Source organism: Chanos chanos, chromosome 14 (assembly GCF_902362185.1).
Source record: "Chanos chanos chromosome 14, fChaCha1.1, whole genome shotgun sequence".
NCBI classification, from domain to species: Eukaryota; Metazoa; Chordata; class Actinopteri; order Gonorynchiformes; family Chanidae; genus Chanos; species Chanos chanos.
In genome coordinates, this window is record NC_044508.1 from 10,009,509 (window position 1) to 10,289,577 (window position 280,069).

General features: G+C 39.4%; 13 protein-coding genes across 19 annotated transcripts; 6 read left to right on the top strand and 7 right to left on the bottom strand.

Moving 5' to 3' along the window:
• The first annotated feature begins 9,638 nt into the window (after positions 1-9,638).
• Positions 9,639-62,562, top strand: kcnt1b (potassium sodium-activated channel subfamily T member 1b). Of its 5 annotated transcripts, XM_030791300.1 has the most exons (33): positions 9,663-9,757; positions 16,478-16,480; positions 32,945-32,983; positions 38,460-38,539; positions 39,259-39,364; positions 39,717-39,752; positions 41,250-41,273; positions 41,601-41,649; positions 41,759-41,818; positions 42,267-42,341; positions 42,724-42,807; positions 43,416-43,510; positions 44,239-44,419; positions 44,572-44,736; positions 45,196-45,332; positions 46,604-46,667; positions 47,152-47,260; positions 47,618-47,726; positions 48,473-48,622; positions 49,135-49,370; positions 53,075-53,288; positions 54,146-54,251; positions 54,817-54,989; positions 55,894-55,965; positions 56,119-56,253; positions 56,561-56,672; positions 56,957-57,058; positions 57,473-57,556; positions 57,681-57,809; positions 58,524-58,821; positions 59,498-59,560; positions 61,781-61,865; positions 62,445-62,562. In XM_030791300.1, exons 1-33 carry the CDS (start codon positions 9,663-9,665, stop codon positions 62,560-62,562), a joined length of 3,588 nt encoding a protein of 1,195 aa, XP_030647160.1. The 5 variants fall into 5 exon arrangements, with proteins under 5 accessions (XP_030647164.1, XP_030647160.1, XP_030647161.1 ...); XM_030791304.1 differs by lacking the exons at positions 16,478-16,480; positions 32,945-32,983; positions 59,498-59,560 and having other exon boundaries at positions 9,639-9,757; XM_030791301.1 differs by lacking the exons at positions 16,478-16,480; positions 32,945-32,983; positions 39,717-39,752; positions 41,250-41,273; positions 59,498-59,560 and having other exon boundaries at positions 39,259-39,357; positions 41,600-41,649.
• A 9,830-nt stretch (positions 62,563-72,392) lies between these two features.
• camsap1b (calmodulin regulated spectrin-associated protein 1b) lies at positions 72,393-94,449 on the bottom strand. Its single transcript, XM_030791223.1, has 19 exons — positions 94,422-94,449; positions 93,544-93,712; positions 88,799-89,061; positions 84,888-85,049; positions 83,873-83,953; positions 83,442-83,474; positions 80,651-80,792; positions 80,151-80,290; positions 79,920-80,016; positions 79,528-79,663; positions 77,276-77,367; positions 76,962-77,043; positions 74,524-76,801; positions 74,280-74,416; positions 73,879-74,099; positions 73,598-73,700; positions 73,350-73,471; positions 73,004-73,122; positions 72,393-72,711 (listed from the first exon to the last, which is right to left on the bottom strand). The coding sequence occupies exons 2-19, from the start codon at positions 93,698-93,700 to the stop codon at positions 72,415-72,417; spliced, it is 4,662 nt and encodes a 1,553-aa protein (XP_030647083.1). The 5' UTR covers positions 93,701-93,712; positions 94,422-94,449; the 3' UTR covers positions 72,393-72,414.
• Positions 94,450-98,844: 4,395 nt separating this feature from the next.
• ubac1 (UBA domain containing 1) lies at positions 98,845-103,574 on the bottom strand. The gene is made up of 10 exons (XM_030791943.1): positions 103,336-103,574; positions 102,372-102,492; positions 102,138-102,211; positions 101,887-101,994; positions 101,534-101,636; positions 101,232-101,340; positions 100,661-100,907; positions 100,066-100,152; positions 99,636-99,774; positions 98,845-99,028 (listed from the first exon to the last, which is right to left on the bottom strand). The coding sequence occupies exons 1-10, from the start codon at positions 103,471-103,473 to the stop codon at positions 98,913-98,915; spliced, it is 1,242 nt and encodes a 413-aa protein (XP_030647803.1). The 5' UTR covers positions 103,474-103,574; the 3' UTR covers positions 98,845-98,912.
• A 2,257-nt stretch (positions 103,575-105,831) lies between these two features.
• Positions 105,832-141,132, bottom strand: notch1b (notch receptor 1b). Of its 3 annotated transcripts, none has more exons than XM_030791156.1 (35): positions 141,003-141,132; positions 139,896-139,968; positions 131,129-131,391; positions 130,525-130,863; positions 129,064-129,186; positions 128,581-128,814; positions 128,142-128,297; positions 127,828-128,013; positions 127,438-127,551; positions 125,475-125,588; positions 124,696-124,929; positions 124,263-124,373; positions 122,037-122,229; positions 121,475-121,620; positions 121,256-121,369; positions 120,208-120,327; positions 119,668-119,820; positions 119,295-119,523; positions 118,769-118,970; positions 117,956-118,109; positions 117,645-117,829; positions 117,045-117,177; positions 116,281-116,538; positions 115,924-116,036; positions 114,916-115,487; positions 114,136-114,567; positions 113,647-113,792; positions 112,326-112,539; positions 111,920-112,010; positions 111,325-111,487; positions 109,348-109,646; positions 108,957-109,104; positions 108,682-108,779; positions 107,551-108,432; positions 105,832-107,502 (listed from the first exon to the last, which is right to left on the bottom strand). In XM_030791156.1, exons 1-35 carry the CDS (start codon positions 141,058-141,060, stop codon positions 107,092-107,094), a joined length of 7,461 nt encoding a protein of 2,486 aa, XP_030647016.1. In that variant the 5' UTR covers positions 141,061-141,132; the 3' UTR covers positions 105,832-107,091. The 3 variants fall into 3 exon arrangements, with proteins under 3 accessions (XP_030647016.1, XP_030647015.1, XP_030647014.1); XM_030791155.1 differs by having other exon boundaries at positions 105,832-107,508; XM_030791154.1 differs by having other exon boundaries at positions 105,832-108,432.
• Positions 141,133-168,931: 27,799 nt separating this feature from the next.
• Positions 168,932-170,553, bottom strand: LOC115827961 (natterin-3-like). The gene is made up of 2 exons (XM_030791855.1): positions 170,439-170,553; positions 168,932-170,034 (listed from the first exon to the last, which is right to left on the bottom strand). The coding sequence occupies exons 1-2, from the start codon at positions 170,551-170,553 to the stop codon at positions 168,932-168,934; spliced, it is 1,218 nt and encodes a 405-aa protein (XP_030647715.1).
• Positions 170,554-175,203: 4,650 nt separating this feature from the next.
• LOC115827962 (natterin-3-like) lies at positions 175,204-177,778 on the bottom strand. The gene is made up of 3 exons (XM_030791856.1): positions 177,764-177,778; positions 176,634-176,757; positions 175,204-176,291 (listed from the first exon to the last, which is right to left on the bottom strand). Exons 1-3 carry the CDS (start codon positions 177,776-177,778, stop codon positions 175,204-175,206), a joined length of 1,227 nt encoding a protein of 408 aa, XP_030647716.1.
• An 8,889-nt stretch (positions 177,779-186,667) lies between these two features.
• fam163b (family with sequence similarity 163 member B) lies at positions 186,668-187,404 on the top strand. Its single transcript, XM_030792019.1, has 2 exons — positions 186,668-186,760; positions 186,994-187,404. The coding sequence occupies exons 1-2, from the start codon at positions 186,668-186,670 to the stop codon at positions 187,402-187,404; spliced, it is 504 nt and encodes a 167-aa protein (XP_030647879.1).
• A 3,090-nt stretch (positions 187,405-190,494) lies between these two features.
• On the bottom strand, positions 190,495-204,605 carry ttc16 (tetratricopeptide repeat domain 16). The gene is made up of 19 exons (XM_030791857.1): positions 204,442-204,605; positions 201,983-202,079; positions 201,626-201,768; positions 201,165-201,240; positions 200,742-200,844; positions 200,512-200,657; positions 199,767-199,890; positions 198,658-198,738; positions 198,267-198,442; positions 197,590-197,905; positions 196,273-196,636; positions 193,719-193,822; positions 193,474-193,600; positions 192,550-192,763; positions 192,091-192,246; positions 191,615-191,785; positions 191,165-191,341; positions 190,877-191,021; positions 190,495-190,616 (listed from the first exon to the last, which is right to left on the bottom strand). Exons 1-19 carry the CDS (start codon positions 204,603-204,605, stop codon positions 190,495-190,497), a joined length of 3,006 nt encoding a protein of 1,001 aa, XP_030647717.1.
• A 4,849-nt stretch (positions 204,606-209,454) lies between these two features.
• On the top strand, positions 209,455-211,872 carry mymk (myomaker, myoblast fusion factor). The gene is made up of 5 exons (XM_030792032.1): positions 209,455-209,589; positions 210,129-210,243; positions 210,807-210,955; positions 211,395-211,511; positions 211,726-211,872. The coding sequence occupies exons 1-5, from the start codon at positions 209,455-209,457 to the stop codon at positions 211,870-211,872; spliced, it is 663 nt and encodes a 220-aa protein (XP_030647892.1).
• Positions 211,873-224,117: 12,245 nt separating this feature from the next.
• On the top strand, positions 224,118-232,038 carry slc2a8 (solute carrier family 2 member 8). Its single transcript, XM_030791659.1, has 10 exons — positions 224,118-224,252; positions 224,595-224,757; positions 226,809-227,015; positions 227,115-227,214; positions 228,325-228,521; positions 228,970-229,119; positions 230,013-230,121; positions 230,443-230,619; positions 230,809-230,954; positions 231,624-232,038. The coding sequence occupies exons 1-10, from the start codon at positions 224,161-224,163 to the stop codon at positions 231,768-231,770; spliced, it is 1,488 nt and encodes a 495-aa protein (XP_030647519.1). The 5' UTR covers positions 224,118-224,160; the 3' UTR covers positions 231,771-232,038.
• A 3,117-nt stretch (positions 232,039-235,155) lies between these two features.
• lcn15 (lipocalin 15) lies at positions 235,156-239,357 on the top strand. Its single transcript, XM_030791053.1, has 7 exons — positions 235,156-235,352; positions 235,920-236,059; positions 236,148-236,224; positions 237,962-238,072; positions 238,177-238,278; positions 238,681-238,705; positions 238,862-239,357. Exons 1-7 carry the CDS (start codon positions 235,248-235,250, stop codon positions 238,941-238,943), a joined length of 642 nt encoding a protein of 213 aa, XP_030646913.1. The 5' UTR covers positions 235,156-235,247; the 3' UTR covers positions 238,944-239,357.
• An 8,885-nt stretch (positions 239,358-248,242) lies between these two features.
• nrarpb (NOTCH regulated ankyrin repeat protein b) lies at positions 248,243-248,578 on the bottom strand. The gene has a single exon (XM_030791054.1). It carries the CDS (start codon positions 248,576-248,578, stop codon positions 248,243-248,245), a length of 336 nt encoding a protein of 111 aa, XP_030646914.1.
• A 7,360-nt stretch (positions 248,579-255,938) lies between these two features.
• jak2b (Janus kinase 2b) lies at positions 255,939-278,938 on the top strand. Its single transcript, XM_030791428.1, has 24 exons — positions 255,939-256,317; positions 261,122-261,368; positions 262,688-262,811; positions 263,041-263,158; positions 265,833-265,978; positions 266,334-266,619; positions 267,817-267,936; positions 268,154-268,311; positions 268,428-268,539; positions 268,915-269,101; positions 269,289-269,413; positions 269,686-269,820; positions 271,991-272,078; positions 272,315-272,442; positions 273,434-273,572; positions 273,976-274,127; positions 274,335-274,485; positions 274,865-275,001; positions 275,252-275,441; positions 275,786-275,910; positions 276,265-276,437; positions 277,557-277,674; positions 278,015-278,128; positions 278,508-278,938. Exons 2-24 carry the CDS (start codon positions 261,170-261,172, stop codon positions 278,640-278,642), a joined length of 3,360 nt encoding a protein of 1,119 aa, XP_030647288.1. The 5' UTR covers positions 255,939-256,317; positions 261,122-261,169; the 3' UTR covers positions 278,643-278,938.
• Positions 278,939-280,069: the final 1,131 nt, after the last annotated feature.

The following is a 280,069-nucleotide window of genomic DNA, read 5'->3' on the forward strand; positions in this document are numbered from 1 at the left end:
TTGTATGCAAGACTTCTTTTAAACAGGTTAAGACTCCTTAAAATGTGTTATCATTAACTCATGATGTACCTTACATCATTATTAGCGACAGAGTCAGTTGGCATTTAGGTACACATAATGATGCAGTATATACACTGTTGATCAATATTACGTATGAAAGAGTTATAAAGACATCATAATAATGTGTTTTAAGCAACATGGATCAGTTTTCAGTTTGCTGTCTTTGTTTCTTGATAGTCGGTGGTTGGACCCATAAAGATCCAGTGGGTTCCGTTGAGCAGTTTTGTCCTCTGACCAATGAATGGAGAACAGCGACATCTATGATGCACAGCCGTGGTGAGGTGGCAGTCTGCTCACTAGATGGGATGATTTACGCCGTTGGTGGACGTGATTATGAGAGCTGCGTCAGTAACGTCGAGAGGTGAGGACTTAGTAAGGTTCCTAAAGAGGCATGATGGGGAGTCTCGTTTCCAGAAAGCTGTCGTGTTGACAGATTCCTTTTTGAAAAACCCTTGAGGCAGCTGCCAATCGAATCTTTGAAAACCAGTGGGGAAATATCAATGAAGCACTGAAGGGCACTCTTAAAGTCAGCGTCAGATTGAATGTTCAGTGTAATATGCTCATGACAAGTAAAGAGGACACAGAAAATATGAAAGTGATCCTCAGGATTGTGAATATTTTTAAGGAACACAGCATGGCGTGCATAGATAATACTGCACATATTACATTACTGAGGATGACACACGTGGTAGACCAAAGGCCATTTTAAGTACTGCACCAATGCAAGTGAGAAGTGTTTACACCATGATATTTTTGACTTTACCATTTTAGGCTTAGTTTATACTTAGTCTATTTCTTTTATGTTCGAGGGAATTCATTACAGTAGTGTCATTTGGGACGAACTGAAATGGACACAAATGAACAACTCAGGCACACTTCATTTTCAGATTAATTCACAATTAATCACTTCTTCTGTATTTGTTAAAATCAAAGAAACAAATAACAAACAAGCAAAAAAACCCCTACACGACCATTTTATTTGTTAGAGACACTTAGTTTTATAGTTTTTATTTGAATATTTGATTGAATTTCTATAAACTGTGCCAACAGTGTTTGATTCACCAGGTTGTCTGATAAGATTTATTTGTATACTGCTTGAGTTTTACATTCTGGCTGTGGATCGTTTAATGTGTTTAGACTTACACACACACACACACACACACACACACACACAAACGCTCAACTAATGAATATTAGCATAGACTCTAATTAAAATATCCATCCCAGTATCATCTTTGATACATTTTTGCATGTTATAATGAGTATTCCATCAGCCAACAGCTGCGTAGTGAATAAATGACCATAGGGTTTCTAATGCTGTGCGTCATTCATTATCATCATCTGCTGCTGCAAGAAAGAAAGGAAGATCCAGAGGGGAGTGACTGATTGATTAGGACTTATTAGGCATGATGGGTATGTGTGTTGCAGTGCATGGCATGTTGGTGGAGGAGGCGAGTCAGTGAGCCGAATGATTGACATGTTGTCATGATCAGGACAGGAGAGCAGAGTGATGGGATGGAGCTGTGTCCTGACGTGTGGATACAGACTGTTTATTAGCAACCTGAAGCCCAGAGATGACTGCAGCTTCTGCAGCCCAACAGTTGACAGCCATGTCACATAACACACACACACACACACACACACACACACACCAAACACAAACACATGGACACACTCACATGGAAGCACACACAGAAACCCATTTGTGCACACTCACATAAAGGCATTCACATACAAACACACATGCATGTCTGTGTGCCCACATACACACACACACACACACACACACACACACACCACAGATTTTACATTCTAAACCTCCGTTTGCCTGATAGAATTACTTCTCTTCCTGGCATGCATAAACTGATGAGAGGTAATGAAATCATCTGCTAATGACATCCTGTTTCAGCCCTGCGTGAAAAAATGCTTTTTTGTTTTGTTTTGTTTTTTCTCAGGCGCATTCGAACTGAGATGAATATTTTTCTATCAGCATTTTGATTTTGGTAGCTGTCAGTTTCACATTCCCCTTCATTTTGGAATTATCACCACAGTAAAAGCATTTCATAAATCTTGCTTTACAAGAAGTGATATTTTGACATATTCAGATAAAATATAATGAATTGCAACGAGCACTGAAAATGGTTTTCTGTCACTTTAATAACGCATTTACCTGCTAAGCAAAAGTGCATTGGCGTCAATACTATGATCCATTTTACTGAAACAAAGTCCAGCTTTTCTGTCATCCCTAGTGGCTGCTTCTTGGAGAATCTTAAAAACATCATTTGTTATTGTGCTTTCCAGGTATGACCCAAACACAAACTTGTGGAGCAATGACGTGGCTTCCCTAAGCAGCCCCCGCTCTGCTGTGACTCTGGTAGAGTTGGACGGATATATGTATGCCTTGGGGGGCCATGACGGCATCTCCTGTACCAACACTGTGGAGAGGTAAGTGGAAAGCATCTCTCACTGGGTGGCTGCAGGCTCTTGCCATGTTGTTTCAGCATATGATACGCCCACCTTTGGCAGTTGGAAAGCAGTTAAAGTACATGCATTTTGTACTCAGTTAAAAGATAATAAAACTGTAAAATATATATGTAGATATATGATTTAAGTGCTTTTACTACTTTTTAAACCTCTATTTTCTGGTTATATCAAGTGAAGGGTGAGTATCTGCAACTTGAAAAAATTGAATGCAATTTCTTATTCCCACATAGAGAAATAATTTAATGCAGCACTTGAAAAAAAAGTATTGCAGTAAGGTTAGCACTGACGTATAGTTTATAGTTGTGAAAAACTGAACCTGAAAACTCAATTAAGTTTCCACAACACCACAGAAAGTGCAATGAGATAAAGCTTTAAAAAACAAAAATGGTTCTTGATGTATTTCATATGATCCAGATAATGGGAAGCTAGCTTGTGCCAAATATTTTACAAATTGAAACAATTTGGAAATAACTGCGCACAATAATCTATATCTATATCTATATCTATATCTATATCTATATCTATATCTATATCTATATCTATATCTAATAAAACAGTGTGCAGTGCTGGCAGTGTTTCCAAACCTAATTAGTCACAGGAGAAGAAACTGTACAACTTTCCCTCAGATTGTGGACGACTGTTTTCCTGTTGTAGATATGATCCAATATTTGACACATGGACTAAAATGACACCCATGAGACAGCACCGGTGTGGAGCTGCTGCAGTTGTACTAGATGGTCTTCTATATGTCATAGGAGGCACAGATGGAGAAACTCCTCTGGATTCAGGTACACATAGAGAACTGACACCCCCCCCCCCCCCCAACATATTTATCTGTCTGTTTGTTTGTCTGTTTGTTTGTCTGTCTGTCTGTGTGTCTGTCTGTGTGTCTGTGTGTTTGTTTGTTTGTTGAGGTCCTGGGTTTTTACATATTTGAATGATAGAATCAGACATCTCTTTCTCTTAAACTATCACTCTGGGTCTTGAGTCTATTAGTTTCTTGCAATACTCTGTAATCTTTTTTTTTTTTGTAGTGATAATGTCTACTGTCCAGGTCACAGATAAACAGTCCATTTACATTCGCAATAAAACATAATAAAAATGCTGATGTTAAACTGCCTATGAGTGGACTGCTGAGAAAAAAAAGTGCTATTAAGTTATGGTATGTGAGCGCATAGTTCTGTCCATGAGAAACCACAGTCAGGGCCATTCCCAGAGCCCCTCCCGGGTCCTGGCAGAACTTGTCTGACACCAAGATACAGTTCTTAAAATCCTTGTCTCTTCAAGAAAGTGTTTTAACTGATAAAGGGTATAACTGAGCAATATGAAATCCATCAAAATGAAATACGCTTTTATTTTATGTATAAAAGTAATAGCATAGTACAGCACATGTGTAAGTAAAGAAAGTAGGAGCTTATATGTGAGTTATGTAGTATTTTATTACCAAAACAAACATATGTATAAAATCAAATTGTTTGGATCTAAGTAAATTTAGTTAAAATTCCTAACCAATATCGCAGAATTTGAATCAAATCCTTTTATGCTTTGTATCTTTTTCAATGTAAACATTTAACATCAAAATCATAGTTACATCCATCTTTGTTCTGTTTTGTTTGTTTATTTGTTTTTTGTTTTGTTTTTTTGCTGGAAGTGGAGCGTTTTGACCCACTAGATGGCACATGGCAGGCTTGTCCTCCTCTGCTTTGTCCCAGAGAGAGCCCAGGCTGCACTGCGTACATGGGACGGATTTATGTCGCCGGAGGCAGGGACGAGTTACTGCTAGAGCTCAGCACAGTGGAAAAGTTTGATCCCGAAGCCCTCAGCTGGACCCCAGTCAAACGCATGAAAAACAAAAGATACCAAGTCAGTGGCTGAGACATGGCCAAGCTGTTTTCTTTTTCTTTTTTTTAAATACGAGTCAGACTGTTTTTGTCGGGTTCTAAGAATATATCGAATCAAAATAAATCAAAGCCAAGTTATTGTTCAAGAGCTTTTTTTTTTCTTTTTTTTAAACTAGGCCTCTCTTTAAAAATATTAATTATTAAATGTTTTCTATATGAAATGCATTTTATGTCATATCAAATGTCAGTATCAAATGGTAAAGACTAAGTCTTTTTATTCAGTGGTAAAGACTAAAGCTCGTAAAATGGTAAAATCTACTGCTTTTTTTGTCAACTGGTAAACACCAAGTCTTTTTTTAATCAAATGGTAAAGACTAAGGCTTTTGCACAATCAGTGCTTTCTGTGGTTGATCTGTTTTTGTTTGTTTGTTTGTTTGTTTGTTTTGTTTTGTTTTTGAAGACATCTCTCCTGGTTTTTAATGAGATGCTGCTAGCTGTAGGTGGATCAGATGGAATAACACATCTCAGAACTATTGAGGCGTACAGTGCCAGCACAAACAACTGGAGGTAAGACAGAAGTCAGGGCTACTTATTCATTCAATCACTCCAATTTCTTCACTATCCATCCATCCATCCATCCATCCATCCATCCATCCATCCATCCATCCGTCCAGTCATCCTTTTGTGCATTAATCCATCTGTTTTATCTGTAGATATGCGAGTACTCATATTCATAAGTATATTTTCACCTGTACGTCAGGCGGCACATACACTAGTATTTGTGTTTTACAGGCATTTTGGATGTATGAAGTCCAGTCACCCAGGAGGCCAAGTTGCCATGTTGAAAACATACCAGAGAAACTTCCTTTAAACTTTTTCACTTGTGTAATATGGCACTTTTTACTTTATGATGATAGCAAACATCTGTTATGATTGTAAACTCCAATTAATTTAGCCTTATTGGAAATGGATAAGCTTGTATATGAAATGTTCTAAGAGGGATTCTTGAAGTGCTGTTTAAAGGTATAACATTGCTGTATTGCTATTTGGATCACTATGGAAATGATGGTGTTTTGAACACTTTAGTTATACAGATAAAGGGGCCTTTGGATGCTTTGCTGCACTTGTTTGAACAAGAAAGTGTACCTTACAAGTACTCCCAGTATATCCTTTAGGAAAAATGGGTGTTTTGTAATCATAAAATGAATCTGTGTTCATAATATATTGTAAATACACTAATAATTAACTCTAAATTGGTATTGACACAGTTCAAACATATGTTTAAAACACAAAGCCTTACACTAGCAATCATAGTACAGTATATGTATTTTCAGACAGATGTGTAAATGTAATGTAGTAGATGTAATAGACTCAAAATTCAGTATAATTACAGTCAATTACAACTACACTCAACTACTGGCTCTGTGTGTGTTTGAGTGTGTGTGTGTTGCACATATTCTGAAGGACAATTAAAATGACATGTCAAAATGTCAAACACGCCACCACTCAAGTGAATAACACAAGGAAATAAGATAAACAACAATCAGATCCAACTTATCTATGGATAAACATCACAAATGATCATTAAATCTTGTGGGAAAACATTAATTTCCTCTCTAAATTTACTGCCGTGGGAAAAATGCACAGAGCTTTTCCATTCTCGACTCCTCAAGGTCATATAAGACTCGTATCTCTGAAGGACAAGCCACATTTCAGACTCAATCTCTTGGCTGGTAAGAGTGTTTAGTGCCTCAATGAAGCTCCATCACAGCAAACTCTACAGCGACAGACCAAGAACAGTGGGTACTGTTCACAAATATGAATACGTTCTTCAAACAGTGGAGAATATGAACACAGCTTTCAGCTGACAACACAAAAAAAAAAGGTATGTAGCAACGACGGCTGAATCCGTCCCCCTAATTGACCCCTACCTTTTTGTGGTTGAGGATACTGAAATTAGCCATTCAAGTTATTTTTCTGCTTGATCTGAAGTGGAACATTTGATTTTAGATGTAGGATTAGTGTCTGTGAAAAAAAAAAAACTAAAAATCACTAAATATTGCTGTGTTTATTTATTGTGTTGTTTATTCACAAGAATAGCTATTCACTTTGTCAGAATGTGATGAATGTAACACCCTAGGTGTATATACACTTAGAGATGGCACTTAAATGTGTCGAAGTGTTGTATATCCACGCCCTGTCGCTGGGATTTATGACTGAATCTAAACCAGTGACCTGAGGCTGATTAGGAAATTACATAGTAGTTATCGATTTGTCTCTGAACTCACCTTATACGTGAAGGTTATATGTAGGCTAAGGGAGGATGGACACACATTGCATGCAGGATAAGAGTTTAAAATATTAAAATATTAGCATTCTATTTAATAGAAAAATAGAAACAAAGGTTTGAAATAAAATTTCTCACGATTCCTCAGAACTCTCACCCAAATGGAGGTCCACAAAGGAGTTACCCACCAGCTGCCAGGTTATCATAGTTTTACCAGGTTTGAAGCCCTGGAGCCCAGCTGTGTGGGGACTTGAGAGACACTGAGCAAAACTGAAAGAAGTATTTTGCCAAGCTTTACTTAATTTTATATTTTATGTGCTTTTAATTTAACGGCGTTTTAATTGTTGTTTTGTACTGTGTGTGTGTGTGTGTGTCTATGTGTGTGTGTGTCCTTCCTCCACATTTGACTGAACGGTTTTCTCGGGTTACCTTTGTACTAGCAGGATTTCCAGAGTATTCCAGGAGATGGCGCCACATGCTTTGAGGTAGTGACAGACTCTTGTAGATACAGAGGTGACGGCGTCCCTAATCACTTACGCAAAGAGAAGCTGTGATCTAGTGTCATTGGCGTGCGGTCATTCTGGTTTCGTTAAGACATATATGCGCTTCCGATCAAGACATGACTGATTTGTGTTAAGATGCAACATACAGCATGGAATAGTATATTTACTTTGAATTCCACTTCCAGCAGATATCCTGGGAGAATTTTTTAAAATCAAATTTACTGTATCATTCAGTTGTCCTGTGGATGTATCGTTTAATTACGCTACTAATAAAACGCCACAGAGGATGCTTGGTGTAATTGGCTCGAGGGTGGGCACTTACTCTGCCTTCCCTGCAAGGGGCTTCAGTCAGGGTCGTTACCCACCCCTTTAATGCAATTATCTGAGGAGGATGAGGCTTACGAGAGGACATTACATGGAATTGTCCTCGCGGACACTTGGCTGTGGCTTATATCAAAAATGAGCGGTGAATGGTACGCAAGCAAACCGTTTATTTACAATGATGGGACCGCGCACACAGTCGCAGGCAGGTAAGGACGATCTGGTCCGTTGTCATGTTTTTTGTGTGTGTGGCTGACATGATTATTTGGTGTCTATGAATATTTTAACATAAAACTTATGCGATTCTTGACATTTCGTTTTGACACGGCTGCTGACAGGTAACTTGTACAACGTAGATTTCTGTAGTTTCTGTGGTCAGAGCAAAATGTTGTAGTTATTAGTTCAGTGGAACAGTTGATGTTAGAGAACATTAACGACACCTAGTCTTTTGAGATGTGTTTGTGCTTTCAGCTCAAACTCTGTAGTTAAATACTGACAGTCTGGATTTGTAGAGGTGAATCAAGTTTTCGTCTTTCGACTACTTAGGTTTATTGCTGTCACTCAAGGAAATCAGATAAAACAGAGAGATGCCTTAAAAATGTCCAGTTTTGAGTAAACTCCTCATAAATATCATATACAGATTGCTATGGGATTCATGATTCCCGAGAAAAGGATTTGAAGTCAAAATTTAATTGTACATGAATGTGACTCTGAGATAAGCAGTTATCTCTGAGGAGTATACTATTACATTTTAGTCACAATTACATGACCCCCCTCTCTATCACCACTTCCAAAAAAAAAAAAAAAAAACATCAGCAAAAAAACAACATCAGCAACAAAAACCCAAGTAGTACCAAGTACAGACTCTGATATTTTATTTAAACATTTATTTATTTATTTGGGTCTGATTTGTGTAACATGTTAATCTGATGTCTTCTATAGCACTTACACAGAGGGTCACATTTAGCCTACAGCAGTTGTTTATTTTTGACATAAATGCTTGAATGAAACCAATTAACTGTACTGTCTTGACTTCAGATATTTACTCTGAGAACAAAAGGTTCTCACACAGCTTAGCCGTACTGACATTTCTTTTAGCCAATACCTACGTGCTGAGTTCTTCACTAAATCACACTTCACCAATTTACATGGTTTACATGCGCTGTTTTCACATATTCGTGTACATCTAGGGACCTGGGAAGAGAATATTCTAGATGGTTGTTACACTGCTTATCAAGGCCTTTACTAAGTTCATTATATTTGTGTTTATGTATCAATACTGAGCATCTTGGTGCTGTTATAATGTTTTAAACAAAATGTGATACAAGAATGAAAATGAATAGAAATGAATTTTTTAAAACTGTCAAATAAAATCAGTACAAAATGACAGTAACTAAACTTGAATGTTTCTATGTTAAAAAAACACCATCACAAAGACGTATTATAGAAACATGCTGTCAGCTTTGGTGGTTTTAACTATTTGATGTGATTAGTAGCCTCTAATCAGATTGTAATCAGATTCATGCTGGGGTTTTTTTCAGCATTAGACCAATTATTTATAATAGTGTAATGAAGGAGAATGGGTATCATTATTTTACCTCACCAGTACATAACTGGGAATCATGTAATGTTCTTTTTCTCCCATAATTCTTTCAGAAGCAACCATGGCCCTACCTCGCCGTTCCTCAAACTCTGGTGAAAGGTAAAAAGAAGAAAAAAAACCCCAAAAGCATCAACGATAAACCTTTTCATATGTTTGACAGTAGTCAGAATTGCATGTGTGTTTGTTCACATCTAAGTGTAGTCCCATCTATGTTTTAGGAGTGAAAATTAAGATTAAGAACTTAAGAATGTTTGTGCCCTGTCCCTTGTAGGGAAGTCATACAAGACACCACACTTTTTGCCATAACTTTAGGATTGTCTAACTGATTAAGACTATGTGTGTATCCATCACATATGGAATATGCTTATTTTAGTACTTCTACATGTCTGCAAGTCGTCAACCAAAGCGCGTTTCTTCATAGTATGTTCATAGGTAGTTCTTATGGGTTTCCTATTATGTATGTCTACTGTACTCAGATGTATCTTTGTTTCTGCAGGTCATCCTCTGAGAGTGCCCAGAAGAATAACAGTAGTGGGGTTATTCTGGACATTTCTGCACTTAAGATGGCAGAGATAGATTCAGTTGTGCCCCCTCTTCCGCCACGGTATCGCTTCAGGGATCTGCTGCTGGGAGACCAGTACTTTCAAAATGATGACAGGTACTGTCATTAATGCTCTACTGCTCATCTTTAGCAGAATGGATTGTGCAACTGTCTCAAGCATCCATGAGGGACTGATAAAGCATTCATGAAATTTACATAAACGGTGCTTGGAACACATAAAAAATGGGGTACATATGTAATGTTTTCATGAATTTAAGTGGATCAGCTCTCTGAGACGTTTAAATGAAATCATTAATCAACGTGGAGTAAGGCTAGTAATTCAGACGCTCGTACAAGATATCTTCAAGGAATTATTATCACAAAATAAATACCAGAGACCTCACAAAACACTACTGTCTATGAGTTGGTTTGCATAGCCTGTTTTGCTGATATTTGTTTTTTTGACTTCTCATGCTGTTGCAGTCTATCATTTATTAATGCACTGTATGTGCTTTTGTGTTTGCGTAATAACTGTGCATTTATAGCAGAGTTTGACCCTGTCACTGGATATGCATGATTGCACAGACTGGCGGATTTCTTCACCACCCAAGGTGCTAAAATGTTGTATTTTCAAGAGGGAAAAAAAGGCAAAAAGTAATGCTGTACTTCTTATTAATGTTGAATCATTTTATTGCAACTCTTCCAAGGCCATGGTATCTTATTGAATCTCCTATTATAACCAGTTAAGAAAAAGACTTCTATGATACTCAGAGAGAAATAAAAGAGAGGATTGTGACTTAAGTGAATGTAGGGTTTTTTTTTCAAACTTGTTAAGTTTTGAACTTTATGTACTGTTCTAACCTTGAATTTGGAATTATGAATAATTGGCAGGGGATTTTTTTAAATTTGGTTTTGTTTTCTGTGATGTAAACAAAGGAGAGGAGGCTCCACTGTTTCAGGCTATTCATCATTACTGGTCCACCAGATTACAATATGTTTCATTTCCATTTGACTTTACCTTAGAGATTTAAACCACATGGCTTATATGCCATATGTCTAAATGATAAAGATACTTAGTCAGGTATGAATACCTTCTCCACTGTTTAGGATCATGTTTACAATTGGTTAAAAGGGACAGACCCTGGGTCTGCCTCCAGATCTAGTCAGCGACCCAATTAAGCATCTCAGGGCATATTTCATTTTAAATGTCAAGTGTAGACTATTGGCATTTGGACATTAAAGATGATTGTTCTTTGTATTTCTGAATTTGACAACTTCAACTGTTGGGATTCTCAAAATAAGCCACATGGCCTTCCGTAGTGTCTGTTTGGTATCTGTCTTGGAATGTGACCTTGGACACACACACACATACACGCGCACGCATGCACGCACACACGCGTACACACGCACACACACACGCATACACACACACACACGCATACACACACACACACTAGTTATTGCCGGCAGCATGCGTTACATCAAAGCCCTGAAGTCAGCTTTTCATTCCTGTTATGGTTAAATATGTATAAATAATGTTTGTTATATTTAGCTGGTCAAAGAGACCTAAAAAGGTATTGGGAGTGAAGTAGAAAAGAATGTTGGTGAAGATTTATTCTTTTCAACATCCTTAGACACAGTATCCATGTTGCCATGGTCAAATCCAGGACAGGAATGGATATGTTACATTTCCATTCAAACTTGGATAATGACTCAAAGGCCTAATAGACTTGGAGGGGCGTATATATGAAGGTGTGGGGTGAGGGCTAATCAGAGGCACATTGTCTGTAATAATTACAGATAGCTTTAGAGGTGTCTTGCCAGAGCACTTAATGACTTTGAGGAGACGGGCTTTTTGATGAATCTTACTGACTGAAGGGGCGTGATTATGGTGCTTGAAAATGATTTCAGTTCTCTCTCAGGTTTCTGACATAGGTGACACAAGGATGATTTTTCTGTGTTTTGATATTGATTATTTTATGATTGATGGATCCATTGTGCTAAGACCATGTCACATCAAATATTCAATATACACATGTCTGGAAGAGTATGATGAATTCAGCTTTGACAGATATTGGCATGTGTGCGTGTGCGTGTGTGCATTTATGCATGTATGTATGTATGCGTGTGCGTGTGCGTGTGCGTGTGTGTGTGTGTGTGTGTGTGTGTGTGTGTGTGTGTGTGAGCGCACACCTGATTTGTGAGTCTCGTCTGTATAATGCCCTTGATAAAAGTGTGGGTGTTTAGAGAGGGAACCTCCACACTCTTCTGTCATTATCTCCAAGGGAATGTGTGTGTGTGTGTGTGTGTGTGTGTGTGTGTGTGTGTGTGTGTGTGTGTGTGTGTTTGAGAGAGGGCAGAGTGGCATTCAGTGTGTGGGAGTAGGAGAGGTCCATAACTGTCTGGCAAAGACACTCATATCTAAATAACTGTGTGCTTTTTTACATCTGCAGTCATTTGTAGCCTGTAGACGTGACTCCAGGATTTCGTTTTTATTCACTATATGCTAGTGAATAATATCACCATTCTTGTACAGTCCTTCCACGAACCATGCACACCAGATATACTGTTCATACAGTACAATTTTCTGTACGACAAATGTCTAACAGATTAACAGTAACATCAAAAATTGATGATAAATTTGTCCTGATAGGTTTATGGATATAAATCTGTAATTTTTTCAAAGATATTTTGTTATTAAACCATCATGTTTCTGTTCATGCATATGTCTTCATTTTTTCACTGTCAGTGTACTTTAGGCTTACTGTGTTTAGTTTGTCTTGTCTTTGTTAGCATATGTCTTTAAGTGTTTGTCCAGTGTGTGGTTATTACTTTGTTAGACTATGCAAAAAGTGTTTGGTCTCCCTCTGTGTTGCATTCCAGAGGTGTTGGTACTTGGTGTGAACATAAATGCATTGGCTATTACTGTATATCTGTAGGTATGGTTGTCTCATGTGGGCATGACGTTTGATAAGCTGGAGGGATGGCTGGATGTTGTCGCTGTCACATGTCCTTACTTTAGTGGGCATCTCCTCTAGTCTAGACTAAGGGCAAGGATTAGTCACAGCCATGCAGTGAGTGGGTGAGCATCAGATACCTTCAAAAGCACACAACAAATCAGCCCTGTTACTGTGTATTGACAATAAAATGAGCTGGCACTGTTCAGGCCTTGGCTCATCGGCACAAAATGAGCAGCATTAATGAAGGGTAAAACTGCTCGTCAAAAGAAATGGACATGCTTTTCTATACATACATTACATACATCTATACATCTATACATTTATAGAGTGAGAGAGAGAAAGGGGGGGGGAGGGGAGAGAGAGAGAGAGAGAGAGAGAGAGAGAGAGAGAGAGAGAGAGAGAGTCATTCTCATGAATTCTTAATTCTTAAATAAAACAGAAATCCCCCAAAATAATATTTCAGTTCAGAAAAATCCCCAGAAGGATTCAGCGGGTTTAATACAAAGCCTCAGATATTTGGTTCATACCTTGTTTACCTCTCAAACACCCTTCAAATACATCACATCCAAAATATGGATGAAAATACACAGCACTGATGTTTGGAAGACTAAAGAGGATTTGGGGTGTGGGTAGAGGGGGTGGGGGTGCTATTTTAAATATTTCACAGTGATTGCTAAGTGATTCCAACCAAACTAATTGCATGTGAAATAATGAATCCAGTTCATGCTCTGCTTAATGTGTTTATTCTATTTCTGATGTTGTGGTTCTCATTTTGCAATATCAGTGAAAGCCTTGATTGCAGTGGGCCTTGAGTGAAGAGGATTGCCTTGATCCAGTGCTTCTGCTGCTAGTAGCTGCACCTACAGTAGCCACGATTCTTCAGAGCATGTCAGGACATACATAAAAACAATAACAGCAACCTTCAAAGTTTATTAGTTATGCATTTTACGTTATATTGATCATAAAGATTTCTGCATTTCCGCTCATGTTTTGTTTACTGATTGGTGTCACAAATCTAGTTATCCATTAAAAAAAACAACAACACACAAACAAATATTGATTATGATGTTGATATTGATGACACATCAATATTGATACATCTAACTCTGACCCAGCTGTGTACCCATTTTCACTTTCCAATTTACAGATCACCGCCACATTACATAGAAAGGACCTAGGGCAAGATATGTCAAGTTTATGTTCTTGTTTATTTATGTCCACATTGATTGTCTATGTTAAGGTATCGATGTTACATTAAAAATGTTCTCAAGGCACCTGTTGTCATTCTGAGGTTAGCTTGACTTAAATCTCACATCAAAGCCTTACAGGAAGATCATAACTTGAGGGAATTCCAAGGACTTTTTTTTCGCTGTAGGATCAATTTGTCATGGCAAGGATTATGTTTGTTCAAAAAAAATTCATTTTGGATGTTGACTGAAGCTTGAAGGGTCAAATATGAAAAGGAGCTCTTTTTTTTTTTTTTATTTGGTGTCCATTCTTGTTTGTTATAATGCAGATACACAAATGTGTACTGGCTTATAGCCCTTTGGCACAATTTGTCGTTGTCCACTTATCATTATTATGCTCTCTCTGATGCTCCCAGTGCTTTACAGTTTGTTAATACACAACTCTCTGAAGGTCACTCTTGCATTTTATTATTTACCTTTAAGCAAAGTATTCCAAATATGGTATGCTATTATACACTAGTCAGCTAAGCACAGGGGTGTTATACAACTCACCTTGCTAACCTTATCAAAAACAACATTGTCATCGATTTACAATTAAACATTTGTCATTGTCTGTGTGGGCAGGATGCCTTTGCTTAGTTCATTCCAAAAGGGAGGAATGATATTGTTCAGTTATTAGTGCTGTGCTCCTTAGTGGGGAGTCATTCTGCTTTGCTGGAGCTTTTGCTTGTGGCCCTAACCGACTCCCTCGCCATTGTGAAACTACTGCTGCTGATTCAGACAGCTGCCCTGGAGGCCAGGGGGTCCCTGTGGATAGCTCTGCTTTAATGTGTTGTGACAGAGTTACATTATTGAGGCTCACGACTTCCATCTGCCGTCCTGAACAGATAAGTCAGGCATGACCAGCAACTGTCTGGCAGTTCTCTCTCCAGGCGCGGGTGTCCAGCCGCGCTATCTGTGTGTGAGCAACTACAGCGGATTTGTGCTTTTGTCTAAACATGGTTCTGGTTTACACAGTCTCTTACAATGGGAGCGCCAGAAGGTTCCGGCCAGTCCGTGGATGTTTGCTCAGTGTCTGCAAGTGGTGCTGTGTGGTCTTTCATTTACTGTCAGAGAATATGTTTGAAAAGAGAGCAGTACAGATTTAATTTAATACTTAGGATTTCACGTTTAATATAAACAACGATATAAAAAATGAAGAGAAATGATTTTATGAAATGTTGTAGTTCTTATAATTACCACCAGGTATCACTGTTTAATCTCTGTATTGGCGATAGAACGCCTGCACTATTCACTGGAGTGTGTTATGTAACAGAGGACTGTAGCTAAGTAGACTGAAGGATATCAGAGACATGCCATGCTCATTATATCCACCTAAGAGCCCTTTTTCAGCCCTCTGATAATTATCTCATTAGAGATGATTTCATTCTGCAGCTTTCCGTTGTACGACGCGCAGATGACTTTCTTTGAAAAAAAAAAAAAGTGTTGAAAATTATGAACACCAAATTATGAAAATTTGGCCTCTTAAGCCTCATCAGCGCATGTGTATGAAAACACAACCTGAATGCAGTCATTTTAATTTTGTGCTAGTAAATTTGTAATGAATTATTTGTTAATAATTTACGTATGTGATCCTTTGGGCACTGCATGTTATTCGTCTTGAGATACTGTAGGTGAAAAAAAAAAATGAATCATATGAGGGACATGTGAAAGAATCAGTTGATCTTTTTGTCTAAAATAATGAGTAGCGTAAAATTCCAGTTAATTGCAGAATGTCAGATTATGTTTTAGTGTTAAACTAATAGGTCATACACCTTCAACAAAGAATTAAATTGTGTCAATGATATTAGGCACATCAAGGTGACGTCTCTGTTACTTCCCCCGTTTATACAGCCCTGTCACACTTGAATTCACACTTTGATTAATCCATCCAGCGAACTAGTTGGCAAAACGTAGAGTAAATCAAATGCACTTCTCAAGAACAAATTTTGACAGTTATACATTCCAGTACTTATTAATTGCAAACATTTATATTACAGCACTTAAATGTGTATTTGAATATTTCTATATCACTGATTTGTTATTGCTCTTGACTGACTGAATCTGATATTGTCGATGTCATGAACGTGTCAGGAATTTGTATGCACACGCACGCAGAGTATTATAATAATAAACAGGAACGGACCTGTGAGGCATAAAAGAACTAAACAAGACCATGATATAAACAGGGGCAAGGATATCAATACCTCCTAACAGGAAAGCATATATATATATACACAGATATATACATACACACATATACATATACACTACCGGTCAAAAGTTTTAGAACACCTCCATATTTCCAGTTTTTATTGAAATTTACGCAGTTTAATGTCTCAGTGTACTCTGAAATTAAAGCGTAGAACAAAAATAAACAGTTGGAGTTAAAAAAAGAAGTCATAGAATTTTTTTCCGTTTAACACAATTAGTCTAAATTTTTGACTCATCAAAGTAGCCACCTTTTGCAGATATAACAGCTGAACACACTTGTGGCATTCTTTCGACAATGGAACTCAAATATTGTTCTGAAAGTTCTTTCCAACAATGTCGCAGACATTCCCACAAATGTGTTGCATTTGTTGGTCGCTTTGCCTTCACCCTTCTGTCCACTTCATCCCAAACAAGCTCGATGGGGTTTAAGTCTGGAGACTGTGCTGGCCATTCCATGATTTGAAGCCTACCGTCTTGTTCTTTTCTTCTAAGGTAGTTCTGACATAGGGTGGAGGTAAACATAGGGTGTTTCGGGTCATTATCTTGTTGTAGGGTGAACCCCTGACCAACTAGGCGTAGACCAGAGGGTATTGCATGGCGCTGCAAAATGCTGTGGTAGCCCTTTTGGTTCAGGGTGCTAGTCACTCGGTGCAAGTCACTAACCCTGGATCCAGCAAAAGAGCCCCAAACCATCACACTTCCTCCTCCATGTTTGACAGTCGGTGTCACACACTGAGGAACCATCCTTTCACCTACTCGGTGGCATACAAAAACGCTGTGTGATGAACCGAAAATTTCAAATTTTTATTCATTGGTCCATAAGACCTTCTTCCAGTCTTCAACAGTCCAGTGCTGGTGTTTCAGGGCCCAGGCAAGCCTCTTCCTCTTATTTTGCCACTTTAGCAATGGCTTTCTTACTGCCACACAACCTCTCAAACCTGCAGCTCGAAGTCTTCTCTTAACAGTTGAAACTGATATTTGCTTACTTCGACCACTGTTAAGTTGTGGTTGAAGCTGTTGTCCTGTGAGACGTCTGTCACACAAGCTGCTGACTCTCAGAAACTTTTCTTCTGCTTCTGTTGTGGCTTTGGGTCTGCTAGACCTCTTCCTGTCAGAGTTTCCTCCAGTTTTCAAATGCCTTTTGATGGTGTGGGAAACTGTACTCACTGACACTTTGGCTCTCTTTGCAATCTGTCTAAAGGAAAGACCTACACTCCTTAAGGTTATAATGGTTTGTCTGACTTCCTTTGTTAATTGCCTTTTTCTTGCCATTATGATAGCAATATGCTACTTCCTGCAGTGCAATATTATCCAAATAATGCTTCAGAGGGGGCTAGTAACATAGTCTGTTCTAACACTGCTTTTATACAGACAGACAGTTTCTAAGTAATCAACAAAAGTTAGAACACCTGTAGGAATTGTTTGCATCAACTTTAAAGATTTAATTTACTTCCACTGCTGCAGAAAAGCTGTAAACTGTAAGCCCATTACCTGTTCCCTGAAAAGGCCTTTTTTATAACTCTGAAATGTACGTTATTTTTCAGTTTTTGGTAACCTAAACTTTTTTTTTCCTGAACGTCTGGGAGCTTACCGCCTACCTTTTTTCCTTTTCAAGTCATTCACTGGACGTGAGCTGCTTAAATTCCAATAAAACCGAAAAAAATGGGGGTGTTCTAACTTTTGACCGGTAGTGTATGTATATACTGCATCAGTTAAAAGACTATGCAACTATGATGCGTTTGGTCCAGGTGCATAGGGCAAAGCATAAACAATATGATATGAGGATAACACTTGGTCTTACCTTACGCAATGGTGAAGTAAACCTACGGTATTTTAACATTATTGTTACCAACATTCTACAGTAGGCCAAGATAGAAAGCTCAGTCAACAAAGCGTGTTGTGCACACTGTAGTGGGTTTCAACCCAGGTAACCTTGAAAATGCAGAATTATTTTTCCGTTAAATGTTTTAATTGTGTTTAGATGTAGCGGCTGTTTTTGGCCTGGTGATCATTAGTAAGCCTAACCAACTTAAAAATTAAATTAGTCATATTTACTTGCATCTATCTTTTAACAACATTAATTTGTTTAGCCGCGTTAGTAGCTTTCCTATTATATGACAGACTCGATAGAGCCATCCTTGAGAAATCCGTCCACAACTCACAAATGCTGCACGTTTATTTCATCACAAGACAGTAGGCAAAGAAAATTTACACAATGAAATACAACAATTAAGCAAACAAACAATCAATTCACCCTTTTATGCTGTCGCCCTCATTCCTCTTGTTTACTAAGGGTTCTAACTGGAGACTGAGTGTGCATCACGCATCACGCGATTAGCGGGTACTCAACGATAATGTACAAAATCGAGAATTGATGTAACTGCTCGAGTACTCGAATGCTCGAGTACTCTGTGCAACCCCTCATATATATATATATATATATACACACACACACAGAGATGTTCACAATACACCGTTAATAAGTAAGGAGGTAATAAACAGAAAACAAGTATATATATACCGTTAATAAGTGAAGAGGTAATAAACAGAAAACAAGTGAAAGCAACGATTGAATAATTGACTGAATTAAGCCTGAGAAACTACACTGACCAATGGAGGGAGTAAGAGGTGTGACAGTTGACTTGCCTGCAACCTTTGTACTATGCCTAGTTTTCTTACTCTTCCCTCAGATAACCAGGGAGGATTCTGAGCACCACTCTGAGCACCATTCTGTGTACTATAAATAATGCAAGCAACGTGTGTTGTATTAAGAGCCCCTCAGCAGTTCATTCGGTCGAATGGCTTAACAAAAATGGCTTCCTACAGTGAACGTGCCCAGCATGCTTTGCAATATTATGTAGCCTCTTGTTTTGTAACTTCCATATAACCATGAAATCACCAAGAGAGCAATCTATAAGTGTAAATGTTCATCTTTGAGAACTGAAGCTGTATAAGAACTGTTCAGTAAAGTTGTTAAATGTAATGCAATAAGGTAACTCTATCAAATCTGATCATTGTTCAAGTTTCATTGTTATCTTCGATTTTCATTGCTTAGTTTGCAGACCTTTGGTGTGACACGCAGCCTATACATAGTATGTGCCAGTCAGGAGAGTTTAAGGGTTATGGCTTGTCAAAAATAAAAACTCAGGGCCATGGCTGGGTTGTGCATTAGTTACAGTCTATTTTGTTGCTAAACAAGAGCAAGTTCATTCATTTGTCCTTCGCCCATATCCTTTAGTCTGTTCTCAGACTGTGTTTAAGGATTGTCTTGATTCAAGGATTTAAGTCTGGTGACTGCAAAGGTCGTAGCAATATGCTGATTTTGTGGTCTGTTAACTATTCCTTTGTGTTCTGCAGTGTGCTTGAGGTCATTGCGTTAGTTGAGCATACGCTAATAGCCAAGTGTCAACATTGTTTGGAAAATGTGCAGGTTCTTTGTCACATTCATGCCACTGTACCCTCGAGGAACCTTGTGACCAGTGGAAACGAAACAGCTGCATACATTAAAGATCCATCATCATCATTTGCAGTGGGTATCGGGTTGTTTTCTGCATCTTTAGGTGAAATACGCCACTGATGTGTTTTGCCAAAGAGCTAAATTTTTACCTCATCCAATTCCAATAAATTTTCAGAAAACCTCAGTCACTTCAATTGCTTTCACTAAAAAGTGCAAGTGCATGTATTGCTATGGCCCTTGAGGTTATTCTCCACCTCCTGAATTATGGTAACCATATTTCATTCTTTTAATAATTAGTGTGTAATGACTTGGTGGCATGACTCATCTTTTTTAATGATACTTGGAGTTTTGCATTTGAAAAAATATAGTTTTCCAACATTTTGAAGCATCATGTGTAGTTCATTATATCTTCATATCTTCATCAAAGTTGCCAGTAGTTTTTGTAGTGACTTCTCATTAGATGGAGATGTGCTCATTCACACTGAGAATTACATTAACTACTACATGTGCACAGTGTAACACAACCTTCTAACACAACCTTCGGTGAAAATATACTGTACATTTATTTAATCTAAGTTTTCTTTCTATGTTTTGCCTGAGGAGTATTCAGAAACAGCCACAGCTTGATGTATCCAATGTTAATTCTTACAATGGGCCATGATATTGCTATAATGGATTACATAATGCTGCCATTTATTGTTAATGCCATTTAGCCATAAACTCATTTGGATAGAGACAAATATAAAATATAAAAACATCAAGAGAATATAAAATCATCCCTCATGAGTGGCCTAACTACAGATACAGTCATGTTATGCAAACATTCGCATCAGTAGTGCAAGAGTCAATGTAGATTCTCTTTATGCTATAAAGCTCTTTGGTTTACAAAGCAATCTCAGACCACGTCTTTAATATAACCTCTTTATTCTAACATCAACACAAGTATTCTAACATCAACACAAGTCTAACATCAACACAAGTGCTTGTGATTGTGGCTTATTCATTATTTAGTTTTGTGTGGAGATATGCTTGTTCATCTCAGCATATTTGCTTGGCTCTATATTGACAGTAACGCATGGCTCAGTTTAATGTAATTCCACTTTCTCTGTTTATGACAATCATTTAAGTCACAGAAGATAATGTGTGTGTCACAGTTTATTTCATACTCTCTTCACAGATTGGAAATTTTTAACACCAGACCATTACTCAAAACTTGCTGCATCATGTTGGTTGGTTGGTAACCAGCTCAACATTCATCTGTAGATAGTGAGCATATTATCAGTATTATTTCTGTAAAGTGAGACAGACTCTCTGTAGTTTTCACATTGATAGATCAGTCTTTCAGCAGACTCTCAATAAAAGCTTCACATCATTCTTGGCCCCTCTGAAAAGTTGTCCCCTTGTTTTTATACAAATATATGGATGTTCAGTTAACTATCAGTGGTTAACTATCAACTGCTAGTTTGAGGAGAGTCACTAAGGCCTGTACCAACTCTCTGGTAACGACCTGTATGTTTGAATTTGCACCATCCAAATAAAGTGAAACATTATTTCATTAAGTATACAATGTACAACTTGCTTATTTCAGCTTCAATGTTCAGTGGCTTTTTGGGAGTATTTCAACAGCATGTCTGATAATGACCATTTTCTCATAATACTGTCACTTCAAAATATCCTGACTTACAGAATCAGCACAAAAAGGTGTTTGGGAAACAATTTAAGGAAGTTAAAAAGCCCAGGCCATGATTGTTTCACTTCCAGATGTTTAGTAAACCTAAAATTATTATTATGTTGCATTTTGATGGGAAGAACAAACCAAAATACACAATACTATGTGTCAATACTGTCATACTCAACACAGCCACCCAGTCAATGCAGTGCCGGGGAATCAATCAAATCAAAAGTCATCATTTTTCCACTTAAACTGTTTAACGAACATAAGATAAAAACAAAAGAAACCATGGTGTCTTTTGTGCAATGTCCAGTGTGTTTAAGCCAGTCAGTGTCCAGTTTCTGTCTACTGAAACATTCTGATGTCATTTATAAGTCTCCCAAGTACTCCCTGTTTGTGTCTCCTCCCCAGTCAGTATATCCACTCAATGAACACAAGCTGGTCTCTGAGTGCCATCTCAGACCGACTGGCACACAAGCGCCACACCTCTTTTTTGAAGGTTGGCCAGGCCCTTTCAATGTTTTGTGTGCATGCTCCTGTGGTTAGACTTACACAATTCACACTGTGACTGACTGTGTGTTATGTACATCCTCTGCGAGAAAGTTCAGAATATGCATGCCACTCATCACTAACAATAACGCTGCGTCTCCTAACATGCTTCTGTAGGAGGGACGGATCTGCAACTTCCTAAACACCCATGATTTCCTCCCCCATGTGCCTCTAAAGCGGCCTTTTGCATGTTAGAAATATTATAAAAGCATGATTAATGATCATTAAATTCTTGTGGGTCCCATTCTTTAATACAGCCATAGAAATATGGGTGGAATACTATTTTTGCTGTAGGTAGGAAAACTTTGCTGTCTCTGTTTCACACATCCGAACATGCACAGAATAGAGCAAGGTTGGTAAAATTCCTGCTGAAATGCAGATGGGATTAAACATAGTGCAGAGTAAATATACATGGGTATATGTATTTTTTATAGGCCTATATCCAGAGAAGTGGCAGCATGTAAGCCAAATCTAACATCACCTGACCCCACCATATGGGGGTGCTAAGCATTGTCAGTGGTATAATAGGCTTTGGGAAGCTGAGCAAACTCAAAAAATTTCCTGCACTGTATATTGCGCACCAACTGAGCCAGTCACTCTGTTTGTAAAAACACATTTAAACAGTGAATTAAATATGTTTGTGAACTTAATGGATGGTTTGTGGGCAAAAATTGTCTTAGACCAACTTTTAATTGTACCTGTTCTATGCAATAGTGTGGTCTCAGCTCTACAGCATCTAGAATTCTGGAAATTATGTTTCATCCTCGCTTCACTGTCCAATGATTGCATACAGCCCACGTTTTGAAATCAACTCACTGCTGTGAAGGAATGCTGGAGCCTTTACTGCGTCATGCAGAAATTCAGATGTACACTATTGTTTACCAGTTGTAGTCATTTGTCTGTTTCTGGTACTTTTGCAAAGAACGCGTTGCGAACATCAGTATACGTGGGAAATTAAAACAATCAGAAAAGCACTAACTGTAGTCACCACCTCCAATAGGCAGGTATGGCAGCCAGTAAATGTTGGGATAATATCAGAGAATGTATGAGATGCCTAACACACAAAAGGGAGAGGGACTTACACTTTTCTACTACGTATTTAATACCTATGGGTTATTCAATAAACAACCAAAATATTTCAAAAAGTGATAAAAAAATTATATATATATGTATATATATATATATATATATATATATATATATATATATATATGTATATACACACATACATGCACACACATGTAAATTCATCTGTAGAAAAATGATGACTTTTGATTTGATTGATTCCCAGGCACTGCGTGGACTGGGTGACTGTGTTGAGCATTGACAGTATTGATACATAGTATTGTGTCTTTTGGTTTGTTCTTCCTGTAAGAACTCAACATAATAATAATTTCATGTTGATTAAACATCTGAAAGTAAAAGAATGATGGCCTGTACTTTTTAAACTTCCTTAAATTGTTTCCCAAACACCTCTCATTATTTCATTAAGTATACAATGTACAACTTGCTTATTTCAGGTTCAATGTTCGGTGGATTTTTGGGAGTATTTCAGCAGCGTCTGATAATGACCATTTACCAATAATACAACATTGAAGCTGAAATAAGCAAGTTGTACATTGTATACTTAATGAAATAATGTTTCACTTTATTTGGATGGTGCAAATTCAAACATACAGGTCGTTACCAGAGAGTTGGTACAGGCCTTAGTGACTCTCCTCAAACTAGCAGTTGATAGTTAACCACTGATAGTTAACTGAACACCCATATATTTGTATAAAAACAAGGGGACAACTTTTCAGAGGAGCCAAGAATGATGTGAAGCTTTTATTGAGAGTCTGCTGAAAGACTGATCTATCAATGTGAAAACTATAGAGAGTCTGTCACAATTTACAGAAATAATACTGATAATATGCTCACTATCTACAGATGAATGTTGAGCTGGTTACCACATGTACCTGATTATCTGTTCATATTGTATTTATAGTCACTTGATCATCTACAAGTATCTCCCTGTTTGTTTACCTGATCATCTGTAGATATTGTTTTCATAGTCAGTTGATCATCTACAAATATCTCCCTGTTAATTTACCTGATCATCAGTGTATAACTTATTGAAAGTCACTTGAGCATTTACTAGCATCTCCCTGTAGATCATAATCAGAAATATTAAGGTCATGTCTAATATAGTTAGTTGATAGTATGTAGGTATATATATCTTAATGATATTTGAACTGTCTACAGATGATCCTTTGTTGATAGTCAACAGATATGTTGTTGACATGCCTCTTTTAGTCTGCTGAGTATCTACAGGGGGACCATCAAAGTAAAGTGTTGGGTGCAGATTTAATGGGGTGTGTGTGTGTGTGTGTGTGTGTGTGTGTGTAACATGTTTTTGATGTTATGTGGAAGAAATGATGTATATAAACATCTGACAAGTGATGGTTTTATGGGCACATTTGCTGATCCCCCGAACTGTAATGTCTTTTTCTACAAGATATTGTTGTCACTGGTAAAATAATAAGTGTCAAAATATATGATTAAGATTAGGGTAAGGGGTAGAATTGGGGTTAGGTTATTATTCTTTAGGTACAGTAAGCTGTGTGTGTGTGTGTTTGTGTGTGTGTGTGTGTGTGTTTACGGGGATTTCAGGATTGATCGCTGGAGGATTTGCCCTTATTTTGTGGAACAAGGAACCCTGTGAAAATGCGCAATGACTGGAACCTTTACCTTGAACTTTAAAAACCGCAACCTTCTTACTCTTCAATAATTTTATGCAATACGACTGATACATCGGTTGAAACTCGGAACTCAAACACTTCCTTATAATCATTGTTAGAAAATGATGAATTGACATACAGGTAATGTGACTCTTTATAAGAACCCCGTTAGCAGGTCTTGCGCAGTGAAGATGTAGAATTTCGCAAATGGTGCGCTAACCCAATAAAGGCGCGTCAATCCAGGCAGTGTTCCATTCACGCTCTAATCGCATTGTGGATTCGTGATGAGTAAGAGCAGTAAAACCCTGCTTGGTCTAGCAGCAGATGTGTTTATAGGCGCCAGTCTTCGGTAGTGGGCGAACTATGAGCCCTCGTTGACATACGCTACAACCCTGGTCATTCTCTACTGGTGGTAACTTCGATCCTGGAGGAATGGCTGGAGCCAAGAGGACGGAGTCGCCGTCAGAGATCGACCCGGACGTGAAGACCGAGGCTCGGAAAAGCACGGACTCTACATGGCTCAATACAGGGATGCCAGTCCGAACGATGGGTTCGTTTGAGAGCGATGCTGGTCAAAGGTACCGCAGTCCTGCTGAGAGCAGCATGTGTCGAAACAGTTTGAGAATCAACCTGCAGCATCCTTCGAATGCGTCGACTTCCATTCGCCTGCTACGACAATCTCACGAATGTCTATGCTTAAACAACAACTATTAAAATCGTTTCTAATTTGACAGCGCATCACAAAAGTGTTAAATATTGCATGCATAGATATAGATAATACAGCGAATCAGCACGTGTTTCTGATCGATAATTATATAAGGAATTTTGCGAGATAATTTGTCGCAGCCGACAGCAACTCACTCTACGTGGTCATCCATAGACTGATAGAATCTGTGCGTTTTCACTGTGAGCATAATGTCAAATCAAAAACGAAATGACACAGCATAGCAAAATACAAAATGACCAAATATATGCAGATCACTAAGAAAGGAGCAGATATGTAACCATTATCTAAATTATGCATGGGTACGTTTTAATAGACATTCATCATTTACAAGAACCTGAATCTGGATGTGCTTCGTCTTTCACTTGTCAGTTGCATGAACCATGAGCCAATTTTACCTCAGGTAGTTAACGATGGCAAATACTCTCCTCTCATTAAAACTTTCTAGTTTACCTCGTTGCAGGGTTTTTTTTGTTTGTTTGTTTGGTTGGTTGTTTAAGAGTTCTCTAAAATCCAGTTTATTTCAGTGTTTTCGTTGGGAATGCAAACCTTTGGTGATATGGGCGAACAACTTGATAAGCGTAACCACTGCTGTTCTCATTGCTTAGGCTATTTGACAGTCAAATACGAACATAGCAAATGATCTGGTTGCTTCTATAGAGACAGTAGACCTGCTTGGGACATTTTAAACTTCCACACTTATAGTAGGCTGCTTGTCTGATCATCTCTAATTTCACATGATGCACATCAAATTATATTCTTTTATGTACGCCGTCATTTCCGTAACTCACATCTCATTGCATGCCATTAATAGACGCATTAAAGCTATAACATTTGCTGTGTGTTAATCATATGAAATCGCTTTGCTTTGTATCACAAAACAAACGTGACACCATCTGTTGTTCTAAATTAAAGTGTACATATGGAAATGCAATTTATTTGTCTTAAGGCACAAGGCAGATAAATTTAAGCATAGATTACATAACTCGAAAATGTATGCAGGGAATAATGTGTCACTTTGGTACTGAAGTTTTCATGACATGCATGTTATGCGTGTCAATGTTCAGAAGTGCTGCAATATCATCTGGTTTACTCTGAGAAACATTTTACCCATTAATGATACAACTGCAGCATTGAGAACGTGCCGTTTTCAATTCCTGCTCTGCAGCTGTTATTGTATTGGTTTCTGTTAAGGCTCCACAGACCTAGAGCATCACGCTAATGCTGTCAGTCCACTGATTTCTGTGTTATTATTTTTTCCCAGCTTGCCTCTCCATGTCAGTGGCCAGAACTCACGGTAGAGATGGCTCATTATTGCTTATGGGTGTGAATTTGCTTTGAGTCTGACTCTTCTTCACAAAGGCTCTTGAGTCAGCCACTGAGCTAAATATATATGTACAACCAGAGACAGAGGGAAAGAAAGAACGAGAGAGAGAGAGAGAGAGAGAGAGAACACTCTGCAGAGTTGTGTAAGAAATGTTGAAAGCAAGCAGAGATCATCTCTGGGAGGTTATGTTGAGATATCACATACCTTGTAAACCGAGAGAGTTGGTAAACAAGAATGTTTCGCAAAAAAATAGTTTCGATGCTGTGATATGGATTCTCTAAAGTGACTCTTCATACAAATGTCTCATGCTGAGAGAGAGAGAGAGAGAGAGAGAGAGAGAGAGAGAGACAGCAGTGTTTTTGTTTTTATCACCCTTTGCTGTTTTTATGCAGCATTGTGTTTCTCACATTAAAGGGCAGGTCTATGTGTCATTAATAATTACTGCAGGTGTAAGCTCCACATACTACAGAGTTGTCTATGTGTAATAATTAATTTGCATTCCTATTGCGATCTTTTGCTTATGAGGTAGTGAACTAAACCTGATTGATGCACTAATTGTAAGTCACTTTGGTTTAAAAGCGCCTGTGAAATACGAAATTGTAAATTGTAGTAGACATCTATTTTACACAACTGTTTAAGCACAGAGTAAAAATATGATATGTCTACTTGGAAGTTATATTGTGCTTACATATAGATATTATATAAACACTTGCGTGGTAATTACTAAATGCAGTTTGGTTGCCAGCCATCCAAGGCAAGCAGCTATAGATGAGTATCCATTAGTGATTGTTGTTTATGGCGCCATCATCTTGTACGCTGACAATCTCTCCCTTTTTTTTTTTAATAAAATGTTAACTCATTTAAATGTTCTTGTCTTATATAAGAGGTCATTATCTTGTCCAATTTTCCATACACTTTTAAAGGATAAGTTTAAATAAACTGCAACCCTCACAGACACTCAGCTTAAGTATGTTGGTATTGCTCAGGCCATTTCATTAGTGTTTTAGTGTCAGTATGGATAAAATATGACAAACGTGACCTCTTTGGTTTGGAAGACGTGAGATAATTGATTCTCCTGACCCTGTTCATTTATCTGTAGACACCAGCTGCTTTTATTACACTAAGTTATTGATATAATTCACCATCAAACATTTGTCAGGAGTAGAATTTCTTAACACTGATTACCCTCTGTGCAAAACTTCATAAGAATGGTTGGCAGACTAATTAAATTGCGGTATTTGCAAGACTCGAGCTTAGCTGTTATGGACTTTCAGTAAGCACCGTCAAAATGACTGACAGTAAACTCCATTAGTGTAGAGAAGTATGCTGAGAAGGTGGTGAATCTCCAGGACCAGGACTGATGGTGCTTTGATATGTTTAGCTTTTGAAGATAATCATTACAGGATTTACAGAGTGTTTGATTTTGCTTTTTTCACGGTTATGATGTACTTGTTGCGTAGCTGCGTACTGTACTGAACATAAACCAGCATGTGTGAGGAAATATTTTTTGAAGAACCATTATCAAGATTGCTTTCAGAAAGATTTATGGTATTTTATTACAGCAGTAGCTTTCTTCTCCAGTTCTGCAATTTATGTCACCGCTTCTGTAAGTTTCAAATGCTTTATTTCTATTTTGTGCAGCGGTAGGAAAGATTAGAGTGTTTTCTTGCTTACTGGGCAAGTAGACACTGTGCCATTAGACATTTCATCTCAGAGTGTGATTGAAGAGATGCCTAATGACAAGTCGACAAACAAAACTCTCAGGGGAGTTAGACAGCTTTAAATGAGAACAGAGATGAGATGAGTTTTTATTGAATCCCTTTCAGTCCAAGGGATATGTGTTTGGTCCAGTCATCCAAACTATAAGGACAAGCTGAAGTAATGAAGCAGATTGTGAGGGGCTGCTTAGTTTCTGAACTGTGCCAATCAGGATGTGTCAGAAATAGAAAGAGAGAGAGAGAGAGAGAGAGAGAGGGAAAAAGAGAGAGAGAGAGAGACACTAAGTCTGGAGGTTTTACAAAAGAGTGGTTCATTCACAGACAAAGTACAGCACAGGCCTCTATCAATTACATTATGTTATAGAGAGTATGTTTTATGTAGCCTATGTACATAATTAAGTTTAAATATGTACATATTATCCCACTTCCGCACTTCAGTCATTGCATGCAATGTTGAAATAGCAAATGCAGTTTAACATGGGACCAAAGAAATGTCCACAAGAAATGCTTGCTTCCATCAAGGCTCAGGAACTAAAAACATTCTGAAACTAGAGCAGGAGAACCGAGAACAGGAACTACACACAGGTCTATACACTTTTGGGAAACACAGGAATACATCATGAGATGAATCATAGATAATGAAGAAGACAATTTCTTCATTAAGAAATGGAACATTTAAATGATTCATCAATATTTCAGTGCTAAACTAAATCATCTGCTTGGCTGACTGCATTTATCAAATCAAATCCGGAATATAGCCAGCGGAGTACCACAGTATTGTACCGAGTGTGTGTGTGTGTGTGTGTGTGTGAATTTGTAAGTACTTGTGTGTGGCAGAGAGTGGTGAGACATCTGAACTGACAGCACATTCGGAGAGCTTCTTCACTCTCCTCCCTTACAAATGGTGCTCTGAGGTTGCAGGGAACTATATATCATTCAGCACAGAAGTTTTAATGCTTTAGTTTCTATTCACCAATTATTAGGCCCTCTTTTATAGGAGCACAAACTGGGATTTATTTTCAATAAATTGTATCACTGTAAAAATTAATATATGAATTTCTCCATTTAAACAGGTGATTTAATTCATTTTGTAGGGAGTCACAACACTTGGTTCTCATTGTAACCACAGTGACCTCAGAGACAGCGTCTTTTACAACTCAAACTGAACTGAAATAAGACCGAAAAAGAGTCTATATTTTACCTTTATCTTAACATCAGTTCATCTTGATGGTCTGTGAAAAGCTTATCTTCTGTGAGCTATTATAGATGTGCATGAGATACATTTTTAACTGAATTATCTTCCCCACCTTAAGACCTGATCAGGTTAGGTAGATGTGGAAAAGTGAATGTTCTTTCATTGTAAATGCATGCTATGATTTGGACTCAATGGGAGACAGACAGCCAGATCAGAAGCGTTGGTGTCCAAGCTGCGAATCCAGCATACACACAATAGTCTTAAACAATGACATATTCCAGTATGATATGGCCAGTATGCAGTCTGCTTGCTTCATTTGGTGCAGTGGCAACCTTTACTGAACAAATCTTTTCTGGACATTTATTGAAAACGTTAATGAAACAGTCTCTGAGAGATTATGAATACTGAAAAATGTGTGTGTGTGTGTGCGTGTGTTTTTTCTTGACTGTCAAAAGCATCAAACAGTGGGGAATCAATAAGAGGAGGCTGCTTTGTCTCAAACACTGGCAGTTTGCACAGACAGTTCTATTTTGGACAGAATGAGCTGTTGCCCCATTAAAGCAGCGAACAGAACAAGAACTGAATCTTACACGAAACGTGTATGTGTCAGAAGACTAGTGCTCACTGGTACCAATGTCCTTTGACATGTTAATACAACTTTGATTCGTAAAGTCCTAGATACAGAGGGAACAATTTGTTCTGGTTTGAACCTCATAAACAAATATACACAGTATAAATGACCTATTTCCAAGTGCACACTCACTCCTTAGTAAACACACATACACACACAGACATACATATACACACAAATGCTACACAAAACACAGTTAATTATCCTAGCTAAATCTTTGTCTTTGTTTCTTTTAAAGTATCAGTGCTGTCAGTCGCACCCCACAGCTTAAACAGTCATCAGTTAATGTTGTTTTGACATTTGGAGGCATCCTATGTAGGATACTATGGAGTTAAATACCTAATGTATTGACTTGAGATTTGACTTGAGTGCATCCAGACATCTTTTTAAGTTAAATTGAACTGGAGTGTCAATGAGTGGATCTGTGAAAATGAAAACTGGATTATCAGTGAGTGGATGTGTGAAATAGATGTAAAATAGGCCCATGATAAGAACCAATCAGCTTCTCTGACTGAGCTTCTCAGCTGTAATACAGTTGTTCATGTAATAGCTTCAACATAGATACAAAACAGGTGAAAAAATATTTTTCCAAATATGCTCTAGTTGTATAGTTTTTGTTTCCTGTGAATGCTTTCAAGATGGCTTCGGTGAAATTTGGCTGTATTTAGTTGAAGAAATATGATACGAACAATATGATGTGATATGATAACTACACTGCATTATCACACCCTGATGTGTCTGTACATCCTACTCATTGAAGCCTGAGCATTTAGTGATGGGGTTGGTGATACTGTCAAATTCTTCATCATTTTTATCATCTGGCTGAACTTAAGGAAGTATGTGATGCTTATCTTATCCCTTTATTAGTATGGTAAATCACAATTTCCCACTGACTGATAATGATAGAAGATCATCATTAAAAAACCTACAGGAACTAAAACCTGATACAGGAATTAGTTAATACTTTACTTTTAAAATAGCTTATTTTAGGGTCGTGTACGTGAGGCACTGTGGTTGAAACATATTTACATGAAGTGATATTTGAAATAGCTACATTATTTTAGATGACCCTGATTAGATGGTCAGTTCTTTTCTCTGAGCTTTGGTGTGGTTAATTCCTTTACCTCATGTCAAAGGAAAGGCTGAAGTTACAATGGGAATAAACTGCACTCAGTGCAGAACTGTAGCAGCAGAGTAATGTTTATGACTTTCACTGAGAGGAAATTGACTGGGAGACAGTCGAGCATTTTCCTCCTGTTCTTTATAGAATGCACTATCCTTCCCTCTCTTGGGATCTGTCCTGATCCTGATGTCAGTGTCGGCATACTATTAATGAAAAGGGTACGCCCTTTTTCAAATATGCATGGCTTTCTAATTCAGTTAAACTGTCTTAAAGATAATTGTGGATTACTTTGGAGAAACCCTATGCCTGCACTGACACTTCCTAGTTTCCAATCCTCTTATGCCTTGTGAAACACATTCGATTGCTTGATTGTTGGTAAAAAGGTCTTTAGATGGTAATCCTCTATAAAATTTTGCTTTAGTTTTGTTAGTATCTTTTTAACCTTTTAAATGTGTGTGTCTTAAAGGCGAGTTTCAATGCGTTGGCGGGGCTGTTGTTATGTAAATGAAGTACAGTAATCACTTTCATATTGTCTCTCAAAGGAATCAGCCTTTGCTGAGGTTCGCTGAAAAACTGACTGTTTTTTCCCCCCTTGTGTTTAAGTCAAAGGCCATTGTGAAGGTTGCTTAGGTGTTACAAAATCATGAAAGGTTTGCAAGGTTTGCAACACTGCAGTCCTTGAGGAGCAAATCTCTACACTCATTTTGAATTCCCACAAGTGAACTAAGGTAGTGGGGTAAGTCTAGGCACAACAAATAATGCAATGATGTCCAGCTATAGTATACGTTAAAATTATTCCCTTGTAAGCCTTGCTTATTTACTCTAATTTCCTTTGCACCATTATGAAGGAATGTGTAATTCCCAGTATACAGAGAGAATATTTAGGTCATAAATTCAAATGGAATATTTGGTCCTCACACAGTATATAGAGGGAAAAAGAAGTTTTACTCCATCTAGAGGGAATATGTAATTGGATGCTGGCTGGTCATTAAAATAGCAACAGGATTTTTTATTTTGTTTACATATTTCTCAATTTATAATTCTGTTGTTTTACATCAGGGCCGCATTCGACATGCACTCATACTACTACAAGGTAAAAAAAAAGAAAAAAGGTCCTCAGAGATACATCAGGATTAAACTAACACCATCCATCACAAAAGAGTGCAGTTCCTATCTCTGATCTGTTCTTAATGGCTCTGTTCCTATCCTACTTTCATCATGTCATCTGCTAACTTCTGTTATACTTTGCAGACCTCTTGTTGAAATACCACCGTTCATTTTCATTCTGTACACACCATTGATATGTATTGCTGAGTGCTGCAGTGGGAAACTCCGACTAATGAGCTGCCCAGTAAATAGTCCTATATCTCCATAGGTTTGCATTCCAACTGCTCTGTCCTTGCTTCTATCTTTGCAGTGTTCATTATCAAGACAATGGTTAAACATCGCCGAAACAATATATAACGAGACTTTACAAATTCATAAATTCTCCAACTATTTTAATGACCCTCATATGAAATTCATATGTGCCTGTGCAGAGCTTTATAATGTCAAGGGCGGTAAAGATGTTATAAAGCTTTTAAGCAGGGCCGGATTCCCCCCCCCCCCCCCCCCCCCCCCCCCCAATCTTCCATGTATCTTACCATGTGACTTTCCAATGTCTGTGCTTGTTACCCTCTCAATGTCTTTCTGTAAGACCCGCATGTGTATTGTATGTTTGACCCTGAATCCTTTCCCCTTAACCTCTTTCTATCCTTTCCTGTCCTCCTCCATACGTCTTGTGTCCAGGTATTCCGAAGAGTACAGTATGGATTCCACCAATGCACAGTAAGTCAGAGCAGCCTGGGAGAATGCCATATTCACTGCAGATGTCTCCATCCCAACTTAGTGTTAGGCTTTAAAGGCTTCTGTGGAGTAGAACCTTTTTCTTTTTTTTTTAGGCAGGGCAGTTAGAATTTATAAAAAATCGACAGCTGACGGTGGTCATAACGGTTCACGTACTACTTAAGAATGACAAATCACCGTATAGGGATTTAAATCTCAGGGAAAAAACAAAACAAAACTCTGAACAAACTCCTCTTTTCGTGTGCATCAGTGAGAGCAGGCGACTGTTATCCCCACTGGAATGTCAAAGTCTATCAGACATTTAAACGTGCAGCAGATGTGGCATTTCATTGCCTTGTTTATTGCCTTACATACGCAAGGACCGTTTTCCCCCATTCGATACTAATTTCATTCTGTCCAAATGATGGCATAATCATATTCAAAATTTTGACTTTACTGCACCAAAAATCCAGTATCACTAAGGTTCCCAACATGCTAGATTTCGAAATGCATGAACTTATGGGGTGTTCTTCAGCGGCCGAACTATTGTCTTTAGGCCCTTGATGTTTAAACGGTCCGGTTTATTTGCTATGGTATCTGCCCCATTCAATTTTAGACTAAAATTAGGAGATGCCAGGGGGTCAGTATGGGAATGCAAGTAATGTATTCCCAGTAGAAATGTACGAGTGAAAATTTCTTTGAATAAATCAACGCATGTCATTTTTTAAAAAAGGTTTTACTCAGTGACTGGGTATATCAATGTACATGCCCAGACATCCAAGCGTAATGATTAATTAATTAGATTAATTAACCTAATCATATGGATCATGACACGAGTAAGATCCAAAGTTAAAGTGTTGCATTTCATCTCACAAAACCAATGATTTATCATTTCTAAGGCTAGTTGCAAAGGAGCTTATTTTAAAATGTGAATTACTGTTTCATTGTTGCGAAACTGTTTAAAGTCCCTGTCTTAATTATAATTAATCTATCAGTGTAATTACTGAGGTGATTGATCTGTTGCCCAGGGAATAGATTTTGACATGAAAGGATACTTCACTCATCAAGTGACCAAATAACTGAACCACCAGAACTCAATTTAAAGATTAAAAGCAAAGTAGTCAGCCACACGGTTCTAGTTGGAATGTTGCATAGACAGTTGTTTCCACATACCATTATATTTGTGCTTTTGAATGGAAACTGCATATAAATCAACAACTGAAAACAACACAGCCATGAGTGGCAGCTGACCCTCCAATTCAAGGACATACCCCCTAAGAGACTCTGTGTGTTGTCTGATGTTTCAATTGGAGTTGTATTGACACAGCTGGGTCTCTGGCCCTCAAAGAACGACACAGATGCTCTCTTTAAGTGCACTTTCTTCTTCCGCGGGATTTCTTGAAGTATATGTGAGATATCTGGTTATTGTTGTAAGCATGAGTCACACTATGCTAACATCAGGGATCTGGAATGTCAGGACTTATGTGAACATAAAGTATCCATTGTAACTAAGACTGGAAGCCTTCATAAAATCTCTGATAGATTTGGTGATTTTGAATCCTGTATTAATCCAATGATTGGCAGAATTTTACCAGCGTGTTTTGAAAAATTGACATTAGCAGATATGCTACCTTTTGTACTTGTTATGTCACCACCTCGTTATAATGTCACCATACTATTATTTCAGAGATATTGTGAGACAACATCACCATCATTTAGTTCATTATAGTCATTGCTGCATTTCCTGATCACAGTATTTTCTTCACGGACTCAGCATGAGAAATTCCTTTTTATAGCAACAGTTCGCCTGTGTTCTGGGGTTCCACCTCCACATAATTGATACTGCCAGTCGGCTCTTCATTGTCAAAGCCTTATACGTCACTGTTTGCGTTTAAATCGCTAAAATTAGATGTTGTTCATATATGTTTAAGAATGGTGCTTGCATTGAAGTTCCAGTAATGCTGATTCCATGAGTGGGCTGTTTTTTTGTTATCACAATGCTGGTACATCTTTTAAGTTGATGTCAGGTATTGTATTACCTCTGAATTGCAGCAATTTAGTTTGTGACGTGCTCCTCTTGTGCAAATGCAGTGCTTTTCAGAATTGTTAAAACAAATTGCATTCATTTTGCTTGAAGCATCAACAGCTGGTTTGTATTCACTAGTCCCACTAATGATGTGTGAATTGAGGGTGCCTGTGGCATTTACAATCACTTGTAAATTATGAAGTATTTAAACACAGCACTCTATTGTTGAGAGATATATGACTGACAGATTAAACTAGACTCTGTCGCTCTATTCAGTTGTTCAAACAGGCAGAGAACTTGTTTGACCAGGAAAATAATTAAAATAAGAGTGACTTCTACTGGTATGTGTAATAAAGTTATTTTTACTTGGCTAAAATAGAGATGTCTTTTAAAAAAATGTGCCCTTTAATTCCAAGCCTTGTCACTTTGATAAATCAAGGGAAGAAAGAGGAAAAGTACATTTGCTCTCACATTTATGATCAAAGCTGCTGATAGTCTAAGAAATCAGCTTTTATCATGAGTTCCATCCTCTTTTTCAGATAGCGTTTGCATCATAAACAAAAGAATTTATAAACTGTAATGACAATCCCAAGTTTAGACTTTGAATTACAGGATAAAACAGTATAAGTCAACCTGAGTTCATACTGTCTTACTGGGATCTGTTCTTCAAGATATAGAGAATCTGTATCTTTATTGGGCTCTTCAAGAAGCAGCTGGAGATCTCACAAAGCTGTAATAATTATGGAGTTTCACAAGTCAAATCTCAAACGAAAAGCTATGTAGCCTATTATCAAATCACCCATGCGGAGGTAGTTATTAGTTAGCTCTTTAATTGCATGGACTCTCAGTCCCTTTCTTCTCTGTAGAGACAGTCTGTGCTGCAGTGCTGGTATGCTCAACTGCACTCTTGCAAAGAGTCTTTCTACCATACAGTCAGAAATGTCAGCATGAGCTCACAGGCTAGAGTGTACTCCAAAGCTTCAACATTGATGCTAGTTTCTACTATTTATAGAGACCATACTCTATAAATAGACTTTAGAGGTAGACTGTATGCTAGGCTAAAGCCTGTACATGGGAGGTTTAGCACACGATGATAGCTAATAGTTTATTTGTGTTTCTGTGATGACCATGGACAGAAAGGAGATTTGCTAAAGCCTCAGTCCCTCATGGGTCATTGTTTTGGTAATAATAGTCTTTAAAAAGAAATCTTTGAACTATAAAAGAAATCTATAATTTATACAAATCTATAAATGGGCTGTCTGATAAAACAGTTTATACCATTGACTTATACTTTTTATTTGTATAGTTTGCATTATGCTTGGATGTCTGGGCATGTACATTGATATACCCAGTCACTGAGTAAAACCTTTTTTAAAAAATGACATGATAATTGCAGTGATGCGTCATGGTTGTTTTCTTTCCTTTATTGTTGTTGTGATTTATAGGTGACATTTCACAACCTCAGTTCATCTGTTCAGCATGACTGCACAGCACACATCTGTTATCACCACTGCCTGTTTTAAGCTGTCACCATAGCAACAAAGGGGTGTTAGACAAGCAGGAAACATTAGCTATTTTCCTGTAGGATGTCTCCGTTCCTGCAGGACATAGAGTTTGGATAGTAATTGCTCCCTTAGCTTATGATCATCATTTATACACTAGAGAGATACTTTTAGCTGGCAATTATCATTACTGGATTGCCTATGGAATTACTCATGCCTCATTAGTACAGCTTGGGTAGTCTCATGGTGATCGCTGTCCCTTTTTTGGTAAAGAATATGCTCATTTGTTCTGAAGATTGGCATTAATAATGCTCTAATATCCGTGGATTCTCATATATTGAATAATTATACGGAAATAGTCATAAAATTACCCAAATGTATTTAACCATGAACAGAAACAATACATAAATGATGTTATGCTGTGTTTAAATACCCCTACAATCCTGAGTTTGGACTGCATACAAACACATACACTTACAGAATACTGTTGTGCTCAGTAATAGTTTCCAATTTGTTGCTGTACTAACTGATTGCTGTGCATTAGTATGATTGCAGTAATACACTCTTGATGCTCGTCTTATGTTTTTATGTTGTCTGTAAAGAATACATTTGCAAGTGTAGACCATACAAGTCACGCAGAATATCTGTTTATTTATTCATAGAAAAATGGAAAATTGTGTGTAAGTCCACAGAGGCTTGCAGTGCCTGTAAGAGTGAACATCAAACACGTGTCATTTTCTTTAATATTTCTCTACATGACTGACAGCTTTGAGCCGAGTTTCATCCTCTTGTGGAGCACTTGATGTGTCATATGAGTTCGTAGCATTGGTCATAGTTTCCATGTGTTAATATTGTTCAACTTTGTAAAAAACAAAACAACAACAACAACAACAAAAAACAATGATTAGTGACTTCAGTGTTATTACTACTTTGACCAGTCATTCACCATGTGACTGGTTTTGTGTGGAGACTGCGTTGCAGCAGGTGCAGTGAATTAAGTATGTGGCATAAGGTATATGAAGTCAATAGCTCTGAGAATCAGTTTAAACAGGCATCAGATCAGAAGTGAATTTACAAAGCAAATTGTAACATTACCTGAATTTACCCTAAATTTCAGTAAAACCTAAAGTGTTATAACTGCTTAAGATAGGGTGTTGTTTTAAAGTGCTCTCTTGATCACATTTACTTTTGTTAATGTTGATTAAAAAAAAAGACACATGAAAGTCTATGTAATCCACAGTTCACACTCTTTTAATGAATTTAACACTGACAAATTAATCTAGTAAATTTGTATTGAGTGCCCAAATGTCAAAGCATCAGTTATTTAAAATGATCAAAACATCAGTTATATATCAGTTAAGTTCAGCTTGGGGGCTCTACAAATATTGTCCTTTGGATCAACGTGCAGAAATCATTACAGTAGGGCTCTGGTCTGACATTTTGCTTGACCAAATGGAAGCTGATGTAATTACGCTTTGCCTGCTTAGCTGTAAGCGGGAAGCAAGTGGATTGGGGTGTGCATTTTTGTGTGTGTGTGTGGGTGTGTATCTGTGTCTGTGTGTGTGTGTGGGTGGGTGGGTGTGTACAATTGTGTGTATGTGTGTCATGATATTGTTTGCTTAATCAAATGGGTGATCTGTTGTGCTGTTTTGCATTTGCTCAGCTTTGCTCTGGCTGCTGCCGTTTTTGAGGTCCTCTTTTGAATTTCTGTTAAAATCGGATCACTAAGAACTCTCACATGTCCTGAAAATAAATACCTGTTCAGCCGCATACACTCATGTTTGAAAAACTTTACTTTTTAGTAAATCAATGCATGCAAAAAACAAATTGGTCGATTGATTCTAAAATCCAATCATCCTTTTGATGATTTATAGAAATACTGCAAGCCATACATGGCATATAATCAAATCTTTCCTTTAGTTAAGCTTCTGAATGTATGTTTTCCCCCCAGGGTGCAAGTAGAGTTTTACGTCAATGAAAACACCTTTAAGGAGAGGTTGAAGCTATTTTTCATCAAAAACCAAAGGTCAAGTAAGTGGAACTCAGTTATACCATCATATAGTTATTTCTGGCTCAACAAAGACTGTAAAGAAAAATCCAATATGAAAACCCAAAGCATGCAACAAGCAATTTTCAGTTTCAAAGCACCGCTGATTTTATTCCTATAGATTACCGAGAATGTCCCCATGGATTTCAATAGCTGTTTCCAGCTTCAATTTTGCTGCAATATTCCATGGACTCAGTCTTCTTTAATTGCTGTTTCTTATGTACAGTCATGACATGTTCTACCATAGAAACAGAAAGAAGGATGGGCTGTGTGTGTTTGTTTATGATAGTATGCAGTTGTTGATTGTTTAGGCAGCATATTATCTGTTATACAGATATGCCATTTACTCTTTTAGGGTCTTTGTATTGATCAGATGTATTGATCTCTGTCAATATGCTTCCAAAACAAAAATACTTCCAAAAATTATATGTTCATATGCAAATATTTAAGGGTCTGTATCATTAACTATTATTTTTACTTATGCAACATGGATCTAGACAACCAGCAAAAACTAATGAAAACCAACGGCCAATGAGAGACCACTATATTATGCGCATTGTGTCAAGACATGCCTTATATTTGCTTTATAAACTCAGAATATAGCTTAGAAGATAGCATTTAGGGCCATCTAAGGAATAATAATCATGTAAGTTCAACTGTAGTCTTGAGATATCTGTTTATTTGACTCTGTGGTACGTTTTAGGTCTTAGAATTCGCCTCTTCAATCTCTCCTTGAAGTTGTTGACGTGCTTGCTCTACATCCTGCGAGTGTCACTGGATGACCCGACCACACAGGATCCATGTGCACGGTGAGCGAGTCTGGTGTGATGTTCTTTTACTCTGAACTCTTTTTGGCCCAAATATTGCTGGACTGACGCTGATGTTCTCATAACCTCCATGTTTTTGATTCTGCATAGTTTGCTTTCTACAGCTGTCCTAAATACACACCCTCTTATGCTGTGGAACAGCTTGTGATTTTACAACATGACATTTTAACAGATGGTTTGGGGGGTTTTTTGTTGTTGTTTTTTTTTTTTTTTTTGCTGTAAATACTCTAAAATGTCAGAAAAAAATTCATAGAATTATCTTCATGCTTCCTCTAAATAGGTGGTGTCACATAAGTAGTTGAAACAAGTCACATAATTAGTTGAAAGGAGCCAGCCTGTGGGGGATTCTTTGTGTTTCATATACATTCAGGTTAAATAAACATGCCCAACAGGTGACTCATACAGCCCTCAACGAAAACTACATCATACAGACAAAGGAACTTTAAAACAACTCTAAGACAGAGTTAATGAAAAGCACCCCTTCAGGGGATGGGAATGCAAATGGTTCCAAGCCACTGAATATAGCAGAAAGCATAGTAAAGTTCCTTATGACGAAACTAAGGAAACTGATGCAACTGTGAATCTCTAAAAACCAAGTGTCCTTCAAAGACGCATACTCAGGGCAGTGGGCAACCATTCTGAGAGGCTTCATAGAGGCCAGAGACAATTTTAAAGGAAGCACAGCCTCCCATCACAAAAATGGGAGAAATTAGCCTGACTACACAAAGTTCATATATCACGTTTTCATAAGAGATTGCCAAAATGACAGATTCTCTGAGAGCAAGTGGAAGAGGATTATGTGGAGTAATAAGGCCAAAATTTGCCCTTTTTGGGCTCAACACTAAGAGTTAGCACAACTGTAAGAGAATACAGTATCCCTAGGACTCCAAACCTACTGTGAAACTTAGTGATGAAGATATCACACTATGGGCTTAATTTGCTGTATCAGGGCGTGGAAGGCTGTGAAGACAGAAGACAAAATGAATGCAGCAAGATCCTTAGAAATCCAGCAGGGAAGTCTGTTGCACTCAGCTTGAATCCAGGGACTTGGGAGGAGATTTATCTTCAAGCGGGATAAGATATACAATCAAAGTAACACTGGAGTGGCTTACAGAAAAAAAGTCAATTTTCTGGAGTGGCTCAGTCAAAGCCAGGGTCCATATTTGATATTTGGCAGGAACTGAACATTGCTGATCACTAGTGGTCCTTGTCCAACTTGAAGGAGCTTTTTATAAAGAAGAATGGACAAAATGTGGCTCTGGTGTGAGGTGTGCAGAGCTGATAGAGCTATATCACAAACAAAAAAAGTCAATGGCTGTAATTTCTGTAAAGGGTACCCTTATATATGAATTGTTACAGAAATATTAGATGAAACTTTTGTGTGATTTCTATGACCAAACCGAACCCATAACAATTCCATTCAGTTTCTAAATCACACCCTTTTCTGTCATTGAAAACTGCTAGACAGACACTGTGATGCTGATCAGTCAGTATAAAAATATTTCATGCCAATTTGGACCCATCCATACCAGCTCCTATCTTTTCCTTCATCATCAGACATAATAGGTTGCCAATAATGCGCACTCTTGCTATCTCTCTCTTTCTCTCAATAGTGATCTTTCTTTCTTTCTCTCTATAGTGAATCTAACTTAGTTTATGTAGCCCTTACTGTCAGCTTGTCTAAAAATATGGATATAGTGTTGTGTTGTCATAGAAACCAAGTGTATAGCACAGGTTGCTTAGGATTTTTTGTGTGTGTGTGTGTGCATGTTTATTCGTATTTCTTCCCCTGTTTTTGCAGGAGAACTTGTGTGAATGCTACTGATTCTCTTTGCAGTAATAACTGCACCTACAACCCTGGCAGAAGTATAGAATCCACAGAAATCAACTGGTAAGGGGCTAGATCATGCTCATTTGACATTCTGTTAGACTTTCTCTGCATAGCAACAATGAGGGCATAGCACTGTTGAATTCATACATTATGTTGGTGAATGTCATCTTTGCTCAAATCAGCATTTTCTAAAAGGATCTTTGTGGTGAAGATTTTCATATACCTTCAAGAAATTAGGATTTGTTCCCTTATACAGGAGTAAAATTGCAAATAGCTGTGTCTTCTAATTTTATTTTAGAAGAACTGTATAATGTGAAAGGAATGAATAATGGCTCCTGTGAAAATATTGGAAAAAATTATATGATGTTTCTGTTTCTGTTTTCAAAGGGAGTTGATTTTTTGGGTGAATAGAAAGGTTCCTGTATGGGCAATACAGGTGAGTGAATGAAGCCTCCAATCTACTAGATACCATCAACATTTTCCAAGCAGCTTTTACTATTGAAATCTTTAAGCTGTTGATCATCTTCATCTCCCCCTTGGTCCAGGTGACTGTGGCCTTAATTAGTTTCCTGGAAACCATGCTCCTGACATATCTCAGCTACAAAGTAAGAGGATTGCCATTAACCTACACCTCCAGAGCTTCTTAAGGTTTCAATGAAATGAACTCCAAATGAATTTTAATGATCAAGTCAGCTGGCATGTCTACAATCAATTCCTTAGAATTCCTTTAACTACCCCACTATGGAAAAGCTTTCTAATTTTCATTCAGTTTCTCTGACTTTACCTCTCAGAGAAAAATAATCTTTTCTCATAGTTCTGCAATGTTTTTACTTGTTTTTACTTTACTTGAGTTTTGCTTGTCATGGTTAACTTTTCCTGTATATCAGGGAAACAGGCTGTTATTATTTTTCTAATTAGAGAGCCATCAGGAATTTTATGTGAGTAGATGTAATTTTTGCTGTGGGAATAGCTAATGATGACCTGTTTTAGGCTAATAGGCCTTGCAGTGTGAATGTTTTGAATATGTTGTCCTTGCATCACTCTCTGTCTAAGGGGAACATTTGGGAGCAGATTTTCCAGATCTCCTTCATACTCGAAATGATCAACACAGTGCCATTCATTATTACAGTAAGTATCTCATGACATTCAGTCAATATTGATAGTATTGTTGAATTGATTATTGCACAAGTATCACTGGTTTCACCTCTTTATCTGAGAAGAATATTGCTTTTAGATTCTTCAAAGCTGGTCATTCAAGTGGAGAATTATTTGAACAAGAGAGCAACAACTGCTATTTTCCCATGAATGAGTCTGAAAGGGATCAAATTAAGGTTGTTTATCTTGTATGGGAACTGACTTCCTATAGCTGCATTACTAGTAAATGGTAAAAGGTGGGACCTGTTCTAGTCACAGTGTTATAGATTTTGAGTTCTCCAAGCCTTTAAAGTCTTTTTCTCTTCACAAAGATACACCCACATTACATAAAACATTCATTTGCTGTCATTCACAGATCTTCTGGCCTCCATTGAGGAACATATTTGTTCCTGTGTTTCTGAACTGTTGGCTTGCCAAATCTGCATTAGAAAACATGATTGTGAGTATGTTCTCATGGCCTTGTTTTTTGACATGCTAACATGATGTTATCCAATTTATAGCATACTTACGTTGTCTTACGTTGACATTTTTACAAAGGCAGGAAGTGGCACTTGGATGAAAGAGAAGGCTTTATCTACAACTGTTGATTTGAAAACATGCCAGTGAGCATTTCCTCTGGCAGATGGTCAGGTCAAATGGCCAAGAGAAACTTGGCAGGGAGTATATATCACAGGTTTATATGTTTGTAAACAGCAGCGACTGAGAATGAATCAGACGTTAATCATACATTTGTTGAGCAAATGTTGATAAGAAAATTAATTGTTTTGACATTATCTAAACAAACACCATGAACTGAATTTTAATGAAATGATGCCAGAATACAAAATGAATAGACTGAGGACTGAGCCTTGAGGGACACAGATGAACTTATCTCTGGATGCAGTAGTAGTGCTCTCCTTTTACAAGTTGTACTTGAGGATTTAGCAATTTTACATACTTAACAGAGGCTTTATAGACAACTGAATTTGATTCTACTTAATTTGAAATTATTGCATAAACACCTCAGACATTTGTGCCTGACCACACACGTGCTATTCCTCTGTGCAGAATGATTTCCACCGTGCTATTCAGCGCACACATTCTGCCATGTTTAACCAGGTCCTCATTCTCATCTGCACACTCCTCTGTCTTGTCTTCACCGGGTGAGTTCACAGATCCATTTGGTCATCCTTCAAATGCAGAGGAAATTTTGAGAGCTCATTAACTGATTACAAATCCAGACTAAATAGAGGAAGTCAACCGGGACATGCATGCAAATCAATAATGGTAATTTAATTCAGTTCAAGCCAATATTGATACTGCAGGTTTATCGTACACAAAGCAGAGTATGAACATTAAAAATTACTCTGAAACTATGAATATCAGTCTAGTGATATGAACAGAATCTTGGAATAATGACCTGGGAGATTTTTGAAAGATAAAAATTAGTCATAGCATTTGCACTTATTAATCATTGCTTCTGTTAAAACTTTTTTATGGATACATCACTGCAAATGTTTATATGAATATCGTATGACAGGCCTACTCATAGAGTTGTGACTTTGATTTTTTACAAAATTACAGAGGCACAGCTAGAGACAATGATATGCTACAGCTGACAATTATTTACACAGAACAAGCCAAAACTTACAGTGACAGGGGTCAAACGCTGACCATTGCAGGCGGCTTTTCAGTTTTGTTCTAAAACATTTGAGTGCCTAAGAAAATTATTTCCACTTTCAGATACTTTCACTTCATGTTGTTTTAACATCCATTTTTGAACATTTTGCTTTTAGAGCACTAAAATGATCTTGATGTTCAACTTCAAAATTTATTATTCCATTATTTTTGAGCTTATGTTTTTCTTGGTTACATTTCCAAATCTCTCCAGGGCCTGTGGGATCCAACACTTGGAGAGAGCAGGGAAGAACCTGACTTTGTTTGACTCTCTTTATTTCTGCATTGTCACCTTCTCCACTGTGGGTTATGGCGATGTCACCCCACGGATCTGGCCCTCCCAACTTCTGGTGGTCATCATGATCTGTGTCGCTCTCGTGGTCCTCCCATTACAGGTTCCAATATCTAGTGGAGTAACACATGATTAAGTTAAAAGCTTTAGTTATAATGTGTCCAAAGGAAAGCATTAGTGTTTAAATGCTACTTTTTTTTTTAGTTCACTTAGGTTCCATGTTTAATACTCATCTCTTGAACTTGGTTTTGCCAGTTTGAGGAACTTGCTTATCTGTGGATGGAAAGACAAAAGTCAGGGGGGAACTATAGCAGACACCGGGCTCAGACAGAAAAGCATGTGGTGCTTTGTGTCAGCTCACTCAAGATCGATCTGCTTATGGACTTCCTTAATGAGTTCTATGCTCATCCCAGACTACAGGTGAAAAACACTTGAAATATGAGATTACCGTTTTGAGATCAGCGCTTATGTCATCATTGTAAAATCCCATGTGATTAATGTAATTTATGTCAATACAAGTTTATTTATATCAGATACTTTTACATTGTTAAAACCTATCCTGAAAGGTCACATCAGCATAGTTGTTAACAAAATTCCAGTGATCAGTGAAATGCTGCGTTAAATCCTGATATCATGTAAATTCTCACCTTTTATGAGTACTCTGTACTCTGTGGTTGTCCTTGCTGGTCTGATTTGCCATTTCTTGGCAAAGAATTACGTAAGGAGCTATCAAAATACATGCATTTTCACAGATACAAATATGCATAGAGCTAATTTGTGCCCATACAAGCTCCATTATATTAGTCCATTTTCAACTGTAACTCTGTTTTAGGAGAGTTCATCTGGATGGTCATTTGCTTCTCCTCGTTTTCATTCCAGGATTACTATGTGGTTATACTCTGCCCTACGGAGATGGACATCCAGGTGCGCCGGGTGCTGCAGATTCCCCTATGGTCTCAAAGGGTGATTTATCTCCAGGGATCGGCTCTGAAGGACCAGGATCTAATGAGAGCCAAGTAAGTCAATCTATGCTGCAAGGTTTAATAGATTCACACTATGGATTACCTTATAAGGTTCGTATGCCCTGCTACTAAAGTGTCTGTTCCTTTTTTTAGGATGTTGTCATGGATACATGTTTGTTTCTGCTATTCTTGATTGGATTTTACATATAAGAAACATTCTTCTGACAACTGTCACACTTAATGGAAAGTGTATCAGAATAAGGTGAATGGTAGCCTGAAATCTATCAGGTTATACGAAATCTAAGGGGACATCAAACTCAATCCCTAAGACAGCATGGGTAAAGCTACAGCATGGCTTAGCTGTCATGTTGTAGACTGGTTGATGAGGATGACATTTTCTCTACAGCCACCTGCTAATGATTCTCCTTGTTCTCAAGCCCTTTACATCATGTCATTGAACATGTCGAGGTGTGTTTGTAAAAGCAGTGAAGTGACTTACCCAGTCAAAGTGAAATACTTTAATTTAATATGTCTAGCTTTGACTTAAGTCAGTTTGGCATTTTTTATCTTAAAAATTGGCAGTGATTGGCAAGTGGCAGAAAGATTTTTAATTAGAACATATAAAAGTTTTTGATACATGATATCTTGAAGGGGTTTAAACATTGCTTCATCTTCTACCCTGTAAGAGCCAGTTTAAAAGCTTAATTTGTTACCTCACATTCTTTTTTAGATTATTCACTAGACAGAGTCTGTAATTCTAGGGTCTCAGTTCACGGCTTCTTGCCTAAAGAGAAGCTCTTGGCTTTAAGAGAGTAGCAGTTTTTTCCTCCTCATTAAATATTCATGTTGTCTTACATACTTTTCTCTACTTCTCTCTCTGCAGCTCTTCCTCCCAAAACCTTATTATAAATGGTTGCTAGACTGAGAACAAGCAATTTGCATATAAAAAGATACGTCCCTCACAGTGGTAGTTGTTTTTTACAATGTTGTAGAGGAATTCATTTCTTTTAGACATCTGTTGTAAGGCAGTGAAAGGCAGGTGCATTCTTGAACTTTGGTGCTATGAGTTCTGCCCCATTTTTTTAACAGATACTCTTGAATATGTTATGAAAAATTGACGTAGTGAAGCCACTCACTGTTCTGTTTCTATCTTCTACACATTTATTCTCATATGTGACATGATTATGATCACACACATGTCTTTCCAGCTGTACAATGTTAGAGGGAGGCATCTGGAGCATTGATTAATATATAGATTATAGTTGATGGTCAGTAATTAATCTCTCTCTCTCCGTCTCTCTCTCTCTCTCTCTCTCTCTCTCCAGAATGGACGATGCAGAGGCCTGCTTTATCCTCAGTAGCAGGAATGAAGTGGACCGCACAGCAGCTGTAATAACCGCTTGTTATGAATCATCATCATAGTTACCAGGATTATTGTTGTTTTTAAAGTGAAACAGCTAAACATTTACTTAATGACATTAACAGCATTTAATCATGATGGTTTAGTAGTAGTTTTAGCTGGATGAAGAGGAATGGTTGTTGATGTTCTATTTGCCATGGTAGTGGTGTTTAGCTAGCAATACATGCAGTAATATTGGTGGTTGTAATGGGTAAGATGTTGGAAATAATACAAATGTTACCATACTTATGTAACTTCCCAACTACTACGATTCCAACTACTACAGGTACTATGGTATTATCTGTTTATTTTTATGTGTGACTTTTAACATGTAATTTTTTATTGGAAGAAAGTCTAGCTGTCTCAATCCCGAGTGTTCCGACCAAAAGGACACTCTGAAAAAGCAGTAAAGATCCATTTAGAGAGAGGAGTTTGGATTTATTTAAGTGGAAATGTCAACTTTGTGTCTGCTAGGATCACCAGACTATCCTGAGAGCGTGGGCAGTGAAGGACTTTGCTCCAAATTGTCCTCTGTACGTGCAGATCCTCAAACCTGAGAACAAATTCCATGTCAAATTTGCAGGTGTGTTTTTTTTTCTGTTTGTTTGTTTGTTTTCTTACTCAGATCACATTTACTTATGCATAACCTGCCTATGCTTCCCTGATTTGCCTAATGAAGATTCATATTCTTCATTGTGATGTTTTTCATTGGATTTTAGGGGAGCTGTTAGATAGGGATGGATACCTGTGATAAATTGTGGCCATAATGTCCTTACTTAAATAAATGAGGCTATGGGAAAAATACTCTCAATGTGCTGTTCTGGTATCATCAGTTTTGTGTGTCATTCAGTACCAAGGGGCCCTTGGCAGCAGAAGCATCACGATATGCCATCTGGGCCAGTTGTGAATGCTGATTATCTTGGGGGGTTTTTTGGGCTAGATCATGTGGTCTGTGAAGAGGAGTTCAGATATGCAATGCTAGCTCTGAACTGTGTGTGTCCAGCAACGTCCACCCTGGTTACTCTGCTGGTTCACACATCACGCGGACAGTAAGTATCCATCCAGACCTTTTTTTCCGTTTGTCTCACTAAGAGTTAACCGTTCCACTTCTTAGTGTCTTTTCTCTATGTCTGCATAACATGCCTGAACTAAGTATACACAATTACAAAACAAATTAATTTGCAGTGTATATTTAATGGTTTAGTGAAAGTTAAGACTGTTCACTGAATCAGTATATAGATTGTACCACGTGATAGAAATGCAGAAAATCACATGTAAATACTCATCTTACTCTGCCCAGTATATACTGTATTTAAATCTAGCTGCATTGTTGAACTTTCTTTGCTCGTTTGTAGGATCCTAGAGAGGAATATTATATTGCGTTTGCAAAGTAATTTGGTGTAGATCTCACAGAGTATGGATTTTAACACAGATTTGTTGATAGGTTCGTCACGAAGAAGGCATACCTCATGGTAGATCATTAGAAAGATTTATAGTTGTGAGAATGAAAAGTAAAGATTTTTTGTCCTTGAACAAGCAATGCTCTTGGGTTCTTGTTTGTCTCCTAAAAGTAATTACTGGGAACTCTATTGGGATGGAGCCTGTTAAAGGCTTGCAACTGTTTGCCTATTTGCCAGGCAATCTTGTCATTCCTCGAAAAGCCAGTCGAGGAAATATAAGAGGGAGTTTCTTTAGAAACCTACACAGACACCGATAATCCTCAAGAGGGCTTTCGTCAGACGTGACCCCAGTATTGTGCCCTTTGGTTTCATTTTGAGACTGTGTGTAATTGCAGGGAGGGTCAGCTCTCTCCAGAACAATGGCAGAGAATGTACGGTCGCTGCTCTGGTAATGAGGTGTACCACATCCATCTGGCAGACAGCAAGTTTTTTGGAGAATATGATGGGAAGAGCTTCACCTACGCATCCTTTCATGCCCATAAAAAGTGAGCATACAAAATCTGCACATCTCTACATTATTGATGTATTGATGAGTATTGATGTTTAGACAGTGCAGTTACATGCCAATGCCAAATGCATCAAATAATTTGGTGTTTGTATTTAACGTAGTTCCCTGAATATCCTAAAACAAATGTATATATTAAGGGTTAAAGTTAGTTCATCATAGTTCATCATTTTTTTTTAGTTAAAAAGGATGCAGGCTACTCAATGTTTTGTCAGACGAGCTCCAAAAAGCTTAATGCACAAACAAATGCTAACACTGGTGAAATACTACAGCGTTTGCATCCAAAACACTAAGTTCTCAGGGGGAAAATCATCAACTATTGATGTTTCAAAACAACAATATTGATATTTCTTTAACATCAATACACAACATTGTCCATATGTCAATTTATGAGGTATGTTTTAGGTGACTGGTTTGCAGCAGGGCCTGTAATACATATTATTTTCCCATACAGAGAGTATTTTTGTCATGCTAGCCATGTTTGTCTCTCAGGTACGGAGTATGTCTAATTGGAGTAAAAAGGGAGGACAACAAGAGCATCCTCCTTAACCCTGGGCCTCGTCACATTATGGCTGCTACTGATACTTGCTACTACATTAACATCACCAAAGAGGAGAACTCTGCCTTTATTTTTAAAGAGGAGGAGAAGCATAACAAAGGTCTGCCAGTGACAGGACTATATGATGCCCCCTCTCGCCTACCCGTACACAGCATCATCGCTAGCATGGGTGAGTTGAGGATGGTGGTCACCTAACAAGTGTTAAAAGCTGTAGGAAATCCATTTTTGGACAGCTTTGTAAATATTTGAGAAAATAAAAATGCCCTGGCTCTGATGATAACTCATATCTATGCAGCATCATCGTTAGGATTTTATGAGGTTAGTTGATGTCTGAGATTAAAAAAGTGCCATTGGTTGGATGGTAACATATATTTAAGCTCATAATTGCTAGCATGGGTGAGTTGGGGAGGTAGTTTATGCACAAACAGTGATCAAATGCAAGAGGATGGAGAAGAGACAAAGAACTTAACATAGTTTAAACTATGAAATTTATAGACCTAAATAATTTATAGCATTTGCTAACAGTTTGGACTGCCCTCAAAATAATCTACATTTTATTTAGGGATTCTTTGTTTTTCTAAGAATTTTCTAATGTCATAGTTAGGTACTGATGCTTTTGTGCAGTTTTGGCATGCTCTAGTCATCCATCTGTATCTTGCTGTTCTGAGAAATCGGCTAATCAGATTATTTCATCAATGCATATGAATTAGCTTTCAAATCAAGCGTGAGAAACTCATCATGAATTCATAATGATGTTAGTGTGGATTTCACTGCATAATTAAGCAGATTTTTGATTATAGTGGATTCTATGTTAAAAAAAAAACTGTTTTGTGGACTCAAGTTCTAGGGTGCATGTTTGATCTGTTTCTGTGAACTTTTACTCTATCTTGGCTGATGTTTATTTTCATTGTTTCTTATCCTTTGATTTCACTAAAGTTGATCAGTCTACTTCATATGGTAAGTTTATGCATGCTGATTAGCAAGGATTAGTAGTAATCATAAAACACTACTTTTAATGTTTTGTAAATTGAGACATTTACAAAACTGAGACAATTTTTCCGTTTGTTATTTCCGCAGTAGAATTTGATTAATTTAAACAGTTTTTCAGGAAATTTTCCTACTGCATTATGAACGTTGCATTTTAATTTCCCCTTCTCTACTGTACTTTTACAATTATGATGGATTTTATCCACTGAAGATTGGCCTTTATTTCTAGTGTATGTATTTGCATGTCTGTAATATACTCTTGTCTGGTTTTTGAGATAAAGAGCAAGTTTCCATGGTAATATTTCACATATGCATGTAAAAAATTGTAAAGTAGTGAACAGTAAATGCACTGTGTACCCAACTATATATCAGAACAGATACTCTATAGCTCTTGGCTCCTTTGACTTCAACACTGTAAACTGTAGGTCAGGCAGATTAAACTTCCCTTTGGGTGTAGTGTTCAGCAACATGGACTGATAACTACATCTTTGACTATGTACTAATAAACTATTAGCATCATGGATTGCTAACTGTACCATGGATTGCTCTTTTAAAAAGACCTTCAGGAGCAGAAAATCATAATAATTCATGTTGTGTTGGAGTTGAAAAGCCATACAGGAGATGTTTGATTTTATACAGGGACATTTTAAAGTGTAGTTCCTCTCTTGGCATTCAATATATTATATCAAGCTGTTGTACAGAGAAAAGAACAAATACCAGTGGAACAGGGAGAGGCAAGTTGATTTATCCAAAAGAAAGTTTGTCTTTGTGCCAAAAGCTAGACCGGAGTGAGTTGTAGACAAGTCTAAAGATTAAATATAAGACCACGGTGACACTTCAGCTCAGCTATACAGGCAGTTTCTTGCACTTTTTTTTTTTTTTACCTTTGTGGATGCACCATTTATTTGCAATTACTTCTGTACAGTTTAAAGTACATTTGCAGTTTGCACCGTCTCACAGTAGTAAACAGCATTTATTTAAAGCTAATTTATTTGGTTGCCAGATAGTCCAAATTTTACTGTCTTTTTCTCCAAATGCTTTCCAGTCCAAAATTCTGTTACTTACCAAAAAGTTGGAAACACTTCAGTACTTTAGAGAGAGAGCATATATTGAAATGTAGTGTACTTCTACACAGGTGGAGTGTAATAAGTAACATCTCAGCATGTCCAGGGTTGTGTACAAAATGCTGCACTGATCTGAGTGCCTCAAATTATGGCTAAGGTGACCAGAAGACAAGATCTATTATTTTCAAAGACACTGATGATGAATGTCTCAATTCACTCTTGTTTCATAACAAACGGTGTCCACGATAATGTAGACAAGCTAGTTTGAGGGAAAATATTGTCATCAAATGAAAGCTAAGACCAAAGCAAAGAACTCAGCAAACACAGCTGATTTATTATACCCATGCATTAGTTTGAGGACCAAAATTCAGCAAGAGGGTAAGTCTGATTCAAACAACTGTTAATTCAGTCTAGAATCTGAGCAAGCACTTTCAGCAGCAGGACAGGATATGACAGATGGACTGCAGTTCACAAGCCCCTCATTACTCCTTCAAACGTACATTTGGTGCAAAGAACTGAAGTAACAGATTACTAAGCAGTGAAGAAATATGGCCCTTTCAGATGGCTCATTCTTCGCCATGTCCTCAAAAAAATGGATGAAAGCATGTATTGCACAGAATGGATGAAGAGTACAGGCCTGAAGGCTTGATTCCAGCAGTGAAGGGTTCTGTGTAATGTGCATTTTTCCTAACATTATTTAGATCCTCTCAACCCCTTTGGAGAAAAGGTTAGAGCTAATCACCACATAATGATTCTATGTGATCATCATCCTTCAACATTTCTCTCCTACCTGGAGAGATACCCTCCAGGCTGACAGTGTCCCTGTTCACAGAGCATGCCTGTCTATTCAGTGCTTTAAGAAGCAGGATGATGGTGTGGTCCATTTATCTTGTCCTCCTTTGTAACCACATCTGAACCTACCTCTACGATTATGGGGGATTTTTGAACAACGTCTTTGACTGTATCTCCATCAATATGAGATTTTCTAATGAGAAAATGGGTCTCACCTTCCTTCAGGAATCCTAGATATTGGTAGTTTTTATTCCAGAGTACATATACGCCGTGTTGCAATGGCTGGATTAAGTCCAATGTCCTATTAAGTGTTTTCATGTAGGTGTTTCTATGTTTTTATCCACTGCCTGTTTCAAATCAAACAAATACCTTTTCTTCAGAATAAAAACATAATGCTCACTTAACTGTTGAACATTTATCAGAAATACAACACGAGCTGTGGAAACAGTTTCACTTTATGCGCAAAATATATATTTATGCATACAGTATATTGAACATACTTAGCATCAGTCTAAAAAATATCTCTGATTTTCCAGAATCATGAATCATGAATGATACGCTCACTCTAACACCATAACGTCGTCTTTGCAATTTAGATTTTAGACTGTAAAACTGCTCGCTTGCAAATGCAAATAAATGTTAACACACCCAATGAGTTGAGATAATCTGGCCCAAAGTGTCTTAACACCTCATGGGTAATTGAGGGTGCCACACTGTATTTCTGTGTTTCAATAATGATATTTCCATAGTAACTGTAGTAGTGTATTGTAGCTACTGTGCAGTATGAAATGTGATGAAGTGCAATTGTTATTCCAAATATCTATTTTTAATACATGTAATCATCAGTCTTTTTTAAAATAGTAGTGTAATTTCACAATGTTCATGCACAAAGGACATAATATTGTGCTTTCATCATCCTAGTATCATTGTTAATGCCCAAAAGAATATGCAAACTCGGGTGCTTTTAGCGTTCCTCTAAGTACAACAGAATGTGTGAGTGGATAATTTAATGGTTTGGTTTATGTTTCAGGGACGGTGGCCATTGATCTACAGAATCCAGCTCCTGCAGAGGACAGCAACAAGTTGACTTTACCCACTGAGAACGGAGCAGGGAGCCGGCGCCCAAGCATCGCCCCCGTTCTGGAGCTCGCTGATTCCTCTGCCATCCTACCTTGTGACCTCCTCAGCGACCCTTCAGAGGATGAGACTAACCAATCAGATGAGGAAGGAACGCCAGCCCTGGAGTAAGTTCCGCCTCTTTGAGATAGATTTGTTGACCAGTCGTTGGTGGTTGACGGAACATTACTCTCTCTTTTGTCACAGACTATAAAGCATGTTGAGGAATTGGAAGATCAATTCCACCAAGCCAACTAGCCACCAAATACAGCATAAATTACTCATGTCGGTTTTTATTATTTCAGGGTTCAGATGCCTACTTTTTAAACTAAATAAGTTTAATATTTTATCTCAAGAATCTCCTTAAGGCCCCTAATTTCTGAAGCCATCTTTATTAAGCATTTAGAGTAAGAACATTTTTCAGAGAAATTTCACATGAAACAGCTATAACTTTAGTTCCGTCATATTATACTTCAAGCTGAGGGATTCACTTATTTCAAATGAGCTTATTTCAAATAGAGTCGGTCTAATGCACTCATTTTCCCCATTGCTGGAAAGGTCTATCCAAGCTGAGCTCTTAGATGACCCAGTATGACTCCAGCCACTTTGCCTCAGGCTTCCATTATATTCCAGTGTCTCCTCTGATGTTGATTTATCTTCTGAGAGCTCTCAGATGAAAAAGAGCGTATTGAGACAAAGTGCGTGCCGTACAGGAGGAGGAGTGTTCATTGTGTAGCCACACTGCCCTCTAATGATGATTTAATAGTAGTGCTTCTCAAGAGGCATCAATGTTTTATTAAAATGTGAACAAACACAGAATGTACAAGCAGTACCAGTGCTCTAAATTTCAGGCTGTTGTCCTGTGCAAATAATAATGCTCTGTAGCTTATCTTTTTATTGAAAAAAGGGTAAAGCAAGGGGAAAACAACATGCCTTGAAATGATCTCATTGTGAAGTAAATTTATGTTATGTCTGTCCTTCTTAGATACGTGAAGGGATATCCACCTAATTCCCCCTATATAGGAAGTTCTCCAACCCTTTGCCACCTTCTGCAGCAAAAGGCTCCATTTTGCTGCCTGCGACTTGATAAGGTTTGCAAAAAATATGTTTTGTTTTTGGTTAACTTTATGTGATCGCATGTAAAACGAAAGAATGATATCCATGCAATCAAATTCAGATTAAACAGTCAAATTAAACAGAATCAAATTAAACAGTCCAAGCAGAATCAAATCATAATACACCCTGTGGATTGTTATATTGGTCAATGTGTACAGTTAATAAAACACATACAAAAAACACATACATTATCATTCAGGGATATCAAAATGAAACAGTCTAATATTTCTCATTAGATGGAAGCTGTCAGATACCTTCATGAAGATCTGTGTCCATTTAAAGATGGTTTTCATTGTCTGGGTTAAATAATAATTTAACTTGTCAGCATTTTTCTGTCATACTGAGCCGATTATTGCAAACTGCAGATACTCTATCGTAGTGTCTTTATGTATTTGAAAAGAGCTTGTATGTAATGATTAATCATATTATATTGCTAGGAGTGCTGTATCAAATATCTGAACAAACACAGAAATTATTCTTTATACAATAAGTTAATTTCTTTGGAGCTCTTCTTAATTCTCCTCCGGGTTTCTCTGCCAGGGTTGTCGACATAACAGTTTCGAAGACGCCAAGGCTTATGGTTTCAAGAACAAACTCATCATTGTGTCTGCAGAGACTGCAGGGAATGGCTTATACAACTTCATTGTCCCCCTTCGCGCCTACTACAGACCCCGAAAGGAGCTGAACCCCATAGTGCTGCTCTTAGATAACCCGTAAGAAAGCCCGGTTTCCCATTCTGCCAAAGAAAGTTAGAGTATAGAGTATAGAGTAACTCACAAAGCTATTGTGTTGATCAGTGAACCACAAATGGAAATTTCAGTTTATTTGCCTTTGTGCAAATTTGTTTGAAACCCATCATAAAGTGTAGGTCAGGGGTCCTTTTCCAAGAACACTGGCAAGATCATAGATGAGTATGTAGGGAACAAAATTCTTGTTGTGTCTTGGTTTTCTCCCTTGTTTTCTTGTTGGTCCTAAACTACAGTTTTAGCAGTGTTTTAAGATTACTTTATTGAAATATCCTTTGAAGGATCCTTGGAATGATCCTGTCTTGAGACTGGATGTTAACCAATGCAAACCAAACCACCCACTTTTATATCAGGTGCCCCTATTTTGCTGGGCATTAATTCACAGTTGATTTTGATAGTGTGATAATGAGCAGAGCTTTATAATTTATTGGATTTATTTTTGAAATTTAAGTAAGCATATATTTTGAATTTCTTTACAAATTTACTCCAGAACAAGTGTTCCTACATGCCTTTATGTATTAATGGATGAGTGTGCTTGTTAGATTTTTCATCTTGTTGTTGTTGTTGTTGTTGTTGAATGAGTTTACAGTGTATTTCCTTAGCTTGGTATTCATCAGAGTAGTTAAGGCTGTTACGCAGCCTCAGGTCAAATACATCTCCCGCGCTCAAGATTACAAAACCTATCCTCAGAGGTTGCCATGGCGACCATGAAACGTGCTGAAATACCTTTTCTAAGCACATGATTAAGTATTACTGGAGTTTTCATTAAGAGAAGAGTGTATGTAACAGAACAGCCAAGTATAACATTAATAAAAAAGCCTGCTGCTGTTGAAGATGCAATATTTACTTCAACTTTTTCTCTTTGCTTCAGGCCAGATAATCATTTTCTGGAGGCCATCTGCTGGTTCCCAATGGTGTATTTTATGGTTGGAACCATTGACAAGTAGGTGTTGAATTTAACTAATTACTCCAGTTCATCACATGCTAATTGTACAGATTCATGAGGTAATACGTGTCAACAAGTCAGCTGTGGATTTCACAGCTGCCAAATGTTCTGTCGTTTAGAGACACTGATTTATGCTGATTTGCATTGCAGTTTAGATAATTTACTGCAGTGTGGGATTATCTATGCTGACAATCTGGTGGTGGTGGATAAGGAGAGCACTATGAGTGCTGAAGAAGACTACATGGCAGATGCCAAGACCATTGTTAATGTGCAGACTATGTTCAGGTAAATCTCTCATCCTCACTGACAAGTCACATTAATTTATATAAGGTAATGTCAAATTTATATGCTTTTAATCCCATCTTAATTTTGACATTGTTTTGTGTCACTGTTTGACCTCTTCACGTCCCACTTATGTGTTCTCTGAGCAGAGTGACAGAGGAGTGGTTATTATCAGTGTGTTAATTAGAAGATATGAGGCTAAGACTCAGAAAATAAAAAGAAAATTGTAAAATTACAGCAAAAAAAAAAGTCAAAACTTCTCTCATATCTCGTTTGTGTTTTTTTTTCTCTCATTCTCTCTGTCTCTCAGGTTGTTTCCCAGTCTGAGTATTATTACAGAGCTCACACACCCCTTCAACATGCGTTTCATGCAGTTCAGAGCCAAGGACTGCTACTCACTGGCTCTCTCCAAACTGGAGAAGGTGAAAAAGCTAAAAAGCAACTGCTTTTCTTACCCTTTTTGATTTTCTTTTATATTTTTTCTGACAGAAAAATAATAATTGTGCTGAAATTTACTATATTCTTGAGTTTATATGTTCTTGTATGTTCATTTCTTACATATTTCAAGAAAAAAAAGTGCTGTGTTTGATTTGACTTTTTTGTTTGAAAAAGACATGTGCACTCAACAATTTTCAAAGCACTAAACACGACTGAGTTACTGACACCCTGAGGCAAGATGATGGGTGTTTTTGTCTTTTCTTTTCAGATAGAGAGAGATAAGGGATCAAATCTAGCCTTCATGTTTCGTCTTCCCTTTGCTGCAGGACGAGTTTTCAGTATCAGTATGCTTGATACACTCCTTTACCAAGTGAGTTTTCTTGCTTTCAGCTCATGATGGATTAATCTTGGCCTCATAGCTGCTGTGCTGGGTGAAATGTCTCTCTGTCAGGTGAAAAGCTTTTGGAGGTATCTGTGCACTTTTGCAATTCCCCAAATTAAAAGAAGCCCCATCGTGACTGCAATACTTTATTAAAAAAACAAACAAACAAAAAAAAACACAATAAGGCAAATTGATTTCCCAAAGGAAATTTCTCATTTTGATTTCACGTATTACATTGAATTAAGTACCAATCCTGAAATAATTAAGCCTTAAAATGTAACAGAATATTATTTCATCCATTTGCTGTCTGTAAAATTCATGCCAGCTCAAATAGAGCTCTGGTATTGATCTCCCCAGGTCTTTTGATATAATTTCTGGATGTTGTTTCTCTGTTGGGTCTAGTCGTTTGTGAAGGACTACATGATTCCCATTGCCAGGCTCTTGCTCGGTTTGGACACCACTCCAGGATCAGGCTACCTCTGTGCAGTAAGTCCGAACTCACACAGACACGCAAACACACACACACACACACACACACATACACACACACACACACACACACACACATAAATTATTCATATGAATCAAAGTCGTTCACTCCTTTAACCAGATGAAAGTGACTGAAGAGGACCTGTGGATCCGAACCTATGGAAGACTGTTTCAGAAGCTCTGTTCATCCAGTGCAGAAATCCCCATTGGAATCTACCGCACAGAATCCCACATGTTCTCTTCATCAGAGGTCTGACTGGCCAGATCTACACAAAGAGACAGTTATTCCCATCTCCTAGCATTTCAGTGCATTCCACACTCTCTTCATGCTGCTCTTGCATTCAAGCACCTGGATTCTTTTAATCTGAATTAGCTTGACAGAGATAGTCTTTCAGGCAAAATTAATGTCGGTGTTACTTTTTTAAGAGGGGACTCTAAACAACTAAGTCAACAGAACAATTAAATGCAATGGTCATAAAGAATTATTGGCCTATAGTCCCTAATAACATATTCCCATTTCACAAAGAAGTACACCAAATTTAGACTGATTTGGTTATGTTCCTATTTATTTATTTTTCACAAAGAACATGCCAAAGGGGTATGTTGGTTTCAGCAACTTTTTTTCATTTGAATCATAGGCGTCTTAACAAGGCTTTGCAGGCTGGTTTATCAGCATTGATTTATCACTACTACAGTTTCTTTCTTTTATTGTGCTTTCATTGTCCATTTTAATCATTCATGTATTGTTTTATCCATCTGTCCAACCCAGTTTAAGGAGGTTTGCAAAGAGATGAAAGATCCATCCATAATTTACCTTTTAACATGTCAGAGCTGCATTTTACAAAATTCTGAACCACAGTAGCACCCAGAGAAAAAACAGGTTTTATTTTCAAGTGCATCTTAAAACAAGAACTGCTTAGATACTAATTGGACATGGTCTGTTTAAACGTGTTTTTCTCGCTAGTCTCAGATGTCAGTCAACGTAGAAGACTGCGAAGACGCCAGGGACAGACGGGAGTCCTGGAAAGAGAAAACGGCCCATCGGAACTCTACAGGGAGTGACCAATCAGAGCATCCGCTCTTGCGGAAGAAGAGCATGCAGTGGGCCCGACGGCTCAGCAGAAAGAGCGCCAAAGCACCGAGCCGTGCGGAACGCATCTCCCAGCAGCGGCTGAACCTGTACCGACGCTCCGAGAGGCAGGAGCTCTCTGAGCTTGTCAAAAACCGCATGAAGCACCTGGGCTTACCCACCGTTGGATATGGTAAGATAAAATTTGTGCAAATTTGTCCAAGATATTGGATTCGTGTTACGCTACTTGTAGCTTAAGTTTTTGATTTCAGTTTCAAAAGGGATTTAAAGCAAAATGTATTTTGTTTGCCGTCGCGCTGATAACACTTTGTTAAATTAGACCATAATACTAAGTAATACAGTGGTACTAAAAGTAAATTTTTCATTGTTTATTTGTTGCACTATAAATGAGAGACTTAGTACATGTTACTTTAGAGCTCACATCTTTGTACCCCGTCATTTTGATTTCTGTCCACATTTTCTCTCATCATATCACTGTTCTGGTACAACATCTGTGAGACACCAAATGTTCATCAAATTAAAGTAGTTATGTAGATCATATGACTCTGAGTCTTGCCATTTCATTTGAATTCCTCTATTCTGAGACAGTGTAAGATCATCAGCGATGTGGCCGACCTTTGAGTTGTTTGCTATCTGCATGCAAGTGCTTTCATTTCATTATCACCACTCTGGCCTGTTTTCTTTTTTTTCTCTGTGGTCTTTTTCTACTTTGCTGTTATATTTTTATATTGTAAATAAATGATCTTTGTTCTTCTTGCCTTGACCCCTGCTTGACTCTCTTTTTTCTTTTCTTGTCTTTTTTTTCTCTTTCTATTTGCTCTTTTTCTACCTTTTCTTGCTCGCTGCAGAGGACGTATCTAATTTAACTGCGAGTGATGTGATGAATCGGGTAAATCTAGGATATTTGCAAGGTAATTAAACCTTGTCAATATACTTGGAGATCAGTTTTGTCCCGTTTGTCAGAATAGTACGTCAAGTGAAGGCAGTCCCAGGGCAGCATAAATAATTGATCAGCTCCTTCAGTTTTATGTTGTTTACGGAGTTGATGTTAAACATTCATGACAATTACGCATAACATACATAAACTTTCCACTTCAAGGATTAAACCATGTCAACAGATAAGTGGTTAGAATTTGCTTATGTAGCTGTTGGTTGTGCATTACGTAGGCCTCATGACAAATTTATGTCACACTTAGTGATGCTGATGTCTTCTCACTATATGGACTGATTATTTGGCCTCATCACACACTGGCTGGAAAAGAAATTATGAAACCCCATCTGCTGTCTACCACAGTATCACACTATGAGTGTAGATACACTTCTATAATCTGCATACATGCTCCTGAAATGTATACTTTATGCTTAAACATTGACATCGGTGGTCATATGCAAAACCAACTAGATGTGAAATAGGAGTCTATGTGATCTCTCACAGTATGGACTGGATATTTGACTCCTCAGACAACTGACGCTAAGAGATAAAGAGCCCTTTTTCCCTCTTCCTTCCACAATGTAACGCTATATGTGGCTGGTTTTCCTTTTAACACAGAAGTATATGGGTTTCAAAATTACGTTTAGCATATTATCTTAATACGCACTTTATCCTTCTCAGTAGAAACATATGTACCCATAGTCACACACAAAGCCCGCTACAGATCACACACTAGTGGAGCGAAGGTGAACTTCCATACAGCTATGCCTGAAATATCTTTCATATGATTTTTCTTTTTAGACTAGTGATGTAGTTGTCTTTCTCCCTCTGTATTATACATACTGAAGAAGGTTCTTACATGCCAGAGGGTACTAGTATGACAGGTACTTACCTGGCATAAGGCACTGCCATGATTGAAGGGCTTTGACTGGTTCCGGAATGTTCCGGCAGAGTGGAGTAGAAACCATTCTGCTTGTGTTGGGATGGTCACCTTTATTCAGCAAATCTGTAGACACAGAAGCTTAATTAACATTGTAATAAACACTACATAGACATTCTTGAATGCTTATGCTGACAACTGTAAATAGGTATGTAGGTTTTCAGAGGTGTGTGTTTTATACTTTTTTGCAGTTGTTGAAGAAAAGTGTTTGTGAGTGTTTATGTATTGTTTATTTAGTGTTATGTAAAGCTTATGCTGGCTTTCTATAGCTCTTATGTAGAATTGCCCAAAGAAAGTGTTACTGTTTTGTTGTGACAACCTTTCTGAATGTACAATATGTGTATTCTATTTTTAGGAGATTCAAGCAAATTAGTTAATCAGTTAAAATATGTATACTGGCAAGAGTTTTAGAAAACAAGATTGGTATAAATTAGGTTACACTCTGTCCAATCCCACACTCCCAATGCGTTTTTGCTTCACTCTGATTGTTGGAGCCTTGGCTTGGTGGGCCTGCCAGCATGCCTCTGTGTTTGTCGGTATGTCAACTATTGGTGGGATGAGGGCTGCGTGTTGGCATGGCAACTTTGGCGACATGACACAGTGACATGGAATGCAGGTAGAGATGATGGGATGGGATCATTGGATGGATGGATGACTGGATGGTTGGTTGGATGAGTGGGTGGATGGATGGATTGATGCGGACATTGTCTGCATGCGTCGGCGCATGGTGGCGCTTGTGGCTGCATGGGCGTTTTTCCTCCAGCCGTAGCGTGTCAGTAACGATTAGCCCTTCTCTCTCTTTTGCCTGGCCTGGCGGCACTTTAAGTGGCTCAAACAGGTGGGTTTTTGGAGAAACAGAAGCACTCTGTGCCCAAGCTTGAGCCTTGATCCCCCCCCAATCAGTCCTGTTCAAGATTCCCACAGTTCTCAGTCATTCACACACAGGTAAAATGCATCACTACTCCAACAATCTAGTCTCCCAAACCAGTACAACAAGACACAAGAGAGCTGGGGACTCGTTATGCTACTCTGATACTTTTAGTTATTGCTTGCTTATTTACTCAGTTTCCTTATACTTCAGTTCAAATGATAGGACCAAGTGTATACACTGACATTAATTTCTGATACACTGCATCACATTCATGCATATAGACAGATCCTGGGCCATGGAAACACATATTTTGATAAACCTTGTTCTTGTAGGCTGGTTGTTATGTAGATGGACCAACAAAATGATTAATTCTTTCTTCTCCATTTTAGATGAAATGAATGACCACCAGAATACACTGTCATACGTGCTGATCAACCCTCCGCCGGACACCATTCTTGAGCTTAATGATATTGTGTAAGAATCTAGAGAAGCCAGTTGTAATTTACTCTTTTCACACTTTCTCATGTTGGTTAACATCTTTCTTCATTGTGTGCCCTTCTTCTGACTACAGCCAAGTTTTATGTTGTTTTAAATCTCTGAACGCCTAAAGGTTTTTTTGTTTTGGTTTGGTTTCAGGTTTATACTTGTAAAACTGTTTCTTAACTTGAAAATCATTATTTAAGATGTATTTAAAAAATTTTTATAGTTTCATGTCATTTGATTGTTTTTCTGATTTTTATTTCAATAATTCTGAATAATAATCAAATATTATTAATTGTTAAATAGTAAAAAAAAAAATTCTTGATCTCATCTCTGTTTTATGTTCTACTGGCTTTTATTTTAAATCTGCTTGTGTTTTCATCATTCATATCCATAAGATAGTATTCATAATATCACATGTAGGACAGAGCTATCTGGTTGATTTTTACATTTCAAGCCATTCACAGTTAATAACATTAGACCAAGCTTATCTGTGACAGATCTACCCTGACAGTTAACATTATTATCTTAAATTGAAGCTTGATGTATCATTTGTTATCCTGTGTTCTCCAGGTACATAATTCGCTCAGATCCACTGGCACACATGCCAGAGGATCTGCCAGGCAGACAGCAGAGTGCCAAAATGAAGCAAGACTACAACACGGAAACACGAGACGAGACGCATCTCTGAGCACGTGTTTGGATACCCTGCTAACCCCGTGTGCCCTACCCTCCAGAGCTAGTAAGCAATCAGAGGATGCATGCTGTGAAGAATTAGTGCCTCGACCTAAGCCAGTCATCAGACACGCAATCACAAATACTTATGGCAAAACACGGGCTGTTAATCCCAAATGAGGAGTTACGGTTAAAGCACCGCACAGACTTCTTATTTCCCCTTTTCAATGACCCTTATCTAGAAACTTCTAGGCACATGAATCATTGAATTGTTGGGGAAGTCGGGTCATGCACTTTGTTACATCATTAAAGAAATGAGTTCTGATATATATTTGAGCCATTTCAGACCAGTAGGCTGATGGAGGGGGGAATTCTGACATGACTCACTCAGCTATGAGAGACTGAATCATTTCAATTTCTCTAGAAAAAGCTTTAGCCCTTGGCAAAAAAAAAAAAAAAAAAAGTGTTTTTTTTTTTCTGGATCACTGCCGCGTTTGAAACTTTCTTCTTAAATATCACCAAACAAGCACGTGCTGTTGGGTAATTTGAGTATAAGATTTGAATTTTTAATGCTGATGTATTTTCTCATGCTGAGGTTGTTGATATTTCTAAGAAGTCCTAAATTCATTTACCTTTAAGCAAGCTGAAATATGCATAGGGATAAAGAAGTGCACAGATGTTTGAAATTCTGACTTTGTCGCTTGTGTATCTCAAGTCAGAATACCCCACCTCAGAGAACACAGATTGTATTGGTCAGTTCACTGACTTGCATCCAAGCATTTGAACTGAAACCGTGGGAGGTACAGTACAGGCCCATTTGTGAGATTTTAGAAAGACAGCATTAAACACTTTATGTTATTAGGGCATTGTTTAGTACATATGTAAAAACTATTAATAATTTTAAATGTGTTCTTAAGGGTAAATATGAAGTGGCATTCATAAATTGTCCCACAGGGCACTGCATTTTTATTTTACTTCCGAAGCACAAACCATATATCCAACAATTACAATTTTAGTTGCGGTGTAGTATTGGAATATTTCTATTTGAAAGTTATTTTATTGTTTTTCAACTTAAATACCTACAGTTTATAGCTGTAGTCATGATTAATCATGTTTCTCTTTGTGACAAAAAAATCCGCATCAGCCACAGGCATAGCTGTATGCATCAGTCATGGCAATTGACTATCAACACACATCAGTTACTGGTCACCAGTTCACATATCTTAATTGTTCATGTTTTAGTCAAGCCCCAACAAACAGATACTTACATATCTTCAATATTCACATCATATTTCAAACTTGTCAGTAATCCATATATTACGATCATAAATGGGACAAAACCTGACCGTCCCTTCATCTCTTGACACTTGTAATTTATCACATTTGAATATCATATCATTAAAACAACACATTTGGTATATGGAGGAGGAAGGCACGCCACAGTGAACATGGTACTGGTTTAAGATGTTTTTAGTAGTTTAAAAAAAAAACAAACAGTGTTTATGTCTAGATCTGCTGAAGGGCTGCTATACGGAACACAAAATATTTCAGCAGGTTCCATCGCATACATATTGTATAAAAATCAACAAAGAGCCAATTTCTGTAAATGTCAGACATCCATGCACTAGGTAACTGATGTTTTTTTTAAATGACATATTGCCATGAATCTTTAACTGAAGTATTACTTTTTTTCCTTCATGTATCTTGTGCCAATTGCAGATTCATTTTGTATTAGCTTAGAAAGTCTTTATATTTATGTGTACATTTGGTCACTTTATTTAAATGTTATTTTATTCACTAGAGAAGCGTAAAATGATTCTTGCACTAAGCTCTCTTAGGACAGATGGAGACGTACAACATGACCCTTTAACCTGATATGAAACAAAAAAAAGACAGACAGTATTCACTCAGTGTTACCTAGACGCTTACCTGGAAACTGATTGTTTCTTTTGAAATTTTTTAAAAGCGTTTAACATCATAAGAGATGCAGTATATTTTAATGAGGGAATTTTCTTTTAATCAAAATATAACTGAAAGATGGTTTAGACAGTGCATTAAATTACACGTCTTACATGAGATCTGAAAATTGGTTTAAATGGAGAACTGAGTAAGAATGGTTTACAAATAGTTTTGTGACTTTTTTCAGAGGAATTTTTGATATGTCAGCATTGAACACCATTTCAATATTTTGCCTCTTGAGGAGCATTACAGAAAAACAAAGACACTCCATTTTCTAAGAAGGTCATTTCTCATAGCAACCACACATCAGAACACAAATGAACATATGCAGGCATGCTGTGTTTTTGTTGAGTTTGAATTTATCTTAGCTTGTCCAGGCCACAACACCTGATTTGAAGGCACAGGTGATAACAGTAGAGCTCTTATTGGTCAGATACTTGTGGACTCGTGGTCGTATTACTTACACTCATTTCAGATCAGCCTTTATCAATTTCACAGATCTCAGAAGTATTTTAATATGAAGATCAGCACTTTGTTCTATTTTCAATTACTTGGATAATATCACTGAAGCTCTTGAACACAAAAGTCTTCCCGGTTCATCACGTGAGAACTCGGATTGATCTCATAGTTGGCCTTCTTAGTTTAAAGGTTGGGTAAATCATAAGCATGCATTTAGATTTTTCTTGGAAACCACACCTAAAAGGCGCTCTCACTGGAGCTGGTCATTTATTAATTAAAATGTTCCCCATCGCCTCTCCTTTTGAAGTTTGCTTATCTTTTGTAAAGAGTCCTGCGTATGAAGCATGTTTTAAACTATAGCCTGCCAAACTTTTTTTTTTTCTTTTGTAAGTCATTGTGTTATTTATCATGACCAGAAAACTGTAGGTCAACAGTCAATATCATTACAGTGGTATTGACCCATCTCCATGTCTATAGTAATGAATTAGGATTTCATCCAGTAGAGATCAAGGACCATGCATGTCTCTGTATTGCCAAACCTTTGGAGAAACTCATGTTTACATTTAATGGCTCCTGGTTTTTGGGTTTAGTTTTTTGTTTTGTTTTGTTTTTGGTTTTTTTTTTTGTTTTTTTTTGTTTTTTTAAATTGTGCAAAATAATACACTGTAAAAGAATTGATCCATTTTGTACAATTTCTTATATTGAAGTCTGTGTACTTCTGATATGTAATAATTAATCAATAAATGCTGCATGCAGCCAGAAATAGTCTGTCAATGTGTTGTCTCCAGTACTGAAAAATGAACTCAGGTGCATGGATAAACATTAAGGATCACAAAATTAAGAGACTTAAGATTTAACTAATGTATAGTGAAAGGAAATTCTCCTGTGCCTTGTAATACTAATTAGATTTTTGTAAATTTAGGCCGCTGATCAGTTTTTGTTCCCTTTTTGGTTTGTCAAAAAAAAACCCATACTGACTGATATACGATTTATTGACAAACAAACAATTGAAGTGTGACATGCTCAAACATGACATCTACCCCTTAATGAAGGTCAGTTTCAGTGTACAAAACATTATGTTCATTAAAGACTGAAGTTACGTTATATTTAGTAGGCTATCTTTACACAGTTTTCATCACTTTTCATAAGATTTGGTATTGAAGGTAATCATTAGAGATTAAATTTTTGTTTTTATTTGTTGATCAGGAATACAGTGTCCATGAATGCTGTCTGAACTTAACTACATCCAGTTCTTTATGATTCACTTGGCTATTTGGCATATGTTCTTTTAATGAATTGTTTTATTTTAATTGTTCAAATAGTTAAAGTAACTATTTTAATTATTTCATTAAAAATGGTCTTATTTGTGTTTTCCAGAAACTCGTCATGCTTATTCAATGACTCCTCCTGTTCATTGCTTAAAGGTCAAGTATTTGAACAAAAAAAATCTGATTGTGCTTTTCTTAGAAACAGTACTCTGTAGTATGTGTTTTCCTTAATGGCCATGTGCTTGGTGTTTACTCCTTTGCCTGTTCATGTGGCTCTGTTTCCACCTCTCACGTGTCCAACGGCCTTGATTCTGCACCACCTCATGTAATAAGTCAATGAAGGCGTACTCGTTATCCATCAACAGGTTTTCATCTGCAGGGGAGCCGCCACCAGAGGGAGCCAGTGAACCAGAAGCAGTGTGCACCTGATCCTGCTGCCCCTCTTTCCGTGTTTTCATCAACTCTCTTTTTGCATGTCTTGATTGTTTCTCTGACTTTGACTCTCTCTGTCTGCTCTTTAAGCTTTGAATCTTCTTTTTAGGTGCGTTATCTTCATCCATTGTCCTTGGATCGTCTCTTCGACTGATATGCTCATCTGTGTCTGGTTTGGTCTGATACACCTCAGATAGAGGTGCATGGGTACTGATCAAACGAGTTTGAACCTCACTGTGTTCAGTGATATCTTCAAGTTCAGCATTGTCATCCAGGACAGATGAATTGGTCGACTCAAGGTTTAGCTCATTAACCTCCTCAACTGTGTTGACCCCGATATCTTGCCTTGATGATGTTCTAGTTGAACAAGACTCAGATACGTTGACATGGAGAATACCAGGTGGACTTTCTGGCAAAATATTAGCAGGAAATGGTTTGTTGACGTGGAAAATACTAGGTGGACTTTCTGGCAAAATATTAGCAGGAAATGGTTTGTTTTCATGTTTGTGATCAGGAATGATAAATGGTTGTGGGAAGAGAGTTGGGACTTGCTCCTTCTGGGCCCAATGCTTTTTCCACTGAACAGCTGTTGGCGGCCATGTCAACACTCGCCTAATGTTTCTGTGGGGTATTTGCCCATGGACACCCCCTTTATGAAGGTCCTGCTCTGGTTTTGGGCTTTGCTTTGCTTCGTTAGTCCCAATGGTGAGATAAGGCATGTTCTCAGTTGCTTCAGAAGGAAGGATGGTACCATCAAGGCCTTGCAGAGGGTGTTGATTTGTCAGGGGACCAGTAGTTTCTCTCTGTCCGTCTTCTATGTGTTGGTGTTCATGGGCTGATGTGTCACCTACCCTATCCTGGAGCAATATTGGCTTGCTTTCTGTTTTTATTTCTTTATTGATTTCCCCACCCTCTTCATCTGTCTCACCCCCACCGTATTGGCTGTCCTTTCCTATTTTTGTCTTCTGAAGGAGGACCTCAGGTTCTTTGGCCATTTTCTCACACTCTTCATCTTCTCTTTCATTCTCCTGCTGTACTATTTCTCTCTCTGTCTCCCAGCTGAGGTCCTCGGTTTTTCTCATCGTGCTCTCACTCTCTTTATCCTTTCTTCCCCTGTTCTCTTGCTGTTCCTTCTCTCTCTGTATCTTCCAACTGTCAGTTTCAGGTTCTTTGGTCATGTCTTCACCCATTTCATCTCTCTCTCTTCCATCTTTCTGTTGAACTTGTTGATCTTCAATCCTCCATCCAAAATGTTCAGTTCTGTAGAGCACAGGATCTGCTGACTTTGCTCTGTCTTTGCTGTGCCTTCTGGTGTGAAATATCTCTTTGTCATAAATATGAAAAACTTGTGTTGCTTTTCCAGATTCCACCTCTTTCTGATCCGGTCCCATAGATTCCACTGTCGTGTCTGTTTCCTGTTTCTTGTGTGATGGTTCGACTTGTTTTTTATTACGATTTCTGTGATAAAGAACAGACAAAACACAAACAGCACATGCCAGGGCACATAGTACCACTGGACAAAGTGTGTCAGTTTGAAGAACTTTCTTTGTGATAAAGTATCAACATGAATATTGAACACACCGCAGTAGTTTGCTTATTATGACAAACTATTAAACTGAACGAAACTAAACTAAAACTAAAATGTTTGTAGGTTCAACTCACAGTAGTTAAAGTTAAAAAAAATAAAAGTTAAAGGACATATTAAGGGGTCAGTGCATTAAAGGAACCAACAAGCATTCCTAATAGGATATTTTTCATTTATCAGTTACCACCACTGATACACTGTGATTTATAAATGCATTGGGAATTTCAGAAAACCTACCTATCAGTGCGATTATGATAGGGAGTCTGATGGCCAGAACTGGGGTTGATATCACGGGTTTAGGGATGTCGGGACTCACACATTCAGATACATTCCACACAGGCAGACCCCTCAGCACAGATGGACTCTCACATATCACCTCCCTCGCATTCTCAAGCAAAGATGCATTGTGGAGTTCTAAAGAGAAGCTTATAATGCTTCATACAGTAATTATAATTAAATTATCAATCAGTAATGTTATATGTTCCTCTTAGGCAATTTACATCATAGTGAATCCTTGAGTTTCAACCTTCATTTAGGTTTTGAGGAATAACTTGTCTAGAAAACTGCTCGTTGACTTAGTTTTACCATTCTGAACTTGTAACCTTGTCACTAATGTAATTTTTGACTAATTGAAATAAATGACCCCTATTTTAGAGCAATTAATTACAACTAATTGTCAAAAAGATAAGACTATTGGCTCACCTTTCACAAAAGAGGCAAAACCCAAGGTTGCACAGGAACAGTTCCATGGATTTCCATCAAGCCGGATCTTGGCATCTTTGACTGGACGGAGGGCTTCTGGACTCAGCCAACTCAGCTTATTATTGGACAGATCCAGATGTTTTAGTTTGTGTAGTGAGAGAAAGCTATCTGGACTTATGGTACCAATCTGATTTAGAGAGAGGTTTAAGTTGACTAGGCCAGAGTACCCACGAAACGCATTCCCATCTAAAGCCCTAATAGTGTTATTTGATAGGTTTAGCATCTCCAATGCCTCCTGGTGGTCAAACCAGGCTGAGGTTATCTTTGATAAATGATTTTCTTGCAGGTTAAGTGTTTTGAGCTGTGTGAACTGGCTTAGGGCTCCTGGTACAATATTAGTGATGCCAAACTTTGTCATTGTGAGATTGGTCACTGATTCCAGATTGGAGTGATTGAATGTAGTTGAGTTGATCTCTCCCGCACTGTTCAACAGAAACACAATGGACTTCAAACCCTCAGGGAAGTCTGGAAGAACCAGAAATGTGGATATTGTAAATGTGTTGTAAAAAATGAGGTCAGCAGTACTTTAAGAACCCCAAATAAAAATACACCAAAATTCTTAGTCAATTACCGGTTGGAATTATTTAATATGGAAAATGTATTTCGTGGTTTGTTTTGTTTACAGTTTCAATTATTTTGTGGAAGACAGCTGGATAGTTGTTTACATCCAGCTATAAACATTCTTGCATTTCCCATGAATGTGTTCATTGTTCTTAAGCTATGAGCAGACTTGAGAAACTGTTTGCATTGCTGAAAATGTATAACCCTCTAAAGGTAAAATTTGAAAACCAAATTTAACTTCTTCTGCAAAATCAGATACTTACCTTTTGGGATCTCATTGCAGACATAATCTGTTAGCTGCACACATTTATCACAGTCCACCAAGTCCATACCACCCATTATTACTAAAACCAGGAGGACAGCCGAACCTAGAGCAGAGCACATCTCAAACTCCTCAGAGATTTATTTAAGGCTTTTTGATTGCTGAAACATACAAATAAACTCCCAGAAACTCACCTTTCATGGTGACAAACTTCTTGCATCTGAAACGACCAACCATCCAGCAAATGGCTGATATCAAGAGCCACCTACTGAGAATAAACTGGGAGTTGCCATGATACTTTTTGTCTTCAGTTGAATTGTCAAGGATACAGTGCCTTCCACTGAACCATGGCTTATGGTTTTCCAGTTGGGTGGTGAAGAGGGAAATGGTGAATGCAAGGACTAGCAAACACCTTTGGTGAAGATGACTGTGTTTGAATGATGTTGTAAACAAGCTTTAAACAGATGTGAAAATTTAACCTAAGTAGTTATTTAGATGCATCTCCACATAGTTAAAAAAAAGAAAGAAAAAAAAGCACAAAGTTCCAAAGGACACCTATGATGGCATTGTGTGAATTTGACAAGATGACTGTCCCTTAGGAGCTAGTAGTTCAGTAAAAACTTTTACTGTGTGTTACAGGGCGGGTCTCAGTTACATGTAACCTGGGCCTCTCAAGAGATTTAAAGAACATAATTCTAAATGCCTGCGACCATACTAAACTGAACTGTGAGCATAGATTTCTGGCTGGTCAGTTGTTCAAAGGTGTTCTATCAATTTTACTATCTTACTATCACTACCTTATTGCTAAAAACTAATTAATCCACGAGCTTCCTTTAATCTTAACTGGAAATGAAGAGACACCTATTTTGACTAAAAAATGATGTTGGACTTAAAAGTAAATAAACATGAATGATGACAAATGAAATTATGACAAACCAAAAATCATGAAAATGAATTTATTGATCTGAAATATTTATTAATTTTCAGTGCCTCGTTTTAAAATAAATAAATGGTATGGTAGAGAAAGTAAAAGGACAAAAGCATGAAACATACAGTGATTTTAAAAAATGGTGATCAGCATCGATACAATCTTTGAGTTAATATAAAAACATACAAAAACTGCAATTTAAAAACAAAAACAAAAATGCAGCAACTTATTAGAACCAAGTCTGACACTTTTTTTTTTCAAACAGTAGTTAAAGAGCTGTCTTGGGACAATTAGTTTGCTCTTGTCAGTGTTAATCTAAGTGGTTGGAGAAAGATATTTTTTTAGCGTCGGAACAAAAGGGCAGTCAAACCTTAAACAATGACCTCATAACTTTTGCTGCTTCAGAGCAAAATAACTGTGTGAGCCCTTTTGAAAATTGTAACCCTAGAAATCACCTTTATCAGCTAATAAAGTGCATGTGCAACACTTGGTTTGTCGCAAACACGAGACTTCAAAAGAAGTGTTTTTTAAACATCTAAAACAAGGATGCGGCAGTGTTGACTTCTTAGTTCAGTTTTTTTTTTTTTGGTCAGGAATGTTTTCCACGTGGGTAAATAATTAGACAACGACTGCAAAAAAAGTAACTGATTATGAATATATTAAATACTGTCATCCAAACAGTTTACAGCAACACTCTCCACAACAGAGCATGCTGCTCCATCGGATGAAAAAGAGAGAGGGGGGGGGGGTTGTGTGGGGAGCTCCAGTGCTGACATCATTCATGGTTACAATGTATGATAAAAGCACTAAAACATAATCAAGAGTGCACCACTTCACAGGACACGTCGTCCAGTGGAGAAACGACTACCTCTAACATTAGTATTATTTAAAAAAAACAACAAAAAAAACAAACAAAAAAAAAACAGCATCCAACATGTTATCAAAGCCTATTTAATCCCATATTAAATGGATCATAAGAGTTGTTATACACCAGTGCTATGGCTGATCTGCTTTGTGTTGAATAAATAGACAATAGTACCACAACGCGTGAAGGCCAATATTACATATGCCTGGGATTATCCCACAGACAACGTACAGACAGTTCAGAGCAGCATGTTTTGAAGAATGGTTGTGAGGCAAAAATGGCGAATACTTCTTGGTGTGAATTTTGGGATTATCTGGTTGTTTTTCTTTTCAGTGCAGCAGAATTGTTTTTTGTTTTTTTTTTAAACCTGAAGAGGAGAGTAGACTCCTTTTCCGTCCACGTCAGTAAGGAGACGAACCCTCCTCTGATAAAGAAACAGAAACCCAAATCAAAAGCTCTGCTGCAGATGAACTCACCAGTGCCTATTCAATAAATACTTCAAGTAAAGAGAGAAAAAAAAAAAAAACAAACAAAAAAAAAAAAAATCAATAAGAACTGCCACATGCTGACACCTGGGCTGAGGGCGTTGGCCAAATCCCCAAACAGATCAAACGAAAAGCCAGTTTGATTTATGGCCGTCCAGACGTTCACAGACACAACCAATCCAAAGTAACCCATTTTTAATATCAGTCCGACACCCAAAGTGGCTAAGTTAGCTATGGACTTCAATGTCTATGATTAAAATAAGCACGAGCACACCTCTGTCACAGTTCCAGTGGGCTGTGCTCTACTTCGCACTTTTCTTTGACACTCCGGGTCTCTTGGCCTGCCAGAGATGGTTGTGGATGGTGAGGGCATCGACGCTGACAGACACGGTCTTTGCAGGAATGACTGTAAACTGCTTGCGATCCGAGCTGTATTTATAGAGCTTGTCTATCATCTTCTTGGTGATGCTCTTGGGCCCTGTGCCAGTGAGCTTGTGGATTTCTTCTGTGTCTGGGAAGTAGGAGTACAGTGCTCGGAACTGACAGCCACCATCCCGGAAGAGGATCATCAGATGGTTGGATTCACACTTCTCCAGCTCCTGCAGAAAATGCCCCAGGCATCATTCAGAGAAAAAATATTTTTTACAGATCCAGTTTAGTCTTAAAAGAAGTTTTCTATTTGATCCAACTACGTAAAGGCAGTAATTAGCTACACTGATGTATATACATTTGGGGGAAAAAATAGAAGGCCCACCGCTAAGATTTCCTAGGAAGACTCATAACCACTACTATTCAATTGTGCTTCGAGCAAACAAATAAACAGAAAAACAGTATTTGTATCTTTTGATGAAATAGGTTTCATTCATTAGACTTAAAGTGCTAACCACACACCTCCAGAATTGAGTTCTTCTGTGGTTCATTGACTTTCCCTGCCAAACAGCAGTGAGAGATGGCATTGTGGATAATTGGCTTATTGGACTTTGCACTCGGCTCCTTGAAAAGTTTGGGTCCTACACAAACAAGTAATATGAAGAAAATGAATTGGTATAACAAAAAAACAAACAAAAAAACCCCATTCAATTATCCAATAAATAAAAAAAACAATGCATAACAATTCGTGAGAGTGTTGCGTGTCTATTTGTTATCCAAACACATCAATTTAAAGTGCAAACTTGTATGAGGGCTAAACAAATAGAGGCTCCACTTTAATTTAGGGGTGACCGTAAAGAATGCTCACCGGTGTACTCCGCCATGGATGTTGATGTGATGGAAGATGCAGTGGAACCGTTGTCCCAGTCCCTCTCTGTAGTCCGGCTGGAATTGCGACTTAGCCCTGGGAACGACTCCACTGACTCCCCACTACTCATGAAAATATTGCATGCAAAAGAGCACAGAGGACAGTTTGAGCACTAGGGATTGATTTTGAACCACGTTACCACATTACATTAAAGCTAGCACACATGGGGTCAAATGGGAGTGGCTTACCGCTGTGATCCTGCTCCTCCTGAATTGACACTGTCTGCCTCAGTAGTAGCCACAGAGGCAAGTGACAGACTAGAACCAGACTGGGCACTGATAAGGTTTTCATCTGTGGAGAGCACACATCTTGTAAACACAAGGGACCAAATGATGCAGAGCAGTAATCCAAGCACTAACCCTAAGGGACATCATAAATTGCCAGACTGCAAGCGATAGCATGGATGACACTAGTTATTTATTGCCTTAGGTGGTAACACAATGAGATAAAGACATAGAGACTTCCTTACTGGTAGGGGGCAGTGTGGAGACACACTTTGGCAACGTGTCACTAGAGGGCTCATCACGCAACACCGACTTGGGCCTCTGTTTCTTAGGCTTGCTCTTCGGTTTGGTTTGCCCCTGCTCCTCAAACATTTCCTGCTGTTTCCTTCTCAGGTATTCCTGTTTAATTAGTTCACGCCTGGCTTTCTCTTCCTCTTTTCTGATCCTGTCCTCTTCAGCTTTGCGCCTGAGTAATGAAGTCAGAAAGAGAGAGAGCATTACACATACTGCGGCAGTAAGCCTGAGACTACTGCGATTGAGATAGTGGTACATGAAACACTAGAGCATCTGAAGAGATAAATGGAACATTCATTCCTTCCAGAAATGCATTATTATTGTCTGCTTTCACAGAGACAGGTGATCTTACCGGGCCTCATCTCTTTTGAGCTCACTCTCTGCCTCCAACTGCTGTTTGCGTAACCGAGCCTCCTCAGCCTTCTTCTGTTGCTTCAGCAGAAATGCAGCGCGCTTTTTGGCCAGCTCGTCCTCTGCCTTCTGTTCATCCTGCGGAAACAAATATGAACAAAAAGAGTGATAAATATGTTTATAAAATGCAGAGTCTTTTCTAACACACCTTCTTCCCTGGTGAATTACATTACATCGAATTTTACCTTAAAGAAGAAACCCATGCCAGATTTTTTCTCTCCGTCAGCTCCATCCTTAGTGACATCCAAAACACTAGAGCTCCCATCATCTGACTGGGCAGTCAAGTCTGACAAGTCCACTTCAATGAGATTAGCCCTATTCCTGGAGATATCCTCAGAGGAGACACTCTCCCTTCCTGTGGCATCTTCAAGGGTTGTTTCACCTTCCCTTAATGTTCTAGACTCATCAAAGGTCACACCAAGGTTTGCAGAGCTTGATTCCCTTGAAACTGTACGAAGGTTGGATTCATTGTTAAGGTGAAGTGCGGTATTTTTCAGGTATCCTTTGTCCTGGCTGATTGTCTCTAATCTGACAGTATCCTCAGACTCTGCCTTGGGAAGCCTGCCCCCTGGACTAGCTCTTAGGTGGGAAGGAGAGTCAACAATAGTAGGGGTAGGGGTCTTAGATGCTTGCTTACTGTTCTCCCTAGAAAGCTTCAGGTCAGAGGGTTTAGACCGAGTCCGTGACGAAGTCAGTTTAGGCGGCTTTCGTGTCACAGCAGTAGCACTTGTGGAAAGTGGCTCCACAAAATGTATGGCAGCTCGGACCTTGGGCTCAGGGCCATCTCCTTTCTCGTTAGTTGGGGTTGGGGCAGCATCTGGTGGTGACTGAAGATTCTGCTTCATGAGCAGGTCTTGCTGAAGGGACAGCTGCATCATCTGTTGTTGAATGTTTCCAATAGCCTCATTAAGCAACTCAATGGAGCGACTGCATTCGTTAAGGTCTATCTCCTCATCCGCGTCTAAGGCACCGGGGGATATGGCAGATGTATTAGCCCACTGAAGAGCTGCCTTCTCAGCTTCCTCAGTATCATTCATGCTGCTTTTCAATGCATCCACGCAAGAGTCGTCCTTTGAAGACTTCTCTTTTCCTCCATCAAACTTCTGGTCCTCTTTCAGGTAGTACTCTGACTTCAACGGCTGAGGGAGGGTGTCGCTCTTCCCTTTTTTCACAACATGCAGAAAGGCTGCTTTCCCCAACTTCAGTCTCTGCCTGGCAGACAGAACCTCCATCTTTTTCTTCTGGGCCTCAATGGCACGCCGCTTCTCCTCTAACTGCATGTGCAGCTGCACCAACTCAGAGGCCAGCATGTTAACACTGTCCTTCCCCTGCTGTGTAGGGCTCTGATCCCTCTTCATCCTCCAGGTGGTGATAGGAAAAGGGCAACTCTCTGAGCCATCAGGTGTGGTCCTCTGTGAACTGCTAGTGCTTGAGCGTATGTCGTGATTGCTGCCGAATCTCTGCATCTTACGCTCTGCAAAGCTAGTCATGCGCACACTGCCACTAGCCACACTACTGACCTGTGAGACTCCAGGGCTAGAGCATCTACTACCTCCATCCTTGTCCTCATGCTCCTTCACGTTCATGTCCTCCCGTAGCTTGGCAGACTCTTCATCATCCTCACAGAACTTTTTGTCAGGGTGAAGCCCCTTGGTGAACTCTGGATCCTGCTCTTCAATAGTGTCTATAGTTTCAATGTCTGACTCTAGCTGTGTATCAGAGGCCTGGGGAGGACTTTTGTCCTCTGTTACAGACGAGTGAAGGTAAAAACCTGAGGTTTGCTCAGAAAGAGAGGGATCGGTGCTGCTTGTAACCAGAGGCCGGACGGCATGGGCCTGACCTGGGGCTGGCAGTACAGGCTCATTCATTTTGGGCTCAGTGGCCGCTTCAAACTCAGCGCTGGAATTGGTGGTGAAGGTGCGATTAAGGCTGTGTTGAGGTCTACGTCTTGCAGAGGTTATGGGACCATCTGAGGCCCCCACTCTTCTCCCTGAACCTCTCTGCCGTGCCTCCCCTGACTCTTCCTCCTTATTCAGGCACACAGACTTTTCTTTTGCCGGTTTGAGAACGGCAGGCATCAGTGGCTCCAGGTAGAAACTTGCTGTTCTGGTATCTGAGGAGGCTTCCTCTTGCCTTCCCCACGCACCTATTTTAGCACCAGGGGTGGCACTCTGCCGCTCTGAAACTCCAGAGTTTGAAAGTGTATCGTTTTTAGACGACTCCGCCCTGATAATGGTCACCAGCTCATCCTCTTCATCCATGTCAACATTTCCCAACAGTGCATGGCCATTGACCCGTCGTGAGCCACCCTGGTTTGGGTGGATCTGGTGTTTGGGCGTGACACTGGAGGCCAGGCTGTCCTCACTGATGGAGCAGGTCAGGCTCACACTGTCACCAGAGGCCATGTCTGCATCGCTGTCAGTAGCAGAGTGGAGGACATAGCGGTTCAGCTGGGAGAGAGGCCTAGATGGAAATAATAAAGGGCAAGCGACAGAAAAACACACAAACCTTAGTAGGTGGTCACATTTCAGCGACTGTGGATATTAAAGGATATTTTTTATTCAAATGGTAAGGTCAAGTGCTAAACTGGTTTAAAAAGAAAAATCCGGTTTTGATGTTATACCTTTGCCTTTTCTCTGGCCAAGATGCCACTGATCCTCGTGAGTGACACTCTTGCGTCAAGGAATTTGAGCGATTTCTACAGGCTGCAGGGGGAAGTCAAAGCATTATAAAATGTCGAATCAATCAGACAGATGTCAACAAATCGAACGCATTGCACACAGCATCATTTCAGACTTGTTACAAAATGAATGCACTGAATAACTAGACAGAAAACAAGAGGCCCACGCCACGTCTACGCTCTCTAACTGAGGTGTACCAGGGGAGCATTTCCTCCTCTCTTATCTGACAGTTCGGTCATAGTGGTGGGGTTCTTACCTGAGCTTTCCTCTCCTGGCTGAGCTTTTTGCTGTCTCTGTCTTAATGGAAGTAGTGGATGAGAGGGACTGAAGCTGGGACTCCCCTTATTTCTGCAACAGAAAGAAAAGGACAGCTTGGCAGGAGTCCACCTCACAAAATTAGGGCAAATGATATCCAAGCTGACAGATCTATGCAGCCAGAATCGTAACTGACACTATGCATTTTCCAGGCGGCTAGATAAATATAGACAGCCTGTATTAGGATAACCCTAATTAACATCTTTTGTTAATCAGATTTCCCTCCCTATCTAGATGTAGCTTGAATGCTCTAGTCACAGATTTGGATCATCTGTAACACAATCAGTTTTATCATGTAAAACTGTGGCCCTGTATAACCCTCTAACTGTGAAAACAGTCCAGATGAAAACAAAACAATGAGATGAATCATGCCATGAAAACATATAATTAAAAAATCATTAGGAATGAGACATGAGACATGCCACACCTGCTGTTCATTTTTCTAAATGCAAAACCACAATACATTTTCAATCATGATACAGCATGTCTAGCTTTAGAAGCTGTGTCAAAGAACATACCATGAAAAAGTCATCCATGCCACATAACAAGGAGGCAGTCATTAGAAGTCATGTATTTATGTCAATAAAATGGAACAGTAAAGGAGCCACCATTTATAGTTTAACAATCACATAAACTGTACAGTCATCATGTTTAACCAGTGCAATGCATATAAAGAATGCAAAATAAATTTTACATAAGCACTAATAAAGTGTTTGGTTTTTTAATGCCACTCCTTTTGCAAACATAAAATGTCAAAAACTGCAATGGTGTATTAATAATTACAAATTACTTACTGAATGTTGTTTGGTAAAGACAAAACAAAAACACTTTACATTACAATAAGCAACTAATGTGGCTGATTAGCTAGCCAATATGTAAATAAGTCATTTCTGGTTAAATTCACCGATTGTTACACAAACTACCCAACTACACTACTCCTGTCACTCAACGATTTTGTTCTTACCATAGCACCATGCTCCCTGGCGTTAACAGCCAAGACATTGCTCTATCATGCATAACTAGAGCTGCAAAACGTAGCAAATTACCATTTTAGGAAAACTGTCGGTATGTGTTTCAACTGTTCTCCTCAACGGGTTGTGTGCAATACTGACATGCCAAAACAAGTCTATTACTGAGGTTTCAATGCCACAGTGCCAGCTGAATATATTTTTGCCTGTGGTGACCACTTTTTGTAGTCAGTTGCGTCACAGAATCCATTGCACAGGGTGGTGCAATGTCTAGCAACAACACGTTAGCTCCACCTAGAGCAGAGTTTGGTGAAACTGCGATATTCAAGCACTGATTCGTACACACAGAGACAAAAATAATACTGCCTCTAGTATGATCACAAAACTCTGAGAATGCGGGTTTTTGTCATTCTGAACTACATCAATGTCCTATGTCCAAGAAATCACGCAAGACTATGCAATCCTGTCTGTATATGTATGTGTGAACACACAGGATCCAGCAATGACAAACCTTATAGAGAGAAAGGAAAACCATGCAAATAACTTCAACTATAAAAGGCCTCTTTTAAAAGGAATATATAATAGTGAGACCTCTGAAAGACAGTAGCATTGTCTATGTTTGTCTTTCTCTGTTTTGGTTTGGTTAATGGTCCTCATTAAATCAGGTTCCTTTATCACAGACACTTCTGTTCATTAACACCTCTGTCTGATCCCACCCTGAGGCCGGCGCAATCCCTGAGTCCTGCCAACATTTCGGCTCAAAACACACAGTTTCACCTCTTCCGCTGGCAAGCAGAAATACACCCACCACTACAAATGACAGAATAACAGGCACACACACAAAAAAACCCCAAAAACATAACAATCAGGAATAAAGTGATTTAATAGAGAAGATGAAAAGAGAGGCCATGATCGTGAGACTGATCTTTGATGTCAGTGTATTTATGATCAAACCACTAAGTCTGTGCTTAGTCAGTCAGCACTGCTTTGCTGCAAATTCACCTAAAATGAGATTCTTTTCAAGTCTTTTCCAAATATTTAATTTGGATTTAGAGAAAACCACAAAATGTCTAATACTGATGTTAAACCCATAAAACCAGGGGCCCCATACAAACCAGACGTCCACCGCTTGAAATGCTGCTGGAGAAGGAGAAGTTGAGGCATGAAAAATAAAAAGGTGAGAAAGACTTACAGAGATTCAGAATCCTCAGGATGCAGGAAGTACCTGTTACACACTTCTGGGCTGTTCTGGACAGGAAGTGCCCCATCAGCAGAGCCTGGGGTGACCAGGAAACTCCGCTTGGTAGCATTAGAGATGGGTACAGATGGTCGTGAACTCTTAGGAGGAACCGTTGCTCTCACTGTTAGAGGGAAAGTCAACCAATGAAATATAATTAACACGACAATCAAATGAACTCTGATCACTTAGCAAACCAAATTACAGAAAGTAGCTCAGTCATACGATTCAATGAGAAACAATAAATGGATATCAATTAAATAAAAATACAGATTTGTGGGCAAAACAAATTCATCTTAAAAACAACACTGTCAAATAAGTTTCAGATGTTGATCTTGTACAAGATAACAGTAGAGGAATATTAGCACATCATTCTTCACCATCTTTGAACTCTTGAACATCTCTTGGGCGGACAAAGTCTGGTTTCACAATCTCAAACCACCAGAAGAGCTCTGCAATGAAGACCATGACATTGTGCTACGGACACAGAGAGAGTTGAGGTGAAGACATTGAACTAACAACAGAAAAACAGCAGCAAAATAAAGCAGCAAAATAAAGAACAATTTTGAAAACAGGAGTTGATAGCAGACAAGAAGAACAAGGTTACTCACCTTGAGTACCAGAGGAGCATACAGCATATCTTCTAATGTCAGATAGAAGCCCTTGTTAAGGTATTCGTTGGCAAACTCCTTCAGGAGCTGAATATTATACAAACTGTCTGCTATTGAGGTCACCTCCTTTAAGCAGATGTCTAAGAAAAGTAGATATGAAAGCTAAGGTCACCACAATAAGCTTTCATAAAGGTTAAAAACTTGTGGCATTTAAAAACGTAGGGAGAAATGCACAAAGGGATGCACTGAGATGAATCACAGTTGTTTCAGAGAAAAACACTTGAATACAGTTTTACTTTAGAAACGGTATTATTTGAGTACAAAGTACAGATAGCAGTGACGCCGAGAGAGAGAGAAAAAAAAAAAAAAAGAAAAAGCAATCAGAATCGTTTGTTCATCTATGCATGTCGGCAAAATATAGCACTGAGAATTCAAAACCTCCATGTGTTACATACACTAATATGACATAATAAAAATTCGGGGGAAAAAAAAAAAATTACCATCAAGTTTCATGAGGTCTGGACAGTAGTAGTGGACTACAGTCAGCAGAGCTGCTCCATCACACACGTCCCTCATCAAGTCCTCCAGGAGAGGGAAAAAGGGCAGCTGCCGGCCTGAGGCGTGGTCCCGCCGATAACGCACCTAAACATGGCGGAGGGATGATGTAGATCAATGAGACAAAACAGAGCAGCAGAGCTCAAATAGAACATTTATGACCTGTACTCAAAACCATGACAAACCAAAAAACTGGGCAAGTTAATGAGGTGTAGGTGTGGCAATTTTTTTTTTTTTTTTGGCGTTGTGTTGTGTTTATTCCCATACTTGGCTCCTGTGGTGAAGCAGGCCTTTTCCCTTAAACATACTCACCATTTCCCCCTAATAAACAATACTGTGATTACTAATCTAGAACTGATGCACAAAGTGGATAACAGAACCAGGTGTGAATTAGTATTAGTATAGTCAAAATCTGTCATGCCAAGCCATGTATTAATGCTACAACAGGGCTGACAATTCAAATTTACAAACTTCAATCAAAATCATACAAGTGGGCATACTGCTCACTGTCAGAACGTGAGCACAGACCATTTTTAAAGGAAATTACAAAATCACAGCAAAAAAAAAAAAAAACCTATTCTGTGAAAATACACATTTGTGTGTGTATTTAATAAGATCTCTGCGGACGTCACGTTGCTGGGTTGTTTTTAATTGATGTATTGAGAATGACAGGACAAATTACTGAGGGATTAATGTATCAGTGTTGTTTGGAGGTTCTGCAGAGCAGAGCACAGCAGAGCCTCCTTTAACTGCTGTTCTTTCATCTTACACTGAGTCACAGACACATCACAAAGCCCACAGGTCTATGTGGCACTATAGCACTGAAGTAACTCTGTGATTCTGGTCCTTCAACAGTTCTTCCCAAAAGATGTTCTATGCACGCTGGAAAAAAAGTCCAATTTCATGACGTTGTTCAGCAGGTTCACAGGTCCAGTAAAGGTAATTAACAGGTCTAAATACCACATGAACACTGTAAAGAAGAGAACACATCCTGGGAGGTAACATTAAAGGATCAGAAAAGGTCATTCTGATTCTACAAGTATCACAAAACCAGGGGTCTGGAACCTATTGCTCATAAGCCATATCTGTCTCTTTTCAGGATTATATTTGAATCTCCAACATTTACCATTCTGAAATTTTGTTTTGGATGTACTGTATTTGACAAACAAACATGTAATATTAATGTAGACCTCTGAATAAAATATTCTCAAAGTATCTTTGATTTGACTGGATCATGTAGCTTACCAGGAATGACAGCAGCATTTAGAGAGTGAAAGCAACATTTTATTTGTAAGGTTGAGAACTGCACTGCTTTGGCTTGAATCAAAATTAGGCCAAGTTTGAGAGCCTAGGTTCTTTAGAATAAAAATCTACTCTCAAAGCCAGAAAAGTATCAAATAGTTTAAAAAAAAAAAAAAGCAGGCCCATTCGTTTCTGCCTGAATGGGCAGATGTATGTGCATTTGTGCAGAAATCCAAGATAATCTTTTCATATTTGCCTTAAACACATACTTATGCACACCCCTTTCACAACATCGCTATTCTAAAAACGAATTATTGATAATGTTAGGTATGGTGCAATACACCTGAAGTTTATTATGGTGTTTTTTCAAGGTTTGTGATGTTTTGGTGTGCTAGACTATTTCAACATACAACGAATTAGATACATGTTTTTTTAACTGTATTTAGAACAGTTACAATGTGTGTTTTGGTTTAAAAAAATCTGTGTGTAAAAGGCCAGCGCTACCAACAGAAACTGTACAACAAAGTTGATACTACACAAAATCTGTATATGTTTCTGAAGCGTTTGAGCACAAACTTTGCTTTGGCTCTTTCTCTAAGTCTTCATCTCAATTTTGTTTTGTTTGGATCTTTTTCATAAACAGGTTCCTGACCCCTGCTACAAAGACGAATAGGACTACTACAGAGAGATGAGACAGGCTTACACACAGCACAGAGTGAGAGCAATATGAAGTTAGCTGTGAAGTGAAGGAAGGAAAATTCTGGAATGGCCATGATAAAATACTGTTACACAGGTGCCGGCATGCAGTGGGGCAGCACGAACGTGGAATTCTGCTGAGAGACAGACACAGCAAAGGGGTCGAGGGACTGAGCATTACACAGAGAGAGAGAGAGATAGAGAGAGAGAGAGAGGGAGAGAGAGAGGGAGAGAGAGAGGGAGAGAGAGAGGGAGAGAGAGAGGGAGAGAGAGAGGGAGAGAGAGAGAGAGAGAGGGGGGGGGGGGGTGGGGAGAGAGAGAGAAAGGGAGAGAGAAAGAGAGAGAGAGAGAGAGAGAGAGAGAGAGAGAGGACAGAAAAACAGAAATAGTGTCGAGAGGCATTTTAGCACACAGATGTGTATAGAGGATGAATGTTGGATTGGAAAATGAGGGTTCTTCTAAACACACATTCATATTACCACACACACACCATCGCACTCGCTTTCTCATATACATACACAGACACACACACACACCATCTCACTCACTCACATACATACACAGACACAGACACAGACACACACACACACACACACAATGATATCTTTGCTCAGACACTCAGTGAGGTCAAGGGAGAAAGGCAATTATTTTGTGATTTTTGGACAGTGCAAGTTCAGAATCGCTCACTATATTGCACTATAGCTTAGCCAGAGTAAGCATGGCTTTAATGGTGGTGCGCACACATTGACACATACAATGCGTGCAGGAGTGGAGAGGAGACACTAGCAGCCAACTTACAGGTACTAGTTTCCAATACCATTTTGAGGGAGACTATCCGAGTGGCGAGGGGAGGGATTAGAGGGAGAGAAAAAGGAAGAGGAGCAGATAGGATGTAAGGTCAGAGAAGAACAGACAGGAAAGATTTCACTTCCAGGTCAGGGGGGAGAGCGAGTGATGTGTTCGTTACCATGATATCAAGGAAAACAGATGCACTTTGAGACAGTAACTGCCACAATTTAAAGAGTTGTTTTTTTTTTAGGAGCATCACCTTAAAAGCCGGAGAAGACTTGAGTAACTATCAATGGCAGATTTACATTTATTAATAAATATACAGTGAAATTGGAATCTTTCCAAAGCAATGCTCATCATTATTTGCAGTTTACATTCTCAATTTGGCTATAGACAGTCCTGAAAACAAGGCCTAAGAAACAGATATGACGTAGGTTTACCTTCTGGTGACTGGGAGATTCAAGCAGATGCTGCTTCACTTTGTGTTCTCTTTCTGTAATTTCCCTCATTTTCAGACACACCTGCAAAGCAGACACCAGACCCTCACTACAAAACTTCAAAATCAAATCCAGTTTATCCACAATACCAGAGTTTTGTTTTGTTTTTTTCCTATTAACAAGATTATACTGGCAGTGTAAACTGGCCGCAGAATCTAAGATCTGGGAGGCTGACAAGTTTCTACTCAGACATTATGTCTCTCAATGGAGTGAAGAAACATTAATTCTCAACCTAACACAGCTATCACTCAGGGCTACAACAACAGCTGAAGGAAATCGAGTATATCTGTTTCCAATCATGGCAGAAAACTTGTCCAGCTCTGGCTTGCCTTTTAGACAACAGTTTCGTACTTGCAAATAATGACTTCTGTGCTATTATTCATGTACTTGGAATTTTCCACTGGATCTAAAGCAACCTGAAACCAAGGTATTATTTGCACCTAAGAATTAAGTTTGTGTGTGCATGTCTCCTGCATTTTTTTTTTTAATTAACTTAATCTGGCTGAAGTTTGTCACAAACTAAAAAGAAAAAAAAAAATCGGGTTTTAAAAATGCGGAAGACTTTCTGTGTATCTGTGATATCTGTATTGCACAATCCTGCAGCTGGGTTTCAGACTGCAGCTTTTACAGATTTACAGTAAGACCAAAACTACTGTCACATAATAGACTGCAGTCAGAATCCATCTTGGAAAAAAAAAAAAACCCCTCTGCGTTTTCCCGGTGCAAGTTTAATTTACAAAGCAAACACACCCAAAATTTGTTCCAACAGTGGAAAACCTCTTTACCCTAAAACTACCCTAGAAAAAGAACTAAAACCTCAGTACAAACAGAACTAAACTGTAGTAAAGCCTTAGCTTTGCCAAGATTACCCATGGGCATTTTCATTAAGGTGTGACAGCAGACACCGAGCCGTACGTGTGAGCGTATGTGTGCGTGTGCATTTCTAGTATTCGTTCACCTTGTTGATCCAGAAGACCATAGCATCTTCCAGATCAAAGGGCAGCTCTTTAGAAGCACTGAAGGTGGAGAAGCGTTTGACACAGGTCACCACTTTCTCGATGCTGATCATCTCCACAGTGTAGGCCATCATAAGGGCGTCGATCATGGGCATATGGGAACTCTGGAAAGAGAGGAGACACAGCGTGAGCATATGGGAGCGCCGGAGACGACGGCGTCAGTCAACAGACAGCGGCCAGCGATCAAACGTCTGACTAGCCATACCGCAGCGCTCAACTGAGCCTCACTCAAGTGATTCTGAAAACCATTCTGTCCAGGAATCGACTCGTATCAAAGAACAGACAGAATGGGACCACGGTGCTTGGTGCCACACCCCGAGCGCTGAGTCTAAACGAATGACTACTGAACTGTGACGATCTGAGGGCACTGAGCTGTTAACTGGGGGGGAATAGTTAAGAGACAGACACACATTCATTTCAAGCCTGGGCTCTTCACTGGATCATACTTTTTCATTTTCATTTTTAAATGCGAGGAGTCTGATCTCCAGTCAGCATCAGAATCCGAGTTATTGTTTTATCATTTCGCGACACAGACTCGGTTGGAAAATTCTCTAATATTTTGAATGAGTCACACAAAAATCATGCTTCAACAAAGCAAGAAACCTGCCGATACACCACAAATGCATTCAGCCTAGTTTTTAAAGATCATGTCTGTACCAATTATATTCTGAAGTCAAGCGTTTAAGAGCAGGTGCACGCCCTGTGTATGCCTATGGGGGATATTTGAGAGAATGTGAAACCAAATTACAACACTGAGATTTTGCATAGTGTGGTGCCTAAGACAACACCTTTTGCCTTTTGCATTCACACAACGGCGCGCTGATAACAGAAATTCTAAACACACTGTTTCACGCACAGAAAAAGTTCTTTGCATGAAAAACTGGAACTCATTCAGGGAGGAATTTTAAAGGAAACGGAGCGGTAACATTCATTCATGATTTTACAGTGGGTTTAAGGCTCTAATCTGTAGAACTGTTTAGATTATGCAAAACAACAGGTTGTAAAGCAAACACAGACGTAGGCATAACTAACGTCATTTAGGTGTACACCTATAACTGCTTCTCTAAACCAGTAAGGCTTAATTTGTTTTGCCATGCCCAAAAGATTAAAAAGAGTGAATTCTCTGTCAATACAAAGCTGACACTTCAGTCCTGAAAAGGATTTACCCTTACAGTGACCACTTTTATCACACGAGTTAAAGAGAAAGCAGGGACCAAAACCTGGTATATCACACTGTGTGAGGATTCTCATTCAGCCAGATAGGTTTCACAAACAGAATGTAGAAAGCCAGGACTGCCCAATGGAAGAAAGGATTAGAAGTGTTTCTGCTGGACAATCCTGCCTTTTGACAGTGGGCTTATTAATCCAGCTCAATGAGAAATGTTTCCTTGTTATATACTCAGAGCCTATGATTCATGACAGAATGTGTAATCCTGTCTTCACTGCAGATGACTATTACTGTAACATTTAATTGCAGAGAAAGAGGATAAGGTTTGCCTAGTTGCCTAGACCATCCCCTATGACTATCCTCTACTAAACCATGAAGAGACGGATGTTCGAAAGAATCACAGATAACTTATGTGCATATCAATGACTGACTCCTTGTTAACCACAAACTATTTAACATACAACAGAAATGAGCGGTCTGCTGTGTCTATCTTTCAAATTTGTGAACCACAAAAGTTAATAAAATGCAACATTTTAGTTTAAAATGTGCTATTTTGTGAAAATAAAATAACACTACCCTGTTTACAACACCCGAAAATCAAATCCACTACAATAAAATAAACTATAAAAATGCACTAACCCTATGCCATTGGTAAATGCACTGAGTCTCAAACTTGTGTTCCAGAAGGATTCATAATCAGCTAAAACACAAGCACTTAACTGGCTAAACACAAGCAGGAATAGGCTATGTACATACACATTAAAAAAAATCCCTCAGGCTTGCTCAAAATTGCTTCAGTAGCACTGGGAGTACCTTCTCCCCATGAGACAACCTCAAGCAGAACACTGCCTAGCTCTCTCGCACAGAAGCTAGCAGGCATCAGCCAATAACAATGCACCTTCAGCCATACACTGACAAATGGGGTTACCATGGCAACTCCTCACCCAGTCACCCGCTGCTGGCCTCTCGCTGGTTTACAGTAAGTGCCAGAACAACTTCACCGGATTTAGCCAACCCTTATGCATTTGTGCTAGTCTGAGGTACAGATTACTGCACACTGCTGACAACGAATTCTCAAATCTCAAAAGTCAGCCAACAAATCACTCCGTGATTGGCCATGAAAGATGCATGTTACCCTGGTAACAAGTCAAAAAACAACAACAACAAAAAAAGGAGCATGCCTATCTTGGCGGCCCTGTGGGCATGCGACAGTCATTCCCATGGATACCAAACAAAATACAGATAGCGCAGCAACAACTCGTCAAAGACAGACATCTGATTCATAGCCTGGATGAGGAAAGACTTCACAGAGTCTAAAACATTCGCATTCCTCAGGACTATATCAGAATCTACAGCCACTAGTGAATCGTAAAACGGCTACAGAGAAAGCGAAGCACTGAGCAGAGAGCCTTATGCTTTGTGATGGGTCAGTCGAGTAGAATGTACTGTTATATAATATCATTACGCTCTCCATCGATCTGCTAGACTAGTAAAAATTCCCAGATTGGAAATACAAAAAAAAAAAAAGAAAGAGATAAAGTTTTTATCTGAGGCTAGACTGACTGTCTACTGACTGTTCATCAATCAGGTTCCCCGAGATGTGACACGGTGACACCTTAACATGGCCAGACCTGAAGGACTGGAAGACAGAAAACAAAACAAAAGCTGAACTAACCATGCACAGACAGAATAACTTCAATGGGCAGATAAAATGTGTGGGCTAGATGCCAACGAGTTCTTGAGGCTTCAGCAAAGCCAGCGAACAGCACCGTGAAGCTGACCAAGTTAGCACATTTCCCATGCAATGTCGACCGGCCTGAAAAAACACAGAGCTGCATTGTAATCGCTGCTTGACCACGGCAAGCAAAACGTTTTCACATATTGCACAACCCTTTGATCCAGGACTGCGCTGTACTGATCTTCGACATTTACCTTCAGTGGTCACATTTGCATGTAAAACGGATATAGCCCCACTGTCGGAAGAGAAGGCGCGATCCACGCTGCAGAATGAACTGAGGGTAATTATAATAGATGACTCAAGCAGTCTGCTTTGACTCGGCTTATCAGCAGAGATACAACATCTACAACAGGAAGACACGCAAACACCTACCCCGAAGCATCTCTCAACTGTTCTATGCCACAATTCTTCTTTCTTTTGGTTTTTAACTGTGCCGTCGGATTAAACGTGAAACGCAGCTAAGACAATTCGTAACTCAAAGAAAAATCTAGTAAGCCTACGAAAAAGACGAGTTTTGTCTACCGATAATGACAACACTCTAATGAATTATAAGCTGTAGGCCTACAGCACGGTCAAATTCAGCCACATTCACAGTGATCTTCAAAAACATCATTTACTGGGTGTTAACTTTTCTCTGTGAATTTCATCCCTGAGGATGAAAATGTGTTAACTACGCTAACATAACCAATACACAGCATGGTATCATATAGAGTTCATCCACTTTGGTTTGGGGGCTTGTTCTGAAATACCAAAATACCACACAAAATTGTCTGCACAAACGTGAGATTCTGTTCACGTTAGCAAATCTTCCCCTTTTAAAGTTAGGAAAGGTAATCTCTGATACTACACTCTGTCTCTGCCATATTTTCAAATACCAGCCTGCAAAAAAAAAAAAAAAGAAAAATCCAGTTCTAAGCTATTTGAATTATAAATACATATAAACTCACCATTTTGATGGGCACGCATATGAGGTCAGACTCCGACACGGGCGTGTCATCGCTCTCCATGACGTAGATGCCTTTGCGGGACAGGGCCTGGATGACAGACTGGTGGGACTGCAGAGAGGCGACCTGGTCTCCTTTGAGGATCAGGCCGCACACACGGCAGTAGAGCTCACAGGACAGCAGCAGCCGGATGACCGGCGGCTTAATGTGCTCTTGGTCGTACTGGTCAGTGTAGAAGGGGTCACGTAGGTCATCTGGGATGTGATCTGGGGACGGAGACGGGGGGAAGTGTGAAGAGTAAAAAAAAAATATATATTAGGAAGTTTTCTGTTCATGTTGGAAGTTTGTTTGAGGTCTCCCAAGTTCCAGATTGAGACACGACATCTCAGAGTGAAACACTGACATGAGTTCGTTCAGCACAAGTGAGTCTGAAGATTCATTAAAAGGCTCAAGGTTAAGTTGCTAGATTGGCTAAATAATTTTCAGCTCCTCAGAATCATTAAGGGAGCTAACACAGCCAAGCACCTCAAGGACAGAGAGACTATGACCAGACCAGTGAATGCCACCTCTTCAGTGACCGGAAAGTACTGTATACATGTCATCGGAAAGCAGATGTAATTTAACAATGCAATGCTGCGAACAATAGGATGAAAACAATGCTTTTTTTTCCCCTCACTCTTTACCCTAGAGTTACCATGCCAACAATAATAGGCTGTGGCAGACTAGACCTGCCAGAAATCACACAACTGAAATATTCAGCTAAAGGGAGTGGCCATGCGCCCCCCCCCCCCCCCCCCCCCCCCCATTGCTGTCCTGGCACCATCTGAGCCCTGTAACACGCATGAGCGCACACACACAGATACACACACACACACACACACACAGACACACACAGATATACACACACACACAAGCAGCACCTGTCCTTCCAGCGGGTGACATTTTACAGGATGAGACATGGTTCATAGTTCAATTGTCTTGACTTATTTGTTAAAATGTAAAACATAATCACACACACACACACACACACACACACCCTCGCCCTACATCCAGTGTAGTGAGTGGGAAAGCTTGTTCTGCCACAGTCTTCTTGTCTGCTAGAGACACGGGTCATTTCAAGAGCTGAAATGACTTCACCTAAGAGACAAAATCTAGCACTACAAGTCAAATGTAGGATTCTGATGAGAATGACAGCAATCATTACATATATGAGACGTCAGATTTGGGTTGTATATGATCAACGGTATTATGAAAATATTAAGCAGAAAACTTACAGTACATGAAAAGATTATAGGCTGGACTGTGGAGAGCTTTCAGCTCTTTATGTGGTGGTGGTAGCAGGGACTGAAGTTCATGATCTTTCAAACTAAATATCTCAGAATCTCTAGAGTTTACCCAAGTCATATGACTCTAATACGCTTAAACAGAGTTTACATATCAAACGCTACAGCCCCGTACAGAAAGCTTAAGTCCCCTGGGTTTTGAGCCCGAGCGATCAGACAGACTGCTCAAGACGGCAAATCGGTCAGTTGCAATCATAATCAGAGACGTGAATTCCATCCCGGCATAATAAGGACCCTTAAAAGGGACGATGGAGTTTACTTCAATAAACTTGCAGGCCTGGCAGCAATCATCATCTGTACTAAAGCCAATTACTGTTAAACCAAGGGTTCTGGGCCCATAGCTCACGGATAGAGCATCCAGACATCCCAGAATAATGGGGGAGATAGGCTGTTTAGGAAGGGGGGGAGGAGAGCCAGATGGATAGCTCAAAATTTTGGAACTGGCTTAGAGAAAACGGGGAGCGGACATCTTTATTTAATGATCGTACAGCAATAGTAAAAAAAAAAAAGATGAAAGATGGGTGAAACAGGATTAAACAGAATTATGGGTTGCGAAGACTGACAGGGAAATGAATTGTCAGTAGGACTATACATAATGTGAAGCAAAGATCACGTCTGAATAGAGGTATGTCTTAATCTACGGTGTGTGCGTGTGTGAATGTGAAGAAAATGCAGCATACACAATGACTGAAAGCAATAATCTCCCACAATCATGTCAGGTGCCCAGTGCGCTTCTCATAGACATTCATATAAAACACGAGTATTCATAATTAAATATTAACATCCAGGGTAACTGTTTCTCAGAGTGGAATTAGGTCAAGTGTCTCACACATGACGGGCTTTTTTCTGACAGCGATGACAGCCTGGTCTCCTGCACTTCACCGGGGGTTCAGGCTTCCCGTCACAAAACCGATTCATTAAACTACTCGAGAGGTGCTTATCTTAGGCCACAATTATGCCTGCACATCAACATAACATTTTCACACATTCTGCATTTTAAAAATTACAATACTGAAACACATACCCCAATGTAGAGCACAAAAATGAGCTTCATCATGTATTCATAAATTCTAGAATTAAGTTCATTTACCAGGATAAACAATTTCAAGAGGTTTGCAAACTTTTGGAGTAAACCAGCTTAAACTGTAGTAACAGTGTATGTTTTAACACCATTTAAGGTGACTGAAGTTGTGGCTTCTCTAAAAACCTACTCACATCTTTAACTTGCATGTTTAATGACAGTTTACCCTATTCATGTAGTTTTTTTTTTTTTGTTACGTGATCTGAAGGTAGGGGCTGGGTTCAGTTCACGACGCTGGGACAGACTCCCTTTCTTGTGTTTGAATTTGACTGACCTACCCATATCCTACGTCGATGCAGAATTTGGATTGAATTTAATTCAGTCCAAATGAAACAAATTCCCACCAATCAATCTGACAAATCATTCAGTGTCTGGCGGCCAGATAGGTATTGATTCCAAAAATTCCAAATTTGGTTCAACCCTGCCAGTATGCAACTGGCCAGCACAAAAGATATTTCCACAAATATTCAAAAGATCGAGCCCTAAGCTTGGCTTTAAAGTCATATTTAGCAGAGCACTGCAATACATGCTCAATATAGCCAATACTGACTAACTGACATTGCCAGGGGACCAAACTAAAAATACACCCAGAGTCAGGTCCCCTTTAGCAGAGGACTTCACCCAACTATGGTCTCAAGTTCTTTCCAAATGGAAAAGTTTGGCCATGCCTCAGCATAACAGAGTCACTGCAAGGTTATCAGACACAGCAAAGTTGGATGAAGAGTATAAATTAAGATGCAAGCCAGCTGATTATGTATCATAAAAACACTTTCAGAGATACAAAGATAAGATATTTTCTGTTTGGAACAATCCCACAAACTGATTATATTTTGAGTCAGCCAAAGGCCACACTGACAAAACATACAAAGCATGTCAAGCAAGGTCATGGTAAACCTAGAGAACATGATTAACAGGTCACTATTCATGGCATACAGCGTTATTTGTATCTGCATTTTTGCATCTTTAAAATACTTTTACATGGGCTACAGACTGGTTTAAAATAAAAAGGACTTGCTTTAGGAGAACCAGTCTAGTAACATCAAATCACTTAGTTATGCACTATGAGCATAAGGAAAAAGGAAGTACAGGATTAGAAATATAACATCATTGCTTTCATCTACCTTGTGTTACACCTGACATTCTTCCAGACTTATCATGTGTCTCCTTTTTTGGGGGGATGGTACATCTAGGCTAAGTTTTATCACAGCCATTAATATCCACTTATTGTTGGTGGGTTTAAAAACAGGTCAATCTTACTTTCTGCAATGATGTTACAAAGATGTGCATAAACTAGCTATCTTCAAAATTGAAGAAAACCATGGCTACAAGTTTCAGCTCATCTGATATATACTGGAGCTATTTCAATTCAATTATTTAATATTTAGAAACTTCAAACACCATCAAGCACATGTTTAAGAGAGAGCAATCTCTACACAGGGTCTGTCTGTCAAGGTCTAAATTGTCACTAAACTGCATCTGACATACATATAGGCCTAAACACAAAAAGTTATTGTCAGTGGTCAGTGGTAACCACAACAGAAATGCTGTTTGAATTTTTACTGGCTACAACATTCCAAAAGAGATTTAGGCCACGTTTTAGACAGAATTTTAGGTAGAATTCCTTCAGTCAGATGCTTTTGACAGAGCTGTGTGAACAAACACATCCACTGCTCCAGTGTATTGCCAGCACCTCGTATTTGCTGACCATGAGTCTAGCTGCACTGGGAAGCCCATACTTCCTGCTCACCAACAACATTCAATTCTGCTAGCACTGCAGATGGAACAAACGCTGTTGATCCAGACTTTAAAATTCAACCTCAATGGCCCATGCCATCCAACATCCATCCTTTCAAACTCTGTGTCTCTGATGACTCAGATAAAGCCCGTGGAATGGACGCAAAATAATGACCTAGAGTACTGTCGGCTGCATGAACAATAATAATTCCCTGGTTGTAAGGACAACATTTTTTTTCAGTCTCATCTCTCTAAACCAAATTTCCGAATGTTTGAGGCACTGGTTCTGTAAGGCGTATATTACTGATGGTTAGCATACATGATAAGCTGAGCACAACAGATTTTAGGTTTGTAATAAGTAACTAACACCATCGTACCTCTGGTTTGATTTGTTTTCAGTTCACTTCAAATTAACATTAGGATATTAAATTGCTACAATTGATGGCATTCAGTGTTAAAAAAATCATGGGTGGTAGAAACCATGTGGGCCCATGGTATGTAGCTAAGTTAGCAGACCGCCTCTGTCTGAGCAGACGGCTGACTTGACCAAGTGATTTGTTTCTGTGCACAGTTAAGAATGAGCAACTTACCGATACCATAGGCTTTGGCAAATAGCCAACGCAGGTTGGCGGCTATTTTTGCCCTGGCAGAGTCGTACATTTCCAAAGGTATCACTTCCATCGCCTCGCCCGCTGACTCTATCTTCCTTCGGGTGCTGTCCCCGCCAGCACCTAAGTCCACATCCATCCTGAAAGCAGGCTAGAACACATTGTTCAATATTACTATTAGCTTGAATCGCATCCCCATTTACAAATTTACGAAGGCGCAGGGAGTGTTATACCACTGATTAACCCTGCCGAATGACTAATAATCATGCTTTAGGACAAACTAACTCAAAGGAAGCAACGCAAACAAAGGCGACACCTTGAAATGCTACACTGATCACATTCCAACTGGGAGGTTGTTTGTCGGCTGCCTAGTATGTAACCCAACATACACTCCAGTCATAATGACTAATGTTAGCTGTCTGACGAGCGAAAATAGTAAAACGGTAACCGAAGCGAGGCGACAGCTCAAGCCTTGTCGTTATTACAGCAAAGCAGCGATATTTTATCTGCTGACGTTAGCAAGCGATACCACGAATTGCCTTCAATTTCACTGACCATTGTCCAGATTAGCTAACTAGCGACTAAAATGGATTGTGCGGCCATAACCTTTCAGTGAACACATACCCTTCCAATGCACTTCAGAAACGTGTTATACTGTGTAATCGCAGACTTTAATAAAGCTTTAGTTTGATCACTAACTGTTTGTCTTTCGGGCTACACTCACCGAGTTCTTCGTTTTACATACAGCTAGAGTAGGCGGCATAGCAATCTAAGCTATCGTTAACTAGCCATGCTATGAACAACAGCCCAGGTAGAGCTCATTACTGTGATGAATAGAAAAAATCAGTGCATTTCCGTACCTTCAAAATCGTGAAGTAATCACAATCCAATTTGTGTAAAACCTTTGAGAATCAAGGGTGAAATAAGTGGGAGACAAACCACTGTACAGCATGGGGATTCGTTTGTTCAAGCATAGCGTACTAATAGCTGTGTTACAGGGGAACGTCTCCTCCCCAGCAACAAACCGTTTGCGCCTCAACCGTAACAACCGTGCCACATGAGGCTGGTCAGGTTCAGAAATAATGACAAGTAACGTAATCGGCGAAAAATGGGATGTCCCAAATCTCAAACAACAACATTAACAATCATCTGCCACAGATGAACTTTCACATCTTGTGCTGTCATAAGTGACAGACTGTACAAAATACGCTAAACATGAAATTCAATATAGTTCCTGGGATAAATTATACTCTGTTAATGTTACATTTAACTGAAGTCCCAGAAAGTCTGTCACTAAGGGTTGAGCGATACTTTTTATCGGGCACCTCTTTTCTGTCCTTTTCCTTTTTTAACATTTATCTCCTTCATTATTTGTATTGTCCTCATTGCAAACGGCTAATGTTCTCCAGCATTGTTGTTTCAAGAAATACGATATTTCTGGAACAGGCTAAGCAAAGGTTATGAGCAAATAAAGTTGTAGGCTACATTTTCTTGGTATTTATTCATGCTTTGAACTTTGTAGGTTGTATGGTACACTCAATTGTACCATACAACCTACCTATAGAGGGCATCAAAGCGCTACAGCCACTTCCATTGCTTTGTGACTGCTGCTCTCCACTGGTTCTTCTAGCAGACACAACAGGACGACTTCACAAATCAGCTATTGCAAAATTGTTATAGTCAGATTTTTTAGCCATTCATTTTGCCATTAAAATTAATAGTTAATTGCTGTATTTTACTCTCTGAGCACTAACGAAGGCACCGGGTCCAGAATCAAGCTCCGTCATTGTTAGCAGGTAACCGAGCTTGCAAAGGGACGTCAGATGACATCAGTGCAGTCTGCAACTTATTATTTACCCAACTATTCAGCTAACTATACGTATTTTTTGATACTGAAGGATAGTGGGAAATTACTATCTCAAGGTGAGCTCTGATGAATGGGTAATGATTGAGCTCAAGCAGGATATTAAGATAACCACAGTCAGCAACAGAACTAGGCCTATGTGACTCTGAACTGTGATGAAAAATCTTAAAAGATCACAGGGGCTCTTTACTAAACACCCAGGTTTTGGGCATGACAATTAAGATGCTTAGAGGTGAATTTCACTTTTAATCTTTGTGCTTTCACAATAGTATTCTAAACATGACTGTTAAGTAATGTATTGTTTTTTAATGGAAATAAATGAAAAGCATTTAATTCAAGACTCTTATCTGCAATAAAACAAACATAATTTGATAGGATAGTAAGCAATGAGGTGCTAATGACCAGTGGAAAGTCATGTTAAACTACTAACCGTAAGAAAAGTGTAATATCAATAAAATTGAAACACAAGACACAAAGTGTGTTAGGTACTTTAATCAAACTTTGTTTAGGCCTTCAGTTGATTATACAGTCTGTCAGTACACCAAAACATCCTGATAAAATTTCTTTCAATATGGTGAGAGATCACATGATATGAAGCGTATTCTTGAATGGTGTTTCTGATGAATTAAGACAAATGTCAGTGCTTCAGTTCTCAAGTTACTTCCTGTCTTGCATCTGAAAAGTTCCTAATAGCTTTCTGGGTTTTGTCAGCTCAAGCAGAAATGAATGTGATTTTAATGCATGCATTAACTAATCCATACTGAACATGGTATAGAAGGTGGTGAAGAAGTGATTCTCCTCACTGGGATATTATTGCATAGGTGTAGATATTGTGCATCAAATGATTCTGTTAAATCAGAGGAGATGATTCTGGTCTGGACCTAAAATGTCCAGTACTTGGATTTCTCAGACTAGAAAACCCTGAAAGATGGTTGGGGAGGGGGGGCTGTCCTAAGAGAGCATTTCTAATGTTCAAGAGATCAGTCTTGAAGCATTCTTGAAAAGATGTTTAAGATAATTTATCTGACTGCAAGCTATTTTTTCTTTATTGTTACTGGCAAGTAGTCCACTTTCTAGATTTCACATATTTCCCATTATAAATAACAGTGTTATTTGCCTTTAAAATTAAAAACCCACACAGTTCTAGGGACTATGTATTTTTCTCCAGACCACTTAAGCAAGTTCACACAATCTTTGTCATATGTGAATCTAAATAATATCAACTTCAGAACTTTAGCCTTTAAAATATATTTGAAATATTTCAAATATATATGAAAACAAGAGCAGTTGCTCACACAACTGCTGCGGCATAGTATGCACTCCACATCAACACCTGTTATATGATCAAAATAAAACACTCCAAAAACTCGTTTTAAAACAAATCTTCAAAATAAAAACAGCACCGTATTCCATGTTCAGACTTGCACAGCTCAGTTTCAATAGGTGAACCCAAGAATGGTTTTAAAGCCAGTTTCCAGAATGAATGCAATCGTCATTTAAAGACTAATAGCTGCACTGCATGACAGATTCTGTCCATATTCCATCCTGCTGTTCTAACAGAATGTCTTTGACAGAATATCTCGATGGGCTTTACTGACAGATTAGACTTCCAGGCAAGAATATTACCTTCTTTTGCTTCAGCTCATGGTAGTTAATGCCTGGTTGATCTTTGATTTCTGACAAGATCATTGATTTCTGACCATGCTGACAATTTTCAGTCAAAATGTGAAAGGCAGCATATAGCCAAAGGGAAAGAACGCTGTTTGCAGAGAAAACAAAATGAAAAAACAAACAAAAAAAGGAATATACACTTACAAACCAAAAACTCAAACCATCAAATCTCAGCTTCTACCTAAAGGCCAGATGCACACGCATCAATTGCATGTATAAAACCCATCATATGTCCAATGATTAATGCATTACAAGTACCTTTTGACAAACACTGACCATGTTACTGGGTTTTATACAAGCTAAACGTGTTTTGAACAAGATTTTAGTAAATTACACCTTAAATGTTTTGTCGTTCAGTTAGGCAAACACTTTTCCAAATACCCTATTTGTTCTGATTTACGGGACAAAGACTGCAGTTTGAAATGGCCTGGGCCATTCTGAACACGCTGCAGTGAGTGAAGCAAGTGCACTAAGAAGCGGGCCCAAATGACAAACACAGTGTGACACTTGGACCATAGAAAAATGACAGACTTTTACAAAACTCACGAACATTTATGAACAATACACTAGAACTGTTTTCTACAAAGGCATGCCTTTGCGTTTCAATAAATACCCAGGAGAAGTGAAAATACAACACCCTCCTCTTCTCAGTAAAGTGAGATTCACACTAGACAGACAAGTGGATGTGAAAGAGGCCACATGTTTACTTATTCATTATTCTAGAAAAAAAAAAAAAAAAACCCCAAAAACTAAGGTTATAGTCTGGCCACAGTTCACGCAGTCAAATTTAAAGAGAAATGTGTACACCAAAATTCTTATTCACAAAATCATTTTTTTATATAGATGTGTATACATCTAACTGATAAAGATGCCCTATTAGCTGAGCTGTTTTTAAAAATATTTTTTAAAGTGATAAAATGCACATTTCCCTTCAAATTTGTCTGATTGAAAATCCAGTACTTTGGAGCTAGAGAACACACTCGTAAATGAAATACTACATAACACCTCCACAAATACTGAGTGAGCAGTTGAGATTCAGTGTTCTGGCACTAACTTGTGTGCAGACAGTACATAGTGCTTATGAATTGGTTTTGTACAACAGCTCTTACTGTAGTCATATGAAGTACTGTGAAAAACAGCATATCCCTCCTTAAAAAAAAAAAAGAAAGAAAAAAAAAGTTAAACTTTTTTGCTATGACCTTCTCCTTGTTCCACACCCACAGAGTGTTCCTTTCAAATAAATCCAAAAGCTAATTTGATATATGATATTTATCTCTCACCTCAAACATTCACTACAAGAGACAAATCACACTGTAATAAATTGATATTTAAATATAATGAAATATATAAAAAAGCTTTTTTTTTTTCAGTGTAAACATTTCCTGGGTGCCAGATGGTTGATTTTTTTGTACACAGAGAAATTATATAAAATGAAATATGTACTAAATAGAATTAAAAACAGATTTTATCAACATGTAAAAAAAATAATAATTATAATGAGGCTAGTAATGACCAATTATTACTCACTTACTGCTAACATTTCTTTTATAAGATGCCTGTGGTGTTATAAATAGATATCTTTCTCTGCAGAATCGGCAAAACTGAACATTTCGCCGAAATACTACCGTTACATTCAACATCTCTTGTGAATCAGCAACACATACACATCGCACACGCGCACACACACACACACACACACAAACAAACAAACAAACAAAAAAACAAACAAGTACACACACTTCCCTTACACAACCTTGTCCTCTCTGAAACCGCTCCCCACAAACTGTCTCCCAGGTGAAGAAGGCTAAAGTGAGTTCTATGTGCGGTTCAGTGTTTGGAAGATTCTAGAGATCTGGAGCATGACTGGACCAGTCTCTGGGTCGTTCATCCACTGTGTGCTGTTTAATGGGTTTTCCAGCATGTCCTCAAAAGCTGCAGAGTTTACAAACATGTGTCATACAGCTATACACACACACACACATAAATCACATTTACATTCAACCATACTGAATCTACCCAAAAACACACATGTTCCAGACAGATATACACACCTATACATCATGGGACACATACACAAACTTTCACGTACACATACCTCAGCCATACTTTGCAAAACAAGTCCAAGTTTTTCATTCGGGTGCAACATACTAGGGTCCTACTTCAAGTACAGATATTTCAAAATGTAACCTCATTTTTTTGGGTTCAGCGCTCAAAAACAGGTGTTCAGTTCTCTCCTTGGAGACTACACCTATTGAATGTACCTGCCGTAAACTTGCATTAGTGCACCTGAATCAAATAATTATCAGGCTCAAAATTAGTTTGAACAATTATGATACGTAAAGGGAAACAGCCGATGAGAAATATTAATTTGCATGAGTCATGAATATCATTTTAAAAATCATCACTGCACAATGCGATAAATGTATATACTCAAAAGGAAACATTCTGCATATGTGTTTGGAAGAGCCTCACTCGTCAGTGGCATTCTACTGTTGGGTATTTGAGAACTGTATGGTGGGGCCCTATGGGGGGAACTCACCCAGCAGTGTTTTGGGGTTGGTGAGACCCAGCTGGACCACAGGGTTCTCCAGGATGGCCTGGAAGAGGGGGCTGCTGGTATCAATGCCCTTGTCCAGGTCTTCAGGGGAAGGCTTCCTGTCTCCTAGCAACCATTCACACTGTAGAAAGACACATCATGTGACACCATAAGAGATAAGAGATAATGTTGAAAATTCAAGAGATGGAATCAGGTTTGAATTCTCACCTCCGCTGGATCCTCTTAATGTTAACTGTAATCAAAACTCAATGGTAATAATTCATTATGTCAGCGCTGGGTGGAGGAAAATGTGAATGCAGTGAGGCAGACACTTCCACCCACGGTGAATTATTACGATGCATTAGTGTAGGCTTTTTTTCTGTTGAAGCGTAAAGCTTATCTCAAAAATGAACGGAATTTGTAAAGCACTTACTGCAGCATCCTGTTGGTTATTGTTGACACGAAGAGCATCAACCACCTCTTTCTCATCAAAGCCCATCTCCATTAGAGCAATCACTGCCTGTGTATGAACACACAGTTCTTACTTCATATGTAATTCTGCATAATGCATAACCGAATGGAAACATCATCCAAAATACTTTTTGAGAAAAAAAAAACATATATTGAGACTTGTTTTACTGATTGCTACTGTTTTCTTTTCTATTCAGTTACAAACTGTTACTGTTTAATGCCAGACTAATCAAAATCTATGGGCTGCGTTCCAGAGAAATGTCAATGAATTGAACGAGAGCATCACAAACAGATGCATGGACAAGACTGTTACACTGACAAAGCTTATCTTAGTACTTCCACATTCTTAGTACTTTCTTAATCCGAGGAGGTCCGGGGTCCTCCTGACAATGACAACTGTGCAGTAACTTGTTCTAGCCTTGACATAACACACCTAAATCTAATATTCAGAGGTCCCGAATCAGGTGCGCTTGACGAAAAAAAGAAAAAAAAACCAAAAACTGCCTGGTTGACTGTCTGCTCTTGTCTCAAACCTCAAGACATTCCCTCACACATACCCGCGAGTCAGGTCGGAATTCCCGTTTCCGCCGGATCCTCTTGAAGATCTCCGTCAGCTCGTCTTGTTTGGCCTCCTCTGTGCTGGACTGGGAGGGAGTGCGCCGTAAAGGAGCTGATGCGGTGGCCGAGGTGGCAGAAGCGGCGGCTGCGGTGGCTCCTGGCATCTCCTGGCCCGGCAGGGGGGAGTCGTCTATGGGGTCTTCTACGTGCTCAATCAGCCATTCCATAGCTTGTGTCACTGACATACTGCACGGAGAAACCAGTCCTTTTGTTACTGTTGGTGACCTCACTCACATCTACCTTCGAATTCGACATTCACCTATTCTATTTTGAAATGTGTTTTTGTTACACAGGTGTAAACGTACAATAAGCGTATTTACATTCGATTATGATCTGACGTGTAAAATCATCATCAGAGGTGGATAAGGACGTTTCTCAGAGGTGACTGTCGTGTGAGCGTGAGATGTACAATATTGCAGGGTAGTTCCAATTTAGAGGAAAAAGGGGCAAAAAAAAAACAAAAAAAAAAAACACTGGAATGGAAAAATAGAAAAAGAGAATGGTACTCACTGGTTTAAACGCAGTGCCTTGATTGCTCGACTCTCAGGAAAGCCCATCTCTGTCAACTGCTGCAAAGCAGCCTCATCCACTCTGTCCTCCTCATCCTCATCTAACATGGCTATCAGCACAGAGAAAAACAAAATATTTACTACCAACATCCATCCAAGCATCCATCTCAGCATAGTATGTTTGGCTATTCTCTCACCCAAGAAACCTCACACTCAGGAGAAAAGTATGTTAAATAACACCTTTGAATCATAGTTAACTACTCAAACCTTATTCAGCCATCTCTACATTGTAATAACATTTACCATTGGCCTTTTTGAAGAGCTCTACTGCATCCGGATTCAAAGCCAGCAACTTTTGGGCCACTTCAATAAGTGAGACAAGAATCTTCCTCAGCTCTGTCTGAAACTGATAGAGAGAGAGAGAGAGAGAGAGAGAGAGAGAAGAGAGGACATAAAAACAGAAACAGCGTTGAGAAAATGAACTGCTCATTGTGCTGAATACTTTAAGGAACTTTGCATTATGCAATTTCTATCATGCAGCATTTACACTTTTGTCTCAGGGAAAGGTTACCAAACCAAAATGCAGCCGGCCATACAGTATACAAAGTGATGCCGATCATTTCAAGGTTATTCATGTCAAATATGCAATTACTCACATCTCGGATGTTATGTTGAGTCACAGTGCGGTCAGTGTGGCGAGTGGTCAGGTTAGCAGTAGCTTTCAGGATAGCATCTTTGTCTGGGGCTTTATTCTCCTGTTTCTTCTGTCAATGTACGGAAAGATAGAGCAGTGTGAACAGAATTACACTATATATATATATATATATATATATATAGATATAGATATAGATATATATAGATATAGATATATATCTATCTTTATAAAATATTATTGTAATGAAGTTACCTTGTCATCAGTGGCCACATCAGACATTTTTGGAAGAGGTGGAGGTGGCCTTTTCTTTATTAACAGCAGGCAATCTGAGGGCAAGTTTGACATGCTTAAATTAAATAACTGAGACTCGTTTACACTAAAACCGAGTTTGACTATAACAATAATAAAATACCATAAGCAGATAAAAAGAAAAGGCATATATTAATCCAAACCTTCTGAAGTAACTAAAGGTGGCTATGTGAATACCTTTATCTTTAAGATTCTCATCTGCAACAGTTTTTGTTTCTGTGAGGATCCTTTCCGTAGCAGCATGAATGAGTTTATGGTGTGTCATAGTTTTAGGATCCTCCAGACTCCCGTGGACATACTTTGAAAAGACAAAGACAAAAACAAAATAAAATAACACAAAACAAAACAATCACAAGCTGTAAACATGTACAAACCTCATCAAAACCATGACACAGAGAAACCTATCAAACCACAATAAACGCTCGATGCATAAGACTAGAAGAAAATGTTTTTTCGTTTATGTTCTTAGACATGTTTACCAGTTCGTTTACTATTATTAAGGGTCAACCCGTTATCATTAGCCTATTTTGGCATCTCATATATAAATTGATTAGTACAGCAAACGGATTATAACCTACACTGGCAGCAAGTGCAAGTGAGGAAAATATCATTTACATTATTATAATATAAATTAGAAATTGCTAGATGTTACATTGTCCAACACTTTACAGCTGCACTCATTCTGTTTAGATGGTATTCCAAGGGGACCAACTTAGCAGTGGGCAAATGAATAAACATGAGCAGTGATCAGTTATGGGAATTAAATCTAAATTATAAATTGGACGAAAGCTTTGATGCAAGTCAGAGTATGTGCCATGTCATCTGACAAGCTTGCCAATGGTCAGATATAAATTGTGCTAGTCGAAATGTTGCCAGATACAGCGTGGAACAGAGTGCAGTCCGAATTGATGGCTCTGCAAAGTAAGAGGCAGGCCAAGTTACTGAATTATAAATAGCACCGTCTACTCGTCTACAAAGCTGCTAAAAATACTTTGTAATGACACTGATAATTCCAACTGGGCCTGCAAGCTTCGGCGTCAGTTAACGTTAATGTGACGGCGTCTCACTGGTTTAAACTCTGGCTCTAACTGCTAGCTAAATATTGCTGGATTTAGAACATGCTATAAATAGGGCTACATACATGTTTCAAGCACTTTTCCTTCAATTTTTCAATAGTGGTATCTTCAGTTACTTCCTCCAACCACTCTGTACCGTCCATGGTACATACATGGATCTTCAACACTTTCCCAGCGAAGATCTTCTCCTCTTGCACAAACATTGCTAGCTAGCAGCAGCGCTCAGAATTGAGCAACTCAGCAACGGACAGGACTGACTATAGCGTTACCAACTTTTTCTGAAATCGCCGACCACGACACAAGGTCTCTGCACTAATTATCCTTTGATCATCTTCCCTCGGGACACACCGTCCCAGGTTGTCTGGTGATTTATTTCAGTAACTGACGTATTTTTACCCTCCGCAGAGGCCAGCTGCGAGAACCCCTGTTTTTGTTGACACTTGTGAAGTTGAAGATAGCAAGGACATCGACGGTTTTTTTCTTTTTAACTATTATTTCCGGTTCGTAATTTATCTATCAAAATAAAAGCTTGGTAAAAAACTGGGTTTTATTATAGCTTGCTCAGGTGTGCTCAGATCTGGTCTTCAAGGGATAGAGGCCAGTTTCATTGGATCTTATTTCAGAGCCAACAAGTGTGTGCACTCCTTATTCACTGGCAAATAAACTGTCCATTACTCACTCGTCATCTTCGATGCATAGCTGATGACCTATACATGACCTATACAACCATATATTGAAGCTTGTTGACATAACAATTATCAAAAGAATTAGTACTACAGTTTATGGCAGTTTGAAGCTATATTATTGACAGATTGAAACACATTGGGGAACAAAACGTCTAGTTCGACCACTTTTACAGAGTCCTGAACTGGAGGTTTACAAGACCACAAACGCGTACTGTATCTACATTCACAGTTTTGCCTCCCCGCAAAAATAAATAAATAAGTAAATAAATGTTTATAAAATAACGACAAAATTGAAAAAGACGAAAAACCAAACCAAAATAAAAAACCTCCACACTTGCATGGGTAATGACGAGTTAATCACTATCAGCATTACTCAGATTACAGGAGGGATAGAACAAATTATTAGGTGATGCTTTTTAATGAGATGTACTTAAAAGTGAACGTGGGTCAAAGTATTGTAAATATCGTTGACACAGCAGATAAGACAGGGTTTTCTCTCCACGTATTCGTTAATTAGACCTAATCCGAAGTGCTGTACTGAATATTTTTAAGAACGAATGAGCCGTTTTTTATAAGACGTTATCAGTCAACTATTCCATCATAACGGATATATTTAGCAGGGAAAATTTGTTCTTCAGTTTTCTATACTAACGTGGCTAAGGAGAACCTCCAAAGCGTTCAAATATCGCTTTGAATTATATCTCATCTTAATATTTCTTTCTTTATTTATTTAGAAATAATGCGCAAATACAAACCGCTGAGATTACATCTGCTACAGACTCGTGATTGCAGTCAAATACTTGTATTTTAAATTGTGTTTTTATCTGCTGTTTTTATATAGGTATAGGCACATATAATATATTTACATATTCGTACTTATTTGTGCTAAATTAAAGTAGAACGAAATAAAACAGTGCGTGCTTCATTAAGTTTAAACTCGAAGACACAAAAGAGTCAGTGTTAGTGTAGACGTACAAAAATTATACGTCGTAATAATCGTTCTACCTTTGAGTGACATGCCACAGTGACATTGTAGAAGTTCTGTTTCAAGAAGGAATTAAGAGCTCCCGTCCTAAAAACAGCACAACACCAGTAATAATAGCCAAAAGAAAAAATATTGATTCGAATAACAGGTCGGTTTCGGCAGCTTTTCCAACCCATAAAAACAGAATGTTACAAATGATCAACCATGTGGGGGAGACATTTTTCACAATATGACAGCTGGAAGACCTGGTCATCTTTACACCATGGCAAACCATGTGAGCAGAAAAATACAAGTTTACACGCAAAGCACATCTTCGACAGGAATAGCACTTTTTTGTAGGTGAGTTAAAAGACAATGGTTATAGAAATCGATGCTCTTTGTGTTATGTGATATTACCCGACTTTTTTTTTTATTATTAAAGGGCAATTCCACATAAAATATTTCGATGGGAGAAATCACAATGTTGAAACATCCCCTGCACGAGTTATTTGGCATAGAAATTATAGGAACACACGAAATGATCAATGCATTCATTTTTCTAACACATACACACACGCATATATATATGTATGTATATATACATACACGCACACACGCACGCACACACTCGTAGTTCTTGATGGTGAAGGGAGCGCCGCTGATTACTCAATGTAAAATGATCAGTTAGTCCACCTTGAAATCAGCTGAACGGCTGACATTATAGAATTGGCTAATGGTGACTTTCAAAAATATGAAGGAAACCACAGTTAAATTTGTCCAATGTCCAATGGTATTTTTTATTATTTCAAGAAACAAATTTACAGATTGACAAAAGACTGACAGAAAATACATTTCATGTAAACTACAACTTTTTGATAGGTAACATTTACATATTAAATACTCAATGCAGTTCAGCTTTAAAAAAAAAAAAAAACTGTGGGACTTGTAACTAATAACAAATGCCTTGAAGAGGACAGAAAATAATTTCCCTTTTTACATTAACAAAACTTTATATCAAACTAGTGGTCAATAAATAACAGTTTATAGATCCTTGACAATTATGTTATTTGTACTCTATATGGGATGTAAAATATTGTCTTTTCATTTGTTATAGAATTTTATATTTGTCTCCATCTCAGTAACACTGAGTAAAATATATATTCTGTGTGTGCGATAGAAAACAAATTACTGCAAATTACTCCAGTATCTCAAATTTGCAAGGCATGCTTAAGACTTCAGATTTCTGAAACAAAATCCTCTTCACACACGAAGCACATACAATAGAACTATGTACAGTTGCCATAGGCTCAAACTCAGACACTGAACTGGAAACAGAGGAAAGCTCCATTAGAAACTACTCCTCTAATCAGAACACTTTTGGCCACATGACCATTGAAAAAGGGGAAACACTCAGACCTGTTTTATACAAGCTGGCATGAAAGATTCACCCTAAAACGAATAAGATCCTCTCCCCCAAATACACTCCCACACTTGCCATGGAATTGTACAACTCTGCTTGTTGCAGGTATAACTACAAAAAATACTGGAAACCTTTATGTTTTCCAGGACAAGGTGACATAATAAATTCACATACATACACATGAACCACTTAAACTCTTAAAGGTATTTGCAATGAAAAGTTTCTATTAAAACAAAGTGAAACAGGAAAACCTAAAGAGAGAGATGAGTAACTTTCTTCCTCTATTATTTTTGTTCTTGTAACAGAAGAAAAGCAGCTCATTTGATTGTTTTTAGAGATAAAAGTACAAAAGAATTTGTAACACTGAACACTTATAAAATGTGCTCTATAAAAAGTCTTTACAAGGAAACTTAATTGTTTTTACACGATTATACAGTATTATAGAAAAAAAAAAAAAAGACTGACGACCAATAAGTAGAAATGGAAAAAAAATTAAGACAAATAAATACCCAGTGTGTTTATCAGAAACCACAGTGTACTGCTAACAGAAGGCATGAAATGAAACAAAGCTACATTTTCCCCAAAACTAAAACTAAGGCTCACTCCCCAGGTAATAAAAAAAAACCTCATAAATATCAAAACATGAATAAATAAAAAAAAAAAAAAAGTTTTACGGTTAGTACAAAAAGCATATAAAAGACCCTTCATTCAAGGTTTAAAAGAATGGTCCTTGAATATAAAAGTATTATCTCTACTTAAACTGCTCAGGGATATGTGTCATCTGTGTCTGCATGCTGGTGGGAGGGCTGGAGATGCCCTCTGACCAGTCTGACATGTTGGAGTGGGGAGAGGAGCTAGACCACTGGTCGGGTGAGCCTGGCGAGGGTGTGAGGAAAGGGTGGTCTGGGACCTGGAGCTGATGGTTGGGGGTGTTAGTATCCATGGTGGCTGAGTAACTGTGCTGAGAGGGTGGTGTTAGGAACTGCGTGCCAGCCAGACTGGGACCCAACGAAGAAGGCATGAGCTGGGACTCCTGGGGAAGGATGGTGTGGATGGGCATGGAGCCACCTGGACCCTGCTGGAGCTCTGCTCCTCCCAAGTCTCCACCCATGAAGTTGTTACTGGTGGTATTTGAGGTTTGATGCTGCAGTTGGATGCTTTGCTGTTGCTGCTGTGGTTGCCTCTGTTGCTGCTGCATGCTCTGTTGCACCTGCTGTGGCTGGAGGAGATGTGATGGCTGTGTGGTGAGGTGTGTGTTCTGCAGACCCTGGTAGTTCATCATCTGGGACAGGGTGGTGGTGGGAAGGCCATTGTGAAGGGAGGTCATCAGGCCATGCTGGCTAGGCTGAAGTAGGCCGCTCTGGCCTGAGCTGTTCCTCATACACTGGCCTTGTTGGCCCATCCCATTGTGCATCCTGCTCAGCCAATCACATTGACCGTTCATGCCCCCTGAACTGCTGGATCCCGACACGGGCAGGTGGGAGAGGCGTGGAGGCAGTGCGTCAAACTGCATGCGAGCTAGGTCCTGCTTACTGGCCAAGCCCAGGTGGTTGACACCCAGATGGGCATCCGACACGCCCGGTAGGTGTCCGAGTGGCACAGAGGGCGATTGCTGGAATGGTGAGCTCATGAGCGGTGGTGACGCCACGTCGGAGATATAGCCGTGGGGTGACTCCAGTGAATCAACCGGTGAAAGTACGGCTGAGCTGTCCAGCAGACCTCCCTTACCATCGGGCACTTTCTTCTTCTTGGCTTTCATGTCTTTCCCTTCTTTGCAGGCTATGCCTTTGACGCTTGGTTTACGGGGCTTCTTAGTCTGGCCGGAAGGCTTCATGCTGCCAAGGTAAGTGCTAGGTGAACAGAGAGGGGGCGACAGGGTGGTATTGAGCGGTGCACTGTGCATGGCCGGACTGCGGACCAGATTGTATTCATCCATGAGTCGGACGATGTCGTGGTGCATGCGTTCTTGGGCAATGTCACGGGGAAGACGGTCCATGTGGTCGGTAATCTCACGATTAGCGAAGTGCTCCAAAAGAACTTTGGCGGTCTCGTAGCTTCCTTCTCGGGCCGCTAAAAACAACGGCGTCTCCTCCTGCAACAGAGTTAGAAGAGCCACGTTAAAAAATGTTTTCTATTTTTACTTCATGATAAAATATGTCTCTAAATGCATGTATCCTGACCCTTTCACTAAATGACTTAAGGGCAATCAATGTTAGATGACTTGTTGAGAAGTAGTATTGTACCCACTTATTCATTTTGGTTTGATCATTCGCTGCTTGTACTACTGAACTGACCGAGGCAAATTTGCTGGTATGAACTGCAGTAAATACTGGTGACTGACCTTGTTATTTTGCATGTCTTTATTGGCTCCGTTCTTCAGCAGTACCATGGCTGCATCTACATTGTTCACTGCTGCTGCCCAGTGTAGAGCTGACTTTCCTGTTTTGAAACACAAACAAAATTTTACTTATCAGATGCTCCGTTTTCATCCATCAAAATATTTGAGAAATGCCAGATATTTCAAAATGCGCGTAACTGAGTAAAAGCTCAAAACAGATCACATACTGACATCCTCATCATAGGATTGGACATGGTAAATCAATAAGAAAATGGTACCAAAGTCGTCAACGGCATTAACGTCAGCATGGCTGTTGATTAGTTCCTCCACCATCCCTTCCACTGCCAGTCTTGCAGCCAGGATAAGTGGAGTGGTGCCATCATGCATACGAGCATCCAAGTCCGTGGCCCGGTTCCGGATCAGAATCTGCCAGAGGAAGGAGATTTATATCTTAACTGAGACTATACATCAAACAACTTGAAATATCCACGGACTTTCCGTCTGGTTCTGTGCTGTTCAGGCATTAAGCTGCACAGGAGAAAATCCGTGAGTGCAATCATGTGGTAACTGATAACAGAAATGAGTCCGTTTACCGTGAACTGTATTCATGCAAATACGCACATGTGCAAAGTGTCCCCCTGTGTTTTACTCGCTGTTGAGATAACGTACCTGGAAAACCCCTTGTGCATCTGCAGCCACGGCGGCATGTAGTGGAGTTCGACCCATGTTGTCCTGGATATTGGCGTCAGCGCTGGCCTCTAGGAGACGTTTGGCGGCGTCAGAGCGGGCATATCTGGCTGCCAGGTGAAGGGCTGTCTCGCCCGTGCGGTCTGTCTGATTGTGAAGGTTGGCGCCCTGGTAAATGAAGTCGTTGATAACGTTGGCCGAAGCATCTTCCTCCTCTTCACTGTTCCCTGTCTCCAGCCCCCCACCACTGCAGGAAGCTATCATCAGTGGAGTGAATCCATCTGAGAAAGAGAACATGAAAGGAATGGAAATATTTAGCAACAAGGAGCGAGATTATGAATTCAACAATAGAGAAAGGTGAAAACTCAGCACGGAGACCTTAAATTCAGTCTGACCGAGCAAATGTAGACAAAAGCGCTTGCGAAGTTGCTCTCATTTTTCTTCAAAGTGACGGAAAGATTACAACAAAGTAACAAACAAATCGAAGGTGGATTTGACGCCTTTGCCTCTCAGAATCACCGCAGATCTCTCCAATAACTGATCATGACAGAGTGAGGTGGTTTTTCGAGGCCTGGCTGCTAAAAGCTGGAAGCTAGCGAGTATTATCAGCCCTTAGAGACAGCTCAACACATTGACTTCGATGGGTTTCTCTTCTTCAAAAGAATAGCTATTCCCAGATCTCTCTGATTTTTGGTCGATTCAAGCACATCGATCCACAGGCAGAAAAAAAAAAAAAAAGAAAAAAGAAAAAAAAATTGCTTGCAAAAGCACGTCTTTGAATGTCTTAAACATTCTGCAGGGGCTTTGGAAGAGACTAAAAGAAAAATAAAATTGTAGATATTGTCTTTATTAATAAACCATACATAAACAAGGTGATATACTAGAGCAAGTCGTTAATCTTCGTAAAATCACCACACTCCCCAGGATTCATAGCTTTCAGCAGGATGCTTTGAAGTGGATCCTCTTCCCCAGTGGGCACAGGGCTTTAACTCCCACTCAGGGCTCTGTTCACCTCAGCACTAACACACACACACACACACACACACACACTCACGCACATTCTTTTTCTCTAAGCAAGTGGATGGGGTCCCAAACCAAAAAATGTTTTTGCAGGACCAAAAGAATCACACAATCACAGTAATTCAGCCTAAAGGCTTTGTGTTCAAACTGGTGAATAGTGTCTGAATGAAGCATCACCACCTAGTTTCAGGACTTTAGGTCTAGACTGTTATATTGGGCTCCTCACCGATTAACAAATGAATAGAGCCTTCAGATCATGTCTACAAGATTTAGATGTATTTAATCTTTTTAAATTTTTTTTTTAAGTTTTCTTTTTTTTTTTTTTTTGAAAGAGCACTGAAGTCGGGCTTCTGTACGGTCCTTTAAACAGACCTTTACATTCTCAAGAAATAATTTCCTAATGAGTTTTCATTTTCATTTTATTTTAATTGACATTTTTATTTTTAAAAAGCATTCTTATAGTTAGTTTTAGAACTGCAAGCCTAAGATGTCTTGTCCTCTTAAAAGATGCTCCTAAAATATAGATGTCCTGTGTTAAAAATCAACTTAAATTAGATTAATGTGACTAGTTTGTTTTGTTTTTAACAATTTTTATTTTTCCACAGCAAGGACAAAACCAGGTGTAAATATAAACTAAAAGAACTGCATTGTGAAGTTAAGAAAGTTATAAAACTGACATGTTCTCACTTATCCGTGTGGCTCTTATCCTTAGGCATCGGTTTTCCAAAGAGCTTCAACAGGGCGTATATCTGTATACAACTGCGTGACTAAAGTTTAGTTCTAACCACGACTACGCAATGTCCTCTTATTTATGTAAAGCCAAACCAGCGTAACAGGTCCCAATGAGTGTCAATCAATAACTGGCAAAGCCTTAAAATCAGAACAAATAGCTGGTGAAAGTTGCAGGCAAACGGACACAGGCGTGAAAACAGTCCCCACCTGGTCCACGGACATTAACGTCCATGCAGTCGTTTTCGATCTCGCCTTGCGGGGGAGTGGGAGCGATGGATGGGATTCGTAGGTCAGCTGCATCCAGGTGCTGCTGGGTCCACTGCCGGTGGTCCGTCTGGTCGTCCAAGTCCAACATCGCCTGTTCCTCAAACTGTAACGGTGAAAAAGAGCATTTACACAGTCACCGTCTCTGTTAAATATGTGCCTTAGAATAAAGTCTTGTTCCCAAAGTGGTTACACACTTCCATACAATCTCTTAAAATTGAAAATTGGAAGAAAACAAAAATTAAAACACAAAAATATACAAAAGTAAATCAAACAAAAATATTTCCTTTTTCACCTATATGTTTATTACATTTATATAAGGAAATTTAGAAATGTACTCTTCATTTCCAAATAAATATATATGACAGAAGCACTACACATTAAGACCAAAAGTATGCTAAAGCTAAAAATCTCAGTCAGTTTCAATAACAGGAACTTAAAATCTGTTAACATTTAATTGCAATATGAATTAACGACATGGTTGTTCTTCATTGCATCAGTTTTAGAGAACAGAGTTGCATACTTTTCCTTGGCTTACCTTAAAGCGTTTGGTATCCAACCGCTCAACCTCGCCCCATTCATTCTGGTTGTCATCCATCAGTGACATGTCTGAGGAGTTTTTCAGTGGCCTGTGATTATAAACACATCTCACTGAAAATGCTGATCGTACTTTCTCATACGACAACCTCTTCAGAAGCCGTACACCAATGCTGAAAGCCGTTATTGACTAACTCAACCCTCCCCTTCACCTCTTCCTAAAACAAGTCAATTAATTCAGTTACCTAAACCTGTAGTATCATTAGTGCAAGCTATCAAAGTACTGGCTCCTCTTAATCCAAACCTATCTCTACGTCCCTGAAAAAAAAAACGACCTCCTTCGCTCAGACCCATCCCTCTGCCACGCCGAAGGTGAGGTGCAGAAAAGGTCTGACATAGTCACTCACTTTAGCCCCACCGAGTCCTCGCCCACTGGTTCTCTCCTCTTTTTCTTGCTGGGTTCACTGGTCTTGAAGCCTTCGGGGAACCAGAGCTGGCCATGCTCGCGTCTCCGTTTCCGTGATGCCACCATCCCGACGGCGATGAAGGCCAGCATAGCCAGGGCACCCAACACCACGTAGAGCGGGTACAGCTCAGACGGCGGCTGAGGCTCCGTCTTGCCTACGGAGGACAGAGGGAACGCGTTAGACGAACCGCCGAAGACGGGACCGGGTACGCAGAGTCGAGGTCTCGACCTAGACCCTTGTGCAAAAGGCACTTCCTTCGCACAAGGAAGAACGCTGCTTGTGCACAAGAACGTGTAAACTGGAGCCAGGAGTCCGTTTGTCGAACGCACATGCTCCATTCAGTAATAATCAGAATTGCTAACCACTTCTCATCAAAAAAGAGCTGGCAAATAGGAAGGGGAGAGGAGGAGGAGAAAAAAAGAAAGGAAAGAAGAACACCTCCTCTCCCTTTCTCAGCCCGGGCTACCAGGAGACAACTTTACCACTTCTTCTTTAAGGGAGGGATTAATGAACTTCAAATTACTGCGCACGCTTTAAGCTGGAAAGACGAAGGATTTATTAGGATTTTCAAGATAACAAAGACTCCCAACTTCTAGCACACTCCCGATCAATTTTTCTCCCTCCTTTCTTTTTTTTTTTCCTCCACTCTCCACTAACGATTTTGAAATGATAAACTCTCTTCACCTAAACCCTCAGAGATGCACTAAGTCCTGGTATTACATACAACGAGGTGAAGGTTGCAGCAGCCCCTTCAACACAGGCTGAAGCTATGTGTGTGTATGTCTGTGTGTGTGTGTGTGTGTGTGTGTGTGTGTGTGCGTGTGTGTGTGAGAGAGAGAGAGAGAGAGAGAGAGACAGAGGGAAATAGAGAGGGTGTGAGAGAGACTCTTGGAATGAAGAAGGGGTGCAGATCCAGTTGGGGGCGAATGAGTTGATTTGCAGCAATTAACCATTTTGGCGCCTGAAGCCACTGGATTTGCCCACGGTCTCTGACATTGATTGTTCGGCTTGTGTGATGCTCAATTACATTTGTTCCATTGTTGAATAGCAAACACGACTTCAAAGCCAATCCACATAATCCCTGGCAGGAGGCGCTTCTATAGGCTGATTGTGGGAGGGGTTAAAAGGTTGAGTTGGGGGTGGGGCATGGTGCCGATTTATTGGGTTGGGAGTGAGGCCAGCACCCTGATTGGAGGAAAGTGGAAGTTGGCAGAAGTACACAACAGTACTCAGACCATCATGAGATTCATTCTATACTCACTTGCGACTTCGATGATGTAGGGCAAGTTAAGACTTTTATGGGACTCTAGGGCTCCCAAGTAGGCAGCCACATCTGTAGCACTCTGGAAACATTCAGTGGACTGCTGGTAACACTGACGGTTGTCAATTTCCAGGTACACCAGTGATCTGCAGAATGGATGATTGATTATGTAAACAGGGTATAATGAATGAGTTTATACTGTTATTCAGTGCTGTTATATTTGTATAGAAAAAATACAAATAAAAAGCATTTTTGAAAAATTCTCTATTGAAACATTTCTCTGTTCAAGGCACATGCTGGATATCTATCATGTTAGCTCTGACCAAAGATGTCTGGGCCTAATTTCAATGTTGCTATCCTATGCCTACACACACACACACACACACACACACACACGTACGCACACATATTTACCTCTTAACACTCTTAATACTAACCTCCCTATGTTTTCACACTCTCCTATTAAAACACACACACGTATGTGCTCACCCTCTTATCTGCATGTGGTCCAGTTCTCTGCGACTGCGCACTCTGTCCACCACCGTGACCACGCTCCTCTTCACAGCGCTCAGCAGGTCGGTGTGGATATTCATCCAGCTGTCCGTCGAGCGCTTGATATTGTGTTTCCTGATCTCCTGCTCGCTTCCGTAGTAGGGGTAGATCATCAGCTGTCCATGGCTGTCCTTACGGAAGACCACATTGGTATGGAGAACCCGGCTGAGTTCCCGGAGGAACCCGGACGAGTTGCTCCGTAACTGGTCGGGCAGAATGTTGACCACCAGCACTAGGTTACCAACCGCCAGCTTCTCCGGCATGTTGCTGGCGCAGTCCAGGCCGTCCCATTCACATTCAGCGTTGTTGCAGCCCTGATCACAGTGGCCGTCAGCATAGTGGTCCTTACAGTACTGGTCATAGAGTGGGCTAAAAAAGAAAGACAAACAAACAGGGTGAGAAAAGAACTCAAATTCAGGTGAATCTGATAGCGTTGTCAGGGGTTCTGCAATCGGTCCCTTGTAATGTTGACGTCTGCTGAATATGTTTCATGAATATCTGCTAATGGTTGCATTTTGTGCATAACAATGAGCTATAATCACTGTTGCTTGATGGAGAAATTGGAGAGTCTGACCCAGGCAAGGGCTCCAGTTAAGACATAAAAACTCTGCTTTCTGACTGTAACTTAAACACACCTGATGAACCTATATACATGAGCACAACCTTAAAAGCATCGGGAAGACTCTTAAGCGCGTGCAGACGTTGAACATCACTCACTTGCACTGGCCCTCCAGCTGCTGGCAGTCAAAGCCATCGTACAGGCAGCCCGCGTTGGCGCACTGCTGGTCGCATTTTCCGTTATTGAAGTAACGCCAGCACTGGAGCGCGGCGCTGCAGTTCTGCCACGGGTCGTTAAAGTTCAGCGAGCAGTCTCCCCCGTCCCAGCCGCACGCGTGGTTGTTGCAAAGCGTGTCGCAGAGCTTGTTGCCTTTGCGTTCCTCGCACTCCACGACGTCGCAGCTCTCGGTCACGTGAGGCGGCGGCGTAATGTCCGCGCCCAAGCCGCCTTGGAAGGTGTAGTCCAGGATGTGACACAGGAGGCCGTTGAAGTTGGTGGCGCAGACGCAGCGGAAGAACGGCGGCTCGGACGTGTACTCGCAGGTGCCCCCGTTGTAACAGGGATTGGAGTTACACGGGCTGTCTGTGGGGTACTGACACTCTGGGCCGGTAAACGCCGGGGTACAGAGGCACTTGGGGTTCTTGTGGCCGGACACACAGGTCCCACCGTTGCGGCAGTGCAGGCTACCGCAAGCACCTGCGTCGTATTCACAAGTAGAGCCAATGAAGCCCTGAAACAGACAAATTATACTCACAGTTAAATATGGTGTCACCATTGTAGTTAAGACATATAAATTCTACTCAAAGCGTTAGAGTTATATATATTAAGCCACTTGCGCTCAGTTATGTCTGACAGAAAAATCTCCTCAATTATATGTCATTTCTATTACCATAAATTTTAATTTCATATACCTTCCTCCATTTACAAAATCCTGGTGAACAAGCTAGAACAGCTAAGACTGCTCTAATGTTTAATGTCTTATGTTCTAAGTAAAGAATAATTAAAATATTTAACTGACTTGATTTCTTCAACAATCAGTTTCACCATAGTTTACCCATGGACAGTGCTAAGGTGTTTTTACCAAACACGTTTTGATAATAATAATGTTTTGATAATAATAATGTAATCGTTGAATGTGAGGCTCTGGGTAGTTTTACTATACTCACTGGTGGGCATTTACAGATGAAGCCATGAGGGGTGTTACTGGCCACTGCACAGGTCCCTCCATTACGACACGGTTTTCCCTTACAGCCATCAAACACAGTGTCACAGCGCTGTCCTGTTTCCACAAATAAATACAAACAGAGATACATCAATATCTGAAATCCTCACTGTTTACAAGACAAATATCATCAAACGTTTCACATCATTCTTGGAACTGACTGAACTGAAGACTCAACCTAACACAACCAGAAGTCATGCATATGAGTTACAACACTCAGCACATGTGCCATATGTGACAGTATGTGACAGTATGTGACAGTGCATGACATAAAAGGACAGGCATGGGTTTCACTGTTTACCTGTGTATCCAGTGCGACATTCACAGCGGTAGTTGTTGGTGAGTTGGATGCAGCTGTGTGTTCCACGGGGATCGCAGGGGTTGGACAGACACTCGTTCACGTCACCCTCACACCGTTCGCCCACATAGCCAGGCGGGCAGACGCAGTGGTAACCCCCCACGCGGTCTTCACATCTGCCATTGTTAAAACACTTGGGCTCCTTCGTCACTGGGTCAGTGAAGGGCGTACAATCATCCGCGTTGATCTGACAGTTGACGCCTGAGTGATGCCCAGAGAAGACACACACATTTTAAGGATTATCAATTTTATTTCTGAATAAGATTTAACATTCAGATACACATTACTAAGATTATCTTAGCTTTAATAAAATAAAACAATAAAATGATCTTGGCTTTTCCATCGTTGACAAAACTTAAAATGGGAGCAGGTCATTTAAAAGTAAGTCAACCAGGGTTGCACAATTACTAAAAACAAACCAACAAAAAGAAAAACCTGCCATGGCTTGACCCAAGTCTAAAACATAACAATAACCCATTCTTACAAAACATGTAAACTGGAGGTGACTTTTATTTTAATGGAACAAAGCAGTCTCACTTTACAGCGTGTAATTAAACGCGTCCAGATGTATGCAGAGCAGTATAATTCCCTCATCTATCAGCAAAGGGAAATGTAAGCACATTGCCTGTGCTTAAGCCCTAATTAATGAAGCAGAGAGAGGGAAAGGGGGGAGCGAGGGAGCGAAGAGGCGGAGGAAGAGCACTGACCTTGTGTTCCCCGGGGACAGGAGCATTTGTAGGTATTGATCAAGTCGATGCAGGTGCCCCCATTCTGGCAGGGCTGGGAGAGGCACTCATTGATCTCCTCAGAGCAGTTCGCCCCATGGTAGCCTGGCACGCACTGAAGGAGAGAGAGACAGAGAGAGAGAGACAGAGAGAGAGAGAGAGAGGGTGGGGGGGAGTTTTAATCAATGGCAAACATGAAACAAGGCTGTTATCTTTACTTTTCTGTTTCTTCTGTATCCTGCTAAACAAGCATTTCTTTAGTTCTTTTCAAAATCTCCTTAAATGAGCTGAACAGGTCAAATCTATCATGGATTTCTATCTATTCATCTTTCCTTTGTGTAGCTATGCAGTTGTAAAAGGCTAACAAAACAGTTAGATAAGCATATGTCTAAAAACAGACTGAAGTAATGCATTAAAACATAATAAGTAATAAAATGTTTCTAACTATTTTGAATGAACTGAATTGGATTCATTCTCAATGTAATGCAGATCAGGTCAGGTCAGTTCTGTGTCTGAAGCTCTTTTTACATGAAGGGAAATGCAAGGAAGCAGTAGAGAGCAATTTCCGTCTGAACAGATTACCTCGCAGGTGTAGCCTCCCAGGTAGTCAGTGCAGGTGGCTCCGTTCTGGCAAGGGTTGGGGATGCATTCGTTCACCTGCTCCTCACAGTAACTACCTGTGTATCCTGCCTGGCAGTGACAGTAATGTGTGCTCCCAGCATCCAGACACTTACCAGAGTTATGGCATAAACTGCCAACATCCACTCCTAACAGGACCACAGACAACACATCAGAGCATAGCCTAGAGCACGAGTGGTATACTCAATAAACTAATCGTAGATAAACACATGACCGAATTAAAGGAAAGCAAAGGGCACTAAAAACACACATACCTTGCTGTTTGGCAGCCACCTCACAGGAGACGCTGGGAACATCACAGTAGAACCCAGTCCAGCCTGTCTGACACTCACAACTGTAAGTCGTCCCTGTTTGCCAGCAGGTGCCCCCATGTTTACAGGGAGATGACTCACACCATCGAACCAGGTTCTGAAAGGCCCAAAAGCATAAAGACTTACACAACATTCACATCAGCCCCAAACAGAGGCTGGGAGACATCTGGCACACTTTACAGTTATGCAGTGTTTAGGCCTGCCTTTGCGTTTGATTATTGTTGTGTAATGGTTCTAATAAATCACTGAATGCTACAATGGGCCTCCAGAATCTAAATAAAACTGACTGACCTCCTATTCATATAAGCACCAATGAAACACTTTATTGTTTTCTCTTCCAGAACAACAAAGTGTACCAGACATTAAGAAACAGAACATATACAACAATGCAGTGTCTGACCAATGAGAGGTTCAGTCACGGCACAGCAGGAATGTTCATTTCTGAGACTCAGTGATTTGGCTTGGCAGTAAATGGGCATGTTTTTTTTTTTATTTTCATATATACTAAACATTTTATATTTGTTCCACTCTACATGCCTCATCCATACATATATGAACTATTTTAGAGGTTTATGTATGTTCATAAAAATGTATAAAGTTGTTGAACCCCTTTTGAGTTTCGATCCATTTTTGAGCCATCTTTAAACTTTTAGATCATTGTCTCATTGGTCTGCTTCTATTACATAAAAGATGTCTGAAATGCATTAAGAACACAGCAATATTCAGTTGCTTGTATAAAAGGGCACGTCTCATTACCTGGCAGTTGAGTCCCATATAGCCATGAGGGCAGGCGCATTTATAGGTGCCGTAGCTGTCTTGACACTTGCCACCATTTAGACAGGGCTTGGAGTCACATTCGTCGATGTCATGTTGGCAGTAGCTCCCCGTGAACCCGGGCAGGCACAGACACGTAAACGTGTTAATACCATCCACACAGGTCCCCCCATTAAAGCAAGAGCTGTAAAACGCAATAAAACATTTTTTTTTTCTGTCAGTCACGTGGTCACCAAAGGGGGCGCCAAGGGACAGCATAAAAAGAACCACCAGGAGCCTTCTCAACAGCTTTATCCTTAACCTTGTGTTTATGAGCTAACAATGGGAGACACACACTGATGAAGCTTCAAAGACCAAATAGAGAGGGGTGTGGTTCATAACTTTATTCATAACCATTTAAATCAACAACGGGTAGTTTACCAGTTCACTTTGAGGGCAATACGCAAAGCAGAACATTAAGTGAGGACACGCACGCACACACAGACACACACACACACACACACCATACCTCTCAGTGCAGTCAGGTGTGTTGTTCTCACAGTGAATCCCACTGAAGCCTGGAGGGCAAGTGCAAGTGTAGCTGTTGACACAGTCAGTGCAGTTGGCTCCATTCTTGCAAGGGTTACTTTCACACTCGTTGACATCTTCCTCACACTTAACACCTCGGAATCCAGGCAGACACGTGCATTCAAACGAATCCACACCATCTTTGCAGAGGCCACCGTTACTGCACGGGTCTGGATGGAGAAAAGGATGTAGAGGTTAGCCAGAAACTAAACTGATACGTGGAAAAAGGAAGGAAGAGAACTAAAGAAGAGATGACAGAAGAGGAAAAGAAAACAGGGTGAAGGAGCAAAGCAGACAGGACAAGAGCAGCATACTGGGTTTGCAGTCATCGATGTCTGTTTCACAGTTACGGCCAGTGTAGCCAGACTTGCAGTTGCACTTGTAACTGCCGTTGGAATTCTGACAGGTGGCGCCATGGCGACAAGGGTTCTTCACGCACTCGTTGATGTCAAACTCACAGGTTTGGCCTAAGCAAGGAAGGGAGGTAGTTAGAGTTGTACATGGTGTTAAGTATGGTATTTCATAGAAATTCTACAACTTCCTATGTCGACATCTGTTATAGGAATTCATGTGGATAACAATGGGCTCTGAAATATGGCCAAAAATGTTTATAATTAAATAGAAAAACATCTGATATTATTACTGTGGAATAATAAAATAAGTGAAGTTTTTGTTTATCATTCTATCTGCTATTGTATTCAGATCAAACTAAATCCTAATAAATTTCTTACAAAATGACATATCCTAAATATTTAAAACTTACAAAGCAGTCTCAGACAGGTTTACTGAGGATTATATTGTTGTAAAGTGACTTAAAATAGACAGACATAAACAATATTGAAGTGTTTGCATACCTTGCCATCCTTCAGGACAAACGCATGAGAAACTCTCGTAATCCTCAGACTCCTTGCATACTCCTCCATTCTTACAGGGTTTGGGGCCGCAAGGCGCCAGTAAGGTCTCGCAATTTTCACCTGTGTCATAAAAACACAAACAAACATCTTAATTTCCTTCTGAGAGGCAAGTACCGGCCCTTCACTGTTTTCTCACAGGGACCTGATGGGATCAGACCACTTATCACCAAATGAAAAAAGGAAAACCTAACCTTTCACCTCTTGCTTACTTTTTCTTGTTTTATTTTGGATCACGTTTGAACTGAATTTACTCATCTTACGTGGAAAAGGAGCAGAGTTTACAATGTTGACAACAGATGCTTTCGGACAATGTTAAACTACTAATTTAAGGCAATGACATCATGTGTAGAATTAGCCTCTTCCCATACTGAGAGGGCATGGCCACGCACAGGAGAGAACAGCCTGTGTCTTCAGAGACTGTTCTCCTATCTGTTTCCACGGCACCCAGCTCAGGCAGGAAGCCGGCAGGGTTTTCCGGTCATTGTGAGCTCGTTTGCTTTTCTGTGAGAGAGGAAGCTTGGCAAACAGGAAATGTGTCAGGACTACCGTTCCCACCCCACCGTGACCGGGGCTGCTGGCGTTCCAGTGCCGACGGCATGTGGATTTTTCCAAAGAGGAGTCAAAGCGAAGAGCTATAATTTTGGGCTCCGCAGATGAGCACCACTTATCTGTTTTGTCAAGTAATACATCGTGAGGGAAAGAATGTTTAAGGATTCTGAAAAAACACCACCATTTCCCTTTATTTCCTTATCAGAGACACTTGCAAGCCATGTTAAACGGGGGCCAATATCAACAAAACTGGGACTCAGGTTCAGTGAAGAGGAAGCCTTGTTGTTGAACTTATTCATCTGCGATGCCTCTGGGTCACATTTTCAAGTATTTCAAATATTTTTATGGCTCAGAGAGAAGAAATTAATTGAGCTAACGCCAAAAATTCATCCCCCAATCCTCAGACATTAAAATGCCATAAACGAGGCAACTCCCATACCAGTGTAAGGCAGCAAGCAATTGCATTTGTAGCCGGCCACATCATCAATGCAGGTTCCTTGATTCAGGCAAGGGTTGGAGGCACACTCGTTGATGTTAGTTTGGCAGTTAGGACCTACAATTGAATGTTAAGAAAGCACACATAGCCATTAAGTTTGGGGAAGAGGTCAGCAGTCAAAAGCCAAGAACTGTGTGTTTGGGAATGATCGTTAAGGCTGACCGCTGAATCCAGCTCGGCAGGTGCACACGTATCCACTGGTCATGTCCTTGCAGGTTCCGCCATTCATGCAGGGGTTGGATTCGCACTCGTTGTTGTTAATGTCGCAATTGGGTCCGCTCCAACCCGAATCACAGACACAGTTATAGCTGTGAGAGAGAAATGAACACAGCCAGGTCACAAACAAAACAAGGAGGTATTTCATTGGCTAAGACTATTAGTCCTGCTCAACTAGCAAATACTAATGGATTTTTGTCACCCAGTATTCTGGGTCTAGGTTACTTCAGCCCAAGAAGGTATAGCTGAAGAATGGTATAGGACACTTTTGTTATTTCAATGCCTTGAAGCATCTAGTGTACAATATATAGTAGCAGGCTCATTCTGTTACTCAATTACTCATGTAAGCAGGTACAGCTGAGTCCTTGTATGTCATTACATTATTTGAAAACAGTGCTTCATGACTGTAAGGTAACCGGTGACTTATTTAGGGAATTCTTCTCATTTGCCCATAGTAAGTGGAAATTAGGTGAGAAGTTGTCATATTTTTAAAATAAATAGCACTTACCCATTGACCTTATCTTCACAACGTCCATGGATGCAGGGGTTGCTAAGGCATTCGTTGAGTTGTAATTGACATGTAGGACCATCGTAGCCCTCTTGGCACATACAAGTATAACTATTCACACCATCAATGCAGGTGCCACCATTCAGACAGGGGTTAATGGCACACTCGTCAATGTTGATATTACACATCGTTCCTGAAAACACAATAACAAAGAATGTGTTACGTGTGTTTCTTAGAAAATATGGGTCTCATAACAAACTGAAATTTAATGAGCCATACACACGACATAGAATAGAATATTTTTAAAAGTAAAACTTTTGACTGGTTTCTAATGGGGAATTGTATATATGCGCATTGCTCTACATACTGGAATCCATTATTATTTTTCAGGGCAAGGTCACGGAAAGTATTTGCCCTCGTCCTGGTTTATATGAAACCATTCTCGAATTCATTGTTGCTTTAAAAACTAGCATACTAAAATTTGGATTTTAAGACATCTTTCATAACAGAAACGTATTGGTAACAAAAGAAAAAAACACAACGTTAAGCATGCGCAGAATCTATTTTTTTTTTAATTGGGATTTAGCTGCTCCAAAAGGAGAGTCCGTTATTCCAAGGTGGGAGAGGCTGTAAGTACTTCCCCATCCAGCACTTCACCAATTCAGCATATTCTCAGCCCGATTCTGGTCTTTGAGGCATTTCCAGGCTTTAAGAGGCCAGCTGAAGCGGTGCCACATTCACCCGGCGCAATAACCAACATAAAGGAAGAGACTTTTGTTTCTCACTGGCCCATATCTCCCTTTTAAAAGATTGACTTTCACAAATCTGTTGCAAATCTTTTCTCCTTTCAAATTCCAGATGTCCCCTAGTATTTGGGCATGAATAGCTGAGCAGCTTGCATGTCTGTACATCAGACGGAGAGACTGGAAAGGACTGAGGGTCTGTTCTATGGGCACCTGTAAGCTGATACCGATCCCGGGGCTGAGCCGGCTCGCACACCAGCTGTCCCCACCCACACCCTGTTTACTCCACCTGGGAAATGCTCCGTTACCTACTCTACCTGTGGAAGTTAATCTTTTGTTCAGTACGCTTTAAAAGGTAAGTGACAAAGGCCAGATATAGAAGAAACATTGAAGGCACCATTTCTAAGACAGAGGGGTCGACCGTGTTTGTTGTTTATTTTCATTTGTGAAACCATTTGTTTACCACCCCGTCACTAAGATCTACAGTTGTTCTCAGACCAACTACCGGGGGAAAAAAAACGTAACTATGACTAACACAACAACCAAATATATGTCAACTCATGTCGCAGATCTAATTTCCTTCCTTCTCTTTACCTGACAGCTCTCTTATACTTTCAGTCACTACAACAAGCGCAAAAATGCTAAGCACTACACAGCACAATGAGAGTGACAAACAACCAATGACAGTATCATGGCCTCTGTAAGGGAAATTCAGAGTCTCCTTATGAAGAGTTGCTAAGTTTCAGAGACAACAAACGTCAGATGTGATGAATCAATCTTTATTTTGTGTAGAGTGAAGTACACCTCAGAAGCAAAGCGTTGTTCTCTCTCTAGTTAAAGAATACAGAGCTTTTTCATGCAGTCAGACCAACCTCCAAGGACATGTGTTGGGGTGTACAACATAGCTTCTCTCATGGAGCACACAATCACTGGTGTTTGCTCCCAGGTGTTGCAGACACACAGAGACCTTGTCTTCTACATAATAAATGCTCATTGTTCTAACACACAGATACACTTTTGCAGTATATAGTACTTAAGCAAGTACAGGTCTCCTTGAGGCATCTTTTAGTTCTAAAAGTTACAGCCATAAAGCAAAGCAATATTTTTCCCACATTTCTGAAAAGTTGTTTAATTCAGTCAGTGTTGCATCCATGAGCTGTCTTTCCTCTCAACGATAAGATGATCAAATACACTATTGTATAAATTCACCATAGTTAAATGCATCTCAAACCCTGGAGTGCACTTCCCACATTGATTAGTCTACACATGTATTTAACCCTTCGCTTCTTCCACAGTCAATGGTTAAAACCTGGCCCCGCCCCTTTAAAGCTGGTGACCCTTTGATTGGATCTCACTCAATAGCATTCTCATTCAATACGCTGCCCTTTGGAGTTAGCTAATTAGTGACATCATAATGAGTGTACCACAGAAGTAGTGCTTTAACAAGGTATGCTGTGTGTGTAGCAGTACTTTCACTACTCACCTGTGTAGCCAGGCTCGCAGACACATTCATAGCCGTTGATCTTATCCATGCACTTGCCATAGTCACAGGGGTTACTCTTACAGTCATCAAAGTTGATTTCACAGTTAACACCTGGAAAAAAACCCTAGGTTAGATATTATGCAAATCCCATGTATTTTCAAAAAAGGATAAAGAGGATGGAGCTATACAAATATAAAAATATTACCACACATTTCCAACTGACCAGTGACCATCTTAGACAAAAGTAGCACACAGACTAGTTTTGGAAAGTCTTACACACATTCACACACTCACACATACATACACACACACACACACACATACACACACACACACACACACACACACACACACACACACACACACACACACACACACACACGCAAATATGCTTTGACACTAGTCCTCTAAAGAACTATTCCTCTTTGCTCACCTGTAGTTCCTTTGGGACAGATGCAGAGGTAAGTGTTTTCTCTGTCCTGGCATGTCCCTCCATGCTGACAGGGTTGACTCAGACACTCATTAATGTTGGTCTCACACAGACGACCCATGTATCCAGGCCTACACTGGCATGTGAATGAGGCCAGTCCATCTTTACAGGTGCCATAGTGACAAGGGTTCGAGAAACACTCATCAACATCTGACTCACAGTGCTGACCTGTGTAACCTGTGGAAGGAAAGAGTTGAAAACTTGAACTTGGACATACAATGCACTACTTGCAGTATTGACTTTTGAGTGTCTCAGCGATATTGCAGGTATGGGTGAAAAGCATTCTTATTAAAAACATTTAATTCTGCTGGATTTTTTTTCTCATATACCAAGAATTAAGTGAGAAATGTCCTCTGGGATTTATCGGTATGCATGGTGCTTTCAGAGGGCAAGAGATACAAAAGGTTGTTTATTAAAGGAAGCCATGATACAGGCACCAGATATATTTGCACAGGTTAAAATAACATCTCCATAGAGAAATGGTACAGACAGCTTTAAGGGTAGCTGTAAAAATGCATGCTTTGATTACCTACAGATCCACATCTATTTACTCTGGGTAAATTCCCAATTGAAGGGAAGGGATTATTAAAATTAATGTGTGTGCAGTAAAACAGGGGTGTCAGTGTGTGCTCGGTGTTGAGAACTGCGTGTGAACTACAAGGAAGCATTGTGTGCTCACTGTTAAGGCATGATTATGGACAGGTTGCAACAGTAAAACACACCTTCAGTGCATTCGCAGGTATACTTGTTGGGCCCATCGATACACTTGGCCCCATTCTTACATGGAGTGCTGGCGCATTCATCAATATCAAATTGACACTGGTTTCCTGAGAATCCTGTGAGAAAGAAAGGGAGGATGCAGAGAGGAGATGAAATGATGAGGAAAGGGAGGAGTATCATGCGATGGATGGTCGTGTGGAAGGAGGACATATGAAGCGGAAAGAGAGAGAGGAGAGGAGAGGAGAGGAGACAGAGGCAGTCATTAGAATGATATCTCTGGTCCTCACTTGCTTCATTCCTTTCCATTCATCAACACAACAACCCCTTTCCATTCAGTAACACTTCAACCCCCTCCCTCCTACCTCCCCATGCCACTACCCCCCCCCCTTCTACATTCAACCCCCTTTTCAAACCCTTCCACTCGTCCTGACCAGGGACAGCAGACAAAGGCGAATCTGTCTGTTGAATGGAAGGCCCAGCAGCAGTGCCCGTTGCCTCTTTTGTTCCTAGAAACTTTTCCATCACAATGTGCATTCTCCTGTGCTCGCCATAGTTCCACTTTTGGGTCTGCGTCTCCCAAAAAAGGGCCCTGTGCGACCTTCGGCCCCACACTATTCAGAATCGCCGTCATTCAGAGTTGCCCAGCGGGCGGTCTTTTCTCCTTCGGTTATTCTAATCTCTGAACAAAGTCTGCTGCCCGAACGCGCAGTCAGAGCACATTAAAAACTACATCTCCATAACTGCAGAGCTTTAACAGTCAAACTCAATAAAGAGTCACAGTATTTCTCCAAGAAATAGGTGATGCAGTAATCCACATGTAGTAGAGATCAACTATCTGAGAGTAATAGTGCAATCCTGTTAGCTACCTGTTGGAAAGCGAGCTATTTCTTTAGGCCCTGCATTCTTTGGTCCCACCATACAACACACACACACAAACACACACACACACACACACACACACACCACACACACACACACACACACACACACACACACACACACACACACACACCTTCAGGCCAAGAGGGATTTCCATAAGGCCTCTGAAATGCCACATTTTAAAAAGGTTCCATGGTGGTTTCCATGACATTACTGTGTACATAACTGAAAAAGGCACTTCCCCGCATGCCTTAGCAGAGAGTCTGATTTGCATCTCAAGCAGGACTGTTGGGGCCTAGACTTAACCCCCACCTCCAAACCTTACATCCAATCTATGGGGTTTTAGAGGCCCTCTTTTCACACACAACTTTATCCCCGATCCACAGTTCTTGGCTGCACTCACACTTGCATTAATGCACAAATTCTACAGCATCCTAAATGTACCTTCCCCATGATGGGAGGCTGCTTTTCAGAAATCTTCCTTTGATCCGCTTTTTGGGGATGCTTGCCCCCTTTCCACAAAAATTACTTCCACTTCACTGGCGCTAGTGAAAACATGAAAGCCAAGGAAACACTTTTGGAGGGAAAATCCATCATTACTTTCAGTACACGTTCTTCTACAACAATACCAGTATAAATTGCAGATGTCACTATGAGCTCACATTGGAATGTTAATGTTTTCACGAGCAAAGAAAAAAATTCTAAGGAGCATAGAGGGAGGACATCCAAGGAGCATAAAATGTTCTGATGTCCCGGTAAGAACATTCAAGAGTATTTAAAAGACTGTTTTAAATATCAGAAGAGAGAGAGAGAGAGAGAGAGAGAGAGAGAGAGAGAGAGAGAGAAATGTGCCTGCTAGTGGAGTAACAGTACAAAAAGTCCGCAGGCATCAAACTATTTTGAAAATACACTCATCGAACTAATAAAACTTTTGCTGAAATGCTAAGTTCCAGAACATTCCTTATGGATTTTTCAGCTGTTTTGGTTCAGTCTAGCTAATCTAGCCTCAGGGCAGGGGATTTCGAGTTTGCCCCTCACCCCTCTGTCCGTGGGATGAGTGCGCCCCCCCCCCCTCCCCATGCTCACCTGTGGGGCACTCGCATTGGTAGCTGTTGATCTTGTCGATACACGTGCCGGCATTGAGGCAAGGCATGCTGGCACACTCATCTGTATTGATCTGGCAGAAGACTCCTTCATACCCTGCCAATTAGCACAGAGAAAATAACCTTCAGTACCACACAGATACAAGCTGTGGCTTAGTGTTTGTTGTGTCTTTTTGAATAATAAAAAAGGATAAGCGACTTTTCATTGATCCAAAATGAGCAACAATAGAATTCTGTTTTTTTTTTTTAATAACAGAGCAAAGAAGACATTCATTGACTGTTTAGAACATCAAATGAGATCTTTGAGATATGGCAAGTTTGTTGCAATATTCCTATGCGACCGTAAAGAGAGGTGAGATGTATGTTTCAATACCTGGCATACATATGCATTTGAAACCCCCGATCTGGTCAAGACACGTGGCATCATTTTTGCATGGGTTCGATAGGCACTCATTCACATCCAGTTCACAGCGCGCCCCGACATAACCCCTCTGACACTTACACTGGAACGACCCTTTTGTGTTCAGGCACTTCCCACCATGTTCACATGGGTTTGAACCTGGAGACAACCCATCATCAGCAACAACATTTCAAACACACTGTCCACTCCTGAGACCTCAAGATGCTATTATATCAAAATTATAGCAAGACAAAAAAAAAAAAAAGCTACGATCAATCAGTTCTCACCCAGTGAGCACTCATCCATATCTTGGTCACAAGCTGAGCCGAAGTAACCTGATGGGCAGGTGCAAATGGCTTGTCCATTGATGGGGTTAGTATCACAGTTGGAGCCTCTCTGACAAGGGTTACTGATGCAAGCATCATTCAAATGACACAGCAAACCTGTAGCAGAGACAAGATCAGAAAGAACGTTAGTTTCTCCAGCAACTGCTTTGCAACACATCACTTTGTTGGTCTGTAATTTTGCATTTGGTGAGATCAGATACAAAATGCTGACTGAGATCTGCCTCTAAGAAGCTGAAACACAGCTAAGTCCATTTTTAATTATGAGTAGCTACCTAATGTTGGACAAGGTATACGGAAAAAGCTTAAATCAAAAATCGATAACTCGTAAGATCAGGCAAATGATCTTGGGAAAAAGAGACACCACAGCTTTGACCATTACCTGTGCGACCAGGGGGACATTCGCAAACGAAGGAGGCAACGCGGTCATGGCAGGTGGCCCCATGGTCGCAGGCCGCGTCCGCGCAGTCATCGATGTTCTCGCTGCAGTCGTCACCTGTCCAGCCATTAACGCAGACGCAGTGGTAACCACCCTCTGTGTTAAGGCATGTCCCACCATTCTGACAGGAGTTAGGCATCAGATGGCACTCATCCACATCCTCTGTGCAGAACTGGCCTGAAACAAAAGTGATAAGACGTCTATGAGTGATTCACACAGTACTGTTTGACTGATTAAATTCCCAGGGGTATTCTAGGCACCAAAACTTTGAGCTTTCCTGAAGTAGCCCAGGCAGATAGATAGATAGATAGATAGATAGATAGATAGATAGATAGATAGATAGATAGATAGATAGATAGATAGATAGATAGATAGATAGATAGATAGATAGATAGATAGACAGAAATGGTACAGAAGAGATTTTACCTGTCCACTCTGGTTTGCACTGGCAGTTGTAAGTATTCACGCCATCTACGCAGGTACCCCCATTCTGACATTTGTGGTCTGGGCAATCATCAATATTCTCTTCACAATTACGACCACTAAATCCTGTGACGGAAAAATAAAATCGCATTAATTGTGATATTTACAAATTTAAGTCACTCATGTTTGTCTCAATGCGTTATCACCACTGACATAAGACACAACACAAAACACACAAAACCAAGGAAGATTCCAAGCTTCAGCAAATAAAAATCTGATAAAAAAATATCTGATAATTGATTAAGTGCAACATTTTGTCTTTCTTTGACAAGAGATTCCTGGAAGAGGCTGAAGAAGGGGGTACCGTTTTTGAGACAAACATACCGAAACAGTTTCTGCGGTCAACAGACTTTCTTTACTGGGAAGAAAGGATGCCCCATTTTTTAGTCTGAGACAGGAGAACCAACTGACACTAGCCACAGTTTCCTTTCATTTACCTACATATGCAACAGTGCACAAGCACCTCTCAGGTTTACACATGTATCATACACATCCCTCAGTATAAAGGAATGGGCAAATATAGTCATTCACTCGGGTCATACTATCTGTTCTTTCCCCAGATCACAGACGGACAGACAGACTCAGGCATTGTTAAGTTAGGGTGTGTGTGTGTGTGTGTGTGTGTGTGTGTGCTTGTGTGTTTGTGTACATGTGCGTATTACAGTTTTGTGTGAGTTTGAAACAGCACTATGAGGATGCTGTTGCTCAGACATTTCCTCGTGATAAGCACCGATGTTTCCTGTTCCCTAACACACACACACACACACACACACACACACACACACAGAGGACCAGCCATAATGGGTGGACGACAGCAAGGCTGAGGTTACCTCACGCTGACAGAGGAACGTGCTGAGACACTGAGCCAAGTTGACATCCCAGAGCAGTGGAAAACACTTTAACTACACTGTTATTTCCACTTCGCTGTCTGACTGAGACAACAGGCTGTCATCATTTGTTTCACAAAATAAACATACCATTTGCTATTTGTGTATTTGTATAGACACTCTGTATAAGTGTATTTTAAAAAAGGACTCAGAGGCAAGTGTTGGCACCTCATTGGATACCTTCCGTTACAAAGCCTATATAAATGTGTTATAAGCATCACAGGAACATAACTGTCAGTTAACATCAGAATTAACGTTGATAGGAGGACTCCTGACGCTGAAAATCTATATTGTCGTCATTCATCGTAACTGGTCAAAACTACCAGACGCGCTATCCAAATCAAAAGGTGCATACATAAAGTCCTTCAAGGCGCAATCTGTTAAAATAATCTACTTTAGCTATTCATTTAGATATTACAATCATTATAAGTATCCATTGATTCTCTAAGAGAATGCTGCGGTTGCCAAGCCTGTATACCGTGAAGTTTTTTTGGGGACTGACTTAGTGAAGCCCTACCTGGAAGACAGGAGCAGTCATACGTAGTGTCTCCTTTCTGAACGCAGGTGCCACCATGGAGGCAAGGGGAAGGGTTGCACGGCATGTAAAGCGTCTCGCAGTGTTTGCCGACGTACTCGGGCGGGCAGCTGCAGCGATACGCGCCGTGCTCGTTTTTACACACGCCGCCGTTTTTGCAGAGGGAAGGGTTCTGCGCGCACTCGTCCACGTCTTGCTTGCAGGTCTGGCCGTGGAAGAACGGCGTGCACATGCAGATGAAATGGGATTCGAACAGAGTGCACTGGCCCCCGTTGGCACACGGGTTAGAGGCGCAAGGGTCCGCCTGCTGGCAGTTTTTACCTGTTCATCAGAGGAGAGAGAGAGAGAGAGACTCAGACTACAAACCATCTTATCTTAGTGTCTGAAAGGCATGAGGAATGGTTAGAATGCGGACAGAGAACACATAGACATATTTTGGACGTTTTGGAAGTATTGGCTTCTCTGTTAACTTGAAAATACACCAATCCAAAGCAAAAAAAAAAAAACCCAACACTCACACACTTTTCCTTATCCAGATGAACCGTAAATGTGTCTTATATTCGTGTAATTTGTTCGTATAATTTACCTGACCATCCTGGCGGACATTTGCACTTGTATTCGCGAACGCTGATGAGTTCACAGGTTCCACCATTTCGGCACGGGGAAGACAGGCATACGTTGTCAGTAGGAGTGAGGCACAGTCTGTCCGAGTAACCAATGTGACAGGTGCAGGCAAAGTCCACCTTGTTGTCACGGTTAATCACACGACAAACCCCACCATTCCAGCATGGCGAGCTATAGCAAGGGTTGGTGAACTGGCAGGCTGGACCAGCAAACCGGTCAGGACACCTGAAAAGGACACAGCAACAACTGTCAAACCAAAATGATAATGCTGACGGGTTCGGTGGGTGTCCACGGTAACCAGGACATGAAGTAAAGATTTTGCAATAGCAAAGTTAAGCTTATGAGTTTCCACACGACTAAAAATTCTTGGAAAATTCAAATGTGGCACTTTGAGACCGCTGTACTAACTTCACAGAAATAAAATAATGTTTGGTCAAAGCCAAACACACATTCAGATCACCAGAAATGCTTAGTTAACCTCAGATTTAGACCCTTCATAAACATTCAAGCAATCATAAAACACCACACATCTAAGATGAGAGTTTCTGTGTGTACTTTGTATCCACTGAATCATGGTATAACCATGGTGTAAATATTTTATGTAAAATGTAGCACAGCAATTAATCAAATTTTATGAATCTAGGTGAGATAACAACAAAGAGTAGGAATACATTTACTTGTTTAATTTGCAATTCTACTAACTGTTACAGTGAGCCCAGTACAAAGACATAGTTTCCTATGGTAGACAGAGCCCAAAACCGAGGACCACACACATTCTGACACACAACAAAAGAGAACAGGGACAGAAAAACGTCTAGAGTGGTCACAAGAGTTTCTCAACATTCCCAAGACAGACAAACCTCCCTCACTTCAATTAAATCTGTAACCTTCTGCTTTTATCTGAGTCCTAAAATATCTAACCACAGACCTCTAAGAGGCTGGATAAAAATCCTGGAAGTCAACCAGAAAACAAATAAGGAAAATCCATCCCCACTCTACTATATCTCACAGATAAATACAAACAATGAAATGTTTTTACAAAATAAAAAAAAAAAGTACAGCGTTACAGGACTCATCATTAATCCTCAAACTAATGTTGCTTTTATGAATTCATGGAAAGAAATTCACTTTCCATGTTTTAACTCTCTTGGGATTCTTCAGAATAACTGTTGAATCCTGGCTTCAGGTTCTAATCCCATTTCAAACAGTTACACTTGAAAAGCAGCCACCCATCAACAGCTCTTAGGAGAGAGAAAAAAAAATGTGCTCGCTTCAGCTTTTCCCCAGTACTCATTCACCCAAAGGACAAGGCAGTGTCTATAGCAAGGGCTTTGAACCAAGGGATAACATTATCAGGACTTCAAAGCTCGCGCACCCCCCCACCCCACACCCTACCCCAACCCCCCCCCCCGCTCAATGCCTGGTATTCTCCTACTGTAGAAGCTCCCTCTTACATCAATCAGAGGTTGTGGGATAAAGACAGACTGCATGGCAAACTTTGTGAAAAGAGCCACACATGACTCCACGACAAGGCTAGTCTGACTTGGCTTTGCAATAATCTTTGCCAATTGCACTCAGCAACACACACACATATACACACACACACACACACACACACACACAAAGATATCTTCTTCTTTCCCCTTTATGACAATGCTGAAATAACCTTTAGACAAGTGAGACCACACTGAGGCTCAAAAATATCTGAGCCATATCTTTGAATCCCAGGGGCCCATCCAAAGTGTCCCCTGCACATTCCCAGGGGCCAGTTCTCTGATCACACCATGGCCCCTGTGAAGTGAGGAGGGGGTGGTGTTTTTACAGGGTCTGTCCCAGGATTAGGACATTCAATGACTTAAACCAGGAAAAGAAAACACAGGACCCAATGCTGGGCAGGACAAAGCCATTAAATTCACTGTGGGAATTATACCCTAACCACAATACTACCTTTCCTCTCTTTGTCCTATGGCCATTCCACTACATATCAGTGGGCTGCAGATACAGACATGACAACACTGATATACCACAGAAACAGAACGACCTTTTTTCACTCCTGCTTCACGTAAACATGCCTGTTTTCTCAGGATACAAATGTACACTTGCTGTAGACTTGGAGGAATTATGCATGTTTTTATACACAAATATGCTAAGTAATAATCAAAAGTACATGATTTTTACCATTCTTTCAAACACTGAAGTCACAGTGGCTTGGGGTCAATGAGCTATTTTTCCCTAATAAATATCGATGCAAGTGAAATATTATTTATGAAGGTTAATAAAAAAAAAAAAACTTTGGAAAACATGCAATTCAGTAAATAACAGTCACAACACACTATTGTCTCAAAAGTCCTCAAAAGATATTCTGAGGAAATATCAAAAACCTAATTACTCTCAGTCTTCTATTCTCCATGTGCTTGGCCACAGAAATACTGAGTTGTTTTGATGGAGTTCAAAACCAGGCAGTGTTTAGCTGGCTACAGACAGCGTCTGAGTTGGACCAGTGTCGTGGGGGCATATGCAGGGCTTCCAAAAAGGCCCCAGGGAGCAGGTGCGCATGTTAATGAGTAGGCCGGCAGCTGCTGGTCACCCTCTTTCCCCCCACCCACCATTTCCCCAGGAGAATAGAGGGGCCGAATGGTATCCCCCAACCTCACAGCACAGCGCATAAACGCCATGAGAAGGACCATTGTTCCTGCCGTAATTCAGAGTTGACCACGGTCCGACTGCTTCCAACCTAGGAGTGTTCACTCAGCTGCTAAAACTCCTCTTCTCTCCTCCTCCTTCCCTCCCTTTTCCGCTCTCTTCTCTCACTCATTCCCCCCCTTAGTCTCTGTTTTACTTCTTCAGTTCTCCAGTTCACCTCCTCTTTCCCTTAGAGGCCTTGCAGGAAGTATCTTCACATACAAATGTCTGCTTTCCACTGACATATCTCTTTTCTCTTGTTATTATAGCTCCTATCACTGATGTATGTGGCCAGCAATGTGAACTCAGGTTCAGCAACATGAACTGAGCGAGTGTTTTACTGTAAAATCACACCTTACGTCAAACATTGTCTTTATGAACACACATCTGAATGGAATGTTCAATTAAAGACAATATGGAGGAAACACCACCTTAGTGTTACAAGGAATCACTGCTTTGATATCACCATTTCCAGTTCGTTCAGGTCTTTTTTTGTATATAAAAGAGGGAGGTTCACAGGAAACTAGGGAAAACGCTACAATGATAAGGCCCTAAAAAATATTTTTGACTCATAACTGAATGAGCTAAGTGTTTGTCTGTATTTATGTTCCAAAAACCACAGTATGGGGTGTCTCTATTGCTCTTTTGTGGCATCCTTTGTAAAATCCTCAAAGAAAAAAAAAAAAAAAAGTCTCCTTTAGGCAAGTCTGGGTAGACAGCCATCCAACAAATGCACAGAGTCTGTCTGAAGTAAAGGATATGAAACTGGGTTTAGGGGTTTAGTGGGTAGTCTGGAAGGAGGAGTTCATGTCTTAGAAGGAATGTTGCCGTTTACTCCAAAAAAGTCACCCTAGACTGCATCCCTATCCCCGACAGGGCTCCTCAATGACTCCTCCTGGCAGCCGCACTTTACAGATCCCCGCAAAAAATGACACCAGCTTTGAAACTCTACTGGTTTTCCCTAGCCCAGCAAACAGCTCCACTTTTCATAGGGGTATAAAAGGTAAATACATAAAGCATGCAGCCAGCCTCTTGTGGCCTTCCCTCATAAAACACACACGAGTGTGTGAGGAGGGAAACGCTATCAGTTTGTTCTTTAACTTGGCAAAACCTTGCCAAATAAGCTGTCAGCACAGAGTCTAACTTTACAAAGCCAATCCAGTATGGGTCAGACCAGAACTTAGTGAGACTATATTTTTGGAGTCACTGAAATTTCAAAAACCACAGTAAATGATTGTGGTTACTCACAGAAGAAACCGATTGGCTCAGTCAAAGATGATGTGACAGAATAAACATCTAGTTTACAAATTACAGTTTCGGATCCAGACAAAACAAAGATGTCAAAATGAAACATCAAGGGAAACGGTGTGAGTCATAGTGGTCTTACATGACAAGGGTATGACCCTGTTGCCAAACCGATTCTGTTGTTTCCTTGTCACTGTCCGCTCTCTCTGCTGGGATTCCTTTTCCCTATAGTTGTTGGTAGTCCATGACAACAGGTCTCTGCCAGTGCTGCAATGTCTGATAGGGACAGAGCAGATGTTTTTTTGACACTTGACCCTTGGCCAGATGAAACACAGGGGGTTTCCACCCACTGCAGCCCAATCTGCCATCTGCCATTAAGAGGTCACACAGTGAAGGGACTGTCTCTCTCACTTGCAAAATAAAAAAAAAAAAAAAAAGTTAAAGTCCAACTTGGATGGTCTTTCATGACTGGTCTAATGCAAAGTGGGCGGAAATATGTCTAATAGACAAAGGAAACACTCTCAGTACAATCCATTTTACTGTTTGTTTCAACTGTAATAAACATTATAGATGTCTCAGAGGGGAAAAAAAATACTGTATTCACAATGGGAAACAGTTACTGACAATTTTTTTTATCAGTCTGTTCTTCCTTCAGCCCTCATTTCCTGTTACTGGGCGTCTTACTTTGAAAAAGTCTCTCAGTCCTGTCTGATGTTTATGAAACGACACCCTCAGGGTCCTTCAGCTCTCTGTAATCACAGAGGAGACCTGATCCTTCAGGCTCACATCTGTTAGTGTTCATTAGCGCTCTGTTTATTTGTTCCTATTACTGAAGGACCCCATGGGAAAGGCCAACTCCCTGAGGGAAAGAGTAAGCAGCAACAAAACTGGGCACTACTCCTGGTGACTTTATGAGGCCAGGGAACAAGGTTTAGTATTTTCAGGTGTCCGTAAAGCAGTTAATGGTATCTGGATGTAGAACAAATTTTTGCGGTGACTGATGAATGAATATGAATTTCAATACATTGTGTTTGCTTATATATTCAGTGTTTAGATACCATGCATGTCACATTCCTTAAAACATCTGCTGCCACTTCACAAAAGCAGGAGGTGAATGGGGAAACCGCAGGTATTAGTGAGTACTTTATGAATGTATGGCAAGCATTGTGCATTCAGAAGGCTGTACCTTGATACTGATCACTTACCATGTTATGCTCCATGGACAGATGGCTTAGGTCAAAAGCGTCAAATAAAAAAAACAACACACGCCTGATGCTTTGCTTGTTTGCCCAGCTGTGCATACAGAGCACAAACCTACTTCACTCAGCTATTACCGAATGTGCGATCAAAGTTTGTGGGATTCCTCGCAGAACAAGAGACAGCATGATTTTAGTTTTCTGTAATCCTAACTGTCAATCAAAACCATCAACCAGAACTACCATAGAGGTCTTGTCTAGAGAATAAATCGCTGATAGTCATATGAAGACATAAGGCCTCCACGGAGACGGAAAGAGAAACTACAGCTTCCCTTGCCTCGTTCTTCATCATTTCTTGTCTGTGAATAAACATGAAGCACTCAAAGCCTTTCATCTCTGTACAGGAAACAGTACTCACATTGAAGCCCCCTTAGAGAGACAAAAGGTCTCATTCATTTAGGGAAAGGTGCAGTGCCTATCTAAATTTTGTATGGAGAATCTTCACCAGGACCGTACCATGGTTGCACACACACATACAACAATGTGTAACCTGTGCCATATAACTGAATCAACATATCTGAGACATCAGTTTCATTTGTTGGGAAAGCCAAATTTTATGCAGGTGTGACTTTCAATGTGGGAATGGTATTTTAGAAAGATGATTAGAGGTTACTTTTTGGCCTCGTTTCTAATTAAACTTCAGTGAGGGTTAGTACATCCACTCAAATTGGTTGATGCCATAATTTACATGCTCATTTGAGTTGGTGAACCTTGATGTCAGAGGTCAACTGCTCTATTTTGGTCTTAGGTACGATTGACGGTCACTGCATACATATATTTCAATACCTACACATATCCTGTTACACCACTTAGCATCAGTAATGTATAGCAGTTAATAAGGTATGAACTAAGACACTCAGTGTGGGGAAGGCTCAGAACAGGCCTATAAATGGATGCATCCATAAGTGTCTTATCCAAAACCCACTCCATCTTAATCCTCCCTCAGTGTTGGATCAAGATCCGCTCTGAAGAAAGTGATTCCATGTGGTACGTTATATCTGATATGTGTCCTGAGGAGCCTGAATTTGCTGACCAGAGCCTGGGCATGACAAACTCTCAACATCTTCCTGAGTGTCTCTCATCTCCTTGTCAGGCACTAAGCTCCTTGAAGCCGGCCCCACCTGCCTTCATCTCCAAGCATGGAATTCAGATCTACAAGTTTGGGCTGCCCTATGCTGTTTACCAACGATGTACGTCGGACAGAAGCTTGGCCTGGTCTAGGGGTGTGACAGATAACCACTCTCTTGCCCCCTCTGAGACTCATTGTGAGTGGCAGATATGAGGAGCTGGTATTCCTGGCATGGAATGTCAAGTAGAACCACTACAGCAACCCAGTGTCACATTAGACTGATACAGTGACCAACAACTTCTAGAATCCAACAAAGTTTTTTATTTATTTTATTATTAATCTTTTTTTACTACTTAGCAATGTACGGGTATCTTTTTTACTACTTAGCAATGTACAGGTACAACTGACTATAATCACTTTGGACATCAGTGTGGATAAACAAATTAATGATTCATGATCAACAGTAATGCATTCTTATTGTTTCAAATCTCTGAACTCCATAGTGGTATCGTTCTGAAAATTAACCTGATTTGATCAAACTCTCATTCTGTATCTGTTCCACTAAAAATATAATACAACAGAGACTCAGTGTCAACACATTGTGCTTGGTAACAGGGAACTCAGGTTTTGGTTGCCTTTGAAACAAACTACACACACACAAAGTTGTCTGCCACACACAAGTATGACAACTTATTCCAGCAGAATTTTAAAGAAGAAATTCCTTGATAGAAGGCTACAGAAACTCTCTAAATCAAGAACCACAAGCAAAAGAGAACAAGGCCCTCTCATCGAAACCCACAACTTGATCATATTAAAATGATTTTCAGATGTAGTTTTGACAAGTTATAGGACATATTTATTATTTATCACTTTTTTATATTCTATCTGCATAACACAAAAGAAATTTCCATGAGACAAAGTTCGCAAGTCACCAATCTGAAATGTCTCTTAATGAGCATTTAGCCACATGTCAAAATAAGTGTGCGGGAAAAAAAACTTCACATATTGAAAGCAGAGTTAATGTCACAAAGCATTCCAGGACACAAACAATGGCTCCATTTGCCAAAGGCTCCGGGACACCAAAACAGACCCCTGGACCTGCAGCTTGCCAATGCTGGCCAGACAGGCTGCAGAAACTCTGTGGTCCGTGCACTTGTTACCACCAAACAATACATAAAAGATACTAGACACAGGACTCTGCCATCCTGAGCGGGAGAGTGGCCCTGCTCGTATCTCTATGTTTAATTAGAGGAGTTTGAGGATAGTGGGGCACAATGGTGGCTTTGTGGCCGAACTGCAGCAGGGAGGCTGCCAGACAGAATTAGGATGTGGCCCACCGCCAGCGTGGCTCCATGCACTAGCAGCCCTCTGAATGAAGCCAAAAAAAAAAAAGAAAAAAAAAAGAAGAAAAAAAAAAAAAGAAAAACCCACACAAAGACACAACGCTGAGCCATTTCAACTATTCCTGCTGCCACCATGCTTCTCCAAAGCAATTCTAGACCTACTGATAACCAGAAAGAAGACACTGCTACCCTTGGCCAAAGCTTGAAACCAAATGCCAAATCCGCATTCTCATTGAAAGAAGCTAACAGTTCTGAGGACACGGGAAAGTGAAGCTGCTAGAAAATCAAACCACCTAAGAATCGCAGCTCTGATAAAGAGAAGTTGTACCCATCAGATTTTTTTTCTTTTTTCCCACAATACAATTACAGCAGACTGTACAGTTGAGGTGTGACTACTTTTCTCTGATATTCCTCCACCCCAAAGCATTACTTACAATTATGAAATTATCTGGTCTAATTACACTATACTACCATCTGCCCTCCCAATGTAAATCAAAGAGAGAGAGAATACCCATTCAAAATAAGACAAAACAGCAGAGCGGGGGTATGGCATGAGGGGTGGCGGTGAAGGCATTCTGGGAAGCCTCACACAGATTAGTCACACAGAATTAATCTAGACTGGATAACAATGACCACCGAGCTTCTGGCAAAGCCCAGCTGTCGCACTACAAAAGGATGGAGAAACAAGATTTAGGGCCCCTAGCGTCTCAGAGGCTGCTAGAGAAGTGGCCTGTATTCATAAGCACTGTGCCCCCTCCTCATCAGCGCTCTGCATCTCATTCGTCGGCTGGCTCATGTAGTGTTCTCTCTCCAAGAATGTACGTGTGCAAGGAGGGCAATACTAAAATTACGATGCTCTCAGTTGCCTAGTAGGGCCCTAGATTAAAGACTGGAATTCAAGCGTGAGTGCATCCTTTGGCCTGTTCTCATAGTTAGATGTTGATTGTGTATCCTCATTGGAATTTAGAGGGAGAAAAATAAACTACTGAAAAAAAAAAAACCCTTCTGTTGACCAGCTACACTAGTTTAAAAAAACTCAAACACCTCACAAATTCCCTGTAAATTCAGAATTCTGATATATATTTGTGCACCGCTGTGTGAAAAATTTAAAAACAGACATGACTTCGTACTCACTTGCACTCTCCTCTTCCATCTGGGGTGGCTACACAAGTACCACCATTCTGACATTTTTCAGAACATTTCAGGCCTGCAGACAGAGAAAAGACAGGAAAGATGTATAGACTTTCAAAAACATACTTTTGTCCACTTTTTCAGACAATATTCCACAGACTCCAACTTTTTAGAGCCATTTTAAGCTAACCAAATCATGAAGGAAAAAAAGTTGACCAGCTAAGAACTGTAAATCAATTCAAGTTAAACTCTTCTGAACAAAGGAACATCAGAGCTATTCTGAAAACTTAATAGCAAGCGAATGGCATGCTTTCACCCTTACTGGGCGCATGAGGGCAAAGTGCGACTACTAGCACCTAAAAGTGATGTTTGTAGACAGCAGGACTTGACACCACACTGGTACGTGCATTCTTCATTCTGCAGCTGTTGCTAAGAATGTACTATATTTGGTAGGTAACATGGCATTGCAAAACCATTTCTCAGAAACTTGACTCAAACAACGAAGGGATTCTGTTGCCCCATACGCGCTTGCAAGCAAACCACACAATCTGCGAACTGTCCAGGGATGCAGGCGAAATTTGCAAAAGTGAGCCACACTGGCGCGATGCGCCACCGCTGCACAGATATTCTATTACAACTAGACCAAAAAAAAAACAAAACCGTATTTATGCACTGTAAATCAGACTGGGTCTTTGTGATCTTAAAATTACGATAAACTTAAACTTAAAATATAGCCTATACATATCTATTCTCGGTACAAATATTTAAGCTGGTAGAACCCAAAGCTGGTAAACACAAACCTCGACAACTAATAAATTATAAAAAAAACAAATAAAGAGAGAGCAAGCACAGCCTACAGTGTGGAGTAGTTATTTGCTGGTGAATTTCAGTTGCTCACTGCGTTAATAGGCTAAAGTTTCAAATTTGGGACTGCCAGTACAGTTTTACAAGCTAGCGCAACAAGTGATGTTCTGACTCTTTAGACTTCTTATATAGAAAGTATCTGCGTAATCTTTAAGCAACTGCAACATTATTTGAACTCATATAAACGCTTCCAAGTCCGGCAAGTCGAACAAGCGCATCTTTCAGATGGAGTGTGACAAATCTTACCTCTTGTCAGAGTTATCAGTGGTAGCAGAAAAATTAGTTTGACAAGGAAAAGATGCATTCCTTCTTATAAGTTTTAAAATAGATTTGTGATTCCACGTACGGTTAACATAGATCCAACATTGGGTTTGTATGAAAAAAACAACAACGACAAAGAAATATATCCAAAAATACGGCAGTCTTGCTGTCCCCGTGAACTCCGAGCGTCAGACGTTTCCTCAACAGTTTCTCTTCTGTGAATGAGATAATAGATTCAAGTCTCCATTCTCCACTTCGCAACCAGGGGCGTTCTTCTTCCGCGTCATTACTTTACGAGGATTATCCACTTACTTCAGAAACTTTAAGAAGTGGCAGTGGGAAAAACACGCCCACTTCTAAGGTCCAACAAACAATTTTTAAACGAGTAAGCGCGAAAAAAAGACTTAACGACAACCAAAGTTTGGACCCCATGGCTATGACTGTAGTTCAGGTCCTTAATACAATATTACAGAAATAATATGACTGCGTATGTAGATCCATCAGTGTCTTCCTAAGTAACGGTCATCCAGGGTTTTTTTTTAACTTATTATATTCGAAATTTAATAATGCGTATAGGTAAAACCACAAACAAAAATACAATCTTCAGGGATGTATTGCATCCAAGTGTTTATTATTATTGTTGTTGTTGTTTTATTCTATTGATTTAAGACAAATACCTTTAACATAGTAGATAAAAACTCTTTTATGCCACAATGGGTGCTCAGTGGGTAACGTTTGGAATGATACACAATGGTATTGTATGAACATTGTACGTTTTCCCATAGAAACCTATTTATACGTTACTGCCAGAATCTGAAACGTGTTACAATTAAGACCTGGACAGTCATCGAGTCAATGACCAAATAATGCCAACGTGATGAACAAAACGCTGACCATCAGTTTGTGTTTGAGTTTAGTTATATCAGTCATCACAAACCAGGAAAACTCCTCCTATCACAGGTCACTTGATGTTAAAGAGCCCACACTGAAACAAAGATCCATTGTAGTGAATCCTGTATTTAAGATTAACCATTTGTGTCATAAGGTTGCTGTGTTCTCAGCATTCATTATGTATGGTGTTGACTTCTGGCTGCCTTTTTATGTATACCTTTCAGTTTGCTGAACAATGAAATGTATCATGAGTGATTCCACTTAAGAAGGAGAAGAAGAAACCATGAGAAATCATTATTTGTTAATTTTCAAAACAAATAAAATTCCATTTTAATGATACGTGAGGGACTTGTTTGATGCTACAACACTTTGACGGCATATGAACATCACACAAGGAAGAACACAAGTCAGGGTTCTTTTCATGTTTTTAGTGCGTTTGCATGAAATTAAGAGGTAATATACACATCTAAGTATGTAGTTCTAACCTGTTAGACAGAACTGCTTATATGGTGCAGGCATACTGAAGTCAATTTCAAACATATTGGGACATGTGCAATGTTTTTTGCTTCTTTTTTTTTTTACAGATACCAAACATAGTTGTGGGTGATAGTTTAGCGATACAAAGCTCCAAAAAGCAATTTCCTTTTACAAACACGTTTAATTAGCCATGGTTATGGCATCATATGGAAGTTATGATTGCTGTTTTATGACTGTTATGTGAGGAGTACATTCTTCACAGTCTCGCTTTGACACAGGTGGGCAAGTCGGTATGTGGATATCAGTATAACTCAAAGTTAATTTTTCAAAACTCTTTTGCAAATCTTGGCATAATCACTGAAAGAAAAAGAACAGACAACATGGTGTTTCACATCCTCTTGTACATGGACTTCAGAACAAGGAACTGGCCTCTGATACATACCCTTTCAAAGAACGGGTCAGCATTTTTTTTCTTTGACTTTGTAACCTTTTCAAGTGAAGAAGCATTAGTCAAATTTCTTTTGGATTTCAAGCTGCAGATTTAATTCTATCTCTGCCTTAACAGGTTTTAAGTTTACATTTAGAAGGCAACAAAACGAATACAATGTTTGATGTTCTATCTGTTGGATTTGCATTAGCATGATGGAATAATTTGTAGGCTATATCAAGGAGACAGTATATATATATATATATATATATATATATATATATATATATATACACACACACACACACACACACACACACACACACACATATATATATATATATATATACACACACACACATATATATATATTTGTTTTTGTTGTTTTTAACTAAAAATCATCTTCCAAGCTGATTTTAGCTAATCCCTTTCCAAACTGAGATGAGTGAAGATGAAGAAATAACTTCATAAATCAAAACACAATTGTTGTTAAGCCTCACTAGATGTGCAAGTGCAACAGAATTACTGCAGATTTAGTTAATAGCTCATCCACAAGTAAGCACAAGTAGCTACAATTACTCGCTATTGGTTTTTGTTTTTTATTCCTGAAGTTTTCCCACGATAGCATTCTGTACAACATTTCTCACAAGTCCATAGTCTTTATAAACTCCTAGCAGCACTAGCTGATTTACAATTTAGAATTTCTCATTTTTTCCAGTTTCATTTTTTCCAGTGTCACACCTCTGGAGCACCTTGGTGTTAAGGGCCTTACATGAGTGGAGAGTCATACCCAAGAATCAAGCACACAATCCCCCAAACAGTGGACTGTTTCCTTCATCAATAAACTAATACAAACCTGCAGGTAGTCTCACAACCACTCAGCACTGATCTGTGTGTAGGCATAATAGTGTCAGTATGATGCATATGAACATGTAAGAGAATTTGGAGCTCTCTCATTTAAATTGCATGCCAAGCTGCAATCATGCATGTTGCCCATTTTATATATCGTTTATATTCTTATGCTGTGAGTAAGCACAAGGTGTGACTCTTAGTTTCTACGCCTGCAGGCATAGATTTCTTTTGTAAATCCATACAGTAATATTTCTATCTGGCAGTGAGTGCATGTGCATGAGTGTGCCAAGAGAGCTTCAGGTAATAGACAACAGCAAGTGTGGGAACAGCACTGCAGGCAGTGTGACCCTGCAGCCAGAGAAAATAGAGGAGTGGTTGAGGTGTTGTCTGTGATAGGGAGATAATGAGAGCTGTGTGTGGACATGCTGGAACACCACAAACAGGCCGACTGGCAGCAGGGGTGTGAGAACTGTCATTCGTGCTGAAACTACCGCCCTCAAGTTTTGTTTTGCGTATCACTGGCTGCATCCTTGTAAGTCTGAACTTGTATTTCCCATTCATTCTATTGGTAAATTATTACTTTTGAATTTAGGACAGAAAACAAGATTATAAAACTGTTATAGCGCCCTAAGATTGAATACTCTCGACTGAAAGTTTTTTTGTTTTTTCATAGTATCCAAGATTAAATGGATATTAGTATATTACAACTTTATTATTAATGGAATACAAATGGGACAAATTCTTAAAGGAGACTTTTGAAAAACAGTTAAAACAATGTTAACACTGTCCTGATTGGCCTTGATCTGCAGACCTTGAGGTTACTGATTTGTGTTTCTCTGCAGACTGTTCCAACACTGTTAATGATGATGCACTGGACATTGCTTCCCTCATAAAAGGTGGAGTCAAAAACAGCCACCTTGAAAATTTACCCCGCACAATACAACACAGTTCAGTAATCATTTAAACCCTTAATCCATCTTCATGAGTCAGGAAAATGTCTTTGTCTCTTGGGGAGTTGGACAATCATACAAACATATGGCTACACTGAAGCAGAATAGCAGTCTGGTTGATACCAATGGTTCACACTTCAGAAAGTTCACATTTTGAATAAATCACTCAGACAATTTCATTCCAACATGATCATAATTCTGTGCCAATCACTTCGTTGCCAACAAATGATAATTCCGAAAGTGTTTCCATTTAAGAAACTCCCCAACAATCCCCAATGCACCATTGTATAGATTTCCCCCACAAGCTTTTTAACTGAAATCTTATCTCCTCCTTTACTTGGCCAACTCTGTTTTAAAAGCATTAAACATTGTAAGCTTCTCTACCAACACTCTACAGGTGGTCTTCAAGACATGGACAGGCAATGATGTAGATACAACAAAGCCTGCAGACTCTGCAGACAAAACTGGGGATAAAAGCCAAGGTTTATAGTAAAAATTAGTTTCCTCAATGATCACAAAAATCAAACAACACAGACACTACCATTGCTCTGACCTCATAACCTCAAAACAAACAGGACCTGTGCCATTGATTTAAAAAAAAAAAAAAAAACCACACACACACACACACACACATACAAATTCATTTTCTGACTGTTTATTTCTTCAGAAAGATTATAGAATTATATAATTATGCCTTTTTTCATGTACCGACTGGTGCTGGAGGAAATGTCTTATCGTGTTGCATTGTACAAGTTGGTAAACAGGATTTGTTAGGTTTTCCTCTTCATTGTGTCACTTACTGTCTTTTAAATCACTCCTACTGCGTGGAAGCTGTGAGAGAAATGTAGCACAAACAACTGCTAATAATGGCTCATGCTCCATAGTCTACACTTCCAAAGAAGAATAAGAGTTCCTGTGCCCAGAGTGCTAGTCACTCGCTGCCTGCTGTTCATCGCTTAGCACCAAAACTGCGGCGAATCGCATGAAATCCACAAACCACAGAGTTATTGCGCTGTGATGCAACTCAGCCCCAACAGCTCACGATGTGGAAGTCCTAGGAGTCTCTGTTTCACTTGGGCAATTAAATCTGTGACCAGTCAAACATTTTGTGTGGATTAACAGTGTTGAGATAAACGTCCAAGTCTTGCCGTACTGGCAGCACATGATGTGGGGCTGTAATTCTCAAATCTCTCAAATATGCCGAAGAGCTAATAAACAAGGTAACCACAATAATGTGAGCACAGTAATTAAGGGTACATTTCTGAAATCTGTGCACGCAGGCATTTTATTAATGAACACCTCATGGAGTAATATATTCCCAGTATATACATCTAATATTTCTGGAAGCTGTTTTGCTGAAACTGGTACTCTACACCCCATTTAATTAAATTAAATTAGCTGGATCATAATAGCCAAAGGAGCTTTGGAGTTGAAATTTGGCAAATATATTTAGATGATCATAAATATGTTTGACAAATTTAAAGTGATAACACTGGTTACATGGTTAATAATTAGACATACTTCTGTACATACCAAACTGCTCAGAGAGAGCTTTTTTTGGCTTTGATTTATCTAATGAATTTGCTCATGTCCTGCTGTATATCCACTCAAACAGTTTCACACTGACCCTGATCCAGGTCCCATAATTCATCTTCAACCTAAGCAATGAACGAAAAGAATGGAAATAGCCTTGAAATATTATATCTCCTCTTATTACAGCAAATGGATGGGGAAGGGCAGATGGAGACAGCAACACATATGACTTTTGTACATGTCTGAGCGCAGAGCAGTCCAGTCTCTATGGAGATTCCTCCACCTCACTGTTGTTGTAGTTTTTATCATTGGACACTACAGTGCTTAACTCATGAGGGCATAGCTGTTATCACATCAGGAAATCTTACATCATAACAGAACACTGAATACGTTCTCACATTCTCAGTGTCTGTACTCTAAACTGAGTAGTTTGTTCCCCTTTTGGGCAAAAGTAAAAGGTCACTTGTGTGTTCAACAGCTGCGGTTAACTGTGTGAAAGAGTAATTGTCATGTGGCACACCAACTACAGAATTTTAGAAAACGGACTTTTGGGTAAGACAAATGCAGTGACACTGATAATTCTGTAATCCTGAGATTTATTTTCAAAGACTGGAAACACCAGGTAAAGAATATGATCAGTGAGAATGTTTACAGATTGGGTTATAATATTGTAACTGAGTCATAAAAAAATGAATACCTGTTTAACTGACCCCTTAAAGTAATAAGTATGATTAAGTATAAACGGATATATGCCGCATATTGAGTTGATCCTTGTTACAGTTTCAGAAAACATCTGACTTTGTAAACTTTGAAAAACGGTGTACTGATATAGTTCCATTGTGTCAGTGTGAAGAACAGAAAGGAGGCAACGTCTAGTCTGCAACTGGAGATTTGATTCTATGATAGTGAACATAAACAATGACATTATTAAGTGCTGATTCCAAGGACTCTGTAGGTACGAAAGTTAACCTGTTATTGTAGAATTCAAATCTACTCATCAGTTTATCGTTTAACATACGCGCAACACAGTCTGTGACATCAACTCACAGTTTACCAAAATATTAACTATACAATGTTAACAGAGGCCGTGTTGTTAGCACAGTGATACCATTTGGTCTCTGGTCCCTGTCACACAGGCCAAGGATATCCAGTTGTACAATACATAGATTGTCTTTGTTATACTTTCGTTCAAAGAGAAAACCTGAACAAATCTTACTGGTACTGTGGTATCTTATAAAGATGTAACTTTACATGTTAAACATAAAGTCTTTTTACAGACATATATCTTTCTTTTTAAAAATGTTATTGTACTGTTAAAGGAAGTTCTGAACATTTGGAGAGAGAGAGGAGGCCTGCTGTGTTTAACAGTTGGGAAAACTCTCACCACTTAATTACCTGACACCTCAGAGATTTTACAAGTTAGATGTGCAAAGGGATTTAGTATACGCAAAACAACTTTAAAGATTTTTTAAAAAAACTGATGCTACATTCTCAATGTATGTTTTGCATGTGTTAAAATTCTTTCCCAAATTTGCTAAGGTACTTAAACAATTCACTGTTAAGATGCTATATTTGGGGACATCAACTGACATCCTTTCCATAATTAATGCTTTATTTACCTAGAGAGTTCCTGGGGTTCTTGCCAAAGAAGAAAAACCTGTTGCATGCCTAAAGACCTTTAATGGGTATTGTCTCAATCCGTGGCCCTAAAATCACCTAGGCTAATCACAGCACACCATAAAAGGACACATTGTCTATTACCATTTGGGACTTTGCGACACCTTTTTTAACTCTGCAAATATCCGCTTGACTACTTTCACAGCCCAGTTTTGTTAGTTCTTTTTTTTCCCCCCGACATTTAAAGAGAGTGGCGTATGAGTTGCAACTATGGATACACTTGGTTCCAAGTCATGACTGTTTTCTTATTTATTTTAATTTGATATGCCTCCCTAAAGAACCACAGAGTCCATCATAATCCACTGGGAAGCTGGTAAAAGTTATATTTCATATTCTTGTAAAGCCATCCAAAACTTAGTTGCTACTATGTTTCATGTCTTCAACCCCCTCTGAAAATAATATAGGCCAGAGTCACACTCATGGCAAGACAAATGTATCAAGGATTATGCTGAAAATACCTGAGTGCAGTCCCAAGGATCCTATTGTGCTACTATTGTAGTCTTATAATTTCCTCAATGAATCAACAACTGATTTATGTATCCAGCCTCCTGCATTGTTTTTAGAATGGGGTGGGGGTGGTGGTGGGCCTTGGAAGGAAACTGTGGGAAATGAGTGGTCCTCATGCAAACCTTAAGACAGATTGCCTGAAGTTTTGGAGTGTAGCTTGATGAATAGCAGCTAAGAGTGTTTGTCTGTGTCTATGTTTGTGTGTGAGTTCATTCATCATCCTGGATGATCTGCAGAGAGAGAGAGAGAGAGAGAGAGAGAGAGAGAGAGAGAGAGTTAGTTTATTTAGAAATTTGTGGTGTAATAACAAGTATGTTCCATTACAGCACAATCCCACATAATTTATTTGTGAGTGATTTCATTTGTCTGCCCTCAACAACCAGTTGCAGAAGAAAACACAAATTAATATCTACTGTTCTGATCACATGACTACAGATATTTTCAGTGAAAGAGACGACAGTATGTGAGGGGACGCTCAGTGTGTCCAAAGAGCCCTGCTTTGCTGTGACAGTACGAGAACTGTAGACCTGAGACTGATTTTGGTCACCCAATCACAAACAGGAAGTCACTCTGGGCCAGTTGCATAGAGCCACTTCCCGCTTTTGTTTGTGAAAAGTTGTGTGAAGGTTTGTGCCTCAGACGGCCCGACGCCCAATTTCTCCTGACTCCTCCCACATCTCTCATCAAACTAACTCATACTGTGTGACATCATCCTTTACTCTCTTTTAATCAGCCATCAAAGGCCTCAGTAGGTCATATATTTCACCAAACATTTCATTTTGATTAATTGTTATAAATGAGCCTCCACAGTGTGATCCACATGCAGTATGTGTAATGAAGATTGTACAGTGTAATGAAGATTGATTTCTGATAACAAAATGACAAAACAAATGAGTCCAAACAGTCAGTTGAGGTCCACTCAAGACTTCAGGGTACATCTTAAACACATCCATTAAATGACATGGCGAGACAAAGATGTACGTCATATTTGCAGTGCCAAATTCACTCTGCTTCTGCTAGGGGGACTGTGTTTGATAAATGTTTTATATCTTAAAACTGTCTTCTGACATACAGTTTCTTTGGGTGACCTTAGACCTCTCTCAGTGGCTCAGCTGTCTCAGAGATGTAGCATATGAAATCATATGAAAAATTCCCAGTGCTAAAATAGAAGATATGACCAGGGCAAAGCGTGACTGCGGAGAGAAGGGGTTTGGGAACTGTGTAGCCTTTTTTTCCATTCTGGCATCCCTTGGGCCGCAGCAACATCACTCCTTTTCCCTCTTTCTCTCAACTTCTTTCCTTCTCTTTTCTCACATCCCTCACTTCTCACTCATCATGAGCATGTGTGGTAAAATATGTTTTTCTGTTCTTACTAATTTGGCTATAAATACAGAAGGCAATATGCGTGTGAAGTGCCCTTTTTCATTCACAGAGGCTCTGAATTAAAGAGGGTTTCTGTTCCCTCAACTACAGCGGACAGTTTGACTACAGTGCTTGTTAATTTTCTCCCAAATATGCAGCCAGGACCATCAGTCAACAGCTTCTCAGTCTCTACTGGGCTCTGATGAGGTCTTGCAAAATACATACATGCACTAAATGTACACCGAGTCTCAAATAACGTCCTAACAAAAATGACTCTCACGACGTCTGTGTTTATGGTATTCTCGGTCAGCATGTCCGGATTTGTGCGTCCCATTATAAAATCCCAGATCAAGTAGCTAAACCTTTAAAATGATGTACTCATTGCTGCCGCACTTATTTTACCAAATATTTGTTTAATACCTCATCAGATGACCCAGAAACAGTTCTTCCTGTGAATCACTTCTCTCGCTTTTTCCTCACTTTCACCTAATTACAGTTCACCCTTGGCTAACACTAAGTGTAATGTGGGTTAGACTGCCCTTAGTTTTATTTGTATACATGTATGTGGGAGTGTTGAAGAGCAAGAAAAAAAAAACAGCATATGCCATAATCTTCAATGACTGGTCTGCTTAACTGTGAATGATTCTAAATTGCCATGATTTCATTAATTGTTACCCTGAGAGTATATCTGTGTAATAAAGTTGTTTAAATGTAATCAGGGTTTGTGCAGATGTTTTCTAATGGTCGGAGTCTGGGGAAAAAGATGGAAAGCCTCCAGGCTTAGTGGAATTCTGGGTAAACATCTGTGGCCCATTCACTGGAGGTGTCTTTGCAGTGTTGATAACTGTTTTACAGTTCAACAAACCCACTAGACTTTCCTTTCTTTCCTTATGCTTTACTATGCATTTCCCTTTTTGTGTTTTAACCCCATTAATCTTTATTTTGTTGTGTATCTGGCACGAGAATCTCATAAATTATTTTTTCTTGGATCAAACTCAAACAGATCATCAACATCCAAATCAGATGTAGATAAATTAGCTATTTCAACTACAGCGATGCATATTGTTAATGCTTCAGTGTTTTTGCAAGAGATTATGGCAAATGTTAACATTGTCTGAAGAAATCAGCAAATGCCCCAAAGACAAAGGGCCCCAGGAGAGATGACAGGCTGACTTCCTGCTAAGATGAAGAGGGGTTTTGCTCGAGATCAGTGTGTGTCCAAAAACATGTCACGAGGGAGCAGGAAGTGAGTGCTTTTGTTTCCATTACTAAATGTCCATTTTCTGTGTGCCCTAGGTCATTTGGTGGTATCAAATTCATGTCCTGTTTCTTTGATTAATTGTGTGGTTAGTGCCAACAATCACATGACATACAAATAACATATAAGCTGATTTTAAACCGGGTGGAAATATGCATGTTTAGCACTTTGGTGGTCAGCACTATTGCACTACTTATTTGTGAAACTTATCGTGTCCTTTCTCTTTTGGTTGCATGAACGATGTTGAAAGGAATGGACTTTGTAGTTAAAAAAGCAAGCAAAGAAACCAACTACATTTTGTTTCATTAAGAAATGACCTTTATCTGTAAAAAGGAGACAATAGAAAGCCAGTCATTTAAAGAGTTTTGAATCAATACTTAAATGGGTTGCTTGTTGCAGGTCAGATGTATTGAAGTAATAGAGTATGTTCTGTCTTATTGACCATTTGTTGTCACAGTTTAGAGCATGTGAATAGATCTGGCACTATTTCTCATGTCCCCCACGTTAGAATCAACCAGTGTTGTAGGGAGTCACGAATCCTATGCTGTTCACAGGCTACTCAAATGTCTGCAGCGAGACTGGGCAAACAATGTCAAATTTTGGATGTCAACACACAGTAGGCCTGTTTGCATTATGAAACATCTTACTGAGGCAAAACACAACAGCACAGGAAATGACAATGGGAAATGGCAATTAGAGAATGTAGGTAAAAATGAACCGCTGAGAAAGGTGGAGAAAGACAAAAGAACCCATGATTAGCTGCTAATCTTACTTAATTTCTCTGTGTTTGCACAATTTCCACTGAATGAGAGCTGATATCTCCTGGGATTGTTGTATGGTTTTAAGCAGTTCCTTTTGTACCTCTGTGATGCTGGTGGAGGATGTCTCTGACTTGCTCATTGCAAAACATGTCTGGTTCATATATACACAATTTCAGTGGAATGATGGAGACATAAAGTATTTAATTCAGTTTAATTTAAATTTCTTGTAAATAGTTTACTACTGTCACGAGTCACCTAAAAATCCTGTGGCGAAACCATTTGTCTTTAGAAGTCGTATAATTTGTTGAATGGGGTCCACCTGTAAAGAATTAGGTGATTCACATGTACTCAAGTTAAATGCACCTGTCTCAGAGAGGCCAAACAAAGAACATCCCTCAAAGCACTGTTAAAAATCTCCCAAAGCATAATAGAGGCTGTTGTGTCGTAATTGAGAGAGCATTCATTTTACAGAGTGTTCTCAAACGCTGAAGGGAAGATAGGAACTAGTCAAAGAGTCCACCAACTCAGGGGGAATTGCAGTCTTCCGTGGCCGCTACGGTAGAAACAATGCACGTGACAAGAATGGCCCGGGTGCTTGGGCTTCATGGGAGAGTGGCAAAACAAAAGCTATTGTTGGACCAAAAAAAAAAAAAGAAAAAAAAAAAACCCGCATCTCTAGAGTTTGTCTAAAGCATGAGAGAGGAAGGTTCCATGGCCCGATGAGACAGAAATGCCCATGACACTAAGTGCTGTGTTCAGCCCCAGCCTAACAAAGCATATCATCTTGAGAATACCGTGCACATTGTGCAGCAGGTGGTGGATATGGGGTTGCTTTGTTGCTTCTGAGCCTGGAAAACTTGTAAATCCAGAGGGCAAAAGTGTTGAAGTACAGAGAAACCCTGAAGGAAAACATCCTGCAGTCTGGGATTTGAGAGAAGATTTAGCATGCTGCAAGACAATGAAACAAAACCTCCAGTCAAAGCCACACTGGAGCGTATTGAAACAAAATATTTAACGATGTGAAGTGACACAGGTAAGGCCTGGTTCTTGGTCCAGAATCTTGGGACAGGAATCACAAATTACTGTTCACTGAAGGCCTGGTCTAAAACATGGAAAGCAGACAAGACAAGATTAGCAAGGCCTCCAAATAGACATTCTGAAATTGAGCAACTCCCAAAGGTTTATAATTACATTTAAAAATAGTCCGGTAGGCAAATTACGACGTTTAGTTGGACCATTGCACAATGATTCTCAGAGTGGTCTCTTTAGTGGTTCTGAATGCTGAGGTTGTGGAATACAAGGTGAAAACAGTATCATTCATGCGCAAAGTCATGTTTACAGTATCCTCTCAACAGCACTTGTCCGGTACCTGTTCATTGACAGCTTTTTTTAGGTTGTGAAGGTCAAGCAGATGTGGTCACTACAATACCCTAAACTAAACAATGCAGGAACTCTCAGGCCCCTGGTGAACAGGAAATGCATGAAAACTCAGTTTGGTGGTAGTGAACTTGGGGCAGGATGACCTTGTGTTCACAGCAAACAACCAGGACGCTCTCACGAAACAAATAAACAAATGTACTGGGTTATGTTGTTCATAAGAAAAAGGCTGCTCAGTTGTAAAAAAAAACAAAAGCACAACAACTATGTAATGTATCGCTGGTCTGTGTTATGACCTAAGTCCATTGCTACATGATTAACCTCAAAACATGGGAAATATCAGTTCAGTAATAGCAATGGGTCTCATGACTTACTCATCTGTGCAGAAACTTCTGTTTTGACATTGTTCCTGTCTTCGTGAGACCTTGCTTTCTTTCCCACTGAAGTAACTGCTGAGTTAACTAACTGTGTTGTGCGGGGTGTGTGTGTGCATGTGTGTGTGAGCCAGAATCAGATTTCTTCCCACCTGTCACCTGCCATCACACAGCGTTACAAGAAACGGTTTTCTCCTCCCATTGAGACAAAGAGTAGAGGCTGGGGGGTAGTGAAATGGTTTTTGTTTTTGTTTTTTTCCAACCTGATATCTCTTTTTACATTGCAGTTCCACTGGTTTTGCAGTTGAGCCAAAATTCCTCTGGACCCTGGGAAAACAGACGCAAAGTGGAAAATGATAACAAGCCAACATTGTCTATTTACAGTAAACACAAGGGATCTCTCGGATGGCCATCATTTGAATGAAGTTATTCAAAACAGGCAACCTTAAGCACTGCGAGCAATGTTTGTGGTGTGGTGTAAATTGAAAGAAAGAGAAAAAAAACAAAAACCCACCCACATAGTGTAATATGCAAATGAGTCCATTTCAATCAACACTTTAATTCTAGCTCTGCTGATCAGATTGGGTAAACAAAGAACATAAACAAATAAATGTTAATCCACTGATTAGTTTGACCAGGTGTGCTAGTAATAAGCTATTTCAGAGGTATCTCTTAAAGGAATGGATAGAAAAACACTGACATGTAGTAAGCTACGTGTGTACTCCACCCACATGAGAAACCTTAACCTAGCCTTTTACATTTGCCTGAGGGTGTGGTAGTCTATCCCACACCTCCTGGTGTGCCATTCACATGCAAACCGCTGACGCAGACAATTTTTGTTACCTGAGAAAGCAAATTGAACATTGTCACAATACTTGACGTTATAAACCGATATTTAAAACATAGATGAGCTATAAGTTAATTCAGTGGAAGACAGTGAGGTGTAGTGTTTGCTGATGAGGCCACTTCTTTGAGGTCATTAGAATTACTGGAATTCATTGTATCAACAGGTTGAGGGAAACAGCACTTGTTAGGGAAGACTGACATCCAGTTGTTCCCTTTCACACGTGATTAACAGGTGATCAGGTCTGCGGACTCCAGCAGCCAAAACTTAACATCTTACTTCAGGGACAAAATTTTAAGTCAGGATAAGTTCCATTTCTCTCATCAGTTAAAGCAGCTGATTGAGTTGAGATGAGCTGTAAATTCCCCAACATGTATTCTTAATGTTTTCAGAGTCCTAAACTGATTTCAGTTAACTGTCTGAAATGAATGTGACAACTGACATAGAAACCTGTTATTCACATTCACATTTGCATTCACATCCACATTCACATTCACTATTTAACACATAATATTTCAGTCCCTTTTATTGATCCACTGCTATCCATTCAGTGAATAAACAAACACCAGAGTTTCATTTAAGTCGCATTGGCAATTTTTTTCCCCATCAGTAGTACACTCAGCTATTTCCTGCAGCATCTGTTCACAAATGACAACAGAGATTAATATTAGTGTCTTTATGCAACATGTCTGTTCTTTGTAGACTGAGTCTCAGAAATACACACTTACTTTTCTGCATCCTTTCACTCGTGTGAGGATATCTAAACAGAGGGGGAGTGGCACAGTTCATTCTAAGGTGATGGTTTCAGTTGGTCAGGGGTTGCGGAATCAGAGCCAGTCCCCTTCATTTCCACATAGATGCACTGCCTAAAAATAAGCCTTCAGTTTTCTCGCCACAAAGTTCTCTTCTATCGCCATGCAGGCTGTGTTTTACATGGGAGAATCCTAAAATACATATTTACAACCACATTAGAACATATGAAAATGATCAGATTTAGTCATCAAACCTCTTTTTTGTTTTGTTTTCTTTTTTCATCAAATTTTAAATAAAAGTGTTAATATGATTTGAAAAACAACAAAACAACATCCAGTTGACATCGCTTTGAGTATCTGAGCATTTTTTGTGCCAAAAATTGTGCCAAAAATCTTTCTTTCTTTTTTTTTCAGTGTAGACATGAAATTTTAATGGAATTCACTGAGGTTAGGCTGACTTTGTTTCAGATACATGTTCGTACTGGTAATGTATTCATACACATAGTTCACTAATAGCTGTTCATTTAAACTGTCAACTGGATGAAGCATTCTGGTGTTTGAATGTGTCAGCTTATTTCCTGGTTGTTGATGTACCCTAAATGAATTGTTATTCAATGAGGACATTGTTCTCTTTACTGATAAGCCAGAGCATGCCTGACTTCAGACTACAATTGTATCGATGGAAAGATTGATGTTTTCCATAAATTCAGTTAGCCTATCCAACAGGAACTCGAAAACGATGCCAGTACAATCAACAAAGACGAGAATGGAAACATTTTGCATTGGCAACAATAGAGGACGACAATGTGGAGTATAAGTATTGTAGTAGGCTCAGTGAGTATTACAGGATAAAAAGAGAGTTTACTGTTACATATTTTTAGAATAGAGAAATGACACCAGTTCCAGGAATGTGGATTGCGCTGTGAAGATGTTAGTGCCAGTTCATCACCTCATTCGTTAGTTGAGGACAGCTTGCGCTCTTTTCATTTGCTGCTCACTCTGAGTGACATTCTCAGAGACAAATATCCTATTCGAGGATCAACCACAAATGCAACCCATTTGTCTGGCCTTTAGCCACATTCCAGCAATGGCATCCAAAACATCAAGCCCCTTTGTTAGCTATTGTGCTTCTTTTATTTTTTTTGAAATTTGATTGGTGAGGAATATTTGTCATTTGACTTTTGTTAATTTGATTTAGACTGTTATGCCACTGGTATGCAGCCATCAGCTGTTTGGTGTCAGTTGCCCTGGTAATGAAGTACAATCCAAGCATTTCCAAGGTGACCTTGCTGCGGTTCTTGTGTTCTTCAGCAGCAGTTCACAGATGACTGATGTGACCCCACTCTACTTAGCCAAGGGAATATATTATAAGACAGCTGAACCACTTGATCTAGCCAATTCAGCCATTACTACATAATAATACAACTGATAAATGCTGATGAAAATGAGAATATTGCATAAAGCATCTAAAAGCTAAAAGCTTTGCAGCGTATACACTTTTTTAATTAAAATTATGAAAAGCAGACCATTCAAATGTACAACTCCACCATTTTATTAAACATGTTTAATATAGTTTATGGGAAGATACATTACTTGTTATTTACTAATTAAATATAGTGATGGTGACTCACAGACAATTTAATATTTATGTTCCAGTGTTTTGTAAGTACACTTTCGCATCACACAAGATTATCTGACCACAATGTCAAACAAATTTGACCCTTAAATTGTTATTAGGCAGTATTCTGCTGAATATCCAGTCACCCTTTGCTTTGAAGTTTGGATGATTAAATCGTGGGGCCACTTAGATGTCAGATAGAAACAGACACATTTTTTTTAATAACGAATGAACCCAGTCATGTGGAACTTACATTAATGGAAAACAGCAAATGGGGAGTCAGTTATGAAGCATCTTGTTATTTCATTCGTTCAGAGCTCTTATAGATGCGCTGTGGAAAAGACAGCATGTGGTAAAATGCAGATCGCTGATTGCATCAGAGCATCTGGTTCCGGAGATGTGAGAAATGACTGTGGACCTCCAGAGATAAAGGACGGCCACAGCTCAGCCATGACTGCTTCCTTACAAACAGCACACGCTGCCAGCAGCAGCAGTCATGTGAAACGATAGCGATGCTCTCTGGTCTTTGGCAATGCTAGCATCGCTAACAGTTTGTTGGAGTCCGAGTCTAGCCTTATAGGATTAAAGACACAAGGAAAAGCAAACCGTACCGCGTCATTTCCCTTTAACTGAATGTACACTGTACCATCACAGGCTGCTTCAGTCTGATCGTATCATGTTAACCATGTTTCAATCTAAACTAATCATGCCATACCATAAAATAAAGCTTTAATCTAACCTGAACCGTGTACACCCTAATCTCATGAAACAGGTTTCATAAAACTGATACAGTGAACACATTTTTGGGGTAACATATGCCAGTTTGTAACCCAGTTGAAATTTTGGTATCTTCACAAGAGGTTAATTTTTCACCTCAGAAATGTCTTTTCAGAACTGTTACAAACAACATTCCATGAAGACACTCACTGAGGGTAAATTAGGGTTTGGGTTAGGGTAGCAATTACCAGCTTTGTAACTTTGTAACTGTTTTATACCCTGTCTTTTTCATGTGATTTATATCACGCCTGTTTTGTGTGATTCTGGTGACTGAACCATGCCATCAAGTAATGTTTCTACTTAATCTGTCGGAGATTCACAGGGCAGTCTCTAATTTGAACCTGACCACCATCACAGTTTTGGCTGATAATCTGAGAGATAAGACTGAGACAACATACCCACATATCTGTAGAAAGAGTTGTGAGTCAAAGCCCTGTAATTCCATGAGGTCCCCATTTGGGGGGGTGCTTATTTGGAGGCCAGCATTCTGAGCCATGATCTTAGGGCGTTTTAAGTGAAACATATCTAAGAATCACCAGGAGGTTATGTAACAGCACTTGAAATGGTTATGTAAGTTTGGGAGACATAATAGATTGAAACATACAAAGATCAATCTTTTTAATATTTCAGTTACTTTCCTTTTTACCACACCATCATTATAAAGACCACCAGTCAGACCAATGGGTGTTTTCAGACAGGATGCAGCATAACGGTAATTATGTCTTGAGGGCTGCTTTGTTGTTCTGCTCGAATATTATGAGTTTGTTGTTGTTGTTGTTGTTGTTTGTGTGTGTGTGTGTGTGTGTGTGTTTGATTGTCTGTGAGCATGTGCGTTTTCGGTGGCAGAGACCCAGCTCCCTGTGCCACACTATGCCAATTAAGAAACGTGTCCTTGCATTAAGGAAGTGAAATCTAACAGCCTAATGTTAGTGCCTGAGGGCTTCTGAAGTGCATCGCTCTCTTTGCTGGAACACTTCTCCCTCAATTAGACTCATTTAGTTCCACAGGGGGGGGCTTGACTGGCCGGAGCAGATGCTTCACACCAACAGGCGAGAGATTCAATAATTCACAAACCAATTTTCACTTATAACAAACAGGGACCAACAAATAGAAAAGGACCGCATGATCACAGGGGCCAAACAGCGAGCCTGAATCCCGCGTGTCCACGGTTTCCCAATCTCATCTGCGACTTGGTATTTATAAGTTAATCACCACAAGGACAAGAAAGAGAGAAATAAAGACATGAACACGGAGAGTAAAAGGAAAGAAGGACCATTTTTGTGGGAATGGCTCAGACAGATGATGAAGACAGGGAAGAGATTGATGGACATAAATAGAGAGTGAGTGGATGTGTGCTTGTGTGTGTGTGTGTTTTTGTGACAGAGAGAGATAGAGAAGTCCCAGGCCAGAGGGAGGAGGCAGGCAGGCTCCCATGATTCCTGAGGTTCTCATGCCCCCAAAGCCTCTGGGGAATCAGAGTGGCAGATGTGACGTCTGGGTCTCTACACTGGTAGTCTGTGTCTGTGGGGAACATGGAAGGAAAAATCTTTAATCCATCAACCACAGAGGACACACACACACGCACACACACAAACACACACTTACTGTCAAATGTTTGCAACATTCCCAAAAATAGATACCTAAGAATGAGACTTACAGTTCTGGGAACTATAAAAACAAAATAACCATTTGAGTGATCAAATTAAAAGGCAAAACACATTAATTTATAAAACTATGCGAACATGCGAACCGAATCCGTAAACAGGAAAATACATGTAATGGTGAAATGAAATGTGGAAGCAATAAAGCAAAAATACAGAAATGAAACTGTAATTGCATTCAACGTATGTATGACTGTTATACTGTCATATGCACTCTTTTACTGGGATCATGAGCACATTCATTTAGAATGCCTCCCAAAATTTTTGAAATAGATACATATATTTATATATGTATATACAGTATATAATACTGGTGCTGCACACTGCAGTGTTACACAGAGGAACAGAAATAGAGAAAGAGATAGAGAGAGAGAGAGAGAGAGAGAGAGAGAGAGGGAAAGAGAGAGAGAGAGAGAGAGAGAGAGAGAGAATGAAAGAAAAGGCAGAAGAGGAGAAGAAAGAGTTTTCCAAGAGGCTGTCAGCGTCAGGCAGTCGTGAGGAGAGGCCTTTATCTCCTAATGCTCTGTATTACGGAGCCCTTGGAAAAAGCCCGTCTCAGTGAGGCCGGATGAAAAAGATCCAGAGCGGATTGTACTTTAAATAGATTAGACCCCAGCAGTCACACATCTGCAGCCGCCTTTTTCCCTCTTTGAAGCTTGTGAGTGTCTGTCGACACCCATCAAACACTGTCAGGCCCAGGAGAGCCACGGTGCCAGGGGACTCTGGGCTGGAAGATCTGCAGGCGCCTCGGATGGACCTTCCTGCGCATGGTGATTTGTAAATAAAGCTTCAGCTCTGATAAGTACATTATTGGATTGTCAATGGTCAGACCCACAGAGAGATGAGGAAAAACCAAAGAAATGAGTGATCTTCCCAAAGAGCACAGGTCTATGGAAAGCAAACACAGCAAACAGTCACTTATCATAAGGAGTGAAATGCACTGAAGAGCAGTTTATATGCTTATATGTGTATGTTGGTATGGTCCGAGTGGAGCAGTGTTTGGGACAGGGCGGGGGGAGGAGTAACCGCACTCCTATTTTCAGACAGAACTGGGGACGTAAGGTCCACAAAGTTCATTTAAACGCACACGATTGTTCAAAACCAATTTTTCATAATGATGTTTTGAATGAAAATCTCATCCGGAAAAAATGCAAGAAATACATTTTAGATGTTTGGTCTCAATTATGGAACAAAACAAAGTTCAGCTAAACTCATAAAATGTTTATTACTGATCAGTTCTGAGAGAAAAAAAAAATCGTTGTAAATATGATCTGATCGTTATTGTTTGAAAGCTTGCCGTACTTTCAGATGTGAAAGGCAAAAACTTTCCCAGTTGGTGTTTTTCTTTGGTGGAGACAGCTTTCCATATCCTCCACTGCTCAGTCCATGTCTGTGCTCTGGTTAATCTTTAGCCTTAAATGAGGGCTCTTTGTAATGGGTTACTCTTCTCTCACTTGATGAATCTTCTTTTTTGTCTGCTTCACCAGTTTCCCTGTTAAAAGCAAAGCCAAAAAGGAAGGAATGAGAGGAGGGGAACGGGAAGGATAAAAATGAGGCGTCTTGACCATTTTTTGCACTTGGCACATTCCTTTCAACAAACTGCTTTATTTCAGGCTGCGGAGGTTTCACTTTTTATCCTGTGCCCTTATTAGTTACTTTTGTTCTCCAAATCATTTAATTTTGGCTTAAAATGTTGTGGTTTCTTTATGTATGAAAAAGATGCAGCAAGGGATGTTTTAAGAAAGCGCTGATATAATCAAATAATGAGTATAATTCTCTCGTTCTAATGTGGTTTGAAAAGTGTGTCTAAGGGAAAGATCGGGAGCCCTGAACTCTTTCAAGAGGGAACTAATTTATTTTCCTTTCATTGGGACAAAGCACCTGTAACTACAAACAGGAAGGAGTTATACCTCTACTCTCTGTACTGCTCTGCTGAAACAAAGACATCAATGCATTCGGAAACTAAAACCAGCCAATATACAGGCTTCAAACAGTCGATCTGTAGAAAGCTCTGCGAACTGTTATCCTACCCCTATTGTCTTTGGGCAACCTTCACACCCAACTGAGACACAAAGCAAGATGTTCGGGCAAAGCTAAAGCAGCACAAAGAAGTGTTTGCTCCCTTGGCTCAATGCAGTCCACCCATGGTTTAGGATTTCCCAACCTCACCCTCTGACAGACAAGTGTTAACAGGGAATCTAAGTTAGATCTGCTGGAGTATTAGTATGGGCTATTGTCAAAGTGAATGCGTCTGTAATTGTCATTGCACAGAGTTGTGAGAGAGCATTTAAAACATCCTCTTTGATGTCCTTCTGAATTAGGACTATAGACTATCATCGTAACACTGCTCCCTACTGGAAAACCTTGTATAAACACTTCAGCTTGAACTGGAGAAAAGGGTGGAAAGAAAGAGAGAGCAAAGGGAGAAGAAAGGAGAAGTAAGAAATACAGAAAATCTATGTGGGGAATGACTTTGGTTCATAATGACAGTTGAAGAGGGACAGAGGGAGATAAACAGAGAGATAAAGAGAGTGTGGCAGTGTGGAAGAGAGTGTGTTTTAGAGGTTTGTGATTCATCTACTTTATTCTCACCAAGTGATTCTGCTTACAAGCTGATCTTCGATAAGTGTACATGACTGGACAAAGAGGAAGTGAGGGTGCTCTTCGTCTGCTTCTTTTCACAAAAATACATAGCGAGTGGCATTAGATTTCAGACGTCCACTAAAAATACTGAAGTGTTTTCCAAATACTGTATTTTCAAAGTGCATGTTTTATTGTGAATTTCCACCCTGGTCTCACCCCAATGATCAAAGCACCGTGTTTTAAATTAAATTTCACTCTCGGTGGGACTGATCTGAGTGAAATCATGTGTGCCAGTGCTGAAAATGTCTTTTTCATTAACGTTTTTAATGAAGAAGTCTACCCTGCCCTTTTTGGTAAAAAGACCCTCAGTGGTCATGTCATGTTTACGTTTCAGGTTGCCTAGTACCAAGCAAGACAATGTCAAAAGCCAAGTTAATATAGTTGGCCTTATGGTGTCCTACCAGAGAAAAGACTGGTCTCTTGTTTTTTTTTTTATCATTTACGTTTTTCAATTTCAGCGAAAAGATGTGTCATTATGTTCACATTTGGTTGATGTGAGTAATTAGGTTGAATAACAGCTGGGATATGGGGCTGTAGGGAAGGACAGTGTAACTATTTGAATGGTCAAAGAGAACCGGATTTTCCATATGACAGAGTCCCTCAGATAACTGTAACTTATCTTTATTGCTTTGCCCAAACACACATTAGTCATCAGTGCTTGGATTTAACATGGGTGCTGATTTGGTCTTTCTTGTCTCTGATTGCATTATATGATTCAGCTAAATGCTCAAGAAATTATGAATGAAATCGGTGACAGTGTATCTGAAATGTGTGTGTGTGTGTGTGTGTGTGTATGTACAGACAGATAGTTACATCAGTAGAAGATAATAAATGGGAACACACCAGTTACTGAAAACTTCAGCCTCAGCACAGAAGATATAAAAACATTTTCACATACAGAAAGGTAATATATTAAGTACAATATTGACCTTGAGACATAACAAAAAAAGAAAGAAAAAAAACCAAACCAAATTGTATCCATTCTCTGTTTAGACAGCTATATTTAAAAATTGATTAAGTCTCAGAGCTATTTCAAAACACAATAGGAAGTGCTACATTGCTGTGGAGTGTCGTTACAGCTCATTACAACAACACAGTACATAGTGTATTGGTGCCTGAGGCCATAAACGTACACTAGTTGGAGTTAGAGATGGTATCTTGTCTGATCAGTGTAAGGAGAGGTCTTTGGAACGTGCATATGGTGATTGCAGTTAAGCCGTCACGGTTACGCGTAAATCACCCAGGAAGCAAAGCTTGCACCTGCCCGTCTCTTTGCTCAGAGTAAACATTTAGCGAGCAGTGTGGACGGAGGCTCCACGGGTTCAGGATGGGGTCGAGACAAGAGACCCAACAAAGAATTTAGTCACTGTCAAAGTGAAAGTTACTTTCCCCCACTGCGTAGGAATATGACATCGTTTTAACATCGTCTTCAGTTTGATTAAATTCATTTGGGTGAAATATTTTGGTGAGAGGCTAGTGTCTTGAGACATGTCAAGCAATCAGGGGGAAAAGATAATTAAAGATTGTGTGTAGGATGTGCTTTTAATGAGTTTTTATCAATTCAAATCAGCTCACAGTACATCCAGAATTAAATTCTTGAATTTCTGCAGGGGTAGCTGTCATTCTTCGGGGCACAACATCACTTCCTGTTCTTGAAGATGCCAAAAAAAAAGCCTTCATTTAATAAAGTTTTTGAAATATCTTCCCCAGATTTCAATTTATTAAGAGATCAGCTCAAATTTAAAGACTAGGCAATGCATTTAGGGGAAAGGATGGAGAATATCTAGGTATACATGCTTAAGTACAATGTTTGACTACATTCTCTCAACATTTAATGACTATTTTACCAGAATATCCCTTTTGTGTTTGTTTGTTTACACTCTGTTTTACTCAAATAAAAGATGTTGAAAATGTTCCACCCTCCCAGCCCTTTTACTCCTTTCCCAGACTCGGAAGAGTAGCGTTACTTTGCATATAAATCATGATGATAGCATTAGAAATGAAACTTTATAATGATATATTCAAAAACTTTTGCCTTTTAAACTCATCACTCAGATGAGAGCCCAATCACGATTGGAATTTTTAAGTAAGTACTCCGTAATGGGCCCATCCATTCCCAGCCATGAAGAACATTTCCATCAAGTTTAACTAGTCACTGCTTTTTCAGTTTTTGAAACATTGATCATTGTCCTGTGACAAATTTTTAAGCCATAGAGAACAACAATCAGAATCTCAGAACTTTAAGAACTGAAGCGTTAAACTCTATTAGCATAACAATTGCAACAAATGCATTGCAGGTGTGCTTGAATATATTACATCCCTCTTTAATGTCATGTTTTTGACCGTCACCTTTGAAAAAATCTGGAGCCTCTTCCTGAATCTCTTCACTTTTTACTCTAACGTCTTCAGTACACGCAAAAAAACAATTCCTACTTAAACCTTTAATTAAGCACTTAATATCAATAAATAAGCAATTAATGAAGAATGGGTCAACTCTTTTATATACATTATAATTTTGTCAGTATATCTTAGCCACAGTATAGCTATGCAGTACTTTTCCCACCTCTGTTAATGGATATGCAACCACATGACAAAACGTAGTATCTTGTTTTGATTTGGTTTTGTACGGTTGTACACGGGGTTTTGAGAAACACTGCTAGCTATGCATAATCAGATCTATCTGAAATATGATGCCGAAGTAATGGCTTGCTGTTTTATTTATGTTTTAAACCGTCGTTCAGGTTATAGAGATGCAAATACTGTAGTCAGGGTTTTGTCCTGACATGCCTGCGATCCTCGTACCACCGTGACTCACATTTCCTTTTGCCAAGAACTGACTTTTCACATTTTTTGTGCATATTTCATAATGTGCTGACACAGAAATCTATGTTATGTTTAAACCATTTTTTTTTTTTACTTACTGCCCGAATAAATATTTAAATTCAACTTTTTCAAGCATAAATGGAAAAAACACAAATCTCTATTTAAAGTGATTAAGAATCATGACCATGAACCATGAGAGAGCTAAATCATTCTGAAACCAAACAGACAGATGGACAGACAGGCAGGCACACAGGCACACACACAAACACGCGTGCACACACACACATACAAGCGCACGCGCATGCACATGCACACACACACACGCACGCACACACGCACGCACACATTTCTCCATCCCCGTGTTACATATGTGTGAGTGATGTATCTGGCTGTGCGGAGGAATTTGGTTACAGGTGTTCTCTCTCTGGGCTTTGTTCCTTTTGTTTTGTTTATCAGGTTTATACTCTGCTGACTGATTCACCTCTCTTTTCACCTGCACACATCTAATTAGCTTCCTCACATATCGACCTCTTGTCTATGTGCCTGAGGATAAAATTAATTCTCTCCTCTGTGAGCACCATTCAACATTAACCTCTCTCATTAGTGTAACAGAGAGAGAGGGAGAGAGAGAGAGAGATGGGGGGGGGGGGGCACTCACAAATGTTCTTTTTCTGTTTCTGTCTATTTTGAAATGTGCTATCATTTGAGATGATAATGATAAAACATTTGAAGCAATTGAAAACAAAACTGATATTCATTACCACTTTACATGGTTGTGAATGCCAGCCATTGTTCAGTTTAGTACAGGTATGTCAGTATTTGATGCGTATATCCTCAATCTTTCAATTATCAATTTATAGTATTTTACTGAGAGAGAGGTGACCCAGTTAAATGGACTGTTATTTTGTCTCATGATAAAACACAGCAGCTCCTCCATCTGGGGAAGAGAGGCGTATTTTTGTCTTTCACAGACATTCGCTGTGTTCCCTGTGGGTTTAAAGTCATTAAACATATGTCTCATATTTCATTTTAATCAACTGATTCCATGCAACTACGCACAAAAGACACCATTAAGGGCGTGGACCTCATATTCTTGATAGATTCACAAAGTCTAATGAGTAGATGTAATAGAGGTGACAAAGAACAAAGACAAAAGGCCCATGGCCCAATTTTAAAGGATGGGTGAAGACAGAAGAATACAGGGAGAATATGCTATCATAGTGAAGGCACACACGAATTGAGATTTTGCTGTAATGAAGGATTAGACTGGGATTAAAACCCTTTATTAAGATGTTCCTTATCCTCATTAGAGCACTTCTTCTTATACCAGAGAATCGATTCCTGCTCACTCATTCTTTCTCTGGAGAGGGAGAGTGGAGACAGGGAAGAAAGGGAGAGAGAGAGAGAGAGAGAGAGAGAGAGAGAGAGAGAGACAGACAGAAAGACTGTACTGCAACTGAGTGTTTTTACACTAGAAAAGTTTCAGAGGAGGCTTTGTTCTTTCAGACTCAGAAATGACAAGATTTAAGATAAGGCGTAGTTAGATGATGGCATTGTTCATACCATAAAGAATATCCATCCTTTTAAAGCTTAAGATGCATTAATGACAAGTTTCCAAGATCTACACAATGGTTTTAAACACAATTCACAAATATTTTTTTTAGCTGTATTTTGACCTGAAGGTATCCAAAACATGCTACATGTAAATTTTGGTTTACTGTGTGAAAAGACAGTTCAACTAAATCCACGAGGCGTTTAAATGTCGCGACCCCGTGAGGATAATCGATTTTTACCATTGACTGAACCAGAAAATTTAACATAACGCACCTGGACTCTTTGTTATTCTTTTAACTCAGTTGTCCAGGTGTGACTTCATTTTGGCTCTTCCTTGAGTCTATGTGTACTGAAGTGTCTCTGCATTGGAAAAAAAAAAAAAGTTATTGAAAAGGATTGTCCTCACCCAACAGCTGTCCAGGAGGGACTTTACTTTGGCTCTTGTTGGCCATTATATGGTCTGTGTGTCTGGCATCTGTAACCACAGACAGCTGCCGGTGATTTGAGCGATGTGCTGCTGTGTTTACGACACTGAGATTGCTCTGTTATCTTTTCAATAATAGAACAAGAGAAAGGAACCGTGGCTGCCAGGAGCAGAAACAACCGCTGAATATCTAAAGTCAATATTTACCTTTCAAAGGTCTGAGTAGAGGTACGAGTCACATAAACACTAACATTGCGATCCTTGGGCGAGTCACAATATATTCTCATGCCTATGGGAAAATGTTCAAGACTCCTCCTTAGCTCCAACAATGAAATTTCAGTTTACAGCCTTGAGCCAAAATGACAGCAGTTTCATCAGGAAAGGTCAGAGCTGAACCCTATTTCTATTTAACAGTAAGTTAAACTTCACCTCAGCCTGGCACGCGTTTGCATATGTTTGCATAGGGAGTGATAGAGAGGTAGGATGACACAATCTGTTTGAAGTGACTGAACTGATTCTTACAGATCAAATAATCTGCTGTCTATCTCTCCGTCCAAGAAAACACACCTGTTGTGTTTCTCCTATCAACATACGAGGTCCACCTGTCAGAATATCTTTGTTTCAGGGTCTGAGATCAGTGTCAATAAGTGTTGGCGGCTCAGCTGATGAAATACTTACTGTTGTGAGCAAGAATGTAAACTGTAAGGTATTAAAGATATATGTTCTAATGCATTCTGTTCTGGTGCAGACAGTCCAGTTAATACATAAGAAAAGCCAAACAAACCTTACTGAACAATATTGTTTGCAAATAACATTGTGCAATGCAGTTGTCACTGTATAGCTATCCATGGCACATTTTGACATAAGGCAAAGAGGTGTTGGTAAGATGGGAGAAGTGAATCTCCTGAGCTCTCGGATACTCTTTGTTCCCACAACTCGTTTGCGTAGTCTCCTGTTCCAACTCGTTCACTGAGGACACGCAGCAGAAGGCCTGGGCAGGTTGGGACATGTTTCAGCTGTGGTTGGTACTGAGAGGGCCTTAAAGAGACAATACTGAACGGTCTGTCACCATACAAGAGGGACTGTCGATGATGCTGCATGTACAAAAAGAGGTTAATTAGAGACCTCTGATTCGTGGTGCGCTGTCACATGTACAATGAGTGTCAAAAAACCACAGTACACTATTATGTTGTAGTTTACTTGCCAGAAAGATTTCCTACACTTAAAACAATAATCATGTGAATTCCACTGCGTTAATGAAATCAAAGATCAATGATTTTTCAGTAATTTAATCAGATTCACTGAATACAAGTTTGTTGAGGAGAATAAAATTGCTATGGATGGATGTGGGTGTTATACCTTGTTTGTTGTTTAGTTGCCCTGAATGTGTAGGAGACGTTGGAAAATTGCACTACAAGTTCATTCTGGCTAATTTACCAGTATAGCAGCATTAGTTTTCAGGCCTGATTCTCATCGTCCGGTCATGTCACAAAACACTGTGCAGAACTGGCTTCCAGTAATCTGAAACAGTCAAAATAATGACCAACTCATGGTCTTTAAAGTTGCCAGACACCTGGAACACAGCCTCACTGTCAATATTTCCATTTTAAAAATCTGCTCATTTATCATCTCAAGCTTATACTACTACTACTTTGCAAATATTACATTTTTCATATTGGCATTGTTTGTCATGCCTTGTATTTAAGGTTGAGAAGCACAGGCCCCACTGTGACATATGTGTTGATCTCTTCTGCTTTAGAGAGCTGTCCAGGTACACACTGACGTGCTTTAGAGAGCTGTCCAGGTACACACTGACGTGCTCTAGAAGGCTGTCCAGGTACACACTGACGTATCGGTAAGGTTACTGGACAAAGACGTATTCTTGCTGACATTATCTTTGTATCAATGTATTACACAAAACTCAAATAAATACGCATGAAGTGTAAAAAAGGAGTAGAAAAAGGATAGAAAATATGTTCATGCGTGAAGATTTCCGTGACATGCAGTGATGGAGAAAGCATTCAGAAAGCACAAGTACATTTTCACTTTCACCATCGGACAATTTTTTATCATGAAGTGGGGACTGTGCACACAAACAAAATCTGGAGGAAAAGAAGAAGAAGAAGAAGAACAACAACAACAACAACAACAAGACAAACCCTCCATTCATTTGAGCCCTCTGACTCTGTTTTGACATCCAAGTAAATCTACTGTATATTTTAAGGGCATAAAAGAAATATGGAAGTTGGCCTTGTTTTTCGTGATCCTGCAACTCTATGGACGTTACAACTATTTTCAAGGGGCATTAGTTCCACAGGTTCTGTATTTATGTTTATATTGTCATTTCATTAGAGGTTGCTCGCAGAATATTGTTAGTCCATCTCTGGGGAACAGGGTGGAGCATCAGGAATGGGCTGGCAACGCTCAACTACAGCATCAATCTCTCCAATCTTCACGCCATCATACGTCCCAGTGACCGTGGTCCAGTGAGTGTCTCCGTTGTTGTAGGTGCGGCTCAGACGGGCAGTGAACGGAATGTCGGCTGTCATTCTCCGCGCGTCCATCCTCACTCTGCAGGAGTGGTTGGGTGGAACCAGGATCTGGACAGACATGGAGTGAGTCATGGACTCAACCATGGTAGTTCCTTCTGAGAAACTGACTGTTTGCTCTTTTTCCGAGAAATCTACTTTATCTGGATTTAGAATTGGAATTTTAGCTTCCATGGTGGAAGTGGAACCATTTTGTGTTTCCCGGCCAATGTTCCAGGTCTTCTCAACTGTGCTACTTTTCTCCAGCAGGACCGTCTTTTCAATACTGTGGCATTCAAAGTTGCTGGCCTTGGCCATCTGGATGGTCTCTGGAGGGTAGTGGAAAAGCTCGATCTGATCGATATTGTACTGCACATGGGAGATGTGCTGGTGATAGACATCTGTGTTGATGGTCAGGACATGGTACTTCTTGTACCAGTATTCATCACCCTCCCATGGCAGGAAAAAAGCTTCATGTTCAGGCACAACCTTCCCCAGGCCATACTTATTCTTGCCAACATAGATGCCAGCTCTTGGACATGTCTTGACAGAATTTGGTGGTACTGAACCATAGGAGTCTTCTTTCCACTCAAGGAATTCAAAGTGGTCCTGATTGACCAAGATCTCGAACTTTGGGGCAGAATACTCAGCATCACCATATGGATACTGACAATAATTGCCTCTGCTGGGTGTGTAGAACCCAGCCTCACAGTTGAATTTGCAAACGTAGTCCATACGCTCTGTGTACCCGTTGTAAATGCCGACTGCTCCACTTGGAAGGGATCCATTCCAGCTTACCCATTTTAAACTGGCATGTTCTTCAAACATGAACGGAGAGCTATCAGCCTGAACTTCTACCAGCTCTGGGGGGGCTTCTGGCCACACCACAGGGGTCCAGGCATCAAGAGGTGGGACAATCTCCTCTAAGCCTAAGTTGAGTTTTGGCTCTGTCAAGGGGAAATTAGTGTTTTAATAGAAACAGACAGCATCTGTCACTGATAGCTTCTGGTACAAGATAAAGCACATGGTTTTAAACATCTTTCAAAAACAATGATACTATCCTGAATGTCTGATTCTTATCCTCATGTTGTTCCTAGATACCATTTTTACATAAGCTGACATTTTCTTTTAACAGTAGCACAAAAACAGTCAAGAAAAACAAAAGTGGTTTTCATGCTTCATTAATAGTTGTTGGGATACATGTCAGTTCTTTTTTTTTTTTTTATGTGATTTTATTTTATAAATCAAAAATCTTATTTGAGGCATTATGTTTGTAGGCTTCATGGCATACTATTGTCAAGGAGTGAAAGGGAATGTGAAAAGTGAGAGAAGAAACAAACATTAAACTCACTATCTGGGGCATGGTTTTTTCCTTTAGTGTGAGAGACAGCAAGCACCGAGTTCGACAGAACAGCTGATACACAGAGCTGCAGTACTGACCAGAGCAAAGTGAGTGACGCCCTCATCTGGTCAAGGGTCAGAATAGCACAGGACATAAAGACATCAGAAAGTAAATATATTTCATTTACAGTACACATACAACTGATTTAACTCACATTGTTATTATTGGTTAAACATACATTATTTTAGTTTTTTGTTATTTGTTTGTTTGTTTTCATATATGTAGTCATGTTACAAAATAACAGATATGATGTTTTGTAAAGGGTGATTGTCATTGAGAAAATGTTTGAGAATTATGAAATGGAGGTTGTTATGAATGTTCATTAGCGCAGTACAGTTCTGTATTCAACAGGGTTTTTTTAATAACTTGCATCTGAACAAGCCATATAACTAGCTTATGAACAAGCCATAACTAGTCAATAGAAAGAATGCTTTTGTGAGATTCTACTAGCTCTTTCAAAATTATAATACAATTAGAAAAATCAATGTGATTGAAAGTGTTAATATATCAATGGTAGAAGTGCATTGCACACTTGGCAAATAAAGAATGAAATCTGCATGAAGAAATAAAAGCTGAGTGTCTTTTACCTTGTCGTACTCCTTGTCCAATGCTGATTCATACTACTGGTACCGGTTCTTAAGCTTTCCTTATTGCCCCCTATAAAAAGCTAATGGTGACCTCAAGAGAAGTCTGAACTGCAGTGAACTGAACAGAGGTTATTATATTTCAGATTAAGGTTCAATTTGACCCATTATTTTCACCATAACAGTATGACCCAAATGCTAATCTTTTCAGTCAGATAAAATATCTCGCAAGTGTTCTATCAACTGTTATCTCAATTTCAAAATTTCACGTTCATTAGCATGTGTTGATGGAAGCACCAAGAGTATAAGGCGTGCATTTAAGTCAAGGACAGGGCACAGTATACTCAGCAGATTCTCATTCTGTCACAGTAGGTACCGCTGACCTGCAGTGTCCCCGCAGCAGTGAAGTCCACAGAGGCTGTGCTGCTCAACAGAATAATCTCTGTCTTGTCTCAATTCAAAGTGCAGAACATGTCACTCAGTGACTAAATCTAACTGACAAATAACAAAGACAAAAAGCCAGTGACCTGAAAAAAAAAAGAGAGAGACCATTGGAAACGGAACAACACTGTGATTAATAATGAAATTATAATGTCATGGAAGAAATCGATAAAAATTTGAGTACATTGAAGATTTGATTGAAAATAGAATCTTTTGTTAGGCTGTTCCTTATCTGCATTAGAGTTCCTACCATTTCATTCATACATAAGAGAGCAAGACAGACACCGCAGAAAGAGCAAGAAAGCGAGAGAGAGAGAGAGAGAAAGAATGCAAATTTGTTTGGCAAAGTGGCAAAGTTACACGTGCATTTTTTTTCCTTTCAGCAGCACACTGTCCATGTTGCTGTTTTACTAGGGACATTCGTTACATCGTCTCTGCCACTCAAATCTGGAAGTGAAGATATCTACAAGTGCTGCAATGCTCACGACGCTGAGAATGCCATAAGTAAAGCCAGCATGCACAATAGAGGTCACTGAATCTCTAAAGTCAATACACAGCCCTTCTCAGTCTGAGCAGGAGTGGGAAGTCATAAACTTGAATGAATGTTAAATAGCCTCATATTAACATGAGCATATTGAGTACTCTGCCTCAGACACAACAATAAGCTTTCCTTTTACAGCCCCTTGGCCAACACTCAACTGTAATTTGGGTACTGGGGACAAGAGTGGAGTGAAATCCTATGGCTCCACTAACAGCAAAGTCAGTTATGATATGAAATTTGCATGAAATTTTGAAGTAATTTTAAATATTCTGAAACACTGTAATAAAGTAATAAAGAAAGAACTTGTATGAAATTTGTACCATAATCTGCATGAAAATTTCCAGATTATTTGAGTTCATATCAGTCAAACAATAACTGTTCCGGACTGGAAACACTGAATGTTTAATGACATATTTAAAACTAAACTACATAAATTAATATTTCCTTTATCTGCTCTTTAATTTCAAATACAAAAACAGCTGTACTCACAAAAGCCACAATCATTTTTAAAAACCGTGACATAATAGGTCAATATATTATCTCAGTCTCAGATAAATATCTGCAGTTTGTAAAGAAAACATCTTAATGGTCCTTACTGATTCACATCCCACCAAGGTCATTTAGCAAAGACTGAGTCAGTGCCCTGGGCTGTGATAACTATTATCTGTCTCTTTATGGTCCAGGCCAGAACATACATCTACAGCTGGGGTTAGTCAACTTCACTACAGCCAGAGGCCGTAGTTAGTTTGCATGTGTTGTCATGAGGAGGACAGATGATGAGATAGTATTGATAAAGAGCTTTTTTGCAGTAAATCCCCCCCCCCCCCCGTCTCTCTCTCTCTCTTTTCTCTTTATCTATCCCTCTCTGTGACTAACATCTTAGCTGCTGCTTTACTCTCTTCAAGATAATAGAGATGACTGAGAGGTATCCACAAATGCTTGAATATTAGTGGACATTTTTTTTACTCATTCTGGACATACACTTTCACAGTTAATCTATTTATCTCATATGCTTCTCATTCCTCTCGGTCCTTTAGTTACCTTCAAACAACTGATTAGTTTAACTCTATTCAGAGCATTCAGTGTTACCCTTTAGTAAGGACAAACTCCCCCATTTTGAGTTTTGGTTCTTTGTAGTGTTATAGCTGTTTAACAGCTTGATTGTCTAAATCAATTTTTCCTTGATGTTTCCAGCATGCTCTCAAATAAAACTTAAATGGAAAGAAATCAAAGAGTGCTGATTTCAGGCTTGGCTCACGTCATTCAGCCAGACACTGCAAAGAACAGGCCTCTAATATTTTAAATCAGTTAAGATGGTAAATAAGCTGTAAAAATCACCAGACACCTGGGTTTGTAGCTGTTGTTTACCCTCAGCAAAACACCTCAGTGTCAGCCAAGAACTCCATTTCTACAGTGAGGTTATTTATACTGAAAAATCTATACTATAGTGACCTCATCAGGTTTAGACATGTAATTGCATGGCAATGAAACGCAAGCTTTTATGCCTCATATTTCCATTGTTCTGTGTTAAAAAAAATCCATTGAATCACACATATTACATGTTTGAAGGTCAATGGTCTATTATAGGTAATACATGTTTGAAGTCTGCATCCAGCTGGAGAGGTTTAAATTATGCATTTAAATGCTATGTCTCTATGTAGAATTGAACCACACTATGTATGTAGAATTGAACCACACAGTAAAACTTGAAAACATCAGCCAGGCATATGATGTGATAATTAAAAATACCAGCTACCCTGCTTGTAATGTACTTATCCCAGCTAACTCTCTGTCAGCTGGCTCCATCCTCAGACATGAAAAGACAGCCAACTGTCCTGAAGATATCCCACTAGCTCTGGGGATGTTCCAGAATGCACCCACATGATTCTGGGTATCAAGAGATGGGGCCACCACCTACACATTTAGGTTGAGATGTGGCTTTGTCATAGGGGAATTAGTGCTTAAACACAACATGACAACATCTGAGCTAATTTTTAATATTGTTGCTTTTCTTATAATACATTGCATCATGCAGTAGAATGTAAATAATACAGATAGGAGAAGAGTAGAACTTCAAAGCTGTTTTACCCTGTGTGCTCTGTCATTGCCAAGATAACAACACCTATTATCCTGAAAACCAGTATCATGCTCACAACCACGTAGCAGGTTAAAGTTTGCGGTGAACTTTCTAGATTGCACTCTGTGGAGAAAACAGCCTCTGGATCTTTAATGATAAAATCTGCTGATGATCATATTCACTAAGGTCAACTGGCAGAGAATCAGTGGGATGTCTTAGACCTTGATAAATGACTACATTGATGAAAAGTGTGCTCATGTCCATGTTACAGGTCTAAGGCTGAAGTCCTGTGTACAGATAAGATTTTTCTAAAAAAAAAAAAAAAAAAATTAGAAGAAGTAATGAGTTTACTAATTAACTTTAGCAGCAAAGCAAAGAGGAATTTTGATAAACACAATAGAATGATAACACAACTGATTCACAAATCACTGATTTGGCTCAGTTTTTCTTATCCAGCTTAACTAATGAATTAAGTTAATGTTAATGAACTATGTTAATGAATTTTCATGAATTTCCAGTATGCTCTAAAAGAATGAATATTACTTTTCAAATATGGGTTGGATATACTTTCAAGCAAAAAGTGGTACATTCATGACACTTTACTAGAAATTTCCTGAATTTGTTCAAACATCACAGATGATAACACTTCATTAGTGAAGCACTGCAAATACAACAGTGCTAATGTTATATTTGCAATGCGAAAGAAACCAGCATGTAGCTTACCAAACTACCAGTGGAACTAGTTCACAGTAGATGTCTTGATGAGCTTTATTTTTAAAACATTTTATCTGATACTTGGATGAAAAAAAATACACAACTCATGTCAAATTACAACTCATGTCAAATTGCACAACATTTGTCAGCTAAGGAAATGAAGACACAGACTGTAGTACACCTAATTCATCAGAATTCTGTTTCTGTTTTTTTTTAGCTTTTCTTTTCACACTAAAGCAATACTGTCGTGATGGAAATGTACATTATATTGAGAGTCATGAATTTTGTTGTATGTTGTTTAGGCGCCCAAATGTCTGATTCATTAGCATGTGTTGATGAATCTTACGTGTATGCAAATCAGGGACAAGGCTTGGCATCAGTGATGGGCTCACAGCGATCTACCACTGCCCTGACCTCTCCAATCTGCACACCATCATACACACCATTGATGGAGGTCCACTGGGTCTCTCCATTAGCGTATGTGCGGCTAAGCTTTGCTTTAAAAGGTATGTCAGCAGTTATCTTGCGGCCTTCCATACGCACTGAGCAGGAGTGGTTGGGTGGTACTCTAAGCTCTACTGATACAGAGTGACTAAGAACTTCCACCAGTGTGGTACCCCGATTGAACTGGAGGGTCTTCTCAGCACTGAAGTCCACACCAGCTGTGCCAATCAGCGGAATCTTAGCAGTGATCCCGGCCGTGACACCGAGCATGGTGGAGCGGCCAATGTTCCATGTGCTCTCTACCTCTGTTGTCTTGGAGATGGTCACAGTCTTGGTCACAGTCTGACAGTCATAATTGGCGACGCTGGAGATTCTCATGGTCTCAGGGGGGTAGTGGAAGAGCTCGATCTCATCAATGCCATACTCTACATGGGAGATGTGTTGGCTGTAGGCATCCCTGTTGATGGTCAGAACCTGATAGCTCTTGTACCAGTACTCATCACCCTCCCATGGTAGGAAGAAGGCCTCGAACTGAGGAACCACCTTACCAAGCCCATATTTGTTCTTCCCTACGAAGATGCCAACACCTGCACAGGTTCTAACAGAGTGTTTGGGCACTGAGCCATAAGAATCCTCCTTCCACTCCAGAAACTCAAAGTTGTCCACATTAACCAGGATGTCAAACTGAGGGGCAGCATACTCCCGGTCTCCATAGGGATATAGACAGTATGGTCCCTTGCTGGGAGTGTAGAAGCCTGCCTCACAGTTATACTTGCAAATATAGTCCATGCGTTCTGTGTAGCCATTATAAATGCTTACGGCACCATTGGGGATGGAGCCATTCCACCTCAACCAGTTTAAGTTGACATTGTCACCGAAAACATGAGAATAATCAGAAACGTAAGAATCTATAAGATCTGGAGGTGTCTCTGGGCTGGAAATGATATGTTGGCTTACAAGAGGAGGAACTCTGCCCCCCAGAGCTGGATTCAGAAGAGAAGCTGTAAGAGGCGGAAAAAAATAAAATAGTTTATTCATTGCAATTACATCAAGTTTTCTTTGCACTCAATCTGATTAGAGACCCTTAAGAATTACTCCACTTAACCTGGGAGTCTAGTAAAGTATGGTGATCCAACAATCAAATCTGTGTCAAGCATTATTTTTACTGTTTGTCAAGCATTATTATTCTTACTGTTTACTGCTTGAAATCATAATTATTTTTACTGACATGAACATTCAATTAACTACATGTAAAATTAAAAAAAAAGGAAGGAACAGGAACAAATTAATAGACATCCTTGTTAAAGTTCACAGAACAAGCCAATTCAGATATTATACTGTACTTTTTTGCCTGTCAGAATGTCTCCCTACAATCTCCCTCAGAATGTTTGGTGGTTGGTCTGACCCAAGAGTACAGAGAGCCTCCAGAAGGAGAAGGGTGAAGACAGTTAACAGACACAGCTTCATCTGGAAAGGGGAGAAAATTCCTGTGTCATTCCATGAAAACAATGAGGCGAAAAGTACAGAATAACTTTGCATTACAGCATCAATTTGAGACTTTAATGGAGTGTATAAACTTACTATTGTTTTTGAAAAGATGGTATGCCCGTTGATTATTTTTAGATAAATCGCAAAATATGTTTTGTGGTGTTCCTTACAAGTGGAGGCTAGTATCTGAGTAAGTGTACTCACCGTTGCGAACTGTCCCTTGTGTGCAGATTACACTACTGATATCACTTATGTAGCTCATTTATGACCACTCATAAATGACTAAAGTCATTTACACTCGGGTTTCATGGACTTCCACGGATCACTGGGAGATCAAAAACTACAAATGACCAATTAAGACTATCACTCAATACATTTCTGCTTGCTAAGCTTCAAACTACTACTAAATGATCGGTAAATAATACTGCAGAATATTCTTTTTCGCTTGCATAGATGACCTGGAGACCTTAGGGTGTGGAAGGAAACTTTGAAGTCCTATTGAACTTCAACCTTAAAAGGGAACAGTTCTAATTTGAAAAACAAACCACTGCAGCTGCCTTCGTAACAATCAAGCATTACAGTTTTCAAGGGCAAAATATTCACTGTGTTAACCCCAAAGTAACCTCAGTCTTTTGTAACCTGAACTCATTGGAGATTTTAGATCAGTAGCCGTGTTGTGTCTGTAATCTGGAACATCTCTCTATATTGAGAATTTTCCGTATTCCACACCATGACACTCTGTGTAAGGACAGAGCTGATATATAAAAAATAAGATTAAGGATTATTAAGCAAAGTTCTAAAATGTACTTTTGCATCTCTTTTGTCCTAGAAAAAGGGATAATGTGTATTTGTGGTAACATAAATGTGAATTTGAATATAACAAACAGGAAATGATTCTGAGTGGAAAAAGTTATAATTATTGAGAACTTTTAATCACCCAAAGATAAACAACAATAGCTAAACGATATTCGTAATGAAGTTGTACCTGACTGACATCCATGCGAACACCAAAGAATTATGGTTAGATCATTTGCTCAGTTAATACACCGGCTTTCTGAAATAATCATCATGGTCATACTCACACGTTCCCTCCACAATGATAACTGTTGACCCTTGAAATTAACCCAGATTTGAACAAAGAATTGCACTACTGAATTGCATATAGTGAATTCTGAGCACAGTAAAACAGCAGGGGGCAACAACATCACAAAACAAGGACAGTGGGAGTTACATGTGAAACTTGTGCACTTGGACCATTATGAGCAGAAATGAGATGATGAGATTACAAACAAACTGAACAATAATGTTTTAAGTCCATTTTCACCATATTGATGTGTAGGACTCACAATTTCTCATACTTGTGTCAGATGAAAATACCTGTGATATAAGCGCCACCAAAAAACTAAATTATCACAATATTAACTTAATACAGTATTCTAGTTTTTACTCAAAATCCAAACAGAGAGCACCTTCTCTCAAATCACTATACTGAAACAGTACATGCAATTATATGCAGGAGACATGCAATCATTTGCTTGTTTTTTTCCATATATATGAACAAATCTTTTGAAAGTCAAAGAACTGTTTGTAGCAATGATACTATAGACTCCTTTGATGGTGGCCTCAAAAATTGGTAGCAAAACCTGGCATATCTGATTTTTTTGGGTTTAAACTACATGAAGGGCATAGGCTCTCTTAATGTCTACTGTCTCTGCTTTTTATCGGACAGTTCTCTCATTACTCAGTCAATTAATGCATTTTTTAAATGTATTTTTATCTATAGCAGTTTCTTACATTCAGTAGAAAATAAGGATGCTGAGGATGTATTGAAGGTTAAAATATTGTGTATTAAAGCATGACACTGAATACTGTGTTTGGTGATTTAAGATTTAAGTTATTACAAGATATCAGTCAGATGAAAATGATACTGTTTTGACAAATTTGTTTGGGTTTATCAGTTTTGAGAGTCTTGGAAGATGTTTTAGGGGATGCAATTGACATACAAGCAGCTGTTTTGGTAAATTAGTCATGTTTTATGTCTTAAATATGAGATAGATGGTGTATTTAGCAAAGGAAACGTTTTGTAATGGCGCACTTATTTCTGTTAGGTCAACCAACAAATGCATTCAAGCAACTGAGAAAACTGTATGAACTGTGCAGATATTTCCTTGCCATTTCCCATGTTTTTCAGCAAAGAGAGTAGTTTGTTGAAATCTCTCTCTCTCTCACTCTCACTCTCTCTCTCTCTCTCTCTCTCTCTGTGTGTGTGTGTGTGTGTATGTGTATGTGTGTGTTTGTGCATGTGTGTGTGAGTGTGTGTGAGCACAGGCATGAGTGCCCATTCAGGAGGTTCGACCACGGCAGCACTTTTGAACAGATAAATAAAAGATTTGCTCTCACAGTCTTGTATCCCTCTTTCTTCAGTGAGATGTGAGACGTCTCTGTGAATCCTCATGTGGAATAATGGTGAAGATGTTCTCAGTATCACTCCTCATAGAGAGGTTTAATGCAGTCAGAGTTCGTGTTACCATACCAAGTCAAGGCCCAATATAAAGTATCAATGTAAATTATCATTATCACAACACTTACTTTTACAGATGGATGTAAACACATATGATTAAGATATGAATCATGAGCTATGGTTTATGAAGGATTCATATTTATCTTAAATAATAACATTGCTACTATATGACCTTTTGTCCTTCCCTACTTTTTCATAAAGGTCATCGCTTTTGACCTGAATTATTTAATGTACTGAATGCCTCTTGTCCATGTTGTTTTGTAAATGACGTGTGATTCCAGTGCTATGGAAAGATAGAAGCAATAGTAAAGAGCTTAAATGATAACCCAAAAGACTGTTTGTCTTGCTGGCTGTGCTGAAGCAATATAGGTAAGACAGGACAGTCATTAGTCCCGATGAGAGAATGTAAAGAGCAGCAAAGTCTCCCGTGATAAAAGGCTCTTGTATCTGTCACATTGTGACAAAGAGCAGTAGGGCTGCTAGCTCACAATGGAATCTAATGGGAAGGCAGCTCTCTGAGGCTAATTTAAGGGCTCATTTTGCACAGCAAAGCACACTGTAATGGACCTTAAACAGTGACTGATCTCACAGAGCTGATTAAGCTCCTTAGAGCAATGCTGCAGACTAACAAAGAACCTTTGGACAGTCCTTAGTTTCGAAAATATTCAATCAACCCATTTCTCTTTGTCGTCTCTTCATTTCTCTACTTCAGTCTGAGATAATATCTTGAAAATTAACCTTGAAAATTGTACGTAGGGAAGGTGTTGTCTGTTCCAATGACTCATTCTTACCAAATCAAATCAACGCTCTCTGAATCTGGGAAACACTCGTGATTCTTTGCCATAGACAGGCAACACAGACTTGACATCATTTAAGTAGAATGTATGTTGGCCATAGCTGATGTATTCTCGAAGAGAAGATTTACTTGGTGGTTCCACAAACAGAAAGCTTACTTTACTTAAGTTTCAAACTGCTCTTCTCATTTTTCAGGATTATATACGTAATACACAATCCAAGAAATATAAAATATATCTTTAAGGTACGCTTTCATTGTGTACCGGTGTTGTCTAGAATTGTAATGGTGCACATGAGAAAACGATATAAAGGACCCAGAGGATATGAAGAAAATACTGGACATTATTTTCAACAATATTTCCATTATTTCCACCATGTCCAGACAGACTGAGCTGTCAGTCTCTTTTAAGTGTACACTCAGCTGTCTTTAGACTCTCAAGGGCTCTCTCTCTCTCCCTCTCTCTCTCTCTCTCTCTCTGTCTCACTCTCTCTCGCTGTGTCTCTGTCTCTGTCTCTGTCTCTGTCTCTCTCTCTCGCTCTCTCTCATATTCCAGCATTCTCTTCTGTTCTCCCTTTCTCTCCATCTCTCCACAGTCCACTCATGTGTGAATAATAACGAAGGATGTCCCATTTTGTCCCATCAACAATGCCCATGTTCACTTGCACTGCACATCAGAATTCATCAGAAGAGCCATCTGAAAACCTGAGGTGACATTTACCTTTTTTCATTTTTAATATTTCATATTAAAGATATATGTGAGAAAGAGGATATCTGTAAGGTGTTTGATGATTTCATTATATTATATTGACTTACCCAGAATTTATTAACAGTATAAGCCTTGAATTAACATGAACAAGAAGTGTCATATAAATATATATATATATATATATATATATATATATATACATGCTTCACTTTCACCTTCATTTGATTGATCAGGTTGTTGATGTTATATACTGGTCTGCTATTTCTTCTCAAATTTCAAAATAAAAGTCCTGTTTTTGCATAATCTCAACACTGAAGGTCAATCGATCATTACTTTATCATGGTATAGTTTTGAGATTCCAGCTATTGTGCTGACATCTGAGTGAAAAGCAGTTGGCACAAGGGACTCACCCAGAATATTTCCATAAGAATTACACAAATAATAGCTTAGAAAATTTTGGTATAAGCACATGGCTTCGTGTGTATTTACCTGTCCTTTTAGATCAGACTCTTATTTCAGTATATTTATCAAAGAGCAAACCATCGACATATATTAGTTTCAAGACTTATTTTCTTGCGGTTTGTGCATCAGCACGTATGTACACAACATAATCACCACTGGGCACGTATTTGTTTTTTTCAAGACAGCACACGCTAAGCATTCAGTAAGGGTATGTGACACCAGCCTTTGGCATGCTATCTGATGCAGCAGGCAAAGCACCAATGAGTCCTCTCACAAGTTACGGTCAAATAGAGGGCATTTCTTCCTCACCACAAACAGGGTATCAATTTATCTCTCTATACATTGAATACATGACTAAAGCCATATTCTTGCATGATGGTCACATTCATTCTAAATCATGTGTATATGTTGGTGGTTGTGGGGAGGGGGTGGGGGATAATTTGTCTACATTTAATTAGACAGATTTGGTATGAGCCAAATGGGTCAGGAGACTGTTCAATCTCTTGTCATTAAAGAGATGAAGTAAATTGGATGGAAAATGGGCAGTGTCAAATGAAGTACACTTTCAGTTTTGAACTAAGATCGAAAATCATTGATGTTTGCTTGTTTGTTTGTTTGTTTGGTTTTTTTAACTCAGTACACCGTAGCTGCTTCTGTAAAATCTCTCCTTGCTTCACAAAATAGTTGTCAGTTTCTTCTCACATGTTATTACCTCTTTGTCCCACAGATGTATTTGGTAGACTCAAACAAAAACAATTTATCACACTAACATGAGTAATCAGCCCACACATGGCAATCGCTGAAGGTGACCTCATTTATTAGAAAAGACAATAAATCAGGGAATAAATTGAGATAAAGTAAACAAGCTTTCACTCTCACTAATTGTTCGCTGAACACAGCAGACCTCGAAAGAGCTGGTGATATGAAACCAACCCTCACCCAGGACACGAAACATTACATGACTTTAACAATGAAAAAACCATTTTACATTTTAGATTGAGATTCAAAGGACTGAAATGAGAGGAGAAATAATGTGAGATGGGGAAAATACATTTACAGGCATTTTTTTTTCTTTTAATTTAGTAAATAAAAACCCACATGGATTTCCGCATTGTCCAACAAATTCCACAGGAAAGAGAATGTAGTGCAAATGTAGTGCCGCTAAATAAGTCCAGTGCTTCCATCAGGGGAGCATGATATGAAGACGAGCCAGGTTTGTAACATTTATTAAAATGGAATTTTTTTTTAATGGTGTATGAGGGATAGCATGTCTACATGATTGGTAGGTGCAAAGAGTATTTAGTGGACAAACTATACAGAAGCAGAATCAACTCTTCACAAGCCATGATGAAATACTTCATATCTTTAATGATGTTTACATGTTACTGTTTTCAGAGTGTTTCCTCTGTGTCTTTCTACACTTTCTATGGTTTTATACAGAATTTCACCCCAAATCTTCCAGTTGATATAATGGCCTTAGAGTTCCTTGGGGGATTGTGAAAGCGGTGCTGGACAGAGAACTCAGAGAAAGAAGGAAAGGGGAAAATAACCTTTCCTTATACTGCATCTTTACACATGAATATTTCAGAAACTCGTCCGTACAATACAGTGGAATCTCAGCTTCCTTTAATATTTGAAAGTTGAATAATTCATGTAATAAAATCTGGTGCTCTTCTTGTAGAAGTGCTTTAAGTAAAGATAGAGAGATAGCGAGAGAGAGAGAGAAAGAGAGAGAGAGAGAGAGAGAGAGAGAGAGAGAGAGAGAGAGAAGCTATGTTGACGGACACTTAAAGGTGAAGTAAATAGGGTGGTAGGTGGATGGGTGTGTCAGGGAGGAGGAGGTTTCAATCCAGGAGCAGAAAAGATATAAAAGGATTGACAATGTCTATTCATTTCATTAATATATCTTCAAGAGAGAATTTTATTAAAATTATGTTGCCTTGTCAGATCTCTTCGTCTTTGTCTTTCTATCCTTGATAGAAGTCTGAGAATTTTTTTTTTTTTTTTTTGAAATTTTGATCTGTAAAGACAACTTTAATACTGATGCACTAGCACTCGACATATAGTAGGCTATTAGCCTATTTTCAGCTGTTTTCAACAATCCCTGCATTTAAAAAATATTAATAGCACTTACAAAACAACCAATAATAACTGTGCTCTGAAGAACAAATGATCAATTTATTGTAATTAAGAAAAACTGTTTCAGAGCAAGTCCATGTTACATAATGACGAACAAATTAAACATTTCAGACAGGTCTGATGCACCGCTCGTTAGGAAGTTAAAGCCATAAGAGCTCGTGCGTACTTATTTGGTGCTTGGCAGAAGTTATCGTTATTTGCTGATCTAGGATCAGCCCCCCTTATCCAAATCGTAAAATTAACCTTCATGGTTGAAATGGCTAAACTGGGGGCAGATCAGCAAAGCTTCTACTAAGTCAGTTCTCATGCGCGTAATAGATGCAGGAACTGCAGTCCTCGATCGGTCCCATTGATTAGGTTGATGTTGGCTGATCGCTAAAGAGAACTAAGGATATACATTTTGAATCCACCATGTAAAAGAGATTGCATGTGTTATGTATGTTTTTTATACTCAAAAATTTAGAAATTTGTCCAATTAACCGAGGTGGAGGCTGGTCAACTCTCTTCTTCCTTTCAGCTTTTTCAAGACAAAAAAAAAAAAAACTATCCAACGAGTTTGTTTTTTTTTTTTTATTTCAGAGCCAAGCTTTCCGGAACATCACCAAGAAAACAAGCATCGACAAAGAATAATTATTATCTCATGCTCTTTACGAAGAAGCAAAACAGGACAAGGAGACGAACGTTGCTTAATTAATATGGATTAATGTGGCGTGCTAGACAGCTGACACAACGTTTTGTGTGCTGAAATATTATTGTCGTCTCTGGGTTCAAACCAATGTGTTGGTTATCGCAGTCTGGAGGCATTTTCGGAATTTTTAGACACCTGGTATAACTAAATATCTCTGCTCTCCTGAAACCAAAGTGACATAAATAGAAGCTACCAGTGCATAAATTTACTATCCTACATGATACTGAATCTAACTAATTCAGCAAATGAATCGATCTAGTAGGTAACCTGTACTAGAGGAGATAGAGCACTATATCGTTCAGTTTCTCGTATGATTCTACCGGAGGCGAGCGGTCAAATGTGGAGTTATTATGAGAACCAACTGGAACCCAAGTGCTTTTAAAGGTAATGTAAAATCAACGAATATCAATACAATCTTTGATAATTATGATTTACTCTGTATACTGTTTCGGAATCGTGTTAGGTTCTGTAGACTGTTGGCGTATGTTTAGAGAGTTTTCATTTTAAACATATGGAAGGCAAACCTTGAGAGTAAGAATGTGATAAAGATGCGGCACTTGCCTCATGCGGACTTGATTCCAAATCAGCGGTGCTTATTGGAAAATCTTGAAATCCGAGAGTGCCACGCGCGTGGTTGTGTTCGAATAGTGAATTAAAGCCAGATTAGAAGATGACAACACTTAGTGTCCTAAATGTAACAGTCGCGAAATAAATGTGCTCAATTAACCATTGTAAGTTCCTTTCGGTATGAAATGATACTTAAAGATGACGTTTCTTTGACACTGTATGGGAACAAAGTACACTGTTTCATGTATTTACAAGTCTTAATTAACTGTTTTAAAATCGGATGCATTTTAAACATTTAGACAACATTTTAATGCCATTGGCAGAGCATCAGTTACAAGAATAGGGCTATGTCATTACTGTCCAACTAACCGACCGACCGCGTCATCCAATAGGTGTGGTGTCCATGTGGACCTATTCATGGCTGTGGGCCTGGTTCCAGTCTTGTTTCGCGGACTGATGAATGGCTTTGAATGTGACTTGAATCATTAAAGTGATGGCAATGAGTAGTTGTCAATAAAGAGGCTTAAAGAGATTACTTTTGGCCCTCTAAAATGTTAAGAGGTGTGTATCATCTCGGAAGTAGCACTACAGTTGTCAATATTGTAATTATGCTAATTATGCATTCATGCATGCACGAAATAGAGGATTGCCGAGGGTTCGTTACTGGAGTGCACTTAACCGGCAGAGGTGACTAAATTGATGACTTAATAATAAATGTGACCGCAGCTCAAATCTTTAATAAACAAAATATATCAACTTCAGTTACATCCCATTTCATTTCGCCTGCTGTAATCGTCACACTACTGAATTTGACGGGACAGGTTTACAAAAAGAGATCTAGGGCACATTCCTGAATTCATCTCGTTGCTGTTGCATAGGGATTTACACGCATACACACAGCACGGGTTAACAGCTGTGGACTTTGAATGCTGGGAATGAGGGGGAGATGTTTTATTTGGTATCATGACAGTATAAATTTAATTATTTTGCACGTTCCATACACACACGCAGACACACATCTTCACACACACACCTTCATACACACACACACACACACACACACACACACAAACCCACTGGTTTTCTTTCTTATTCTGTATGACATTCTGTCTACATCTGTGTAAAGGCTATGTTGCATGTTTATGATGGTTGTGGAAATTCACTGTCCACCTCCAGAAATGAAAAGGACATCTCAGCAGCATTCTGAGAAGCTTCTTTAACTTTTATTTAGTTATTTTCTCCTGGTAACAAACAGTTGCTGAGAGCCATCCATCTCAATAACAATGTATTCTTTCTTTCTTTCTTTTTCTTTCTTTCTTTCTTTCTTTCTTTCTTTCTTTCTTTCTTTCTTTCTTTCTTATCACATTAATTGGACTTTGACTGGACATTTTAATTGGGCTGGTCTTCTCAGTAAGAGCTATGTGCAAACAGGCTATGGGATGAGCACTGGTGAAAAAGTTCAGTTTGGGCTTGTTCGTGGTTCTGAGCACCACTCTCATGTTGGTCGTCTGATATAGGTTTTGAGATATTTCTTACTCCACAGATTCTAAGTGAAGGACTGGCCCCTCAATGTTCACTTGTTCCAAAGAAGGCGAGAGAACATGTTGAGAACAGGGAATAATTTCTGGAATAATTTTAACAATTAAAAATCACTTGCGTAAAGCTGATAAAGTTGTGATCCAAGAATGATCAGAGGTCTCCTCCAGGTCCAGCATTCGCCAATCCTATACAACATTAGAGTTAATCAAGTGAGGGGGTTGTGCCAAAAAAAAGCCGGTAATAGTAAAAGTAATAGATAAATAATCATTCAATAATAATTTCACTGAAGTCTTGTTTTTGATAATTACAATGGAATCTATATAAATTCAGAATGTTTTACATGATCTGTTATTTTGCTGATACAGATTTTGGTAACAGTTACTTACAGACGGTTTGATCACGTTTGTTTATGGTTAGTCTATTCTTTCCCCATTTTTCTCTTTGGTAGGGTGTTGATGGAGAGAATTGCGAATGACAGCCGGAACAGTGGTCATCACAGGTGGAATCTTAGCTGCAGTCATCTTATTGACAATCGTCACAGTACTATGTTACTGTAGGCTGCAGGTAATTTTTCCTCTGCTTCAACTATAATCCAGATATAGCCATGGGTAATGACCAAGGAGATGTTTCTCCACAGTGAATGAACAAGTTACCGGCCAACACAAGACGCAAGAAGAATTTCTGATTGGGATCAGCTCCATGATCACCTTTATCTCTCTCTTTCTTTCTCTGTCTCTCAAAACCCATTCAAACACACACACACACACACACACACACACACACACATACATATATAGTATTACTGCTGTAGGAAGGAAGAGTCAGAGGGGGAGGTGGAGGAAACTGAACTAAACAAGTCCACTCTGAGTCTTCAAGGACCTCTGCCAGATTATGCATCCTCCAACCAGCTTCTGATGACCACAGAACCTTACGAGCCCAATGGATCGGACGTTTATTCCCCACCGCCGATCCGCAAGCCAACACGCTCTTACACCTTCTGTCCCTCTTGCTCAGGAATTCTGCCCTTCTATCTGCCACATCATGATGGACTCCGAAACGGAGGCGGGAGAATCAGCTACAGTACGGTCCAACAGGAGGAGCTGAATCTACCCCATTTGAACACATCTAGCTTTCACAAGCTCAATATGATCCGGTCTGTCACCATGCGGGAGGTTGTGACTCACCACAGCATCAGCACTGATGTGTAGCATCTCCTGGGGGAGTGGAAGAACCATAGGAAAATCATGGCCAACCTGAACAGCTGTTTAGTACACAGTGGAATCTAAGCTCAAATTTCTTTGAAATACATGTTTGTGATATTAGTTGGATTTCAAGGTGGATTCCACTTTTTGCCACTGTAAACTATGTAACTTTCATGAATTCGCATCCCTCCTTAAAATCCATTTCATGTTATTCCATTTTCATTCCAAGTCCTTGCGAAATTAGGTTATGTTTGGGTATATATGGGTGCAGTATAGAGTAAAAATAAATGAAGTGTCGTTTGCATGCAAGTTTGTCTGTGTGGGCGATATATCATCATTAATATTCATACCCATACCCATACCTTCTTTACACAAATCACTGCAACCACTATCACTGTCACTTTTGTCTGCAGCAACTCTGCGGTCTTAAATAACCTGCATATTCTTTTCCCTATTAAATAGTGTGAACAGGTTCCACCCCAAAAATGATTTTTTTTAACTTTGTCCTTGTCATCATCTGCTAAAAACTTCACAACATTGTCACAGCAGCTTTGTACCATTTTGATTAAATCATATTCACAAACTTTGATGTCTCTAAATAATGTAACACTATGTTATGCATTCATCAATATTTATTAAGACAGTATGTGTGGCATTCTGTTAATTTACTGGATTTTATTTATTTATTTATTTATTATTTTAAAATGCTGAAATCTTGTTCTTTACTGTGTATTGTGCCAGGTATGTATAGAGAAATAGATCTCCAGCTCATCTCACCGACCCTGTGCCCTGTACATTTTTGCTTTCGCTCTCCGTGTGCATATCAGCTTAAGTTAATTAAAAGCTTTATTACTGGTAATTAGGTTTAACAGCAGTGTGTTGGTACACAGAAATCTATGTGCCAAAGATCTAGAACTTACTTACTGTCTACCATAGACAGAGACCAGCAGGTGGCATCAGCTTTGCACATGTTAATAGTCCTGAGTATTTACTCAACCTGAATTATCCCTTTAACTGGTGCACAGCTGAAATGTATATGGAGGGTATGCTTTTAAGGGCAGCACAACATGACTGATCGAGGGTAAGTCTATTGCAGCCACATAATGTAATGTAGTGTGTAGTGACAAGTACACTGTTTACTCTTCCCTCCAGCCTCACAACAAGAGAGTCATAGACTAGACAGGGTCAAAGAACAATTTCTTTTGTTTATATTTGACCTGTTCTGTCTTTTGACTGCTGTACATTTTTTTCTTTCATTAATCATTACTCAATGGCATTCCAGAGATATGGTAATGTTGTTAAGTTTAAGTTTTAGTTTAATCCCTTTATTAGTCCCACAACAGGGAAATTTGACTTCTGCATTTTAACCCATCTGAGATAGCGGAGAACACACACACACACACACACACACACACACACACACACACACACACTAAGATCAGTGAACAGTAAGCACACACACACACACACACACACATTAATGATGTGGTAAACAGTGGTCTTTCATTTGTATGTATGATGATTTGGAAAATGTGTAGTCTGAGAAACCTGATTATATATGTGGATGCTGTTTATTGCTCACATATTTGAAAATCTGAGAAACAAATTTAAAATATTGTCATTATTGTCATAAGCATAGCTAACCTGTTGTGTGTTTTTACCACTTCGAAACTTGCCACAGCTTCCTGCAGCTCATACTTAATGTGAAGGTCTCCCATAAAAACAATATATACTCTGTGAAAAATGTTTGAAAGTCAGAAAATGTCTAATCTAAAGTATTTTGTTGTATACATTTAGTGTTTTCACTCATGTAAAATAATTATGATCATCAATATGAAATATGAAAGCAGCACATGGAAAGACTGATAATATTTAAGTCAACAAATGAACTCTTGCAGTATAAATACATTTTAAATAAGCAAGCTCAAGTACTGCTTTGAGTTACCAAATTTATTGTGTTTTGAAGGGTGCAAGTACATAACATTTTTTCCTATAATAAAATTAAATGACTTCTCCACGTGACTGTCATTTGTACACCGAGGTAAAAGTTATACAAATCTCTCAAATGTTATACATACTATATTAGCTATATTGTGTCACAAAGGAGAGATAAATGTATGATTTTTTTTTTTTTTCAAAAATAAATGTTCAAGTGTCAGGAATCTTTGAGTGAAAGGAGTAAAGAAACCCTATGTCACTGAATACACAGAGATTAATTTCTCCCTCACCGCTGGAAAGTGCTGTTGTTAGTCAAAAGTTCCCCATTTAATGTATCAAGCACTTTGACTTAAGTATAATTTCACAGGTGATATCTGGGGAAAGGAAAAGAGGCAATCACAACGGTCAGTATACAGCCTGTACTTACCAATAATCAAACAAGAGAGCCAATGAAGAAGGCCTAGCAACTGTTAAATATTACTGAAAATTAAACAATAGAGTTGGAGGCAGTAGTGGATTGAAAGTCAACCTGTTTTTAAAACGTACAGTACGAGGTCAGCCATCTTTAGCCAGAGGTAACAATCGATATTGACCTTTTTTTCCACTGCTACATAAAACAAATCCAAACAATAAACATGGTAAATCATTAACATAGTCTTAACATGCAGTATAATCTGCTGAGCAAAAAAATTTAATAATTTACTATTATGTAAGTATATCCCAGGAATGGTGGGACATTGTCATATGGTAGCTATTAATACTGACAAAAAGGGTAGATGTGCTTAGCTAGTCCAGAATATGAACTAAATGGGAGAATATAAGACTGCAAGTAAGAATATTTAGCAAAAAATCCACTTATCAAACCTGTGGGCTTGTGAAAATGCTAAATAAACAGAAGGCTAAACATTTTGATGGTGTCTTCTCCAACCCAACCAAATGTAACTTGCACAACCAGTCAGAAGGTACCATAACCGATATCGTTTTTTAACAGCTTTACGAATCGGAGCAGAGCCGCTGTGTGGGGATTCATATTCAGATATTATTTCTGAGTTTGGTCTGATCTGCAATCTATTGTACTGTTAATCATAAATAAGACCAGGTGAGTCAGAGTGGGTGTCAAAGCACTGGTCTCAGGGGTAACTCGTCAAAGAAAAGGGACTAAGATGAGCGTAGAGACCGGCAGGAATGGCAGCAGGCCTTACTGTAAAACCAGTGGCTGCAGAGGTTCACTTTCAGTGCCAGAGAACAGTTGGTAGTGGTCCAGTCCTGGCAGTTTTCATCTGTGGAGGCATACATTTTCACACCATCAACAGTCTCTAATTGTTAACGTTGCACACAACATTGAGGTCCTCTTAGAATGTTCTGAAAAGTTTTGGTTCAAACAAGATAAAAATTTCAAGCTGACTTATATTGTTTGAAGACGTGATAACTTGCCCTTAGGAAAGCATAGTTTGGTAACCCGTCTGGTGATATCTTAGCAGATGAGGTCAGTAATACTACTAATTTCAGTGATGTAATTTAGTCTTCTATGAAGCTGTACCTGGTGGCTCAGTGGGACAGGGCTCCAAGGCACAAGTCTGTTTGGCCACAGGCTTAGTCAGAGGGTCACAACCTCGCACAATCTCCCTTCCTTGGTAACACTTGACATCCCTCATTCTTACACCAACACCACATGTTTTAGTACACTGTTGGCAGAAACAGTCAATAGCACGCTACATTGAATAAAATATCGTGCAAAGATGTCATTGACTCTCTTTGACTTAATTAATTAATTAGTATGTCAGCATCTGTATTTTATAATGACAGACACTGGTAAACGGTTACTAACCTCTGACCAAGGTGTTGTGTACCACTTGAAACATGGTCTCTCAAAGCAAGTGTCTTCCTCCACTGGTTTTTGGCTCATATCACATTCCTCATCCTCATGGACTTGAAACTTTCCACCCGTAATTCCAGCACAAAGCACAATCCTCCTTTTAACACCACGTCCACATGTTGTGTTGCACTAAAACAATAAAAACATCACTGATAAGCAAACCAACTCTCTACGGGCAGCACACCAAATCTCTGCTAGTTCAAATGTCCTTTGGAGTACTACTCTAAACAATAGCAGAAGATGACTAATATGACATTTGCCTCCGCATTTGCTTTGCTCTGACTGCTGGCATCCTAACACGCCTGTTTATATCAAAGTCAGTTAAAGTCAGAGGAAAACAAGTAGAAAATAATTCAATAAAAATTAATCGGAAAGAACTGAACTTTCATATAAAGAACTGACCCGCTCCCAGTCTTGCGACAGCCAGTGTGGAGGGCAGTCCTTTTCTCCACAGGGATGAATGGCCAAGGGCTTATTGTCGGGAGAGCACTGAGATTCAGGCACTACCCGACCTTCAGGGGTCTTGCAGTAGACGTGCCGAATCATCTTCCCTTGTCCACAGGACCCTGAACACTGGGTACCATATCACCAGTAAGAAAGAGCATTACACAACAACAAAATACAATCTCTATGCTCAGTTTACCAGGCACAATGAAGATAAAACCTTGAACAGCGTCATTTGATAATGAATGGCCGTTTTCATAAGGCTGGGCACCACAGAACAGAGTGAATAAGAGTTCTGTTGTTTTAAACAGGTCCGTCGTGAGCACAAACTAATGAGAAAAAAATACCGTGATGGACGAGTTTGAGAATTAGCTTGATGAACATTTTTCTGCAGTACCAAAACTTTGTCTTTACTTCATCGATGTTGTTCTTACCGGTCCCCACTCGGACACAGTCCACTGACGCTCACATGGTGGACCAGTGCAGTTTTTGGCTGAGGGGGGGCGAGTTGCCTCATCACATGGCCTGGTCTCATCTGAACACCTGACATCCCGACTGACCAGAGCCTTGCGTCCGCACTTTGCTGGACACTGTTTAAAAATAATTGAGAAGTTTAGAAATATGAAAGTGAATGTCCATTTCTTTTCTTGCTTTTTTTTTTTTTTTACTAACACATTTGTTTAAATTGTGAAAGTAAAAATTGTGCACGTAATAATCCACAGTGTGAACATGAACACTTAAACAGATGATCTGAGACAGGTGCAAGACTGATATGTGTTGATAAACCCTGCAAACGTAGTCCTCAACTGAAAGAATGCAACATTTCAGCAGACCACAGTTGACCGACAGACTAATGTTATTGCCCCTAATGACATAGTGTATGATAAACAAACCTCTCCCCATTCTGCCACCTCCCACTGTGGTCCACAAGTTGGACTCTTGCAAGCCCGGCGCTCCGGAGGACGTTCCAGCTCAGCTAAAGTGCAGAGGTCACTGTAAACTGAGCTGTCAAGGCCAGGAGAGAGCATCTTCCAGCAGCGCACCACCCGGAACTGGAATCCCTCTCCACAGGTTCGAGAGCACTCACTCCAGCTGCTTGCCTCCCACCTTAAAACACAAGACCAAATATGTGAGGGGAAGAATGTGACCTGTATCAACCAGACCTGGGACAAACATGTATTTTTCTGCTGCAAAATCTCTGATCTCTGTCCAAATACTTTTCAGTGCTCTCTTTCAAAGTGGGTTTTTGTGTGTTTGATCACTAATCTGAAACTGACTGGATCAGTGAATCTCTATGAGGCGTTCATCATGTAATGTTTGTCTGATATTGCTCCAAAGCATCCAGTCCTGTTAGAACTTTAGTAACTTTTGTGGAAAAGGACACTATGAAATGAAGCCACATCAGCCTATTAGGCGAAGACCCAATCATTCAAATGCCTCAAATACAGTTTCACCCTGGTTTTGTGTCAACATGAACAAGAGTGCCTAAGAATGGAAGACATGTCTATTGTCATGAGCTGACAGTAGTAAATATTAGTCAAACCTTGTTAAAATGGTTTCTGACCATGTACTCCAAATGTACTCCTAACTCCATGTGTGCATATAAAAAGAGTGCACTAATAGTGATCTACAATGGCCTGTTTCTTATTCTAAGCTGACACACTTGGACATGAGCCAAACAGAATACACTGTGAGAATCTGAGCTTCTGGAAAGGATCAAGGTTTTTCCATCTGTTACCAGCTCACAGATCATCCTAAAACTTCTTCAGCCTTTAACACTAGTTTGGTCTTCCTGTATGTTTGGGTGGAGAGCATACCTTGGCTGACATTCTCTCCCTATACAGAAATCATGAACAGGCTCAGGACGAGTTAGAGCGTCGCAATGCGAGTCGTCCACTTCCACGCCATCGTAACGTACACACATAGCAAAGGACCTCGACACACCTGTTTCGCAAATTGTTAAGCATGAGCGCAGAATCAACTTCCAACAACACAAACAGAGAAATCAGAAACGTGTGTGTGTGTGTGTGTGTGTGTGTGCCTGTTCAGATCTAGTATTTACCAATTGAGCATGTCATGCTGCAGGGCTCTTGAGAGGACAGTTTCCAGCGATACATGTCAGCTGCACTCAATTTGAAATTCTTCTGCAAAAACTTCTGATGATTCCTGAAAAAATGAAATAGTGTTTCTGCAACTACCAGAACTTTCAATAAATCTCCAAATTGCATAAAAAAACAAGCCATAATTTCCACAAGCCATATATTGTTTGCCAATCAGACAGGCTACATTTTTGCAATTCCTGAACCAGACTCAAGTCCTGTGCCTTCTCAACTGATATTTTGTCAAGTTTTGTCAACAGAATGGCTGGATATTTTTCATGTAATCCCCAAAGGACAATGGAAATTTAATTGGGATTTCAGGGAATAAATATACTTAGGATGGCACAGAGTTTGGGATATTCTACAGCTGCGATTAGAGCACCACATCTTTGACTTATTTACTGACTGTGGTCACAAGCAATGCAACTAGCCATGCTCCCTAAGACTGGGTCAGAATATGACTCTCTCCTTCTTGTGGCCAGAAGGCAGTCATTGTCCGTGAGTCATTTAGCTATATAGTTACTGGTAGAAATTATGAACAAGTTTTCCAGTTTACAAAAAAAAAAAATCAGTAGTAGTGTCCTTATTACTGGAAATAATGGGAGCAATGGGGCCAAGAGTTGAACTAGCCAAATTGTGGTCTCATGTGTTCCAATTATTTTCAGCTAAGGATGCTAATTGTTAGATTCTTGAGGAAGCGGCTGTCAAAGGGAGACTTAACAGATCATGGGAAATGGTGTTTTCAAAGCTGGACATAATTTTAAACATTATAGGAAAGCATGTGCTAATACATTGGCTTTGTAGTACTATAGTTCTAGTGGACGGGCCAACTGAATTAACAGTGCTGCAGATGACCAGTTGAATCAAATAGGGTAAAAGCGTATTGACACCATATATTGCTGTGAGCTATAAAACCTTAGTTTCTCTGTCCACAAAATCTGGAAACTATGCCTGGTCATAACTCAGCCAATATATACATTCTCTGTTTGTTATTCAGACCAACAAAACTGTTGAGATGAACTGTTATTCAATTACTTTTAAAATAAAGCAGAATCACTGTTTTAATTACAAAGTATGTTACTTAATTACTTCACAATTAATAAGACATTTTCCTCTTCATTTTCCCTCAAATGGCACATCCAGTTACCCCTGCTCTATAAGTTTCCAGCTCACACAAAAGTTCAAAGAAAGAGAATTGAAATTTGTAGCCCATGCTTTTTCTCCATCATTTCACACTCATCACTCCACGCAATGCTCTTGGAGGAGGGTAAGAAGCTTCCTCATAATAATTAGAGGGAGAGACGCCCGCGGTGTTACATCCAATCCAAAGGACCGCGGCCCATTGAGTTCCCTGAGACTCATGGCTCCAGACAGCAAATGTGGCATAGCCAGCTATTTCAGAACCCTTAATTTAATGTATAAGACGCACTAATGCACTGCGAGGCATTTAATTGGCTGGGTGTACGTCGTAACACCTCTCAGATAATTACACATTTTTTCATCATATTTCATCCACAGTCATATCTCTCCGTCTGATTTCACTTAGCAGTCGATGTCAACATGCATTCTAACTTAAGACTGAAATGTTACACTTCAATGGGAGCTGGAAAAATATGCAATTATTCAGATAAATGGAGACGAATAAAGACTGTCTCGTGATAAATTCCTGTAAATTTACTCAACATGACATGTATCATCTGTACCCAAATGATCTACTGTGCTTTTTCCACAATAGCATAACACCTTGAGTTATGTCTCTCTGAAAGACCATTTCCCCCGCTTTCTCTTCCCCCTTTGCCTGGAATCTCTCTTCCCCTTCAAGTGCGAGAAGGGGTGTGTCATGTGATGTGTTTTATGAGCTCTGGCAGAGACGGCTGGTGAAGCGGTGTTTGGACTCAGTGCAGGGAAGCCAACATGAATTATAAATATGAAGGAATGCAATCCCAGCCAGCTCTCTGCTTGGCCGTCTCCCCACGGCAGCCTTTGAATGTCTCAGCGAGGGTGAAAAAAAAGGTCTTAGGAGAGTCTGGAGCACATTCCATTCCACCCTGAGCAAGGGGTTGTCCCAGCAGAGACCATAATGCACTGCTGGACATGTCAGAGATATAGCTAAGGTAACCTATGGATTACACATCAGTAATCCTTTCACTTCAAGGTGTCGGTTTCTGTTCATAGGAACACCTTTGAATAATTTGAAGGCTGATGTGTGTCATTAAATTGACATGTTTCATTCCATCCACAGTTTGAAGTATGAGTAACTGTGGTATGATAAACAAATGAAAGACAACTGTCAGATTCGAATGAAAAATTGGTGATGTGTGCACAAGAAAGGAAGCAAGAAAATCTGAAAAACGTGGCAAGCAGTTTTAAAATGCTGGCCAACCTCCACCTCTTAGAGCTTCTGCCATTTTGAAATCGTATCAAAATCAGATAAGATTAATGATTGATGAGTACAAAAGCTTAACATTACAAAACTGGTTTTAAATTAAGTTGAGTACTGTGTGTGTTTGTCATTACCGGGTTCGATTGGTCCGATTGTTATTCCTGAAACTGTGGATGAGGCTCCTGTTTTGGAAGAGAAGGTCTCCTGTGTCATTACGACGTCGGCTGAGGGTAAATTCAAGCACAGAGCCATTGAGAATCCTTTGCTCTGAACTACTATAGTCTAACTCAATTGGCCCTACTTCAGTTGAGAATATATCCTCTCCCTGTGTGAGAAGCTGATTGGTTGATATGTTGACATGCAGGTCCTCTGAGCCTACACGCTCCCCCAGCAGCATTCTCCAGATGAGGTTCTCAGAGTTCACAGTTTCATCTGCAGGCTTGTCAGCTTTTCCCATGCCAGTGTCTGCCACTTTACAGGGTAAGCTGCTATTTCCCTCTGTAAATGACCAAGACCAATAATGGATATTATTAATGGAAATTTTGTTATAAATCAACCAGTAAGTTTGTCTGTCTTTGAAAGCTGTTGGACTGTTGTGGAGCTTCATTTTTAGAGCTTTACTGAAAGCCAGTCATTTCTGCACTTTCACATTGCAAGCTTAAATTTTTTAAAATGTGGATTTTTGTTGTCTTTCCTCTTGGACACACTGAGGACTGTCTTTGTATTTAAGGGACTACCACAGAGCATGGATTAGGCTTCCTCTAATGTGTTTGGGATTTAGCTGACCTTATACTAAGTGAAGGAATTCAAATATGAGAGCATTATACAACAAGACAAAAGAAAGAACGCATGCTTGCTCTACAGCAGAGGAGAGAGCATGGTAGAGACACTTTCCCCATCAAAACTACAATGTCCCTTACAGCTACACACTTGGACACAGTAAGCTACTTCAGGACCATTATCACAGATGTTGGTGATTTTAAAAAAGGGAAAATGTCAGGTCTCTGAATTTTTCATCTCTTCGGACTAATCTTTCTGTGGCTGCTCTTGAATTATAGAAGATTCTAAAGGGAAGGCAAAGACAGACTTTCTGTTAAAAATTCTGTTGACCACAGACATCTCTCTCCTCTTTCTGTTTTCTTTTCTTCAGGTACTGTTAGAGTGCTGGTATTATGTGTTACTGTGACATCATAGGTGGACCAGCTGTCAGAATTTCAGAATCAATTGTAGTTCATCGCTCACGGTACTATTTTCACCGAGAAATTACTTTGATCACCTTGAGAAGATCTTGGTCAGATATTTCCATATCAAAACTCTATTTTAAATTCAAAGGTAAAAAAAAGCAAAGGTATTACACAATATCCACAAAATGTGTTGTTCCATTAGGTCACCTCTCCCTGAGATATGTTCTCTAGGGATTCTGGGGGAAAAGAGTTATAGAAAGTACTAACCTGAAGGCTGAGGTGTGTCCTTTTCACAAGTTGTAGTGGCTCTCCCCATATAAACCTCATTGGTCTCCTGGCCAGGTTTCTTTCCCCTAGTCTCCTCCAGCTCAGAGCCATCTTGTAAATCTGGAACCGTCTCTGCTTCAATTATACCTCCATCACCCACACTCCTGTTAGGGGCCAACATGCTCCCAATTTCCATGGAGATCTGACCTCCATCTGTGCCAGTGTACACTGGGGGCTGAGAGTCTGAAGACAGGGGGTTGCGGAGAACTGTATACTCATAAGTGATGTAAGGGTTCCGGCCGTTTTGGTTCCACACCTTTCAGAAAACACGAAGACAAATTACACCTGTCACAAATGAATTATATGAAGCCTTGAATACGCACCATCTCTCATGTGTCATTTCTTGTGTTGTGTACTGGTCATACAACAATAAAAGTACTGTTCAGAGAGTACTCTGCAAGACAGAAATGTCTTGCAGCTCAGAATCACTTTACACTTCAGTTATGTCCCTTCCTTATGCAGCAGTGGTAATTTAGTATGAAATGTGATCAGTGCGGTGCAGAGTTAGCACAACAGTACCACCAAAGCAGCAGCCTACGGTAACTACAGTGCAGCAGGTTTCCGACCAGTAAGATTACCGTGGGTTCCCTTGGCAATGTAGGAAGGAGTTACTGTACCAGAATATTGATTGGCTGGTCAATGGGCCCCTTAGCCACAATGTACTCAATCCCAGTCTCATAAACATCTGTGGGCCGCCGATACTTGAAAATAGTCCCTGCTGCATGGAAGTTCTGGGGCATATCAACTTTGTAGGCACCATTGAAGAAAAAATTCCCTGCCTGGTCAGTCACAGCTGCATTGAAACAGAGGTGAAATGGGAATGGGGTATTTGTCAAACTAGCGTATTTTGTTAAGGCGGGTGGTCTACATCTGTACATTTCACTGTAGGCTTGTAACTGGACACACTGAAGATGAAGGAGATCAAGTAACAGTAAGTATATTCATTTGTGTTACCCTTTTCCTAGAAGGATGAATGTAAAACAGTAATTCATTTTAAGGGACTCTCACCCAGGACATCAGCTGACTTTTTCCTCTCGATAATCTGGATGTCCCAGGATCCCTCAGGGATTTGTGTAATGAAGGAATAACCTTTAAAAGAGGAAACCATCATAGTGAAACTTATACTTGTGTTGGTAGCATTGTTTGTTTCATTTCCCTGAGCAAGGAGGCATAGCAAGTAATCACTTTGAACTGTGCAACCTGCTCACATAAACAAGTCATTAAAAATGAAAAACATTACAACAACACAAAAGTTCAGGTGTCAACCCCCCCCCCCCCCCCCCAGAAACTAAACCTTTTCAAGTGTTCTGGGACGTAAACATTAATAGAATGTACTGATTACAAAACAAATTTTTCACCCAAAATTGTTTTAACAGAACAACAGAACAATATCAATATTAAATAATACATAAAGAAATAATATTTTTCTTATATATGTTCACTGCAGCTTATAGTCCATGATTCAAAGCCTTCTTCCATTACCTTGATACTCATGAAAACATCTGTATGTACTTCGCCCTGGGAGTTTTGGGGCCTCAGAGATAATTACTGCCCTAACAGCTTGAGTTCATTAGAAGGTAATGTTCAAATGTTGCTAAAACAAAGTTGTCGGCGATGGTTGAATTGTACATAAATGTTTAGTTTCAAGAAGAATAGCAAACATGTAAACAGGATACCCTCTAACGCAGTGTAGTAAGTTGCTCTTGCACGGTCATAGCATGATGTTTTACATTCACTTTATATGCTGTATTCATTGCCTTTGTAGCCAAACATTGCTTGAAATAGGCCAAGAGTTTTTTATATAATGTATTTTTTAAGCAAACATCATACTCAAATAAATTTGGTGTCCAGAGTGGGTGCGTTGGTTGATTCCCGGTTCTTTTTGGTAACCCTTGACCCATTTACACTGAAGTTCTTAATATTGGTTTTAATGGGTTGGAATTTTGAGGACAGAAGTCAGAACAGAAATAACAAGGAACAGAAGTTCAGTTCAAAGTCCTGAGAAGTAGATAAAATCATAGTGCATTTTATATGCTAATTAGTCTTCACTGCTCTTGGGAATCTACTGTAGAGAGATGTGTAGTGAGAGAATCAGTGACAATAAGCCAGGGCCATACCTAGGCTGGTGGCAGCACGGCGGAAATTTCCGGTTACTCTGCTGCAGCTGCTCCCGTTGCCCTGGCACACTCCACACTTATCCAATGTGTTCGGAGAGAAGAGTACCCCATCACATCCTATTGGCTGCATGATAAAATATAAAAGGGTTCAAATGCCAGGTGTTTTTAAAGCCATATTTGGTAGGACAGTAAATTCTGGACAGATTTACTCATAGAAAGATTAATCATTGCGTTTAAGATTATTTGAGGTTATGCACAAAGTCTTTAAGCCTTGACCAAAAAGCAGTTCATGCCCTGTGGATCCACACACCTACTCAGAACCAGAAATATAGATCACTCTGCCCTTGCTATATCCTACATGACAGTTATAGAATGCATCCATTATCCCTACTTAGCAATGGAATAAGAACTAAATACCCATTTATTTGTGTTGATGTGGCAGCTCATCTGTATCTACTGCAATTAATATAATGGCCACTGACACAGGAGTGTGTGTAAGTGTGTCTGGATCTTATAACAATGTATGTATGCATTGTATTGTTTGTATACACAACCAAATGGTATGTTACTGACACATTTCATTTCAAAACCATTGCAACCTGTTTGACAAAAATTTGCCTGTACCATACTTTTTTGCTTACAATTACAATTTTGTTATTTGGCAGACGCTTTTAGCCAAATTTGCTGTGCAAAGATTTGTAGTGGAACAGTTGTAGAATATAGCACAGTCCTTTTTTTCACTTACCTCACATTTTCCATCTACACAAACTCCTCTGTAATTGCTGTACTTGCAGGATGTCCCATCACGAGCAGGAACCATCAGCTGTCTCTGACCATCTGACGTAGTGCAGTGAAGGTCGCAGGGATTGCTAGAGATGTGAACGTAATCATCTACAGGATAAGAAACAGGAAGCTTGGGTTCAAAGTTAAACAAACCTTAAAGATATGAGTTACGATGATACGAATAGTTGCTACCTGGGTATAAGGGCTTCCAGTGGTAGTTTTTCCCATTGTACACCTGAGAGTTAAAGGACCAACACTGTTCCTCTCTGAAACTCCTCCCAGAAGAAGGACACTCCTGTAGTCACAAAAAAAAAAAAACTTCTGGCGGATCAGTTATCTCCTTCTCTCTTTCCAACCAAAGGCTGGGTTCTGTAAACTTTTCCTTGTCGTCCCTTTCCATTGCCTTATGTTTGGTTAAGGACAACAGGAAATGAGCTACAACAAGTAACGTAGATGTGGACAAAAAAAACGCAATGGAAACAAATTAACTTGACATGTTGTCAGATTAGGTATTTGCATTACATGTATGTGGGAACAGACCTTGAGTCATTGGGCGGGGGGGGGGGGGGGGGGGGGGGGAGGGGAGGAAATGCAGGACCAATCATGTCAACTGACCTTTGTATTGCAGAGGTGGTATTTTTTCGCATTGCCTGTGCAGGTCATGTTGTTCTTACCAGCTATTGCTTTCTTTCTATAAGTAAAAAAAAGGGGATTTTACTATTAGCATGTCTTCTGGGACTGCAAATGAACTTTAATCAGAGACTGCATTAAAAGTACATTTCTTTATTCAGCACTCAGTACACCCTTGCATTGATATCCATCGGAAAATCAAGCAAATATCCTTTTTAGCCATCGAATAAGAAGGGCATTTGAGAACAAGGCTTACAACCCCAGAAACCCACCTAGATTATCTAATCATTCTCTGACCTAATAAAAAATGACAAAGTTGTCGTAGCGAAGTTATGTAAAATAAATGTTGTTTTTGTTTTTTGTTTTTTTAACAACTACTATATATGGTTGTTAAAGTGCAAATGTCAGGCTGTTAATGAACTGAATTCGTTTTGTGTGACTCTGACCTTTGCTTGAGACAGTGTCTCTCCTGAGACATGACCCCCCCCCCACAGGTGCGAGTGCAGGCTGTCCACTTGGCCCATTCTCCCCACCAGTATGTGATCACCTCCAGTCCTTCTTCCAGACTATTGGAGGCAACACCCTCTTCCTGAAACAAACAGAGCACCCTTTCATAACGCAAATGAAAAGTTCCAGCCAGCATTTTGGCTGAGTGCTGACTTTGAAGCTCATTATTATCAAACTAGTCAGTGTACACAAATGGCAACAGAAGCTGTTGCAATGGTTTGTAATGAAAATCACAAATTCAAAAGTTGACAAAGATGTCCAAATGCATCAAAGTGTGGTGTGTGACAGCTACATACCTGTCCTCTGGTAGAGAGGTTGCCCAGAGAGAAGGCTAGCGTTAAAAGTCCTAGCAGCACCAAACTGCTTTCCCCGTACTGGGCCCTTGACTTCATTCTGAAGGAAGTAAACATGAAAATCATCATATCAACAAGTGCATCTAAGCCAACACAGTGTTATTTCTCAAGGCAAGTTCAGTTTGTTTCATATACTTGTGCTGTTCTGTATGCCTAAGAATATCAGATGCCTGCATGAGGATAACCAGCGGCTTTAGGTTCATGCAGCCAAGGATTTGATTCCGTGTAATGAGTTGGAGTTTACAGCTGGTATATCAGATCTCTCGGAAGTAACACATAAGAGTGGAGAGGTTTCGAAATTTCATCTTGCGCACGGTTCTTTGCTAGATATCAGTGATCCTGATACACACTTGATACCAGTAGAACCCCACAACCCAACACACACACACACACACACATGCGCACACACTGACTCTCCTCATCAGACCTACACCTCCAGTTAGGTAGGACTTCTTAAAATAAGCAAGCAGATCGTCTAGCTCTGTTTGCAGTCTGGCTTTCTCTGGCACTAAATATTGGTGACAGGTGTCTTAAACTACTCGCATGAGCACCTGGAGTTCATTATCCGCCCAGACGCTGCTGGAACATGGCCAACTTGCCAAACACCGTCTCCCACAGACCGAGCGGCCGCGCAAAGACTGTCGCGGCCGAGACAGACCTCCCTCTCCTCAGCTTCACAGGCCACGGAGGAGTGTAAACACAGGCTTGCACCCCCCCCCCCCCTTCAAACCCCCCTTCCCCCCGGGGCCTCTGTTCAGGGGAACGGGGGGCTGAGGGATGTTTTTCTTTCCCTGGCAGTAGACAGAGAGCAGGGCCATTCCCTCAGGGGGTACAAGGAACGAGCCCTGTCTGGAGGTTGGAAAGAGACTCATCTTTTCTGGGAGAGAGCTGCTCAGAAAGCCAGACTCTGCGCTTCCTTAGTTCTCAGCAACCCTCTCACGTTCACAGCTGAAAGTGGAAAATTGATGTTGCAGTTGTTTCGCACTCTGCCTTTTCCTCGCCTGCAATTCAAACGTCAGGATAACAGGAGCGTGGCCGGGAAAGTTAAGGAGAGGTCACTCAAAGCCCTTGTTAGCAGGGGAGTGACAAGTAACTCATGTGGAATCTGTCCATATGATCATCATCAAATAAGCCAGGTGCCTTTGTATAAAGTTTCGTCTGATTTGACTCATTTGAAATTCTGTCATTAGCAAGACTATACAAACCTTTTGTTTTGTCTGCTGTCACTTTTGTGTAGATTGCTACTTGTTTGCAGTTGTCAACTAAGGTGTAATGTATTGTTTAAATCAATCTAAAAGATTCTGTGAACCTCTTTGTTTTGGTGATTCTCTGAAGCATTCTGCAACAACCTGTATACAAACAAGATTCAGGCTTGATTACTCTGGATGCTGTCCATCCCGGAATGTTCTGCGTATCTGTGTTTTCCTCTTTCATGTCTCACTTTCAGTGATTTGTCAGTGACAGAAGCACTCCATTGGCTTAAGATTCAAGCTGTTTGCTCTCTTAACTTTCAAGTTCTCCAACGATCTTTTTATGTCCTAATGTTTTACAAAAAATGCTTTTTAAATGTCATTAAGCTATTTTTGATGTCATCACAGAAATTTTTACACATGGTTTCCAACAAATTGATCACATACAGTGTGTCACGTAATTATATCTATGTATGACATTAAAATACAATGCGTCTACAGTTTGTCATTATCGCCGTTTTTAGGTGTATTCTCACATCGCTACAATTAATGGCATTCACATTTTGCTGTTTCTTTTTTCGTCTCTTATTTTCACTTTTTATCATTTCAAGTTGATTTACCACCCCCCTTCTAAACATACGTTTGAAGATATATGACATTTCCTGTGTATTTTGTAATTTCGCATTATTCTTCGATGGCTCACCTCCCCCTTACAGACAGTAAGTTGAATATTTCACACTTTCTTGTCTGTCATATTGTGTTCATTGAGACAGTCATGACAACTCCAATGCAGTATCTTGCTCTAGAACAGCATGCTGATGAAAAGTAAATATGATTTGTTTGGGTTTGTTTTGCAAAGGAATGAGAAACAAGTCCTTTTTTGACTCCCACACAGACTATACTAATGACAGACAGACACAAACAAACATTCACATACAAACCCACAGACAGTCTGTAAATATTTACCCATCCTCCTACCTGCAGTCCAGGGGCAGTGGTGGAGCTGTGTGAAGGCAGGTCAGTGTGGGTGGTGATGGCAGAGTTGGTTAGGGATGGTATGATGAGAAGATGTGTCTTATGAGGAGGGTAAAGGTGTGTGCCTGCATCCCTCCTCTCTCTCCCTTTCCCTTCTTCCCTCCTTCCATCCCTCCCTCCCTTCCTCCCTTTCTGTGATCCCGGCAGGAAGAAAGTGGCAGTGGTGGGAACGCCTACGAAAAAGAAAACACTTTCCCGTCTGGTGCCAAGCGCTGGGGCTGCTGCTGCTGTTGCCGCGGTGATGGAGTGAAGCCCGTGCGTGACAAACCCGAGCCAAGCTGCTGTTGGTTCACAGACACAGGGAGGAAGTTGTCGTTTCCCACAGAGCAAATCCACCCCATCCCTCTATCCCCTTGTACCCCTCCACATTACAACCCCATCCCCCTTTCTCCTATATCATCCTGTATCTAGTCTTCTATGCCTCACTCACTCATTTCTGTCTCTCTCTCTCTCTCTCTCTCTATTCTCTCTCTCTCTCTCTCTCTCTCTGCCTCACCTTGAGTGCCCCATTAAACCAATCATTCCCTCTGGAGTGATTAGACCAGTACACTCAGCTAAATGGGCAGCAATCCACCCATTTCAAACCATTAAAACAGAGAGACAGAGAGAGAGAGAACGGGAGAGAGAGAGAGAGAGAGAGAGGTGCATTTAGAGTAGAGCAGAGGAGAGGAGGAGAAGAGAATTGACAGTGCACTAAAAGACAATGAAAGATGTTCACAATTAGATGGTGGAACCGATAAACCACAGACAGAGCGAGAGAGGGAGGGTGAGAGACAGAAAAAGAAAAAGAAATGCCTCTAATAATGGGTCATAGAAATTCAGAGAGAGAAAGAGAGAGATAAAGACAGAAAAAGTTTGGGCTGCATAGGCAGATAGCTGAGACCACCATGCCTGCTTGTGACGTCTGCATTTAAAGACCACATGTTTGCTCTGCTGCCCGTGTGTCTGCTCTGTGCATTAGGGACGCTTTGCTATGCTAAGAGCTCAATCAAACACTCCTCTCAACCACAGATTTGTATGGTGATAGACATAGTTCAGGAGATTTGCACAGTCTGCAAGTCTGGAGGAATGGGTTGCTCTTTAAAAAACCCAAAATTACGAGGCAGCAAACAGTGGGAAAGTGTTTTAGAAGGACTTCAATGCTTCCAAGGTGAGGTGTTGTGTGGGAAAAATTCTCCAGAGACATATTGGTTGTTATAAACACACAGGAGGAAATATTAAAAAAAAAATCCCAAAGCTAAAGATGGAAAAAAAAAAAATGTTAAGTAACGCAGAGAAACCAAGTGAAAAGGTCTTAAATAAAACTTCATAGCAGCTACTCATGCAGGAAAAGAAATCCCATACATTTGTTTGGAGGTGGCCGGAGAAAACTGAATCATGGTTTTACTTCAGTTCATTTAAATCTAACCAACAATGCATTTATATATTTTATTTTTCTAGTCAATAGATTAAAGTTATGTTAACTATATAGCAGTGTATGATAACCTGCCCAGTCCATTTAAAAGACTGATCTGCTTGGATTTCTTGATCAGTGTAGAGAGAGTGAGTCTCAGCATTAATCTTTTGTCGTCCACTGTGTCAACGTGCTTGACATTAAAATAATCACTCTTCTTGTGAAAGGTTTCAGACTTAACTCAAAAGAGACAAAAAAAAAAAAGAAATCTAACAATATTACTGTTAGACAAAAGAATACGTAGAAGAATCATGGTAAAATGATTCATTTTTTTTTGACACTCTATTATACTTACATATTGTGGCAAAGAACTGGGTGCCTGAAGTTTAGTCTGTGTCTGAAACCTTAGCATCAATCAAACAAATATTTGGCTGCCTCCCGTGTGTTGTCATTGCCTTTGCAGAGAGAACTCAGGTATTAAACTGCAACTGAACATGTCAGGGAGACTGGTTTTCCTCTCAAGGGCTTTTTTTTTTAATGCACCATATAAAAGTGCTACTCTGTATTAGTTGTACCACATAAAAGATCATTTTGTTTAGATGTTTAGTTTGGTTTTTTGTTGTTGTTTGTTTTGTCTTGGGGTTTTTTTCAGAATATCTGTTAATGATAAGCACTAGTACTACTACTACTACTACTACTACTACTACTACGAATTACAATAATAATAAATAGTAATAATGATGATGATGGTGATGATGATGATGACGACAACAACAATAATAATACTGTCATTTAAAATATTGCGCTGACAGCATTTGTGTGTGTGTGTGTGTGTGTGTGTGTGTGTGTGTGTGTGTGTGTGCGCGCGCGCGCGTTGAGTCATGTAGGTACATATACTTTCCAGTAAAAAAAATGATCCCACTGACAATATGCAAAATCCATCTGATAGACTCCTGCCTCAATGTACATGACTAACCTCAGTGAGTTACAGCTTTGCTAGCTGTGGTTGTCTAGCCAGCTGCTGAACTCTTAACATGACACGGGCTTACTGAAAAAGCGGCCCCTGAAGTCCCCTTGAGTATTTTATCTAAGAATAGTTCATATATTAACCATCAGCATTTGAAAAGTCATGCTCTGAATCAGCATGAGACAGTAGTTTTCTAACTAGGTCATAATACAAGAAAAGAACATGATTGGAAGCCCAAGAGACAGCATTGTCTGCTTATTAGAGGAAAAGGTTCTGGCAGTGTGAGATTTCACCCGTTCAACAGACAATTTAAGTAAACATTTCTTTCACGAGTCAGTAAAAGCACTCATAATCTTCCCTTCTAATGGACAAGCTTTGCCTTGTGATAGCACCTTAAATAAAATTGACTGGTCTTGCTGACTCTGCATGGCTGCTCAATGCATTCTGCTTTGGTGGAATTCCTGTTAGAATCTAACCATGTTTGGAAAGATCAGACACAGAGAGAAAGTGATGATGCGGTCTCATTTTTCTTCTCTCACACGGAGCAGCTAGCGACAGTAACCTCTGACCTTTTTACGTCTGAGAAAGCAGGTCTGACATTCCAGTAAAGGTGAAAGTGTACAAGCTGAATCCCGTCGAGTCTCCTCAGTCCAACTCAAAACCCTAAGCATGGGTAAGATGTGCCTTGTGTCTTTTTTGTTTTCCCGAGGTAATCAGATTACACTTGAGTGACTCATGGAATGCCAGACATGGGGTGTGTGTGTCCCGCACCACACTGTACCCTTTGTGTTCTTCTGGAGTCCCACAGGCAGGTGCAACAGCTGAAAAGATAGGACAACTGTTGCCCTTGGTTGGACTATCCCCTCATTCTCCAAATAACAAAACAAGGCCTCTTAAAATGACTGCAAAACCAAACACAGTCATATTAGGAGAAAACTTGGACCATGAGAACTAAGCCATGAAAAGCTTGTGGTTTACGTAATTGAGTAATCGTGTCTTGTGTGCGTTGATGAATGTTGTAATACACAAAACTTTAGCTGATTGATTGAATTGAATGTTGCAGTGAGTTATGGCATTTGTTTCACAGTTTTATGTATATAATCATTACTTCAGTACAAATCCTCTGTGGTGTTTATCTTCACAGCTCTTCTGTTCCAGACCTTTACTAAATGAATGATACTGATAGATAGACGTAGTACAGGAGGGACTCAAGGGGTCCATCTAAAAAGCTAGGCTACAGTTGTATAGTGTGAGGGAGTGGGGAATTCAAGGATGGGATAAGGATAAAGATTGAGTGATTAGGGTTGGAACAAAGGTATAGAGCTGAACAGTCAAAGAAGAAGTTTAACACCAGGGTACATTTTAACATCTAACTTTGAGACTTCATAATCCTAGCAAACAATAAGTATCAAGCTATGCTTTGTGGTATTCCAAAGAGTGGCACCTAGCACACTGTGTTACTTTTCACTCAAAGCCATCTCATTGGTTGATAACCTTCTGGTCTAGACTTAACATAAGCAAATTATACATTTGGCTGAAATATTACATCTGGTTTAGGCCTACCAAATGGTGGGACCTGTTGATGTTTAAGTCAACAGCATTGAGGGAACACCTCAAACTTCTCCCTCATATTAACCAATCAGAGTTTTTTTTCAAATTCAGAACCACATTCACGTCAAAAGAGCACCAGTGACGCATACAGGTGTTGCAAATTCCCTTCGTGAAGCCAATGTCAATACCAGAGAAGAGACGTTGTGTCTGAGGATCAATTCAGTCTTAAGAAACAACATGTCTGAGATTCATCCTGGTAATACCCAGTTTGACCAATAAGAAACAGATTGAAGTAATACAACCTAAGGAAGCCTTCACTGTAACTCTTAACTGTCTGACAGACCTGGGTGAAAATGTATTTGAATTAGTTGAATTGAATTGGGCTCTCACCCAATACTCAAACCATGCTCTTTTACGTCGCGTCTTTTGCCTCTAAAGGTTTTAACGGGACTGAATGAGTTGAAGCAATAGAAATAAACATCACATAGGCGCCTCATAGAGACACAGAGATTTTATCATGGTTTCATTGATCCAATCAATTAAGAGTAGTGGCCAAGTGAGCAAGTCCATGAGGGGGTGGAATAATGGAGAATATTTGAACATGAGCAATTATTCAAATACAACAAATTAATGTATATCCCAAGTGTGCTGCATAACCCTCTCCCAGCGGTCTTCTGCTTGATTAAATTCTTTAATCAGTATTCAGATGGACCATTTCAAGCACATTGATAATGTCATGCTAGTATTCATCAGTTATTCACTTACTATTTAACTTGTCATTCTCCTAAGTTTACTGATGATCTAATTTTGTTATCTCCTTATTGACCTTAAATGATTTACACATGGGGGAAAAAACTATCAGCTTGGATATCATGTCTGATAATTATTTAAAATACGTAGAATAGTGAAATAGTGCATCATAAGGGCTTCCGTTGTTTATGCACAACCCACTGTACAGTTCAGTCTAAATGTCTTTACTTAGTATTTCTCTGCTGGCATTCTAGAATGTCAGAAATGCATGAGAATGTTCTCTCTCTCTCTCCCGGTAGTTCTGAGTCACAGCTGCTACTCTGATGACACTGCACACATGTGCCCCGCTGTTGTTCTCTGCCATTTAAATTTTAAAGATCCTTAAGACAGTCAGCTGTGTGAGAGCATGTGTGTGTGTGCGCTTGTGTTTCAAGTTGCTCTCCACAGTCCTAGTTGATTCTCTGCTGCTTGGAGGGACCTGTGGAGTCTCCAAACGTCTGCTGAAGAAATCATATACCCAAGAGCCAAGATGGGAGCTTTTATCGCCAAGATGCTTCTACCGACCATCAGCAGTCTGGTGTTTTTACCTACTGCCAGTGTGGCTGCCAAGCGAGGCTTCCATATGGAGGCCATGGTCTACTTCTTCACCATGTTCTTCACGGCGGTAAGAGTCCAGTCTGGAGTGTTGAAACGTGATGTTATGCTGTTTGAGGAACTCCTTCAGACAGCACTGAAAATGGAATTTTGGGTAAAATAGCTGAAATATGTGCTCAGTATCCAAAAGAAGTCTTTGGAAGGTTTATGTCTGCTTTGAATCTGTTAATTATGAGTTTGTTTTCTTTTCCTTTCACTTATTAATGACTTGATAACTAATATAGTTTTTTCTAATATGATCTAGTTTATGTACATTTGAAGCTGTAACTGATCTGGCTTAAGATCAGTTACATTGCAAATTACACTGCAATATTGAAATGTTGGTGTAGGTGGCAAAGGAATGTTTTTATGGAGGGTTTGAATAGAAATTCAGCCTTTTATGCATTTTTGCCTGAGGATAAAGAACTTGTCTTATCCACACAGAAGTCACTGTTTATCCATGTTTAATTCAAAAAGAGAATTTTTTCGTGCTTTATTGCATCCATTGTATATTTGACATGAGTACATTCAAATGCAGTTTTGTAACACAACTGACCTGTTTGCCCATAGATATATCATGCGTGTGATGGACCTGGCCTATCCATTCTCTGTTTTATGAAGTATGAGATTCTGGAATACTTCACCGTATATGGCACGGCTATTTCTATGTGGGTCACACTTTTAGGTATGTATAATCACTGTGCTAGAAAAGATTAGTTAGGGCTCCTCAAATTTTAGATGAAACACTCTTGTTTCACTTTCGACATTATATGGAGACGACAAGACCACTGATAAAAGTGTAAAGTTTAAATGTGATTTTAATCCATGGAAACAACAGAGTAGAACTTTGTATAAAACATTCTTCCAAAGACCATGTTTCCTCCCAAGAGAAATAAATGAGAACTCAAGGAAGTGCTCCCATAAACTAATTGTGCAATTACAGAGGTTAGTATTACAGGAGTTTCAAATTGTTTTAGACAGCTTGAAGTATTAAGGTAACCACTAAATGGTTTGGTCTTCAAAATAAAGCACATAGAAAATCCATGTTGCTTTAACACCTTTCAGCAAGTAACAGAGATCACTTCGAAAGAAAAAAAGTATATGTGTAAAAAATGTCTTCTTGTCAGAATCTCATATTGCCTCTTTAAGCAGCAGTGTCAATGTTAAGAACGTGTGTGCTGTTTATATATGGAATTCCACTCAGCGACGTTGAGAGTAAACACATTTGTGCCTCTCGACCCCATTTAGCACTGGGAGATTTTGATGAGCCCAAACGTTCAACCCTTACCATGTTTGGGGTACTTACGACAGCAGTGCGGATTTATCAGGACCGCTGGGGTTACGGAATATACTCAGGTCCTATTGGAACAGCTGTACTGATGATCACTGTCAAATGGGTGAGTAAATAAATTAGTTACGACAGAATTTCAAACAAAGCACCAATATACCTCTGCCAACTAACTTATTCAAGCCATCAATTAATCTGACTCAGCTAATCAAGGGCTTACTGATTTTTAGACAAGTTGAGACAGGTGTGTTTGCGTTTCACTAGAAAGAAGAAAAATCCTCTAAAGTGCTTCTCCAGAACTGGAAGTTGGCAAACAATGATCATTCATCTAATGGTTCATAAGAATCACAAGAATGTAATTAGCACTTGTTGAGCAAAAAAGTCAAATACTATCAGACAGTGTTCAAAAAAGAACCCAACCAAATTTACTTTATACCCATCACTGGAGCCATACACAAGTAGCTCTGAGTAGAAGCTGTTTTTGTGAACATATTCTGTTTTTTATATGAAGTTAACTATGTTTATACATTTATTATTTTCCATCCAAGCTGCAAAAAATGAAGGAAAAGAAGGGACTGTATCCAGACAAAAGTGTCTACACACAACAAGTGGGACCCGGGTGCTGCTTTGGCGCCCTTGCATTGATGCTGCGCTTCTACTTTGAGGTAACAGTAAACACTTCCCAAACACATCCCACTGTTAGCACTCTGTATCGCATCATAAAATGCATAAATGAAGCCACAGGACGCTACTGAACACATATTGCTCCCTCTGGGTGTCAGAGGACTGAAATGCCCGACAGGAAAAATTCCTTGGTTATAGCATAAGAGAGTTTAGATTGCTTTAGTATGACACACTACTCTCATTTTGTACCTGTAGGAATGGGACTACGCCTATGTACACAGTTTTTATCACCTGTCTCTGGCTGTATCTTTCGTGCTGCTGTTACCAAAGAGGAACCGTTTTGCAGGGACAGGACGCAATCCTGCCAAGCTCAACTGTTACACCCTCTGCTGCTGTGTATGAGGTCCTTTTTTATCTGAACTCCCCTTTATTTAAAAAAAAAAAAAAAGGGTTTATCATCAATTTTTTTCTCCACTCGTAAATTTTCATAATATACCTGATGTATTTCCTGCAAAACAGTCTTGTTTTTGTGGGTAAGCTAAGTACTCTACTAACTTTTCTGTCTCTTGGCAGACGCCCCAACCTGCTGTGAAGAAGAACTCCCGGACGATCTGGACCACATCCCAAAAGCCCTGGATGAGGGCCTGCAGTCCTGGCCTACCGCTGCATCACTCACAGCCCCGTACCATGTAATGTCTATTCATTCATTGTGTCTGCTAGCAGAGGATCCAGCCAGTAAGGACAATAAGATCAATTCAAAAAATATTAAAAGAGTCTATGTGGTGCTTAAGACATTGTGCTTTGAGAGAATTAGCACTCTGAATGTGTCTTTTGCAACCTCAGCTCCAAGATTTAGGGGGGGGGGGGGTTGTAGATGCTGTTGAATGATGAATAAAGAAAGACACCAGGCTGCTCAATTTGATGCATAGTGGGTGGTGAAAGGGTTAGTGAGACAAGTTTTTAAAAATCAGACTGGAAAAAAAAACAGTTGTTTTTTTTTTATCTCTCCAGGATGAATAAATTGTCTTTCAATTGTATCTCCAAAGGGACCACTAGTCTATGTTTCTGTCAGAAAGATGATTGTTTAACACAGTTAAATCCAGTTCTGAAAAGAAAACAAGACTGTAAAAAAGCACATTTTTTTCTTTATATTTTTCCCAGAGAGCCAAATAAGTCATCTGGTATAAATTTCTGAGTCCTGTCAAAAATGAATCAAATCATGCCATAAACAAATACTGCACTGTCATAAATAACAGCAAGTGGAAATTAACGTGCTTATTTCATTATAGTCAGGAAATTTTATAGAAGCTTCTTCTTTAAATATTTTCACAAGTATCTATGTTATGTAAATATATTTATTTATGTCAATATTTGAATTGTTTAATAAAATATTATTTAATTTGAAGTGTACTTTTAATTTCATGTCTTTTGAAAACAAGAAAATAAAGAAGTTTAAATAAGATGTCTTTTTTCTTTTGCTCCCAACTCTTTGTGGAGGTTTTTTCTTTTTTTTTCTTTTTTCACAACCCATCAATAGAAAATGAAAAATCAATCAACATCTTAATAAGCACTTTTTTTTTTTTTTATCTTTGCCAAATGTCACTTAAATTCATTCAGGAGAAATCATTCCATGTGCTGCTAGCACTGTCCAAAGATTACAAACCCATGCTGCATGTTTTAGACACAACAGTCTCAAGCCAAACATGAATGAAATTTTGGCCCACCAAGGATTTTTGACAGAAGGTCGGGCCGCCAGCCCCTGTGCCCAGAGAAAGGTGTTTTTGTCTAGGGGGGAAGCTGGCGGCTATGGTCTCTCCTGCCTCCTTCTCCTCAGCCCAGCCAAAAGAGTAACCCAAAACTTTTATTATGCTAGTGTAAAGCACTTTTGGGCTCTTGACCACTGTCTGTCAGAAACCACTTTGTTCAGGGCTATTGCCTCACATATATGCAGTCTGAGGAAACTCCACCAAGCTTCATCAATACAAAGCTGAGTGTGTGTCAAAAATCCTGGAGATTATTGTCTACATCAAGCCCACAACAGTCTTTCAGTTTATGTCTGTCATCTTAAAAATCAGGAATGTCTTCAAAATACGAAAATCTAGCTGTACCTTAAACCCGAAACCAGATAAGTGAATATCCCTCTAACTGGCTGGATGATGTGCTTGTCAATCATCTAACAGGCAATAATTCCCTGTCACATTCATTACTGTCCCGGTATTGTCTTCTGTCCCTAGCGTCTCGGTAACGTTTCCTCAAAATGAGTGCAATGACCAGCAGTAAACCTTTGCCCATCAACTTGCAGACCAACACCACTGTGTTGACCTCGTAAACCCCTGTTTGCATGGTTTTAAGTCTGACTGTTACACTGAGAGCAGATCCTTGCTGGTATAGGTGCAAAGCTCCTCCTTTAATGGTCTGGTTCTCACATCTTTATCCTTTGTGAAGAGTTTATGGGTTTTCACCTTGGCTGCAGCAATATTCAGCAATAAGTTCTCACAAGGATATATGAATAACTATGCCATTAACTGAACCTTGGATAGCCCACACAGGACGGCCAACAACCTTATGTTCATTAAGATTTCATTTCTACTTCTCATAAAAACAACCTTCACCTAAATAACCTCTCTCCTCTAACAACAGCTCACCAAATATATTAAACTATTAGTTGTGCCACTTATTCTTTTGTAAATTTCCATCATTTTTGTGGTACCTATTACAGTCGGTCGTATGGGTGACTTTAAATCCCTGATAGATCACGCTGACGTGGTGTTGCACCTCTAGTCGTAATTATGACATAAACTCAGATTTTAGCTCAATATCTTAGAAAAAAGCCACCTTCTTACATTGCACTCCTGTTGTCATAATCCAAACAGTTGCTGCCTTCTATTATAAAAAAGTAAAACATTTTAAAGCTTACAAAAGACATTTTCCATTTAATATGTATTTAAGTCTGGGAAGAGCTTTAATCAGGAGTAGCACTGTTTTTGAACAGTACATGACTTTGTTCTCACTCAAAATACAGAAATACAAGTGAGGTCTGAGATATGCCAAATTCTGTTAACATCTTGGGCCATTAGTAGCAGTATGAAACACAGGTGTGTCCAAAAGAGAGGGTCATTAAAAATCATTACAAAGTTAAAAACAACAAATTCCATTGTTAGTGAGTCAAATATTTCAGAACTCTTCTCAGGGGGTTTGGAGTTTGACGTTCGAACTCTGAAAATGAGTGTATGAGAAAGAGAGAGAGAGAGAGAGAGAGAGAGAGAGAGAGAGAGAGAGAGAGAGAGAGGTGTGTGTGTGTGTGTGTGTGAGTAGGGAGGGATCAGCTGTTCACTCAGCTGCTGATTAACACAGGACAGTAACTGCTGTTCTGAAGAAAACAGCCCCTAAAACAACTGGGCTGTGGAACTCACAGATTAGATCACATATGATAGCAGCACAATAATTCCTTTTCTGAATTACTTTTCATCTGAAACCTTAAGCTTACCTCATTAATTTAGAACCTCAGATCCACTGAGAACAAAAATTCTGATTCATTTGATCTAATCATTTGATTCTGTCATTTAGCTCAGCTTGTGACCAGAGGGTTGCCGGTTCGATTCCCAGGCCCAACATCCACGGCTGTGTGCCCTTGAGCAAGGCACTTAACCCTAATGCTCCCCGGACGCAGAGGAATGCTGCCCACTGCTCCCGCGTCTGGTGTGTGTGTTCACTACTGGTGTGTTGGATGGGTTAAATGCAGAGACAAATTCACTGCTCGCTGTTCACAGTGTGTGTGTGCAATCACGGAGACTTGACTTAACTTAACTTAACTTAAGGTTGACGTATGCACCTCAACCAACGTTTGTGATAAACAAAATTTACTGCCATTTGTTGATCAACAAAAACAACTCGCCTAAGGCAATAAAAATTAATAATAAAAATGCTATTCTATACTTTGCTAATGCAAAGTTTCTTATTTTAAAGCGTAAAATGCCATGTTCTTATCTTCTACACGCCCTACACTATATACACCTTTTGCTATTCCTATGTGATCTGTGTCTGTTGTATCCAGCTTTTGCCTCTAATAAATATAAGAAAGACTTACTTTCACTTACCAGTGAGTTACACACCTATGCCCTGTGTACAGGGACCATATGATTATGTCAGCATTGCAACTTATATAAATTGTCTCGACATTATCTACTCAGCTGCATACACTCTTGCAGCTGTACTGCCCTCTACTGGACAAGAGAGCAGCCTCACACTGATTTTTGCTTTTTCGAGCATACCGCTGCTTTTGTCTATGAGAAACATATTCCAGGTGTGTGACTCTTCAACAGCTGTAGCTAATTGGAGCATTAGCAATGAGGCATTGCAATTAGCCGTTAAATTCGAATCCCCCAAATTCCTCCCACGCACAAGGCTGTTCTTTTCTGCCGAGCACAGCGTTCTCTGGAGGGACCAGGCAGGGACCAGCGTATCGCACGGACCGTTGCTGGTTACGGATCATTTTCGCAGCACAGTTCACCTGCTTCAGTCAACAAGAAAGGAACGAGAAATGTTCCCTCTGGTCAGTACATGAAAACCAGCTTCAGTTGGCACTGAACATTGTTTAAACTCAGTCTTTTGTAACTTTATATATTTAGTGACAGACAGAATTTGACTGCGTAAGTAAATCTGGAAAGGTTTAGGTATTATGACAACGGCCATTCACAGAAACCTCAGAGGTTCATCTGAGTGAATGTCTGAGTAATGACCAAAGTTAAAATATCATTGTGAATAATGGCAAAATGTCTTTCAATATTTAAAAGAGTAATCCCTCAAGACAAATTATTTCAGTCCCAGAAACTCAAAACCAATAAGCTATCAAAACTTTATGGAATTTGTGTGACTCCAGGGTATTTAACAAAAGTTACAAATTAATCCTAGACGTAATGTTTACAAAAGTTAAATACAAACTGTGCAAATAGTGCTAGAAACAATGCCAGGATATTTTTGGAGTAATAAAGGAACACTTGGTCGGTTTCATCGAGATGTTTTTATTTGAAAGTGATCTTGCATCTGTTTTGCATGTGGGTTTTTTTTTTGTTTTATATCTGTACCTGCTGCTTGGCCTCAGGAGGCTGACGGTGCAACCCTTGTTGTGCCACATGGGGTTTTAATTTGCTTTCGGACTCTGATTTGCTACAGATGACATGATCCCCTGCTGATTGGCTGTCACAGTCCTGAGGGAGGGGCAATCTCTCATCTCCATTAGTCAATCTGACAAACATTTTGTCAGCATAATAAAGAAATTAATAAATCATTTAAATACTGGAAGATTTGGAATAACATAGAAGATGAAATAACACAAAGACAATGATTTGGACAGAAATGACTCACACCTCTATGTGGAGAACTGCGTGAGTATGTCTGAGTGATGCAAGCTTTAGTCACCTGGGTAAAGTACGACCTTTCTGTTTGCATGCCTGTATGCTGTCCATTAGCTGTGTTTGGATTGTTTGCCCATAGTCACTCGACATGATGTTTGACAATGAACAGCCAGGGAACACACTCAGAAGTAGAGGCACCACCTGCAAAGACCTGCAAAATCTCAACACATGGCTCAACAGAACAACCATCCATGAGTCAGAAACATACTGGCTTATTCCCAGTCTCCAAGATGGATTGTGCTGTCTCCTCATGTTTTCTGACATTTCTTAAGTTGCCTTTTGATGAAGTGTGCATTGTATCATTTTAAATAAACCATGTAAATGATTTCTTCCTTTTGCTAGTGTTAAAAAAAACCTGTCAAATATCTAAAGTGAACTAAACCAACCACTGTAAGGAGACAGAAGCATTTTAACAAATAGTTTTAAAATATGAGCACATACATTTGCTCTCTGATGCTTTCCAATGTGGTTAAGAGTATTGCAATGGTGCACATTATGAAACAATAAAAGTTTTAATAAGATTTGGATTGGAAACACCAGATTTATTCATGGGGTTTTAGCTTGTGCAAAATCACTAACATGGTCAGTGCATGGTATTTGGTATTTATACAGAACAAATCAATAGTTAGAGGGCCAAGTACAGGCTGTGCATAAGGACCTTATTGTAATTGGGCGGCTTAAGGTGCATAGTCAGTCTGTTGTTAAGGTGCCAAGCACTGAAAGTGATTGGTGACATCTGCCATCCCCTAAATAAGCCATTTTCAAATTGTGCTATAAGCACTTATAAATCTTCTCGCAAATTATAATACTAGTAAATATGTTTTTTGTTCATAACATGTCTTAACGAGTCTGATTTGCTTTCACGAAGGAGCACTTTCTTGAAAAATTGCCAATGGGCATGTCAATCAAATAACAGAAAGTTACTGCCAACCAGAAAATGATGCCGAACCTGGCAAACACATCCATCATCTGATTTTCTTGAAACTTGGGGCACATTTGATATCAGCATTAGAGGGGACAGGAAATTGTATGACTAGACAATCTAGTGCCACCATCATGCAAGACAGAACATTTCACAAAGAGCTTGTGTGAAATGGTAATGCTGTTTGCAGCTATTTTCATGTTAAAATTTTGCACATTCAAGCAACATGTATAAATGATGTCTGCAATTCTGGCTCCGAATGTTTGTAGGACACCATTTGCTACTTGCCCGCATGGAAAGTTTTGGAAACATTTGGAAAAAAAAAATTGGGGGTGATTGGTTGGAATGGTATAGAACTTGCCTCATCATTCGTGGGGTCCAGTACAAGGGTTCTGATAGCATCCTGTTTGGCCGCCTCAAAATTTGATAGGTTATGATGGGCTTTAGCTCTGTTCTCATAGTACTGACTCACTCCAGGGTTGTACTTTATTGCCAGAGAAAACTTGTCTGCAGCATCCTGGTACTTTCTATGGTAATGACAGCAGGATTTGCCACTAAGTTATGATTTGAAGTGTAACACAGTCAAAGAAATATAGTCCATGGTCCACAGCCATGGAAACGTACAAACTTATGCTGCAATTTGTTAACATTTAATATTATTCGCTTCAAGATGAAACAAAGAGGATGGAAAACAGTCTATTTAAAATGAATTTTCCATTCACTCACAGGATTTTTTCTACTACTCTTCCTCCTAACTTCTGACAAAGAGCTATCTGAAATCAAACCGGCGGCATTCCACTGAAAATGCATTTTAAACTTCCATTCACCTGTCTTCGTAGTTCTGCAGGCCAAGAGTATTGTAAATGACAGCTAGTCGAGCCCAAATGGCACAGTTTTGGGGATCCATTTCCTCTGCCTGCTGATAGTCTGCCAAGGCAAAATCCCAATCTCCTAGTTTGAAGAAACAATCTGAAAAGCAAAGAAAACAACAAATTAAAGATACATTCAGGGCCCAGATGTTCTTAATGTCTGTTGGCTTTCTCTGACTGATTTCTGTTTAGGGTTTTTTCTATGACCATTGTGAAAGTATGAAAGAGATAATGAAGGCACCAAGAGCCATCCATAACCTCCATTCCCTAAGAGCACAGCTTTCATTTCACCCACAAGGACTTGGAAATATATAATATTGATTTAATGGGGCTGAACAAATCTGGGTTTTATAATGTCCTTATTCATGTGTTCATACATTCAGAGCCATCCCTGCCTGTGTTTAATTATATCAGTAAAATATTAGTATTAGTGTACTTTTTGTAACTAGTTACCATGCAGAAGTATGTAATGTAAACTTGGCAGAATAAAATACACTATATTAAAAGTAATTGCTGAGACAAGGTTGCTGTCTACACTGCATTTGGTCTTTGTATTACACCATGCATTGGAAAGAGGATGTCAGTGCATAAATAATTAACTCACTGAGCTCTTCTGTATCTCTTTCTTCACACTGACTTTTTCTCATCAAAAATCCTACCCAATATAACCCTGCCCATTCAATCAATGTTCATTTCAAGTTGTCTGTTTTTGAAATGAGGGCATTCTCTCTTTTTTTTTTTTCTTGAGATATGGAAAAATATGTCAGTCCCTTAATTAACTCCAAGATCAAAGCTCAAACTTTGTGCCAGAATTGTGCCTCATCACCTCCATCATTTCTGCAATAGCCTCATAACAACATCTCACATAACACTTGCAACTTTTATACATCGCTTCTCCAGATCCGAAGTGTATTTATCATATATTATGTCATACATCTGATTCATTTCATCCATTTACCTCCTCTGTTAATGAAGAGCTTGCTCTCCTCCCTATCTTCATGTATGGCTTTGCTCAGTAGTTTGACTGCTTCACTGTAGAGGCCACAGGAGAAGCAGTGAACTGCAAAGTCATTGTAAGTTAGCATCAGTTGAGTTTGTGCTTCCTTATGCAATTCCACTGAGTCTTGGTCTCCCACAGTTCCCTGAGATTGTTTCTCTTTGGTTTCACTGAGCTCCACAGCCAGGATCAAATCTTCAAAGACAGCAGCAAAGTCTTTAAGTCTCCGGTACAGAGCCCCTCTATATTGGACACAGATATACACTAATTTGGAACAAGTATTCTAAAGTCTGTGCAAAGCATGGTTATCACTCTACACTGTCATATTCTAATTCATTTGTCATAACATTAGTAAACAGCAAAACATAGCTAAAATGAGTAAAATTGTGTCAAGTGTACAAATAAATATTTAACGCTACTTGTACCACAACTCAAGCCTACCGTAATACTAGCAGTAGTTATACAGTATTAAATAACTGCGCAACATTCAGTGGATCAGAGCGATGTCATGTAAAGTGGGTATGAAACAGCTGAAAATTAAGTACCACAGATTATACCACATGAGACATATTGTGGACATATTTTGGCTACATGGTTTAGACATATTTGTGTGGCAGACTCACATGAAATATACACTACATTCTATTTATCTAACATCTACGAACAGTTAACAAACTATTTCAATGATCTTGATAGCAAAATTATCTGAAGACACAGTTATCAGTGGTGTGTTAATGTAATTTGACCTGAAAAGGTAGAAGTGCACATTTGCAGGGTTATACTCAAGGGAAGTGCTTATCTTCGCAAGAGCATCTGAGAGTTCACCCTCAATGGCCTTGTCGATGGCTTGCTGACTTAACCACTCTGCTGTTTCCTCTAGTTGCCGCAGCAACGCAAGAGCTTCTGGACAGGATGGATTTAACTTAAGTGCTGATTTTAGGTCATAGTAGCAATGGGTGACCTAAAAGGAACACGCATACTTTTAATCAAAATGTGAGACATGATCCAGTTCAAAGACTGTGCATTTAAATCAAATGACCAGATACCAGACATTACTTAAACTTGCAAAACTAACTTTTCCAGTAACTGGTGCAAGCACCTTGACCATGTAACTGGGTTTTGTTCCAAGTAAAACAATTAGAGCAGGCTAAAGGTTTTAGTAATACAGGTGTTTCATGTTTTCCTGCACTCTGCTGGTGTATGACGGAGATGTGAGAGGGAAAAGCTGACCTGGCGGAGCTGATGGTGCAGACGAGCTCTGAGAGTGAATAAATCAGCTGACCGAGAATCTGTCTCTAGCCATACGTTGACCAAATGAAGGCAATCTGTGTATCGACCCAAAGCTCCCAAACAAGCCAAGCTACATAGAACAGAAAAACAAGAATTCTCCTTAGTGATCATGTCATAAAAAACACAAAAACTTAACTTGATCTCACTTAATAGGAGGTATTGTTGGATACAGAGAGAAAACCTGTGAATCGGTTGCTGTATTTTGTCTTGTGATGGAATTTGGATAATTCCTGAACATTAGTGATCCTTGTGATGGAATATTCTTAACGTTCTGTAAACTGAACATGATTTGATAACTTGATTTCTTCCAAAGTAACCTCTTGCACATGAAAAATTGCCTCTCCTCAGAAAAAAGATATATCACTAGAAAGAGCTAAGCGTCTCTGTAAGGCGTTACTCTCTTCTGAAGACCAGGGAAAGATGTGACTTTTGTTGGGTTATTTATTAATCTAATGATTAAAGAGGATGCTATATCTGCTATATTTTAAGACAGATGGGGCCAGTAAAAATGTTTTTACTCTGAATCTGCACTCCCTGAATGATGAAGGGTTTACCTCTCTGAGCTTGCCAGTTAACTTTATTGTCTTGCCAGACTAACTAAATCTTGTAATGATTCCTGGATTTCAGCAAATTTTCAACAGTTAACTATATTGCTTCTGGATAATACAGCAAGTTGTGGTGGAAAAAAGGATTATAGGTGTGTAGCACTGCCTGCTGGTCATAATGAAGACGAACAGGCAGTCTCTGAATCACAGAGGGTGTAAAATTAAGCCAAATCTCTAGGAGCTCTTGTTAGCCCTCTTCTTGCACTTGTATTGGTCCACACTTACCTCCTGATGTGATAGGGCCTAAAGCTGGGCTTGAGTTCAGCAGCTTTGGTAAAAGACTTCAGCGCATCCAAAAACATCCCTTGATCAAACAGACACTGACCCTGAGAAACCAGCAAAGACATAAAAACAATCAGAAGGAATTACTTACATAACATTCGCCTGACAAATCGGAGTTATACTGGATAATTATTCCTCATAAGCATTCATAATGTTTTATGTGACACGTCGTACCTCTGTAAACTTAAAATGACTTAGAGTGATGCAAGATGGTTCTAAAAATATAATGGATATATAAATATCTAAGGACATTTATGACAGCCTCCTAATGCATTTTTCGGACAAGGTATAAAATAAGCATTATCCTTCCTTTTTTGGGCTACATGGTGAGCAATTCCTTAAGATCCTGATCATAAATGGCCTTTCTTTCAGTAAAACTGTAATATAAGATATAAGATGATATAAGATCTTTGGCAAAGTGAAGGTCAAAAACGTTGAAATCACATCAGTGGGTCGGGCATAACTGGATTTGTGAGTTTTTAGTATTTAGATGGACCTTCCCTCCTAAATATTGATCTGAGAGTTTACTTTAGCATATTTACCTGTAGGTAGTATATGAATGCAAGGCGACGAAAGAAAGCTGCAGCGTGTGGTTCCAGAACGCAGGCCTGTCTGTAACTGAGAGCCGCTGACTGAAAGTCACTCAGCTGGAGATAAGCCTCTGCCATGTCCACAAACACCTGGGACTGCAGAGAGGGAGACGTTATATGCATGCAGGACCAGAGTAATGTTGATCAAGCACCACAATGTCTTTGTACTCCATGTGATATTAATATGGTATTTGATGTTTAGTTTCTACCTGATTGGGTTGTAGGATTAGGGCTTTAGAAAAACAAATCACGGCCCTGGTAAACCGTGACTGTGACATTGCTGCCACCCCTGCCTCGTAACTGCAAAGAAACACGAAAGGTGCGTTATATATTATACGTAACACAGATATTTTGTCACTGAAAAAGTAAGGTATTATATTCTCTTATTCTATTGGTCCCATGTAAATGAGGAGATAAGCAACAGTTAGCCAGCATTTCTGTAGGAATCTTAATGTAACATATATGAATTTGTACAGGGCTAAAGCAAAAGCCTGCACACACTGAGTCACACTGACCCAGTGCTATATGCACAGAAAGTAAGTAAATGGTTATAATATATGGTTAATATGCTTTTAATTATTTTAACTTACTGGTCATTTATTTTATTCTTTATTAGGAGTTCGCTACACAAGTCTGGGCGGTTATGTTTTAATCCCGGTGTCCTGAAAATGCTGCTGTTGCCAAAAATATATCTGAGGGCATCCTCCTGCACATTCCGCCTGCTTGCCTCTGGTCTTTTTAGAGGTGAATGACTGCCCTCCACCTGATTGAACAACACAGAAACATATGTCTTACGTTAACATCATCGTCATCAAAGAGAAAGTTGTACCGAAAGCATTAGAGCTGCACTGTAGTACTTATATCATGTAAAGAGCATAACTTTAAATACTGCTAGTGCTGGTATTTGGGTTTAGATGCATGCCCAGTTTTAAGACCTTTATAACAGTAATGTAGTATAAGTACTGAGCCATTTCTGCCATGTTCAGGGAGCTGGTTCAGTACCACCCTTCTTTTCTTACAAACCTCCTGAATATCCAAAGAGTTTTTCTCCATCTGAGTAAGGAAGAAGCAGGACTGATGAAGATATGGTGAAGATTAGTGGCTATACTCCCTTTCCGCTCTTACATGTTGTTACAACAAACGAGTTTTCGTACAGGTGATCTCCCACACCGAAAACAAGTAACAGTGAAGAATGCGAGAATTCCAAAACGTGAAGACTCTGTTTTACTGTAACCAAGGGAACACTGTGACTGTAAAAACAGAAATGCCTTCTCGAATTCTCAAATATGTTCATTTACCCACCTTAAATTAAAAAAAAAAACTGTTTTAAAGATAGATATGTATTTCTATCAAGACAAATACCATGTGGGATGAATAATCACACATTTATTTCCCCTCTGTCGTGTTTACATGCAAGTACAGTAACCGTTCAAAGAGGAAGCACTCCCCTGTGACTTTTATTTTGAACGTCAAAGACGGAAGTAAATCTGTTGTGGTCAGCATGAATATCACCTGACAACAATACAAGTAGTTTGCTGAAGCACCGGTTCTTCAGTCTTGGCGTTGTCTGTATCTCACTGTGACAACATGATATGAGTCTGGAAGTAGCAAACGGCAACGCACAGTTTAATTCTGTGTGCAGTGAAAACGAAGCAACTTTTAGTTCATGTTTCTGATTTTCTTACTCGCTTAGCAAGAAAGGGACTCGGAGGGAGCAGATAATGGATCATAATGAGGAGTCGAGACCACTGCTGGCAGCAGAAGGAGGAGAACGAAGAGCAGAGGATAGGTCAGGGCGAGATTCTTATTTGGAGTAAGTACGAAAAACGAGCTTCGAAGTACTTGCCGGAGTGGCTGTAAATAATAAAAATCCTTTGGGTTACGACTCGTTTATTCAGCTTTTTGGCATGTATACAGACGTTACAACTCCTGCAACAATACTGATACTTTAAAAGTAACATGTGCAGTCTAGGTCTATGTTGAGGTACGCAATCAGTACATTTCAGTAGATAGGCTGTAGAAGGTGGTTCTTAAGTGGCCGCTGCACTTGACCATTCTGTGTGGAAATTAGGATCAAGCATGAAAGCAATAGGCAGGAAGGTTTTGTTATGTGTGAAAAATGTGTAACTTTATCATTGTATCTTCTAATTAACAGCAAGGTAAAGAATGGGAAGTTATACCTGGCTACATTTGCAGCAGTTCTAGGACCCTTAAGCTTTGGCTTTGTCCTGGGCTACAGTTCTCCAGCCATACCAGATCTCTGTCGGATCAGCGACTCAAGACTGCAGCTGAACATAGAGGAAGCCTCTTGGTTTGGGGTATGATTTTGCCTATTTGTTTCATTAATCAAGGGTAGGTCCACTGCTGTCTGTTAAGTTTTCAGCACTGCTGCAATGCTATTTTACATGTTCAGCAGTTAGCTATCACTTTCCCCTCAAGAGCACTCATTTTCGGGGTATGTAGATGTATTCCACATTTCCTACACATGCTGTAAAAATATTTTGACATATTGATTGTCTTCATATCTTTAAGGAGAAAATTTACAAAGTTAAAACATAAATAAGTAAAGTTTGAGAGGTTTAATAGGGGATAAGTAATCCTGAGGGAAAGGATTTGTTTTTTAGATGCGTCAAGGTGTTGAACAGGTATAAAGCCATCCTAAGCAAGAGAAAACTACATTTTATACAACAGGAATACTAACATAAACTCATCTGTTTAACAATCAGAGAAGAACTGCTTAAGGTGTGAAGTTCCCTCTTGCTGCTGTAAACAAAATCGTTAAACTCGAGATATGCCTTTGAATGACACTAAATGTGTCCTATTTAAGGGCCTTGCTTATGTAGCCGATGCGAGTTAATTTGTAGCAGTGGTGGACGAAGTACACAAATCCTGTGCATGAGTGAAATTAGAAATACCCTTGGTAAAATATTACTCCAATAAAAGTAGAGTCCTCCATATAAATTACCACGTGTGTTAAAATACAAAAGCATGTGCGTTTGAATATATCTCAGTATCAGAAGTTTTGTGATTTATTATGGTTATAATGTTTTAATGTTATTTTTTATAATTCGATATGTTCTTTCCTCCTGCGTAATCTGCCCATTTTAGCTGAGAATGCTCTATTGTCACTCTGCGCACACAGATCTATTCTTAGTGGGAGCCCACTGCATCAGTCTGGCATCAGTATCAGTAAACATTGTCATGAGCAGACAACATGCAGGTAAACAGTTTCCATTAAGGAGATCTGAGTGGCAGCGGACGTGACATAAACAGGACTTTAAAATGTGTGTTGACACATAGTATAATAGCACATATTCAGGTGTGATAGAGCTTTTTCAGTTACATTTATAATACATTTATTCATTCGCCAGAAGCATTTTATCCAAACCAACTTCCAAGACAGGCAGAATAGAAACCAAGTATGTAGCCATTAAGAAGCTGTCTGTTGCATAAGTGCCACTGATAAGTTCAATATCTGACCAGATGCAAATGCAAGAATGTTAAAGGAAAATAAGAGGGTAGACTACAAGTGGGTCAACAGCCTCATAATGTAAACTACTGTCAACAAGCATCACAAAAAGTACCAAGTATTACCAGTCGTAGATGGAGGGAAAACTATGTCGTAAAAGTAATTGCACACAGGACAGTATCAGCATGATTGAGATTTACAGAATTTATGGTCATTAAGGGAGTGATTATTGGAGACAAGACGTTATGATTTTCGCTGTTTATTTGGCTCTGTCAACAAAATACTCCCTTAAGGATACCTATATCTAACAAGCAACACAGAAACTGTGTGCTACTTTCTGTCATATACATTTATCTGTACATTTTCCATTGATTGTGTGGCGAGTAAAGTATGAGTCTGTTGTCTTCTGTAATACAGTGAGCTCCATATTTGCTTTGTTGCAGCGTGTGAATGAAGTTAAGAGTTTTGTGTAATTGACGGTTATATCAGCAGACCTGTACAGCATAGAGATACACATAGTAAAACATCCCAGTGCTGTTGTACTGAAGATCATCACTCATGGAATGCCTCTTGACCAATCAAGTAACTTGACTGGATCTAACTGTTGTATAATGTCCAATATTGTGGGCAATCAGGTTTTGTTTATCTACTTACTTATTTCCTTACTTATTAACTCTAGTTTTTTTTTCCACTCCAAAGTAAAAAGGAATGACAAATGTAGCATAAATGTTTTTGGAGTTCAAAGTAAGATATTTTACTCTTAGGTGCAGTGGAGTGAAAGTAAGAAGTCTCCAAAAATGAAAATACTTACAAAAAAAAAAAATAAAGTACAGTAATGGATTACATGTACCTCTTTACTGTCCACCACTGTAGGTTTATGGTAACGATTCTTTGTTGCAGTCAGTGGTGACAATCGGAGCAGCTCTCGGAGGTTTATTGGGAGGCTGGGTGGTGGATAAGATTGGCCGCAAACTGAGCCTCATGTTGTGCTCTCTGCCCCTCATCTTTGGATTCACCATTATCATCGCTGCACAGAATCACTGGATGCTCTACGTGGGACGGGTGCTGACTGGTCTTGCTAGTGGACTCATTTCTCTTGTCGTACCTGTGAGTATACTTAGATTATACATGATTTACTTCCTTTGTTTTCCTCCTCAACATGGCTACTCACAGTGCTCTTCTCCCCATTTTTTCCCACTGTTCTAGCTCTACATCTCAGAGACAGCCCATGAACGGGTCAGAGGAACTTTGGGCTCCTGTGTCCAGCTAATGGTAGTTACAGGAATTATGGGTGCATACATAGGCGGTAGGCGTATTATTGTATTTGTCTGGGCTTTTTAATGGGACGGGGTGCTTCCTGATTTGGTATTACTGAACAGGCAATTGAACTGGATTGATTTTGTTGCCCTTAAGCTTCGGTGAGCGAAGACCTCATTATGTAGGGTGCTTTGGAAAAATGCTCCTGCCAAATGAACAAATGCAAATGGAAGACCTGAGGAACTGAAATCTGTGGATGCACAACAAGAATTACATCCGATCACTCATGGTTATCAAAGTGAAGAGTGGGCGGCCAGTTAAAAAGCTGCTGGTCGACTCAGCAAAAGAGGAGTTCACTAGTATCTATGAGTACTGAATACAAATTGAAGATATGTGCTTTTTCTAGTTTCATTTCGTCTCTTATTATCCATTTAGGCTTCTGCGTAAAAGAACCGTTTGTAGTTGTAATCTCATCAGAGAAATGCCATGCATGCTCTACCATTTTCTGTGGTAAATAGGGAGCACTATTTCAGGTCACACTTGGTTAATTGTAGTGGTTTCTGGTATTTGGCTCACAAATTGGTTGAAGCAGCTAAGGAATGTTAGCTGGCCACTTAAGCTGTTTATTGTGCTGTATTTGCTGGTTTCTGTATGGGTTTTCAGAGGATATGGTGGTAAAAAAAAAAAAGAAGAAGAACTTTGGAACGAAATATCATGCCGCTGAACTTACAACTGTAGTTCAAGTTATAAAAGGACATATTTACAAAGTCTTTGCTCCTGGTGTAATAAAAAAAAAGAAAAAGAAAAAGAAAGGAAGAAAGAAACAAAACAGAAAAATGAGCACATAACCTCAAGTATTTGAGATGTTAAAAAGATAATAAACATGAAAAAGGTCAATGATTCACTGTTACAACTTTATATAACCTTTACCTGTGTTTTGGGGGAAGTGAAAAAAATAGATGTGACAGCACTAGCAAAAATTAGTTCTCGCATGTGTCAGCTCCTGACAATGAAATGCAGATTTCTGGCTTTCTTAGCATGGCTGGCAATGCTAGCATTAGCAAAAACACCTGTCCAGCAGCTTTCCAGTTTTCTCTAGCTTTCACTGTTGCTCCGTAAACTTTTCCTGGAACACCACCTCTGTCCTTGATCGTCTCAGGGCTGTTCCTGGACTGGCGTTGGCTGGCCATCGTCTGTTCCATTCCACCCACGCTGATGCTGCTCTTCATGTGCTTCATGCCGGAGACGCCTCGGTTCTTGCTCTGTCAGGGCAAGCGGCGTGAGGCGGAGGACGCCCTTCGTTTTCTGCGAGGCCCGGATTTCCCGGCAGAGTGGGAGTGTGCCAGGATAGAGGAGGCATCTCAAGAGCAGGTGAAGTGCATTTTTGTCCGTAAAGCTAGGATCATGCAAGAAAAAAAAAAAAAGAAGAAGAAGAAATGCATCAGAATGATTTGGGAGCATATGAGGACATTGAGTTGTTACTGTTATTATGATTGACGCTGGTGAGAATTGTGATAATTATGATTATGATACATAATTTGTAAAATACTGACTGTAACCTATAGCAACATAAAACAGAACAGAAACAGAGCATTGAAAAGTAGCATCAGACCTGATTTAAAAATGAAGATTAAACAGAAAAGCAAGTATAAATACTCAGGTGAAAAAGGATAGGATATAGAACACAACACTCAGAAAGCAAGGGGTATGAATACTCTCTAAAGGTGCTGTACATCTTGGAATGTTCTCTTGCTTTGAACATATATATGTTTAAACACTGACATTCATATATTTGTAATTATAGGAAGGCAGCGTCTCTCTGGCGGATCTGAAGGACCCTGGTGTTTATAAGCCTCTGGTGGTTGGAATTATGATGATGTTCTTTCAGCAGTTCACTGGAATCAATGCCATAATGTTCTATGCAGAAACCATATTTGATCAGGCCCATTTCGGGGCAAGTATTTTTATATTTATATCTATTTCAAATTATTTAGTTAGATTTCTTTGGAATCCATCTATTTAGATTTTTTTCTGGTACACTTTTTTTGTCCTGTAAGAGATGTAGGTTCACAACTTCAGAGACTAATTGAGTATGGTCATAACAGATCACAGTAGCAGATCTTAACTGCAGATTGTCATCCATCTTAACTGCAGATTGTCATCCATCTTAATGTGTAAAGTGGACTACATCCTGAAAGCTAAAGACACATGACAGTCCAGTATCTGCATATCTTGATATGTTTTAAAATATTTCATCCCTAAATACTGTACCAAGTTTAAGAACATAAAATAGGAAGTATTTCTGCAATGACTGATATGAAGTAAGTGTAGAAACTCACAGAGAGTACTTTACATCACCTGCGGTAAGAATGTATTGATCTTTTTCATATTTTGAGAATGGTCAGAGGGAACTGGTTCACTATCATCACGACATGTCCAGTGCAGCTTTACGGGCAAATACTCCCAAAATACTGGTGTACTCTTGAGTATTTTTTTACTTTGAAAACACATAAAGGAAGTAGTAACTGGCTCACACCAGCAACAGCAGTCAAGGTCACATCATGCAATAATAAGCATTACAATGATGAAAAATACTATTGGGTTACACAGCAGCCAGACTTAACCCTCCATTCACTGCAAGTCTAAGTGTTTTCAGAGTGTTTTCTCAGTGTCTTCTCAGTAATATCAGAACGGCAACTTTCTCTCAAAGTATATTGGTAGAATTGGTAAGAAAGTACACTATAAAGTTCATCACAGAAATGTATTACAGTGTCATTCCTTTATTGATGATTTTGTTTTGTTTTGTTTTTTGTTTTGTTTTTTGTTTTGTTTTGTTTTGTTTCTCAGAGGAGTGATGTTGCCACGGTGATTGTGGCTGCGACTCAGGTGTTCTTCACATTCATTGCAACGTTAGTTATGGACCGAGCTGGAAGAAAGCTCCTGCTCATTTTGTCAGGTTTGCAGACCCCATACTTCCCCTTCACTTTATAAAAACTGCAGCTATTCTAGTAGTGCTTTACACATTTACTGATGCATTTAAGAAATATTTCACATTACTTGTATTGTCACCAATCTGTTTTGTAGAAACACATATTTTGGCTTTACAACTCAAGTAGTTCTATATCAGGAAAAAAAACTGTCCAATAATCTTCTCACCCTCTCAGTCCCTCTCTACCTTATCTGTCTGTCTGACTGTGTGAACATTGTTTCCCTCTCTCCCTTTATCTGTCTGTCTGTCTGACTATGTGACCATTGTTTCTCTCTTACTAACCTTCAGGTGTTACCATGACAATAAGTGAAGCTGCGTTTGGGGTGTACTTCAAGTTGTCCTCTGTGAAACATGGTAACTCCTCTGACCACAATGAGACGTTTGGATCTCAGGAACCCTTCGGTGAAGAGCCGCAGCCTGGTCTGGAATGGCTTGCTCTAGCCTGCATGGCTCTTTTCATCGCAGGTTGGAACAGTTATCCGCTGTCTGCAGAATTCATGTTCCCATCTTAGTACGGACCTGTTCATGGTTGCCAAGCCTGTCTTTAATATATCATTGACCGTGAAAGTTTATTTGTCTAGAGAAAATGGGGATCATTCCCTGTTGTATCTCTTGATTTACCAATTTATCTACCAAGACCTGTCTTCCCATTAGGCTTTGCAATGGGCTGGGGTCCCACCCCATGGTTGGTGATGTCAGAGATTTTCTCCACCAAAGTGAGAGGACTTGGCAGTGCACTCTGTGTCCTCATCAACTGGAGCTGTGCCTTTATTGTTACCAAGACCTTCCAAAGCCTCATGGTAAGAGCTTTGTGAGGGACTGAGAGAGATGACGTATGCGCAGATTCAAACTGACTATTGTGTTGTCTTTGTTTTAATCCAAAATTCCCCTCTCTTGCCAAAGCAATTTTAAAAAAATGAATAAGACACCATATGGAATTTTTTAGTTTATCCAAAACAGGTAAAGTTGTATTAGATTTAACTTTTATAGATTTTTTATAGAGTAGATCAGATTAGTAAATTAGATTAGACAAGATTGAGACAAGATTAGGTTAGAGTGGGTGAGTATCAAAGATTATGACTCATAGATAGGTTTAGGTGATGTTTTACTTCATGTTCAACCAGTAGTATAAGATTTTTTATAGTACAGTTGTGTTTAAAAAAACAAACAAAAAAAACACTTCCTTCCATGTTATTATGACAAAAGTGACCTCACAAAATAAATGATTAAATGATGGGCCCATCTAAAAAAAAATCCTAAACATATTCCTTTAGTGATTTGATTGAAATGAACATCTATCTCTTGTAAAGTTAAAAAAAAAATTCAAAAGAAACAGGGCTATTTTGAGATTTTCCATTTAGAGTCCAGTTTAGTCAAGAACTACTCTTAATGCTTGTACAGGAAACCAGCCCTTAATTTGGTTTATCATAATTCTTATTTAACATCTTCACTGTTTGTGCATCTTTCAGGACCTCATCACACGTGCTGGAACATTCTGGTTGTTTTCATGCCTGTGTGCTCTTAATGTTGTCTTCACCATTTTCTTTGTCCCGGAGACAAAAGGCAAAACACTGGAGGAGATTCAGGCACATTTTAAAGGACTTCCAGCAGGCTAATCACCATCTCTCCCTCGCTGCCAGCACTCAAAATAAAATGTAAATGGGCTAACAGAATTAACCATAGATTCAGGCATCTAGTGTCTGAAATTGGTCAAGTGATATTTATCCGGACATTTTTTTGAAGAGGCATTTCTTCACAGATCTCCTAGAACAATATGATTTTGCATTCATAAATTTGCTGAGCTGTAAAATGGAAATCACAGATGAGGGATTTTTTGTTGTGGTTGTTGTTGGGGTTTTTTTTTAACAAGAGAGATGTTTTCACTTGAGAGGAGGGATCTTAAATTCAGCCTGCACTGACTGTAAAAACTTTGAGTATCATGCACACAAGGTAAAAAGGTCTTTTCAGTTTTGATAAAATACTGACACTGGTCTGGTCTGGGTTCCAGTTGTGGGAGTCTGAGTGTCATGCACAAAAGGTCAACTTGTAACCAAAGGATTTGTGATTTGTAATAAAAGAGAGTTGTTTATATTGTGTTTACAATCTTAATCTAACCCTTTTGTAATAGTAATTTAATGCATTTTACAGCAAAACAACGTTTGAACCTGTATAACAAGAATGGTACTGTTCAGTGGTATAAAAATGACAAAGGTTTACCTTAAGCTAGTTTTCTACTATCATCTTAACCCATCCGTTTTGTCTTTTTTTTCTCATTTGTGTCCAGCTGCAATGATTATTTGCTTTTTTTTCCTGGAATATTCCTCTAAATATTTTCAAGACTTGATGTAATGAATTATAAGTCTCTTTGATGCATCAGTTTGCTGTGCCACAGTGTGTGTATCTCTGTAATTAGGTATATGCTTGTGTCTGTGCCTAAATGTCAGAGTGCCAAATCCGGTGGTGCTTTGTTGTAAATCTTTTAACTGTTTATTGTTGCGTCCTTAAACTACGCTGGCTACTGCATTGTGACATTTTCGTAAACAAATTCATTCTATGCTCACTGCTCATGGTTAGAGGACAGCGGTCAAAAGTGTAAGCGTACAAAGAGTGTTCCAGGATTTTCAATGTAGTTGCATACTTTTAGTTGTCTTAATCTTGTTGCAATGGTCCTTATTCTCAGCTCACATTGTTATATAATATTTATGTTCTGGCCAAGCATTTGTAGAAAAAAAACACAGTTAAGCATATGCCTCACAAAACATAAATTAAAAAAAAATCATCAACCAGGTTTGTCTGAGAATTTTTTTTTATTTTTTTCCGGGGGGGGGGGGGGGGTGTCCCTTTTTCTTCAAATTTGGAATGGCCAATTCCCGGAGCTATGGAAAGTCGCCATCATTTTATGGTACTTTCATTGTAACAATATAACCAAAGGAAGACCTACTATTGGCCTGTCTATCACCCAGTACTTTGATAGAATTACTGAATTGTTCAGATTAAAACTTTTTAGAAAATCTAATTACATACTCAGAATTTCTTTTGGGGGCACACAGTGGTGCATGTTCTCCCCATGTCTGCATGGGTTTCCTCCAGGAGCTCCGGTTTCCTCCCACAGTCCAAAGACATGAAGATACTGGGGATACAAACTGGAGATAGAAAATTACACCTAGGTGTGAATGAGTATTTGAATGTGTTTGTCTGTGTGTCTGCCCTGCTATGGACTGGCGACCTGTCCAGGGTGTTTCCCTGCCTTTCGCACAATGAATGCTGGGATAGGCTCCAGCACCCCCTGCGACCCTAATTAGGGTAAGCGGCTTAGATAATGAGAGAGGGAGAATTTCTTTTGACTCAGTGTAAATTCAACTATGAAGATCACTTTAGAGTTTCCATGAAGCACACCCATTCACTCAAGACTAAATATGTGACCTTCTCCTTAGGTTAACCCTTTTAACTTATCACAACTCTTTAAGTGCCACATAGCAGCACCTGCCACAAGCTCTTCCAGAATCTGTCCTTAAACTAGTCAGCCATGCATGACAAAATAGAAGTATCCATACATTGCGTGTATGTGTGAGGAGGGAAGGTAGGGTGAAATGACTATTTTAACGAAATCAGTATAATTAAATACTGACCACAGTATGGTCTGAATGAAAATATGTGGACAAAAATGTAATGGCCCATAAGTTTTGATTTATTTGCAAAAACCATAGAACTGCTGGTGTACATTTCGTCCTGCTTCACTTTTTCAGTGAGCATTTTTTAATTACTGCCGTAATATTTAAATAACGATTATGATTTCTGCTAGAAAGCCTACAGTGCGGTCTACTGGTCACTGAAGCATTATGAGGATTAATTCTGTGAGTACCTTATTTTTTCATTCTTTGCATGAAATGAAATGATGTCTTCTGAATACTAAAATGACAAGTGCAGTGCTGCTGAAAATATCCTGAAGGACTCAGCACTTCCGCTAATGTGGAGTTTCAGCATATCATCACAAATCATCGCACACTGAATCAATGAATTGTCCCTTTGGCTGTATAAGTTCATGTCTCCCATATTCACATAATAACAGAGATAATCTGATCTGCTGTGCACAATCACACTACCACACATATAGTTGCTTTAAAATCTACTATTTGTATAATAATACTCAACAAGGCTGTTTTTCTGCCTTTGCATTTTTAAGAAGTTGTTTAGGTTCTATTCTCTCAATTAACACTTAATTCCCAATGTCCTCTTTGTTAGGGTACTCTTTCTTAACTTTCTGTATTGTTTATAGCACAGAGTGTAAGATTACTGTTTAGATAGCTGACTTAGGGTGGCATGACCTCCTAATTCTCTATTCATCTTAATGGATATAGTATGTGAGTGAGAAACTAGTTCTAGGGGTGCCCTTCAGTCATGTGAAACAGACCATCTGTATCTTAACTCCTTCTTTATCAGATTTTCCACTTCTAGCTGGTTTGCAACAAGCAAGTTGATACCTGACATCTCTTGGGAATGTTATGTACTTAAACATAGAACATCAGTACAGTCTTGGAGTGTTTTAGGGGCATACTGCAAAATATATTATAGAATAATACATGTAAGCAACACTGCTATGAGTACATTTCTTGATCAACTCTTTATCTTAGTTCCAGTAGTTTTTTGGGGTTTTTTTTACTCAGAGTACTTGTGGGGCAAACATTTAAAAAAAATATACTAAAAGTATATCTTAAGATTCTGAGTTTGAAAATCCAAATGTTTGACCATGTGCTGCTTCAAATTCCCTTCTGTTATCAATTTCAGTTATGAACCTTGTGCTGTAACTTTAACCATCCTGTCTTAGAGATCATGATTCCAAATCTTTCTGAGTTGAATAAACATTTGCGTTTTTTTCTTTGCTTCACTTTCCTGAGCTGTTTTAAGCACTTTGCAGTTACTGGATTGGCGGGCAACACAGTCATTCTGACGCCTCCAGTGTGTTAGGGAGGAAGGGACAGGTTATATAAAAACCAAGAGTTCCAGGAGCACAGGCACTAGCTGGCTTCAGGACAACACTCACTGCGCGTGTATTTTTAATTGTACAACCAGGAGAGATTATTCTGTTGCTGAATATGGTGCTCAAGTTTGCGGTTCTTTTTTGTCTGATACCTTGGACATACAGTCTCCTTACGCAGAATAACCTTGTTCAGCCTCAGAAACATTTTGATCAACAGAAGGTGAGAAAGAGAAGAAGTGAGTGAGGTGGTTCTCCTTCATACCGTCTTTCTGTCTTTATGTAAGAGCAAGAGGATATGAGTGTGCGTGAATGCGTTTGAGAACGTGAGTGAGTTTGAGTACACAGATGCACACAGACACTAGAATGTGCCTGTATTTGTATGATATGAGTTTTTACTGGCATTTGATTCACTATATGACTTGTCTGTGGTAGAGTAGATTAGCACCAGGGAAAAAAAAAAACCTGGGTTGGAGGTTCATTGAAAAGCAAACAGCGATGAGGTCAAAAATCAGTCTGATTGCAACAGATTGTTTACAGCACTTTTTCTCTGGAGTACCCATTCAATACCCAGCAATACTAATTCTGATGGAAGCAATGTTGAGCAATATATGGTTTTCTACTCTCTGTTCTACACATGGTATATCCACCATTTCCAAAGCTGTATTTAACTTGTTTTCTCCCTCTTTACTGTGAAAGACAGTAGCAGTGTGAAAGACAGACTATTCACAAATCTTTTTTTTTTTTTTTTTTATGGCCACTGTCTCACCATTGCTGTGTTTCTGTGTAGCTTGCAGGTGAATGGTACCGTGTAGGATTAGCTTATGATTCACCGTCATTTGCTAAATACAGAGACAAAGTGCTTATTTCAAAAGGGGTTCTTGTCCCAAACGCTGAAGGAGGTGTCAACCTGACTATGTGGAACATGAGGTATCGATGATTGAGATTTGGTTTTCAACAGGTCAAACATAAACACTCGCAAACGTTTGCCAGATTACTTTTCTCCTTTCACATACAGTCCACTTGGCTGCATGACTGCTTCATATGCATATGAGAAGACGGACGTCCCTGGCCATTTCATCTATTTCAGCAAGAGTAAGCCCTATTACATTTTATCATATCTTTACATAAGCGCCTGTGCACAGCTGATCTGGATGGTCTGGAACGTTCAAATGTCATGCAGTTCAAATGTCATGTGTTCAAATGTCATGCAGTTAAAGTGTGCTGTGAGAGACAGTAGGGTAAAGAAAGAGTACAAAGACATATAGCAAGTTGTATCCTGTACTCTGTCTTAGGTTGACTGAGTGGGAGACTGTGAAATGAGCTCTGTCAAATACCTGTCAAATCACTGAGCCAATGCTCAGAATGCCACTGGCAAACACAGGATACACACAGATGCCTCCCAGAATTTGAATTAAGTGCGTTCAAAAGAAAAAAAGAAAGAAAAAAAAAGAAGAAAAACAAAAAGATGCTTTCTAGTGGTTTCTAATATGCCAGCTAATGCAAAATTACCCAGTCACATTCATATCTGTTACAAGGTCCCCGGCAGAAGTGGAAATGGACATTATTGCTACAAAGTCAGCAGATCACAAAATCAAGGTTATTTAATCTGACAGGGTGCACAATTTAAGTGAAACATATTGACCTAAAAATTGTTCACTCAGTCTCTTGGTTGGTGATCACTATGTTTACTTTAAAGTTCGATAAGAAATTTGGCCAAATTGAGCTTCCAGGGTACTTAACAATGCGCTTCTTAGCTGCTATAAGATTAATAGCCCTGTCATTTGGCTTTTAGACTTGCAACATGTTCTATTTATCCTTATTCCATTTCACGCCGTATGTTGGTATGGCTGTATTTTTCCCTCTGACAAACTGATTCTCAGGTTCTTTACAACATGGTGTCCCAACCTTTTTAGTCATCTGAACCCCTCCAACCCAAATTTTACTCAAGTGCCTCTTTGAGATTTTAACCAATTGAATTTCATTTTACAATGACATTCCATCACAATCTCATGAAGCCCTTGCAGTACTGCCAGAAACCCCTGGCAATTCTCAAAGCCCCTGTTGAGAACCTCAGCTTAAGAGCACCTACGTTTTTCAAGCATTTTGACTATTTAACCGATAGCTTCATCATTTTCCCTCATCTGATGGACAGCACAGTGTTTTTTTCCTGGACATACCAAGATTGAGCTTTGGGTTGGTTTTGTGCCACGTCAGAGCATGTTGGTAAACACCAAGCTCAGTCCATGTATAAACATAATATTATCTACAAAATTAATTTCAAGCTAATCCATTATGTCCCTGTGGATATATTACAAAACTAAACTGCACTTTTATAAATTTCCATATGCATATTTTTAACCTGTACATGATATGATGAGGTGTGGCAGATGTGTGATTCTAATATCAAGACATGCTATGGTCATGCTTGGAGAGGTGAGACCTATAGGCGTCCATGTATCATGTCAGATATACTGACCGAACAGCAGGGGGCAGCCTCTGACAGGTAAATAGCAAACAACCTGCATCAGGGCTATTAATAATAATCTTAAGAATACATCTCAGTTTCAGTTAATGATAACAATTAGTAACATTATAAACCATGACCGAGTGCATTTCAGAACAAAATAAAGTACTGATATTACTGTCACCTGTAGCCTGATTTACCGATGTCTTTAGTCTGTACAAGTATACAAGACTGAAACAAAACCAGAAACATGTACTAATCATTGACCATGCTATTGTTTCTGTGCTGAAAACAATGTTCATAAACTTAATGTCTTACATAATGTATTGACTGATAGTTAAGATAAGTCTCATTATGCCATACAGGACACAGCATTATGAAGGATATTACTGTGGTGGACAGTAACTACACTGAATACATCCTAGTGGTCAAATACAAGAACATTAACAAAGAGTTTTCACAGGTCTCGCTCTTTGGTAAGTTCCATATAGCTGCTGAATTCACTCATGTATATGAAATGAAATTCTATATTATAGGTCAGCATTATAATTCCACAATTACATTTCTATGCTGTCTTCAGGGCGAACCCATACTCTAAGGCAAGAACTAATCGAGAAATTCAGACAGCTCTCTCTGTCTCTTGGTTTCTCCGAGGCGTCAATATTAACTCCATCAGCCATTGGTAAGTCTGAGTGTTTGAAATGCAAGACGGAACTACTCATGAAACGGGACATGTGACTGACACAGAGAAAATGTGGAATAATGATGAAAACGAGTCCGACTTTGACAAAGTCTAATGTTTTTGTTTCCTCTTTTAATTTACTTTATCTAGACCGTTCGGTAAATCCATTCTGCAGTGAAAATGAGGAGACTCTGGTTAGACAGTGTTTACCATGTAAATAAAATGTTATGTCAACTCAGGAAGAAGCCAAAAGTTTCACTCAACCTCTCTTACTCAGGCAGAGGTCCAAAGCAAATAAATCCTTTTTTAGAAAGATTAAATATATACAACTATTCTAAATGCGTGGAGCTAAATTCAATTGAAAATGTGGTTCATGTTTTGTTTTTTATGTCTTATACAAAGATCCCTGTCCTCTTCAAGATGAACAGTAAGTAGACATTGACTAGTGACATCAGATTTTGGTTTGTAGTAGCTTACTTTGTTTCGACTGGGCGAGCATTAAAAATAGCATTTAAAAACTTACAACGACAATGAAGGAATAAATGAGTTTGTAATTTGATGTTCTGTCTGTCTCTTTTACCAGTGCCAGGAATACAACAGAACCTGCAGCTGTCAGCAAAATTACACCACGTCCAACATCCTCAACAAATTCCAGATCATCATGATCACTTACAATGCACCTTTTCTGAGACTGAATCAGATTCTGTGCAACATGGCATGCAATGATTCGAAACTACTGGCTTTCTTATTTGATTTACATATCCTTAATCTTTTTGACCATGCCTACAGTCAATATTCTGATTTATCTAATCTGTCCAGATCAAGTGATGTACATCCTTTGTTGTGAATATACTGTTCAGATTGTATCGTAATCTTCTCTGACTATGCAAGTGGATGCATGGACTCACTGAACCTTATTGACAGAAATGGGGAAAGATGATGTAAGACTGGAAATGAGCTGTGCCTAAGTAATACATACACCATCTTTCTGATTCTATCAAATTCTGTAATGATGTGTACGGTGCATCAGGGAAGAAAACCTGCTGAACCATGTAATAAACAATCCCATCACTAGTGGCCACGGTTGCTAAACTCTCTATGTTCTGAGTAAGATGTGATGTCTGTGAAAGTAAGTTGAATCTGATTCATTCCCCAAATCTTATCAAATATTTTTTTTAATTATTTTTTTTAAACCCGTAGAACTGTACATTGCAACAGAAAAGAACTTATTGCAGACATGTAAATGCAGTGCACCTGAATGTCAACAGTAACTGCTCAGCACTTCACAACAAGGCAAATTATGAGCCTGATAAAGCATTCGATTCCTTTATAACCAGATCTGCTGTCGGCCTTTTCCTTCACTTTACTTTTACTTCAACTTTACCTCAACTTTATTTTTGAAGAAGTCCTGCAGAAATACTGACACGGTGAAATTCAGTTTGAAAATGACAAAGATCGTCTGTAGACCAAAATGTACAGTGCCTTTGGCACAAGCTTGTGAGAGATTCTAGGGGAGAGCCTTGTTTTACACCTCTTTTACAGTCTTCTTTTATTTCATACTCTTTTAATTGTACACTGGTCTGTTACACTACAATGCTCTGTTGTGCTACATTCATTCATCCCTGTTACCCTACACTACTCTACACTCTTTTGTTACCCTGGATCTCCATACTTCTCTTTCTTTAGTGCTCCTTCCTCTATACTTCTCTGTCATCCTATACACCTCTGTCGATACATACTCTTATGTTCCTCTATTTCACCACACCCTCAGGGTCCTCCGCTGCCATATGCTACTCTCACCCTAATACCCTTCTGCTGCACAGTTAACCTGTAGGCTACTTCTACGCTACTCTGTTGCCCTATACTCCCTATACTAGTTTCTGCACGTTTCCTCTTTCTCTGGCCCTCCCCCTTTTCCCACTTTCACCCACATACCGCCCTCTCCTCCCCTCCAGGCTGCTCTGCCACCCTGAGCTCCATTATGTGGGCCTGGGTGAAGGGGTGGGGGGATAACAATGCCGGTAAAGAAAGCATGCGGTTGGAGGCTTGTGAATAGGCCCATTCAGCGGACCCAGCCAAACAGAAAAGCTGCTCGGCACTCAGCAAGCTCAAAGTTTCATGTAGTACAAATGTGCCTTTATGTTCAGCTATTTCACTCAGACATATAGGTACATACACATGCACACAGATGCATGTAGATAATTCACATATATAAGCACTGAATGGGAACATTTAGGCTTAATAAAAATCATGCGTCATCTGCCTATCACTCACAGTGCGAAAGGAAAGGTCCATCTTTTCAACATCAAGTTCTTCCATTAATGCAAGTCCACAGATAAGGAGCTGGTGCATTTCAGTAGCTGTGTTACTTGATTTTGAAGGTGATAACATCAAGGTGCTAAAAGAGGATAGGCAGGGGCTTGAGCAAGCTTTTAATGTAAAAACCTCAACCTACTCGTGTCATTATATCATGTCATTAACTAAAATACAAAACACCAAGTCAACTTTCCATACAATGTACTTTCCATGCAAACTATATAAGTATTATTAGTTGTGTGTTTTACCAAAATCCTGTGATTTTCTCTGTAAAACCCTGCTGAGGCTTTCAAAGATGCCCTATCACTCATATCACAACATTTGATTGCACACTTTATAAACAATGTAAACAGAAGTTGCGAAACACATCCACGTATCCAAGGTACCAGTATTCAGTGTAAAGGTTTATTAGTTTTTGTGATACACTGGTGTGGACAGAGCAACATAATCTATTTTTTTACCTTTAAGAGACAAATTAAGGAACCGTTCTGATTTTAACCACATCATATCTTATAGTGTCAGCTTTCGTTCCTATCAGCCTGATGCCGATTGTTTACGGCCAAGGATGCTAATGTTAGCATCTTGAAACTCAGCCATCGCTGCCCGTGAAATGCATCAATAGAGCTGTTTTAAGGTAAAAAAAAAAAAAACAAAAAAAAAACATGATGGTGAATAGATGGAAAACTGCCGAACCTTCCATTAAAGATGTGAACAATTCAATTCAAAAGAGTGGTTTTAACTATTGTGTCCCAGATTAGCACCTAATTTGCATTCACTTCTTTTTACTCACCACAAGCCAATCTTGAATTGGGCCAGTGCTTTCAGAGCTTCTGATTTGCAGGCATCTATGCATGGCCATGTTTTATGAGTAAACAAACACGAGAATCAGCGGAGGAGCAGGGCTAATCAGTATATTTTCACATTGCCTTTTTAATGAAGTTTCATAACTGGTTATAATGGTAGTTGGACAATCTCTATGTGTCTTTAGGAACTGGCATCCATACCAAAGTCAAGAATAGATTAAAAACCATATATTTTTGGTATATGTACATGATCACATTACTAATGCTTTGTGTTTTGGAGAATATTCTTAAAATTTAACCATCCATTCACAATTTCTGTAGATAACTGCTTCAGTATGATGGCCACTGTGTGTGGGTGTAGGCATGCCTAATTCATATACATACAAACTCCGAACAAAAAAAAAGTCAAAATATTTCATAGACACTCATATTGTTTGGCCATTATTTATAAAATTCGATGGTTAAGAGCTGTGAGTTGTGAGGTCTTCTATTTCAAATAGTAACCAGTGTAACCAACAGTGCATAGTAATTTGGAAATATCAATTTCACAATGAATAACTGAATAGTGTCATATGCTTCATTCAGCACTGCTATTATTGTTTACATTCAGTCTGAAATCTCTCAGGTCAGACGGTCAATTTCAGTTACATTGAAATGTAGTTTTATTTTAATAATTTATGTTTGTGGGGTTTTTTCAATTTTTTTTTTTTTTGTGTCAGTCTCAACTGCCTATTACACCAGAGATATGCAACTCCATCTCACTAAGCAAAGATCTGCACTTATTAATCAAGAGGAGACAGACACAGAGACTAAACTCCGTGCAGAGTGATGTGTCAGTATTTGCAGAGAGGGGGTCCATATGGGCTCTTCTGTGCTGGCAGGCCGGCAGATGTCACATGATTCTGGCTGTTCCCATGAACCAACAGGTCACCATGTGCAGACATAAGACGAATAGCTGCACAGCAAAGACAGGGCCCCCTGGGCCCCTTGAGCCGTCTGCCAGTTCAGCCCCCTGGTCCACCCTGCCCTCTGTCACCCACAGGAGAATTTAAAAATCATCTTATCTTCCAAGTTCGTCTTCTCTCTGTTTTTTTTTTTTTATTTGTTTGTTTTTTTTATTTTGTATTTCTCATTCTCTTTCTGTCTCTCCTGAGGAGTGTTTTGGTTCTTCTTTCTGGAGCATGCAACTTGAAAGAACAAATGGAAAAAGAGACAGAGAGAGAAATAATACATATTGCAATAAATTCCATTGGAACCCCAACCTCTTCTGTGATATTTAGGTATGTAATTGTCACATTAAGTGGAACAAAATATAGACTAATAACTTTTCATAGGCCAAGTGAAAGATATAGGATGTTAACATACAGGATCACTGCATATGAAACATACAAACAGATACACATACAGTTATCCCAGGCCTGAGGAGTTGGAAGAAGGGTACTTTACACACCTTTGAACATCCCTGTTTCAGGGCTAAAACAGATTTGAATGAGAAAAGGGGGGTCAGGGAGGGAGGGAGGGAGGGATGTGAGGGGGTAACAGGAGGGAAAAGAAAAGGAGTGCACGGAAAAAGTGAGACTGAAAAAAACTAGGGCTGCTGGTTAGTGAGATGCAAGAGAAGTCCTCCTACCCCTCCCCCTCCCCTCCCCAAACTCTCTCCACCCTTCTCTCTTGCCTGTCCCCTCTCTCATTACCATAGCAGCTGCAGAGCTGTGTGTGTTTGTGTGTGTGTGTGTGTGAGTGTGCGTGTGTGTGTGGAAGGGGGCAGGGCAGGGCAGGGTGACTTGGGCCGAGGCTCCCGTCAATGGTAGGCCGTCTGGGGTTTGAATAGGGGTGAACAGAGCCGAGCTGCCCCAACAAAAGAAGAAAGGACAGAAGAATGTAAGAGTGAATGGGGTGGCTTGTCAGCGCGAGCTCAAGCGCGCAAAATAGAGTGAAATAGTGAAAGAAAGTTAAAAGGAGCAGAGGGCATTTGAGGATTGGCCTGACCACCTGCCTCTCTCTCTCTTACTCACTCTTTCTCTTTGTTTCTTGCTCCCTCTGTCACAGACAGACTAAAGGTTGAAATTAAGAGAGACCATGATCTGTGCACAAAAAAAAGTTGGTAAATATATTTGGGCTGTTGAAAACGCATGACTGTTGTAATGTTTAGTAACTGCTTTCATAAAACATCTCTTGAATGGTTCACTCTCAGTCATAATAATAATATTGATGATAATATTAATAACAGTGACAACAACAATAATCATCATCCTCATTCTTCTTCTTCTAATTGTTGTTGTTGTGATCAATATTACTATTATTATCACTTTATAACACCTTTTGTAAACAAATTCAAAATAATAACAAAATGAAGATGGATGGAATTATGCATTAAAATAACATGATATAAATAAAATCACTTTAAGAGAAAGAATCCAACAATAATGAAATATTTTGAAGTGATAAATTTTACTGATTGCAGAGGGATTTTTCTTTCTCATTTTCTCTCTGAATTTCTCTCTAATTATTCTAAAATTTCTAACTTCTGAGTTACTTTGTGGAGCAAGTTTATAAGCTGGGTTTCCGTTTTATTTTCCCTTTCATATTTATCGGGGACACTGAGTCAGTCTCTGCTTTTACACCCATTCAGTTTCAGCAAGCTGTTTAGAAAAGCCAGGCATGTAGATGAGATATACACACCACAGTTATCATGAGGCACTGCAGACATGCATGGCTGTGTGTTGTCTGCATAGCTGTGGAAGTGTGTTCAGAGATGATTTTACCCAGTGCAACCACATACAAGGAGGACTAAGAGTAGATCCTTGAGGAACTCCACTGCGCTTTATATGTTTCCTCGAGCATGGCTGTCTAAACTAACAAAGTATTGTCTCCTAGCTATATATGAAGGAAACTAATTACCGGCAGTGCCAGAAAGACCAACCCAGTGTTTAATGTGATTGTTTTTACCGGTCAAATACAACACTAAAATTCACAACAATATGAATGGATACCTTATTAGCATAAATAATTGTTTATGTCTATAGCCATTTACTATGTTCTCTAATTATCAGTACTATGAGCTGATATGAAACCTAGCTGAAGTCCCTCTGAAATACTGTTTCATTTAAGAATCCTTTAGCTGTCAAGAATTCAGCAATGAGCTAGTATTGCTAGCTTCATCTACTGTGGAAAAAATCTTGAAACCTCATAAGAAGCATCATGCTTTAAAAAGTCATTCAAATCAAAGGGCCACATTCAGGTGCTATATCTTCTGCTCTGTATACACTTTAAAATTCATTAATGGTGTATATATAGCGATACACATTACTTTGAGCACTGGGGAGAAGATTATTGTACTATAGCAATAACATGGCCACCTAATAAAATCATTCTCAATTTTAAGGAGTTTCTACAGTTGGTACTGTGTTTTCATGGTCACTTTCACTGGTTAAAAAAGGAGAACTGTCAGTGCAGTTGTGCAACATACAGTTCTTTATTCTTAGGCCACCAAAACTTTCTGTTAAAATTCTGATTACTAACTAAAACAGCTTGACATAATCCTTTCCTAACACTGACTTAATCCTTTCCTTATACTAATACTGAATACTGATAAATAAAAAATATGGGGCAGTTAACCTCGAGAAACATCTATGTAGAAAACACAAACGGCCTGAAATGTTCTTTTTGTTTTGAAATAAGGTATTTTATATCAGAAGGAACTATAAAAGACTTTCACAGGACCACTTTCTTCTGTAATATCAGTTGGAGGAAACCAAAATAACTGATTTATAGCACTACATGTGGTCATTCCTAGACATCTATCCATTGTGTTCATATGAGTAAACTCCACACAGTCTTTAAGAACCTAGGATACATGCTGCTGCTCCTTTAGTGGTTGGATTATCCGTTAATTTAGTATAATGTATAATGTAGTAGAATAATGTACTCTACTAAGACATACTAAAAAGTGCATAAGATTACATTCTAGACAGTGATCAGAAATTATTTTCTTGAATTTTCAGTTCAGCATCACATAAACAGTAGGGACGCAAACACACTTGTTGCCTCAAACCTGTAGACATTGGCATCAAGCTCCAACTGACTGCTGGTTTTGGCTTTGAACCAAAGTGAAGCAGTTACAGTGAATACAGTTCACAATGCACTGAGGGGTAAATTTCTGTTCAAACGTACATAATAATGTACAGATAAATGTGTAATGCAGCACACAATTCTTTTCCATAACCAGCTTTTGGGTGTATGATTAAATAAACCAGTGGAAGCCATTATAAACGGAAATCAGTCAATGACAACATCCTGCAACAACCAGTGACATGCTCTTGAATGTACAAATAACATTGTACATTCTTCCCCCATGCTTCTTCAGTATTTGACTAGGTTTTGATGTGCATAACTGCACAACCAAGAACACCACAGAACACACAATAAAGTATCTTTAAATACTCAAATTATGTGTTCTTGTTAGAGCTCCCATTGTGTTAGCTCACAATAAGTGCTTTAGCTGGTCATCATTTTAGAAGTTTTTATACAGTCTTAACACTATACTGCTTAGTAATTACTTAAAATTACCAAGTCAGTAACCAAAAGCCATTATTACTTTATTTTAAGAACAACAACAACAAAAGGTTTATAAGGCATTGTAGCTGCATTAACATCTATAGGTCAAAGTATGGATCCAAAGACACTGCATGACTGGGTGCAAAAAGTGGAGACCAGTTTTAAGCACAAACTGATCTGGTGTACACAGCTTATAAAACAGCAGAATTTAATATTTTAATGCCTTTGTCCAAAAAGTACAAAAGTACAGCATGTAATATCTTTCGACATAAAAAATCATTTACAGCAATAAAACATAAAAACAGCTAAACAGAAGTATGGACATAACGAAAAATTATAATAACAATTCACAAAACGAAAATGAAACAAAAAGACACCAAATTGTTGGTCTCTTTTCTAAAACTTCTCTTCGTAGAAAAATAATAATAAAAAGTTGGTCCAATAAAAATCACAGTCACTTGACATTTATCTAAACCAAAGAAGATGTTTTACTCTCATGTCATAAATGTTATGGCATAATCAAGTAAAAGACTTGTGCATTGTGCAACATCGTGTCACACTGATTTTACCTTCAAATGTAGCATCCCCCTTAAAAAGAGGGGGATGAACCTTCAGAGAGGAAGTGCCCCATGGTTTTCTGATAGCACCTGACTTGTTCGTTCATCCACTGAATCTCTGGAACATTCATGACTTATGTATACATCTTTTAATTTTTTTTTTTTTTTTTAATTTTGGGATAAAATATCCGTGACATGTCTAATACTAGGCAGCATGGATACACAAAAATATGCTAAGCCCATATCAGCATGACCGAGTTACATCACACAGCAGCATTAGTAACTATGGACAACAGTGTATCATGTCAGGTCGATCAAAGAGTCATGCCCATGAGAATGTAAAAATTAATCAGTGGGTGAGCACTCAAGTAAAGTGCTAACAAGTATTTAATTCAGTGACATGCCTTTGCAAACTCTTGGGCTCACAAAGAATGAATGAATGCTATTAGTGGAGCTTCCATACAATATGAGTTCTTTTTCCATTTAGAAAAATATCTTTACAAGTTGGCATGACACCAACAGTTAATAAAAACAGCCATCAGTGCAATATTTAAAAAGAAAAAAAACATTCTCAAGTATCAACAATGCATAACTCTATGCTGGCTTTGAATGACATTCCATTGTGACAATGGACAAATCACACACTCCTCCTCTATTCTTCTATTCTACACTATACGTCTCCAGTGTTGACAATGAGAATCATGCCATATATCAGCATACTGATGATTTTCTTAACCTTCAATATGCTGAGTAAATCTGAGTCAAGTTAGAGCAACATCTGTATCCAGTCAGACAGCAAACATTCAGACAACATACTTTTAGTTTGAAATCAGAAGAGCGCTTAACTGTGGTTATATTGAAAAGCACATCAAGTTGTTTGCATCTACCACTGCAAGCGAACAAAAACTGTAAATGGTTCAATTATATCACCCTGACACAGACCAACCATTATATTGTGCTGAGCAAGAAACATAGTTGACAACAACCTGTGTTTGTTATTTGCATGTTTGTTGTCACTACTGACCACAGTCCTCGTGGTCTTTAAGTTGTATACGTCGTTAAAGAAGATATTTTCTTATGCATAATGATTAAATAGCCTGTACAATTCGATTCTGAGCATCAAAAACAAAAGTCTGGAATGAATGCATATTTAAATGTTGATGTTTAACTGACAGGTAATGCCAATATTACTGTAGGATAAGGGGGATAGCTAAGAACACACTGAGGTAGCTGACAAAACCAGTCCACTGGACAGCCTAATTGCAGGTAATATGTTTTCAAAAAACTCCGGTGAAAGAAAATGACTGCATTTATGATCAAGCTACCAATATCCAATCATTGTTGCACATTACCTTTTAGACTTAAAGCACCTAGTGCTAAAATGCTAAAATGACTTTTGTCGTCAACGTAGCAACACTTAGCAAGGGGACAAACAAAACTGTCAAACTAAGGTTACTTGGAGGAATTTCCTCAACAAGTGTGGGACAGAAAAGATGCTCAGTTAAATGGACAGCTAATGTTTTACGGTATTACACATCATTTTACGAAAGTATTAACAGTTGACCAGCAGACTTTTGATATTTCGCCTGCACAACAAGATTTGTAATTTCGATATTCTGTGCCTGCTGAAATATAATTTAGTTCCTGAACGTAGCATATCAAATTACCAGTAGTCGTGTACTTTGGCACAAGGTGCTCAAATGAAATGAGTACAGTACTTCTTTGATTGCCTTACAGTGCGCTAGATGAGTACTTGGCTCTTGTGATGAGGTAGAGGACAATATCTTGGTGTCCCCCAAAGGCTGCGATATGCAGCGCGCTCCATCCATCTCTGTTGGCTAGACGTATATCTGCGCCAAACTTCACCAGCAATTTGACTAGCTCAAGATTCCCGTCAATCACAGACTGATGCAACGCAGTCTGTCCCTCTGGTCCGAAAGAATTGACGTTAAATTCGCAGTTGGTCATGTTCTGCAGGAGCGAGTGAAGTTCCTTGGTATTGCCCCTTTTCAATGCTTCCTGAAACACTCTTTGACGCGCTGAGCAAGAAATATCCGCCTGACTCATGATTCGAACAGGTACGCCACGGGAGATGAGGTGGCAGGGAAAGTAAAATCGATCCTTAGATACGTCGATGCACTTGCCGTGTGTCTCTGTATTCAGAGGTAAATTAATCCTGCTCCAAAACTCAGTCTGAACCTGTCGATCTGTAATGATCGTTTATTAACTAACTATGAACCTGCCAATACGGTTGACAGTAATATTAGACTTTAAGAATTGACTGGAATGTTAACCTGGACGAGGATCAAATGTAAGTGGTCATCGACTGAGATCAGAGAGGACTTCTTTTTCGTGGTCCTAGTATCAGCACTCACGATGTTAACATGTAGAGTATCTTTGAGAAATCTTTCTCAGTGGTCGAATACAGTGTACTTCAGAAGTCCACCCAGCGCCGACACAACGTGGTCCTTTCACCGACGCGCTCTGTTCAAGAGTAAATTTGGCATGCGTGACTAGAAGGAACATTCGTTTAAGGCAAATTGAAGTTGCATAACTTTGTGCAAATTATTTGTACTTCATCAACGTAAGTTGACTCTGATTTCTCTGAGTGAATAAAAAGATCTTACCTTGCTGTTTCCCACCAAAGGGTGTTTTCGACGAAGTGCCTCTGTGCTTGCCTTGAGGTCTGAACAACTGTCTACCCCAATAAGGCTAAATGCGTTCTATCCCCCGGTTTGGCTGATTTGAATAACAATAGACCTCCATAAACTCGTCTGTTAGAGGCGGGGTTTGCGGGTTTGGCCGCCGAGACCTTGGTGAACAGACTTTCCACTTGAATTAAAGAAAAATCGATACGGAATCAATATCAATATTATACTAGACGCATAGGGAGAGAGAGCAACCTAGACGTACGCTGTGTTGAACCAGGCAACGTACATTCTTTTAAATGTGTCGGCTATTCTGGATAGTATGTTTAGAGTCAGGGTTAACACGTTACGGCTCCCCCCAGAAATATTTCTTTGCAATACATTACAGTTCATCACTTTTCATGACAAAGTTTATGTCTATTGCAAAACTCAAAAAGTTTGTTCATACAACAATAGAATTATCAAAAGGTCATCAAAAAACTAATTGTGTAAATTTGCAAGCAATGATATCAGATTATCCAGCGAACTATAACTTTCTCATTTCATCATGTCCAATACCATAATTTGTGAACGATTCTCTGATGTTCTTTTTCTTCTTTTCTACTTGCCTGCATATTCGTGAATTTATGCGCCACAAGGTCTGTGTATTATAAATAGTCTGTTTATATCTGATTGTGCAATGATTGAGGGTGATTGTGCCCAGTTATTTCTTTGGCATCAGAACAGAAGTTTGCAAGGAAACACTGAACTCCATAACACCATGGGAACAGGGCTACTGTGTGCTACTTTTGTATCATCAAATTTACACAGTCTAGCTTCCCATCTATAATCCAGGCCATCTGTGGAGTTAAAAAAACATGAGAGTTGTTCCATTAAAAAAAGTGGCTTAACACTTTTAGAAAGTGACAATTTCAGCAATATGAGGTAACAAGATGAAAAATTTGTATTTTTACAGGAATAATTTCCTCCTCTTCCATATTTTTGCTCTCTTTTCCCTTTCCGCTATTCTTCTATTACTTTGTGGGCAAGTATAAAGTCCTGGAAATCATATTACAGTTTGCACTGTAAATAATAAATAAATACACACAAAACACCTTTACAATTGTAAGCTTACAAGTATTACTGCAGATACAATTTCTAAAGAACGTCTTCAAAATAATCCTGTTGTAAAAGGAGTCTTAAACTTTAACTATATTTCAAGGTCTCCGATGGAAAACGTTGTTTCTGAGTGGACTGAACTTGTCTGCCGATTCTGTGCCTGAAATTTATTGTGCCCTGTTTCTCACATTTCTATAGCATTCATTCAAATGGCTAAAGGATCTTTTGGCAGTGTAATAGGATCTCAGTAGTTGAGTTGCAGTGACGTTTCAATAGAGAGGGCGGTACATTTGTGATCCAATTTTAAACCACGTGCTCGGGGACCGTGGGAAAGACTTGAGCCTTTATTCCCAGCATAGGCGTAGTGGGGGTGAGGGAAGGGTGGGGGGGGGGGGGGGGGTGACAACTACAAACTCAAAAACTTGCATGTGGAAATTTGGTTTATTGGAAAAATTCCATTTAACTTTTGATCAGTGCATTAAATTGATTTGTGTTTTCTGCTAGGCTGTTGCCAGAACAGGAGATCTAATGCTTATGGTAGTCGAACTGTGGATAGGAAAGGGTTCATTCTCGTCACCTGTGGCTTATTTACCCAAGGAAAGAGCAAGACATGAAAAAAGATTTGTCCTATACATTGTGTTAATGTCTGTAACATATGTATCAGATGTGTAAGCTAGTTCTGCTTTTTTTTTTTTTTTTTTTTTGCTCTCCCATTTTCAGTTTTTTTCTTTTCATACACGTAAATACTGCCCGACTGCCCATACAAGTTTCACAACACACATGATGCTCTTTTTTTGTTCTTTTGTAAAATGACAGCATGTGCGAGATACTATCATCTATTTTCCACAACTTTGTGATTGTACAAGGCTATGACATTAGTCAGGAGGAATGCCCTGTTTGTTCCCTCTGAACTTTTATGCCTGTTTGACTGGCATTTACACTGCTGTGTGTGTATGTGCACGCGCGCCAATGAGTCTAGGTGTTTGATGTGTACCTTTGTGTGGGAATCAAGCTGCTTCCTGTCTCTGTGCCACAACAGTTCAGGAGCGAGAATTTCAGTGGGCCTGTTTCCAAAGTTGGTGTGTGTGTGTGTGTGTGTGTGTTTGTGTGTGTGTGTGTGAGAGAGAGAGAGAGAGAGAGAGGGAGACTCAAAATAAAATGTATAGGGAAGTGTAGAGCATACTTCAAAAAAGCAAAAGACTACTGTTCCTACTGACAATGCATGGTAGAATGTCTCATGGTTTATTCTCAAGACCCACAACCGTAGGGCTGGCAGGGTCGCTTTCTGCCGGAACAATGGGGCATTTGACCTCTTGTATTTTCAAAAAACACCTTTGACATCATGCATACTTGACCATTGTCCCCATCTGAACAAAGTCTAGAGGACAGGATATGTGGACAAACCTCTTACTTAACAGCTGTATCCATTGTACTGTGCAATCATGTGAAGCCAGTATGCTTAATCCATCTCCAAGCATCTCAGCAATGAGGAGATGCAATTCCAGAATAGGGTGTAGGTGAGAAGATCAACATGTAGATCTTGTAGATCTTGATGTAGATCTTGACGTTGCCAGTTTAGTTAAATTTAGGGATTGCGAGGGATATTTGTCTGTGTAGAAGTCTCACTCATTCAACAAATCCCACCCTCCTTGGAGTGTCGGTTTTCCTGTTCCACTCCCAGTCCCAGACTCCCTGTTTGTCACGGATATCCCCAGGAAAAGATAGCCTGAACCACACTACCCTGCAATAACCCGCCAGACTGCCTGAATCCTCCAGTGGACATTACCTTATTCTCACATGACAGATTAGACTGGAAAGATCCAGACAGGAGTGGAATGGTGTTTTTTTTCTTTCTAAAATTAGACTGAATTTGAAATACTGATGTGATCAATATTCAATCAGGTTTCTTAAATTTGATCAGGGATTCAGTTTGTTGGTAGTGATAGTTATGCGCTCTTTCTCTTTTCTGAACCAAGTTTCATCGTTGAACTTCAGGGACTAAATTTTCATCCTCATTACCAAATTTCATTGTAAAAGGGTAGTCTCCACTGAAAATCCTTTTTAACACAGGGCTATGTGTACCTTTTGGATACTGAAGGCTGGTTTTCTGGACAGTCATGGAAATCGGGCACCACCTAGTGGTTGCATTTGTAACAGAAAATTCATGAACATTTCCAAAGTCAAACCTTATATCCATGGCTCAGAATGAAAATAAGTCATGTGGTCTCTGGGATTCCAATTAATGTTCCATTCAAAAAAAGTGCAAGATAAAACACATGAATAGGGCCTTGCTAAGATAGTAAACAGTGAGGATAACAATTCATGTAAAACATGACAATTCCTCATTTACTCCTCTCTGTGTTCACAAAAGCAAGAATGGAAAAAAATCTGTTCTATATCCCTGTGTAAATAAATTCTATTCATTCATAACTTTTGTGCATTCAGGGAATGTATTCAAGTCTTGGCAGCATTAACACTGGTATTCAGTAATAATTCAAGTGATGTGCAACATGAGATGGGTTTAGCAGGCGACATTTTGAAGGTTATATGGTATCAGTTCAGATAGCTCCAGCTTCATATGAGTAACTGTAGAAATCCTTGCATTAATTTAATTATGAGTCCCTCTGAGCAGTTGCATGTATTCATAATAAAGCAGTTCCGTGGTAGTCAGGAGTACATAATGTATTTTTTATGTTGTTTGTTTGCATATATAATCCATGCATACAACATCTCCAAACAACCTTGAAATTCTCAATATCTATCAATAAAACATTGTAAGATAAGCATAAACAAATGCTCTTCATAATTTTTTTTAATCAGTTCATTATCCATAAAGGCAAGAAAGTTAATAGAGCTTTAGAGTTTGATACCCCTACATTTTTAATATGTGGAGCCATCTTAGTATTGTCCCAACTATAGCAGAAACAAACTCTCTTCACCATATTGCCCTATATTTTATGTTTCCTTTGTATTTGGTGATCATTTATCAAAAGCTGCTGTATGATTTTTGACAGATCGTAACTTTGAAAAAAGGCTTAGTGCAATAATGATGTCATAATTCAAGGGCTTTACAGCAAATTTTGAAAAGTCATCCGTCATATTTCACTAGAAAAACTGTCCAGAACATCAGTGTACGTTCAGATGTTGGAAATTGCTTGGTTAGGTTTTGTTGAATGACTCCGGAATCGCTTTATCATGCTTATCTTTTCAAAGCTTTCTTGTCAACCTTTGATGGCAGTTTCTTTCAAGGCTAGTGTGGTCAGTGGCCTTTAATTATGTTCTTCTTGCAAGAGCACACAACCTCTGATTCACCCTCACTTACTCACACACACACACACACACACACACACTCTGTCTCCTTTGGTTATTGTGACAAATGTTTTTTGGATGTGTGTCTACATAAAAAATATATATTCATATGTCCTGAACGATTTGTTCCAGCTGGTATCTACATACGTCACACACAATAGTTTGTGTATTGTGTCACAATATTTTGAGACACAATATTTTGTGTTTTCTAGGTTTTGACACACAATACTTTGTATTTGTCAGTTTATTTTACAAGTATTTACTGTTCATAAATTTTCCTCCACATTTAAAACTCTGAAAACACAGTTATAACTGCTACTGATACTCAGTTTGCCATATATTTTGTTTCCACTGAATAAAATTAGTGGTCCATAATAAAAGCAAAACACCCTATATGTTCTAAAAAGTTAAGAGTCAACCATCAGCGTATCTGGTGATTCGAATATGTGTCTGTGGTGTAGCTATAATAATATTTACAGTGATGTGTAATATTTAAGATGTGTCATTCTAATAAACTGTTTTGTGCTAAAGTTATTTGTCAACGTGTGTAACTGGTGAAAACCAAAAGATAGGAAGGCAGGATGAAAGGAGGAGTGATACAGAGCATACAGAGAGCTGTGGCCGCCAAAATAACCACCGCATATTCTCTTTAGGCATAGACTCTCAAAACAATCACTGTTATTGCCCCACATGACACTGATCAGTCAGTTTATTCATTGCTGTTGTGTGTTATTTTTCATATCGAGAAAAGCCAAACATTATGACTCACTCTGACTGACCATACATTTTCGTTCAATAGACAGTAAGTAGCTAGCAATAAGTAACAGGTGATAGTTGGGCTGCTTGTCTCACAGGCTACTTGTCACAGTGCTTATTTCCACCAAAGTAATGGGCATTGTGTATTTGAATATCAAATGTGTAACCTTCAACACATTTATCTGACCAGTCCATGGAATCAGTGCGCTACTGTGGAATTGCTGTCTTTTCCACAGTTGTTGTTCTTTGATATTTTTTTCATGTTGGAAGTGTCCAGAAACACACACTTTTATTAAATAAGGAAGAGAAGTTTCATTCATTTAAGCGCCCTTTTGATGAGATACTAGTTGATCCCATGAAGCAGCTAATAATTTTTTGTAAAGATGTTTTGCTGGTTTTGACTAAAGTAGGTCTGCAAGTTGTCTCCTTGTTCCTATTTCACAGTTTCAAACAGATGTTACATTTATACTGAACTGTGATGAAACTACTCTTTCTACTATTTTTAAGTTATTTTATATTTCATTGTAACTCATAATGTAAGATTATCACTGCATGAAACTCTACAGAATTTCACAAAAAAAACTCAGCAGATTAGAAACCACAAGCTATAGCAAACAGACTTCTAAATCTAAACCCACTGGGAAAAAAATATTGGGAAACCCACGCAATGGTTGGTTATCACAAACTGTCGTGGTCCCTTTGATGTCTTTGAAGAGCATAAAAGGAAAACCCCCTAATCAACACTTTAAGCATTGTTTTAATTTTAAATGAGTCATGGAAAATGTACAAACCCTGTAAGATAAAGCAGGTATCCCTAAACCTCGCCTGCTGTAGACTTTTGTTGACAAATGATGCGTGAAAAGGGTTCATGATATATGCGGAAACACCACAGGTAGAATTGTCTGATCAGAAACAGTTACTTTACTCGTTACGAAAACGATGACAAGATTTACAGATTTAACGGATTTAATCTCTGGCCAGTATTTGGCAGTTTACATGAAAATGCAGCAGTACCCTATGCCTATGACAAATGCTGACATGACAGTTCTCTTGGGTATCAAATGAAATGGTAAAGAGTGGTGGATTGGCTGTTTTAATATCAAAATACAGTCCGACGCTACAAGGGGACTAACACGGTTTCAAATGTTCACTTCATTAATTATGACTGGTCCACGGCCTGATCAGGTTATTTGTGGGTTTAACGCGCTTCCAGCTCTGGGATATTAGCGCAACGTACGTCCATTCTCGTTGCCGTTGTTATGCACTGTAGATGAATATAGCTTGTAAAATGCATGTACTGCTGAGGCACTAAGCGAGCTACCTACGTATCGTTAGTTATCTTGGAGTGTACAGTGGGGTTAAGACTTCGCGTTGAAAATTAATGCTGTCCTACTTTTGACTTTATCTTATTGCCAGCAGTTTAACCGCTCCTTGAAAACGGATATACTCTTTAGGAAGAAGCACTGATTTAATATACAGTTGAATGTTAGATGACAGCGATGTTTAGCTTTGGAAAGATTGGCTAAAGTGAGTTAGCTAGCGTTAGATTAGCTAACTAGTTAGCTTGGGTGGTGAATGATTCTTACGTGTAGCATGTTATCGTTGAGATGTGCGATTGTCGGTCTCTCGGTCATATCCCATAAAATCATATTAATTCGTGCTCTTACGATACTTCGTTGGAGTTAATTTCTAGCTCACATTTTCGTAATATGCGTTTGTGTATGTCTATAACGAAACCAAAGGACAATTTGCTTGCCCACGCTAGCCACATTTAACCTAGCGTCTTGGCTAGCAATGAAGTTGTACGTGACGAAACCAGAGTATGGTGTAAGATCAACGCGACAAGTATATAGGCAAATGTGAAAATACGTGGACCCACGGAATTCAGCACTGAGGTATAAATGAATTTGTTCGTCCTGAATTTCAAGCGTAGACTGCACTAATCAGCAAGCAAGTTGGCTAGCGCTGCCAGCTAGCTTTGCGACCACAATCAAAGTAAGTATGCAGACCCATTCCCGTCTTGTAGAGATGGCTGTTCTACCTGCCAAGAACATTTTACTGTGTTGTTTTTTCTCATTATGTTTTATGGTGACGTGTCTTTGTTCAAAAAACAAATTCCACTTCACTGGTGTAAGTGTTAAATTTATCATTAAACAAAGAAATGTGTCGCAGCTAAGGTGTCGACTGCTTAAAAATGACAGCTAACCCAGCTAGCTAATAAGTGAAAATGCTAACTGCTGGTAAAACGGCTAATGGCATTACTAAAGCACATAGTTTCATGTAAAGACCACACTGGTGTTGTTCACGTTGGATCACTGTTGATGTCTTAGTTGCTATATACTGCATGACCGACAGATATGTTGGTGTTAAGTGGTTCGTCATGTTTTCATCATGGGGTAGTATCTTTGGCAAAGCTACATTAAAGGGTAAGCTAACTAGCTTCATATCTACACTTAGGTCTTGAAGTCTCTAGGGGTTCATCAGTTCAGGCCAGTACACAGATCTGGCTATAGATATGAAAAATGCTGCTGTAGCACACAGTGCAGTAACTATTGTGACTTAACTTTTTATGGAATCGTCATCCTGTAAGTCCATGTTTAGAATTGTGGAAGTGAGTCACACACCTTGCTCCGCTAGTTTTTATTTTACATATGTATATATGCACGCACGCACATACATGTATCTCGATTATGCTTTGGTCCTCTGTCCGTGCATTGGTTTGAGATGTAAGGCAAAATATATGAGCCACTCTGTGGCAGTTGACTGCAAATGTCCCTCTACTGTGTGATCTAGAATGGTCTGTCAGGATTTTAACAGAAAAATGCTGTAGTTAGGTTGCGGTGCATAAACGTCTTATTACACCTAAAATGCACATTTGCTAGTAAAATTATGCAAAGACCATTGGCTGTGACCTGTTTAGCAAAGGAAAGTATTATTGATATATGACCAGATGACTCATCCTTCACCTTTTTGTCATTATGTGAATTGTTGCATATGAGGTGCACAAAATATCTATTCGCTCAAGTGCTTGTTTCTCCTGGTGAATGGTTCTGATGACTTTTATGGTGTGTGTTTTCCTGACATGGTTTAGGTACACTCAATCACTAAGAGGACAGAGCAAACAGAAATAAATACAAGGCCATTCTGTGCAATCACATTCATTCTGTGTTGAGGATTTAAGGGAGATTCTGAGTGGAGCCTGAGGCAGTATCTTCCACAACTAACAACAAAATGAAGGAATTTATTGGTGAAGAGAGATGTCAGAGCCCTCCTAATAGAATTCCATCAGTGTTTGTGGCCTACTGTCCTATGAGTAAACTTTATGTTGGTGTCTTGTTTAGACTGACATTTATCTGGAGATTGTAGATATACGATCATCTGTTGATACATGGAAACATCCATGATACATATTGATTTAAGTCAGATGTCAGTGGCTAATATTGGAACCCCATGATATGTGAAATGGCATTCCTGCTGTTTTATTTGTCTTAACCTACATCTTGTGCTACTGCAGTGAGCGAGATGGTCTCAGAAACACGTGCTGAAAACACGCCAGGCTAGATCATTCTCATGGATAATTTTGATTTCATCCTGTGTTAAAATAGGTTCTTCCTTTTGACCAGCTTAATCAAGGACAGTTTTGGTTTTCACTTGTCAGATTTTTTTGTAGCATGTTTTGCAGCAAAAATTCTTGACTGTTGTTACTAAACTTAAAGTTACTATTATTGCGTTCTATACCTATTTTCTTCTGTCTTGAAATTATGATATGATCTTATGTTTTCTTTTGTCTAAACTGCATCAATCAAGGACAGTGTTGATGAATAAGGCACATTGTTTAGTTGAATGCCGTGTCACACTGTGTTTAAGCATGGCCACGTGCCCATAATTGGTAGCGTTTAGGTTGTCATGAGAGTGATTGTTGAAATGTGAGGCATCTGTTGCTTTTACACATTTCCTGTGCTCTAGAAAAAAAAAAGACTCACCATCCAGTCAGCTTTGTAGATAAACAGCTCAACCTACAAGATGTTACAAACGACATTTTGAATGACCCAGGAAGTTGCTAGAGCCATTGGTCGTGGACCTCTTATCTCTGCTGAGTGTTTTGTCGGCCGGGGAGATAGAGGAACTTCTTTTTGTCTTCCCACTGATACACAAGACACACCGCAACAGTCTTTTCAGACAAATGACAGTGAACTTTACTTATAGTGGCACCTTCTGTTTTACTGAGATGGAGAGTTTCAGTGAGCTTAAAGCACCTGCAAAAATGACTTTAAACAGAAACAGAAAACATATTCTCAGATAAAGCAGATCAAATCTGTAGGCTGTTTCTTATAGGACAAAACATTTTGTGTCTTTTTTTTTGGGGGGGGGGGGTGTCTGAGGATCTTGTTTTCATTACCTGTATTGAGCTTTTTGCTGCACTAAGTGGGATTTTAGAAAGGGCTCAGAGAAGACTGAGTTTAACATAGTCATTGTTTAGCAAGTACATAAAATGAACAGGTATGGAAGTAGAATATAGGCAAGAGAGAAGACCGACGGTGTAGCCTAATGATAGCATTTGTCATGCTCAGGTATTTACCAACTATTAATGCTACTAAATAGTTTGTGACTGGTGTGCCAGAATGGATCATGTGTCTAACGTTCAGGTTGGTTCAGGTTTACGACTCAATCTCGACATTGCATTTGTCAGCTTGAACGTCTAGTTCAGTTGAATTTAGAAAAAGTCTTAGAAAAATCTTAAATCTCCGCGATTGCACACACACTGTGAGCAGTGAATTTGACCTCTGCGTTTAACCCGTCCTTACACACCAGTAGTGGGCACGCACAACCACTAGGCGCAGGAGCAGTGGGCAGCACCTGCCCGGGCAGCAGTTGGGGGATAAGTGCCTTGCCCAAGGGCACTTCAGCCAGGGATGTTTTCCTGTCTGTCCCGGCAATTGAACCAGTAACATCTCGGTCACGAGCCCGCTTCTCTAACCCTTAGGCCATTAGCCGCCCCTTTAAAAAAAAAAAAAAAAAAAAAATCTTACAATTAGACTGTAAATGTTAACGCAGCAATTAATTAACATCAGAAAGTGTCAAAAAGTCACAAATGTTCTTGCTTTACTTTATTCAAATGCTGGTGCAGTGTAGATATGCTAGGATGTCAGGGTTTGGATGTCGTAGATTCTAAGACTTTACTGTGTTACCTTGAGACAAACAGCGCATTTTCTAAACACGTGCAGCTCAGTGACAAAACGATAGCATCAATAATGGCCGATTATGTCTATTGGCAGTAAAACACAGTTGAAGTCTGAGCAGTTTATTGGAATGATTCCCCACTGGTTTTCCCCTTTCACAGACACTTCTTTAACTTTTTAGACTGATAAGATGGTTCTGTTGCTTGTGCTCTTTACACACTGGGGCCTTCATAGGTTTTGCTGGCTTTGGTAATTTCAGCAGTCTGTTGACATTTTCCTCTGTCGGTTAATGCTGAACATTTTTGTGACCAAAATGGAAACTGAAATTCTTGTGCAAATGCTTCCTCATCACTCTATCTACTGAGCTGGTGGGAGCCTTAGGAGAAAGCTGCTTTTAGACGCGTTCAGTCAAAACATTAGTGTAGTGATAGTTAAGACTATCTGTGTTAGGAACGGAGTTATAATGCAAACACGTTCCTCTACACTTTCACAAGCACTCTTTTCACTCCAAAGGTGCAGTATACGCTTGTCCTTGTGTCTGACAACAGTTGCACTGTAAATGTTCAGTAGTTGATGTGCCCTTTAACATTTGACATTTAACTGGCCTTATGGATCCTGCATAACCTTTGGGTTACATGTTAAATCAGCGGAACATTAAAATGAAAGGCAAAGGGAGTTTTTTTTTTTTTTTTTTTTAACCATTTCTCTTTTTTTATTCCTGATTTGGATGGTCAGCTTAACCGTTCTAGCGCTAACAGCTGTGTTAGCATGAGAGCCTAGCACGGGCTTCCTCTGACACATGTGAAGCCGACAACTACCCCCCCCCCTTTATCTTTTGCAACTTTAAAGGCATACTATTGACAGTGTGTCACACACAATTTGGCACCCTTCCCCCCTCCTGTCCCAATGGAGTCTTGTGCTTCATCCAGTAATAGCATTACAAGCAGATGCTCAATGGCGTCTTTTGTTATTTATTCATTTTCTAGACTGAGGATTGTTTTATCTTTCTTCCAGTGCCCCCAAAGGCCAAATTCCATGTTTTTTTTTTCAATGGTGTCCTATTAATGTAGTAGGGCAGTGATGTCATGGCATCTCCCACAGGCTATGTCAGGAGTTTATAGGCTAAATGAGCTAGAGAGTGGTGTGTGTCTTGATTTCCTCCTTTTCTTCTCTCTCTCTCTCTCTCTCTCTCTCTCTCTCTCTCTCTCTCTGTCTCTGTCTCTGTCTCTCTCTCTGTCTCTCTCTCTCTGTCCAGTGGGCATAAACAGCGTTAGATGTTTTCCAATTTTCCAATTGCTGGCTGTTATGTCAGATGAAGTTGGGAGGGGATTCCCGTGGTCATGAAATTTGCATTAAAGAGCAAGATTGCGAAAAGTGGACATTTCAGAAATGGTCTGGTCATTTAAAGTTTTGATTGTTAACCTATTTGGAATTTTTTTTAAAATTCAGAAACGAATCATTTTCACAGCAGACCTGAAGGCAAGAATGAAATGTACAAGGAGGTTAAATGACAACTTTTGCTCCAGGGCTTAAAATGCACAAAGCTTATGATATTTTAAAGATTGACAGCTGTTTTACTTATCTTTAACACCCCCCCCCCCCTTTTTTTTTCTCACCAGGTGAATGTTGCCACGCAACAGCCAGCGTAGTGTGTCTCTGTGACAGACATGGAGACATCAACTTGCCCCCCAGTGCACCAGAACGGGGGCCTCCACCGGGACGAGCAAGTCCCAAAACCAGCTACCACAGTTCTGAGAGTCCATCTCTACTACAACATCCAGCACGGAGCAGACTGCAGTCCGCTCTGTTACCCGCCTGGGCGATACGTCGCAGAGCAGCTGGGCATCGACGCAGCCAAGGAGTGCGGTGAGTGGTGGACCCTCGCTGATGGACGTCTTGTTTAAAAAGGAAAGTAATACTGAGTGGTATTAGGGAAATGCTAACTTAAAAGAGTTAACTAGGACTGGCTTGTGGCTTTGAAAAGCACCAGTCATTAGCAGAGCAGAGACCAGCCATTCAGAGCCACCACTATATACCGGTTATAAAGGATCACTTGTTTCCGCAAATGAAGCTTGAATTCTGGCCTTGATTGCATCATCAAATACTGTTAGAATCATCAGAAGGCTTAAATGGGTTTGAAGTGTTTGGCACTAAATGGGCATTTTTGGGAGCAGTTAGAGGATCCCAGCACAGTCTGAAAAGTCTCTTTCAGTCTTAGTCCCATCAGTGTACCTTTATTTACTCTAAAGCAGGATAAACATTAGCTTGGCTGGGGCCTGGTGCAAAACAGAGCTGCAGAGTCTGATGGGCAGCGATATTTAACTGTGTTTCACAGCCTTTTAAGGCGTTTTATTTTGACGGACAGGCCAAGAAGTAACATCTTTTGACACTCTTTGACACGTCAGATTAGATCATTTAGTGGTATAATGTCTTCTTGAAAGCAAACAGAAAAGGGGTTTGTTTATATTGAATGCCCTTGTAGCTTTAAAGAGCATGTTCTGTGCTCAGTTAATTGTCCATAGTATCAACAGCAAAAGAAATGTTACCCAAATGCCGGTTTGGTTTGGTTTGGTTTTGCATAATCAGGTTTAGTTTGGCTTGGTTTATGGTTTTGTTTGCTGTTTAGTCAGTTAGAAGGTCAGGAAGTCAGTGAATTTGTCAGTCAGTTGATTATTTGGTAAACTGGTTGGCTGAGTAGTTAGGAGGATGGTCAGGTTGTTTGAGATGTACTGCACTGAAAGTTAAGGTTTTCTGCTGAATCTCTTTCAAAATCACATTTTCACTCTACATGCTAATATACTAGTATCCCAGTTTAGTCTAGTATTCCCATCTCCTTTACTGATGGTCATGGAAACAGATTTGACTGAAGACTGAAGATCGGGCTGTAACTACCTACTGAAAATCCCATTGATCTTAGACCTCAGACATTCACACCTCAGTAATGACTAGTCTTCCATTTGCGTTTTGTCACCTATCGGGAATTTTAGACATAATTTCTCAATGTATAATGGCCACATGTCTTTGCTCATTGAAATATTTTAAAAACTACATTTTAGTTCAGTAACAGCGCTAATATTTAATTTTTCACGGAAATTGCCGAATCAAAATAACACTGTCTGATGTCACTCTGACCTGTTGTTCACACCTTTGACCTCACACTCACCTCTGACATCTTTTTTTTCTAGGTGTGTCACCTGTGTACTACAGCTTGTTTGGACTTTTCAAAGAGAGTGATGGCGTGTGGTTATCACCCAACCACGTTTTTCAGTTAGACGAATCAGCCAGTGAGAGTTTGGTTTTCAGAATTAGGTAAAGTCAGTTATGTTTACCGTGTCTGTCATGCCCTCATACCAAACATAATGGTGCTTTTCTTTTCTGTGAAGTTCTCCCCACGCCGTACTTTGATCTTATTAAATTCCTTCATTCTGTACATTTACGTGATACAAGATGACATGTTCTTCCTTTTCTTTGCCCAACCCTCTGTCCTCCCCATTGCTGTCTCTTACTTGTCGTTCTGGAACGCTTCTCTCGTGTACAGGTACTATTTTCCTGGCTGGTACAGCAGTGGATCGTCCAGAGCCTATAGGTATGGAGTCAGTAAGGGATCTGAAAGTCCTGTGCTAGATGACTACGTCATGGCTTATCTCTTCTCTCAGGCAAGACGTTTTTGTCACGATAATACACTATAGATGACGGTGTTTACTGTTTCCTTTCCCAGCTCTCTTTCTAGACGGGGTGAATGTCTGACGTGGTCTCGTTTTTTGTTTTTGTTTTTTTTTGTTTTGTTTTTTTGTCATCTTGGTGTTTGAGTGATTTTTGATTTTATGTATAAAGGAAGTGTTTAGAAAGGTCACTATGAGTAGTGGCCGGCTGACAAGGATAACACATTGAGTCTGTAATAACTGGGACAAAAGGAGTAGTCAGTAGTTGGCCTAGAGCCTTCTTATATCTGAAATCCTTAAGCAAACAATGTTTTGGGTTATTTATTCATTTATTTATTTATTTATTTTTGTTTTTCTGTGAATGAGAAGTGAATGCTAACTTTTGTATACCTGCTGGGATAAGAGCTCTTATTTTGGGGGGGGTGGGGGGGGCATAAAACACAAATAAAGGAAACACATGACCGTGGCCGGTAACGTGAGCATTATCATCTGGGATGGCTGCCTGTCATCTGACCATGTTTCAGTAAGCAGTGGTTATCACGGCATCACTCTGTTTTGATATTACGGCTTAAATGTTAAACGTAATATTTACCTCTGATGTTCTTGGACTGTTCCTGCCTGATACAGTCAAAACATATCAACATGTCCATATAGAGGAACCATTGTGTTCTTACCAAATTGCACAGATCTCAGTTGAACAGGTTGTTTGAAGCACTTCCAGGCAGTTAGCATGAGAGTTATAGTTAAGAGGTGAGGAAATGCCCAGTTCACGTCTCACTTTGGCGATGGTTGGACACTCACTGTGTTTGAAGACATTTTTACTGTAATGGAAATTCACTCCTTTTCACATTCAAGCCCATTAGAAAGCGATGAAATGTCTCTGTGAAATCCAGAAGGTACATCAATGTGTGACTTTAAGGGCTGAAGAAGTGTGAATAGCTTTACAACTTGTCTGAAAGACCAGTAGTAGGCTAAAAGCCATTGTTTTGGCCAACCCGCTGTGAGAGGGAATGAGAGACAATTACCATGAGGCCGTCTGCCAAAGTGGGTGAGCTTCCATTTTAAGGACTGCTTTTGTCTGTTTTTGGAGGAGAAATGGAATTTTTTACCAGAGATCTTTCAGTGTCTGAGAAATATGAAACCCAAGAGATTATTAAATGTAGTCTATGTCAATAATGCAGAGTAAACAGTGGTACTGTATGGCATTTTTTAGTGTTGATTGAGAGCTTTAAGTTTGCTTTATTCACTTGACCTGAGCATGTAGATCTTTGCTGGATAGTTTTTGCTTCATGTGATCTTATGACTCATATTCTCCCTACTCCCAGCCTGAGCCTGAATTTGTTTTTAAAAATATTATCACTTACATCGTGTACAGACTCACTGACCAGGGAGATGAATAGCTTATTAAAATATGTGTTTAAAAAATCATTGATTTCTGATGTGACATCAAAAGGTGTATATTTACTTGTGCATGTCGCACAACCCTTTGACTGGCCTTATTTAAAACTTTTAGGTGCTGAGAAACTGCCTTTTAAAAAAATTTCTGAGGTGGCATGCTATACATATTACTGTTTGGTGCTTCTAAATTGTAGTTGCTCCAATATAAATACAGCAAAACATAATTTATGCAGTCAATATATGGTGGCTGCACCTTATCACTGAGTCTTTGAATATCTGCTCACCTCTTTTCATCAACTCTCTTTGTGTACACAAATGTCCTTTAACTTCAATGTGAAAGTAGTCTGAATAAAGGAAACCTGTCCCTTTGGACAGGTCTCTCCCCCATGGTAGAAAACAATGTTTTTGTCAAATTAATGTCTTTTCCTTACACAAAAATGGAGAAATCTTTGTAGGCTGGCATTTCTGTGCCTGGGCTCTTTCACCTGTCTCTGTGTTTACGCCTGCATGGTGAAGCCTTGCTTAGTCCTTTGAGCATGCGGGACAAGAACTCTCGAAAGTTTTGTGACAAATATACCTCCATGTCAGACCCGTCATAAGGATTTTTTTTTCTTTTTCTTTTTTTGAGAGTGTGGAGGCCCCTCCTGTGGGTTCATGTGGGGCTAGTCAGGTGGGAGTCGGGATCAAATTAAGCCATGGTTGTGTCTGCCGCTGAACTCTATTTGAACCTTATGGATTACGTGGATTTATGCTCCTGGCCTTTTGCCAGCGCGACTCTGAAGTGTTTGGCAGTGTTGCCAAAGACTAAGTCATGAAAATGTTGCCTTATGTCACTTGAGCTCATCTCGTGCTACTCTGAAGGGTCAAGAACCTAGCGTTTCACCAAAGTCGAGCCATCGCCGCTATTTCCCTGACAACTTTACTCTCGCTGGAAGGACAAGGTCGCTGAAAATAAAACAGCTCTGTCATAACTCCTGTATGAGCAGCTATCTTTGGACAGAGCAGTTTCCTTTTCAGGAGGAACAAAATAACGTCCATATACCTGTCTTGAGATACACTTCCTGTTTGTGTGATGTATTTACGTACAAGCTCCTGCAAATTGTGTAGGAAGCCTTGGGAAATGGCAATAACAGTTTGGGTAAATAAAAAAAAAATGAATATAATGGAACTGACCCCAGCCTGTTCTCAGGCCTGTAGTACTTATGCATCTCTCTTTCAATGATATCCAGTTCTGTTCTAATCCTCTCTGTCCACTGCTGTGTGTCTTTAGTGGAGGAATGACTTTGTTAATGGAGCGGTGAAGATTGACAGCTCCCATGAGACCCAGGAGGAATGCTTGGGCATGGCTGTACTTGACATGATGAGAACAGCCAAAGAGAAACAGCTCTCGCCTCTGGACATCTACAATGATATGAGGTAAAGAACAAACGACCTACCTGCACAGTAACACTCTACTGAGATGCTGCATTCAGATCAGTGACTGACGTTGTATAGTTGTCCTTATATTTGTAAGACATTGCTGTTCTACCTCTTGCATATAGTCTAACTGATACCATGGCCTGTCTTTAGATGCCGCTAATTCAGATTACACGGTTCTTGTTAGCTTTCACGTGTAACATGTTTTTACATAGTACACCCTCAGTAGATAACATCCTATTTGGTCCTTATTCTGACCTTCCTGTACCATACATTGTGCACTGTGACACTGTTAAATGTTTTGGTTCTCTCTATCACAGAGGACATGTGTATTAAATCACTCTATTTCACACAGCTACAAGTCATTCCTGCCTAAAGACATGAGAGCGCGGATCCAGGACTACCATTTTGTGACCCGGAAACGCATCCGGTATCGTTTCCGGAAGTTCATCCAACAATTCAGCCAATGTCGAGCCACAGCACGCGACCTGAAGCTCAAATACCTCATTAATCTGGAGTCGTTAGAATCGGGCTTCTACACGGAACGTTTCCAGGTCAAGGAACCATCCATGGGTCAGGTCACCATTATTGTCTCAGCTGACAATGGAATCCAGTGGTTTGGTGAAAAGCACAAAGACCAGGTAATGGCCAATGTAGTTATTTAATTTTAGTCCTTAGTCATAAGTACTTTACACTGAAGAACACTTTTATTTATGGAAGAGCCTTCCTGCACTATCTTTCAGTCAGTAAGGACACAGATGCTGATAGGTACAGCAAGAAAACAGGGTGAAGTTTTTTTTTTTCCAATGCATTGATTATTTGACATGTCTACAGCATGTTTACAGTCCATTAGAAATACTCTTGGAGTATATTTCTGCTGACAGCATGTTATTACAGTGAAGGGGCTTTATAAATTTATAGAAATTTATAGAATTATAGATTGCATTTTATAGACATGCTCTGCTCTGGAGCTGTGGTTGAAACTCACTGGAAACAGTCACAAACTAGTCACAAACTACAAAGTTAGAGACACGAGGACAAAATTACAGAGAACCATGCTTATCTGTATCATTACCCAATCCGGCTTTACTTGTACCTCAGCACTGTTTTTAATTCAACCATTATCAGATCTGTTTTTGGCTGAATTTCCTTTTCGTGCGGTCTACAAGGTCTGCAGTTTTTACAGTGACTCAAGACTTTCCCTAATGCCAGACTATGGACAGGTTGAAGGGGTTGATTGGATTTGCCGTGGCCACTTAAAGGCTTATGACCACTCTTGGCTTATTAGAGGTCCTCATTTGCACTCCTGAAATTCTCCTGATTAACAGGACTCTTAACGCCTAAACTGCTCCAAGACTTAACTTTGAGACAAAGTCTCACCTTTGTGGTGAAACGGAGAAAAATCTGAGATTTTTAGCCATTTCGGAGCTGTTCTGAGAGCCAAGACGGTTTGTGAGTTCAGACCTATGTCTGGCCAAGATCTCCAGTGCTGCTCTTTGGATGAGTTGACCTCAAGCCGTGTTCTCTGCCATGGGATCAGTAGTAGATTGGAATCGTTTCTTGTGTTGTTTAGTTTGGTTAATGAATACATGATATGAACATTATGTCTTAAAATAGACCTCGTAATACACGCAGAGGTGACATGAAAGTTTTCATCCGCCCATAAACTGAAACCTTGGATTTGCTTACCTTTATGGTTCACAGTGCAAGTCAGTCGGGTCAGATGTTAGTGTTCTTCCACAGTCTGTCAAAGGTGAAACGTTTTTATTATGAGTTATTGGCGTGATATACACTTGTTTATATCTTGACTTATAATGCCGGTGTTCTTTCTTGTGTAGGTCCTACAGACATACTGCGATTTTCCTGATGTTATTGATATCAGCATCAGACAGTCCAACACAGAGGACTCAAACAAGAGCTATGTCGTCTCTATCAACAAACAGGATGGCAAGACTCTGGTATGTGGCTTTAAATGAAGTGCTAGCTATGGATGAACTCCATTGTTCTATAGGTGCATTGTTCTATACATACATTTTCCCATTTAAATGCAAAGGCGTCAATGTGTGAACACCCATTTCAGACGTGTAAAAAGGCACCTTGTGTTTTGGAATGGCGATACTTCCTGTATTCTTATGGGTGCCCGTGGGGGTTTTTTTTTTTACGCGTGTGTCTTAGGAGCTGGAGTTTGTGTCCCACGCCGAAGCGTTGTCGTTTGTGTCCCTGATTGACGGGTACTACAGGCTGACCACTGACGCCCACCACTACCTGTGCAAAGACGTGGCCCCCCCTCGTCTCCTTGAGGCCATCGATAGCTACTGCCACGGCCCTATATCGTAAGTCACGTTTAACTGTGCAGTGGTGAACTACGAGACAAACTTTTTTTTTTTTTACTCTGGTTATCCAAACATACACAACTTACATATGCAAATGTCATTTTTTTCTTTTGCAGAATGGAGTTTGCCATCAGCAAACTGCGCAAGTCGGGGAATCAACGGGGTCTCTATGTGCTGCGCTGCAGCCCAAAAGACTTCAACAAATATTTTCTGACTTTTGCTGTGGGGGTGAGTACAACAGACTGATTTAAATGAGCCTTAAACCCTCAATTTCCTCATCTGGCAATATTTTGTGAAAGCATGAAAACGGATGCAAATGACTTGCACTTTAACCCCATGTGTCTAGTGTGTCTTATGATATAATTAGCAGAAAAGCATTTGGCGAAGTGTGGAATATTTAAAATAATGGCTGGTGCATGTGGTGCATGTTGTAAATTGTTAAAATCATTGTGTCGAATCGTCTCACTGTTTCTCATTAAAGACATTTTGGGTGCATGAGCACTGTAGAACTTTCTGTAGATCCTAATATTCTCTTTCTTTCTTTCTTTCTTTCTTGCTTTCTTTTTTGCTTTCTTTCTTTCTTTCTTTTGAATCTGTTGTCAGGTTTATGATGATGTCGAGTACAAGCACTGTCAGATCACCAAATCTGACAATGGTGATTTCAACCTGAGTGGGACCAAGAGGAGGTTCAGCAGTCTGCAGGAGTTACTCAGATGCTACCAGAAAGAGTCCGTACGCTCTGATGGCATCGTCTTTCAGTTCAGCAAGTGCTGCCCTCCCAAATTCAAAGGTCATTCAAACATCATTTATCCATAATTCAAGCATAATGCATTTTAAACGTGTAATTACCATGATTACTGGAGGAATTTTTGCCTCTATTTGATTTTCATATGCTGTATATGTTCTAATAATAGAGCTCCATTTGTGTGCCATTATGTGATGTTTTTGAACTTATGTTTGTCTTGTTGTCCACACAGACAAATCCAACTTGCTGATTTGTCGAAGTAACAAGGGCTCAGCAGTGTCTGTGTCACCCCCAGCACGAAGACCAAATATCAACCAAATGGTGTTTCACAAAATTCCTAAAGAAGACTTGGAATTCGTAAGCACTCTTGTTCACAATCTGTCCCTCCAGCTGTGTACCTTCACTCTGGTTTAGCCGTACCTGACCCAACTAACGGTCATGACAGGCTGTTATAAACGCAGCTGGGTCATTCTGATCGGATAAAACAAGTTCTGAGTGCAATGCCCACTTTACCCGAGATAAATTTAGTGTTTACCTTTAACCTTTTATTGCTGCCAACAAAAAGAGCCGCAGTGCTGGATATAAATACAGACTGGTGTAATAAGCCGTCTGGCTTTGTGCTTTTTTAGAATGAAAGTCAAGGCCAAGGAACATTCACCAAGATCTTCAGAGGAATCCGCAAGGAGCTGGGAGACTATGGAGAAATGCACCAGACTGAAGTCATCATTAAGGTCCTGGACAAAGCACACCGAAATTACTCGGAGGTACAGGACAAACCTAAATAGTTTCTAAAGATACACGATGCTGTCCTTTGGGCATTGCAATTATCTTCTTTTTATTTGGAGCAAAACTGAGGCCAGGACTCAACAAAGCTCTCCTAACGTTTCTCATTCAGTCAGGAATCCTGCTGGGAGACATTGTCTTCTTAATGTTTTTATGATGACAAATACACCCAAATGGTTTCTTTGGTGAAAGTGTTCTAATGATCTATTTTCATTTGACATAAACAAAACATTGGAGGATGATTTGAAAATAAATCAATAATAAACAAAGGAACAGTCACTACTGAACAGTCACTTGTGGAGAAATGAAAAAAGAATGAGTGAAAATAATTTTGACTCTTGGATGCTGTGTCTTGGTGTGTTCTGTGCCACAGTGAACACTGAGACTACAACAATACAGTCAAGTAGCTGTGGTGTGGTCTTTGTTGAGGCTGGTGAAAGGTTAGCCTCATATTTTTGACCGCTGAGCTTGTAGATCCAACAAAAGTGCCCCTGCATCCTAGAGGGAGGTTGATGCTGGAAATCGTCGGTTCGGTGGCCTTGTTTCGACCAATCGTGATCAAAGACCGTTGTCTTTGATTCTGTGGGGAAAAGAGAAATAACGAGCACGTGAGCCCACCGTAACTGAGTCTGAAAAAGCTCCCTCCGTGTGTGAGCTGCGTTTTAAAGGTTGTCACAATGTTCTGATCTACTAGTTTGACCGGAGACGAACCGCAGGGCTTACTCATTCCTCCTCTGCATCTGTAGGGTGTGGGTTCATTCACGCTCGTGGGACCATGCAGCAAGGCTGCAAACGGTCATGGCTTTAATGTGAACGTACAGCCCCCGGGCAGAGTAGTACAAACGCCTAACGAAATGTTCATTCTTAGTAACCTGTAAGGAGTAGGGCGATCCTTGGCTTTCTGACAGCCTCAGTTCCAGTTGGAAAACTGCCATGCTAGTGTCGAAGTGTTTCTGCTGGGATATTGGATCGTTTGTCAAGTGAGCTCAGCTCTGTGAACATTTTGAAGACACTATTTTGTGGGTTTTAGTTTTCCTTTAAGTGTCCATTTGTTACTGTTTGGTGTCATGATTTTAGATGCTATGGCTGTTTACACATTAGATATTTTGGCCGTTTGTGTGACCTGCAATTAGGGCTGTTTGACCTCTCACAAGACGGTAGATTTATCATTTTTCCTTAGACACCTGCATAGTAATGTTCATTTTGATACATCTTTGTTAGCAGAAACATAATTCATAATTAATATTTGAATCAAAATAACGCATAAGTGTAGAATTCTGTGCAATTGTTGTTTAGTAGCTTCTAGATATGTGTCCTTTTTAGGTGTCTTATCAGCTGTGTGTGCTGTAAAAAGCAGGAGAGACACATGCATGTCGAACTGTATACAGTTTAACTGTATCTGTCAAATGTCTTAATGTGTTGGACAGCAAGTGCACTTAAAGCACTTATGAGTTCTTTTTGTTTAGCTTTCTAACCCAAACATTATCTATATATATGTACACCCACAAACTTGTAAATACACAAGTTGTATAATATGCCTTATAGAAAATCTTTTGAAGGATTTCAAATGGAAATGGTATATATATATGTGTGTGTGTGTGTGTGTGTATATATTAACATTTTACACAGTGCTGAGGTCTGCTGACACATGCGCACACACACACACACACACACACACACACATATATATATATATATATATATATATATATATATATATATATATATAGTATAGGCCTAACCCTTCAGTATAAGAATTACATAGAAGTGGAAGAGAAATCTTATACTCAATACATTTAGTCATTCAGCTGATGATATTTGAGTGACTTGCAGTCACTTTCTTTATCAGGGCTGGCTTGTCTTAATGGAAACTCAAGGGATAAGTGCCTAATGCCTTGCTCAGGGACACATCAGCAGTGAATCAGTATGTTAGGAGTTCAGACCTGCAGTCCTCTGCTTATTGGCCAGTTCCCTCATCATCCATAAGCATTGGCAACAGTCCAGCATCTCCCCACTGAATTATTTGAATGAAATGGCCATTATACTGTGATATCTGTCTTGTGTTATGTACTAAATGAAGAGCTATAAATCAAATGTTCATGTCCATAATTGCGCTACCTAATGATTTTGTTCCACTTTGTTTTTCTGTAGTCCTTCCTGGAAGCGGCCAGCATGATGAGTCAGCTGTCACACAAGCATCTAGTCCTGACCTACGGAATCTGTGTGTGCGGAGATGAGAGTAAGTGTGTGTGTGTGTGTGTGTTCTCCTGCCCTCACTCCCTCAGGGCGGTGTTGCCATGGCAGTGAATTGATACCATAAGTCAAAAGGAGTGATCAGTTACAAATTATTCAAACAAGTTTGAATTTCCAGTGCTAATTTTGACTGAGTCCAGAGGGAGGTGTATCATGTGTGACTTCAGCACATAGTTTTCAGTATGAGTGGGGATTTTAATGGATTTGTTGGTAATTTTTCAGATATCATGGTACAAGAGTCTGTGAAGTTTGGATCCTTGGACACGTATTTGAAAAAGAACAAAAACTCTATTAATATCCTATGGAAGTTGGAGGTGGCCAAGCAGTTGGCATGGGCGATGCACTTTCTGGTAAGCAGCGACACATTAATGAGACTGTTTTGATCGACTTTCTAAAACTTTAAATTGTTACGCTTACTTCACGTCTTAATTAATTTGTTCACTTACTTTAGTGTAAGTGTGTAATGCAATTTGTGGAATCAGGATCAATTTTGTCCCTGATGGAGAGCCGTAGCCATTGTCTTTGGCTCTGTTAGACGAGACTGAAAATAGCTATCTGTCTTCAGTAACTACTATCTTATGACTTTGCTCATAAATATTGCAGCGTAATTGCATAAAATATAAAAAATAGGAACATAGAAAATATTTAGTATTTAGATGCAGGAATGAAATCTGACTTTAACTTCTCTAATGGAGATGTATTATCTCTGATTTTAACACAGTAGTTTTGGTGGAAATAGCATTGTTTTGATGTCTTCACTTTTACATTTGCTAATGTTACCAAATCTAAATTTCTAAGCTAAGCTGTTTACACGGGCTGGATTCTGTAGAAGTATGTTTGTCTTATGCTTAATTCTGAACTGCTGTGAAGTGTCAGCTTTGCAGTACATGGCCACATGACCAGCTGTGTTAGAGTAATTTGATGCACCTACGTTTGACAAGTGTAATAATCGGTATAGGTACTTTGAGGTAACAAGCAAGTCCCTGTGAACTGCCCACTGGTTCCTGAGGAAAGGGGCAGGAAACAGCTTTTTACACTCACTCTTTCAATCTACCAGTCAAAGAACTTTGGATTTCTGAATGAATTTAGATTTATCGTCCAGTGCTGCTTGACTGGATGTCACTTGACCAGGTCTGTTTGTGCATAGAATGGTTTAAAGAAAAAACAGAAGAAAAACTACCCCACAGTACTTCAAGTGCTCTACAATGACCATTTGAGGCAAAATATTCCTGCTGCCTTGAGTTAGATAAACAAACAGTCTGTGTGCAGAATCTCCTGCTGCGAGACTTAACATCACTTGAAAGTCAGAGTTAATGTGCTGGTTTCACTAACTCTATGTAGGAGGAGAAGGACCTCATCCACGGAAACGTCTGTGCAAAAAACGTGCTGTTGATTCGAGAGGAAGACAAGAACACGGGGAACCCGCCTTTTATCAAACTGAGCGACCCAGGCATCAGTATCACCGTACTACCCAAAGAGAGTGAGTCATCATACACGTGCCATCTAAGACTGTGAAAGTAACAGAACCTACAGGGAAAATTCACCTAAATTTGGAGTGTTGAACAAACATCTTGTCCTGTGGAGGGCAGTGTTGTCCTTTAAAACACAACCCGTCATTTTGGGATTCATGATCTTCATAACTGCGACTGATGCTGTGAATATTAATCAGGTTTACAGCAATATATGCATGAATGCTGTTCTGTACACACACACACACACACACACCTGCCTCAATCATCTCCCATATTTTGCCTGTTGGAATTAGCCGTCAGTTACTATTACACATGTTTCAAATGTTAAACTGGTGACTACTTATCAATACGCTGAAATATCGGAAAAGTATTTGAAAATTTGAATTCTAATGCGTAATTCCCTTTTCCCAGTTTTGGTGGAGCGAATCCCTTGGGTTCCCCCTGAATGTGTCACAGACCTAAAGAATCTGAGCCTGGCCACAGACAAGTGGAGCTTTGGCACAACACTTTGGGAGATCTGCAGCGGAGGTGAAAAGCCGCTCGCTAACATGGATAATTCTAAGGTGAGGTCAACTCTTCTACATTTGTAATATTCTCATTCTGATGCACTGACATTTAGATTTTAGCAAGTCTGTCTGTAAAGGATTTGATGATTAAAATCAGGTCTAAAAGTTCAGACCTTAAGCTGCATATAAAACATAAAATTTTGCATGACGTTTGATTTCTCCTAAACTCAGTGGTTTACTATATACGTCATTTCATCCATGCAGAAACAATTGTTTTATGAGAACCACCACCAGCTTCCTGCTCCTAAGTGGACTGAGCTTGCCAACCTAATCAGCAGCTGTATGAACTACGAGTCAACGTTCAGGCCATCCTTCAGAGCTGTCATTCGGGACCTTAACAGCCTGTTCACCCCAGGTTAGTAGAGACGCAGTAGGATGGACAGATTTAGATTTATGCCTGCACTCAGCTGACGTTGTAGAGGCAACACCACATAGCTTGGAAAACAGGTCAGGTCAGGTGTCTAGTGTTACACTGTCCATTAGTTAAGGTCTACTCTTATGCAAGCATAGGGTGATCCTTGTTGACCAGCGATGTAAAGAACTAAGCACAAATCATGTTTGATTGCCTCTGTTTTCCCTGCCCAGTCAGATCTCCTATAGATTTCTTTCTGTTTCGTCAATGTAGTTTTTACATACGTCAACAAACAATGAAATTGTACGTTGTCGCTAGCAGGGGAAACCTCGCCGTAACGTTTTGTGAGTTTTCTGAAATGGTGATTTTTTTTCCTCCTCAGATTATAACAGGCCTGCGGAGACTGATATATTGCCAAACAGAACAGGAGCACCTGGCTTTGCAAGTGGAGCGTTTGACAACCAGGAGCCAGCTCAGTTTGAGGAGAGACATCTGATATTCTTACAACAGCTTGGCAAGGTAGAAAACCCAGTTTACAGTACACATACAGAGAGACGAATGAGATTGATGGACCTCTGTAATCCTCCTGGAACAACATACACTGTGTTTCAAGAATAAATTTGTGTGTTTAAATTGATGGAATGATGAAAACGATGATGGAATAAGCAGGAACCTAAACCTTGGCTTGGTTTAGTTGTGGTGTGCATGTGTATGGTCTGTCAGTCATTTGTTACTCTTGACAATCTCCCAATCAATCCCCTCGTGACAGGGTAACTTTGGCAGCGTGGAGATGTGTCGTTACGACCCGCTGCAGGACAACACGGGTGAAGTGGTGGCCGTGAAGAAGCTTCAGCACAGCACTGCAGAGCACATGAGGGACTTTGAGCGGGAAATCGAGATCCTCAAGTCACTCCAACACGAAAACATAGTCAAATACAAGGGCGTATGCTACAGTGCAGGTACACCAGACAGGAGCTCATTACTCAAGCCTATATCAAACTTTTGTCTCCATATCTAGCCTTTGTTTCCTTATCTGAGGTTAGCTAGTTGTTTTTTTTTTATTAAACACTGGAACTATACCGGCACTACCACCGTATAATTAAAGTTAATTTTGTCTCCAGTTCACACTGAGTTACGTTAAACTATTTTCTGCTTAACGTTTTTGTCTTTGTTTTCATTTTCTGTATATTAGCGTCCAGAATTTGCCCCTCTGCTCTGCGTTAATTATCGGCCATATAACATAATATTGTACATACAATCCAGTAATGTTACATTACACTACTTTGTGTACCTCTGTGCCTAGGTCGGAGAAACCTTCGTCTGGTCATGGAGTATCTGCCCTATGGCAGTCTGCGGGATTACCTCATCAAGAACAGAGACAGGATCGACCACAAGAAGCTCGTCCACTATGCCTCTCAGATATGCAAGGTGTGGAAAGGCCTTACTCAAACAGTTTACACTAAACACCTTTTTTTTTTCAAAAAACCCCCCAAAAAAACAGTTCAAAGTGGGTTAACTAACAAAAAAAAGTTTGTTGTGTTTGCTACCTAAAGGTAGAATATATATATTTTTTGTACTGTATTGTATTTATTTGTTTTCAGTATAATATTTTTATGTACTTTAAATAATAGTAATTCATTATCTGTCCATAGAAAAATTTTCTGTATTCAGTCTTAGTTTCCCCACTATGTTGACCATCCGCTTCCTGGTTTTATATATTTGTTGATGGTCATTAAGCTCCGCAGAAGGAAACCTGTCTTAATTTGATTTGTGTTCCTGCAGGGTATGGAGTATCTGGCAACCAAGCGATACATTCACCGAGATCTAGCCACAAGGAACATTTTGGTGGAAAGCGAGCAAAGGGTGAAGATTGGTGACTTTGGACTAACTAAGGTTCTGCCCCAGGACAAAGAGTACTACAAGGTCAGGGAGCCTGGAGAAAGCCCAATTTTCTGGTAAGACTCACATTTACTCCAAGAACACGGATTACGCAGAGCAAATGCTCAGTAATATTGTTTGAACTCTGTTCTAGTTTGAGCCTTAAATTCTGCTTTAGTTCTACATCCTGGCATTTGAGAACTGTAGAATATGTTGTGGAAATTTTACTGGGCATATTAACACCATAAGCCAGCTCTTCCTGACATTATCCTGTTTCTGAGTGAAAGATTGTTAGTGTAGAGTGGAGAACGTCATGTGGCATACTGTTTCTGATTTTATTTTTAGTTGTTGCGTGTCAGGCCATTTGCAGTTGCATTGCAATTTGCCTTGCTTACCAGGGTTCACAGATTCGTAGCTGTGTGTGCGTGTTATGTTTTTTTTTAATACTCTTTAACAGTGCTGTAATATTTGTCCTTTGGACATGACTGTGCATTCTGTTCTAACTCAAAGAGACTTCAATCAACTCCGATTTTAGCAACATAATGTACTGGGCACCTTCGCTTGTATCGAAGAACAAATGTTGCGTAATAGTTCTACCAGTTTTAAAGTGACATTACGTTGGCTTTCAGTTGTTTTGTTTTCAGACTGCGAGATTTGTTCAAACGGCCACTGTAGTGCAAGGGTAGAGTAAAAACGTCCAGGACTGAACCAGTAGTTGACTCAGACTTGATACAGTCAAACTGATTTTCAATTGCTACAGTGAAAATGAAATATTTTATCACTGGTGTAGCTGCAAGGGAATGAGCTTAAAACCCAGAGAGGACTGTGGCATTCAGACCGCTGGTATGATGGATCACCGCCAGTGTAGCCCTGAGCACTGAACACCAAAGCTTTTCCAGAGGTGTGTGTCCTCTGACATACATACCAGTTACCGTAGGTCATTCTGGTTAAGAGCGTTGTTGAAAAGAATGATATTGTGATTGTAGTATAAGGTATTATTTTTATTTTGTTTGGGCTTAATTTGGTTCCGTCAGGGTTGGATGCTTGAATTTGGGTTTTTGTTTTAATTGATTTGAATTTTTTTGCACAGCATCACTCTTCTTTAAACCAGTGAGTCAGCTGGTCTGTGTATAACTGATGCATTGAAACTGAACAGTAGAATTTGAGCGATAAGGCTTTTCTTTTTTCTGTGATAGGTACGCTCCCGAATCGCTGACCGACAGCAAGTTTTCTGTGGCGTCAGACGTCTGGAGCTTTGGTGTGGTTTTGTACGAGCTCTTCACTTACAGTGACAAGCTCAGTAGTCCACCTACAGTAAGGACCATTTTCTCTAACCTTCTGCTCAATATGAGCTTTGTTTTTTCCGTTGATTTTGTTTTATTTTGTTTATTCCCCTCATAAAAATGAAAGAGTTTGTTTAAAGCATGACTGTTTGTTTGTTTGTTTGTTTGTTTGTTTGTTTGTTTATTGTTTTGAGGGTACAGTTTTTGTGACTGTATCATTTGTAAGGAGATTCAATAAAATAGAGACTGTTTTTTTTCTCCAGTTCTGACACAGATCTCACTCTGTCACACCTACATGATCACAGTTATGGATAGGACGCCACTGTAGCGTGGCTGGCTAAGCTGCGCTAACCCTTATCTTTCTCCTGCAGGTTTTCATGAGTATGATGGGAGTTGACAAACAGGGACAGACCATCGTCTATCATCTCATAGAGCTCCTGAGGAGAGGCAGCCGTCTGCCACAGCCGGTGGGCTGTCCTTCGGAGGTAAGGGCCACACTCGCTCATAGAGCAGTGAAAGCAAATCATTTAGGCGTTAATCATTTAATCGTTAACCATTTAACGGTTTAATTTGCGGTGTATAGATTGGAAAGTGATGGAGATTCCAAGTGTGTGTAGTTACAAACTGCCACACAAGTTAAGTAGCTTGTACTCTTGAGTGTTTCTAGAACATTCAATGCAGAAAAAAAGTTCAGTCTTACTTCTGTATTTGCATAGTTATATTTGCACATGCAGATGACTTTATTAATGCAGTGCCGGCTAAACTGTCCCAAAGATAATGAAACAATGAAATGCAGTAACAACTTACTTCACCATATTGAAAGTACTGGGGCTTTTTTTTTTCCCCTCTCTCTGTCTCTCTTAGATGTACAGCCTCATGCAGGAATGCTGGGAAAACGATCCCAACTTGCGGCCATCCTTCAAGGACCTTGCTCTCCATGTGGATCTGTACCGTGACAGCAGTGAGGCAGACAGATACACCCAAGTGCCCGTCTTCTAAGAGAAAACCAGCCCCCTTTTTTTTTCTCCTCCTTGCACGGCTCCGGCTGCCGTCCCCGATGTCCTGTGCCGGACATCAGACAGAGACCTTTCCCCTCCCGTTTCTTTATACAAGTGCCATCTTGGCATCGGATCAGATGTGGCTTGAGAACTTGATCAACTGCTTGAGCTGAAAGGACACGTGTGAAGAATGTTTAACTTTGTTCTTTTTTTTTCCCCCCTCTTCTCTTCGTTTTTTGCCTGCTGTGCTGGCGAGACATCCCCCTCTGACTGTGAACTATTAATGCAAGAGCAGAGCATCCTTTTTACAAGCAGTGTGTGTACATATATATAAAGAAAAATTTTATAATTTTATAAAATAAAGATGAATGCACTGCTCACTATATTTGAACTGTTTCAAAGCAGTGAAATGTAAATGAAGAATTTAAAATATATATATAATGTTTATAGTGCGTGTGTGTGTGTGTGTATGTCGGTGTGTGTGTGTGTGTGTGTGTTGTGTTTTGCAGGTGAAGTCAGATTAAAGAGATATTATTCACAGCATCAATTTGTCTGGAAATTCCTTGTTTATCATGACAAAAGTTAGCCTCATAAAAGGCAGTACATGGTAATTGACTGATTCCAGTAACTTAAAAGGCATGTGATCTTTAACCTCTAGATTACGTTATTCAGAATACCTTATTTGCATTGATCACCTGACCTTATTTGCATTGAATTTCTGAAAAGAAACCTACTGAGCCAGTGAATCCTCTTAAAGAATGGCACTGCTGAAGACCGTAAATGGTATGGTCTGGTAAGTGCTTCTGAATAGAAATGGTGGGATTGTATTGGGAAGGTGTGTGTTTTTGATCTGTCTGTTTTTACCAAGCCAGCAGTTAGTCACACTATCCTCTTACCTCTATTTCTGCCACATTTCTTTAAATACATGTTAACAAAGCTTACCATAAAACGTTTTTCTACATCTGTAACCATATAGGATAACTGCCACGTTGACATAAATTTTGAATCTGGAGTTGACAGGGTTTTTTTTTTTTTTTAATTTAACACTTTGAAGGATTCCATTGAGGAAGTATGTGACATTTGCTTCATTGGCCCTAGGTCGTGGTCATGTTAGCGTGTTGAACTGAGCAGAACTAAATTGAGACATTAAGATCGTCACTAAACCAGATTAGTACGACTATGATCACCACTGTACAGTTCAGTTACAGGTCTAAATAAATTTGAGTTGCCCGATTTCTGCGCCAGTTCAATAAGCTGCTTTCAAAATTGTTTACTGTTCAGTCTACTAGCCATGGAAGACGCTGGTTATCAAGGTTCTTCAAAATGAAAGAAGATAAAGGGACATGGAAGAGCCGGAGTGTGACAGAGAGAAACCCTAAATTGCTTTGCTCTGTCATATTCATGTATAATGTAGCGCACTTAAGCCAT

Excerpts from the sequence above, each read along its gene's own strand:
- kcnt1b (XM_030791300.1), top strand. The coding sequence starts at position 9,663 with ATGGCAGAGATAGATTCAGTTGTGCCCCCTCTTCCGCCACGGTATCGC. Across the intron at positions 42,342-42,723 it reads CAGTGCCATTCATTATTACA|ATCTTCTGGCCTCCATTGAG; the intron begins GTAAGTATCTCA and ends TGTCATTCACAG. Across the intron at positions 54,252-54,816 it reads GCTGCCTGCGACTTGATAAG|GGTTGTCGACATAACAGTTT; the intron begins GTTTGCAAAAAA and ends TTTCTCTGCCAG.
- camsap1b (XM_030791223.1), bottom strand. The coding sequence starts at position 93,700 with ATGGATGTGGACTTAGGTGCTGGCGGGGACAGCACCCGAAGGAAGATA. Across the intron at positions 80,291-80,650 it reads AGACCTCATGAAACTTGATG|ACATCTGCTTAAAGGAGGTG; the intron begins GTAATTTTTTTT and ends TACTTTTCTTAG. Across the intron at positions 77,368-79,527 it reads AGCCCAGAAGTGTGTAACAG|AAATAAGGGGAGTCCCAGCT; the intron begins GTACTTCCTGCA and ends TTTCTGTTGCAG.
- ubac1 (XM_030791943.1), bottom strand. The coding sequence starts at position 103,473 with ATGTTTGTGCAAGAGGAGAAGATCTTCGCTGGGAAAGTGTTGAAGATC. Across the intron at positions 101,341-101,533 it reads GCTCTTCAAAAAGGCCAATG|CCATGTTAGATGAGGATGAG; the intron begins GTAAATGTTATT and ends CTGTGCTGATAG. Across the intron at positions 99,775-100,065 it reads ATAACCAACAGGATGCTGCA|TGTGAATGGTTGCTAGGAGA; the intron begins GTAAGTGCTTTA and ends GTCTTTCTACAG.
- notch1b (XM_030791154.1), bottom strand. The coding sequence starts at position 141,060 with ATGCATCTTTTCCTTGTCAAACTAATTTTTCTGCTACCACTGATAACT. Across the intron at positions 128,014-128,141 it reads TATGGATGAGTGCTCACTGG|GTTCAAACCCATGTGAACAT; the intron begins GTGAGAACTGAT and ends GGTTGTCTCCAG. Across the intron at positions 112,011-112,325 it reads GAGGACTCGGTGGGGCTAAA|GCCACTGAAAAACTCCTCAG; the intron begins GTGAGTGACTAT and ends TTATAATCACAG.
- LOC115827961 (XM_030791855.1), bottom strand. The coding sequence starts at position 170,553 with ATGAGGGCGTCACTCACTTTGCTCTGGTCAGTACTGCAGCTCTGTGTA. Across the intron at positions 170,035-170,438 it reads AAAAAACCATGCCCCAGATA|AGCCAAAACTCAACTTAGGC; the intron begins GTGAGTTTAATG and ends TCCCCTTGACAG.
- LOC115827962 (XM_030791856.1), bottom strand. Across the intron at positions 176,292-176,633 it reads ACATTCTGACAGGCAAAAAA|CTTCTCTTCTGAATCCAGCT; the intron begins GTACAGTATAAT and ends CGCCTCTTACAG.
- fam163b (XM_030792019.1), top strand. The coding sequence starts at position 186,668 with ATGACAGCCGGAACAGTGGTCATCACAGGTGGAATCTTAGCTGCAGTC. Across the intron at positions 186,761-186,993 it reads TATGTTACTGTAGGCTGCAG|TATTACTGCTGTAGGAAGGA; the intron begins GTAATTTTTCCT and ends ATACATATATAG.
- ttc16 (XM_030791857.1), bottom strand. The coding sequence starts at position 204,605 with ATGGGGTGGATTTGCTCTGTGGGAAACGACAACTTCCTCCCTGTGTCT. Across the intron at positions 198,443-198,657 it reads AAAGTCAGCTGATGTCCTGG|CTGTGACTGACCAGGCAGGG; the intron begins GTGAGAGTCCCT and ends GTTTCAATGCAG. Across the intron at positions 197,906-198,266 it reads ACCAGCCAATCAATATTCTG|GTGTGGAACCAAAACGGCCG; the intron begins GTACAGTAACTC and ends GTTTTCTGAAAG.
- mymk (XM_030792032.1), top strand. The coding sequence starts at position 209,455 with ATGGGAGCTTTTATCGCCAAGATGCTTCTACCGACCATCAGCAGTCTG. Across the intron at positions 209,590-210,128 it reads TCACCATGTTCTTCACGGCG|ATATATCATGCGTGTGATGG; the intron begins GTAAGAGTCCAG and ends GTTTGCCCATAG. Across the intron at positions 210,956-211,394 it reads TGATGATCACTGTCAAATGG|CTGCAAAAAATGAAGGAAAA; the intron begins GTGAGTAAATAA and ends TTTCCATCCAAG.
- slc2a8 (XM_030791659.1), top strand. The coding sequence starts at position 224,161 with ATGGATCATAATGAGGAGTCGAGACCACTGCTGGCAGCAGAAGGAGGA. Across the intron at positions 228,522-228,969 it reads AGTGTGCCAGGATAGAGGAG|GAAGGCAGCGTCTCTCTGGC; the intron begins GCATCTCAAGAG and ends TTGTAATTATAG. Across the intron at positions 229,120-230,012 it reads TTGATCAGGCCCATTTCGGG|AGGAGTGATGTTGCCACGGT; the intron begins GCAAGTATTTTT and ends TTTGTTTCTCAG.
- lcn15 (XM_030791053.1), top strand. The coding sequence starts at position 235,248 with ATGGTGCTCAAGTTTGCGGTTCTTTTTTGTCTGATACCTTGGACATAC. Across the intron at positions 236,225-237,961 it reads TTTCATCTATTTCAGCAAGA|GACACAGCATTATGAAGGAT; the intron begins GTAAGCCCTATT and ends TATGCCATACAG. Across the intron at positions 238,279-238,680 it reads ATTAACTCCATCAGCCATTG|ATCCCTGTCCTCTTCAAGAT; the intron begins GTAAGTCTGAGT and ends TCTTATACAAAG.
- nrarpb (XM_030791054.1), bottom strand. The coding sequence starts at position 248,578 with ATGAGTCAGGCGGATATTTCTTGCTCAGCGCGTCAAAGAGTGTTTCAG.
- jak2b (XM_030791428.1), top strand. The coding sequence starts at position 261,170 with ATGGAGACATCAACTTGCCCCCCAGTGCACCAGAACGGGGGCCTCCAC. Across the intron at positions 263,159-265,832 it reads TGGCTTATCTCTTCTCTCAG|TGGAGGAATGACTTTGTTAA; the intron begins GCAAGACGTTTT and ends GTGTGTCTTTAG. Across the intron at positions 276,438-277,556 it reads GGAGAAAGCCCAATTTTCTG|GTACGCTCCCGAATCGCTGA; the intron begins GTAAGACTCACA and ends TTTCTGTGATAG.